This window comes from Falco peregrinus, chromosome 5 (genome assembly GCF_023634155.1).
Source record: "Falco peregrinus isolate bFalPer1 chromosome 5, bFalPer1.pri, whole genome shotgun sequence".
Lineage (NCBI taxonomy): Eukaryota > Metazoa > Chordata > Aves > Falconiformes > Falconidae > Falco > Falco peregrinus.
Window position 1 is genome coordinate 112,101,477 of NC_073725.1, and position 288,358 is coordinate 112,389,834.

At 37.9% G+C, this 288,358-nt stretch overlaps 2 protein-coding genes across 2 annotated transcripts; one reads left to right on the forward strand and one right to left on the reverse strand.

Annotated features, from left to right (window-relative positions):
• Positions 1–29,550: 29,550 nt before the first annotated feature.
• On the reverse strand, positions 29,551–223,125 carry SYN2 (synapsin II). The gene is made up of 13 exons (XM_055805683.1): positions 220,050–223,125; positions 146,914–146,971; positions 143,835–143,926; positions 139,785–139,941; positions 123,196–123,285; positions 77,457–77,519; positions 74,886–75,028; positions 69,515–69,589; positions 65,150–65,252; positions 54,368–54,517; positions 37,297–37,357; positions 33,219–33,522; positions 29,551–30,642 (listed from the first exon to the last, which is right to left on the reverse strand). The coding sequence occupies exons 1-13, from the start codon at positions 220,418–220,420 to the stop codon at positions 30,507–30,509; spliced, it is 1,803 nt and encodes a 600-aa protein (XP_055661658.1). The 5' UTR covers positions 220,421–223,125; the 3' UTR covers positions 29,551–30,506.
• On the forward strand, positions 91,340–120,574 carry TIMP4 (TIMP metallopeptidase inhibitor 4). The gene is made up of 5 exons (XM_005239318.3): positions 91,340–91,704; positions 109,959–110,056; positions 115,815–115,929; positions 116,509–116,633; positions 116,806–120,574. The coding sequence occupies exons 1-5, from the start codon at positions 91,575–91,577 to the stop codon at positions 117,001–117,003; spliced, it is 666 nt and encodes a 221-aa protein (XP_005239375.1). The 5' UTR covers positions 91,340–91,574; the 3' UTR covers positions 117,004–120,574.
• Positions 223,126–288,358: the final 65,233 nt, after the last annotated feature.

The window sequence follows — 288,358 nt, forward strand, 5'->3', positions numbered from 1 at the left end:
CGTGAAATAATCTAACAATTACCGAGACTTAAATACCCAAATTATTAATGTTTCTGATCATTTTACAGCAATATCTCAGGCAAAGTTTCAATGGAAAGTTAAAAGAAGGATCTTAGCTGGACAACTCCACAGAGCTCAGATTTAGCTCTGCTGTGAACAGAAACAAGGCTGCTCTCTGTGCAAACTGCTGGAGAATATACCCATTTAGCTTAAGTCTCTGAATAACAGAGGATCCCTCCCAAAAATCTGGGCTTTAACATGCAAATTTTTTAAAACCCTGTGAAACTGGGAGCATTCCAAAAACTGGCAGGTATTAGTGAACATCTGATTGTGACTATAGACTCATACTTTGAGGCTAGACTTCTAGTAAGCTCATAAGTAAAGCAGAAATACAAAGCATAGTTTAGATTTTAATTAAATTGCATGGGCGAAACAGGCATACCTAACTCAGTCCAGAGAAACCAGCCAAACAGAGCTTCCAGGGAAGTATTACAAAATACCATGTCATTTTATTTCTGCTATAAGCATTGTATTCTTTTAGCAAGTTCATCCTTTGAACAGAACTCATAAAATATAAAGCAGAAACAGTAATGTTGATCTATGTACAAATTAGGTTTTGTAAATATACATTTTAACAGATTGAGACAGGAAAGGAAAAGAATTAGTCTGATTTCCTGCTTAACATAGATGTTTAGGTAGCATTTGTATTTCATTAAATGTTTGTTTTAGAAAGACAGCTAATCTTGATTTGAAGAATCAAGAGATGAAGAACCCATAAATTCTCTTTGGTACTTAAAAATATGCCTTATAATTTCAATTAATCAGTTTTTCTTTATCAACAAAGAGTGGGGTTTTTTACACGCGTAACATAGAAAGCCAATAATTTTCATATTGGTAAAGAAATAAAATAGGGTACAAGTTTATTATTTATTCTAGAATTAATTCTAGTTTCTTTATACAGTAATGAAATGGCCATAACAAAGAAATTATCAATTTCTCACACAGCTTTTGTTTGCATTATTTGACTGCACAGTTTTTGATTATGTGGACTTTGTCCCCTACTTATCTGAGAGAATTCCTAAGTTTGGCTGGAACCTTTAAACGTTATGAAATACGAATGAAATGTCAGGCTCGGGCCTTCCTGCATCATGGGAGATTTTTCCTAAGTTCAAAGAGAAGCTGAAAAGGGCCTCTCAGCATCAGTTCTAGCTTTAAAATTAGATGATAAGTTATCTAAAAGAAAGATCAATTATACTTTGCTTTTCTTGTTGCATATAAAAACATTAGTTTGTTGTTTTCATGTAAAGGAATTGCATTTTATATTATTTTCAATCATGGAATTTTTCATGGTAAGTCTTTCTGAAGTTTGTTGCATCTGAAAAAAACCATATTTCTGCATACACTTATTACTATTAATTCAATTATTAAGAAAATGTGAAGCAGATTAAATTGAATCAATTGGCAAAAACAGTCTCATTGAAATGAAAAAGAGTACTACATGGAATCTCAAGACGGATAAGGATAATAGCCTCTCTTAAACATTTTTATTTCTCTTTTTCATCTTAATGAATGAATTTTGGTGCAACAGGTTCTCAGGTAAGCCAGGTAGGGTTTTACGGTTTGGTCTGAAGTTAGAATAATGAATACATTAGAGACTCTGTCTATGATACTGTGATTTGTACAATTGGCTTGAAAAGGGTAGAAATCTTGTAAGGATATAGAGGTGAAAGATTTATACCTCTTCCTCTCTCTGCAAACACACTAGTTCCAACTTTTACTTAATTATTGTGATGTTTCCATTGTGTCTATGCTTCAAGTCTCTAGGTGCATTACAGAAGTTTAAAATCACAAATCATGCAGTGTGTCCCATCTCAGTGTTCTGGATAAAATGAAAAATTATCTAGCCAAACTTTTTAACATCTAGAGGGCAATCTCATACACTAGCAGTGTGACTATAAATCTAGCAGTCAGAAGAATAAGTACAGATTGTGGGGATTGCGTTGGTTTAAAGTATTGGAGTTTAAGCTAAAAAACTATTGTATTGCTGCCTTTTTAAAAGTTACCCTGTGTACTTGTGTTATATAATGTTTAAATTTATTTATCTCATGATCTGTATTGATAACAAGAACTTTGTCTTGGCATATCCCATTCTGTCTTTATTGGCAGCTTTTTGTCTGGGAAGACAGGCTTGTAAAAAGTATTTCATAATATTGCACCACGCTCCTGTCTTCAGTTTTCACGTTCTATATATACGTAATTTTACTTGAAGGAAATCAGAAGTTTCAACTGTTCTCAGTGATGTTTTATACGGGTATATGGCAAAACCTGTGGTATAAACTGCATTTCTTTAAGTGATGGCAGAGGACTATCCCTTGGTATCATTCCAAGCTCTTTGGAGATTGTACTCTAGTATTGTTATACTGCATTTAGCATGCTGTGCCTCGGATCCAGCAAAAGTGATAGGACTAAGCATAATGCAGATTTTTCATAGATAACTGTAGAGCGGGTCAAAACAAGAACCCTTTAAACTAAAAATGATCCTCCTTTTCCTGAACTTTGAGGCTTAGATAAAGAGAGAACAAAATCCAAATCACGCCTTCTTTAAATCAGTAAAGCCAAGATCACACCAGGCTGCCTACTTCTAATTATAATGTTTTTTTCAGGATCCTTGGTCTCTCCCCAACTCTTGACTTCTTTGATTTCATTCTCTCTTGAAGAGAATAACTTCCTTTCTAGGACTGTCTGGTTCTTCTGTAATCGGGTATTACCTGCATGTTCTAGTCCCATTCAGATCGAATGGGTCCAAATTGCATATCACACAGAGATAGCAGGAAAAGTAATATATACAAATAAAGAGCTCAAGCATATACAGCTATCTGTCAGATTTTTTAATCCATCAGAAATTTATATCTGAAGGAATCATTTCAAAGCAACCAAAAGTTTAGGTTCATTTTGAATCTAAATTAAAAATAGTTTATCCTAATTTCTCGGGTGATTAAGTTTAGACAGATCTATGAATGTAACTTATTCAACTTCAGAAATTCAGATTTCTACAATTAGCCATGCTTAGACATCTTAAATTAGTAGCTGATGCAACCAAGACTCAGAGTTGTGCTAATATAAGATGGGAAGGAGGTGGCTACTTCTGTGGTTAAAGCATGGGACTAGCTGCTGAGAGGTCTGGGTTCTATTCCTGGTTGTGTCACTTGCTTCCTGTGGGTCACCAAGTTACTTAGCTGTGTATTATTTCACTCCTATATAAAATGGAAATAATACTTACATTGCTAAAGCACTGTAGAGTCTGAAGTCGTTAATGTTTATTCAATTATTTTATGCTTATAAAAGGACTTTGTGTATAACTGTATCAGCAGGTCAAAACCTATATCCCTAATGTAATTGTTTTCATGTAATTTGCTTCGTCTTTGCCACACAACAACTCACTGATTCCAGCAAAGAAGACTAAAAACTCAAAAGTGCAGATTTTAACTTAAAGCATCTAGAGAACTTTGCTTCCAGGTTCCGGTTAAAATCTGTTCATGAAGAGAATCGAGTTTTCTTTTTAAGGGTGTGAGAAAGGTAGTTTTGTGGTATTTACTCCCTCATAACTGTTAAGAAAGAATAAATACCAAACCCCCACCCCCCCTCCCATTGTTTCTTTTGGAGGATTGTGTGAAGATCTCTTGGTACTTCCATTTCCTATAACCTTTGTCCTGTTTTATAGTTTTTATACATTGTTGTGATGGAATTAATTTGAAATACTATTTTTAAAATCCCTGCATTTTACATATTTCACCCTAATCTCCAGGGTGCTCCACATAGATGTAGGAAATACTGTCAGTCAATTAAATGACAATTCTGTAGAAAAACATTCTACACTGCAGCTACTAAATCCTGGCAAAAGTCATGGAATCAAGAGCATCTTCTGGTATGCTGCCTAGCCTTAAGGATTAGTTTCTCAGCGTTTCAGACACAGTGGCATGGATTTCACGTTTGTGTTACCACAACTTCTATTTCTATAGCAGAAAGAAACTCTGGAGGGTTTTAAACCAAGGAGATTGTTGTGTCTTTCAAATGTCTGGCAAATTAGGTTAGTATGCTTAGATACTTACAAACATTTTGAACATTTTGTATTCTGTAAGGCAGATACAGACAGTAAAAAGTAAAGAAGAATTAGCTGGCATTCAGACAATCCTGTAGATTTAATCGTGTTAACTGAAATACCTGTGTTAGTCTTTGCAGCAAATGGGTTGCACGGCTTTCAATAACAAGACCAAAGACTAAATAAAGCAGGTTTTTGTTTGTCTTTGTAATTAATATATATTATTATAATGCTAAACTTTCTAAAATTGTGTCATTTTAGCAACGTTATTTCTGAAAGAATCAGGAGGAGTGGCATAACAGTAAAATGGAAGAATCCTTTTCTTACATCTCACCAATTGTATTGCAGTGGCTTCTTTTTCCACAGAAGTTGTGACCACTGAGGTATACTCCAAGCAAATACACACAAAACTCTGACTTCTGGCTTCTACACATGGATTCACAGGCAGTAGTGTGAGACTACTGATAGCAGCGTAGTGAAAAAGTACGTAAATATTTGTAGTGTCAGGGCATAATATTTTTCAAATGTTGCTTTGTGTAAGTGTACACAGATGCTAAACTCAAAGGCCTCAGATGATGGTTTCTACTGCATAAACAATATCTGCTTACTCTGTGATTAAATCTTCATCATAAAAATGTGCTGCCAACATGCATGGAATTTTGCTGGGCAGAGAGGCAGTAACTAATCCTTACTGATAGTTGAATTTTGTTTTGCGGAAATGCAAGAATAAAATATATGGTCAGGAAATACAGCTTGAAATAGCTGTTGTAGCTGTTGTATTAAAGTCGTCATGTTTCATTCATGTAGTTCCATTGGTTTGTCAGCTGCTCTTCTGAACTGACTCTTGTTAGCCTTTTAAATAAACCATTATTTTCATTTAAGATATTAAGACTCTTAAAAACTAAAGTTAATAACGGGTTTTTAGTCTGTGCTGACCGTTAGAGGATGCCAGGTAACTTTAGCAGTGAATCAGTGGCTATTTTGGGAGAAAAATATTACAATAATTTGCAGGAAATAACCTTTTTGTTCCAAAACAGCTGTCATTGAACACTATTATATCTACAACAATTAAAATTATCTTTGGTAACTTTTAGTATTTGGCATTGCTCCATTATTGTTCAGTTAAATATTTTTCAAGTATGTTAGGACTTCTGCCCACTGTGTGCTTGAAACCCTTCATTATCAATACAGAAGCTCTCGCTCATTTTTGTCATATTGTAGTCTCTCATGGCAGGACATGTGATAGCTTCTGTGAAGATTCTTTGCCATTCTATAGAATGGCAACAGGATTTCTGCTGAGCACTGATGATTCAACATTTACAGTATAGAATATGCTTTCTAATATGAAGTGTTGAATGCCAAAAAAAAAAAAAAAAAAAAAAAAAAAAAAAAAAAGAATGTGCTAGCTAGCATATAAAGTGAATTAGGAAACATGTGCAAACATCCTGGTGAATTTAAATAGCTGGTTGGATCAGAAATGGAGGAAAAATAACATTGGGTCAGGAACAAAACACAAAGAAGCCAGAAACCTTGTATTTCTAATTTAGGATATAAATACTCACTGCTAAAAAATTCTTTGTTACAAAATGTAATTGATTAAAAAAAGGCAGTTTTAGGGGGTGTTGTTGGTTGATGGCTTTAATATGCTTCAAATACTAATTAAGAATATTTCCACAGTGCTGAGACTTTATTCTCTCAGATTGTAACTAGTTGATATGCAACTAACACCTTTTGTGAATGGTTTTTCAGAATGAAATCTTTATTATTTGTATTGTAATAGCACTTGTGATTCCTGGTTATGGCTTTGAGTCCTCACTATTAGCAGAGCAGAACTGAAAGAGAGTATGCTTTTTAAAGTCTATCATACATATATAACATATGGTAATGTTTTATTAATAGCACATTCACTTATTGTGGTATATGCTTACTTGTATTTGCATCGGTATAAGTTAATATAGAAGTGTCCCTTCCATGTGACATGTATCAGATGCTATCAATCTCATTTTTCTACAAAAGAATTTACTCTGTGAACTCAATTATTAGTATTATCTTACCCTATGTATTCTTGTGTTAGCAAAGGCAATCCTGGGAATATATAGAGGACATTGTGTTGATTTCTGGTATTTGAGTTTTATATATACTACTAAATAATAAAATGTAGCAGTTTAGTACACTGTGGACTGGAACCTGGCAACGCACTGTTGTTTCAGTGAACTAAACTAAATTTAATCTTAACTCTTCTACATTCATTTGAAAATTTCTGACATTTGGGCTGGATCACCCCTTTACCCCTTTATGCGTTTAGTGGTCTCTGTGGACCTTTCATCGTACTGTGTACAGTTCTTTGGTCCAGCAGTTCGACCTGAAGTAGCAAGCCGAAGCAGTTGAACCAAAGTATAAAAAATAAGAGTAGAATTGTAAGACAGAAAATCGCATTAAATGGGGAAATTATAATTGAAATTTATTTTGTATTTCATTTATTCCCGCTCAAATATGCTTAGTTACAAAGTATCCACATATAAAAAGTTATTTTTATTGTGTGGAGTTAAGCCTTTTGCTGGTTTTTTTGTCCTAAATAGGTGATATAGGTAATTCAATTTTACATTATAAATCAGTGGAAAACTAATTTTTTTAAGGATACCATATAATAACATACAGATAATAAAGTGTATCAGAAAACAGGATTTTCTTATCATAGCCGCTCTTAGAGTATAACAGTACAAACGGAATCACAACTGAAGTTACATTTTCAGTAACAGCTGATTTTCCATGATTTGTTTTTTCAATAATCATTTACACCTGCTTCAAATGAATACAGAGTGAGAAAAACCTCATTTTAAATGTGAGTGAAAAAAAAATCTTGCTACTTCTTCCAGATAGACCATAAAAGTTTCAGCTCAGTGGGAACTAGCTCCGATAATTTCACTAATGATAGATGGACTGCTGCTAAGAAAGTATGGAAGTTGCAACAAAAAAGCTTTTTGGGAAAAAATGTCTTGTTTCTAGACTGTGACTTGGACAGCTTTGCTCTTCAAGGACATTTTTGTAAGCAGGATAGAACAACTTCTCATCTAAACTACAGTGGTATATAATGGAGTGAAAACATAACAACAGATGCCCAAGATGTGAAAAGCAAAATTTCAAATTTATTATTCCGTATTGTAATGAGAGATGCAGAGGAGGAGGACTGTAAGATTTTAACTTTCATTGTGATTATTGGGAGGAAGATAGCAGAATGACTTTTGTGTCTAGATATATGTCCAGAACATTACTAAAAGTGGGAAAAAATGTTATTAGTTTTAAGGATTTAGCCTATTCCTCAGAATTAAGTTATTGAAACTGCTAATCTTAGCTCAGAACAAAGAAGTGATTTAGGGTAACTCCTCTCACACATGTCAGCAAACTCCTTCCATTCTATCTTTTCTGTCTCCAGTTTCCTGTTTACTCATCATGCAGCTCCAGTCTCTTTTTGTCTGGAGTTCTTTATTAAGGGGTGTACCATTTTTTAATTTATTTGATTTTTTTTGGTTAGAAACTTCATCTCCATTTGTACAGGTTTTTACCTCAGCTTTTTTGTCATATGTAACATTCCCATTTTTTAAATTGTATGATGTGATCTCTTATGGTCTGATCTACTTACCAGATCAGGTTTTTAAATTCTCTCAAACCTTCTTTTAAATTAATGCTTATATTTTTGAGAAACAGTCCTTGTAAAAATATATGCATATCTATTACTGGCAGTATGTTTGAAACAGGCAGCAGTATACTTATTTCCCAGCTATGTTAATTTGCTTTTCCAACACTCTGAGCCAACTCAAGTTGGGAAAATAAATAATGATTTCTAGTAGCCAGGTGAAACTAGGAATGTGGAAAAGAAAATAAGCCAATCTGCTATGAGATCTGAGGGTATGACAGCAAAGCCAAATGTTAAATTCACCTCTTTCTGATTGTGTTATCTTTCTGTCTTTTAAGAATGGTAGAATATTTTATATTCATGTTTCTAGAAGATCTCGTAACGTTATTTATAAGACCATATTTGTGTATTCCTTCACACATCTAAAAACAATTTTATAAATATTTCTTAACATTGAGTAGTGTTGACTTCCAGCTACACTTTTACTTTACACTTTTACACTGTACTGTTTTTCCATATGCCAATCATCTGTTACCCTTAAGCTTAAATAGTAACAATGGAGCTGGTGCTGAAGCTTTTCTGTATGACCATTTGATTAAATTATAAAACTTCCCCATAACTAATCTCAAATTGAAATATATCCTTCAACTCATATTAAAGGTAGAGAGTTGCCCTGGACACAAGCGAGTCTTTTAAAATCTCTTTTAAGTGAGAAAGGACTGAAATTGTTTTAGTGTTTTTGGTTTGGCTTAACTGTCTTCTTTTAACTGTTGGCTTTCTGTTGGAGAAACATTATCAGTCTGCCTACACCCCAGGCATTTAAAAACCATTTCTTTACACTTTTGTTTCTATTCAAAAGGCAGCCACACCACTCCTGCTGATGCATTAAAACAGAGCACAAGTGGGCATATCCTGCTGTCAGAAATGTGCACACATGTGACTTACAACAGGAATTGTGTGGGTGTCTGAGATCAGAATTTGGTCCAATGCATGCTCTGCCTGAATTAGCATCCCGTTTTGCTGCGCAGTAGCAAAGAGCTTCACCCAATGTCCAAAAAAGGAGCGAGTGGATCGCGGATCGGGATCGGCACAGGCGCAGCTGGGCTCCCAGAGGTCTGGCTGGAGCCCTTGGCGAGGTGGCTTCCTGATGGGAGAGTGATAAAAGGGAAAAGAGGGGGACTTTCTAATGTACTTGATAGATTGTGTGTATGCAGGGGTGGGGTCACAGACAAAAGGAAAAGAAGGCTTTCTGAGGTTTCTTATAACAAGGAGCAGATTTTCTGTGTGCTTCTGACCTCGTTACTTTGTTAACTGAAACACTGTCTTGATTTTCTTTTTGTGCTTGGGGAAGCAAGGAACTAGGAGGGCTTTTTGATCTCTCCTGGGTACTTTACAGCAATGATTCCAGGTGTATGCTTCAAAACACAGCTTTTAGAGAAAAGGGCATTAATAAGAACCAGTTGTCTCTTCCGCCTGCTGATTCTCTCTATTGTTTCAATTAGACACCTTATCTCTTCTAAACCATTGCTAAATGCGCTAGAAACAATTACAGACTAACACAATCTCATTAAAAGAAATGCTTTCTTAATCTAGAAATTTATGTAGGGCACAACAGTAACAACAAAAACCCCAAGCATCAAACCAGAAGTAAAATAACTGTCAGAATCAGGATTAAAAAGGCCTTCCAGAGCCTTTTGATTGATGCATGTAATAAAAAAAACATTAAGAAAAACCAAAATTAAATTTAAGAAGGGTTGACTTCCTAGGCCTGCATTCTCCTTGTATTTAAACACAGATGTCCTCTTAAGTTTCAAATCATCCCTTAGAAAAAACTGGTTTCTGAGCCCTAGAGACACAACAGAAAGACACCTATGGACATGCTGCAGGCTGCAGGTTGCCTGAGCTGAGGGAAATTCATCTTCCTGAGTCCTGCAACTTTCTTCCCTGCCTGAATGGTGCATCCTGTGACATATGTTCCCCAACAGCCCATTTGTCCTAGTAAGAAACTGGCCAATCTAACAGTGGGAAATTAAATTTGGGAGAATAATTCCCCTAAAAATTAGGACAGCAGTTGGTGGAAGAAGGATAGCTACAGTTTGATTGATCATCTTCTATCCAGTAATGCTTCAGCGAGGACCTTTCCAAGATGTGTATGTTTCTAGGTTCATTTCCTAATAATGTGCACCTAAGACCACTTACATCAGACCTTTCAGAGAATAGGTTTTCTATCTATAGAGCCTCTAGTTTGTTTCTAAAAGATTTTTGTTTGCAATTTTGTTTTTATTTTCTCTTTTGGCACTGAAGTTTTTGAAGTCTGCTTTGAGCTTTCTAAAAAGGACTGCATTTCTTTCCTATGTGATGTTACCTATCCGGTGAATAGAAAAACTGGCGTTAGTGAGACCTGTTGAAGAGAAACACAGACCTGAATTACCTATCGTGTTCCCTTAGGTAAATGTCTTTCACTGGTAGTTTATGGGCAGAAACGTTAAACATTAAAAATCTGCTCAGTTGTGTACAAGATTCTTTGAGTAGATAAATGACCCTGTAATAACTTAAACTCTTAAAGTAGATGTTAATTGGGCTGTGAGTAATTTTTAAAGCATTGCCATAGCAATAAGTTGCCAGAATGTTCTCTGGTCAAAGCAGAATTTGGGAAATTCCTTTCACAAAGTGTCTTTAGTTATTCCTGAATATAGGTGAATAAAAATATTTCCATAAATTATTACTTTTTAATGTTATTTTAACTGCTTAAACCAGTGATTTGACCTGTTTACAGACTTCCATAAAGGACAGAGCTGTATTGTGAATGATATGAAAGTTGAGAAACTTTTCTGTGTCACCAAAGATCTTGTGTGTTCTCTGTCGATTTTAAAAGTAGCATTGTAGTACTAGCACTTAGACCACAATCCCACATACGTTTACACAGGTCTACTGGCACTACCGTGGGAACAACTGATATTAATGCAGTTATTTGTGTGTCTGTGTCAATGACTGCAGGAATCAAGACTTCAACTTATGTCTGATGGTAAGAAGAGCAGAATATGATCTCTTGCTCCTTTTCTCATAACTGTGGGTAGTCTCTGAGGGGGTGCTTTGCCCCAACTCTTTGTTTTGGTTAGTGGTCTGCGGTCCGTTATGGAAAACAGACATTTGTGAACTGAAGAAAAAAAGCAGTTATTGTCTGCAACGTCGTTTCCCAACTCTGAAAAGCTATTTCAGACTCCTATGCAACTACAGATGCATGGTTGGAAGCTAGTAAGCAGACAGAATTATGCATTCCTACTAGAAAACAAAATATACCTCTTGTATGGAAAAAGCCACCTTATAAAATGGAAACTGTGAGTGACAGCTTTTGCTTGGACTTCTAAGCACATGCTTCCTACCTGTGAGGGAGAGGAAGATGCTAAGAAGTGGCAAACCCATGAAGTGAAAGAAGTAGCTTCTATAAAGATACTAAGTTCTAAAGGATGTTCTGTACACACTTGCTTTGCTCAGGTGTTAGTTTTTGCCTGAAAATAACCCTGAACTTGTCCGTCTTATGGACAACTTTTCTCTGAATCTTCTCCTTTTCTATGGACACTGAGGTGCTCTTTTATCTTTTCTCCCTGCATAACTGTGTGCCAGGTATTTCTGCCTAGTGTCTTTGTTGGTGGCTCACGGTAGAGTATCCAGACTGAGGAAAGGTCCTGACATCTTTTTGCACAGAAACTGCATTATCAGAAAGTTTTTGACTGATGTAGGATTCCATTTTGGCTGTATGTGCCAGAATGGATTTACAGACATGGCAAGGAGCATCTTTGTGTTTGATTTCAACAACATCAAAGAATCCAGTTACCAATCAGATAAGAAGTGAAGGAATATTATTAAGAATAGGTAGTGTTTTCTGAATTACTTAACAATTTAAATGGGCTTTTACATTGCAAAGACCACTGGAGAACTATTGATACAAATTGAGTGTAACAGTGTGTGGGAAACTCTACTAGGAGAAAGTAAGAGAGCTGCACTACACTTTACAGCGTTGTTACAACTTGTAGACATCAGTGACTTGGACCAACCTATAGAAGGTAAAGGTCAATTGATTCAGTAACTATGCAAGGAGGGTTCTTCTAGCAGTGGAAACTGGAGGAAAATATAAAAGATATAATAAGATTTTAACTGCACAGGTTCATATTAAGAATATAATTAAAACAAGTCATCTAGAAAGTGATGTATTACTACCCAGAGTCTGCAAACCAAGGTTTAATATATCTGTAGAAGACATGGTTGATTATCAGGCATTAGTTAAAGGTTTGCTAGAGCAATTTCTGGGAAAGTTTCTATGTCTTTGTATTATGTGGGAGATCAAATCAGATAATAACCTTTTCCATCTTTAACATCCGCAATATCTTACTTTATGCACCTGAATTTTGAAGATTGGTAGTACCAAACAATTACTTGCGTTTGTCTGGAGTTGCTTTGATGCATTCTTTCCACTATGGTAAATAATTTAATGAATAGTAAAATCCATGTAATCTTTCTCTTAACATCAGATTTATCATCTGGTGGGTTTTCTCCCCCTGTAGATTTCCTTTATTCCTTCCATAATCTAAATGACAGAACATCAGTGCTTCCATGGCTGTTCACAGTATTTTATTCCCTGTGTAATACTACTTCTGCTTTATAGTTTAATTCTGTGAAATTCTGTATTTAATCTTAGCTTCCTAAATGTTTAGATTTACCACTTTCTGGTTCTTCTCTAGTTTTGTATAAATGTGAACCATTTGGCACGCCTGACACCACATATTCTGCCAAACAGCAAAGAAGCTAATTGAAATACTCTGAGTATTTCAATTTCAATCTGTGGGCCAAATCCTCAGTTGTCATCAACTCAGTTGTCGTAGTCATGGAGCTCCAACAGTACGTGGAAATATGCCGATACAAATAGAGGCTATAGCCTACTATCTGTAATTGAGATCCGTTGTTTAGTTGCCTGATGGAAAGGAAATTTTTCTTACATCCTGATGCTGTTTTCTCCAGCAACATGGTTTCTCAGTAATTGCCACCTTTGTCCCCCTCATTACAGAATGTGCTATATCTAGCAGCTAAGATGAACTGTTGTACCATCCAGGATTGAATGGGGCAGCGGTCACATCCACTCTTGGCAAATAGTTTCAGCCTTGGATCCTGTTTCTTGTATCCTGATGCTGAGAGTTCTGTTTACTACAGTTTTGACAATAGCCTTTGAGAACGAGTACTCTGAGAATACAATAGTGTACCTCCAAAAAAGTTGCCAAGAGGAAAAAAAAATAGACTTCCTTCTTTGGCAGTGGTAGAATATAGGTAAGGCTAAGCAGCATTCTTAGCCAGCAAGAAGGGCATAACAATATATTTTGACTCCAATAGATCAAATGAAATCTCCTGTGAGAAAATACTTTTTTCTTAGACAAGGGGAGTCTAGAATGACTTTTCTTATTAAAGAAGATTTTATATAGAGGATAGACAAAAGGAGGATTGAATTCAAACATTTAAGGGGAAAGGAAACTATGGTCATCTCAGAATTCTCAGCCTGCTATGGACTGTAGTTAGCAAGCAATGCAATTTAAAAGAGAGGATGCCATGAGTGCCTATGAAAAATATTGGGACGTCTTGTTTATAGGCAGTGTATCACAGCTGCTTATTTAGTATCATTAAGAGAAATTTTAATACGAAAAATAGACTGTGATATCATGACTACCCATGAGGTATCTCTGGAAGTATCAGAACAGTCAGAGAATGAACCAGAATGTCCAGGACTCCTCCTCTGTGTGAAGTAGGCTGCTGCTTGATCTAGTTCCCAATAATTTTTTTCTTGTATGGGAGAAGGACCGAGGAGTTGAGGTAGGAGGAAGAAGGATATCTGTGCTGCTTTTTTCTTATCTTCCCTGGAGAGTGGAGAATGAATGGTAGAGCTGCCACTGAGGCTGGGCCTGGAGACCAATCGTAACTCCTTTTGGAAGCAGCATGGCAGAGGGAATGGTGCTGAAGGGCTGTGAATGCTCTTTGGTTTATACTGTAAGGGAGAATGTATCACTGAAGGGCTGGAAGGATAAAGTCTAAATGTGGATACTGTATTGGGCAAGAGAAACAGAAAAGACAGACATATAATGAAGGAAGAAATAGGAAGAGAAAACAGATAAGAAACTTGAGCTTCTGGGTTCCCAGTCATTAAGTTTTCCGTATAGACTGGTACAGATTTTAGCGGTAAGGGTGCTGGTTTTGAGTTGGCTAACAAAAATGAGAGCTGTTGTCTCATAACTCAGGCACTAGCCTGATTGTGGCTGTTGTGTATGCATGAAGCTTTTTTTTTTTTTTTTGATAGTGTTAATTTTGTTCATCTTCAGCAGCATTTACAACAGAATTAGTCAAACTTCCACTCCACTCAAAAGACATGTTTTTTAAATTAAGCTTCAACCAAAGAACAAATGGATTTAAATAACAGGAACAAATGTTTCATGAAACAGAAAAGTTCAGTAAATCCCCAGTCTGATAAATTCTAGAGGTCTGATGAACCCCCCCATACTATAGCCTCATTTGTTCCTCCTCTCAGCTACCCTGTGGACTTCAGTGCCACTACTTTAATTCCCAATGCCTTTGAAATAAAATAAGGCTTGTGCCTTAAACACCTTCAAATCTTCCCATAATTTCACCTTCTTTATTCAGAACTTCTACTGTCTGTGTTTCAGTAACTACACCGGGGGTGCTGGAAATTGCCACAACATCAGGAGAGCAGAGGTGAGAGATACCCAGGTCATCCATCGGGCAGGTGTGCCCTGGTAAGGCACGCTGGAAACTCTTTCACGTTATACTGGCCAGATGCAGTGATTGCTCTGGGGAAGGGGAGGATGAGAGAATGAGCGTGGGCGGTACACGGGAATTCACTCTGGTTGGCTGAAGGCTCGGCTCGAAGTAGAAATATGCTGACTTTTGTATGTATGTGATAAATGTGTTTTAAGAATAGCAGTGATTTCTTAATCCAGTTTTGCAAGTACAAACAATTACAATGCCTTGTAAAAGAGTTGCTTAGATTCCATAGTCCCAATGTAACAAAGATCAAACTGCTTTTCAGCTTGTGATGATCACTTTTACTCCTGTTTGAAGGAGGAGGGGAAGGAATTCCAGAGTTTGAAATCAAATATTTATATCTTAATTTCTTTATATGAAATTTTTGGGAAAAATACCAGAAACTGATCCTACTATTTTACTCTTTATTCATGGATGGCAGTAAGCATTGGTGGCTTTGAACACAGTTGCTGTTTTGTGCTGTATATTCAAGATGGGGTTTCTGATGACCCAGTGTATACCGAAGTACAGAAGAAAAGCATTTTAGTGTTTCAGAACAGAGCAATAGTTTTTTCTTAACACTTTCTGCATTAGTGATGGGATTTGCTTGATTATGCTGTTCTTTTTAAGACTTGTGGGAGATGAAAACATTTTATTGCTATATGTATGCAGCTATATTTCAATTTTGAAAAGGAGAGGAAAGCATACCATGACATTTAAGCTCTACATGCCTGAAAGAACACAAAGCTGGATCTTCAGTTAAAATAAGAAACGTGTATTACTGAGGTACTGTGTTTTTAAGCCCAGTCCCTAATGAACAATGCTGCAGTGGCATTTGAAAATGCACAGAAAATAAATCAGCACAACGTGACACTGTTGGCAGGAATATTTTTTTGCGTGTAGAAGATAATCCCAGGACTGATCTGGCATACGCTGTCTGAATTGTCTTGCATCCCAAGGGTGAGTTATTCTTCTAATACAAGGCTCAACATTGAAGGTGTTACCCTTTTAAAGTAGGGATTACAGAATTTGTGTATAAAACTACAGGGTAAAAAATTACGAAAATGTCTTTCGTTTTTTCAACTGCGATGCTATAATGTTATGAATTTAATTGCAACTGTATCTTTCCTATAGGTAGCGTAGCCAAGGTCTGTTTCAGAGCCCATGGGTGGAAAAAAAACCCAAGCCCTGTTTCTCTTCTTTCTCTGTTCCCTCATTTCCCTCCCATCTCCCTATTGTCAACTGGGGGAAATTGGCAATGAGGTTGTGTGTGCGTGCACTTGGGTTGGGGCCAGAGGAACAACCCCAAAAGCCTCCTTCCTGCAGCTGCAATAAACAAAAAAGTGAAATTTAGCGTGTGCCTATACTCAGCCAAAGAACTTCACATGAAAATTTTAATTGTAGGGGTATCTTTTTTTTTTTCTTTGTTGGGGGTATTTTAGAGCACTACCTAAAGTTTTTGCTTTACGGCAGGCTTTTCAAATTATGCATTCATTTTCAAAAGGATTTTGCTAGCATAGGTAAAATATAGGACATAATTTGTCTATATTTGTGTAGGTCATTCAGTTATTTGTAGCCCACTGTCTCTCTGTTACTCATATTATTTCCTCTTTTTGCAAACCCTTTTCATATGATTTCTTATTGTCTGGAGGCGGAAGTTTCCAAGCTAATGTGGCCTAAGCTGAGTTTAACAAAAGAGTCAAAAAAGAGGAAACGATTAAATGTGTTTGAATTTTATCATGCTTTCAGTTTTAACAGCTTTGGGACTCTTAGCTGCCATAGAAGTAGTTTGGAACAAAAACTAATACAAGGTTGTTGCTGCACCTCACATTTCCTTATGGCCGTGGGCTGTAGGATTTGTCCGATGGGGAAGCGTTGGCTGCCGCTGCCCCCTGCGGAGGGACCCCTGGGTGCTGCCCGCGCGGGGCTCGTGCCAGGGGTGCAGCCATGACATCTGCCACTGCCCCCTGCTGGAAGGCACGGGAAACACCGATGGCTGGGTAAGCACGGGGACTGCCGGCTCTCCTTCGTCATTCAGGGGTTAGTGCCACGGGGGGCATGTCCCTCCTTCCAAAGTGGGGAACGGATTCGGTTTTCAAGATTTAAACTGAGCTTAATCAAAAAAATGAATAGCAGTGTCTCAAAACGGGTGGTGGTGTTAAGATAGAGGAAGCTTCATTTTAAAGCCAAAAGAGAACCGAAAGCTGCCCTGTTGAGATTTGTTTTGTGTGATCTAAAAAGCATTTATTTGGACTTTAATATTTTACATTTTGGCATAATAATAAGCAGTGACTCTACCAAAGTTCAAACTCAAAACATAGGTGTAAAGGTGTAGAACTCTTATGAAGAGTTCCAAATGAGCTGAGATTAATTAGTAGCCATCTCAGAAAATCAATACGATTGATCTCCTAAGTGTTTGCATCAGACAGAAATTGTGTGTCTGACGTTGGTGGAACTGGGTGTGGTAGCAGTCGTACTGGTGTAATGCCCTAGCTTTTAGTGATTAATGTAAAAGCAAGGAACTTTAACACGTGAACATTGTATTGAGAGCAGCTCAGCCAACAGTGTAATGACTGAAACAGTCATTGAATGACAGATGATTAATTCCATACAGAAGCAGTACTACTTTCAGGTTCTCTGCACATAGCAGAAGGGATAAGATAGCAGACAACATAATGTAACCTACCAATTACCCTCTTTTTGCTTTTGTTTATGATAATATCGTGATTCAGTATCTTTACAGAAATTTTCACTGTGAGATTTTTTTTCTTTCAAAACATTTCGTAATTCATATCAGGAAGCCAACAGTCAAAGAATAGCTACAGAGTATCTCTGGTGGGAAGATGGCAATACACTTGGAAAATCCATTCTAACCAGATCTGCTGAAGAGAAGAGAGAGGATAGGCCTTTTATGCTGAAGTGAGTTTTTGGCATGCATTTTCTGTACACTGTTACAAAAGCTTATGTGCTTGGAGTAAGAAATAATACAGGTCACTGAGTGCAACCACGTATGAATTACATCTATTGTGTGCGTTGTGAAGCAAGAGGCTGATGTGAACGATCTTTTCTCTTGGTAATTGAAAAGAAAGTCTTTGCAGTAAGATGCACAGAACTAGTAAATATATGTACATAAGTACATAAGGTTGAAAAATATTTAGTGGTTCAGAGAGCATCTCAAACTGATGTATATGTTTCTTCAATTTACTTTGCTTTTGGGAAAATCCTCTTCCTCCCCCAGAAGCATGAGGCTTACTTGCTACAGCTTGGGGCCCTGTGCTGTTCTCTCATGAGGAAGATGGTGGGCAGGGGTGCAGTGCCAGTGCACCCCAACCCCCACCTGGGCTCCTGCTGCCACAGGTGGCACCTCGGAACCTGCAATGCCAGCTCACCTATTGCTCTTCAGTGTTTTTCTTGGAAGCATCCTAGAGCCTCTTCTCTGTTTACCAGCATTTGATCCCTGTGGTTTATCTTTCACAATGGACAAGTGGATTGGTATTCACTGTTACTTTTCCTGTAAGGCAGCACAATTGGTCATAGTTGGCAGTTACCTGCTTTTCAGGATTTTTTGGTAAAATAACTCTTTGAGAAGATAGCTGATGCCTTGGCCAGAAAGAGGCTTCTGATTTTTTTCTACAACTCTTTAGGCCTGAACTTTTTATTAGTAACTTGAAAATTATGGAACACGGTATTTGTACTTGAAAAACAAGTATTTCCTCCATTAAGACTATACCTTGTGAAATACTGATATGCATATAACCAACACTTCCATTTGTTTAAAATGTAAATGATCATCGTGCTGGGTAGCAATCAATTTTGCAACATCATGGCGGTTTTTTGGATTGAATTGTCCTGATAGTACACACCTGATTTTTAGCCTTCATTGATATTAAAGTAGGTGTAATTGGCTTGTTAATACATTTGACTTCTTTTGGTGTGGGTTTCATGAATAGAGTTAAGTTTACTGTAGCAGCAGACTGGGCGCCAATATTTCACACAGGAAACAAGTCTCCTCAAAGCCCAAGCTGCTCCAAGAAAGTGACCGACTCCTACAAAAATGACGTATATTAGTTTAATTATTGTAAAACAACTTCCAAAGCTGCTGCAGCAAGATCAGCTAAATAAGCAGAAAATCACTTAGCCATTTTGTGTGTGTCAGAAGCTAAGTAACTGGGGGGTTTGATCAGTTGTGCTGTTAAATTACTTTCGATGCTGATTCAGAAGGGCATGTTGCTGAAAACCACAGCTGGCATTAAGATACTTTTCTAGATTAGATGATGGATTGTATTTTAGAACTGTATTGTGCAAATTGGGCACAAAAGTTAGTCTTGACTCCATCATCATTTCATCGCCTATTTCAGACTTATTGAACTTGATGCAAAGGAAATGACAGACTTCAAAAATTGTTTTTAAAGTTCCATTCAAACTTCACAAGTATAACCTAGAGTATGCAAGTTCTTATTTCAGCAGAATGAACAGACTTTCTGGAACATGGTACGATACTTGACAATGATTGATTTGAATGAGTTGTTTTTTCTTGTCTGTGTCAGTTTTATCCCCATATGTTTGTAATTGTTAGGGAACTTTTCAGAGCTCTTTCCTAAGAAGGAGGCTAACTGGAAATGTAGCTTTTAGATTTTTCCAGTTCTTGAAGACCACTTTTAAATGTAGCATAGCCCAAAGGAAATGTTTAGTCTGACATTGTCTGATGATGAAATTTAGTCAGTTAAGGTCTTGTGATATCTTGTTAAAGTATGCACAGATTGAAATTGCTTCCTGTCAGTGGTCAAGGAAGTGAATTAAACATTAGAAAGCAGGGACAGAATGGAAAGAAGGTGTGGTGGTCTGAGTTTTAATCAGAGGGTGCTGCAGTTTTGAGAGCAGAGGTGCCAACCTCAGCTGTTGCTGAGCAGTGAGGCAGAAGGGCAGATAAAAGGCCAGATACAAGTATAAACTGCCTGCAGCTGAATGTTAACTCTGGTCCTCAACGACAGGCCAAACAAACACCAGAAGTCTCCAGGAACAGGTATACATTTTCCTGATTCTACTATTTCTAATGCAAACGGACTGATTCGCTGTAGAATAAAATCAAATATCCAGGTAGATTTACTCAGTTTTCACAAATCTTTCGTGTGAGGAAAGGAACATAAGCATCCATCTTTCACAATCAGAAGAAATTTTGGCAATCCTGCCAAATCAACTTTAACTTGGGCTGGCTTAATGTAATGGGTGCAAACTCATTACTTAGAGGGAAGAAGAGAAAGACCACAAGAACTGTGCTGCTGGGTCAAACCAGTGGTCAATATAATTCAGTATTCCACCTCTGAATAATGGCAATAGGAGAGGATAATAAGAAAAAGATATTCTACATAGTTTATTTTTATAATCACGGTACTTTGGCGTGGTACCCAAAATACAGACTACTGATTAATGAGAGTTTCCTGCGATGTTCTATTTTTTCATTTTGAATGTCTACAGAATGGACAAATTTCTGGTTTGAGAGGGCCAAAATCATAGGAAAAAAGGACTAATTAACCACCAGAATTACCAGGAATGTTTGCTCTTCACAATTAAATTTCAATTCAAAATTAGAATTTCCTGTGCTATGTGTTGTACTAACTTGCAGAAACGAGCCGGTAGCTCACTAGGGAACAGCTGCTGAGCTGTTGAAACAAATTTCCTGCTACTAGTGCAAAGAAAGCATGTGCTACGGCGGTATCGGTGAACTTTGTATGGCTCTTCTACTCTGAATAAAGGCTGTCAAGCTATTTCTGAGAAACCCAACACCCCTGTTTTGCCTGCTTCATGGTATTTTAAGAGAAAGTATTAGAGAAGGTTCACCATCTTCCAACCGGAAAGAAAATGGAAACACATTCTTCTGAATTGCTGAGTCACTCTGACACTCTGAGCCAAAAGCTGATGCAATTCTTCTTTTATCACCGGAAGATCTCTTTGGTAATCACAGACACACCTCTTATTTCAATAGCTTCAGTAAAGGACTGTTGATTCCTCAGACCTAACCCAGCGTGTACAAATCACATTTTTGTTTTCTAGTTCCAATCTCTAAGAATAAAGGTTTAAAACTTGAGAGGCTGCAAGGGGCAAGTGTCTAAGGAAATTCTAAAATTTCTACTTCTAAAATACGGAACACTATTGTAGTGCTTTGATGTGTATTTAATTCTTAATGCTAGTTAAAAGCCTTACTTTTGTGCTGTTTGCCACAATAATCTGTTTTTTATTGTGGCAGAAATTATTTGAGCTTTAACCGAGCATAAATACAAGCACTATAGAACAACAAATTCTCCATTTTCAGTCACTTCTCTAATGTCATACATGATATCAGATTGTAACATTATAACTAGGCAATTTCTGTATGTGACTAAGTTAATAATGTTTTGTTACCAGTGGAACGAGGACCACCAATGCTGTTTCATTTACTTTCTCTGATCAGCTTGATTAAGGAGAGATGATGCTGTCCTAAGACCGTTAAGCTTGTGCTGGTAAGAATTTTAATAAAAATTTTACTAACTTCTGATCAAAGGAATAAGCCCAACGTTAGCAAAATGTTAAGCTGGCATTTAAGTCGGCTATAACATTGATATAAATGAAAAATTACAGGCATTTTTAAGAGAGTTGAGAGAAATGAGAGATCAATGTATTGCTTCTTTTACTGTTAGAAGCTCTCCAGTTTAAAAAATAATTGATATTACTTCTTCCACACCCTTCTGCCATAATTATGTAAAGAATCTGGATTATGCTTCCGACTTGATTTAACTGTTTTATAATAAGTCACAAGCATACCTTGCCTACTTGATGATATTCCTTTAAGGTTGTGCCAGTCTTTCCATTATTAAATCATGTTTAGTGTTATATACTGGTTGCTTAAAAAAAATTTGTTTCAAGCTTGAACTTGCTATGCATTCTCAGCTAGCCATATGTGTGAGGGAGCACAAAAAAACATCGGTACTATCTAGCAACTTAACACACTATTTTTCAATTTAATGGAAATTTTGGCTTTTCCTTAAAAAATGTGAGGGAAAAAATATCTGGAGGGCTTCAATGTGGTAGCGGGGAGAATAAGCTTAAAAATAACGAAGATCTGCATTTTGTATACATGGTCTGTGTGCTGCCCCTATATATTCCTTCCTGCCCACCCCCCCTCATAAAACTGACCCGTTTGTAGAAAAGCTGACATTTGGTTTGAACAGGGAGCAAGCAACTAAAATGGAAGACCTGTGTGCAGAGAGTAGGAAGGACTGTAAGATTTAATCACAACCATTCAGATACATACAGAAGTGCAGGAGTCCTCGTTACCCACTCTGCTATTATTCTGACTTAGTTTTTCCTGATGTTCGATGTTAGATGGGAAGTGAGAACAATGATGGGTCTTTTTGTAACCTTTTTAGTTACGGATTTTTCCAACACATCACCCACCCCCCATATCCTAGAGAAACATGGAGACCTTGCAACTCGGTATGACTGACCAGTCTCCAGAAGTTTTTAAGTATGCAATGCTATATGTTTTGTAGAACAAGGTAGAGATTTTTAATAGCTGAAATAATGTTTTGGGAATGTTCAGAATGAAAGACTAGGTCCCTTATGGGTCACTAAGTAGAGTTCATAGCTGGTCAGTGTACTTGCTCCCCTCTTCCTAAGTTTTATGCGTGACCTACTGAAGATCAAAAAGAAATGTTGATTTGGAATAACTACACCTCAAGAAGATGTCCTAAAATGTATTTGAAAGAGTTGCTGTAAGGACAGTAAAATTCTTCTTTCTGACTTTGTCCTGAAGAACAAGTGTCCAGGTAACCTTATGAGCAGCTCCATTTCCCGGTGTGCTTCTGCTGAATCTAGTGTAACATATATTTTTATGCCTTCAGTCTAAAAAGTAACCTGGTCTGTAGTCTTTATTGGACATAATTATGTTTTATTCCCCATCTTTCAGAACAGATGATTGAATTTAGTTTTCACCCATTCAGTTTTTAGTATCTGCTATTTCTAAAGAGAACTCAGGACACTTAAGCCTCCAGTTCATTTTTTTGGGGCTGTTTTTCGTTTTTTGGGGGGTGGGAGGCTGTCAGGGGGGTGGCTTTTGTTTGTTTGGGGGGTTTTTCCAACCTATTTTAGGCTTTTGCTGTAGTCAGAGAGAGGTAGGCTAATAAACTCATCTTAATACCTCGTTGGAAGGTACATTTACTATAACTGTAAGTCCGATGTTGTGAACACCCCTCACATCCAAGCCCTTAAATATGAATGCATCCTGTGTTAATGTCTCGTGCTGTGTGGGACTGCCAAGTGGTCTCTTATCCAAATACTTACTGGGCTGGGGACTGCTTAATCTCTGAGATCAGGGAGACTTATTCTGATGTGGCTGTAGACTCTAGACAGTTAAATTTGCAGAAATCCACTGAAGGCAGTTTGCTTTTCAGAAGTTGCTGAGGGCGTAATTTGGCTTTTTGCAGTTTGAGGGTGGGCTGTTTAACCTGAACAAGTTCCAGCTTGTTCAGTTATAATTTAACAATATATTTTCCCCATACTTGCTGTGTTCCTCCCAAGAGATGCTTGCATCTCCTTGATGCATGAAAGGATACCTGTATTTAATGTACATATTAAATAAGTCTGTAAAGTAAATTCTCACATAATTTTACATTTAAAAGTACTATTTGAGGTGTGTGTGTGTGTATATAATTTTGTTAGATGCATGTGTAGAAATAAAACAGTCTTTGCTCTTCCCTTTTGTACCTCCTCAAGACATGTAATCTACAAAGCAGGAGAATTGCATGATAAAATGTGCCAGAGTGGAATGCATAATTATTCCAGAGGAGGGTAAGTCAGTTCAGAACTTGTACTAACATTCTTAAGGGTAGAAGGAGTCTTCTTGCCATGAAATTACATCAGCTTTCTATGGCGCAGAGTCAATGCACATGCTTTCCCTTTCTAGTAAAAAAAAGGTGTGAAAAATGCTAATGTCTTCAAAAATACACTGTAGAACAAAGCTGAGTAAACGAGTATATATTATAGCGTGGCATTCACCCGTAAGTGAACTTGACTTTAAGGGGAGAAGAGATTGAGACATTTTACTTTTAAAACAACCATTTCACTTCTTTAATAGATTAAGTCATGACTTGCAAACAGACAAAAAACATCTAAATAAGAAAAAGAATGCTTCCTTGATCCTAGTTCAGAGGCATTCCCATAACAGGTGGGGCAGAGGCCTTTAAATTACAGGTCTCCTCCATAGACCCGGATCTGTTACAATTCCATCAAGCAATGAGAAGAGGCGTTTTCACAGCAAATAGCAGTGGATGCAGCTAGCAACACCCAACTTCAAGATTGTTAAAAGATGAAAGTTTGGTTGGTTTGTGTAGTAACATTATCAGAGGTAGAATCTGTTCTATATGGAAACACTGCCTGGTTTCCTAGGAGTCTTAAGAAGAAGGATACAGCACTTACTGCTAACTAATAGACTTAAATTCCCACCAAGACGAACAGTTAACTAACAGAGCCCAGCACAGTTCTGCTCTACTATCATCTCTATGTAGTAATTAGGCCTGGTTCAGCTAGTGCATAGGGAGTGACTAATTTCCATTTCCCCAGGTGGAGAGGGGAGGAAAGGAGCATTTCCTTTTTTTTTTTTTTTTTTTTTTTTAAGCTAGAAAATCTGGCACTTGCAGCTGTTTGGTAGATCTATTGTGTGAGACAAATTGTACACAGACGGCGAGCTGATATGGCACCTTGGCAGCAGAATTTGTTTGTGCACTAAGTTCTAGTGGTAGTCTCTTTTAGCAGCACACCATGTTTCTTACTGCACAAGGCCAGTGGAGTGTCTGGTCTCGGGCTATGCATGGCAGCAGAAAAAAAGGCGTATGTGGGGAAAACGCGCCTAAAGGTACATCTATGGTCATGACACTGCTGTTAATGCAGGTTGCAGAGAAAGAAAAATGTGCAAAAAGTAGAGAGTACAGGAGTTTAGCTTGAACCCAGCCAAAACTATGAAGTATTCAGTGATGATAGGTATAGTCAGGTTAGTAATCTACTGTTTAAAGGGCCCATCTGGAAGATTTACATAATCATCAGTTGGAGAGATCTGTACAGTAGATCTCCAGTTAGAACACACTTGGCAAGTGAGGTGTTAGCGTATGGCAATCTGTGCTCAGCAAAAGGATGCTTTGCCCCCTCTTCTTTATATTAAACCCCCTAACCTGAGGGGAGGAGGCATATTCTGAGTGAATCTGTGAGATCCTTATGTTTTATTAAAGTGGGCACAAACGAAATAAATATATTCTTCCTTCACATCGACATCTTTTTCTGATTTTCTGAAAAATATTTGCTCAGTAGCTCTAGTTCCCACAAACAAGATTTCAGGAGACTTAAATGGCAGAATTGTATGTGAAATACCTGAGGGGTAAGGGAAAAGAAGCATCAGTTCCTCCTGCTTTTCCTTAACAGCGGAATTACTAAAAATCTAACATCTGTGGTCCATGTTAACTCTTTGGGTGATCATCTTCACTGTTCTGAGTTACAGTAAAATCAAACCCACACTTCAGATGGCATGCTAATGAAGCACAGCACTTTTTAATTTTAGTTTCATACATCTAAAGTACTGTCTAGTGTTTCTGCAGTAGTGCAGTAACTCTGTATTTGATGGAGCAGATCTAGCTGTATAGTTTTAAGTCCCTATACTAGATCACCTCTTAAAAGTTCTCGTCACTCAAACACTTGCAACAGACTTTTGAGAAGTAGCTCCCAAATTAAAATCAGGTAAGTACCAGCCCACATGCACTACTTCTTCCTTTTTGTTACTCATCTGGATAGATAAAAGTTCTTTTGTATTGCCTGTCTAAGTGCTTTTAAACTCTACGTAATCTCTTACCAAAAATTCATTCTTACTTAGGGAAAGCAAGAGAAGAACACGAACAGTCAGCTTTCATTTCTTACGACTTACTCCAGTTATCTTCATGGTATTAGGAAGCATAGATCAGTGCAAGGCAATAATAATTCAAAATCTTGCCTTTAAACAAAAATATCAGCTATTCCTCAGAGCTTATAAATCCTTAATATGTAATTTGACTAATTGGGATCGTCAGAAAACCAGGCACATTGGAGTAAAATAGAAATGGTTAGGAGGAGAGAAAAATGCTAACAAAACCCATATGTAAAGAGTTAAGCTCCCAATTAAGCCATTCTCAGTCTTGTTGGGTTAGCTTACATTTTACCTGGTGGCTGTTACCCTGTTACCATCCATCACTTTTGTAGAACAAAGATTTAGCCATAAATTCAGGTACCTTCTCCTCTATAACTTGTAGCTTGTACTGGGAAACTGAAATGTCAAATAATGTGGATTGGTTTTTAAACACCACATCTACCCTTGGAAGTTCTGGGCAATGTCACTGCTGGCAGAAGGCAAAACTCCAGTTCTAGTAAAAAATACAAAGTCTGCCTTTTTCTTTTTTTTTTTTTTTTTTTTTTTTTTTTAATCCTGTTTCTAATTCTTTGTAACATAATCTGGGGAAAGAGAAACTCACTCATCTCTTTTACTCCTGGCCTATTTAAAGAGAAACAAAGAATAGTCTTTCTGTTGTTTTTCTTGGCTTATTTTAACTTTCAAGAACGTGCTTGATACTCTAGACATTATCTGAATTCTTTCTCTTTCTAAAAAAGTTAAATTTTATTTGCATTCTTTCTTGAATTAATTTTTGAGCTGCAAGAATCTACAGATGACCAAATCAATGTTTCATGAAACAATGTAAACCATCATCTTGATGTGCAATATTCTTCTTTAGAAAATGAGGAAGAATTAGAGGGAATGAGGAAAACAGGATTTTGCAAATTTGGCTGCTTATTTGCATGATTGAATATGCACTTGGTAAACTATTTACTGATTTTAGGTACCTATTTTGAAACTTCTAATATGAGATGTTAAAAACATCTTAAAAAAAATAGAAAAAAACCTGCTTGTTTAGAAATGTATGTCTAATAAAAATAATTTCCATTTTGGAGACACGTATTGTCATTCAGAGCTTAAATTCATTTGTGCTAGCATATGTGACAGTTTAGGTGATCTTTCTTAAATCAATAATCACTGCTAGGTTCCTTTGGTATGGAGAAATAAACTCTATTAGTGATCAAAATTTGCAAATGCTTCTTTGTTAGCAGCACCGTCTTGCGGAACAGCTTTATTTTGCCAGGGGAAGAAGGCAGAGCTCACTTAAGGTGCCTCTTACTCCATGCCAGAATGGTTACAGAGGATAAGATAGCCGAGTGTCCAGACAGAAAAGGAAACTCAGTCCCAAACACTGGCAACCATTTTAGGTCACCTTTGTACATCCTGCCTAGCCTCCAGCTGACATTTCGGTACAGCCCGGGTCTCCCACAGATCCTGTATCGTACCTGCCAACCCCTGTGCGGCTGTCTTGGTCATCGAGATAGGCATTGCGATAGGAGATCTACAAGCAGCGCTAACTGTGTTGGACTTATTCAGCCACCTGCATCCTCCTCCACCTCACTGGAAGCTGCTGTTGATGGACAGCTGGCTAGGAAATCTGTTTGTAGTGTTCAACCAAATACTGGCAAGAGCCATGTCAACGCACAGACAATAAGCCCTAACTTTTTTAAATTTTGTAAATAGGAGCTTTATTGTGTGTGAGCTGTTCATTGAGACAACATTGGCTCAGAAAAGTGGCTTGGTTCTTGTGGAGTAGGAAGTATGCAAAGTACACACAATATTTACAAAGTACCTTAGCACTATTTTGACTAATTTTTACTGGAGACTTAGTGGTTGTTTCAAAGCTACATTAGTCACCTTGTCCATAATTACAATCTCTCGAAATCTGCTTCAGTGTTTTGAATTGGCTTTGGGCCTAATGGCCAGAAAATCGCTCCATCTCAATCTGAAGACTAAACTTGATTAGTAGCTCCTGTAGATTGGATATTATCCTGGTTTATAAATGAAAGACAAAAAAAAAAAAAGAGATGAAGTGTCATGCATAGAAACGCATCGTAAGCTGCGTCTGCATGGAAAAGGTGGAAATGAAGTACAGACCTTATGTTCCTAGGCAAATGTTCATAAAGATGAACAATCACAGACACTAATTAGGTCTGTGTTACCATTCAAGCAACGGTAGATAGCATTGTATTGGGTAACTGGGTATTTAGAGCTTGCATGGGAATTCCAAGCACAAGCCATTTAATGAAGGAAGACAAAAGGACAATCAATGTTTGAATAGACTTTTTAAAAAAACTCATTTTTTCTGATTAGTAGTTTGGAGATGGGTTATAGATTGCTCAAAAATGTCTTAACCATGAAACACTGCATGAGGATCATAAGCATGCATCAGCTTGTGCGCGACGCGCTTTAGCACGCTCGGAGGTATAAAGAAGTTTTGGCATTGTGGAGAGGCAATGTGTTATGTACATTGTGTGGGAGGATACACCATGCAGATTTGATTGCATCATCTTGCTCTCTTTTTTCTTTTCTTTTTTTTTTTTTTTTTTTTTTTTTTTTTTTTTTTTTTTGTACCAGATGGTAAAACAAAGACTGTAGTGAAACCCGTTTTCTCCCAGGAAGAGGTGGGAGGGAATTTTATACGAGCGAGAAACTTTGCCTCAAGTCGAAATCTGGGGCCTGGACTAATGAACTACCTGTAATTCATATTGTGCTAAATATTGCTGAAACTAGGCATGTACTAATCATGAACCATGCCAAACTATGCATAATTACTATGCTTTCTCTGTAGCAGTAATTAATTTGCGTTAGCAACTTTGATTAATCTTTCTAATCTAAAAGTAAAGTGCTTCTCAGACATGAAAGGCTTGGTAAGCGCTCAAGGTTGTTATTGCAGGCCGGTGAAGAAGGGTGTTCCACCCCAGTGGGGGGCAGGAGGGGGACAGAACGTAAAAAAATCAAAGTATAGCTGATATTTATGAACTAATGAAAACGACTGAGAGTCAAAGCATTCTGTTTTGCCACAGAATTCGTTGTCTGAACCACAGGCCTCTGTACACAGAATACTCCTGAAAAAGAATTGTCATTCCTTCAGTAAGGGACTTCTCTGTGGGCTGAGGGCTACAGGCCCGACACAGGGGCTGAGTTCCCACCTTATAGAAGGCAGGACTATGTATTTAAGATTTGTAACGTTGCAGTGCAAACTTACCCATCAATTTATTTCAGTCTTCATAGATTCATAGGCTGGTTTGGGTTGCAAGGGACCTTAAAGATCACCTAATTCCACCCCCCCACCACGGGCAGGGCCACCTTCCACCAGCCCAGGCTGCTCCAACCAGGTCTCGACCTGGAGAGAAGCCTTGTTCGAGGCACGATTGTTCAACCCTGCTGCTGAGTCAGTCCTTATTGTCCATCCAGAAAGGCTGTCAGTCGTGTTGCTGTGAGTGATTTGGGCATGCCTGCTTTTCAGGAAATATGTGTGCTAAGATCATCAGCTTCGACTGTGTTGACAAACAGAGAGCTATCCGATGCTAATGTACGCACTACATTCTGACATCACTGGAGATTAAAGTTTCCATATTTTATTGCCAAGCTCCTGGCCCAAGCCAGGCTCTTCACCCAAAGGAATCCAAAACTGCTGAAAGGACTGATGTCATCAAACGGTGATTGTGATTTACCCAGACTTCATAAACCAGCAGATCTACAAGAGGTAAAATTTCTAAGGCAAATGGATATGTCTCTACAAACCCATTACAAATCCCATCGGGTTTCTAAGTTAACTTTGTGTTGCTCATTTTCTGCCTCAGACATGCTAATATTACAGTTATTTTTTCTTGATTCCCCTGTTAGCACTGTTTCCTGGCAAGGAATACTGCTGCATGTAATTCATTATAGGCAGAATGACATGATAATCATTTGGAAGTGGATAGTCTAGATTACTAATGAACTAATGAACTTCAGTTTGGTTTATATAATTAAAAAAAAAAATATGCTGCTATTACCCTAAAGTCTGGGATCAAGTGTTTCTCAAATTAGAGAAATATTTTTAAAACACGTAATTTCTTAGAAAATGTACATGTGATTCCTAAAATTTATAAATTGTTTATGATTCAAAAAGGGAATGATTTGTGATAGTTTATTTACTTCCATTTGTGTTTTGTGTCCAAATATTTTATAATCATAAAGGTACCCTTTTGATTTCAGTCAAAATAGACAATATATATTGATGTCAAAACAAGCTTTGTAGAAGACTTTTTTAAATCAGGCATGGGACTTTACATTTATTAGAAGGTGTTCACAAAAATAAGGGTAACATCATGCATATTCTTTGCAACTAAACCCCATTATGGTTACAAGTTGGAAATAAATTTAAATAGACATATGGAGATACAGTAGTACATATACACTCTATTTATGACATTAAGTTAGTGTACTGATAGCTCTCAGAAATACATCAGAAGTCTACAACCAGCTGATGAGAAGATTGTATAAGGAGGAAGAAACTGCTTCAATTTCTCACATTATTTCTGTGGCTTGACAAGAATGTCAGTGTGAATTGCCTCCTAAGTTTGGGAGGCAAGAACAAGTCAAGACTATACTTTTGCAGTACAAAACATTTACACACAAAATACACATGCATTGCAATGCATTGGAAATGGGTAAAGCAAGGAGAAACCCATTACTCAATGCTTTATTAACACAATTCTACAAAGGAGTCTCAAATAGGAGTATATAGTTCAGTCACAGTAAGGCCACAATATTACAATGGATAAGGACCTTAGAATTCTGCATTCTGTGTCAGTAATAGAACCCTTCCTTCTTTATAGATTTTTATACATATTCCTGAATGGCACCTCATCAAAGTCCTTCTTCTCTCTCTCTTTTTTTTTTTTTTTTTTTTCTTTTAAGTTTAACATATTGCTTGATACAACAGTTAGCACAGTAGAGAAGGGTACTGTCACAGGGAAAACAAAACCTATGTAACATTCACGTAGTTTTTAGACTATATGCTAGGTGCGTTTAGATGAAGCTGGCTAATCAGAAAAAAGACTAGCAAAGGATTTCCTCAAGTTTCGAATGGTTTCGGCTTTTGCTTCATCTTCATTCACAGACGATCGGAAGAAGGACGATTCTGTGAAACTGAAGGCATTTGTCAAAGACTGCGACTTGCTGCAAGACAAAAAAAAATGCAACATGTTTCGTATGGTCGTATTTTCTACCGGCTTCCATCTACATATAAGTTGTATAAATGACAAGAAAAGGATAAATTCCCACGAGATGTAGGCAGTTTGCATGTGAACAAAATGGACATTCAGCACAAGCAATATAGTTAGCTGCAGCATACAGAGCCGCTGCAATGAAGCACATTCCTTCTATCCTTTCCTCTGAGAAGATAATCTTTTCTTTAGAGAATACCCTGCTTTTTTTACAGATCTGAAACATTGTATTCCAGTAAATTGGATGATGTAAATTAGAACTTGAGGAAAAAGTGGGCCTCCCTGCTAAATCCAAATAACTACCCAACACAGGATGATTAACAATTGTGTTCATTAAGGCTGCAAACAGTTACGCACAAAGGAAAATTAGGTATATTGGCTAGAGTTTGAAGAATTAATCCTGAAGTTGTAATGTGCATGCTCTCTCTCAGATATTTGGTCCTTAATGGAGGCTTAATGACACTTTATAACTTTAAAAAAATACCCAAATCAGATATAATTTTTCTTTCTATAAGCAGGTAAGTCTAGGAATGCTGCTTCGTTTTTAGTACTATCGTGTAACTATGGTCTAAACTTCTGTAAGCATGAATAAAACAACACACATGAAGAAAAATATCTGAAGTTTAAAACTTTAACTCATGACTTGTCAGATAAAATAATATTTGGAAAGTAGGCTTGAATTTAAGTGGAAAGCATGAATGATTTATAACCTTTTTACAAAGATATCCATGCATTAGTAAAACTAGTTAACTGATCTCAGTACAATAGGATTTCAATTTTGGCTATAGTAAAACTGCAAAACTTTTCTTATTCAGATTGTCTTGTACTCGTCATGGTTTGCAGCTTCGCCACCTCTAAACTAATAATGTACAGCAAACAGTGCTACAGGCATTTTAGGTTTTTCATAAATTATAGTTGTGCTAATGAGAATAGACTGATAAATGTTTGTTTGTACTCACTGAAAGAGGGAGGGTGGGAAGCAGCACTTGACTTGATTAGTAACACAATAAGTAGCCTAATTAAATATTTATTCACAGATTAATAACATGTACATACAGGTTAGGCAACAGCATGTGGGTGAATACAAAGCATACACATGCAAATAGATAGAGTTAATCCTACAGGCAGGAGATCTGAGTCTTGGTGCGGACCTAAAACTGCTGCTTGAAAGTTAGAAAAACTACTCCTATTGTGGCTTGCATCTTAAAACCTTTAATTTTTCCTTTTTTATTTTATTTTATTTTAAATAGAGACTATTCTCTTCCATTTGAAGAACAGAAAAAAGAATCTAGAATTGAACAAGGAACTAAAGGAGAGGGAGAAAGCTGGCAAACAGCATGTGGTGGTTCTTAAATGTCAGACGTTCACAAGTTACATTTCAAAGGATAAACTAGCTTCCATCTTGCTTAAGAAAATCGACCTCCCTGCTCTCTTATATTAAAGTGTAATACATATAATAAGTATAAGCTTATATTATACTTAAATAATGGATGAATTAATTTAAGTTTTATTATTCTAAAACAGAAAACAGAAATACACTCTCCTAGGAAGGAAACGAAAATACTGTCACCTTCGCATACCGTCCCCTAACACATCTTCTCCACTGAACTGTGCTCAGGTGACGACTCGGAACCAGTGCACACCAGTATTACCATGCGAGTGGCTGGGAAAAGGGGATCTGTGTCACGTGGGTAAAACAAAGACTAACGCCAGTCTTTGTACTTGCCAAAGTAAGAAGAAATGTGTCTGTGACTCTAGCGGCAGTAGTGTGTGTCAGGATCGCTGGGCTGAAAACCAGCAAATCCTGGCTACTCCCTTCCCCATGAGTTCTGTTCGCAGGGTCTGGGCTGTGAGAGGGGATATAGCCACAGATCCTTGCCACAGGCTTTCCTGCAGCGCACAGCTGGCTCGCTACAGCAACATCACGCTGTGCACCATGGAATCTTCCAGTAGCGAGGTAACTACAGTGTTCTGTGCACATCCTGCAGGCTTCCCTGGAAAGGGCCCGCGTGAATTGCGGGTGCTGTGCAGTCCGCAGCAGCACACAACCATGAGCGAACGCGACCACAGACACAGCCTGGCAGCCCCTCGCCAGCGTGCCCATCCGGACCGCTCCTGAGATGGGCCTTTTGCAAGGGGCAGCTGTTGCCTGAGTGACTGCAAGGTCAAAAGTTTCAATAGATAAGACTTCCTCTTTTCTGTGCAGGCTCACAGCGCACCCGGACCGTGAGTCAGGAACATGAAAAGGAGAAAACAAACAGGAGAAAGATGATGAGTTTTCAGACCTTGTTGGGGCAGAAACTGCACTACTATTAAAGAGAGTTTTGTGTAGTGCTTAGGATATAACTAATGACGCTGTCTTATTAATCATCAACAGCGAGTAGGCTTTTTGAAATGTTTTAACCTCATTTTAGACTTGGGCATATATGTACATTTTTTTTCTGAATATTAGGCCAACTCCCAGATTACAGTTACAACACCAAAACCTGTCTTAGGAGGGGAGAATAAAATGGATAAAGCAAATCTTACTTGAGCTGTGGATGAGACTGAGGCTTCTGTTGTGGAGCAGGCTGCGGCACGGGCTGCGGCGCGGGCGGTGGAGCGGGCTGGCGAGCAGGCGGTGGAGCAGGCTGGGGCTGCGGCTCCGCTTCCTTTGATAATCTGGTGCTGGAAGGACCTTGAGCCTGGGGCCGTGGCTGCTGGGTTGTAGGTCCAGGTGGACGCTGTGGCTGGGAAGTTGAGGGCTTTGCTGACTGCCCAGGGGGGTACATGCGCTGTGGCTGCAATGGCTCCTGGCTTTGTGATTGCATTCCTTGGGGTTGCACTGGGCCCCCTAGGTTCAGTACAAGAAAAACTTCATAATGTTATAGTATCAAAGAATTCTTACTAGATTTCATATCCAACACTTTAAAATAATCCTTGAATGTGATTAATTCTACTTTCCAGGCAAAATTCTATTAATATGGACTGCAGTTTCAGGTAGTCACTACTGTTAATCACAGCTGGTACCTTAGTAACTTGCTTGGAGCCCCTGCTATTCACCCTTAAAACTGCTAAGTACCACCAAATTTATCCCAGCAGTAGCAGTACCGACTTCAAATCAACTCAATGGAATTACAGCCAGTATAACTCTGGCCCAGTCAAGGACAGGCTGCGAGATAACTGAATATACTAGTAACATCTATTTCAGCAGTACAGCTACTAGTTTCTGTGTAGTTAGTGCAGCTTTGTTCCTCCAAAGTCTTAAAATTATTTCTGTAATATTCCTCTTAGATTCACTCTTATAGCAGTAAAACAACTTTATACTGAAATTCCCTGGCTAATTTAAAGTTTTTTGATAATTTATTTAACCCCTTAGTGAAATATATCAAGAACATTACAAGGAACACAAGAAAAGTCACTACTAATTCTTTACCAAAGAGAACTTTCCACTGAGAAGGACATACACTGGCAAAATACTGCACAAAGTGTGAAACTACAGTGTGTAGTAGAGACTTAAGTTGTGAAATCCATGGCTGAAAGATGCTAAATCATCATACAGGGTTGGTTTTTTTCTGCTTTCTGACTGAAATAGTGCTGTGTCAGGTATCAGTAGGCATGCGACTTTTATCTCGTATCAGATGTCTGCATGTGGTTTTCTGGGCTGATAGTTGTTACAACTGAATGTTTATTCTTGCATGTGACAGGGCCCACGGGATATATGCGTTAGGGGGAAGAAAGGACAGGATGAAATTCTGAGCGATTTGTTTGTAGAATATTTCAGTCAGAGTAAGAGCTTTGCTGAACAGTAAATATTATAGAAGACAACTGATCTAGATGTTCTGAACATTTGGGAATTTTTAGTCTTACATAGATAATGAGTGCAAGTAAGAGACTTAATCTCTTCAGGTCTCTAAAAGAAAACCTTCATATCTGAAGTACTGCTGTAATACATGATTACTTTTTTTTAAAACAGCTATTATAATCAGCCTTCCACTCACTATATGAGATTCCAGGGTATGTGTCTGAGAACAGCATGTGCTAATGCTTCAGTAAGTTTTAATACAGTTGTAGCAGCGTGTTGTGGTGTGGAAAGATAAATAGCACGTACTGTATGTTAAGGAATGTGCCTTCATTGTTTATTAATTTGAACCGCTTTTGTAGGAAATATTTGAAGGTGATAACATGGTCTTGCAACATCTTAATAAGGATCCTTTTCTTATTAGTCTCCTTTCACTCAATATTGAAAAACAGAAAGGTTTCTTTCCCCCACTTGTACATACAGGCTTGCATGCCAGAAACTTTACACTGAAGACAGATATAACTTTCTTTTATTGCACATTAAGCTGTACAAGATATTTCACATAAAAGATATACTGCTGTCACACTTCCAGCATTTGCTCACTTTCTTGCAGCTGGGTTGTACAAAAGGCAACAATCATGAAAGAAACTTTTACCAAAAATAACTCAACAAAACTGAACATTAAGCCTACACTGTAAAACATCTGTTCCCTGTTACCCACAATATTGCACCTAAGCATGCTTACATGCAGAGAGACATTTTGGCTTGCTTCTTGTCTGTGGTATGTAGTAATAGTGCGTGCCCTTGTAAATCCTTTACAGTCAACAAGCTGAAATCCTATCTGAAACACCCATCTCTTCTTTGCACACACAGCTCACAAATGTCATGTGAGAAGCACTTGTGAATACTTGTACTACTACATGCAAAAAAATACCAACTGCTTTAAATAAAATCAATCATCAGATTCATTTCTTCTCTCCAGGGCAGTATGGTTTATCCGCGTGTATGGTGTCTGGAGGTAAGGATTTGTGAACCTGATTCTAGAGTGGGATTTTCTTAATATAGAACAAAATAGCCAATGCCATCGTCGGAATGATCACTGACCCAGACAAATGCTGATCACTAAAGCAAAATATTCATGTAATTTACTGATAGGTAGTAAACAGTAGCACTTACCACAAACATTTAAATAGCTAATAATGCATACCTTAATTCTCATCTTACCAGCCAGCTTGTACAAATAAAAGAAACACGAAGAATGATGAGTCTCACTGATAATTTTTTCCAGTGTTTGTGGGGAAAACAGAAGTAGAACATAAGACTGTTTTCCCTTTAAACAAAATTGTTTGCACTAAACTAATGGCCACTACTCATCTTTGTACATATTCAAGATTAAATTATAGTTTTGTGGCTCACTTGCAACTAAGCTTTATGGTATGCTAGCAGTGTGTAGCTTGTGATTCTAGGCTAGATTTCTCTCAACAGATTAACTGCCTGCCTGTGTTTTTCTTGTAATAGTGCATTGCAAACTGGTTATGCAAAAATCACAAATAATTTACCTACAGAAAATCTAGCAGTTGTCGGGCATCTCGAGTCTTTTTGCATGTTTGATGTCAAGCAATTATTATAAACCCTATTTATGTGGATAACGCTGGGACTGAATTTTCTTTAGAGCTATCTGGCTGTCTCTAGGTTTAAAACAGTAGACCTGAGTTGGCAGAGAAAACCACCGACATTTTTGTCTTGCACTCTAACCGAAGGGCAAGATCCCTAGCTGGTTAAATGTGCCTTGGTCTACCATCTCCTAGCATCTCTGTATTTTAAAAAAATGAGCTCTTACAGGAAGTTTAACAGTCCGTGAGGTACTTCTCACCAAATAACCTGGGATTTAACTCTTAGGTAAGTATAAGATTTTTGAAAGTATTTGCATTAGTTTTCATTAAAAATCTCCATAGTTTACTAATTCAGAATGACAACAAAAGTTACTACTTAATTGAAATAGGAAACATGAAATACTCACACTTTCACTGAGATATTGCACATAGGTGGCCCATTTACATAGCTTTGTAGCTAATAATTTAATGCTGAATTACTAAAAATATGAATACCAGTATGTAAAATAGAAGATACTTTAAATATTCCTTGGGAAGAACTGTTATCTTATGGAGTCACTGAAATATCAGACTTCCACTTGCATATAAGTAAAACTAAAATGTTAACAAACTTTATAAAATTATAAATAAAAAGCCTCACTAGCAAATTCTAATCTAGACTTTTAAAAATATATCTGGATCACCTACCTATTAGTCATGCACACGCACAAAAAAATAAAGGCTATGAGTACAGTGTGCACACACTCACAGAGTAAGCAAAAGTATTTAGATTTGAACCTCGGTGGTAGTTTACTTAACGATATATAATACTCCAAAAATACTGTCTAACCATCCATAATGTACAGTTGCACTGGGCTCTAAAGAGGCACATTCTTTGTACACTGTTGACAACGGCCCTGAAATCACAGGTTTTACAGAGAAAGGTAGGTAAGCATTACACGCACAGACATGAACAAGTAAACAACCAGACGGTATAGTTGACACTGCATAGAAAAAACACAGTCCAGGTCAGCACTGAAACAATGCGAAAATTGAACAAAACTGGTATGTTTGCTTTTAAGATTGTTTGTTTCTTTTCTTTCCTTTTTTTTTTTTTTTTTTTTTTTTTCATTTTTGCTTTAACCCTTGCTTTTAGTCTCAATTATCTAAGTAGCCTGGACTTGTTTTGGTCCTACTGCAACGCCATTACAGTCGAGAATGTACTGTAAACAACCTTGAGGTGGTGGTCGCTGAGGTGGGATTTTGTTTGGCTCTGGCTCCTTTAGTGATCCACTCTGGAAAATACATTTGAAAACAGAAGAGAAAAAAAAATTAGAGTAGCTTAGTTCCAATTTTCCACTAATTTGTCTTTATTTTCATTAGAAATCTCTTGATTGGTTCGGGCTGAACATATACTTTTAATTTATTCCAGATAACATTTTCTAATTTAGTTTCTGTCTGAGATGATATATGAATCCTGGACTAATTCAAAGGCGAGTTCTTAAAAAAAAGTTGTTTTCTCTTTGCAGCGTGTGATCATAATATAAGGAGTGCCCTCTCAAACCTTACCTCCATTTGTGTCTGATCCTTCTCCTTCAGTTCCTAGCACCCTGGCCGACCTTCCTGTATCTCATCGCTTCTGCCCTCCTTTTATAGGATAGACCAAACAGAAAATGGACTTCAACAGATACTTTCATGTAATTTAAGAAATAATTTATTTTTAATTGCACTCGCTTGTATCTGGAAGCACTAGTGCAGCAGGATTTTTTGCTAGTGATAGTTTCACTTTGATTCACTGACTGTAAATGGGAAGGGAGATGGACTACTCTAGGTTAGATGTTTTGCTAAGCAAAATGAAAGAAGGAAGCAAAAACCACAGACAAATAATAAAAATAATTGAAATTACTTCATGCTACTCCATCTGACATGTTATTAGAAACACATGTAATACTTGACTTTTCAAAACAGGAGATTTATTTGGCAGCATCCTTTTCAAATGTATACTTATTGAGAGGAAAAGATGGGCCTGAACCAAAAGCTTGGAGCAGAACACCCTCTGGGAACATTAGTACTTGAATCCAAACTTTGTCTTAGGCCCATCTCTAATATTTTGAGAAGTGAAATATATTGAATCATTGGACATAATATCTTGGGGGTTTGTTTTTTTTAAGGATCCAGCAGTTAAATTGCCATCTGTCAAGAGGGGAAAATCCCAGAACGTATTAAATAGTAAATGTAAAATTTATTAAACATGTTTCTTGCAAAGCTTACTGGTTGTTGTTTTTTTCCTGATAGATTTGTATTTGATCTCAGAACTACAGAAACAAATCTTACTCGTAGTGATGTGAATTCCTGCACAGCAATCCAGAAGTTACACTTTTAAAATGTTACAAGACAACACCTTGTTGTATCGTATGCAGCTGTTGCAGATCGCTTTGTCTGCTTTAGCTATATAAATAAAGAGGACACAGGACAGGTCCAAAGCTCTAATTACTCTGTTACCAACCTTCAGAATACCAAACGAGGAGTAAAAATGACATGGACAAAATGAACGAGGCAAAATCTGATCCTTGTATCAACTGACCCAGTTACCCAGTTCTCGGTAAGCATCACGGTAAGGGTGAGATATGGAGGAAAGAAGAGACATTCATTAGGAAAGACACAGCCACCAGAAAATATTAAAGTGCTTTAGTGTGGGTTAAAACCTTCTCTGTTTTGCTTCTCTCCTTCCTCTAATTTTCTGAACCACATATAAAAGCTGACATTCTATCCTATGCACGTTTCAGTAACGTTAAGTATTTGCGGTAGCCACGATGTGTAACTCCTTGGAGCTCACTGAAACAATATGCATTTACATCACCAACTCCTTGGATGCTGGGGAAATTAGCCCAGAGTGGAAACCTTGAAAAGTTGCCCTAGAGGAGTTAACTCCTTTCATATTTTAGTGCCATTGTTCTCCTGCACCTGGCACCTTCCCCTGCAGCCCTCAGGGCGTTGGGTGCTCTGCCTGCAGAGCCTGCCTCTCCTTTGCTGGTGGAGTGTCACAGCCCTTAAAGGGAAAGTACAACTACGGACAGCCAGGAGTTCCTTTCTGGAGGACCAAACAGATCACGTGACTTTTCTTAGAAAGTATGCATAATATTTTATAAGGCACATTACCGCCACTGCCGTGCGATAGACTTTGGAGCCTTACAAAGGCCATCACCCACCTGTGTGGTCCTCTGCAGCGGCTGCAGATGACTAGGGACAACGGGAGCCTTGATATTCTACTAAAACAAAAGATTACCTAGGTAAAACTCATCTTTCATTTAGGAAGGGAAAACACTGGCTGGCAGTTTAAATACCCATCTACTTTAAAGTTGAAACAACATCTGCGGGGCCTCCATCTCCCCCACGCCTCGAGGCTGCAGCAAATTGCCATTTGCTTTTGGCTGGAAGGGCCTTGGGTTTTATCACCACACACCACCTAACTGGCTTGACGTGACAACATCAGTGCTTATGCAAGCTGCGTATCTCTCCATCTCACAAAGAAAGTAGTTTAACCCAAATTAAGTTTTCAATAAACCTTAGAGAAGCTTGCTGATCCTTACCTGAACCATTCTGGAAGTTTAGAGCCTTTGTACGCTCTCTGGTGAAGATGTATTTCCCCTCTCTAGTCACTGACTGCAGCTGTCCTGATTTTACCACCCACACATCCTTTTTTTCACCAGATATCACCTGGTGCTTCCAGGAACCTCACCCACACTCCAGGCCAATCACATGGGTATATTACTTTTGCTAATTAGCCAACCCACCCAGGCTGACCCAAAAAGACTAATTAGCATTACATTCCTAATTGAGAAGCCTTACTCATGGTTTTTCAATGGTCTGTAGTAATCCAGTCCTTTTCAAGAGTCTTTCTTTCAGACAGTCAGAAACCTTGATACTTGATATTAAAGACAGGCTTTGAACCAGCCTTGTTTGCTGTCCTGAGCCAAGGCCTTTAATAAAATCCAGGCTGCTTCTAAAACACCAGTTGTTGGCAAATTAACTCCAGACTGTTACTTCTCACCTCTCCAAGGTGGTGTGCCAATGTAATTGTAAGAGCTGCTAACTCCTTATACGCAACACAGTCTCTCTGAACAGAGATGCTGGACTAGACCTGTCCTGCAGATGTATTCACCCCTCTTGGTGTTTTTTTTTTCTTTTTTCCTTTGTTGCCCAGCCTAGATGCTCACCCTCCTACCACTTTCTTTTAGTACAAACATGTTTTCCTGAACTGCAGTTCTGATCTACAAACTTGCCTGTTGCTTAGTTCAAACGCTGCAGGAATTGAGGATGAGAATGCAGCACCTCTCATGGAAAATGACCCTGGTTCTTATTCAGATGCTCAGGGCTAAAGAGCAAAATCAGTAATGCAGAAGCTAGAAACTGCACCGTTGAGTATGGCTTAGGGTTACCTGCGGTTGTAAGGAGCCCTCTTGGTTTTCATTTTACGGAACAAAACTTTCATATCACACCCAAATTCCCCAAAGAGAAGGGACTGCTGATGTTGATAGTAACATTATACAGAACTGCTCATAGAAGCTCTTGTTCAAAGGGGTTTACTGTTTATATAACTATTCTAAAAAAATATAACTTGTGGAAACCTCTAAGCCACATGAACGCTGCAAGTATGCTATAGTGATTTCACAACTCTGGGTATAAAAATCGATGCTTTGGTTGCATAATGGTCTTTAAGAATATTGGCTAAGTTAATTATAGTCTGAGCAGAATAGCCACTACTTGTCTAGAAGAGGGATGTCTTTAGGTGTCTCTGGAGCACTTCCTTCCTTTCCACACTTACCTGAAAGGGTCTCCTTAGAATTTGAGGGGTAGAACTGGAGGAAAGAACTGTTCATTCTTCAAAGCATGTTGAATTAGAATTTGATCAGTGGTATTACTTCTTCTTCTACCTTGTATATTTATATAAATGCAGATTGGATTCATATATACTTGAATTTTGAATAGTCAAAGAATGTCGAAATGGGTGGGAGCAAAAGCAGCAACTTGGCAGGGAAATAGCCCTTGGGCAAAGAGATGCTAAACTGAGTCCCAGCAAAAATTGATTTTGATTTGGCTGAGTTTGAAGATTTTGTGAACTATAGTTGGAGCACGTATAGTTGTTTTTGGGTTTCATTTGGTTTTCTTTGTAATGCAATTATAGAAGCTTTTCATAGGTATTTCAATATTTGAAGGGAAAGCCATGTTTTTCAGGTCAAGAAGTAGAGGGATCAAATGACAATTGCCAAAATACAAGCTGAGTTAGATCTCATAAAGGAACAAGAATAAACAGTAGAACAATTAAGTAACAGGAGAACTAAGAAAAAATGTAATTGCTAAGGAGAGAGGTAATTTAGATAATTTGAGTGTCAATATTACATGAATATTTGAAGTGACAAAGATTATGATAAATACAGGAGCAAGTGCAAGATGGCAGGTGGGATAAAAGCTAAAAATGAGATGGAGGAAAAAAATCAAAGATTGTCCTGGGCTCGTATCAGTCAGACCAAATATTCTTCATCTTGGAAATCAAAACCGCTGACTCACGACAGACAGAAGAATTCCACACCACACATCTCTAACGACTAGAAATGTACGAGTTACACTGGAGAAGGTTAAGCACTAATAGTACAGGAATTACATTGTGGGTAAGGAAGTGGCTACTGAGGTGATAGGCAGTTATTGAAGAAAAACTAATGGGAAGGATATAACTGGGATGTGGAGCTCAAGTAGAATTTTCGTTAAGTTGACAGAAAAAAGTAGGTATGTGCTGCTAAAACCTATAGATGATACAGAGCTGGAAGACTAGAGGACCAAAATATCCTAAGGAAAGAATGAAATCGATGAATGGAGTTAACCCCCCACCCCCCGCCCCAAACTTAAATGCAATATTCAAAGTAATTTATTTATGGACTAATAACATGCATCTGTCAGAAATCCAGAGCTCACTAACTGAAATCTAATGGGAAAGATTTGTGCAGTGGAAAAATCCCCAAATCTTATCACACATTCAGTGAAGTATTTCCAACAGGTGCTGGGCATGATGCTGTGTATCGTTTACATCACTCCTGCTCAAGAAAGTTGAATGTAAGCTGATCTGGCACAGAAAAGTGCTGTTAAACTGACCAGGCAGATGGAACAGTCTATACCTATATACCTATATAGGAAGTATATACCTATACACACAAGGGAAGAATGGGTGTTGCCTAGTTCAGCAAAACGAAGGCTTGAATGCAGTACAGTTGCTTCTTATACATGTATTGCACCGGTAAAGAACTTGGTAAAGAAAAAAGCTAGACTAAAGGATGGTGCGAACCAAGAAGAAATGGGTATAAACTGAATTAAACTGGGCTGGAAATAAGCACTTATTGTATAATTTAGCAAAGCAGTGAGATCTTGAAGTGGCTTTCTGATATGGAGCATCCAAAAATAAGGAACTCCTTAGCCCCTCGTTGCTTACTGCTTTATCCACTCAATGTGCAGTGAGTATGGCACGGATACTCACTGGTTGCTGGTTCAGACCTTGCCCTGTTTCGGGTGAATCTGGCAGAGGCGATGTATCTGCTTCACTGTGTTGCCAGTGGCACTGAATGGGACTACAAAGGTTTTGGTATTTATTGTATTATATATTCCCTGTGGCCTGAGAAATGCAGTAAAACAGGCCCAGTTACAGTTATCAGGGAGAGACGTGGTGAGGCACACCTTAAAAAGAAGCCACCTTCACTTTGCTAGTGCAAAGGGGCAGCTGGAGGAGAGCTGGCTTTTGCTTTTGACAGTTTTTTGGAGTACTAGTGTTCAGTCTTGCCCTTCTTCACTGAGGAAATCTGTATGGAAAAGAGCCTCGGCAAAAGTGATGCCAGCCTAGAATGTCTTCACATTGAAGTTGTGATAAAGAATTCAAAAAATTAGAGCAGCTTTTGTTACTGCTCAACCAGCTTTCCAAACTACCTGTGCAAAGCCTTTTAAGGTCCTCCTCTGAACAGGAAGGGAAGTGACTGCTAAGAGAAGAAAAAAAGCTATACAGCGTAATTTTTACTTGGAATAGTACGTAGAAAATGTACTGAAAAAGGCTTTTTTTTTTTTTTTTTTTGTAAGCATCAAAAAGTATTCTAACTTGCGATTTTGTAGACTGTGTTTTCCATTGCTAGATAACTAATTACCTCATAGAGAATAGTTTCCTTCTTGAGTATTTTTACACACAGTCTTAAAAGTGAGTACCCTAGTATGGACTCAACTGCTGTTAAAAGGCACACTCCACTATTTTCCCTGAGATACTGAAACAGGTGATCTCCCATTGTCCAGTCCAGCCCTATTGTTCCAGTATTCTGCTGGACAAAAATAATCCCATGCCCCTGAGAGATCAGGTTTCTAGAGAAAAAGTAGGATGTCAACTTATTAGGGAAAAAGAGTTTTTAAAGTAGCATCACTTGTTGAAATAAGCTGGTCCCCTTCCACAGCCAGTCAACCCCAACGGTCAAGGATGCGGTCTTCTTTTACCGCAGCTCTTGATTAAAGAAGCCAGATTTCAACTCCTCTTTGTGAAAAGGGAACATTAAAAGCAAGCAGTTGCACAGCAGCTTTCAGGCAGTTCTTTCCAGAGAAAAAATTGCTCCCGAAAGACAAGGAAGGAATGCGGGCTATGTGATAGGAGAGGGCTCCCCCTGTGTGCTGAAGCAGCTGGGACTGAAATGCGAAGGCATGCGTTTGGACCGGGGGAGCCGAAAGGCAGGCAGGCAGGCAAGGGAAAGGGGGATGATATGTCTAGAAGACTGTCCAGCTACTGGGAAGTTAAACTCCCTTACACCATTCACAGTGTACATACATCCACCTATATACGCGGGGGGTACTGATACCCCCGGGGCTTGGCAGTGGCACAATCCTGCGCTGTTTGAAGTCGTAAGGAAGGTTTAGACCCTCAAACCCAGGGACTTTGACCCTGGCTGATGCTGTGCTGTATCTGGTCCTCCAGTCTTAAAAAAAAAACCTAAAATAAACCCCATTTTTTTTAATATGGGATGGCAAGTAATCTTTGCATGAACAGGGAGAGATTAAGATCTACAGAACTTCAGCTTGAGCCACAAAGATCCATCCTTACTGGATCCATTCAGAATTGAAGCTTATGCTTTGAAAAAAGAGAGCCTGGAAAAAAGATGGTGGAGCTAATTCAAGTCCAGTCCTATAACCCACACTTTATCTTAATAGTACAGTATCAGCGTTACGGAACAGTGGAGTAGGAGGAGACATGGAGCAGAGGTAATGCACTGAGTGAAACACTTGAGCTCTCCCCCAAACACCAGCAGAGTTCAGAACTCTGCTATATGAGCTGGGCATAAGACCTCTCTGTCAGTGGTTGCCTGGGCTCCTCTTCTTGCTTCTCCTGGTGCAGTACAAGTACGCAGCCACACAGAGGAGGTACTGGTGGCTGGTCTGAACAAGGATGAGCTTCCCGAGTCTCTCCTGAGGAGCCGAGAGATACTGGAAAATGATATATAAACAGCTAAAGACAAGCTTGCTCCACCAGCCTCTAGACAGGTGGAGCACTGATCCACCACCAGATCAGTGTCTGCGGTGGTGGGGGGCAAGAGGTTCTTTTGTTCTACAGACAAATCAAGAATATTTGAAAATGAGCTCCTCTGTTTTGGATTTTTCCATAATTTCTCTTGGTGCTTATCCTCGTTTAAAAATTGTAACGCAGATGTAGCACATGGTCCTTATTCAAAATAAACCGTGGCAATGACTGCTGGGGAGAGGGACAGAATCCTCGCAAGTTAAACATGGAGTAAAGCCAAACGGCTTTGCTTAACAGGTTATGATTTAAAGGTCAGAGAAATCAAATAAGAAAGTCAAGTGGAGACAGAGAAGGCTAACAAAAAAAGTAGAGAGGAAACACCCACCAGAGTGGGGAAAGGAAAGGAGACCAAGGAAAAGCCTCCAAAAAAAAGATATTTCTATTAGGTTCAGCTTAAATAAACAAAATCAGAGAGTAAAAATAGATGAAAAATAAGATAAAATAAAAAAATCAAAGGGATGTTATATGATAGTAATTATAGCACTAAGACAAAACAGTGAGATCGAACTTTGACCCTACTTTTCTATTCGTGTGGCAGCTATTGCCTGTTCTAGAATGATGGGATTACTGTTTTCCTTGCTTTAATTTCAAAAAGGCTGGGTTTTGCTCTATAGTGGAATGAGGACATTTTTCAAAGTTTCCCCCAAATGCCTGTGGGACAAAAAAGCTATTTCTCACAGAAGCCTACTAAGAACATACAGGTTACTCTACAGTGGTGGGCTCATGGTTACTTAAAAATGAAATTTTTCTTTGCTCTCGAGGGTAGGCACCACAGAGTTCCAGAGTTCCCAGACACAGTGTCTGCTTCTGCCAACACAACCGGCAGATTGTGAGATGATCAGAAGATCATCTGGCAGAAGATAAAAAAGTTAACAAAAGCACGATTTTGTTGTGTGAATGAAGACAAAAAGAGAACAGCATTGTTATTGCATTTCAAATAAACGGGGGAAAGTATCTATTAACTACCAATACTTCTTATGTTTTTCAGTTTTAGCTAGCATTTGGTTGCCTTTTGCATTATAAAATTATTAGTACTAAGGCTAAAATGCTATATCCTACAGACAACTGAAGTCATCCTAATCATCCTGTCCTGAGGCTTGACTCTGTCAGGTCGCCTGTGGGGCGTTTTCCTTGGGGCTTCTCTTCCAAGGAGCACCTTCACGAGCAACTCCTCGCCTTACCGAGCTTCCCTTGGCTTGTCTGCAGGGATCATCTGTTTTACCAGGTACACGGCCCGTGATAAGCATTCAATATAGTGTATTAATAATAAAAGAGTATCAAGCCACATCCTGAATGCTTTTATTTCATTTGGACAAATTTCTGTTGATGTCGGTAGAAATGTGGACCACATAATCTTAAACCTTTAATATACGCGCCTTAGTATATTCTCTCTTACAGTCTAAACATCATCAGAGCCCTTCAAAAGGGGCATTGCAAAGGCACACTCGCTTAGCTCTTGGCACATTATTTCAAAACAAGCTAAGAAAGATAAGCACTTATTAGTATTTTGAATTAATCATCCTCATTTAATGATACATTAACAACTGACAACCAAAAGCATTTATGTAGGCATTCAACATTAGCAAACAACCAGTAAGCTATTTACCTGTTATTTCTGTTCACGAATGAGACTAAAAAAGCAACAGAATTGAGCAATACATCCCTCCCTCCCTTAGTAATTACTCCACCTACTGGTACAGGACCTCAATAAGTATTTAAATATAGGTTATGTTAACTTTTCATGATCAATTTGTTAGTAAAATCTCTGCTCAACATTTTTATGTTGTCTCCCACTGTTTTTTAATTACTGGCAATATTAAAAATTTTAGGATTTATTTTCCTGCCTAACTTTGTAATTAATATATCACAATACCCAAATATCAAATGCAAATGCTTAAAATAAATCAAGATTTGTGTAATGAAATAGTGACTATCTTAAACATATGGACATCAAAGTCCGAGTCTCTGCCTCTGCTGCGATCTCTGCCAGTTACACGGTATCTGCCCTGAACAGGTAACTTATTCAAAGATGGACAAAGCATCCTTGGTGTAGGAAAAAAAAATGCTACCGTTTTATACTTGTGTTCAATAAACTCGACTGCTGTGAGCTTTGCTGGAGTGAAGTATGCCTTAAATGTGGCCTTTTACCAGGATGTGGTGAGTTCAGGGTCCATACATACTTACTTTCTTCTGCTTTTCTTAATTCCATACATTTATATTAGGATCTAAAAGGGTAACAGCTGTTTTTCTTATATTTTCACAAATGTAAAAAAACTAAAAGGTTAAAAAAAGCCTGGGTTAAAATAAGCATCTCCTCTTTCATATACACACAACTAAACATGTATGTGTACACATTAAAGCAGCACATTAAAATGCATTTAATCTTAAAATAATGTAAATAAATAAATACAACAGCATTATGATTTTTTTTTTATAGGGAGCATTTAGTATTTGTAAAATGTATACCCGTTTTCTTGTTTCATGTGATGCAACTTCTGTAAGACGATGTAATACGTTGTAATACTAAAAAAAGTTCTCCCAGCAAAGAAGATGCCAGAAGATGTCGCTAGGATTCAAAGAACCAAAACTCACCGCAGTGAAAGAGGTCCAGACCTTCCCCATGTCAAAAATCGTTTTAACGTGACAGATTGAAGAATGACTTTTGATTTCTATACCCTTTGACAGATACTGTGTTTCGTGTTGTGTGATGTGTATATATGGCCCGGGAACATTGTTCCTGATTAGTTTTGATGGTTTAGATTCTCTGATGGTATTTTTAGGAAGGTATCTTGCTGCTGCCTGACTAACTTGCCTTTGAGTCGCAATAATAACTCAGTAAGAATTTTAATGGGAAAAGTAATTTGCTTACTAGGGACTACGATTTAACAGAACTTTTAGGCAGATGGTAAAGAATAACTACTTAGATTTTGTTTGCAGTCACTGATGGCTGTTGAAGCACATACAAACTTTCTGAGGTAAACAATGAACAGAAAAACCCTTATTGATTGCTAATGAGGACTACAGAAGATGCTCAATTAGTATCGACAGTCTGCTTGTTTATTGACAAGCCATATTGCTCTGTTTATATAGGTAACCTGATGTCAGAGTTTGGAAAGGTAAAAGATTAAAGAGGCAGATACTAAAATGCTGCCCAGACTTTTTCCAGGTCTCTGTGCTCCCTTGTCTGGAGCAAGGAGACAGTCAGGCTAATCTCCTGAGCACATGTAGGACCTGGGCTTCCATCAGATGTGATTCCACAAATCTGGGTGCATCCACTTTATGGTCGTATGATGCCACAGCTACCATTTATCCCCTATTTAAATGTCTTCCTAAGAGAAAGAAATACAGCAGGTATGGTTTTAGAGGTCATTAGATCATTTGCCAACCTTCTTAAGGCAAGCTGTTCTTAAATTACTCCCGCTGTTAGTATAGATCTAATTACACCAGTGTGATCACCAGAGTGATTTGCTTGACAGCAGTTCAGCAGGATTCTCAGATACTCCCACTGAAACTCTGTATTTATCTTCATTCGTGCAGAGTGGTCTAGTGTGGTCTTTTAATTTCTTATTTGTTAGGCAGTCTTCCTTTCCAGACATAAGGAAGACGAGTATGTTCCTGCAAGTAAGTGCCAACAGACTGTGACAGAAAGAAAACTCTCAGCGGTGATGTTAATTGGTGGGATGAACACGGCCTGGCTAACGCAAGGAGATTCAGCGTTAGGAGTCTGAGGGATGACACAAAGCTGTAGCAAACCTGCAAGTCACAGCCCTGTTCCTTTTCCCCGATCGATGGTTATACTTCAGGTGAACTTCTGAGACACTGGGCAAAGCAGAAAGTCATTTAGAGATAAGGTTCCCACCTCAGATTTAGTGCAGAGGGATTTACTTCCCCTAATAAGCAGGCTAATACTGAATTCTAGATTTCCGTATAACTCCATGATGGGATCCTTCCCAGTTAAATGCCTTCTTCAGTTAAGATCAAGTAACTGTACCGTCTGGCCACCATAAAAGCTTCAGTGATTTGAAACAATTTGCTGCTCATCATAAGTACTTTGCTTTAAAAGAAAAGTCTTACAGACGGAAGGTAATAGAACTGTGACTGCTCTTATGGAAGCCCAAGAACAGGTAATTTGATAAGACTTTGCTTTTTTCTCTGGAGGTAATAATTTTTATTTACACTGTGTTCACATTTGGTTCAATTTTTATCTCTGAACATATTAAAATTAAACTGGAGAAAACTGCTTGGCTGTAGTTAAATCATATAAGGGATCAGGGAATGGAGAATGAGTAAGATAAAGAGAAAACCAGGAAAAAGGGAAACAAATCAAACCAGATCTCTAAGTAGCTGAAGACAGCTGAGTAAGGGCTCCTTGACCCCAGTTGCTACCGAACTCAGTGTAATTGTACCGAACTTCCCTGTGGGTGAAGAGCAAAGAAGGTATTAAAACATTTTAGCAGAGTGTTAAAAAATGAAACTCTTTGGGTTCTGCTATTCTAGTCTCAAAATAATTAAAAGACCATCTTCTTCACTTCTGCATTGTTTGTTCGTTTATTACCAGCGTGCTGCTCTTTTCTTTTAAATCAAACAGGACCAGGATGTAGCTGGGAACGCTGTGCTTTTGTGATGTTATGTCATTATGGATATTGTGTCTGTGGTGCACAGACTTCTTCCTTCCATTAAGGATAATAATTCTTGTTCTTTTGTGGATAATGCAACATGGTCTCAACAGAGCTGGACTGAAATAATATTTCCCTAATACGATTTGCCTTAGCTTCAACTGCTAACATGACAGTAAACATTTTTAAGAGCATTTCATGCTAATACACATGCACAATGCAATATTCTACACATAATTTAGTTTATCACAACTCATACCATGAGCTGATAGGCAGCTTTGAATAGGTATTTCACTATGATTGCTTTATATGCAAATGCTGCTACGGAAACAGGCATGGAATAGCCTGCACTGAGCAACCACCTGCGGAGCTTTGCCGATCCAGACAGCGGAGGTTTTGGCAGTGATCCTTGGTATCAACAGATGGAGGCAGAGATAAGTGATTCCGCTGGCTAGAACACTTCACTGGGTAGTTTTACCTACTGGGTTGTTTTTAAGGAAAGATTTGAAAACGGCTTCCTAAAAGATCTGTCAAAAGTATTCAAAGAGATTACAAAGGTAGAAATTTAGATTTCCATCATTTTATTGCCTGCAAGCTGAGTAGGTTTGTCTCATGGAAAACTATTAAAATCATATTCCTAGATAAAATTGTATTCTGTATTTTCATCATAGCTGTGAGTAAAACAAGCTGTCGTGTTTTTAAATTAAATAGAAACAACATCATTTTTGGAAAGAGGTTTTTGACCACACGCAGTTACATCAGATGGAACTTCTCTGAGTTCAGGGACTCTTGTTTTTCTTTGTAGTGGGAAGACTTGTAAAGTGGCTGGTAAGAGCCAAGCTGGCAAGCCTTGAATCCTGTAAGCGAGGACGCTCTCGATCCCGATACAGTTCAATCATGCTGTCAAAGGTATGGAGAAAACTGCATCCTGGGACCAGACAAAAGCCTGAGACCCAGTCTGGTGGCTGCAGCGAGCCCGGTGGCCTGAGGTGCAACAGGCAGAGCTGCCAGCTGCAGCTTTTCTCCTTCACCGATTCTCTGCCATTCTGTGCACTGGCAGGACTCGCTAGGGAGCCCAGGCAAGTATTTATAGAGAAATAAATAAACATGTAATATGCAAAATGCGTATTTAAAAAAATCTCAATATATCTGATGTCTTGGAGTATAGATTTAATGGCTTTAAGAATCACAGGATCTGCACCCCTGAGGCTGCAACATGAGCAAAGGTCCTGCCCTTGGCGCGCGCTCCTGCTGGCACGCTGGCAGCGAACCACGCTGGCCCTCCAACATACTGCAAGGCCAGTCGTCTCCATCAAGATTTGGCTGCAGAGCTCTAAATAAAGACTTATTTTCCTAATCATTGACTTGTTTTCTGATGGATAGTCAATTGGAATAGTACCGACCATTGTAGGCATTTATAAATTGAAGCTTTTTTTTATGTATGATGCATCCACTGCCACAGTAGTGGCTGGATTGTAAATAATTTTTACCCCCCCACATAGATAATAAGGGAATTCCAAACATGGCACATCTATAGCTGTACTATTGACTGTAAACTGTTAATTTAAAAGCAGAAGTAGCAAACCACACAAATTACTCTTTGATATTTATATTACTTTGGTTTCTAAGACCACACATTCACATGATCATAGTTGATTTGGGAGAAATTACTGGCTTTGCATTTTATGTGACCTGTAGAAACAGGCAGTACCCCACTGCCCCACAAATGAATGGGCTGTATTTCTCAAGAATAGGAAATAATTTCTTAGATTAGGAAAGGAGAAGACTGTTCAAAGATGAAAGGGACAGCTTGGTTTAACAGCCTGATTTTATTCTTAGGAAAATAACACAGCTAAAAATTAACTACACGTGAAGAGATATCTGCACTATAAATACTACAGATCTGTTTCACCGTTTTCCCTTAAAGCTGGGAAGACTAATGGGCATTTGGAAATAGCATCTTCTGTAGAAATTCAGATCCCCTTTGTCTGTCCTAAACTGGTGGATAATATAACAAGGCAAATTTTCTGCAAAAAGGAAGCAGAGTCTGATTAACTGGGAGGAAAATCAACAAATATTGCAAATATTCTGAAGGGGTATCTCTGGTTTTGGTCAACTCAACTGCAATTCGTAATTTAAGAATAGGATAAGGAAAAGGGAATTCATGTTGCATAACATCCTGTTGCCATTGGCAAAGGCAGAATTCCTCAGTAACCCAAACTAAGTAGAAATCTAACAGAAGTCCAGCAGCTAGCCAGAAAATACTATCTTCAAATTCATCCAAAACTTTTTTTGTTTAAGAGGAAAAAAACCCTTTTCATGGACACGATGAGTGACAGCAATGACTGAGGAATTTAGAAACTTTCTTAAAAATTCCTTGGTGTCCCATTTTCATTCTGGACTTACATAGGCAGTTTTTCTTTGGAAATGAGTAAAAACTTTATTTACATACAACAGATAACCATTCTTTGGACGACACCAGTAAACATAAAGATTCTTCCTCCCTTGTCTGCTTTAAAATCCAGGGAAGCATGCCTGCCCAAGACCTTACTTTTTTTACCCAAAATGTGAAGAATCAAGTATTTTAAATGACTGTGAATCCATTCATGCTACAATATTGTCTATTACTGTTTTAAATTTTGATTTACATTGACTTGCATACTCTGGGCAACTCTAAATTTGACTCTTGGCTTTATTTTAATATATGGCTAATTTACAAGTCCTAAAACAAGCTGTATTTTGGCATTAGGTGATTTATTTCTTTCCCCTCCTTGTCATTCTTTTTCAGTGCCCTTTACAATGGTCTTGAGTCATGTTGAATGGAAACTTCTCCATTGTATGTGGTTCTGCGGTTGAAACAATTTTGTGCTTAGTTTCAAGTGGCTGTAATATAAATAGAAGCCACGCCACTTTTTTATGTGGGATGGTGTATTTTTATAACTTAAAGCATGATGATATATTTGAAGAACAAATTAGTCATTCTGCCTCAAGAACTAGTCTGTCTGAGGTATGCCACAAAATTGGTTTCAAGTTGTTTACCTGGTGTGCAGCCTACTGGGAGTAAAAACAGATTCTTGATTTAGGCTTTGTAATTCCCGTATTACAGTTTGGCTTATTCTGTTCTGTTGCTTAACTGATTACCATGGAGCTGCACTGTACCGAGCAGCGCTACAGTCCTTAATAGCTTATTGTCAGAATGTATTGTCATGGTTTATTCCTTCAGTATGTTAAAAGAAGGACATGAAAGTTACAGCTGATAATGCTGCTCTTGATCAGACTGGCTGCCTAGCTATGAAGATATAAACGATGATATTTAGCATTTATATAGCATTTTGCAAAGAATCATAGACTTATACAATGGTTTGGGTTAGAACAGACCTTTAGGTCTAGATGATCTAGTCTGACCCCTCCTACCATGGGCAGGGCCACCTTCCACTGCCCAGGCTGCTCCCAGCCCCGTCCAGCCTGGCCTTGGGCACTGCCAGGGATGGGGCACCCACAGCTGCTCTGGGCAGCCTGGGCCAGCCCCTCGCCACCCTCATTGTAAAGAATTTCTTCCTTGTATTCAACCTAAATCTACCCTCTTTCAGTTTAAAACCATTGCCCCTTGTCCTGTCACTACATACAGGTCCTGATAAAAAGTCTTTCTCTATCTTTATTACAAACTCCTTTTAAGCACTGAAATGCCACAGTGTCTCCCCGGAGCCTTCTCTTCTCCAGGCTGAACAACCCCAGCTCTCTCAGCCCGTCTTCGCAGCAGAGGTGTTCTAGCCCTTTGATCATTCTCATGGCCCTCCTCTGGACCCACTCTAACAGGTCCACATCTTCCTTGTACTGGGGACCCCCGAGCTGAATGGAGCACTCCGGGTAAGGTCTCATGAGAGTGGAGTAGAAGGGGAGAATTGCCTCTCTTGACCTGCTGGCCACGCTTCTTGTGATGCAGCCCAGGACACGGTTGGCTTGCTGGGCTGCAAGCGCACATTGTGGAAAAATTCCAGTTTTTCATCCACTAGTATCCCCAAGTCCCATCTGCAGGACTGCTCTCAATCAATTTGTCACCCAGTCTGTACAGATATTGGGGGTCTGCCAGGACCCAAGTGCAGGACCCTGCCATCCAGGTCCTTCTGGATGGCATCCCTTCCTTCTAGCGTATTGACGGCACCACTCAGCTTGGTGTCACCTGCACACTCGCTGAGGGTGCACTCCATGCCACTAAGTCATTAATAAACAGTACTGGTCCCAGTACAGACCCTTGAGGGACACCACTTGTCACTGGTTTCCATTTGAACATTGAGCCGTTGACTGTAACACTAGATGCAGTGATCCAGCCAGTTCCTTATCCATCCAATTGTCCACCCATCAAATCCATATCTCTCCGATTTAGAGGCAAAATATTTACATTCTTAGAGCCTTTCACCAAAATACCACACTCTCAGAATTTATTTAAATGATCAATAAAATAAACTTCACCTTTTGAAAGCATGGAAATGGAAACACAAAGATGATTTCTGAAGTCTGAAAGCCAGCTGGCAGCAAGGCCAGGTGCAGAATTCTGCATCCCCACACTATCATTATCAGGCCATTTAAGATTAAATAAGTGAAATGCGTCTATTTGCAACCTTTGACACAAGTTTTCTAGTATGCTATTTCAGGAGTTTCCTAGATTTTTAAGGTATTTTCATGAACTGCAGCACATAAAAAAAGATTATCATGTAACTCATTTCTCACCAGAACAACAAAACCTATTGTCTTACTATTCTTTCCGACATCCTTGGGGCAAAGATTGTTTATGACAGTGCTTCTTATTATTTCCGTGATATTTTATACAGGTGTAACTGAAAGGAAACAATACACAGCCTGGTAATTCACTGAATCCACAGTTACCAGTTCACTGGTAGAAACACACCAACACTTGCACATGATTGTATCTGGAGATAGTCTCACTTAAATATGACAAAATTGTAACACGTGTTGATAAGCTCTGAATCCACGTAGTTCAGGGTATGTCTGCACAGTTTTCCAGCCAAATTCTCTGAGGAAACTTTTGAGCTTAAAATTATAGAATAAGATGCTCTCTTTTAAAAACAACAGTTTCCTACCTGAGGCTGCTGAGTGGCAGTGGGTCTCTGAGGAGATGGTATAGGAGTTTTGGACAACATTTGGTTCATTTTGCTTACAACTAGATCAGTTATGTGTTGCCTGTCTTCAGCCTGGTGCTCACCAATCAGAGGCATTGCACAGTCCATGACCTGTAGAATAAAACCATACGTCAGCTGCTGATACAGCACCGAGTAAACTTGTTCCACATCTGTGTAGTATGTCAGGTCATCTGTTTACTTAATTGTTTTTAAGAAAAGTCAAACAAGATCTTTAGAAATGGTATATGTTAGATCAGAAAAAAAACCCAAAACCAAACAACAGCCCCCGTGCAGGATATGGGTCAGAGCAAGAGAAGAGGAACTTTACAACGTCATCCCTTTCCAGTCTTCAAGCAACGTACAGGTTCAGTACTTGAGCGTGCATGCTCTGGGGAACACGACTCCTGCGGGAAGCACAGAGCTGATAAAGAAAATGAAATTTCTGTGGTCTGCTAAAAATCTGAAGTAACTGTCTGTGTTTCTGTCTAAGCTACATTTCCGAAGATTTTCCCTCTTAGGCGTTTTTGTGGCTCATACCGTGTTCATTAGCAGAATTAGAACATGGAAATGTGAATTAAAACTTCAGCTTCCTAGTTATTTGTCAGATTTCTGCTAGGGAAGGCTGGGTCCTTATTGATTAATGAAAAATTTAAGATAAGACCTTGTTATTGATATGGTTTTTTTGAAAAGTAGTGTGGCTGCACGGCAGCTGATGCAAAAAAGAAGTAAGAATTTCTACAAAGAAAGCAGGATATCAGAGGCAAATAAAAATGTGCACATTCCCATTCTAAATGGGGCAGGTTAGTAGTGTTCAGCAATTATTTAATTTAGTTGTTCAGATGAATAAAACTAATACTGAATTCAGTCACTTTAGTGGGTTATAAGCATTTGTTATTTCTACGGAATTATTTCTATAGTTATCTACTTTTGGCACATCTGTGCTTGTTTCAGGGGAAATAAAAGCATAACATAATAACCCCAACTATACTCACAATGGCACTGGACACTCTTATTTCAACAATAAAAGGATATAGTTCCCTTTCAAGGAACTGCAATCCTTTTTCGACATATATCAAGGCTGCTCAGAAACAGGTGAAGGCATGTCACCTGCGGTCCTGCATTCTGCTGTTTCTCATAGGTATGGATCACAAGTGACTGAGGTCCACAATACAAACAAGAGTATTAATAATTAATAAGAGGCTGTCAGGGATAAAGCAGTTAAACTACATTAGCAGTAATATACCATATGGATGTCATTATATCCGATCCAGTTAGTCTTTGTACAAACTTGAGTTGTGTCCATCTACCACTCAGTCTATGAAAAGCTGTCCAGCCGCCAAATCTCACACAATAAATATTTCTCACTAGCGTAGGCAAATCCTGCAGTAGACACAATAATAAGCTGTGCTGGGAAGTGAGAGGGTGGTGGTGGGTGAAGAAGGAAAGACTCATTAGTAAGGGATCCTCATGGGTTTAGTACAAACCAATCAGTGAATTTTGTAAGGGTGTTTTAGTACTTCCAAAAGCGCACCCTCCTGTGTCTCTTCAGATTCTGCAGTTCCTTCTCTATTGCAGGTAAATGAAACAAGGTTGAGAAGGTTCAACAGAGTCAGAAGAGCGTTGGAGGACTTTTGCTGCCACAGGCAATTGTAAGTGCTAATGGCCAAAAAACCACAAACGTCTCCCCCTCCTATCCAATCTCTAGCCAAAGGACCAGGCAGACAGCTCTGCTATGGGGAGGCAGGACTGGTTTGGCTGGAGAGGTTAATTCCCATCTCCTGGGGTGGGCGTTCTGCTATAGATTGTTGCCTTCAGCTATTTTTGTTAGTTAACCAGCTCGTGTAGTTTAAGGGAAGATACTGAAATTTTGTGGTAAGACCTGATACAAGGTGGAAGAATTTTGTTATCTGTAGGGGTATCACTGAAGAGCATGAAGCTAGTGCATCTGCATTGTATGGACCCCTCCTGAGGTGGAAGAGATACAGTGGGAACAACGAAACTCTTCCCAATTCATCAGCCTACACCAAACACTTTATCTCCTTTATAAACCAAGAGCAGTTTCATCTTCCTTCTTTTAGATATTCAAGTGCTTCTAGGAATTAGACACACAAATTGAGTATTACATAAAATCGTTTAGGTTGGAAAAGACCTTTGAGATCATCAAGCCCAACCGTTAACCCAGGACTGCCAAGCCCAGCACTGAACCGTGTCCCTAAACACCACATCTACATGGCTATTAAACACCTCTGGGGACGGTGGCTCCACCACCTCCCTGGGCAGCCTGTTCCCAAGCTCGGCCACCCTTTCCGTGAAGACATTTTTCCTGACATCCCATCTAAACCTCCCCTGGCGCAACCTGAGGCCATTTCCTCTTGTCCTGTCACTTGTCACCTGGGAGAAGAGACCGAGCCCCCCTGCCCACAGCCCCTGTCAGGTCGTTGCAGGGAGCGATAAGGTCCCCCCTGAGCCCCCTCCTCTCCCGGCTGAACACCCCCCGTTCCCTCAGCTGCTCCTCACAGGACTTGTGCCCCAGCCCCTTCCCCAGCTCCGCTGCCCGTCTCTGGACACGCTCCAGCCCCTCAGTGTCTGTCTTGCAGTGAGGGGCCCAAAACCGAACACAGGATTCGAGGGGCGGCCGCACCAGTGCCCAGCGCAGGGGGACGGTCACTGCCCTGGTCCTGCTGGCCACACTGTTTCAGATACCCGCCAGGATGCTGTTGGCCTCCCTGGCCACCCGGCACACTGCTGGCTCATGTTCAGGTGGCTGTTGACCAACCCCCCAGGCCCTTTCCCCCCAGGCAGTTCCCAGCCCCCTGCCCCCAGCCCGCAGCGCTGCTGGGGCTGGTGTGACCCCCGGGCAGGGCCCGGCACTCAGCCCCCTCGAACCCCATGCGGTGGCCTCGGCCCATCGGCCCGGCCTGGCCAGGCCCCTCTGCAGAGCCCCCTGCCCTCCAGCACATCAACACTCCCCCCCAACCTGGTGTGCAAACTGACTGAGCGTGCACTGGATCCCCTCATCCAGGTCACTGATAACGATACTAACCAGGACTGGCCCCAGCCCTGAGCCCTGGGGAACACCGCTTGTGACCAGCCACCAACTGGCTTTAATGCCATTTACTACTGCCCACGGGCTCGGCCGTCTTGCCAGCCTTTAACCCAGCAAAGTATACACCTGTCCAAGCCATGAGCAGCCAGTTTCTCCAGGAGAATGCTTAAAAGAGGCATTTGGATTTAAACGAACATGCACATTCATCACAACGCTGGAATGTAATCTTCCATCTTGCATAGTAGTTGGGAATGAGCTGCACTGGAAATAGTATTGCCAAAGCTTGAGGATTTTCAAAATATGTAAGTGCCACAGAAATTCTTACCGAGACGGAGAAAGACTGCTTCATTCTAATAACAAGATTAGTTTTAAGTCCAAAAGCATTTACATTATTCTGTTCGTTCATTTACAAGAGACACTGGCATGGAGTATTGGCAACCAAAATGCTGGCAATACTTGTTCTGGAATTTTCAGATCTGGGGTGTCTCTTCTAAGCTTCCTCACAGCTAAAAGGCTTTAAAATAATAGCAAAGTAAACAATGAAATAATAATTGAAATCCAGAGCAAATGTTTCTTAAGAAATGAATGAATGGTTTTCCACTCTTGGGGCACATAAATAGTATTGAAGAAATGCTTAATAATTACATGGGAAGTTTATAGAATGCACTATATCTTTTAATACAGATATTTTTAAGTGGAACATACCTGTTTTTAATTAATTGAGAGGAAAGTATTGAACCGATACAAGCTGATATTTCTGAATAGGTAAAATGTGGTCTTGCTGGTTGTGTGGCTCTTGAAGCACAAAATCTTTGAGGATTTACTTCAGTATTAATTTCTGCTCAGATATTGCTATTTCTTAAAATTGTTGTAATGTTTAAAGATCCACTTCATTTTATCATGAGCTTTTTCTTGTAAGAGTAATACGTATAATACCTGGAGGGAGGAGGCAACCGTATGTACCAGATACTTTTGCAAGGACTTTAAAGTGTTAAACATGACTGAACGTTAGAATGTCCCGGTGTCAGTGTGAAGGGCATTGGATGCTTGGTTGTCTCCTGCAAAACATCTGATTTTCAGAAAGGGAGTTACATCTGTGGTCTGAAAACCTGCCCCTTTTGAAGGCAGGCATGAATGACATCTATTTTTCAAAATATTGCTCCTCCCACTATCAGGTGTATATTAACCCCCCTCTTACCCAACAAAAGCAGCAACAGTTGTATGTTTCTCAAGTGTGCAAAGAAATCCTCACTTTTCTTACCATCCAATTACATTAAAAAAATTATTTGGATTGACTGTGAAACTAATTGTCTAAAATAAGGTCAAGCCAAAGGATTAGACAGGTTTAAGATCTGCAGGACTGGCTTCTGACAGAATTTCTGTTTTTAAATACTTCTCTAACTGCAGGTTTACATATAAACATTCTTTAGGAGGTACTGCTATGTTGTTTACCAGAACATGTGGGAAAAGTGTAGTTCTATGGCTAAGGATAAAAAAAGAAGCCTTGAGGTGTTGCTCAAAACTTCACGTTGACTTCAGTGGAGAAGATCTTACGTTTCTTGAGGACAGCACTTGCAGGCATAGCTGCCCTGTTCCCATGTTGAGTCAGATTCAGATTCATATGGTGTTACACGTCATAGCCGTCTGCCCTTGACAAGCTTGGGCCACTTGGAGAGGTTTTGGCATTGTTAAAGATCCTTCTGTGCATCGCTATAGTTGAACCAATACTGTTGGCCAAAGATATGCTGAACCTGACACTGACGACGTACTGAGCCAGATGCCGAGTCCTGAACGGTGACAAGCTGTAAGTGTTCTGGTGCCCTACCGAAGCACAGAGATAGTAGCCAAGTGGTAAAAAGAGAAAGTAAGGCATCAGACTGTAAAGAAAACTACCGATCCCAAACTAAAATGTCACTAACTAGCTGAGCGAGTAAAAGATTACTGAGGCTTAAAAGCGGTTTAATTGCAGGACACCGTCCAGTTTAATAACCAATTGGACTCGAGAGGCAATGCGGGGGGGTGAGGGGGTGGCTGAGGGGGCTCTTAGTGCTTGCATTGCTGAGTGGGGATGGCTGGAGTGTCTGAGCACTGCAATTACACCCAGCGTGGCATGTGGCTGCTCAGAAGAGACTGAGCTTCCCTCTGTTACTGCCACTGCCACCCCCAGGGACAGAGGTGGCCCTTGTGCAGAGAGTGCTTTGGTTGTTCCCAGAGGAGCCAAGATCGAGGTGAACACTTCACAGGGTGGGTTTTGTTGTCTTTTTTTCTTTACAAGAATGCCATCTATTTTCCTTCCTAGTAAAATAACTAACGACAGTTATCAGAAATCAGTCATGCTTTATATAAAAGTATCTTACAATTTTTTAAAAAAAATATTTTGGGTAACACTACCAGTTTGTAAAACCTGCGAGTGACTAACAGGAATGTCATGCTAGCATTTCCCCCACTTCAGAGGAGTTGACAAAGTTTAAACATACACAAAGCATCCTGTTTAGAAATAGTCTATTTACAGCTTGTACTAGTTTTAAAATATCATTCAAAAACAGCCAGGTGGTTTTTTTTCAGTGCCTAGTTTAGCTATTTAAAATCGTGGAGTTTCCCACTAAGAAGATTTCATAGAAAAAAAAGACATCTGTAATTTATAAAATCAAATATGTTACTTTTACAGATGACAGTAAAAACATGCATCACTATGAATTGTGGTCACTTAGTTCATATCAATTCTATATTCCATTTATATGCATTCCAGTACCCAGTTCTATGGGATTAATTTCTTTTATGACCCAGAAACCATATTCTAAAATGCACTTAATGCGTCTTTATATTAAACTATAAGAGACTGACTGCATATATTAGCAGTAGTAACAGAAACTACAGCAGCATGTTTAAGTCAACACAATACTGTGATAAAATAAAACACTTTTATTTTATTTACACTTTTATTATGACCTTCTGGTGATACAACCTTCCAGTGAATTAGTCTAGGCCCTCCGCTGCTGGTGTGGATAAGGCAAATAATTGAAATTTGGGCTGCAAGATTGGGACTGGCAAGAAAGAGAAATGCCGTTTAACTCTGACGAGTATGAAAGAAAATGGGATGGGATTAATAAAGGAGCCATTGCAATTATAAAAGATCAGTAATTGCAAAGGGATCATCATATCTGAAGGAGAAACTACTCTGACTGCCACTTCCCCCAGTTCTCCATTACTTGTTATGTTTACCACCACAGGATTAAGAAAGTTCTCTTGCTTAGAGCCTGATGAAGTGCCAGCCCAGACAGTGCTGGGAAGGCAGAGTTGTGAGGATAAAGGGCGGGCAAAGGTAAAGAACTTTGCTGATACAGTGGGAGAAAAAGGGGTTTGTCATGATGCTGAAATACAAGAGGGATAGGAAGGAACAGAGAGAGGGCTTGCAAGCCAGAAGTGCCCAAGGAGCCTGGCAGAATAATAATATATGGATCTCATATGGAAAAGGACCCATAATTACAGGAGAAGATATGATAATTGGTAAGTGCAGAGGGAGGAGGAATTAATTTTGTTGCGAATCAGGGTAGCTTTCAAGGTCCATGCTTGAGAGCGTGAGGACTGAGAAAAAACATTTACTTTGGTCTGCGGGTAAAAGGAGCTGGATTGCATTGTTGCTGCGTTATGCATGTGTTACTCTTCTGCGTTGTTTTTGTGGGACCTGGATGTCTCTAATTGTGGTGAAAACTTTGACTGTAAAGGCAGAGACCGATAGAGATTTTCATTTAAGACTTCCAAGTATGGTGAAAGTAACTGACACTAAGAAAAACTAATAGTTCGAGGAGGTCATTTATGACTGAATGGGACGTAAGAAGAGATGGTGTGATTTCTGAGAAGTCAGGGAGTGACTGGATATGAAGTAATCACGGGGCTTTCCCTGAGGTCTCTATGGCAGATGCAGGAATAATTTGTAATTGGAAATGTAACCACACCTGAGAAACCAGCGGGGGATAGTACAGCAGAAAATCAGTGGTGGCTGCTAGGAAATTTTTACAGTCCCTCCTGCAGTGGGTGAGTAACAACATCTGCAGAGAAAGTAAGAACTGCTGGGAAAGTGAATCCAGCATTCCTAGACGAAGGATCTGGTGCCTACAGATGAATTTATATGGCCTTGTTTTCATCTGGAACGAAAACAGATCAAGCAAATGATTACTACATCCAAACACATTTGCTCGATGAAGCTGAATTTGTATGTTGCAAACTCACATAAGTGATATAGTTTTAAAAAAAGTGTGAAAATCTATAGAAAATGCAGTCAATATATCTGAGAAAAATTCAAGCACTTTGAAGAGAATATGTGAAAGAGATTGGCTTAATCTATAAAATAACAATTAGTTGAACATCACATCAAAAAAAAAACCCAACCCATCAAAAAGTCATTTACGTGTTATGGTTTCTAACATTAGTTTAGAATGGATGTTTTCGTAAGCATGTGAGTTATTACACATAACACTGCAACACTGTGGGTATTTAGAAACTATTGCCTTGGATTATGCACTAAAGCTCTCGTCGAAGAACATGTACTAGGTACTAAGTAGTTATTCCTGTAAAATGTTGCTCTCCCAACCTTATTACAGAGAATCCCTTTGGTTATATTCTGTCTAGAATGTTGACTACACAAAGCATACTTCAGTAGAATTCTACCCTAACTCACACCCACTCTGAAGCTGGATGACATACGTACGCTTTCCTGTTGGTAGTTACACAGGCTGAACGTTCAAACGGAAGACTCCGGAAGAAAATATCTGCCTACATTATTTCATACATTATGTAGTTTGTACGTTTCTTGTCAGATCATATCTGCAGAATTAAAGTGTCAGTAATACCGGAACATTTTGTAGTAGGTATACCAGTCATCACGAAAACATGAGAGCATAGGTTTCAGTATGGTATAGGACTGCAACTGGAGTTTAAACCAAGTATTTATAGACCGATAGTCCTGCTCAGCTACTGGTTCTTGATTGCAGCATGTACGTGCTAGTTTTAATAACACATTTATTTTCCCATGTTGAAAGCACACAAAAGGTGAAATTTTTTCCTATACTGGTGCAGACGGTCTGCTACTCTTCATTGTATCATAGAATTAGAGTGCAATACATGTTGAAATTATAGTGTCATAACTGTTGATGTAAGATGGCTTTTCAGCAGCAAATGAGCATAAGTTTTACAGATGTTCTGTTGGATGTGAACTTTGCAAACAATTCCACATTTCAATGCCTTATACAGATTCTAAATATTCTTGCTGATGAGCATTACCATCTTCCAAACAATTCAGCTGATTCTGTAGAACAGCAATCTGTTATCACGCTTCTATCCACACTTCCTTTTAATTGCAACAATCTATTATGTACATACTTAAAATGCTCTATAAACCCCGTTCCTGATGTGTCCTACAGTTCTTAGAATCCTATCTTTTTAAAAGCACGACTCTATCTGGCACGGAAAATTAGTGTATTTGTTCAGAAGCAGGAAATGAGGTACTATGTTGGTACATTATATAATTTGCACTGGCCATTTCATTTTCAAAAAACTGCTCCCCCTTCTCCTCCTACCCAACAGACATCCCAGGCATGATGCAGGAATTAGTTTTGGTACCCAGCTTCAGTGGAAGCTGATGATGCTTGCTGGCTTTACTCAAAAATATGAAATATTGTGCAACATCAAAAATGTGGAAACAGTCGAGTTCACTGAATGAAAGTGAAGTGTATTTAGTCTGACAGGCATTTGCTAACCTGAGGAATGCCACAGAAGTGTCAGCTGTTAAAACAAAGGAGACATCCTTCATGTGCATTGGAAGCAGAAAAGGTCCAACTGTGTTTGTACAGAAAGAGCAGGGTGAAAAGAAAGTAGGTAATAAAAGAATGGTAGGAGGGACTAAGTAGCGTAGGTTGATACGAACACACTAGCTTTAGCTACAGTATATAAGAAGCAATTTTGGTTTATGTCTGAAACTTCCAGTTCTTACAAGAATACACTTGTTAAATGCAATCCTACTCTAGTTTTGCATCTTTGTGCATGCAATCTTTCAGTTTGTAACTACTATCGTATGAGGTAAGACAACTAAGATCTTGTATCTTAAAATAATCTACATGATTTTAAAGGTTTTGGATTAAATTTATTGGATTAAAGCGAGCCAAATACTCACAAACTTTCTCACAATGAATTTAGGTAAATGGGTGTGTGTGGAAAATGCTGAGACTCGTCCTCCGAGATGTTTAGGGGCTCTGGGAACAGCGGAGTTCCCTACGGAGGGTATGGGGGAGCCTGCCCAAGCCCAGCTGCTGGAGAGCAGCTTATAAGCAGACATCAACACCTTCCCAGTACGTGGAAATGACCGAGATCCACCTGTGGCTACAGCCAAGCTAGGAAGTAGCACCGGTGACAGATCTTATTTCCAGGAATTTCCTCTATATTGTATCAGCGGAAGTCAGAGTGGTCTGTTTTCAGAAAGAGGAAAATGCTTTTCTTTCACTCTGTCAAAACTCAGTCAGATTTCATTGGGTCAGGCATTACAGATTTACCAGGAACTTCAGGGTGCGGTGGAGGGGAAAGACTGCACTCTATGAAGGAGCAACAGAGGTTTAGTATGGAATCCTTAATTTTATGCTACAGTGAGTTTTGATACAAAAGACCCATTAAGTTATAATTTGGCCAGGCAGACTGTGGAAACAGGATTTCTTGACATCACCCTCAGCACCTCGGGAGGCATTTATTAATTCTGTTTGTTTTGCTGAAGGTTTAATGCTGCAAGCTGCTCTGTCCTTTGAAGTGCCATGGAGTGATTTGGGGATTATTAACAATTGCAATAGTGATAAACAAATTTGTGAAACTGCAATAGAATACATAGAGCTGTTTAACACTCAGACAAACAAAGATTTTTACTTCTACAAAGCTTTTCTGTTATAAACAGACACAAATAACTAGAAAGGGTTAATCCAAAATCTCCAGGTTAGTCTCATGGTTTAGAAAAAACACTCTGACTTCTGCTTTAGCAAATATCCACCTCTTTTGGAGTGGGGAGATGCTGAATATACTTGCCTACCTCATGAATAAAATTCTAAGAACATGGAAGATGCTGAAGAAATACTGATTTGCGTGACAGGCAAGTGATGATGGCTTGTTTTATGGCCAGACAAAGGTCTATTTATCCATAATAAACTTAAGGTAAATGAAAATCTTAACCTTTTCAAAATCACCTGCAGCAGAAACCAGTGATTCATGAGGAATCAGATCTTAAAGATAATATTTAGGCTCAAAAAAAGTAAAGTTGTTTCCACTTCATTTTTAATTTCCCTTTCCATATAAAGGTATAATTTTGTTGGGGTTCCCTTAGGATAGTGCTATCTATAAGCCTTCCAGGAAAAACTGGTAAGCCTGCTCAGGAAAGAAATCATAAGGGTTGGGAAAATGTGACATCCACATTTGGTTTTGTTTTGTAGTTTGTGTACATTTCCTCAAACACAAAAAGACATTACCATATATATGGTTACATTTTCCAGCAAGTGTTGCCACTAACTTGGGCATGTGGCTTGGTATTATGATTTAAACACTGCTCAAAAATACACAGCCTTTCCTGAAACACAAATAAGCCAGTGCCTAACTATCAAAAATGTTCTTTACTTGGGTGTTTGCAATATATAAAAGCATACAGTGAAAAGAGTGGGATTGCTTACCTCAAAAATATAATCTTTTCCATCCTTTCCATGTACAGCTTTAACAGCACAGATGTCCAAACCACCAAATATTTCGGAGCAGGTGTCAACCCAAAGCTTGTACCTGTTTCATAAAAATATTTTTTTTCTGTGAGTATCTCATCAGGCTCTTGTTTTTCTATAGGCTTACCTAACAACGTGTTTTATATAACATTTGCTGTACATTCAGAGTTTTCACTACATTGTCAGTTTTACTGAATTTGTATTTCCCAAAACAGTAGCTTAGAGATAGCGGCTCAGTTACTCTGCTTTCCCCAGTAGGATCCAGAAAAGCTGTGGTCTGTATCCTGACCTAGTGTTATGCTGGATGCTGGATTCTGTCCCAGTTTATATTGGTCCCAACATGTCACTGCTCTAAACTGTGAGTAACCCAAACATAAGATACGCTGAAACACGAAGAGCTTTTTAGCTATAGCCCACCCTGCATTCCCAGTGTCCTCACACTAGTACAGCTTGCTAGTTGTGGCTGTACTTTGTGGGAGAACTCCACAGAAGAAGGATTTATCATCTGACCAGTTTCCGTGGCTTCAGTGATGCCAAGGGCTTTTAGGAAGTAGGGAACAGGGCTCCTGTTTTCCTGTGAAATTCAGAGTTGTGCATCTGTGCACAGCTTCAAGTGTGACGGTCCTCTTGCTTACTGTGCTTGGTAGTGTACTTAATCACGGATGGGCTTTATTCTTTTATCAGGAAAACTAGAATGAGAGTCGCTCTCTTAAATTATGGACCCAGCTGTGTTCCAAAGTAGCAATGATAGCTTTACAGGCACATCACTGAACAGGGCAAAAGAAAAATCAAGACAAAACAACCCTTAAGATGACACAAGAGAAACAGATGTATGACACTCCGTAAAAGTTACGTAGCATGCAGGCAAGGACAATATTCTTCATGGAGGGTTATAGACAACTACAGCAAAATTCAACTGAAATTTGAAGAATTCTGAGGAATTCTACAACCCCTAAAAAGGCTGGTGTTTAACAGGACTGAACATAAGAACTGCTCTGTTTATATTCTAACTTCATGTTAAGAAACACGGACTGAGGAATGGACAGTTTACCCATTCTACGTGCAATAATACAAATTCTTTTTCTTTCTCTATGGATAGAGAGATCATCTGGCTAACAAGGGAACAAAGTGGGACTTACTAGAAGAGGAGGGAGGCAATTCCTGTGATCGAGCAGAACTGCTAGTGACATAACAGGGAGCGCAGCGCTTTGCTGAGAGCGTTCTGAGGCAACATGAGCTCTGTATGTTGCTCAATGGCAAGAGTTGGCTCATAGGGCACAAAACCACACTGAGAACTTGCATTAACTGATAGCATAGCTGCGCACGGGCAGCAGTAAGCGCTGATATGATCCTGAAAGGTTATACAGGCAGCTCTACCAACTGAAGGGCACATTTTGCTTCAAAAAACCCCCAGTTTTAAAGCAACCATTTATCATGAACTTTTTTCTCTTTCACTGGCTAGCATTTGAGTGTAAATTAGAGCTATTTCCTTTTAGAGACCCTCTCCTGCTCTCTCCTGTTCCAGCCTTTGAGCCATGATGATAGATTTACCACATCATAGTATTTTCCATTGCAAAAATTTTGATGTAATAAACATAGCATTTGACTTCACTACAGGATCAAAGGAAAATGGTTCCTGGACTGAAAGTCTTACTCATACATAAATACTTTCAGTAATAGCATCCTTTCCAAGCAAACTTGTTAGGTCATATTCTTTATATTTTCTTACATAAAGTCTGTTCCAGTGGAAAACTTTTTCTTTTGAGCAGAATACAAAGAAATTGATACAACTGTTTGAAAAGATCCTGATGGTAATATTTTAGCAATGAAAATAATTTTTTTTCCTGTGAGAAACAAGTTTTTTGTCCAAAATGAGAGGGCTTTTTGGATGCTTGACAATTTCAACATCTGTAGATGCACTGACTGACTCGACTGCTTGCATGCACTTGCTTATAAATAACTTTTTTTTTTCTGTAAAAAAACAACATGTATCTTGGAAAGACATGTGGACAGCAAAACTCATCATTAACAGTAAGTATTTGGAGTTTGTATGAAAAAAAAGATGACATTTTCTTTAAAGTACCAAAACATCAATCAGATCTATGAAAGTATTTTTAATAGTCTATCTTCTGCCAACAAACACAGGGCTGGAAAAATATAGTTTCATTTGGAAGGAGAAGTCTTGGATGGACTAGCCTGCAGTGTTTTAAACCCCAGGCTTGCACAGTAGGTTTGACAAGAGGTCGTGGCTCTTATTTTCCCAGAGCCAATACAGCATGCAGCAGCTGCTTTAGAACTGTCAGGTCATAAAGTATTGTTCCTCAGGTGTGCGACATGAAATATCTGGTGTGCCAGATGAGGTGTGCATAATTGGTATAGGTCTTTCTTCTTCTGGTTCTATCTGGGAAGCAGTGCCTCTCTGAAACGCAGGCATCAATAAGAACGTGTAACATTGGATTGGGCTTGTTCTCTGCCTCGTCCTTGTCCCTTCCTCTGCCACATTCTTCTTGCTTTTCTACATTTCTAGACTCAGATTTGTATTCAATCAACCATGTCAACTCAGGCAGTGCTTTCAGAACACTTCTTCCTAATTCGTGACACTTATTATAAATGAAATGCACATGCATCAGATTTGATTGCTTTTGGTATGCCGTTAGACTACTTCAACTCTTCAGAAAACTTCAGTTTTCCCTTCCCTTCCTTGCTCTGCTTTGCTCGCCTCAGTGGGTAATTGAACAAAAAGAGGGGCTATGTGATACGTACCCCTTTCTGTTATAAGAAAACATCCACATAATACAAAATAACACAAATTTTCTACGCGTTTGTCTTCATCAGCGTAAAAGAAGTTTAGTTTTGTCAGCTAGTGTTTTTTAATGGGAAAATACCTATGAGGCTCTCATTATCTTACATCCAAAGCCAGCAGCAGAAGCAGAGCACACAGAGCGTTTGCAGCGAGGCCGCTAGGCCCGGCTGGCCCTCCGCACTCCTTACCCACACTAGATAGTGTTTAGTTTTCCTTACAGCAAATCTCGAGTGCCTGTGTTTTTACAGAGGAACAGCTCACGGACTGTAATTACACACACTACAGCACACTTTCCCTCTCAGTGAAGACATAACCTCACTTTCTAAAGGAAGGTGGGAGGGGAACGAGAAAGAGAAAATAATGTGGCTCCACTCCATCCCCAGAGGGGAGATCAGTGAGGACACAGTCTAGACAGGGGTTGGACAGCAGGGAGCTGTAATTCCTGTCTTATTTGTTTTCACCTTTCCAGGGCAAGCAATGGTTCAGTTCCCGTGTCTCCCTCAGCTCACAGGAAGGACCAAGTTGTAGGTTCCAGACTTTTTTTTAAAAAAAACAAAAGACTATTAAGTTTGGGGTTTTTTTTTTTTCCCCCCAAAACCACCAGAAAAAGACTACTGTTGAACTTTAAAACACCTTTCAAATCACACTTTTATTATACAGACTTTTTTCAGCTTCCACTGGTAGCAACCTTTGGAGAAACTGAACAAGAGAAAATTCATAGCCATCAAAAAACCTCACAGATTTATTTTGCAGGGAAAAAGAGGTCTGTATGTTGTGGAGGAGCTTGGAGCAAATAGACAGTATTGAGAGAAGAATCATGTCAAAAGAAGACCTGAGCTTCAAAATAATACTACAAGGAGAATGTTTTTGACTGGATTGCAAAAAGTATCCAGCATAAGGATGGGAGAGAAAAAGAAAAGCACAGAAAACCAAAGTACAGAGCTGGAATGATGACATGAGGGAAATAAGCTTCATTATATTCCAGCAAATCACAGTGCAGTTTCGTGGAAATTTCAAAAATGAAAAATAAATAATTTAGCAGGAATGAAAGCCAGAAAAGAGAAATGTGATTTAAATAGGCAAAATTAAGACCAGACTGCTTGGTTACAATAGATGATGTAGAACGAGAAAGGTTAAAAGCATGGTGGCATGGGGTAAGACTGTTTGGTAAAAGAGGGCAAATGAACGAGAGGAAATGACTAACAGGTTGAATCTGAAAAATCAAATTTTCTGAAGGGAATTCCAGTAGTTTTCTCAGTGCAGACACGGACGTAGGAACCCAAGGGTGCACGTAAGCACCTAAGGCTAGTACTTAGTTTCGGTAGTTAACTCTGAGTCAAGTCACATGGAAATTTTGGCTCATGTTCTCTCATTTCATTCAAGGACTTTTTTTTCCAAAAGAAATGGGAGACATGCATTTACTGTGAATTGCAAATTGACAATGCGATTTTTTAAAAAATAATTTAAAATAAAATTCCATTAATTTTTTTTAATTACCTTTTACAAGAGACTCGACTTACTTATCTGACATAGCAATTTGTTCCAACATTGCAGAGCCCGTGTTTGTCTTCCAGTTTCCGGATATAGAAGTTCTCCTGAAAGGGGGAAAATATTACAAAGGCAGCCAGTGGTATTATATTTACTATTTCTTAAATTACTCTGATTTTCACATGAAACTACAGCAGTATTTACATGTTTTTCATATCTGGCAGCTTGTAACAGAACATTTTAAATGCAAAGGATTCTAACAGGCATTGCAATTGTCAGTAATACTTTAAAAAAACCCAGCCAACTACCATGATTAAGTGAAAGTGTTTGCAATAAGCTGTTATCAGTTATGCATGTACTGAATAGCCTGTAACATACCGTTACTGTAAATGTCAAGAAGATGAAGGTTCAGCTTCTCATTTCAAATCCATACCACTACAGGGTTAGGTCACAATACTTCAAAATCAAGATATCTATGTTTTTAACATTTCTGAAGTGGTATCAGATCTCTTTTAGACTGGATTTTGGTTTCCCTTCCAGTTTTCAGTCTTTGTTAGTTTACTAACATAATCTAAACTTTTTATGTCAGGGCTAGAGTATACCATTTTCTATTTAATCTCTAAAAAAAAAAAAAAAAAGATTCGTATAAAGTTTTTTTTTTTTTCTCCTTAGACTTTAGGACTGCTACTAGGGCTGAGAAGATTACTGTTTTCTGAAACCTAAATGCTGTACTGGGAATAGGCTAAGGATACAAATTATGAAGTGTTTCCAGTTAGTAAAATAATGGGAACATCTGTAATGCATTAAAAATATATCAGGCAGCAGCTATAGTTTTCTCTCCATTTTTCTATTAACCTAATTATGAGGGTCAGTAGCAATTGTGGGGGAATGTTGATTTTTCTATGGGAATCTCATAAAGTTAGCTGAATTTTAAAGCACCAAGTTGTTCTAAGATGCCACGTTCTTTGTTGATGTGGGAGGAAGCACTGAAAGGGGAACATGCATATTGAGTGCTGTGTGTAAGGTAACTTTGCCCAATAATAAGGCTATTTTGTGATTTCTGCTTCAGTTTTTCAAGTGTTATTTACACATAAAGTTGTCTACTTACAAATTTAAATTTTTAAGTTCATTACTACTCAACCCATATTCTGCATCAGAGAGATAATACTTCTCACAAATCTCAATTCAACTCTGTTGCAGACTTAAAGGTATTCATCAGCATCTACTATTTAAGGTGTCTTTTAGGAAGCAAGATGTGACCACATCACACCAAAAAAAAATAATCACCCTGAAGACTTTCAGCCAGTATTTGGTTCAGGTTCCTCACCTGCACAGATGTCACACCAGCACTACTGACTAGAGAAGAAAAGATGGTTTGCTTTAAGCCATGCTTTCACTCCACAGCGTGAAAGATCCCCTGCAGGACCTGAAGAAGCCTCGTGACTGGATGCTTGGCTGGCTGCAAGGATACCGTAGGGACCAGATGAGGACTCAAAGGGCTGCTATGGACACAGACCTGACTGGTGTCATCTCAACAGCTTGTAGCCTGGAGCTGTTGATGCCAGGGCCATGACACAGAAGAACTCCAAAACAACAGGGGTTCCATTAGACAGAAGTACCCAACCAGACTGTCATCTTAAACCTCAGATGTGGTTTCTGTAATTCATACATGTTTTCTTCTACTGAAATATGTAGTTTTCCCACCCTTTTTCACTTCTGTCCTGATAATTGCTAAGGGTCTTTCATATTGTTACTCCCTCCTCTTTTACTAAATAAAATACTGGATAATACAGGAAACAACTCCTAACACTTCTGTGTACTTTATAATTAGGCTTCACATGTTTCCACTTGATTTGATTTTTGCAAAGAAGGAACAACTGTTTTAAAATTGGGGGAAAAGGAATTATGATTAGCATAAACAATTCATAGTAACTTGAGCTTCCCCTTTTCCAACACCCTTCTGCTTTATTTAATACCATTTAAAGTAAGCAATCCAAATTGTTGGGACGGGGACTTGTCATCAGAAAAATATGCAGAAATGTCTAACTACAATTCTTGTGTAGGTAGCCTGCTTAGAGCTTTGATTCGATAGCACTGTCCTTCGGTTGATGTGCTCTACTTCAGTTTTATTGCTCTTCTGATCAAAGTGCATGAAGTTACGGATTCAGAGTATTGCTTTTGGAGAGGAGATTTAGATGCAGTGGGTTTGTATTTCTGTTTTTCTTCATTGTATGTGACCCTTTTAAGTCTATTTCCTTGAAGTCAGATGAATTCCGTAATGGTACCAAAGTGTAGTTAAGTATGCGTCACAAAGCGTTTTGGGGAGCTGTGGTATTTAGAGGGATCCAGTGCTGCATTTTGGCTATAATCTCCACTGACAGATGATAAGCACCAATGTTTTGTGAGTCATGGATCCACTTATACCACAATTTCCCACAGAATTTTAAAACTGAAGCTCTTAATAACTCTCTTTAAACTACAAAAACAAATATTCAGCTGGTACTTTTTGTGGTGGCTCTCTAAGTACTCTGTTCCTGTGTCACAGAACAAAATGGGAACCAGCTGTAAAACATTATTCTACTAACATAATGTATATGTACACACATGAAGATTTTTTTCAGACATTTGGTAAATATTCTCCTTTTCATGATGCTTTGTAACAATGGATTGGTATTTCATTTTTTGGTGTGATTTAACTGTGTGAAAGAATCTAGAGAAAAAATGATTGCTAGGCTTTTAGCATTTGGATGAACCTGTAATTTCTGAGTAGAAACTTAAAAATAAATAAAAGGTAGGAGGAACAGGCTGTCATTTTAACTTATTTTTTGCTGTTCCTTAGGCCAACTGCTTCTTCTGTAAAGAAGAAACGTTTATATTTGAAAATGGTAAATTTACCATGGCTGACTCTTCCAAAATTATTCTAGACACTGAACAGCACTTAAATTTCAAGGCAAGGAAAAAAATGTAGGGTGCTCTCCTATGAAATGTCCAATTTTTACCATAGGGAGTGAACCATCAAGTTACTAACTTGTATCTGGCAGTGTGTCATAACCATGAGGTGTTGGGCCTTGTTCCTATGACTCTGCCAGCTGGGAGCTGCAAGAGAGAGACCATTCCACTACGTTCATTATAAACAACAGGGGAGGGGAGAGGTGGGCAGCACAACACAAGGAATCTGCCTGTCAAAAAAACCAAGGAAGAAAAGTACTATTGCAGCCTTGAAGAGGCAGAAGTTGTATGAAAAGGTCTGAGACAGAGAAAGAAGGGTGACTGGTAACTGGGAGTAGAGGGAGAACAAGGCCGTAGAACAACCCTGAGCAGAATAAAAGGGGAAAGGGAGAACCTGGGGCAATAGAAAAAGTTAGACATGAGGGGTAAGAGACAGAAAGTGGTGGTCGGGGAAAGCGGTGGGACTGGACCAAATTGTGATTTGGACAGATAGGAAAGAGGAGACCTTGGGATGCAGGAGTATGGCGGTATTGCATGTCTCCAGACACAGGGCTAAATCCAGTGCAAGCCAACAGTCTGGAACACCAGTGTAAGACAAACAAGCAGAACTAGAATTAACTTCCCCGGAGAAGCCAGAGGGTAAAAGCTGTATCATTCAGAAGCATTTGTTTATGTTTCTTATTGCATATAGGGAGAGATGGGGTAGGCCCAACACACCTGAAATCCTGTAGGAACCTCGAGTTACAGAGTTGCTGTGCTGCATCGCTAAGAACGCTGAAAGTCACCAGCGAAGGATTGCAGAAACCTCTCAACCCTCACAATTATTTCTGTGTCCTGCCTTTGTCGCTGTGTACAACTCAAATTTCCAACACACTGTTTCCGCAAAACTTAAGATAGTTCAAAATAAAGCAGAAGACTGAGTGTCCATGCTGCTGGATGGATCTGACCTATGTGAACAGTATTTCCACCCAGTTCTGTGTTTTCTTGAGGCTCCTCGGATGTACAGTCAGCGGCAGCTGGACTACTTGAGTTGTTCTTGAAAGGCCTCATCTTTGATGCTCTTTCTCAAATACCCCTTCAAGTCACATGTCAGGAGAGACCAGCAGCTGCTCACACAGTTTGACCTTGTGACAGCAAAGTCTCAGGGGTGGAGGCATGAGTATGTGGCATTCCAATATCAACCGAAGGAGATATATTTTGCCCCTTCCTCTCACCGCATGCAAAAGGTTCTACTTTCTCTTAAGCTTCTTGGATTTTTTTTTCTAACAGTTTTTTTATTAGAAAAAATAATTTCTAATATATTTTTTTAGACAGAAAAGATTTTTTTCTAAGAAAATAAATGTAAAATTTCTAATTTTACAGATTAGAAATTGTAGAATTCTAAATTCTAGGTTCCTAAATTACCTGACACTTGATGCTAGCCCTGTCTTTAATATTATAAAACTTTTAAAGCATTTTAACACAGCTCCAACTTTTGCTTCTCTTTGTATTCATGGTTTGCTTGGAATTCCATTGTTTTCACTGATAAAGAACTTGACTGCACCTGTTCCTGACAACCATCAACATATAAGAAACCTCCGATCCCTCCAATGTTATAGGAGTTCCTAAGGAAGTATCTCCGCCTGTGTAGGGGTGTGTGCATATGTAAATGCACATGTGTATTTTTATCCATGTTTTGTTTCATTTTTCCTGCCCCAGAATTGCCAGCATGAGGGAACAAAGACATGAGATGATCTAATTTATCTTAAAAAGGTGAATAAAATGAGTGTATGTCGGATTACATTGCTTGGCAATTGAAACAGAGTAAAAATATGAATAAACATAGTTACCACAGCTCAACTACTACATGATAACCTGTTTCGCTGCTCTAGCTTAATGTCGTCTATGAAACCGAAATACCCCTTTAGCCTCTTGTATAGTCATGATCTTTAAACAAACACCTGGAATCTAAAATCAGAAGAGATTTTCATCTATACATGCAAAGGCCACTGAAAAATCAGAATTTTTCTTACATGCATTATGTTAAAGGGAGATTACTTTGTTACACTGAAGCGTTATGATTCACGTTTGTGTGAATGAATGTCATCTAACTGTCCTTAAAGGGAGAAGAAAATTTTACCCTAAATTGGTGAAAAGATACAAAGGAATTTGATTTAACAAGTCTGCTAGAAAAACAAATCCCTTTCCAACTGCTCCTTTCTTGAAATTAAAAATATAAACAAAGGTTAGCAGGAAACCCATTCTGGCAGGCTCACCTGTTGTCTTATCCTCCTCCTCCCAGTCACAATCAACTTAAAAACCTTTGATAAATCTAGAAAGTCCAAAATACTGTCTTTCCAGAGAGTATGACAATGGAGGCATAGTCACCACATCAGCTCAGCCAACATTCTTAAACGTACTGGTGCTTATTGATTTTGAAACAAAAGGATGAAATAATATAAGTTTTTGGCTCACATGTATGCTTTGTAGTTACTGCCTATCTTTTGGATCCTGATGTCATATTTGGAGTCTATGAACGGTTCAGTAGTGGCGTAGGTCTGAGTAAGTGCTACCACGCTGGCTATGTCCTGAAAATCGTAGTGGTTGTCTACCTTGATCTGTAGTCATCATACCACAAATAAACAGCATATACAAAAGAAAAAAAGAGTGATTAGGAATAAAATGTAGAATTCATTTGCAAATGGCATTCATGAGAAGTATGTTTCTGATAGCACCAGTTTATAAAAAAAAGTAGAGGATATATCATCTGATTTCTAGATTCTGTAACATTCCTGTATCAAGAGTATCTATTTTTCTAGGCAAAATATTACCTGTTTATCTGTAGAAAGCAATTTGCAGACAGTGGAATTTTATTTTGCTTTTCATTTGTTTCTTTTAAGTAGTGATTGCTAATTTTAGATCTGCAGGCTTTGGAATTTTTCAAGGTGTGATAATATGCAATGCTAATTTATACAGAATTCTTGCTGATTCTGTAAATTGCTCATTGTAACAGTGCATATGGAGCCCATCATGGACTGTCACGTCATGTACCTCCCAGCAGGGAGGGGATGAAGGCTCCTTCATCCTGATGGATGCACATTCACATGGAGCAAAGAGGGTTGGCTCAAGACAGCAGAACCAGTTTTTTCTTATTTTTCCCACTTCTCTGCAAGGAGCCAGCCTTCTAGAAGTAGGATTTCCTAGTTGTGGAACATGGTGCCAAGATGGTGAATGGTACTAAACCCATCATGGTACTAAACCCATCAACTTTAACATCCTGAAATAAGAGGGAGGTGGAAAAGTGGGGAATGCTCATTTCGGGGGAGAGGGAGAAGGAGACTTTAGAGGACAGATGGAGGACAGAGGTGTTACTTTTGGACAGGGAGGGCACATCGCTACGGTTGACTTATAGGAAGCTGGCTGGCTTTGGGAGAAAAGGTGACTCAGAAGAGAAGTCTTAGGGCTAATGGGAGAGGGAAACTAGAACTCCAACACACTGACCCAAACTGCATTTCAGAACGGTGAGGAAAGGAGGCAGGGATTAGTATTTCTCATGCTCTCCAGTATTAGGAGAGTTTGCAACTCTTTCCAAGCCTGGTGCTTTGTTTGCTAGCACTGTCACCTGGTACTTCAGACGGAACCTGCAGGCCAGACTGCCACAGCTGTGAGATGGGACTTGTGTATTAAATGGAGTCTGGGGAAGCTAAAAGAAGTCATAAGGACTAAGTACGTGCTCTCAACTCTCAGACAGAGAATACAGAGTAATTTGCCATTTGAGAGTCACATAACCAGACACAATGCCTGGTTTCAACTTAGTTTCTGAAAACTTATAGCATATGCAAGTTTAGTTATGACCAGTGGAAACACTAGTCCTAGCAATGCCTTTAGGGAGGACTGGGATGTGAGGAAAACCTTTATTTGGACTCTGACAGTAAGCATGTTGCTACAAAAGACTGGTATTTATTATTTAAGGATTTAAAATATTTTATACCTAAAATATCTGATTTCTAGACATTTGACATGCTGAATATTTCTGTACATTATTTCCCTTTCCTGTGAGAGGTGAATATTGAAAGTACAGTATAAATATTCTAACACTTCACATATTGCAATCCACAAAACCTGCAGTTTAAGTAATTAGTGGTTAATTCTGCTCTCAATTAAAGTGGCTGCTGGATTTCCACTTGCTTACTAAGTACGAAATAAAGCAAAACAGTCATAGGCAAAAAAACATAACATGCAGTACAACTTGCACAATTACTGAATAAAATACAATTAAACCAGTTCTCTATTTCTATTGCTAGCGGCAAATACATTCATGGACCTTTTGGCGATTCAAGATGATAAATGTAACTATTCTCTGATGATTTATTTTAAAATCTAAAACACTTAAAGCACTGAAGTGTTTTCATTGAAAGAAAGTGGTTAATCTGCAATGACTAGAAATATTCACTGATATCAATGAAAGCGGGATTTAAATCATATCCCATTGAAGCACCATTGTGAGATAAGTGATATCAAAACAACTGTACTCACCACTGAAATGCAATTACTTTGGAGAAAGAAAGCAGCAGTTATATAGTGGTATGAAACAATCAGAGAGAATACATTAAGATAGGAAATGAATAAAAGTTCAGTATCAAGCTGAAACTAATAAAGAACTAAGGCAAAACCTTCCTATATTCCCAGGTCCAAAAAATTGGATTGTGCAAACAGACCTTGACTCTTAAATAGTTTCACTGCAGTCAACTAAATTAATAGATAAGGTTCTGCTTCGAGAAAGCATCTCGGGATGTTTCAAAGAACATCCTATATAGGACAATGCATAAACTGGAAAGGCACCAATGTGAAAATATATGACACATTTTAATATTTTCCTAAAAAGAGATGCTTTCTTGAATAATATACAAGCAGAGATTTGCAAGGGTAGGGATTCAAGACAGAATTTAGACAGTGAAAATTTAAAATATCCAGGAAATGAAAGAACATGCAAATTATTTTAGACAAACACCCAGCCTCCTAACATGCAGTAAGTAGCATCTGCACCTTTCCCATGCCTGAGTGAGCATGTCCGATCTTCACAACAACAGGAAAAGTTGGCATTGTTAGCTAAGGGGGGAAACAAAAAAGACATGTTAGAGATAGCAGCCACGAGTTAAACGAATAAACTACATCATTTATGAAAACTATTTAAGCATGACCTTAATGCAGCCAAAGCTGTTCTTGCCATGCTGTTATTTGAACTGTTACTACAGACTGTGTGTTCTGATGAATTACGTGTGTGTTTTCTGAGTGCTGTGTTATTCTCAGTACAAGCAATTGATGTACTTCTACCTTAACTTTTTTGTATGTCATTCTTTTGACTTCACTTTTTAAACTGAATTTCTGCTATTTCCTATTTATGTTTTGCTGTGGCGTCTTCTGGCCCATAAATTCACACTCTCCAAGGTTATAATCGTTGTTGTCAAATCAATCATCTTTTCCCCTTGATTTCAATCATTTAGCAAGGTTGTAAATTCTTTTTGTGACCACTTATGAAAGCAATGATGTCTAATTCACCAAAACCCCCTTTCTTTAAAGGCAGATCCTTTCTCTAGGAAAGGTTCCAGCTTCTGCATAGAATGCAAGTAATAATTCAGCCATTGATTAGGAAATGGAATATACAGAGGCACATTAATACGCTTTATTCAATAAATGATAACGATTCTGTCTCTCAGAAAGTTCTGTGAATACCCAGGTTTATTTAGATCATTCATGTGAAGAAGTTTTAGATCTCCCTGACATGGGTACAGCTGGCCCTTCTTTGTCTTTTTCTTCCACTTAAAATGAACATATATTGAACCTCTATCAACCAAGCATAAATACAAGGACTTAGTAGAACTGGATTATAACTAGAAAAAAAAAAACCACACCACCCTCAACTTGTAATTAAACTGGGGAGCAGCAGAACAGTAAGTGTTAAGGGGTCTGAAGCCTTCATTTAATACCAAATTTTAACACAGTAAATACAACCAAAGGCAAACCTGATGCTTTAGAAAATAAGCTGACAATTCTTAAGAGATTTTATGAGAAATTTATTTTCCGAATACTTAGAAAGGATTGTCAAGAGGTTAAATGGAGTTCACACTTATCTCACTGTGCTTTGCACAACAGTGCACAGAAAGGCACAAACACAAACAGCTATACATGGAAAATGTCACGGGATTGTAAATATTGACATTAAGATCAAGAGATAAAGAACAGGAAGGTCACTTGGCTTTTGCTAACATCCTAAACTATTTGTAGGGTCATAAAGCTAATTAAAATTCACACACACGTTTCCTATATTTTAAACATTTATTTTCAATATGATTTAAGGATGCCTGCTTTAAAAATACTTTAGCTGAAAGGCTAATCTGCATGAGAACAAGTGGTCATCCACTGCAAGGTACATACTCTGCACTACTTACCGTCACATTCCCAGCAAAATACATCAAGCTCTTTCTTTTATTTTTTTCTTAACGGACTTACTCTGACTTTCCTAAAATGCATACTGATGCAATATTGTTTTCTTCGGACTTTTTTTTTTTAAACATATAAAGGACATCTAAGCAAACAAAATCAAGTTGCTTCGTTTTTGACAGAATCTCTGTTTCTGTTCTGCCTGATGAGAAGAAAAAGGAGGAATCTTTGGATCTGCTCTTTTAACACAGCAGAGTTTTCAAAGCCTGATGAAACTGCAGGGTCCTACAGCAGTCAGTGACGCAGCACAGGCCATGGAGGTTTTCCATTGATTTCTGCATCAAACTGAAAGCTGGGGCTAGTGGGTCTTTTCAGAACACCAGATTCAATTTAAAGACTTGCAGTTACAAAAAATCTACTGCAATCCTAGTTAGTTTAATCCATTAGTTAAGCAAAGTGTCATATATGTTTATCTTCTGCCAGGGCATCCTCGAGATCTGAAATCAAGGATTACTGCCACAGGCAAGCAGACCATTCTGAAACACATCTGTTGGTGCTTTGTGTCACACAACTGTAGCTGCCACTTTCCAGTGCCTGTGTAAAAGTAACTTGCATTTTTTTTTGGCAGAAATTCTGGGTACTTAGACTAACACTGTAGGAATTAGTAACTATGAAAACTTGGAAAGTCTTTTATTTAGACTCTTGTGTAGGAACCACTTCAAGTGTTGGTCTTTAAATCCAAAAATAAATTTAATTGCTTTTTCCAGATCTGTTTCAATTTGATCAATTTAAGTTAAGGCATGTAAGCATGAAAAATATTGATTACACTCAAAATATCCAAAAGCACTTGCAAAAGCATTATACAGTAAAGGTCACCTATACAGCAAATTTAAAATTTTTGCTAAACTGTAGGGATGCAAAGTCCTATATAGTCAACATCTAGTCTTTTGTTGCTTTCATATTTTAATATTTCATATTTTAACCACTTTTTTCCCCAAAAAAATTCTTTTTGGGGAGGGGGCGAACAAATCATTGCCTGACTCAAAATTCATAAGGGCAGCACCACATTTTTATGACTGAGCTATAAACCACTGAACCGGGTTTTGTAATGGAAATGCTGGCAGACCTGTAACTATAGCGATACAAAAGGCGCTCCTGTAATTAACAGTACCACGTATCTTCCCATGATTCCAAAGCTGTGGAATCCTCTGCAGGCCGCAGGAACAAACACTAACTTAAAAAAGAATAAAAAAGAAACTGCTTTCTCCCTCAAAAAAATGCACTAACATCATCCGAGGCAATAGAGTTCATTTTGCTGTGGAGTCTGATACCAAGATTTCCTGTGGGATACCACATCCCAGCACAGACACAGAAAAGAGCTGGCAGCAGGCGGAAAAGGCACTGCATGTTGCATTTCAAACATCAGACGGAAGAAAAAGCAGGTAGCATCGAAGGAAGACAAATCTTAAGCCATCCCAGTGCTTCTCTTGTTTCTGTCTACGCCTGTGACCGGCCCATGAATCCAGGGCTGAGCTGAGGGAGTTGTAGTTGTTTTGGGTTTTGAACAGCGCTGTCTTCATTCCTGCTCTTACTTTAATTACGACAGTTCTCCCTTTGCACATGGGGACTAGACACATGCCATCACGCAGTCGCTTCCCTACCACTAACTGGTTTCCAGTTGTGCATGGCATCGTTCTGTCAAGCAATAACAAAGCCTGAAATTTCTTACCGGAAATATAGAAAACCCGATCTGAGTCCTGCCCTCCCCCCTTCCCAGTCTGCTCTTTTATGTTAAATTCAGTCTTAACATGACAGGCAGTCTCAAGGCTTCTTAGACATTTGGGTAAACATGAGGTACAATACAACTGTGATAGTGAGTGAAAACTTACCAGCTCCATGGGTTTCCTTTTAATTTACATTATAGTTACTTGGTAGAGGGATACCTTGGAAGAAGAGCTAGCATGTATCAACGGATCCGCTTTAAACACAGCTGATACTAATAGGATTTACTGCATGTTCTCCTTGAAATGTATTGTTTAAGAGGAAGGGCCATTGTACAACATATGACTTATTTTTCCAAGGTTTTTCTTAAATTCAGAAAAGTATTAATTCTACTGTGATAATTAAAAGTTGAGAGGAAAACAATCAGAAAAGACCAACAACAGAAATTATATTAAGAAATGTGGCAAGTTCATATGTATGAGAAATGGAAATGGACTACACTGCATGAACTCTTGCACACACATGTAACATACATCAAATACATTTGAATATTTTTTAAAAAATTAGGATAAAGAGGACTTCTGTTATAACTTAAATAACAATGCAATAAACTATTGTTACTAGAGAGAAAACAGAATATATGTCAAGCATGCAATACAATTTTTCATAGTTTATCTGAATATGATTGGATTGATAATAAAGATTAGCAGCAACTGGAAAAAACGGGTCTTTGTAGGAACCCCTATATAAACCAACGGAGATACATTACTGATACTTGCTAATACGATATCATTAATCAAAATAATGTCACTGAGTATTAAAAAAAGTTATCAGCTCCTAAATACTAAAAAGACAGATTCAGTCTACATGCTTTCGTGTCTGCGTTTTTAACTTCTTACATCGGTATTTGAAATAAATTGAAGTCTCATTTCAAGAGAACCTTAGCATGAAATAAGTTGCACAGATCACTTCCACATATGGGAAGTGTCCCATGTCCCATGTCCCACTAGGTGCAGCTGCTGGTAGGAACTACTTTGATCTGTGAACTTGAAGACATGTTCCACGGGAGAGCAAAAAGATTACGTTTCACAGATAAAAAGCAGTAGTAAAGAATCTTTGAAGCAGAATCCTTTTAAAACTTGGATAACAGAAGTAAATTCCTAAGTTTCAAACTGAGAAATATTTAGCATGGAAGTTGCTTTGCTGAAATGACATGGTTTAATGGCTTCTGTCGTATACTAATAGCGTGAATTAAATCTACTTACTTAATGACCAGACAAATCAAATGGTTGTTAGCACAGGGCACCTTCAGCCTGGGAGCTCACTCATGTTTGACGTGAGTCTTAGTGAGCGTAGCAGTAATACTTTAAAACCTCTTGGCAGACTGGGCTAACGCCTGTCTAAGTGTTAGAAGTCTAACCTGGCTTGGTTAACGGCACTGTGGAAGGGTTCAAGGACAAAGGAGAATGAGGGATTAAATGCTATAAGCAATTAAATCTCTGATGGGAATACAACAGTACATACAGTGTTTTTAATAACATGCCTGTTTTTCCCTATCCAAATAACTATTAGGATTTTTCATTCAGGAGCTTACTTGCACGCTGTTTAACTCTTTACTATCACTTTATTTTACCCAACTATCATTTATTTTATTTTTTTCAAGGCAGTCCAGTTGAAAAGAATTCTTTTAGTGTTGTTGTATGGATGTCACTGAAATGGATTCTGTATTGGACTTAATATCGTTTTTCATATAAACACATTTCAAGTTAATTGGGGTAATCCTCACAGGAGCGATTTTTCTGGAATGAGTGGATTTGATTTTTCAGCCATGTACTTGCAATGGGACGAGAGCAGCTGACAAACTGGCTCAGACTTGAGCTTCACTGGTAGGGTTTCTAAATGCCCTGAGGTCTGGACACACAACCCCCATAGGTAAACTGGAGACCAATGTACAAGACTCATACTTTCAAACCACTTGCAGCAGCAACTGTAATATTATTTAATTCTTTAAAATTACTGATAATAAAACAGACAGTAACCCCTCAACACCTCTTGCTGTTGCAGATTTGCCATTCCTTTTTCACTGGATCTACTCATATTAGTTCAGTAAGAACAAAGACAGTACAGTAGGAACTCATGACACACAGTATTTCCAATTTTCCATTTGCTTTTTGTTTCCCATACTACTGACAGGCGACTAGCAAAGTAACTATAGTTGCCAAACTGGCTGCGTTCAACAAAACTAAGCATACCCTGACAGCCCAAAATTAAGAAAAATACAGTTAAAGATAAGGCTGTATCTGACCTCTCAAAAGTTGGTCAAGAATTTTTTTCTTGTTGAGAAAAGGAAGGAATCCATATTCTTCTGGAAGATTTCATTTGTTATCCAAACGCAGAGTGTTTGTAAAAGTCATTAGCATTAGCAGCATCCAAACCACCTGGGTATCTCCACTGGCCTACAATACATGGCAGGCCAACAACTACCAAGCCTGGGGTGCTTGAGTTGAGGTCACCGCTTCGGAACTGCCGGGCAGTATGTGCAGAAGAACCAAGAAGATACAGTTGGGCATTAAATGAAAAAAACCCACAACACCAACAAACAACCCCAAGCAATGAACAATACAAAACCTGCTCTGTGGGAAGGAAGCTATTGAAATAGACGCTACAACTTTGACCTCTGAGCAGTTAATTAACGAAATTATAAAGCTCAGGGATACTGATCCGATCAATGTGGTACTCATGAAGTGCTCTATTTTTACACTATACTGCTACCTGTATTTTCAATGCACTTTAATAAAAAAAAAAAAGTAAAATCGTTAGTCTGCTGTAGTATTTCTTATTAAGAAGTACTTCATACTTCTCTCCTCCTGAATTAATTGCTGAAATTTCCTTTAAACTGAAATTTGTGTACTGTGCATGCAGCTCCAGTGTAGCAGCAGGGGAAAAAAAATCCTGTTACTTGAACATAGCAGCAAGAGTCATGTCCTTCCAGTGAACCTGACAAAATAAACTTAGCTTGTGTTTTACAAAGAAACAAAACACACATTGTAACTAGAGGCAGCTGGCAGCACCATTAGTCTGGTGAACGTAGGTCCACTCTTAAGGATTTGTGTAGCGATCAGAGATTTGACATCCCTGTCTTACAAACATATTTCTGCCTTGTCAGTTTATTCTTTTATAACTCGAGCCAAACCTAAAGCTCTTGGTCAGAAATCCTACATAATTGTTTTTCTTTTTTTTCCTGAATGGAGTCGAATAAGTTAGTTGCAGTATGTGACATAGTTTTACCACAATAATTTTTGAAGGCATTGCCTGATTAAAGATAAACTTTGAAATCACAGAACTGTACACACCTGGTCATGTTAGGTTCAATGACTAAAATGCACCCCATCCCCATTCCTGTCTGCCCAGGAGCCCTCTTGGTTATTGGCACTCTAGGACATCTTCCTAGGTGGTAACGGTGCCCAGAGACCTCTATATAAAGCCACCATGACTAGTCACTAAAACTACTTCCTTTTATTATTTTATCTACTACGAAGCCCGTATACTCTTCACTAGGTTCAAATTTGAAAATGAAATGCCATTTGCTATATTCTGATGATTATAGATAACTTCAGTTTAGTTTCTGACCAACATACTCAAGAGAATATAAATTTCATGCATGCAAGTTATCTGATAATAGTAAAGCTGACTTACAGTTAGAAGCAGTTCTCCTAATTAGATGAGCATGAAAATCTAAAAAGCCAGTTAATTTAATGTTTCTCTTATTGACGTCACACTAGCAAGGATAATTATTATTCATTGCTTCTTAACATTTCATCTGCATCAATGTTTTAAAATTGAAGATCCTTTGTACAAAGAGCTTACAAAGATAAGTATAATTTCATTGTATTAATCTTTAATATCTGGCCACCTAAAGATTTCATAGATCTGCTTATCATGCTTTTTGCTGTAGGAAGAAGTATTCTAGGTTGATAGACTTACACAGTACCTACAGGCACCATTATCATCTTCTATAATCTCAAGTGAAGTTTTATTTAGGTAGCCAGTAATCAGCTATATAGTTAACCTTCACAGTCTTAATCTGTATTATTGTTTATATTTTTCTATAGGTAATGGAAATAATACCAAACCTTTCCTACCTCAGAAAATGTCTGGAATTTTTAAGTCTGGCTTTCTAGAGTGTCATGCTGCCATTTCTTCACTGTAAGTCTATTAATTTAAAATAAACCATTAAAATTTATAGCTTCATACACTAAAATGCTCAAAAGTTTCTAAGGTCTTCTGCAATGTAAGTATTTTTGAGCAATGCTTAGGGTTACAGAATATAAGCTGGTTTATTTCCAAGAGATATAATTTGAATTCTTGTAAATTTACTTTGAATTCTTCTAAGATATAATGTAAAATATAATCAAAGCTGTATATAAAAATAAAACCAGGCAAAATCATCTGCTAAAAAAAAAAAAAAGAAAAAAAAAAAGCCCTCTGCTGGCCACAATACTGAAAACAGTTTTTTGAAGGTAGTGTTCACCCTGGCTTTAATGTCCTCATGGTTGAGTTGACTAGAAAAGCCACCATAGGAAAAAAAGAGGGGAGGGGGAGGCAGGAAGTAGTGACAAAAACCCCAGATGTTGCATAAACATGACTTACCTCAAGTTGAGTGTTTAAATATTTATCTTTCCAATAATGCCCAAGCAAAGTTCATTTAACCACTCTAGTTCCATGTAATTTATTTGTGGAATATGCATCAGCCTAAATCTAATTTTGCTCTGCTTACTTTGGAGAAAGGAAATTAAAAGTGAAAAAATGAAGGTGGCCTTGTATTCATTTTTTCTTTCCCAGAAACAGGCAGGAAGAGTCCTGAATCAATAAACAAGTGGAAGATGTACTTGCTCTGGTCCATGCAGTTTTCAGAAAACACAATCTCAAGATAAAGCGTGGGCCTAGCCATGCAGAAGCTGTCCATTACCAGCAGGGGTAGCCCAATATATTCCACTCTTCACTAAGAAAAGCAGAAACATCAAGCTCAAATCGCTGTTATTCTCAGCAAACACAAAGAATGATTCGGAGACGTCGAGCCAGATTTTCCACTACCTTGTCCCTTGACAGAAAGAAATAGGTGTAAAATTTAAAGTAAAGTTTTATACTTAAACAAGTGGCAAGCCCAAGGAGAATCTGATAGGGTTTGCATTACCTTTTTAGAAATAGAGACATTAAAGAAATCTAAAAGCTCAAGTGGATAAAAAGTTGAGCTTTAATTTGACTAGTGTGCCAGGTAACCACAGTCAGGCAAATGCACCTTAAATGTGATTTCTTTGTTTAAAACAGAGGGTTAAAATGGCTTATAAACAGTATATGTGCAATATAGATCAGCCTCAGGGAAATGCTGGGCCACCTCAATCCCCACTGAAATTAATGGGATTAGATGCAAAATTGGGAATTCTGAGCAGCCCTTTTACACAGCGCCTTCAATTGCCATTAACACCACCGCATAAGACTTCAGAAATCAATCCGCTTGGTAATCATAAAAATCAATCCAAGTTTTGACATGATCTTTGTGTACAAAGTGAGACTATCAAGTAGGTTTGAACCAGGAAATCAATCTAAAATACCTTTGTCCCCACAACTGTTTTTCAATTAAAAAAGAATAGCTATCTAAATCAACACAGAAGTGCTCTGGTGGTAGAAAAATCTTCTGTTACCAATACCTGTATAGCATGAAACCAGAAATTGTCATTAATAAGGAAAACATTAAGTATAATGGCAGTGAATCAAAAAGAGTGGTTCCCATAGATCTCTAGTAGAAATTCTGGTGAAGACAAAATCTTTGCAGACACAAATTATATTTTGATTCCTGGCATGTCAGTGTTTCGTTCAGTTCCTACCATTCTACCGAGTATTCAGCAAAATGCTGCCTCTAAAATCAAGTAACTTACCCTATAAAGAAAAGGACTCAAGTTGCTGTGACTACAAACCGTATGGGGTTGTTTTACTGTAGTGTTTAGGAAGTGACAGCTATAAATACCCTCCCTGTCGAAGCAGGCTGTAGTGGAGGCACTGGAATTTTAAATCCAAGAAAGCTCATCTATTTTGTGAAATACTATTGTAATTTTGACTTTTCTACATGATTGTACAGTTTTTGCACAGGATGGACACTGTGACTATATCAGGTAAACTAAAAGTAGTTTGGAGGAAAAATAAATGGAATGCCAAATGAGAACTAAGGAGAAAAGAACTCCAGCAAAGCATCAAGGAGGCAACAGATATACTATTACCGTGGAGAATTCTGCCTGCTATCGTTCTAAAATAAGATTCGCTCGTCACAACGGAGAGAAAATAAGATTGATATAGATAAAAAAAAATATGCTCTGTAGACTGCCAGAAGCTAAGGTACAGAGCAGGCAGTGCAACCAAAAGACACTGTGTGGATGCAAACTGCTCGGCAGCTGGAAGGGACAGCAAGGTGTCTGTTGCATATCCCATTAGAATTAAAAAGCCTTTGAAAAAGCTGTACAGACAATCCCCGTGCAACACAGTCTGGCGCTCCTCGACAAGCATCAGGCTCCAGCCTGCCAGAGAAATACTGACTGTCAGTACCCAGGAACCTACAAACAGAATGCACCGGGCTGCCCCTCGTGAAACATGGAAAAGCAGAGGGGAGACAGCAGCGCTAGGAGATAACACACCAGCACAGGGCAGACAAAGGCAGTGCTCCTGGGGGGTTATCCTGCAGGCCTGCGGTGCTGGAAAAGGCTGACGGTGAGAGAAGAGGGCAGGCACAGTGGGGAAGGGCTGAAAAGAAGTGTGGGGCAGAGGTGACCTGGCAGCGCTGCCTCTGCCCATGTCATCTGTAAGGGTGCCACACCTGACCGGTCACCTTCGCCCCTGCTAAGTCCCAGGGAAGAGATGAAAATATAAAGTCAGTGGGAGCTGGCTCTGGAGTGCGGAGGAAGCTGCAGTTCACTCCATGGGACTCTGTGCGTACGGCAGCCAACAGGAGAGCTAGTGTTTTTAATACGGGTCTCTGGGGGCCGTTAGAAAAGAAAGAAACAATGATGGTAATTAATGACCAGAAGGCTGTTGATAGATGCTAATGCTTCATAGTAAAAATTAACAAGGATTGTGACAATCCACAGCACATAAAGCCCCTCCAGAATTAGAAATCCTGTTGAAATTAGAGTTCCCACTGAGAAGAGATGAAGCTGATGATAGATTTGACTGCAGTCAGGTCTCCTGCCTTGTCTTAATGTTGTACACATCAACAAATACAGCAGATTACCCCCAATCCTCTTTATTTTCTTGCATTTTACTAGAAAACAGAAATTAGTTGTTCAGTACTAGACCTAGATAGCTAGACAGAGATGAGAAAGTGCCCAGGGTTTTTTTTCTAAGGTGTCAATAATTAATTGAAGGAATCGATGACTAATCCTAAATAAATGAACTTTTCTGGTTTTTACCAGCAAGCGCTACCTGTATAACGATATAACCAGGGAGTGGGCACTGTTTCATCCTGCTGCCTTTCATCCTGCACCAGCACTACAACATAATTTGCTATGACATCATGGCTTACTGATCAAACTAAAGGAAAAGTGACATCACCACATACAGCAAAGTGAAAGAAGCCCTGTACCGCAGACCATTTATGCAAACAGTAAAAAGACTGTTTCTGTATTCAGTCTGCTTAAATTTACAACACTTTGGCTATAATTTCTCTGCTATTACTTAAGATACAAGATTATTTTGTTTAAGTTAGTCAAGGAATATTTCTATGTCTTTTGGGAATAATCTTTGTATTTCACAAGATCAAAATCTAACTCCGATACAGAACTTAGGGTTTCTTTTAAACTCTTTTAAGGGAATTTTCCTAATACAATGAAAAATACTAACAATATAAAATAAAAAAATGTCGAAGAAGGTTCAGACTGAGACCTAATGCTTGCTGATACTGTTCAGTGGTAACAGGTACTCAAACACTGTACTGATATCACTAGAAGTTACAGGTAATATTTGTCTCCTCTAAGAAACAGACTAAAATTGCTGAACATTTCTGAGAGCATGTTCCTGAGTATAGGGATTTCCAGACTTAATAAAATCCTTTTCAAATGCTATGATGTAAATATGTCTTTGTCTAAACTCTGACAGTAATTTGACAAAACTTACTGTTTCAGAACGAAGGTTTACCAGAAAATAGGGGTCCTGCCGAGGCTTCAAAATTTGTTGGGCTTTTACACTTTAATGATGAGATTGTACCAATGTCGTAATGAAGAAATGAGAGAGACGCCTACCAAAACACTGCTCATGAGTTGGACTTGCGTGGGAAGCAGAACAGCCAGTTTCAAGTGCCGGCTTTGGAGGAGTCACCCCCACACCCCAGGACGACGGTGTACCTGCCCGCCTTCCCTGCTGTGCGTGCTGGGGTTGAGAAACCTTTTGGCCACAAACGTCACTAAAATCCACATTACTGATGAAAGGTCTTGCTGTGTACAACGCATCCCAAGCCTACCCCTTCCAATGCTGAGCAGGTGTGGAGGCACCTACAGGGAACATATTTAATGTTTTATAAATGGCTCTTACGGCCGTTTGCTTCTCTAAGTGTAATCATGCTTTAAATATTCCACCTATGTACAGATGGCTTTGAAAGACTCTAAAAACCAACTGGATTACTTCAGGGGTAGCTGAAGGCAATACTATATAAGATCATAATTAAAATGAGGTCTCATGGCATTTGTGCAATTACTGTATGAGATTTAGTTTTAGCATTGTTATGTATCTATACATTCAAATGAACGCATTTAATTCTCAGCTCTGCCTACAAGATAATTGTGAATTGATTTTTAACTTGTCACAAATTATTTTTAAATTTTGTTATGAGCATAATATTTTTAGTTTTGTTGTACAGTTAGTTTGCTTGTACTAGATAAAAGTCTTTAGGAGCTGCAGTTTGATGTGCTGTTCTGGACAATCTTAGCCAAGATGTGTCTTCATTAACCATCGAGCAGGTAGGCCTGACGCTCGATGTTAGAGAAGACAGTTCGCCCAGCATATTTCTTTATTATTTGAATTTTACTGGAACAGTAATCAAATTGGTCTATTTAGATCACCTATAGCAATAGCCATGTGATGTCATCTGGAAACCAATCAATGGCTCTCAATTAATTCCTTCATCACTTTCTAGTCCTTCTGCCTTACATGAGACTTGAAAATCAATAGTCCTAGAACTACTGACCACAGGGGCCATTAAAATATCTGCTACATTTTGGTTTTCTGTTGGGTTTGATGTTGGGGTTGGTTGTTTTTTTTTTTTTTTTGGTGTCCTTGTAGCTTGAACTTCCTGTATAAGGTTTCAGCCTCACATCTTTTTTACCCTTTCACTCACATGAAAAGCTTCCTGAAAGAAGTAAGTTTCCCTAGGTAAGAACGGAGAAGTTAACAGGTCTAAATTATTTTCAGGTGTTAGTCCTGGACTTTGATCCAACCTTATGATCTGAAGCCAAAACTTCAGACTGGAAAAAAAACCCCATCAATGTACAGCTGCTTGAACTAAATCAGGACGTTGTGTACAACATTCCTGGTTCAGTTTTGAGTGTGGATCTAAAATCTAAAAATGAGATCAATTTCTAATAATTCTGAATATTTGTGACTGAATGTGTGTCTGGGGGGGGTGGTGTGTGAGAGGAAAAACAAAAAGAAGAATCAGACCACTAAGAGTTGTAAAACTGGCCTCTTACTGTTCAAAAATAAAATAAATCTGCTGCTGGGAAAAATATACACACCTTTATAAAGATGACAAGCTACTTTGTGTACACCTAAATCTCAGCCTCAGCAAAATAAATTTTCATGAGTCTGGATTGAAATGGTTCAAATCAGGTTAATGATTTTTCAGTTCATAACCTAAGCTTGATTTGTGAAGTGACAAAATATGCAGTCCTTTAAGCAGTCCTGTCCTGTATATCAATCTATTGATGTATTTTACTCCTCTCTAATCAAACCTTACATTGCTCTCTCATGAAACGACTTCTTCATAATAGGGGGGATACAAGTTGCACATATCCAGATTGCTACAGCAACAAAAGGTCTGATGCTGAAAAAGATTTCCAGACTCTTGCATTTATGTCTGTGTTCCACGTATAACATGAGCCAGAAAACACAGATGCAGACCTGTGTCGATTAGGACTCGTACATTAATAAGGAATGCAGAGAAAGAGCCGTGCCTTCTATATACACCATTGGTATATTTTTTCCTTGTTATTTTAAATCAAATCTGTGATGAAATAATAAAAAAAAATGCCTTTTAGTGCAGCTTTTATTTTTAATTCATTATTCCTTGTAACAACCAATTGTTCAAGGCTCACAAACAGAGCATTGAAATGTTTCCTTTTCATGAATGAAGTTCTGTCCAGTCTGCAAACAGGGACGTCATTTCAAGAAAATGCACAGAAGTGCAGGGGAAGATCAGGGACGGCAAATGAAAACAGAGCTTAAAAAAGGACAGCTTTGTTTACTTGACCAAAATCGAGAAGGTAGCAAAACTCAGTTTGATATTCAAACTGGAAGGAAATTTACTAGAAAAAGAGAAAATCTCTCCTCTGCCAAGATCATAACATCAGCTTCAGATACTCGTAAAAGCTGTTTTTGTAAAGGCTTTTGATTTTGGATAGTTCTGCTAACTTGTAAGAGCAACACTGTACGGCTTGCTAAGGTATAACCTCACTCCTGGGACAGTAATTTCACCAATGATGTGCTTTTTCCTTACAGGAAGGCGGGGTTAGGCGTTGGTGTCGGGGCCATAAATAAGAGGGTCCTATGTCAGGGAAATTAGAAGTCAGTTAACATAAGCATATACTCGGAGCGAGCATTAGAGGGCTTTCCTAAACCACCCAAGCCTGCCGAAATTGAACTGCAGGCGGAAGAACTCAGAGAGCCGTTAGGAAGTTTAGAGAGAAAACCAACAGTAAGAAAGCATTTTCTCCTGGCTGACCGACCAGCTGTGCTTAAGGCAACATGAACGCTGTAGCCAGCACCTTGTTGTTTCCAGTGCTTCTGCTGCTGACCCACAGGATGGAGGAGCTGGTGGAGGCGTGCAGCTGTGCCCCGGCTCATCCGCAGCAGCTCATCTGCGACTCGGCTTTAGGTGAGTCCCACCGGCTACGCGCCGGCAGCTCGGAATGGAGCAACTCTGGCTGCTGCGAGGGTGGCTTGTGCAGCTGCAGAGGAATATGTTTAACCAGGTGGGCTCAGTCTTTTGAAAGATTTTAAAACAAAATGACTGCAGAGGTCCTTTTTGAAGAGAGCGCTGTGGAACAAAGGATTAAAAAAAAAAAAAAAAAGCCACCAAAAAGCCAAAACTACAGTAGCTGTTCTGCTTTTCTTGTTTTTCCAGAACATTTTGTGGTTACAAATTGTTGAAATACCTGTATTTTTACTTTTTTTTTTTTTTTTTTTTTTAAATAGGAACGGCTTCTATATTAGGTCCTAACTGAGAGTTAGCAGGGAAGAATACCTGAACTTTCAAATGGCTACTGCTAAAAGTATCTGTAATAGAATATTCCATCTCAGTAGATCTGCTATGTGTAAACTATGGATATAGATATTTTTATAGCATTTTGGGGGGCGTGGGGGGGGGGTGGGAAGAAAATAAGAGTCCCCAGTGATAACATGTTGAAACACTTGATCTTTGTTCTGCTATACTACAATTTATACAATTTCTTTAATTGGTTATTGGGGGGGGGGGGTGTGTGTTTGTCATTTTCAAAAAAATACTTGAGCAGGAAACCGATAGGCCCTTTATTTTCTGCAGATAAACTGGCTACAGCAGTTCTGTATAAATAAAACTTTCCAGTCTTTAGGAGAACTGTGTTTCATGATATTCAGGCAGCAGCATAGCTGTCAAACAATTTATAGAAAGCAACTAAAGATCTCAAAATCAGACTGCATGGGCATGAAAATATGTGACATTTTGCAGTCTTTTGATTTCATTAGCTCAAGCTAAGGCTGGTTAGCTTCCATCTAGTGTGAACAGTAAATGTAGAACATGAGTTTCTAAAGTGTCACAAAATTAGCATCTCTATGGGGCAGGCAATACCTTCTGCATACTGATTAATTGCTTTTATACCCTGACAGAAAATCTTTGTAGCCATGACAAACTCTCAGCTCTGTTTGTGGCCATCGGTTAAATTGTTTTTTAATCTGCTCATGTTAAGCAATCTTTTTCATTAAGTTACCTACACCAGGCATCACAAACTTGTGGTTGTTTAACCTGCAAAAAAACCCTGAAGTTGTGCTACCAGGAGCTTAACTATATATGTATACATTTAACTGTATTAGTCTGCTACATTCCTGTACACAAGCAAGTGACAGTTTTTCAACAGAATTGATACAAAGATTTTCCTCAATAAACAATTTCACAGTATAGAAGAAACCCAAAATACTCATTATGAGCCATCTTCCTTAGGGAAGACATTCTGGCCAGTCTTATGATATATATTAAGATGAATTCCATTCTTAGATACATCTTACAAATGGTAGCGATTTGCTACTTTTTATTTATATTTAAATACTGAAGATTGTAAAATAAAACTGCTTTATATTTGGACTTGACGTTCAAGCTCTCACTTCTACAAAAATTCCTGTTTAAGTCAACTGTACCTTTTGGCTAAGGAATGTTGTGTATCAAGGATCCCTTTGTTGAGTATTTATCGTTTTACAATAGCATGTCTATATATTATAAAATGATAGAGATGTAGATATTCTTTCATATAAATATGTGCATAGGTATTTGTACATGCATTGCATATTACGTACACATAAAACCTGCTCTAAGCATTTATGGATTAATTATTTGGCCGCAATATCTTGCGTAAGCAGAGCACAATGACTAAAGGAGCTGGAGAAGACCAGTGGAGTGGTCTGCCCTGCGTAGGAGACACCTCCACTAACCAGCCTGGCAAAGACAGCTCCTCCCTCCCTGATGCCAGAAGTCTTGTTTTTCACGGGTGTCCAGCAAAAAGGCTGTGGGCTGGCACTGCCCTTGGGATGGGGGCAGCACGAGGCTGGAGCCCTGGGCAGCACCATCCCCTGGGAATTAGGGCTGTGCCTCCACAGCTCTGCTGTGTTTTAGGGAAAGCAGGTCTGAAGCCAGACCTGTGCCCTTAGGGCCACCTGGGTCTTAAGGCAGATTGTGAAACCCAGGCCACACTAGTAAGTATCTCATGCAGTAGCACACTTCAATCTTCTCCTCTTAAAATCACCATACTTAATTTATTATTTTTTTAAAAGATTTAAGAAGATTAAAGATTAAATTGAAGTTCTGTACTTCAATGTCAACATTTTCATACTTCCAAAATATTGATAAACAAAGAAAGGGACAGCTCTTCAGCTGCTCAAATCTATGGCAGTTGAATTCTAATCCAGCTATCTGCTAAGACTATTGAATTTTTTTCACTTAAGTTCATCCATCTATGTGGCCACAAACATATTCCAGTATTTTCTTGTAGAATAAACCCCTAGCACATCTTGTTAAAAAAAAGAAACCATGCCATGCCTCTAAATTCCACAGTAAAGTAGAAACTGAGACAAAGCCTCAGTCTGGCTCATAGAGCTACTGACCATTATATGCACGTCAGTTACTGCATTATTTCTCAGTTTCACTGTATACCTGTGACATTTTTAATTTCCTTTAGGATCACTTGTGATTTGGGTGGAGTAAAAGTGGAGGTGGAGGGGGCTGAATCAATAGACATTAGTATAGCTGCTAACTGAATGTGTGAAGCCACTCGGAAACCTTAGCATTTATATGAGATACCCAAGGGAGGGGAATAAAAACCAACAGAGAAATTAATTAAGTCTGGGACAAGGTCTTTTCACTTTTACGATTGTTCATGTGATTAGTGCTGTGACAGTTTTGTCTTTTACTGCCAGGAGGCTTTTGTGGCTTTACTCTCTTTCTAAACACCCACAGCTACCACACAACCTGAGTAACTTGACAGAAATCACAGACTTTCTTACAGACTTAGAGTAAAAGAGAGCTGCCGGCCCTGCGAGGTGCTGGCTAAAGCTGAAGTAAGGGCTGAAGGAAGAGCCCTACAGCACAGGAAGAACAGCAGTGATGGTTAGTAAATCATGAGTGCCATGCTTGTCCTGCCATGCATTTGACCCTAGGTTTGGTAGTTTCCCACATAGCCTTAGGAGAGTGTGATTTTGTGCAGATCTGAGCAGTTTGCATGAACTTCTCAGTAGTTTTAAATTTCAATTCTAAGAGGGGTAAATCCTCATTTGTAGGGAGTGCCTAGCACCATGAAGATACACACCTTTATAAAAAAAGGGAGAGACATTCCTCTTGTGTTCTTCTAAATGGTGCTGAGGCCCTCTTAAATGTGCTGAATGCCCTCAAACCCCCATGGACACCCACACTTTTCGAGAAGACTTTCACTGGAAATGGAGACGGGAGGTTCATGAAATGGCAACGCCATGCACCACACTGCTCATTATCAGTGCTGAGCCCCCAGCCCCAGAAGAATTGAGGAGAAATGAAACGTGATGAGAACGTGCCATTTAACATTTCCAATTCAGTAGTGAGGCAACATAGTTTCAAGCCAATACAAGACAATTCCTCTGATAATGGTTTTTTGTTTTGGAGACAACCATGGATGCAATTGAGTTTATCAGACAGCATCAAGCTAACAGATTTCCTTTTTGCCACTGACTTCTGTCTTCCATCTTCCTGGACTTAGTTCTAAACCTATGTCAGATTAAAAAAATCTGTAGAGAGAGATGGTATACATGGAGAAGACCAACTCCTTTCTAAAGTCTGTCACTTTTAATTCAGGCTGGTTTTTCCCCCTCAGGAACAGGCAAGGTTGTTTTTTGGATAACAGGGCAAATACATAAATAACTTTGTATTTCTTTGCTATGTACCACCAGTACCCTTCCTTTGAAGTTAATGTGTTCTTTCTGATGTGAACTTCTCATTGGTTTTTCTTAAACATATATAGAAAATGATATTTTTACTGCATATTGCACACCACACTCCAAGAAAATGACTAACAGTTCTTGAGTATAAATAGATAAATAATATAGCTTCAGAGAATAGTTCTATAGCTTTGGAGAAGAGTAGCATATTTTGAAATATGATGGAAGCTTTACAGCTGGAGCTTGGCAGCATTTTCAGCCTGTTAAAATCTCATAAGATCACTGAGATCAGGCATTGTAAAGATATGCCAGATGATATATTAAACTTTAATCATATTTTAAAAAAACAGTGATTTTTTATTTAAATGCTGCAGAATTAATTTTAAAAGTCAGGTCCTCTGGGATAAAATTACAATATGCTATTTCTTTATTACTGAATTTCATATTAAAACTTCCATGGCTCAGTGTCCCACAATTTTGCCTCCCTGCAATATAATATCTAGTTTTGTACTAGAACAGATTACTTTTTACATTATTGGAGTGGGAAGTAACATTGTCTGATGGGAAAAACCAGCATGGGAAAATGTATTTTGTTCTTACTATATTCACCGTAGTCTTAATCTCACGGAGTCTACTTGCTGTGAGCATTGTGATTATGCAGATACCGATTACCTGCATGTTTAGGTTGATGAGTGTCATGGTTTAATGACGAAACCTGGCTGAAACCAGGACAATGAGCACCTTCAGTGAGGGTTTTGACACAAAATTAAGCTGCTATGTAATTAATCTTCGTACAGTGTTCACAGAAACAGTAATAACCGTACCATGTAACAAAAGACCGTTAAAGACAGGGATGCACCAGACCTTAGTCTTCTGTGAGGGTTCCAACAGAGTCCAGGATCCTGGGTCAAAGGCCGCCCTTTCCGACATCCCACCGACAGACATGGGCTCAGGCAGCTGACCACTTGAGTTGCCTACAGTCTTTTAGACTTCTCCACAGCATGGGAAGACTACAGTACTTGGCATCTGATCTGCATTTATATTGTTGACCTGCCAAATGGAGGCAGGTCTTAATGCTTCATCGCAACGTCCTTCCTCTAGAGTGGAAATCGGTGACAATAACACGTAGGTGTATTTCTAGAGTAACTCGTCACTGACTGGAAAGGGTTATGCAGCCACCATTTCTCAGGGGTCCCACACAGAAATAAGAACCAAGTTTCTATTCCAAAAATTGTGAATTCAGTTACAGAAATAACGTACTGGACTTTCACTGTTGTTCTCTCTTGATCAACCAGAAAAGCACAGCACCCGAGCACGTTTCTTGTGAGAATTATTGTGAAAAAGAGGTTGTGAGATTTTACCAGTGCCATTGAAAGAGCATGTTGCCAGAACAATACTGCCAGAACTCTAATTATATTAACCAACAAACCATCTTAAAATCAGCTAGAAATTATACTACTCTCAAAAGTAACATTATTCACATGTGGTGGGTTTAATGCAGAGGTGCTGAGTATGAGGCAATTCTCTTACCCTCATGCCCTCAGCAAGTGGCTGAGAAAAGCTGAATTCCAGTCCTACATTCAAGAGTCTGAGTGTGCAGAAAATGATGTTGGTATGTAAGAATCATTAACAGCCATACCCTTACTTATGTCTACTTTTTGTTATATGACTAATACTCAAGTTCATTAACAAAAACTCTTAAGAATGACATATTGTACCCTTAACTCACATTTCAACAGACTCATAAATGATATCAATACCAAACCCACCTTTCACCTATTTTGACTGTACAATGTCCTACCAAAGTCAGTTACACAATAGCAGATAGGTTTCTTTACTTCTGTAAGTACAAAAGAAACATAGTATTTTTTTCTTGTCTTTTATGCATACTTTTGTACACATTAATAGTACTTTCAAATAAAATTTTATGGCCCCTAGGTAACCTGAATCCTAGGAAGTTATTTAAAGTACTTAACAAGTGCATCGCTTAAGAAGTGAAGCTCTTAAAAATATACCTGCAGCCCTGCAAAGGCCCATCTCTGGTACGAATGCCTGCATATTCCAATGAAGTTATAATTGCAGTACATATAAATGTCTTGGCGTGATAGCCTCAAACTTCTAAATGCTTTCAAAAAACGACCACACCAGCGGCAGAGATGCTGTGCTGTTAGTCACCACTTACAATACCACGTTTGTGCCTGTCTTTGCTGAATGTTCGATAAAGCACCTCGACATTTATGTTCAATGACTTGTTGGAGTGCTGCTGTGGGAACAGCAGCCCGAGTCCTTCCATTCACACCTAACATTTAACAAAATGTAAGTGAAACAGCTTCCTAGGATAAAGACTGAGCTTCCTGTTTGGGAGTAGGAAGTATTACTTGAATGAAGTCAACAATTTGACTTGATCTCCAAGGTCTTTTCCAACCTAAATGGTTCTATGATTCCATAAAACTAATGCTACACCTACCTGAAGTTTCAAGACAGAAGCAAACATTTTGAGAACTTACTTCAATATTCCCTGTCTAGTTAGCTTCCTAACTTACTTTCCAGTTCTGAATACAAGACTTGAATTGCATTGCCAATGTGATGGAAGAAAAAGAAATAATTTCCAATCTCCTGTAAATTACTGTTCTTCAGAACCCTGCCAATTAAGCACGAAAATGGGGCTCTGTCTGGAAAAATTGCAGTCACTCTCCTTTTCTTCGCTTGTTGAACTTTTTCATGGCAGCGTTCCCAAAAGCTTAAAAGTTATAGCTGTAAAATGAGGTGGCATCATGAAACTGAACAACAGGACAGAACTTTAAGGGGCCAGATCCACTGATCACAACATCCCTGTCAATTAGAATGTAGCTGACAACTGTAAAATAATTTAGCTTTACAGAAAAAAACAGAGCTGAGTATTGTATAGTAAAATGAAATCTCAGAAGAATTATGCTAGTTGCCTGATTTAGAAATAACTCAGTAACACTGATTCATTGCTGAGTATGTTATAAATGTAGGACAAAAAAATTCAGGAACCGTGTTACTTCTATTTAAAAGCACGTATTATAGTGCTAAGAAACCAAACCCCACGATTTCAAAAACAACTTTCTACACACACTGTGTGGATAACAAAATTCAGGCTTAGAAACAAAGATTAAATAATATAAAACACAGGACATGAAAGATTGCCAAACTCTTAATCCTATTAATCTACCAACTTTAATCCCTAACTTTCTCATTAAAAAGTATCTCAATAACATGGGGTTTCTTCCGCACAGAGGAAGGGGCACAGAGCTATGAATGGAAATCTACAATAACATTATGTATGTTGTTCTACAGACTTTAAGAGTATAAAGAGAGTGTTATTCCTCAGCTGAAATTAGGCAGATGTTGATTACTAGTCAAATGATGTGGTATTTGAGGCTTGTGAAGTAGAGAGAAATATTTCTGGTAACATGAGCAGCAGCTGTAAAAACAGTGCAGAAAAATAAAACTGACCTTGAACAACATTAGGAAATCATGATATTTTTTAGGTAATACTTACGTTAAAAGAATACCACACATCTGTTAAAAATACACTCACCTCTTCTATTTGAAAGTTTATAAAAACTAGATTTAAAAGCCTTACTCTCATAAACTGAACGTATTCTCCTAATTAAAAAAAAAAAGTAAAACCACATAATCTAATTTAACAAGGAAGCCAAACCTGATCAACTCTTGCCTTCAACAGAAGGAATTTTTGCATCCCAAGCCAAAAACACACAGAGATTCACAAAATCCTGACCTACCTGAGAGTCCTAATGAGCTTAAATATAGGCCTCCTACACTTTGAAAGCCTCAAATGGAAATGCATTTTGGGTGCAGACTAGCACAGATTTGTGTTAATAAAACTCAAAAGACTAACCAAATTCTGCAAAGCATTTATATCGAAAAATAATACAGTGCAAATTACTATCCATATGAAATGGTGATAAATAATCTTTGGTATCTGCTTTATCAACTTCAGAAGCATTGATGTGTTTTTCAAGGTTGAGCTTTTGAAACGCCGTGATTTTTTCTGAATAAAAATGCCACAAATAATGATGAACAATGAAATATCCTAATTTATCATCTAGAAACGAAAGGTGTTTCACTGCTGTCTTGTGTAACTGGGTAGAGGGATCCATACTGATTGAAGTATTAAACCTTTATTGGTGATCTTTCCCCTCAACATCCAACACATAGGTCTAACTCCTCCTTTTCACCTTGTTTTCTGTTTTGCATTGGGTTACAAGCATTTAGGTCTGGCCTAACACTTACTTTAAATTAGTCTTCCCCTTCAAAATTTTCTGTGCAGTTCTTTTAGCCCAAGTGATAAAACTTTACTATAAGGATTTGACTTTTCAGTTACAGATACGATTGTCATCTCACAACGCCTACCTTCTCATGCAACTGGAAGCACTACCAAGACTAGGCATTGCTCTTGCATAAATTGCTTTTCACAGAATAAAGGAAAAAAGTCTGCTATTGTTACAGTTACATTCTTCAACAAGCTCTGCGGTTACAGATCCAAAACACTGGGGTCCAAATAGTCCAGTAGGTTCCACGATTTTTCTTTCTTGTGGTTTCAGGAACTGTGGCTCGTTAATTAATGTGTTGCTGATTTGGTAATTTGACAGATGGCTATAAGCATTTATTGATGGAACGTCAGAAAACTAAAATACATAGCAGGAAAAATACGACTGCCTTTACCTCCTAACTTAGCATAAACATGTTTTCAACTAAAGATTCCTTGACTTTGGGTCTAGGAGTTGTGGAGGAGGAGTGAATATTAACAATGTAGACTTACAGATAAGAAATCCATCCTGCAAACACAAAGATTTTTTCCGATTCACCCAGTATTGGGGCCAGCTTTGCTGCTGCTGCATTCTGTTCAGATCTAGAATTGAACTAGTACAACAGTTTCAAACATCTGAATTGGGTTACGGTTTGGAAATGAAACTACCATTTGCTGATCTGTCCTGTTGAAAGATAAATACATAGATGAGCTGTTTGCTAACCACATTTGCTCTTGTTTCAGCTGTTTAAAAGATCTTTCAATAGCATCTCGTTTGGTTCTCAAGAGAAAAGAAAGTATAGGGGTTTAATGTTAGGTTTCCATTCCCAAAATAAGGATGATCTAGCATCTGAGCAGATATCCTGAAGTAATCATCTCTCTCTCCACTGAAGTCTGAAACAATTAAAAGCTTGCATAATAATTCAGGAATCAATACTGCAAAAATATGGTTGCAGTCATCTTTATGTTGTAAGCATCAAAAGCAAAAACCATGGAATATTTGCACTGTATGGCTATGACAACATCAGACATTGGAAAGATGTGCCAGATTTGTTCTCAAAGCAGTGTATTATTATATCTGTCTCATCACCAAACTGGTGTTATCCTCAGTAATTCGGCAGAACTCCTGTGGGAATCTACGACTCACTTTTGATCTCCCACAAACACTGCATGAACCATTTCAACAAAATGCATCAGTTTTCATGCAGTACCTAGATTTAACTTCCAAGCTGCCCCTGTCCCCGCAAGATCTAGAGTCTTCTGAGTAAGAAGAAAAAGATACGCAAATACTATGAAAGTATTTTTCAGAGGTGGTTATGGTGACCAGTAAATTTTGGCTGAAAAAACCCAACCCAACTGGTGGTAAAGCATTTGGACACCCGTGGCAGAAGTGGTCTCTAGATGACTGAAAGCACTTGACATAGAAAGGATTGTGGCCATTGTAAACCATAAAAATGTATCTATATAAAATAGAAGAACAGAATGAAACGCACATATTTTGCATTAAAAGGATGGAACCTAAACCACACGGGTGCCAAATTCTTCTTTAAAGAAGTTAAAAATCAGTACAATAATGAACAGAAGATCAAGCTCCTCCAGTATTCCAGTAAACTCGTAACAACCAGATTCTGAAAGATCACAAATAAATTTGAGTCAATTTGCAAAATTGCAAGTTGCCTATGAGTTTACCTCAGGTTACTTCTTGTAAATAATGATAAGGATTTACATGCCTCCAAGTTGAAAACCAAGTAACTGAAGCAATAAAAAGCAGTAGAGCAGTTTTTGAAAACATAGAGTACAGAGCTTTTTGCATGCAGAACAGATCATCTCAACTCGAAATACCTGAAATGGAGTTACAGCACTAGCAGAACCTTTTTTTGGACTCAGAGCAGAGAAAAATGAAGAAAATTAGAAATGGGAACAGGATAAAAAGTAATGGCATCTTTATGAGATTATAGTTGGCAAATCTTTTAGCATGAACAGAGAAACTAGAATATTTGCTGTTAAGGGACTTGCTTTGAAAAGACCTTAAACGTTCCAGGTTAAGGGCAACTTATTAAGCCATAACATTATTCTCATGCTACTGGCACTTGATAGTATTACTCATTACTTTGTTGCATTAAAATGCAGCAGATATGACTGCTGCTCCAAGCGACATCTGTAACACATGCAAAGATTTCCACAACTGCTTACCATACCAATGGGTACACATCTTCTCTTACTAAGTGAATGGTACGTGAACACTCAAGTACCTACATACAGCACAGACACATCTACTGTATTTCACACCTCTCTTTTTCAGAGATTTCAAATAACTGAGATTAAATTACTGCTAATTCTTTTGGAAGCTAACATAGGCAAATCGAATACCAAAACGCAAATGTAAGAAAATAAAAATCTTCATTCTCCTAAAGATTGTTTCTAAATTTCTAAAATAATCTAAAATAATCTGCTTTAAAAAAATCAGAGTGTATGTAAAGCTACATATTAGGTAATTAATGACTGACTTTAAAACATTACTTTAATGTCAACCAATTTATAACTTTTGCCTTCTTTTGGACAAATTGCCTTCTTTTGGCAGCATGAGCAGTATCTGAAAGTGTAAACCAGTTACAGTGCTCCTTTTGTATTGCTAATACTTATTTCTTCCTTTCATATGTAATAGGAGAAATTATAATCTTTTCCATATACAGATACATGAATACATATTACATGAATATTGAAGCAAGTTAATCTGCTTTCTTCACTGGTGAAACTCAAAGCTTTACCATAAGCAAATGTGGCAAGTACGTCTGTTCTACAACTGGACAATTCAGCATATTTAGATAAAATACCCCAGAGCTGCCCAGGGAAAGCGGCAATGCTGCACAGATGGGACAGTTGCTCTAAAGGATGGAGTAGGACTTTTACAATCTTTCAAACCTTTTAAATATTTTGTAAGCAATGTAAGTCAGCGCCTAGTGCACACTATTGTATTTAGAATTCTATCCAAACTATCTATTCTATGTTATGTAATTTGTGCAGTATTGCTTCAAAGCTTTTTGAAGCTTTTTGATTTTTTATTTTTGGCTTATTGATTTTTGCCTGTTGTGACAAATTCCATGCAGATTCCTCTTATTTTTTGAGGTTAGGATTATTCTCCTTGCCTGATGACTTTTTTTTTTTTCTTCCTCTCTGCAAGAAAAGTTAAGCATATCAAATGTCTAGTTTCCAATCTAAAGCCTTTTTTTTCCTTCTTTTTCTGTCGTATGTCTGTACTCATGGAACTCTAGTATTCAAAACTGTGTTCTTGGGTTCCTCTGGCAAGCTTTAATAGCATTACTTGCCAACGTTACTCTTCAAGAAAACAAGAGTTTGTAAGATTGGACCATAATATACCTTACAGATACAGTAGAGTATCTATGGCATCTAGACACAAAGAACGTAAACAAAATAGTGTATCTATACTCTGCCTTGGGAGTTTATCTTGGACTTCTAGCATTATTTACCATAACTTGAGTTTAGGTGAATATGGTAGATGAGGCCAGTTCTGCTCAAAAACTGTTGGTTGGCTTTTCTGGTTGTTCACGTTTAATTTCTTGGCCAGTTACAGAGAGAGGTCTGACTTGAACTAGAGGAAATCTGACCTGTAATTGCGTATGCTGGCCAGACTACTCTGAACACAGAAATTCCACCTGGAGCAGCTCTTTGGTTGTAAGGAGGAATGAATTAAAGTCCCTTCTGTGATTTCAAGTTTCCTCTCCTCTCTTTACTTCTTTTGGATATATAAAATAGCATTGGATCTCACAAAAATGTTTGCAATGAGGCAAAATCCAGAAGAGCAAATCTCTTTCATCAATGTCTTTTGAGAAAAAAGACTTTATATATAGGCTTTTGATAAAAATATCTACACACCCCCAATCAACAGTGTCAAGATTTTTGGACAAGAATTTTTTAATTGAAACATCAACGTCCGAATAAACTCACGGTCTCTGTGGCTGGGGCTCCTGCAGCTGTCACCGTGGTATTTCCCCTACACCCGTATTTCGGGTGTGATCCTCCAGGAATTGGAGACCTTTAGGTAGCAAGTTTAAGCTACTGCACCCCAAAGAAGAAAGAAGTTTTGATAGATAGATAAAAAATTTAAGTAATCTTACAGTGGAAGGGTGAGCACAAAGAGCTGCATATTGTGTATATGAATCTTTTAACTTAGGTGAAAGGACATACTTTTATATATGAGTTCATTTGAATATAGGGGCCTTCAAAATTATGCACATACATATTATGTGTCCATAGTTCTGCTTTATTTCACACTGCGTACTCCAACTGATCTGTAACTTCAGAAAAACACTGGTTTTCTATTTTTGCAATTTTGGATGCTTTCTTCTATCGGTTCCCATAAATATTGGGGATGCCATCCTCACCCCCTCCACATAACAACACACTTTTATTTGGAACCCTCTCCTTCTGCCACTTATGCCTTGTCCCTACAATACTAATCGCATCTGGCAACAGCTTGATTGGAGTGTCAGACACTAAAGAGACAGGTAGAAATAAGTACTAAAAAATCACTCCTCATATTTCAGGTGATTAAATTAAAGGGCTAAACAGAGACAATAAAATACAAGGTGTGAGGGGGAAGCCACATGCATCATTAGCACAACTTTGTTCATAACTTTTTAGTAACTTACATCTTTCTTTTCCTGTCAAGATAGTTTTGTAAGTCTCATTTCAAGGTTTTTATAGCAAAGCTGATTCTGATTATAAACTTCTGTCATACGAAGTAAACTTTAATCATTTCTTGTGAGGAGGACTGCTTAAAAATGATTAAATTTCTATTCAGATAGCTATGCCATAGTCTGTAAATTTTGTCTAAAGTAAAGTGGAGGCTACAACTGAAACAGACTTTTCCTCAATAAGCCTATTTGAAGGATGTCGCTACTCCTAGTTCTGATCTCAAATCTAAAAAGTGATCTAATTACCTGGACATATCAGGATTCTCTGCTCTATTTTCTTAAGGAGGGGTAACCTATGCCAAGCAGCAAGAATATTCAGCAGAAAGGATGCAGAAAAGAAATAGGAGACTTTCATTTGCAGTTTAGGTAGCTGCCTATTTTTGACTCACTGTCAATGATGGAGGTGCTGTTTCTAAAATTTGCCAGTGGCTTGGAGGTGCAAAAAAAAAGAGACAACCCCCAGGGCAAGCCAGGAACAGAAATGGCTGGCACAGCCCAGAACTACGGCTTCCTCTGCATGTGTTCATGGACCTCAGGATCAATTGCAAGGCTAATGGACAGGATCTAGCTCTTATTTTCACGAAATATTTCACGAAAAGCAGCTAAGGCATCCTAGTCTAGACAACCTTGCCTTTGTATTCCCTTAACCTACCTATCGCTGAAGGGCTGAGGCTCATTAACTCTGGAGTTGGGGTGGGGTTTTTTGTTGTTGAAGTTTGCTTTAAGCTGCAACTCCTTAACCAAAAATATATTAATTTATGAATCTTAGGTATTACATAGTTTATCACCATTTACAATGAAAACTCCAGTGTAGCTAATATTTCAAACTGGATGCATCCATGGCGATAATAATCTCTTTTCATTCTAGAAGACAGTGAAATATTTTTCTTCTGACAAAAATCACATCCCAGAAAGAAAAATACTAAACTAAATCCAACTTAAGTAAAAAAAAGAGTTTAACAGTAATCTTTATTTCTCATAGTACTGTAATCTTAACACACTTGACAACTTAGTTCAGGATGTAGCTTGAGTGTTTTTAGAGTGCAAACAGATGACAAAAGAGATTTTCAAAGCTCCAAGTGTCTGCCTCCCTATCTGTCCATCTTTAAAATTTATACTCCTCTTAGCAAGTTTTTTATATTTTTATTTATGTTTTAATCATTTTTAGGTTTATATATTGAAAATAAGAATGCACAAAAGCAATTACAATTTCTTATTCTTATGTCCAGCAATATCTTCAATATTTTCCTATGTAAGTATTTTTTATTGTATAATTGCCAATATTTAACAGATGCTGGGAAAAAAAAATCTCATTTATTAATCAGTTTTTACCTTCTCCCTTATCTCCTACTAGGATAATATAGTTAATTTGGAGAGTAAACTCCAATTTAGTTTCCTTTTTGAAGGAGTAATATACTTTTGTTGAGTAAAGTTGCCTTTCTTCAAACAGTAGTCCTGTGACCAACAGGTTAAGGATAAAGGCTAAATAGCAACATCTTGAAACTTGTCCAAGTACAATAATACTATATAAAATAGTAACATAAAGAACATATTCTTTAATAACGCTAACTTGTAACAATGAGAATAATTCTTCACTAAACAGTTTTCCTTTTGTTAATACCTTAGAAATAACTCACTCTAAAAAATGCTTTTAAGGAACATCGAAATTTCAGTGGACAGCGCAAGGATTTACTCTATTCCGATTCCATCCATTATCTATGACTCGGTAGGAGGCCTGCAGTATACTGCGCAGTTCATTGCGTTGCCTGTCATATTTCATTGTGTATGTCGCTGTAGTGATGTAAAATTAATCTAACAGCAGAGGATTTATTTTTTTTTTTAAGCCACTAGTATAAGTAGTACCTCATGATCATAAAAATCTCTAAAACATGAGGTGATGGCACAGTTTATTTAAAGGTAAATAATCAGTGTAGCTAATTTCACAGAGAAATCACCCAGGTTTGGAAAAGATGCAGTTAATGCCTAACTTTCTACCTGTATTGTATATATAACACTTTGGTATTGTATAAACCCCAACACTTTTCTCCGGACTGTATAAACACAGATATATCCGATATGATATTTAGTTCTGTCCTTTACCCCATTCAAAATTACTTTTTGTTGACGCAAAAACGGTTTGGAGATGTTTATTACTATTCGGGAAAGAAGGAATAAAAATATTCTTAGCGAATTTCTAACAGAGAATGTCTAATAGACAGGACTCTTTCCTAAACAGACCATCGTCCTCCTAGAGCTGTGATGAGCTATGGCGCCGGCAATCCCAGCAGGGAGGGGGCAGCTCGGCACTGGGGACTCTGCAATGGTGGGAGCCAGCAATGGCCAGTAGCATTCCTGGTCTGAGGGTCTGCCTGGCCCCTGCACGGCTTTCATCACACTAACATCCTCCCAGTTCAGTTACCTGAGACAGCCTCCAGCTACAAAGTGAGGATAAAAGTTTAGATTTTACAAAAGTACCGTGAATTACAAAATATGAGTTCCACAGAAGTGCTGCATCCTACTACTGAAATATCAGAGTGAACGTCTTTTGAAAAACAGTATATGTTTTTAATGCAGAACGAATTTGAGACAGACAATTACTGGCATTAGAATATGAGGGTTATGCATATGTATTTCATATATGCAAATTCCTCATACGGAACCAATAACCGTCTGACAGATAAAATGACATTATTACACTAAACAACCAGAGGTTCTCAGTCAAACCGAGGAGAAGCCAAGCCAGCCATGGTATACTTGAAACCATTCCTTGAAAAGAAGTGCAGACTAGGAGGAATCCTAAGTTATAACCACCCTCTGAACCACGAGTGAAGAGAGGGAGATGGTTAGGACCAGGAATGCTAAATCAGGAAGTGCTTGTGGTTAAAAACAGAAGCAACCACATGAATCAGAGGTTTTAGGAGACAGCTAGACGACGCTGATCGAAAAAAAAGAAATATTAAAGCACAGAAAAAAACCCAGCAGGATTGAAAGGCCCAAAAAGATCCGTGTGCATTTGAATCTGGTTTCAGAATAGAAAAGCAAAAGCCAAATAATGAAAGATTTAGACATCCTGTAACAATAAAACTTTTTTGTCATTAAAAAAAATAATTAAAAAATCAATCTCAATTTGGTCTTCCTTCGCCATCTGGAAGCTTTCTCTTAAACAAACAAATAAATGAAACACACACAACATAAAAATGGTTTTCATTTTCTTCTACATACCCAGAAAAAGATCTCTTAATGACAAACCCCAAAATATACTTTCAGTCCTGCATAACTCCATGGAAACTCTTTGAGCTATCGTCAATCATCTGTAATATTCCTCTCAGAGGCTAACAAGCAGAATTTAATAAAAATATGAACATGAGTAATGTTTGAACATTAAACACAAGAGGAAAAGTAGTTTTAATTAACCTACAAATGTTTGCATTGAGTAGGCAGGAAAAGATTGCCTGTATATAAACTATCTTACGGTATTAAGAAAACAACGGAGCTAGCTCCTAACGGTTGTCTCACCCCTTACCTTCCATATTGAATGGACACTTTAATGAGAAAACCTTTTTTTTAGGAAGTAATGATGCAAAGGAAAGCATCGCAAAACAAAGCAACATGATTATAATTTGACCTTTCCAGCAGTATAGTATGCAGAATCCACAACACTTTTTATCTGGAATTAGATCAAAGCACTTAAGAAGTACTGTTAATTTGTGGGAACATAACACATCTGCAGATGATTAAAGAGATGATGCCACTAACCATTTGAAATGAGGAATTTGCTGTTCATACTTTAAAAAAAATATTTTCTTCCAATCCAACCCATAAGACTAAAATGCTCCTTTAAAAGAGTTTAAATGGCTTGGGAGGAGGGAGTGTTGTGCCAGAAGATAGATGCCTGAAGCTTTGAAGCTGTAGGCACCAGCATCATGTTGATTATTACATCTAGTTTACTCTGCTAATAAGTGAGGAAATGAGAATTGCCCATCATTAGATGGGACTGACCTCTATTATGCTGTAATACAGTCTGGGTTTCTAATTTCTTTTCTTTTGATATGATGTTAGGAGGTCAATCTATCAAAGAAGTCTTTGTTGGGGAAAACCACAATTTTGATGCCAAAAGGTTTTCCTCTGCATCAGCTTTATGGTTTTTTCAGTGAACTGGAAGTATGAGGCCTTCACTGTAAGAGTGGTCAAACCCTGGGACAGGGGCTGAGGGAGGCTGCAGAACTCCCATCCTTGGAGATACTCAAAACTCAGCTGGTCACACACAGCCCTGAGCGTCCTGATTCAAGTTGAGTGAGAGGTTGGACTAGGTCTCCAGAGACTCCTTCTAACCTAACTTACTCTCTGAAACCTCATGCCTGTTTCACAGTTATTTTGGTAGAATGGTTCCTTTCAGCATGGAAAAAACAAAACAAAACAAAACAAAAAAAACCAAGATAAAGGAGAAGGTGCCTGAGAGTTGCCCTCCTGCTGAAGAATATTTTCTGGTCTCTTTCATACCTGCAGATGCCAATGTCCTCGCACAGATCCGTATCTGCCCAGTGAGAACTGGACTTGAAGTGGGGTTCAACTGCTGATTGCTCCAGCCTTCACCAGTATCTCTCCATGCAGATACAGATCGTTTGCTCTAACAAGTACTACATCTGCAGAGGAGCTGTAATAGCAGCCTCCCAGAACAAAAACAGGACTCTGAGTACCTTTGGGGGATAGAAGTCCCCCCAAAATATTTTGGCCATATACTATATTCTTAGAATCCTGTTATCCTCTGTGCCTAATAATTCTGTATATTTTAAACAGCATATACAAGAGGGATACTCAAACAAACAGATAGTAAAATAAGCCATTTCTTCTTTCATGAAATCTCCTACCTTCCTTGTTTGAAGAACAGGAATTTTTTTTTAAAAAAGTGTCAAAAGAGGGAGTAATTAATTTATACAGGTTAACACAATTAATGACATCTTATGAAAAATTCTAAAATCTATAATTTCAGAAAAGTGAATTAAAGACTATTCTCTTCTTGTCTTCTGATTTCATACATAAAATTGATGCTTTAATCTGGCACAATCTTTCAGAGTGTTAACTTCGAGTCTATTTAATTGATCAACAATTCTTCTGTCATCAGCCAAAGTGTCCCTTTCTTTTGCTCACTGATTATAATGATGACTGTTTTAAACAACTGTATGAGATTAAAGTCTTTCAAAGATTTTGATAGATAGTTTTTGCCAAAACCGAGTGGTAACTTAATTCAGGTTTCCAGATTCATGGAAAATCAGATTTATATCATAGGCAGCCCACTTAGTTTTATTTTCAGAAATCAATTCCATCTAGTGTTATAGTAACAAGCCTTAAAATCTAATTCTAGCTGAAGTGTAAAGACAATGCTAAATATTTATCAATATAATTTCTGCTACTGATTGTAAAATTAGGCATAGGCTTATCTGCATTTAAATCTTTTTTCTATTACAGTGATTCGAGCAAAAATATCCAGTGAAAAGGTGGTTCCTGCCAGTGATGATCCTCTTGATACCCACAAAATGATCCGGTATGAAATCAAACAAATAAAGGTATATGGCATCACTTAGCTATTTTGAAGTTCAATGCTGATAACCTATGTATATGACTACAATTTAGCCCTAAATGCTTTAAAAGCTGGAAAAGGCTCTAGCTGCCTCCACAGTTAGACCCAGGTGAACTACACAGAATAGATCAGAGTAGGAATAAAATATATAGGGGGGGTGGGAGGGGGATGGGAAGGGGAGGAAGAAAAGAAAGCTGTTCTGACATTCATGAGTTGTTAAATAACTATTTTGATGAAAATTTTTGTTATTCATGATTGATTTATGAAGACTTTCTGAAAACTTACTTCAATCTATGAATGGTCTTCAATACATTTGCTATTTCTAGTGGATACTTGATCACCTATGTTGTATTATGATATATCCACTCTCTGACTGGATGTTGCAAACGTTATAAACAGAGGAAAGCATTTCCAGCTGAAATAGCAAGGACCTTTGTTCATCAGTGAATAGGGTTATTTGCAAAAACAGGAGTCCTTCCTTGATATTCATATAAACAAAAATCCATTTGTATGAACATTGCTAGGAAAGCAAACACAAAATGGGAGCACCCAAAAGGACACTCATTCAGAATCTCACAGGACTTTTCCATCATTTGTTCAGCTCCAATAAGGAGATATATTCATTAATATACTTTAAGACGACATATCTTGATCTCATTAAAGTCACTGTCAAACTCAGTGATGTAAAAAAGCCCACGATCTACCTGGTTTTGGAATACACAAAAAATCGGTAGTCTGCTTCAATTAAGATATGTTTGTGTGCATCAGTGGGGTTTTTTGGTTGGTTGGTTGGCTGAAGTTTTCTAGGTGGTTTTATCTTATTTTTCATAGCATACTGTTTTGAATTACTTGTACTGATTTTTATTATTACATTTACTGGGAACACTTAAGGAGAACACTATTAACAGCTACATGCTTCCAAAAAAAATTCAGTCCTTCAAATTGTATTATCAGTAGATCACCTCACAGGAGTTTTACTAAGAAAAATCTACAGTAAACTAGAATATCCTAAAATATTCACAAGGATGGTTATCACACATGACTTCTGTTAAGGTTTTATAGCAATTTCAACAAGCCGTTCTTTTCACCTTGCTAAAACAAACCCACAAACTCTTTAACATCTGCTACTTTCTGTCTTCTGAAATGATTTATGGCATTTTCAAATGTTTCTTTACAGAAATAATTATATAAATACCAGAGCAATTCTCTTTCCTCCCATTAGCATTTTAATTTTCCGTTGCTGCTCTCAACACTTCAGTAACTTTATAGAAATGCAAATCATCTTATACTTCATCACAAAAATGAAGAATGAGAAGTCTAGTCTGTTTTATTGCTTTCAGTCTATAATCCTGTTCTTCAGTAACAGCACACTGAAATCTTTGAAATATTGGAACTCCTTTGGAGTTTCTCCTAAATTTTCGTAAGTGGAGGCCTATTCAAACCTCAGGCATCAGTAAGAGATCTTCATTTAATTCCACTAAGCTTCAGAAGGCAAGTCAGTTAGGACTAGACAAACCAGAGAGATTTATTTTCTAATAAAAGATGCTCTACATCATACATACAAGCTTAGATTAAAGACAAAGGGATCATAGCAGTCCCACCCTCCAAATTCATACTCCTGGCCAGAAGCGAGTTAAGAAGAGAGAGGAGCTGAGGCCTCCACCCTGGCACGCAGGCTGCTCGGCTGCCCTGGGACCCAGCTCCCTGCTCAAACCCGGCAGAAGGATTTTCGTTTAAAATCTCCGCAACGGAGAGCAGGTGAGCGAACAGGAGCTTCTGTAAACTGCAAATCTTTTCTGGGGCGGCTAGCGAACTCTGGGGCACTGAAACAAACCCATACAGGCCACTGTGCCCGCGCCTGGGAAACCATACAGGAACTGACGCAGTGACGTAACCTGACATATTAAAGCATACAGCTCAGAGGAGGCATACCGGTGAAAAATAAGCAGGACTGTGTATACTGAAAAGTTACTGAGAAACATTCACCTTTAAATTAACAGATGTTCTATAGGAATGTGTTATGGATAAAGTCTGCATCGTTACAAAAGTAAAAAGAAGAACTGTAAATAGTTCATGCCTGTAAACATTTGTAGGTGTAAAATAATCAATTAAAATAATATAAAATTGTATGCAGTTGGCCAGACTTGGCCACCCCCATGGAGCAGGATGATTTACAGACTAATATCACAGAAATAGCTTGCCAGAGATCTTCAAATTGAGCCTCACGGATTGGTGGCCTCATCTGTGTATCTCAGTTCCCTCAATAACTGAGCACTCGGTTTACCAGAGCAACAACGTGATAACACTATTTCTTACCTTCCCCCTCAGATGGATAGCATCTAAAAGAAGTTAAATCATCAGTGTATGTCAAACGGTAGAATATTCCCTTTTCACTATTGCAGTTTTTCTTGAGTGCTTGCGGACTGATTTCCCATGCCGTAAATGTGATGCCCTGCAGTCACGACAAACTGAACAGTCCTGTCACTGTCAGATGGCACCGATCACGAGTTTCTGGCTAACCCTCTGCACAAGCATCTACAGCACTGGAGGGATATGCTAAGAATTAGCTTCATGTAACACAGTAAGAATAGATTCTCTAATCATCTCTTTTGAGCTGTAGTATCTATCAATATACATATTGATGGATACTAAACTAAAACATTATTATCAACTTGGTATTAGTTTTGATGAATATTTTTAAAGCCACACTCACAGTCATTTAAAATTCATTAAATTAAAATTCATTTAAATTCATTACATTGACTTCCCTCAGCAATTCTTCTCCCCTTTTGGGAAAGAAACACAGAACCTATAGAGGTTACATTTTACTGCAACTGTAAATCCAACAAAATGCTGCTGTTTCTCTTTTATATTACTCTCTGGGCTGTTTGACATGTAACATTAGTGTGGCTGTTTATGCTACTTCTGTTACAAAAATTGTATTTCTGTTATTTTAAATCCAGTGCATTAGGCTTAGCATTAAAACATTTCTGTCCAAAAATACCGATATTAAATATGATTTTGCTATTAATTTTCAGAAATAAAAAAAAGAATAATAATGGGGTTTATTAATTTAATATATATGGGTTGGCATGTTAAGAAGCTATACAATTACTGTTCATTTCTCTTTTTTTGTAACGTTTACAGCATTATACTAAAGAGAGAAAAAAATACATTATTTACATACAATTGAAAATTTGTCTTCATAATATTCTTACTGACTTGGTCATCATACTTCCTCTGAGGAGCCAGCTAAATATCAAAACAGCGTCATTAGCTTTTGTGATGCTTTGTCCTGTATTGTCAGAGTACCGAAGTAAGGCCCAAGATATTACTGTCATACCTGAAGTCAACACATTTTACCAAACTGAACTAGCATAAGCAAAATTGCTAAGTATTTTCCACACGAGCTGCATGGATGGAAACCCACTGAAAGAATCAGAATCCTTTTACAAGAGGGTGGGTCCCCTCACAGTGGGAATACGAGGCGGTATTTAAGCTAAACACAACAGTATTTATGCTTTATAATAATGCATGCAGTTTTAAAGCTAGATATTAATTACTATATAAAGCTAATAAAATAAGCCTTGATATAGTTGAAAATGCTTGGATAATAGAGAAGGATGTAATTAGTATAACAGCAGCAAGCCTGAGATACTGCAAATCATATAGATAGTTTTAAAAGAAAAGTATGCTAACATCGTCAAGCAATAGCCGTGTACGGGTCTCAGTTACATACCTCAGAAGGACAGGGACAATTCAGACTTTAGTACACACCTCTCGGTTCTCCCAGTCCCTCATCCTACTCTCCTACCTCAGCAGAACCTCAAATGTAAATGGACCACACCAGAATGCAGCACTGAATCAAGCCAGCTCATCCCTTTACAGAGAAAGCTTATCCTTTTACACTTCCAGGAGATGGGAGAATACGACTGAGAAGATCAAATGTGATTTACTGAATTAAACAGAAGGTTATAAACTTAAGAAATGCTTTAACAAATAACTAGGTCAAAACCTGAGATAGGTCAGACTGCAGTTTAAACAAAACCCCAACCAAGCAACCAAAAAAACCCCAACAAAAGAAACATTAAACTCATTTATTAACTAGATCTCCATTGTAAGTTGGCATGGATGTTTATCTTTTTTTTTTAATACCTAAATCAATTTGTGTTGTCTGCATAATGCCTCTTAATTTAGATCAAGTGATGAGGTATTAGAAGAGAAGTTGCACCCTACTGTCCATCCCAGCCCAGGATTCTGAACAGAGAGAACACGGATCAGAGGATACCTGTGCAGCTCACAGTCAGTATGTACTAGGCACCCATGCCCGGTACTCATACCCTGAATAGGGCAGATTTAGGCATAGCAGAAGCAGGGGATTCAAGTTTCAAAGACAGCAGGAATCCCGAGGAAGGCCTGGGGCTCCTGCTGAGGTGGGGGGCTGGCGGTCAGGGAAGTCCCTGCCCCAGGCCGCTGCTTCCCTGCTCCGCCGTCTCCCCAAGAACTTCTATTTTGGGCCGACACACCACGCTGATTTAATAAAATTAGATGCATTTCATCATCATTATATAAATTTTCCTATTATTTTCACTGCTGCTTTGTACAGGATACCAGTTTGGTTTTTTATTTGGTTTGTTGTGTTTGGTTTTTTTCTACTAAGCATTTCAAATTCACACCTAATATTTTTGGATCAGAAGCCCAATTACAACAGCTTTGGCTTCTTCCATTCCATAAACAAAACCTCAGAAAAATCAACATATTACCGTGTATTTTCCGGTGCCCTGTACTATTTAAATCTCCTGAGAGAACTTGAGCAAGAGGAACACATTTTCCAGTGACGCCAGCTGCGACTGGGAGAGCCTGCCCCTGGGAGCTGGGAGCCTTGCGACCGCCCGTGGCTGCCAGCACACGGGATGAGGTCACCAAGCAGGGCCCCCAAGGCGCTGGGAATTCGTTATGTCACATTAGGCGATGACAGGCGTTCCGAGGCTGATTAGCATCTTACGGTTCCTTCTCACATTTGGACACAACTGAATTCAGTTTGATCTTTAAACAGCTTATTTAAGAATTATTTTCCTAGTTGGAAAAGCTAGTTAAGGAGTGGGCAATCTGAACGCTGCGCAGGCTTTGATCCTGAACCTATCCGTTTTGGTTTTATCCGATCCCATTTTCCAACCGTTATTTGAGAAGGATGCATCGGGCAAAACTCTGGATGTGGAAAAGGAGCTTGCTTTAATGACTGAATATAAGAACAATGCTCCGTTTCTTAGCATGTTTCATGTCCTTGAAGACATGCATCATTACAATGGTCAAGATAAAATCTTCCATATTAATATATCAAGAATTTTTTTCATCTTACAGTGCTGTAGCACCTTGTTTAAGATGAATGTGGTCTCTGCATTACTCCTTAAGTGGAAGATGCCAGTAGAATATAAATTGGAAAAGCTTTAAAGAGCCATTAAAAACACTGAAAAAGCACATTTAGAAACTTAAAAAAAAATATTAAAAATAATATAAAAAAACCACAAAACAAAAAAACAAAGATCTAATTTCCTTCTGAAAATAATAAGACACATTTCATTTAGTGCAGAGAAGGTGTCTAATTTTTGGTATTTTCTCTTATAAGTTCAGACTCTATAGATTTCATTAAAGAGCTGCACCATATACTTCTTTCAGCTGTTACTTGCAACAGTTTATTCATGTTTGTTTTTCACTGCTGACTTTCTGTTTCTGAACATTTTCAGATGTTTAAAGGCTTTGAAAAGCTCAAGGATGTTCAATATGTCTATACTCCTTTTGATTCGTCACTCTGTGGAGTGAAGCTAGAAGCTAACAACAAAAAGCAGTATCTTTTGACAGGTAAAATGTAGCAAAACTAATATACCTATGAAACCAAAAATAACAGCTTAGGTTGTCTTCACAAAAATATGCAAGCCTTTGTTAAAAAAGAATATATTTTTGTACTAAATAATACAAACACTACACAATGTAAATATTTTGTAAAGCTGTAATTATACTGTGATCTTATGTGTTTTCCATACTTCATCCAACAATCTTAAAGTTTTAAAGGAAGTCAAGGTCAGTAACTATGTAATTAGTAAATAGGAAGTATGCGATTATTTGTTTAAAAGCAACAGTACCGATTTTCCCAGGAATGTAAACATGCTTAATGAGACACCACATGCCTACATGTATGCAGATTTGGGGTTCTAATTACAGATTATCATCATCTTTTGAAAAATATCCTTCTTACATCTTTTACGTTTTTTTCAGCATGCAATCAGCAGAATAGTTCTCTCAGTTGTAATTACATTCATTGAAAAAAGGGTGAAATGTGACTAATTTGGTGCAGTTACTTAAAAACTTTAGGTATTCTTGCAATTCATCCCAGTATTTAGAAAACAGTTTTATTTGCATGCCCTATTTTTCATGCTGTAGGTCAAATTTCAAGTGATGGTAAAGTCCTCATCCATTTGTGCAACTACATTGAACCATGGGATGATTTATCCTTGTCTCAAAAGAAGAGTCTTAATCAGAGATATCAGATGGGCTGTGGCTGCAAAGTAAGTACAGAACGAAACTCTGTCTGATGGTGGAGCCCACCTTACAGGCACTAGCAGTTTTTACTGGTGGGAACTGTTCTCTTATACACCATATACTTCATAATATTTGAGAATAAATACCATTTTAAAGAAACCTGCAATGTACTGAATTAATATGCTATTTTACGTTTAGATTACTACCTGCTACATGGTGCCCTGTTCAATCACCATGCCAAATGAGTGCCTCTGGACAGACTGGCTGATCGAAAGAAAGCTATATGGGCACCAAGCCAAGCACTACGCCTGTATCAAGAGAAGCGATGGCACTTGCAGCTGGTACCGAGGTGGTCCTCCCCCAGAGAAAGAGTTTATTGATATCAGCGAACCTTAAAAAGATCACTTCCTAAAAAGCTTTGGAGTCTAATTCCATCAAACATTGCACGCTCACAGCTTTGAATTGCCATCGTCTAATGTATCTGTTGCTTAGAAACAAAAACAAATTGTCCTGTACAGCTGAAGTACGAGTCTGTGGAATTGGCACTCACGCCAGATGAGGAACAAATCTCCTGGAGGTAGCTGCTCTGTACAGTTATGCTTTGTACAGAGAGGCTCAAGCTGAGAGTGCTCCTCTGTGTCCTCTAAGGCATAACAAGTTTCCCTTTTACCCATATGAATGTATGAGAACAAAATAATTGCCAGAGTTTTGCCCCCTATTTCTGTTAACCTACAGATTAAGAGAGCCCCAGGTTTTATTCAAAAACCTTTCTGATGAACTACGGAATGTTTTATATAACTATTTTTTTCTGTATGAAAGTCTTCTGATACAAAAGAATTATTGTACAGTGTATATGTAAAGTATTATAACAATGTGCTATTAAAAGAAAAAAGATTAAAAATTCCCTGTATTTCCTTATCTGTTGAAACAAGTTGAACGCTTCTGTGATTAAAACAGTACGTGCTCCATATTTTGAGTGTTACATCACAGCTTTCTTTATCTACAGAGTTGTAACTTGCTTTGATAACCAAGTTAAAAAACAGCCTTGATAATCAAAATCCTCTTACCCAAGTCGATACTGCTATGGACTAGCTATACCTTGCTGAAAGAGAAGCCAGATGTTCTAATGCTTCAGCATTTTATGGAACCAACACAAATAATGACAGGCTAAAACTGCTTTTATTTACAGAAACCATGTCCATCATCACAGCAGCTGTAGTACTTGATAGTGCCTCTCTAAATATGTGATTAGGTCATTGTATTTCAGCACCGTTAAGAGCCTTGGCTTTAGAAACTCCTGTAAAATATATATGCAATATATATCGAATAACTTACACTGCAAGTGATTTCTAAAAAGCTCTCAAATATTTCACCATATTTTAGTTTAAATTTACATTAATGATTTTTCATTCATGAATACCAATCATAATCTGTCTTATTGAATTTTGTAACTCATAAACTTATACTAGAAAAGTTTTACCACATATTTTGCCTTTTAGTTTTTTAGTGTTCTGACTTTTATGAATCGATTACTGTAGTTAGTAACTAATCTCATACGTATTTAAGTTTACAAAAGTAACTCAATTCATAGTGGTAAAACTTAAGAAATTATTTCAGTAAATGCCAAAGTTTAGACAGTGGTCCAGCTGCTTGGGTTCTAGAAACTGAATGAGAACCATCGTGCAGGATATGAATCTGTAATAGCTGCCATTTCTGATATATTTTACTCTCCTATTTTCTTCATTGGGTTTCTTTCACTTCATTCTAATTTTGTCTAGAAATTACTCTCACATATTCCACATATGAGAATTTTTAACAAGAGGCAGAGATTTAGACAGTTCTGTTCTCGTCTGGTTAGATCAAGTCTATCTCAAGGTTTAACACAAACGCTTTACTCATTCCTGCTAACCATAGTGTGATGTTTCCAGCCTATGGGCTCATTAAGAATCAAAGCTGTTACTGCCTGTTGGTTCAAGGGTCCAGTGTCCCAAATAGCTCCTTCAGTCTGTTTCCAACAGAGTCCTTACAAAATCATTGGGACTCCAACTTACATAGAAGATACGTACATCTTTAAGTGTATGGGCATCTTCCATTTGATTCAATGAAGTTGTCATTTGGACACAAACCTCAGCGTGCCCCATGTACCTTGTCACCCCCTAAAGGATGTTGTATTGGATATATAATGCATACTTGAAAAAAACACCTGTATATGTGACTTTTGTGACATATTCTGCTCCTGTTTGTAATGTTTGTTTTGACAATTGCATGAATCCGTATTTAAAGGATAGTTTTGAAAACACTGTTATGAGAATAAGTATTCTTTTTTACTTTTTTTTTTTTTTTGTGGCTAAATGTATGCAATTCCAATGAAGTGCAAAGGGTGCAAGGCCAACAGGAACGCATGCCGTCATTCCTTTGAGGAGCATATGTTCCTCAATAGCCAATGTTTCGTTATTTACTTTAAAGCAGTGTTTCTCTTTTAAGTTACAATCCTAAATCAAAGCACCATATATTTGTGCTGCCAAATGTAAATCCTAGCTTGTTTTCTGTTTTGCTAAAGACAAACCAAAAACTACCTAACACTAATCTGGACCATGGACTTATTATGGCTACTTATATAAATGAAATAAAAAGGCTACATTTCTTCTAAAAAGGAGCTGATGTAGCAGCGACAATATTGACATTGCTATTTATTGTCAGTGTTGTGCATTTATATTACAAACTTACAGAAAGACTTAAAAAACAAACCTTATTTCCTCACGTCAAACCAAAACAATTCCTAGACAAGCCTGTAAGAGCTTAATAACCATACAAAGTCTGAATCCGGGACATGGCTAATTAATATTCAGTACATGTACAGTGTAGCATTTGTTTCCAAATCCATTTTGATGTCATGGTATCTTCTGAATAGCACTCCACAGCAAACAGATATTTTCTGATTTTTAACTCAACATAGTTCTGTTTCTACTTCAGTTTTACAGTAACTAGACCTTAAACTCAACTAACCCAACTCAGATTGCCTTCTTTATGTACCTTGTAAAAATAAATGTTCTCTTCGATATTTATGAACAAACTGTAATATGAATTGTACACCATAATTACTTGTAAAAACATTTTATATTTGACCTGCCATAAAATATAACACAATATAACATAAAATATAACACAAGGTGTTTCAAAACTAATGGCCATCCACTTTGATTTCTGTCTGAGCACTTAACTGGCCAAACTTTCTGCAAGGTATGAAGTTTTTTGTACAAATGTACAAAAGTACAAAGTACAAAGTGGGATTTTTTTCCCCTGCATATCAATAAATATGGCAAGAAAAGCTTTACAAAAAAAGCCTCGCAGAATGAGTTTTTATTTTCCCTGGGATTCAGAACTGATACAGATTATGAAAAGGATTAACTTCAACGCAGCATTCTGAATATGTTACTTTCCTATCAAGATTTTCGCTCTAGTGGCATTGATATATTATCAACAGCAGAATATTTTTACATTTTATTTTTACTTCTTGAAACTGTGTATGTGTTACATGAAAGGTTAGAGGAGAAGTATAGCCTGGTACAACATTTGATTTTAATCTGAAAATGACTCACATGACTTATGATAAGAGTAGGGAAAAGAATGAAGAAGGGAGACTGTACAGGTGAATGGTAGAAGAAACACCACCTTGAATATTACTGGCTTTTTCTCATGTTCCAGTTAAGTTTTAATTAAATTGTCCAACAATTATGTCAGAAAAGCCAGAGTTCTTTTCATGACAGAGAACGTAAGAGGTGGGAATGTAGTGAAACAAAGGGAACTAATTACTGAGGGAAAGGCTGTAGATATGACTCAACTAGCAATGAGGTTAAAAAGCCTTACAGTGTTTTGTATAATCAGTCTGAGATGAATGTTTCTTGTTTCAAAAAGTGTTTCATTAAAGCAGCTCCATTTTTACACAAAAGAATGGCATCTTTGTTTATTTACCTTGTATTGCTGTCTAAAGACTCAGTACAAATGATCACCCTAGTATGAAAGAAGTAAAAGAAACAGAAGCACAACTGCACCTCTGGCACGCTCAGCTGAAAACTCAGTTCACAGAGATTTGGAGTTTTCCCCTGCTCCCCCCCTCGCCCCAACTGGTTTGCACTGAGGGGAGGGAGAGCGCTCTAGGTTACAATTTGGAGAACAAGAAGGGAAGGAGTGAACGCAAGCGGAACTACAAAAAATTGTTTTAAACTGTAAACACCAAATTCTGTAAAAGTTAATGCAAATAAAGCCAGTTATTAATAATCAGTGTTTAAAAATCAACAAAATTTAAATAGCATGCTATGATTTCAATCTATCGACTAGAAGACTCCGATATCCAGATCATCTTACAGCCCATTCTAGAAATTTAAATAAAATGTTATATTGTGCCATGTTCCCCAACTATTTTTCAAGCCACAAATCTCCAAATATTTTCTTCAGATGAAAAAGACAAACAAATGAGGTTTATCACAATCAGTTATTACAGCACCTCTAAACCACATATGGCAATGCAGTACCAAAATGCATTCATTTTCTCTAGATTAACATCCATTACGTAGAAATATGTAAGAAAATCACTCAGCTGTGGAGAATAATATTCAAAAGTTTGAACAAAAGACAAAACATCAGTTCAGACATTAATGAGCAATGTAGAGGAACAAAGAGGGGAAGAAACCACTCAAATAGTTGTTACACACTTAAGCAAAATATGCCTTATAAACACATACACCCATTTTCATGTTTGTATTCTATTACTGAATTTGAGTTCAATCAGTTGCTCAAGACAGCAGGTTGCAATCAAACTGGTAGACCTTCTACAGGGTGTAACTGAAACTAAAAGCTAACACATTAATTCTTGTCCCAAAATTAGAGGATATTTTCTTTGTTTCTCTGTACTGCAATTTAGCAACGCACTAAAAGGCCTGCTTTTTCAATAAAATCACAGAATCCCTCAAGCTGGAAGGAGCCCATAAGGATCATTGATTCCAACTCCCTGCTCCTCGCAGGACACCTAAAACTAAACCATATGACTAAGAACATCGTCCAGATGCTCCTTGAACTCTGACAGGCTTGGTGCCATGATCACTTCCCTGGGGAGCCTGAATAATAGCTGATAAAATACTGAAGAAAGAACAACAAATTGCGTGCAGGAAATTATAAACCAGCTTTAATCTTGGACGTTCTCAGGAAAATAGAGAGATATAAAACTTATTACCATTTAAAAAAGCATCTTGCATAATGTGAGATGTGGATCTGCTTCTCCACCTGTTACGAATGAATCCCTGAGGCATAAAACACTCCCTTTACATAAAACAAAAAATAATAAGAAAAAAATTTTAAAGTTGTGTATTTTCCTGACAAACCCATCAACAGAAACCCCTCCCATTCTGAAAAGATTTGACTGTCTGGCACAACACTTAAATCTGCGGCTCCAGATCAGTACCATTCTCCTTTGGCTCTACAAAACTCCTGTGTAGCAAATTTACTAAAGAGATAATAGTGCTGAAAGCTCTTTTCAGAAGTGTCCTATGTGACAAGAGAAGTGGAAACATCTGTGAGTTAGTAGTCCAAAGAAACCAGGGAGAACTGGGAAAGCAGCACGAAGCGCCATCCTGGCACACTTGCAATATGTACAAAAATAGGGCAGAACTGCACCATGCTATGCTGTGTTTATTACTTAAAGATGAGATGGACGTGGGAGAAAGAAGACTTCAGAAGAAATCTTAGTCACTGAGGCTTATCTCAGATGTCACCTATGATAATGAAGTGCTAGCCAGAGTCTCAAGACAGACACACAGCAATTACAACTTGGGGGGGACCTTACATAAACAGCTAACTAACATTTGCATCACGACCTTGCAATGGTACTTGAATCACAGCTGTGTGACACATGCTGAATGGATTATACTCTAAAAATAATTGATGCTTCTCTGCTGTCTAGTCAATCAGCAAATAGCCACCCTCCAGTTTCAGTACTCAAAGTGTTTTCTCTAGAAAAATGCACTCAGGGAAGAATTTCTGCTTGGAAACCAGAAGAAAAGAAAGAAAAAGATGTCTGCAGCATAAGAGAGGTCGTAAGTAATGGTTGTAAGTGTTCTCGTTATGAAATGCATTTATGTCTGTAAAGGACTGGGAATCAATGGCAGCTCAGGTACATGAAGATCACAAGTCATAACCACTCTGATTTTAAAAGAGTTCAAAGTTCCACACTGACGACACAGAGCCTTCTGGATCATCAACAAAGATAACAAACACTTTGAACACATCATAAAGGACTAGGCTGAAATCAAACCATAAAAGTACTTCTAGTGCTTTAATAGTTGTTCAGTGTCTTTATATGTATTTAATCTCCTTAAGATCTGAAGTTGGTTAGCTGAAAAATTACTACCTTCATATCTGAAAACCTTGCAGTTAACCAGCACAATGCTTTTAAGTGGTGACCCTGTCTCATCCCTCTGAAAGCTTCCAAAATGGCTTTTAAAATCTACAGTAAATGGGGGAAATGAATTGTGTGTTTACAGTTCCTGTTGTACAGAGACAGCAAGAAAATTTAGTACTGGTGTTTGCACGTACCATTTCCTTGTGATTTGGATAGAACGTTTGCTCAATTAAAGGGAACTTCTCTGGACCCAGAGTTTTGTAGACAGACACCAGCTGGGCAAACTGCAAAATAAAGCCAAACAAAACAAAAGCTTAGGAAAGAAACCACATTCTACCAAAACAATCTCACACTGTCATTTTGCTTCTCCTTTTCTGAGTTTCATAAAGAGCAAATACACATACACATTATACACTTTCTCTCTCCTCCCCTCTCCCATGCGCACCTTTTTTAATCCACCCAAGGCTCAATTTCACATACAGATCAATAAGGAACAACACCTCTAAGAGTTAAGCCTGTAGGGAAAATGAAGCATGTTGGAGTACTGGTTTTCAGGTATCTCATTGTCTATATAGTTTAAGCTGATTTTGTGATAATAAAATCATTATAATTTTGCATTTGCTACCGTCTTTAAAGATTAGATATATTTCACACTAATTTAGCCTCTGGCACCTCACTGACACTGAAACACAATTTTGCAAAACTGGCAAACAGAGAAGAGCCATAACTATGTCATATGTAACAAGCCAGGCAAAGACCAAATAGGAGAATTTTGATTCCCTGGGCTCTAGCCATGTACCATAGCTACACGGCCATTCTTCCATGATCAAAACAAGGATATTGCCCATTTAAATGGCTATGTGTTATTGCCATTTCTATTAATTTTTTCTTTCTGTGGCCTTTCTCCAAAATATCCAGGCTACCTATATGCTGGGCTGCAGTAACTTAACACAGAAAGGAAAACAACATTTTAACACAAAAAGGCTAAGAATTCTTTATTAAATAGAAAACTTATTTTGGGTCTGCTCTTTCTCTTTAGCAAACAGATCAACTCTTATGTTGCAATAGTTCAAAAAACTAAATCACTCTTGAAATCACGGCTTAGCAAGTGAGGTTTCTAGGGAGCAAGACGACTTTGGCAGTCAGAAGACCACTATTGTTTCAGGACTCCAAAGCTCTGGCTTGTACATGCCTGTGATGTGTTTAATTGTCATTATGCCAACATGAGACATAAACAAATTAGCACAACAGTTTGAATAGTGGGATTTGCTGGTTACAAACAGGAAAAAAGCAAAGAACAATAGAACTCTGTCTGTCATGCAGTTTGACAAAATACCTTCTCTTAACGCAATTTAGGGTGCAGGGATAGTAAAAACTGTTTAAAGGGAAAAAAATTATGATACCCTTGCATCACATTTCCAGCTGGCATACAGTATTTGTTTAATTTCGTGGTGTTTACTTAGGTTTGGTAAAACACATACTTAAATTTTGAAGTCCAGTGGAAAACACCTTAATGATGAGTAGTTTTCACCAAAAGCTTAAGAAGTTCTAGTTGGATAGTGTACTGTACAAAACAGACCTCAAGGAAAGGAAATATTATCACAGCTACCAAAATAAGGTGGTTTGCAGATAGGATTCCTGACAACTTACTACATATTTCTGTTCTTATCCAAGATCCAAAATCAAAATTTCATAAATAAATACTGCCTATCAAATACATGATTTTTGCCAAACACTTATTACATTAAAATAAATCTATCTTTAAGTAAAAACCTTACCAAAAAAAAAAAATCATGATTGTATTTCCTGTGATTGTTTTCCTTATTTTCTTTTCCATTTTCACTGAAAGCAGGGTAAAGACAGTGAGAAAGTGACATTATTTGTAGGGGTTGTAGCATTCACTCAAGAGTTAAGAAAGCTATAATTCAGATTAATACTAGCAAATGTTTGTTTACTTAAAATAAAATAGTATCAGCCACAGATAATTTACATATATCACTCAAAAAGACCCTCTAATCAAGTACTTAAGGTATGAAACAGCGCGTAGGAAAAGTGGGCCTAAATTTCCTGAAGCAGAGGAAAGAAATTACTCAAGATTCCCCTGCTTCACCTGTGTGTCTACAATTTTAGGAACCTCTTGCCCAACTTTTCTCCCCCCAGAAAGAAACTTGATAAATTCAACCCAAATTCACATAAAATTTTGGCATTCTAATTGTACATCCTTAAACTGCCACAAATATTTCTTTTTTTCCTAGATTCCTACCAGGTGGTTTATGAAAAATAATTTCATTTATGTTTTAATTAATTTCTATCAGTTTTTAAGTGTTATCTGGACTATACCTTTTCATATTTTCCTTTCGAGAAGCTGAACGAAAACACACGTGTTACACAGATCAAAGATGACCACTTCTAAAATCCTGTTGTTACCTGGGCAGTGGAAGCTATACAGAGCTTACCAACAGGGTGAACATGGAATGCCATGTTAAAAGCCAGGTTTTAAAGGTCTGCTGGAAACGACACTAACAAGCTTGAATTGACATTTTTTAGACTTTAATTAAAAAAAAAAACACAAACCTACAACAACAAAGACCATATTAATGCTTTGCCTTGATTAGAGCTTTTAAATTGTTTTGTTTTACTGGGCTAGCTAATATGACCTTAAATTACACCTTTAAATCACAGTAAAGCTTATTAAATTCTTCCCTAGGCAAGAGCATCATCTTTTTAAATGATAAACTATTGAATTATTATCGAACTCTATGCTGAACGCTTTCACATATGGGATGTTCATGAAATGGAGAATACTGGTAGAGCCACCCTAAATATAAAGTATTTTACACGTATGCCGAAAACCATGGGAGATTTTAACAATTATCTAAAAAGAGAAACACACAGAGCTTACTATTTCAGCAGGAGTCGTTTCAACATCTTCAGAAAAAACAAGAGAGTGGAAAAAAAGTTCTTTTAGCTCCTATTAGCTAGCTGAATTTACTTCTCATTTCAAATTTTGCATCTTATTTTCAGCTCAAAGAGAGATACTCTCAAGTACATATACGTCGGGTTTTCAGGTTGGGTTATTTTGAAGGAAAATAGTGGGATTTTCTACCACACTTTGTAATGTCAGCTCTTCTCTTTTCTGCTAGGGACTAAATGCTTTCACATCTAGGCCTATAGATTGCTCCTCCATAAAGAAACAGGAGAGCACCAGCTTTGTCCTCTCCAACAAAGTATGATACAGATAAGAAGAAATATTAGAAAAACACTTGCTCCCTTTGACTTCATATAAAAGCTTTATAGGGTTTCAGTACAGTAAAAATGGACCCCTATAAATTTGACTGCATAGACTGTACTGTAATCAAGCAGTGCAGTTACAAAAAAAAATAATAATCGCTTTACTAACTTCATAAAGATTATAATAACGACTTTGCTTATCGCTTTAGATGACTTAAATTGTGCTTAATTAAACACGTCATCCCTGAAACGCTCAGATTTTTTTCTGAACTGCACAAACTTTCAGATAATTAGAGATTATATTTAAAATTAATTACTCGAGATGCTGCTTTGTGTTACCTTTAATTCCAGCAAGCTTCTGATCACTCTTGCCAGGCGGAAGGATATATACCATTGTCCATTCCAGTGGGGAATTTCCTGGTATGTTAAGATTTTCATGCAACAAACTACTTCACGTTTCCTTGGACAGTTGTTCCCTATTAGGGAAGCACCACTGAGCTGTGTGCTATAAAACCTTTACTGTCACAGATTTTCCTTTACTGTGAGTATTCATTAACTGTTCTCTTTACAAGCTAAGGCTTGCTTCTTCTGACAGTGAAAGAATTCCAACCAGTCATCTAACACTTCACAGTAACAACTAAAATGACCACAAAATTCCCTGGATAGTGTGCTTCACCAAAGCAGATGAGTGGGCAGCCTCTAGGACTGGAGAAACAGGAAAACTTTGATGGGTGAACACTTTTTGAATCCCTCTGTCATAAAAAATTTGCACTTTTAGCTGAGATTTATCTTATCTTTGATTGCTCTAAGGCGTGGATACATCTAAAGAGTGAAGAAATTCCATGCAATACCAGTTTACGTCTGGATTTCCAGATATAAATTTGCCTTTTCCCAAATATATGAAATGTGTATCAGTGTCCGTGGCTGATATTACCAAAATAAAATCTCCAGGTTTCTAATATGATCTCAGTATCGCTGCCAGCTTGCTTTGAACATGTATTACTTAGAAGCAGATGATGTAAAATAGTTTAAAGATTGGGTTGTTATGCTGATCAAATGTTTAGATAGAGTAGAAGTTTCATCCTACTGTATACTTAAATCATTCCTTTGTAAGACTAAGAATTGATGAAAAACAGCTTTCCATGGAAATGCTGTAGAGGTTCTTAGTATTTCTCTGTAAACTGCACACTAGAATAAATTATGCCTGAATATATTATATCATTACACGCGAGCACAGATGGGGGCCTCAGCAATTGGATTTTCCTTTTCAATATACAAAGAGAAGCTCCTTTTTCCCTACAACCATCCCACAGAGGTCTCTTCAGGGGTCTGTAGGTTATGAAGCTGAGAGATGATCTGGTTTAGATTACAGGCTGGTTTATGTCACATCTCTATTATAGGAAACTAGTAAAGATAATGACTCATTGACATCTTTACCCCCTTCAGACAGCACCATGAAAAATGTACTAAAGTCCACTTTCAGGCTGAAATGTACATTTTTAGGCTGAGGCTCAGAGATATGGCTGGTCATTCCAGAAAAACATGATTGCCTTGTAATAGATGTTCAAATGCACAGACTAAGTGCCATTAGAACAAACATATCAGGGGCCTTTGGTGGCCAGCAGATCGAGAGGCAAACACTGCAGACCCTTCAGAGGGAGAAGAAATGAAGCAGTTTTGTGGAAGGGGCTAGGAGGGTACATGTGACACAGGTACTCTTTGGGAGTCAATTTGCTTTAACGAAGGATTTTCACTATGCCTGTATTTTAAACACAGCTTCGGTGGTTTTTTGGATTTAAATATATATATAATATATATATATATATTTCTTTTTTTATTATTTAAGAATTAATTTAAGGAAAAGAATAAGTATATAGTCTTCTCCCTCTGAAGGGTCTGCAATGTTTGCCTCTCGATCTGCTGGACACCAAGGACCTGGGTTTTTTTTCTTAAAATACCGTTACCTGAGAAGTTTCTCTGTTACTCTTTTTATGCTCTTCATGCGCTGTTTTGTTGCGATTGGCCTACATTTGTTCTATTATGCTTTAGTAAACATTAAATACTTTTCCAGAAGGCTGAGTACATACTCATTTGAATTACTATTTAATACCTAATACGAGAATCAAGGGGAACAGACCGCTGACTGTAGCTTACGTACTTCTTTCTGTCAGCAGGAGCTGACAGACAACTTAATGAAAGTATTCAAACTTTCAAAGTCAATTCAAAGCTTGACATGGCAACTGAACAATGACACATCACCTACCAATCAGTCTGGGCACATTAACAGAATATAGAAAAGATGGGAACTGACAAAAGAACTTGATGTTCCTCCAGTAGTTTTCCATGATTACGATGCAAAGCCAAATACAACACAGTTGGATTACAATGGAGAGATAACTTATATGGACCCTGCATCATAATTCAAATGGCAGTTTCAGAACAAAGATGAGTTGTTTCCTAACCCTTCTGTGGCCCAGCCTCACACTAGCACATGGTGATGAGCTCTGCCTCGCCAAGCTGAGCTGCTCTCCCCCAGTGCATTTTTCATTTGCATCCTGCTGCTTGACCCATCACTCTGGGACCAGCAGCATCTCTCCCTTCCACCTCTGACTGCAGCTGATATTTCCTCACCTTCTTTATCTCCAGCTCCCTCCTCACCCTCTGAGGTGCTTGTCTGCATCTACTGAGATGAAGCTACTGAAAGCCTGTGTGGATTGTGCTGTGCTTCCAAGAACTATTTGAGTTGTCTGCTCCATGTTATCCAGAACATCCAACGGCGTTTATTTGGCTACTGCACCTCTCCTGCAGCATGAGTACTGCAGCCTGCACCGCCTCTAAGAGGCACTTCGCTCCAGTTGCTAATCACCGCTGTAATTAACTGCTGGAACATTTTCACATCGGAATTACATCTGATAAGACATACAAATTATTAAGAACTTCTACACAATGAAAAAAAAAAAAAGTCTTAAATAAAAACCTCATGCCCTTGGAAGAACCACATGCAGAGTTCTCACAGATACCAGAGTGCATCCATGAGAGGAAAAAACAAGACGTTTTCTACAACAGTTATAAAAGCAGGATTTAAAAAACCCCACAAACCAACAAACAACTAGAAGAGGATCAAAGACAGAGATATTTTTGTTCTGTCTCGGCTAGCAGAGTTGGGTAGAGAGGCATCTGGCAATGAGAAACACCTTGGCTACTGAAAGAGACAGTGACAAAATGTGTAAACAGTGAGGAAAGTGAGATTTAAGGAACACATGCAGATTAAAATGAAGGAAAAGTAGCCCATGAGCATAAAAGGTAGAAAACAGATCAAGACATGTCAGAATTAGCAAAAATTAGTACCATGAGGCTGAGAGCAACAGGCCTTCTGGAAGTTTTTATTTCAGAATGAAAATTTACAGAGGGAAAAGAGAAGGTTATGGAACTGAGTCATTCAAATAAAAGCTTTGAGGACTCTTCTTGGGTGCACTTGGCATAAATGAGAATGTAGTTTATTCCACTATTATGGGAACACAGAGTTCAGTGTCCTGTTAAAGGAAACATTTGTGCACCTGTTTATTTTAATGGGACTTGGGCATTTGCTTAAGCACTTCTCAAAAGGGGTTGGGGCTCACTACAATAAAAAGAGATTTTACTGTTCTGTGGGGCTTTTTTTAGAGATACTAAGATCCTGAGACTTTCCAGATAAAATAGTAAGTTTTTATAAAAATACTGAATTCAAGAGAACATCACGGTAGAGGAAGAAATCTTTTAATCTTTTAATGCAAACTGTGGTTTTGCAGATATAGCCCTCCCATATTCATTGGTAAAAACTCTTGTAGTTAATGAAATTTTGTGCAGGTGTTCAGATGTGTCTGTATGAAGTTATCTCCAGGCAAAAAAGCATTACTGATATACTTAACCACTGAAGTATTAAATCCCATTTTAAAGCTAAAGATATACTTTTTTTTTTTTTAATTTCTCTTAATTTGTACGTAGATGCAATCATGTGCTGCTACAACTTTGTGCACAGAATTCAAACTCAGTCAAACTGGGCTTCTTACCTATATGGACTTTTCTGTCCCGAGATCCTTCCCGCATTTCAACCAGACAAGGAAATTTTGAAAACTTTTTCTCAAATTGGCTGCTGGCAAAGACCAAAGGTAGGATGCCACTCCTCATACAAGACCTGCCAACATGCTCTCCTTTAAGCCCAGCACAGAAAGTCAGAGGACTTCTCCAAGGTGGCCAGCATCCAAAGAGTGCGATATTTTACAGCATTTTAAATGGAACTATAAACAAAAGAAGATACTTCACAGAACAGGTGTGCTAGTTACTACGCCTCATAGAAGAAACAAAGAAGAAACACCTGGCATCCATTTCAGATGTGAACTGGAGCTAAGGATAGAACCTAAACATGAAGGAATGATGGCAAGGAAATCAGACAGCAACAGCAGCACTGGTGGGAGGTTTGAAAATCATGTGGGAGAACAATACTTGTGTAGAGGGAGAGCGGGGATTGCGGTGGGAGAGCCAGCACAGTGGGAGGGATTTTCCTGGATAGGTGACAAATTGCTTCAGGAGGGTGAGTCTAGCCCCCTGATTCTCCTCATCACTGAGTCACTGTGGCTGTATATAAAAGAAGCAGAAATAATCTCTACCTAGATTTTGGCTAGAAAAAAATTATCTTCTAAGGAACTTTAATGGGGAATATAACATACAAGTTTCCTTTTTAATTAAATACTGATATTGCTCAAGAAATCAAACTTAATTTTCATAATCTGGCCTTCAGTTATGGATATTTGCCTTAAGCAAGCACAGAAGAGAGTTTTTGAATTTCAATACTGTAGCAGGAACAGCAGATAACGCAAAGGATATAAACCGCAGCTTTACAGTCCTGGTTTTCAGATTAATCTTACAGCCTTTATTTAAATATAGTTTCTGTCAGTAGAAGTTCAGAAATGGTTTAAAGTATGTTTCAGTTTTCTGCCACTAGAAAAGTTCAATGCAATGAAAGTCTGTCATGGATGTCAAGAGTTCCCACCACTGCTCTTTAGTGCAGAGAAGAACAGGGCAAAGCAGCAACAACCTACCACAAAATTCAAGAATGCAGTAAAACAAATGTGATTCTACTTTTGCATTGAATTAGCCTCATGGCAGCAAACGCTAGTCAGTGCAAAATAGGTATATATACTCATTTTATATATAACGTACTTCATAGTTCAAGCAAAGACTGATGAACATGGAGCCCTAAGAATTGCTGTATGGTACAGAAAACAAATCATCATGATGCTAAGGTATATTCATTTAAGGGTCTCTGCTTTTTTGAAGGAGTTTCCAGTGAGCTTATACACTTTAGGAAAGCAAAATCATTAATCATCACTGTAATATTCCCTTTCTATTTCAAAAAATATTAAGCTCAAAATAGCACTGTGCAGAGGTGCAAACAGGAAAACACAGTGCTAGGCTTATTGTATTTAGATTTCTTTGTTATGCATTTAAATGAATAATTTTTCATGAACTTTTCTCCAATGTAACGTTCAAGCTTGCTGGTAAATTGCATTTGACCAAAAAGCTTAAAATGCTTTCACCTTCCTTCCGACACAGTTTTGTGAATTTACTTTCAGCTTTTGCACTACAAATCCATCAACATGTTTTGCTTTAACTGGCAGGCTGAGTGAAGAGGCCAAAACCTTCACTGGCTGACAGAGAATTAAACTACAGGTTTTTAATGCTTAACGTTCTCCTCTGACCAGTGCTGGAAAAGCAGCACATGTGGACAATTTGTTCTCTGGCTGCCCTATAGACACACAGACCTCTGCGTTCACTATGATCCTTCATATGAATGAAAGCCACAAAACTGGTTTTAGAAACACCTCTACCATTCATGTAGATATCTGCAAATAGAGTCATGGAATTAATTACGGAGCTCGCCAGGCATTATCACATGGAGCTGTTCCACCTTTACCACCAATGCCATTGTACCCAGTGCCTATGAGAGCAGCTCTGCACTGCCTGAGAAAGAGACAGGCAGCACCTGGTTTCCCGTGCTGAAGTCAAAGAAGGAACTGCTCTTGCTACAGTAGCTTTCTGAAGTGCAAGGGTAGGAAAAAGCCACTGAACCACCTCTTTGGGTGGGCTCTGGCTGCCCAGTGTCCCTGTCTTTTTCTATCAAGTAGATCAATCTTGTCTCAGAATGGTTGAAACAACAAGAAAGTTCAATGCTGGCTCCAGGTTTCACCTAACAAAATATCTGAAAACATAGCCACTGACTAAAATACAGGTCTTACCATTTCTAACATTTGTAATGTTAACAGACATTAAATTTGAAGGTCCCTAAACACCTTCGTTATCTGAGTTGAAGCCACATTGCAGGTATTGAAGGTCAAGGCTAAGGAATGCATAAGATCCCCTCTGGCATACAGGCAAGTGCAATAACCAGCCAAATTCTAGGCCATTGTTCAGCATTACTGTACAAATCTTATTTTCAGTATTGAGCACAGAATTTTCTCATAGCGCAATAAACATTCGGTAAGAAGTTTATAATTTTCTTCTCTAAACCTGACATGGAATAGCATGGGAAGAGCACGGAGTGTCATCGCTTTCCAGTAAATAGATTTTTGAAAATACTTTGCTTGCACACGTTCATTTTATTTGTTATTCATTCTCCAGAAGATACTTTGACATGATGTTGAAAGTCATCTGTGTGGTTGTGTCTGCCCCTTAGCACAGCTTCAATAATTTGAGTCAACAGGAAGCTGGAATGAACAGAGCTCGTGTTTTATATGCTCCTCCCTGCAGAGTGCCTACAAGTTTCCTGCCAGTGCATCAGTCTATTGCTCAAGACTATTAAAGTGTAGCTTGAAGGGGGGGAAAAGCACAAAAGTGCAACTTCAGACAGCAGCACATGAAGGAGGAGAAAACAAGGTGGGAAAGAGTACCAGAACACCACCAGAAAGCAACAAAGGGCAGTTGAAACAGACCTTCCAAAGAAAGCAAGGTAAGAATAGAGAAATGAAGTGTTGAATCAGAGTAGAAAGATGAAGACAGATAAGTAGAAAATCAACTGCAAAAGACATGCAAAGCCAAACACAACACACGAAGGCATAGAATTATGTAAGCTTGGCAAAAGGAGCAAAAAAGGAAAATGCCAGGAAACTTGCAAAAAAGTATTTGGCTGTCTGCTTACAAACTGTAGGAAAAGAAACAAACAAGAACGGCAAAATTTACAATACTACCAAATTTGACAAAAGGAAAAGCCACAGCCAGCCTTCCCTCAGAACGATTGCAGATGAGCAAGGAAATAAATTTTAGCATAAAAAAGTGTTCTATGGCACTTCGCTTACATTTATAATTCTTAACAATAAATTTCTACAACGAAGGAGACAAAGCCCCAGAGGTCTTTTAAAGATGTTTCAGTACAAGATGGGTTTACACCTGGAGCGCCTTGTAAAAAATGCCAGGATCTTTCAGCTTTCTTTAAAATAACACAGATATCTCTCTGTCTTCTGGGTCTTAATTCCACTCTGCCAGCTCTTGACCAGAAAACAGTTCCTATTTTTTCCCCCCTTTACCCCCCGCATCACTGAACCGATGCAGCAGGTTGTCACTATGCCAGCAGCGTCTCCGTCACTGGAGGCCAAGCGGCTCAGCACCCAGCTCACCCGCGCCGTGACAGACGGCTCTTTGCAAGCCGTTACAGCTATGGGGTACCTTCACACACTACAGTGGGCTTCCACATCCCCTCCATGATTACATCAAGTCAGCATTTCCCTCTAAATACAGACTCTTCCACCAGCATGGCAACAGCTAATTAAGGTCACAGCACTCACAAATGTTTTTTTGTAGGCCCATTATCACGTTGTAGGTTGTGCTGTCTCCTTCACCAGGGTAAATGTGTAATTAACATATCAGCAGATCCTTGAAGCCTTTTATACCAATCACTGCCACCTAGCCTCTCAAGGAACTCTAACAAGAGAACAGATCTGCAGCCAGCTACAGGTGCTGCTGTGTTTTCCCTCTGCAGCAAAGGAACCAGAACTGCCACCATGGAACTGGACTGATCTCAGGAGAATTTTCTTTCTCTTCAGTCATATATACTTGGTCTATACAACTGCAGCAATTCTGTAATCTCTGCAGTGCTGAAATGCTTATCACTATGTGAATCTAGAAGTAACAATCCAGATACTATAATGCATGTAATTAGTATGTCACAGTCAGGTTTAACTGAAATTAGGTGTTCTATCTACGGCAGTCATGGACATTGTACCTTGCGGTCCCTGACAAGTCAGTCTGCATGTTTAGTATAGTCCAATTAACTCTACCTTACTGCAGAAATCCACTTATTAGCAATCTGCTATACACAGTTGGGGTGAAAAGCTAATAATCTGTGGTATTCCAAGACTGCACCCCTAGCACCACTGACTGCAAAAGGAAACTAAAATTAAGAGCAGGGTTCAACTGATGTAAACACTTAAGCATGTAAATTTCACAAAAATCTTAATAGGCAGTATGCAAAAGGTTGCATGCAGACAAGATTTTTTTTTTTAAATTCAATCCAATACACTGCTAAATCATGTTTTTTAAAAAATATTATTTTCCCAGTCTGAATCGTGAGCATGATTTTTACCTATTACTGCAAGCACTGCCATTGTCATCACATTTTCCAGTTACTTCCAGCCTCCACAATCACTTACATCAGGTAATTACATCACAATTACGTACATCAGGTACTATTGGAAAGATCACATACAATCTCCTAAGCCTCAGTTAAGGAATGCCTCATTTCTTGAATGACATTTTCTAAAGGAAAACAAAGATAATAAAATATCTAGATCGTGATTTTAAATAATATCAAATGATAGCCTTGAGTAATTAATTAAGCTCTTTTTACTGTTATAAAACTTTCATAAATGCTTTACAGATTTACACAGGTCCTGTACACCATTACCTGAGTAAAACCGTAAGATGGAACATGAATCCAGTGTGGGAAGTATATCTTTTTACCTCACCTTAACTCGATGTAACTGAATTAAACCTGGTAACAGGGTAAGTCACACACAAAAGCGTGAACCTTAAAACAGTTCCTCCACAGCTCTGCGTGCACTCAGCAATAAAGAACTTAGTCTTTATTTATAAAACCCATACTTTCCCCCTAGGTAAGTAGCTTTCTGATATTCTTACTAGCATTTAAATGAAATCCATCTCACCAGCCAGGATCATTAGTTTTTCATGAGGTAGGTGGTAAGTGTTATCACAGAACTGAAATAACAGCAGTACTGTAATAAACCCAAATCATTAACATATTTCAGTATGCAAACATCTCACCACACACATTCATTTCAATATTTTCTTTGCCATGCTTGCTAGCATCCTAACTTTTCAAAGGGTTATATGGTGCTTTGAACTTTTGACATACATTTGAAGTAACTATGTATGTCCTGACACTGGAAAACACAAGCTTTAAGACTTGTTTTCAGAATTTTTTTTTTAATATGTTCCTGACAATCTTCCTACCGCACCCCCATCTTTCATTAACATACCTCAGATCAAATACAAATTTGCTGACTGTCTATTGGCAAAGGCACAGAAGCCCGGGGGTGTCTACAGACACAGTAAAAATAGTTAAAAAAAAAAAAAGTAAAATAAAAAGTAAAAAAAAAAAAAAAAAAAAAGAGTTCTGCTGCAAAACTAAGGGCAGGTGCTTCATTTCCTAATGTGGGGTGTGAATCTGCCCTCAGGGCTGTAAAGAGATGATGTGGGTCTGGAGCTGAATCTTAAAAAAAACCAAACAAACAAACCCCCAAAAACAAACAAAAAACCCCACCAAAGAACAAACAAAGGAAAGACCTGATACTCTGAAGAACAGTCATTTATAAAACAAAGATCTTGTGTGTTGGATTCTAACTTTCGTTTTATTCAGTAGCCCTTTTACAGCTAGTCTAACTCTCCCAACTTCTTCCCCTCCTAGCAGTTCTATACTACTCCTGATGTAAATGAAATCAATTCCCATGACTAATTTTTCATCCCTTAAAAGCCCATTCCATCGGACACCCTATTTTTTTTCTGCTGTTATAGAAATTGCAATTCACTTCTGCCACTCAAATTTTACCTGCAGGAAAGTCAATCTGTTTCTCCTTAATTAATAAAGATTGTTACTTATGGCATTATCTAGAGTTCTGCTTTCTAATTTTTCAGAAGGCTTTTGAACTTGCTATTTTTATAGAAATAGCTTTCATACAAATATCAGGTCACCCCCGTTAGCAAAGAAATTGTCCAGAAAGGCAACCTTTACATGCTATAAAAAAGGGGGCTAATCGACAGTAAGTCTAAGCACACGCTTGCTTACTTGCACTACTGCAAAACCAGCATGGGCACTCATGACTGCTTGAATACACTTTCTGAAATTCTGGCAGTAAGACACACTTTATGAAAAGATACAATTTGTATGAAGTCAAACCTATTTTTCTTATTATGTGAATGTTAAGACGACAAATAACATGAAACGGAATTAAAGTGTATTCTAGTACTTAAGCCACAATGAAAAAGACAAATATAAACAAGAAAAGTCTTAACTGCAAACACACAATTTCAGTTTCAGCAAACTATGCAGTTCTGTATGTGAGAGATGAGACTGGCAGGTGGTTCAATATCTTTATTCAGTGCTGTAAATGTTGAGCTGGTTTCTGATCAACCAACTTGCAGAATAATTTTGTTGGGTTTTTTTCTGTAACAATTTAACTAAGTTTCTGTCTGAGCTGGTATGTTCAGGTATATGCTTAAATACATGTCATTTCAACAGTGGGGAACATTGCTTGATTCACTGGCCTGAAGTACATCCAGGAGCCCGGCACGGGCATCGATGGTGTCTCTGCTTCACGCTGGCATGCAGCAACAGGTCGGGGAGGGCCCCCCAAGGGCGTCCAAATCCAGACTGCAGTTTGCAGCAGGGATTTCACTCAGGCAGGGTAGCATGCATGAGTCAGGTGTCACCAAACAAACTAGAAGATAATAGCAAAACCAACACTCCCTGGATTCTGTTGAATAATTTGAATATTCATGATATTGGCTGAAGCAAAGGGTCAATGGATTTTTACCCTCAGAGTAAGTAAGGTTGGGTTGAAACAGGTTTGCATGACTTCTCGCAGAGCTTAGCTTTCCTAAATCTGATAAAGATTTTGTGATGCTCTGGGATGAACATGGTTGTGTCTACATTTCCCACTGTCACAAAGACCAGAAGTCAAGATATCCCAAGTTCAACGCCCAAGCAAGCCCCTTCATGTTTGTACAGAAAATATTTGTGTGCTCAAATTGAAAGTCCACACTGCTAAGTAGGACCCAACTAAAGTGCAGGTGCCACCACGTATTCAGAACTCTCACATTTACAGGCTTAGCTTGTGGTCACAGGTAGTTAAAATGCAGAATTGAGGCCACTGCCAGAGCAAAGCATGACCGCGCATGGACAACACCCAGACATCGCCTACTCAACCTCGATGTCCATGGAATTGCAGTGGGGGCATAATGCAACTCAATTAACAATTTCAGGGAACTACAGAAGATAATTAAAACATGAAAGAAGCTAGTTTGAAGCACATGACTTGTCTGACACCAAAATTTCTCTCAAACAGTTGTTTCTGAGAGGAAATACCCAAGAGATGTGAAATGGACTCTTGCTGAAGCTGTGCAAAATTTAAGCATTTCAAAGGAAACATATTTTGGGTGTCAGATGAGAAGCTGCAAGGTAGAAAAATCTCAAGGGGAAAAAATATCATTCTTTATGTTCAAATAAAATAAGATCAGCTGAAAAATATTTTCATTTCATTCATATCTAAACTGAGACAAACTACAGAAATTTCAGCCAAAATGAGAATTTCTGCAAAACCCAAAGACTCAGATATGACAATTCAGAAGACAGCCATTTCATCGTGAACTGCTATGTCACACCTTATAAAAACTCTACCATAATTTGAGATTAAATTATTCTAACTCTAAATTCAAATAAGGCCTTATAAGCATAGTAATTCATTATTTGTTTCTAAGGTGTACTGTATAGAACAACAACAACAAAAAATATGGAGCATGACTTAATTCTTTTACACACATAACCATACATTAGCTTTTGCTGGGTTTTCCAGTTGTTATAGTAAATATTGCTGCAGCTCCCAGTTATTCCCAGTTATAAAGAGTGAAAAATCAGCACAGAAATTTTATGTGCAACAAGACCAGTTGTAAGAAAGGGATATCTTTATTGGTCTGGTGGAAGAACAGCCATGACATTAATGCCACCAGAAGAATATTATGAGGAGGAATTATTAATTTACTTTTTATTGCATCATTATTGCATATAAATGCTACTGCTATTGCTTAACCGCCTAGCTTTATTGCATACAATGAATTAAAGCATTAAGACATGCCACACAGCATAGAAAATGTGATGTATTAAAATAATGGATTCAGCAATATACAATATATATTCTGAGAAGTTATAAATGCTCTAACAATTATTTATTTCCCACTGTAGTTTACTGCAATATAAAAGTATAATAAAATTAGCTGCAAGTGGTATATGTTCAAATCCGCTGACAATTTTTTGGAGAGATTTCATAGTAAGTATGAAAAAATAATCCTCAAGACAGTAAAAAGTATTACTGTTAAAATTTCCTGCAGTGTGAAAAATACTGACAACTGTTCTTTTCCTACCCAGATATCAGACAAAAAAATTATGAAGCTTTGGCTATTTATAACAAGCGGTATTCTTCAAGGTTTCATTAGACCTTGGACAACTGGAAATCTATTTTTTTTTTAATAATTAAATTAAAATTAAAATTAAATTAAAATTATTTTTTTAAAAATCTATTATAAGAACAATGACTGCACCATTGATAATCAACTTTTAAAGCACCATGTTTTAACTTGTTGCTACTAATGTTTAGTTCTCTATGAACCAAAAAGATCACCAAACTCTGTATTCCTACAAAGCATGGAATGAAAAACTGAATTGGCTTCTACATTAAAACTGGCAAAGAGCAGAGATTCCCCAGTGTACCTCATTACTCTAGGTGTAGCTGAAAAGACTACTCCCACATCCATATGCACAAGGATTATGAAAAGAGCTTTCAAATGAGGAAAGGAATAGCTGCAGATTTCCTTGCTAAAGCATAGCCCCAAAAATGTCACAGGCATGGTTTAAAACCACAAATATGAAAAATATTCTCAGCTTGCTTTTCCCAGACAAATTGTGAATAAACACACTTTCCTCACTTGAGGAAGTATGTTAGCATTCCGTTGGTTTCCTCACTTATTTCATTATTTGTATTACAAATATTTTTTCTCTCTGTCTACACGCCACCTACACTGGCTCTTTGAAAACATGATTGAAATACGTTTGTTTACTTTTTATTCCTTTCACTATTGCTTCACCGGTCTGCTAAGTAACTTTGCAGTTTGATACTCAATATTCACGAAGGGGAACCAACCAAGCAAACAAAAAACAAACAACAACAACAACAACAACAACAAAGGCACTAACTGCTTTTGCACCAGAAGAACTTTTTGGTACATCACTTACCACCCACGGCTTGTCACAGAAGTTATAGATTGATTCCAGCGAGTTGACACTCGGGATGCCCGCATACTGCATTCCAATGATCAAGTTACGGAAATCTTCATTTTCTGCCATACTGAATGAATGTTGTCGAACCAGGACAAAGTCAGGCCTGAATGACCTACCAAGAAAAAGATAGGTTGCTAATAGTCAACGATTAAATTCTTTTTCCTTCAACAGCAAAATCTTAAAAGGGAAAAGTGTCTAGCTCGTGGATAGAGAAATACCAAATGAACACTCAAAACAAAGGTAAATGTTAGAAGACAGAAAGTTATGGCTTTATGAAAATCTGTACTGTATCAGTTCTTAATTGCTGTCCAGGAAACATCAGCATCCAGTCAATAACGTGCCCCCATGAAGAGGAAAGACAAAATATCATGGCTTTTCAGGTTGTTTGCCCCTGAAAGATAAATCATGTATATAAACTCTGAGTATGTTCTTTAGTTTGTGTACACTGGTTCCTGAGCCGTGACAATCAAAACCAAAGCAGACTGATGTCTCTGCCAGAAACCGAAGCTTCTTGGGAACAATGTTTTTTCGCTGCTGTTGGCAGACCATTTTAAAGACAGTAAGAAATGAAGCAACCCCATTGCTCGTAGAATGAATCATACTGTAACTGGAGATGATCACAATTCAACTTCTGATCAAGACATTTGTCAAAATCAATTTCTAAACTTGAACTACACATTTTTCCCCTCTCTTTCTCTCTTCTATCTAATCAAGTTTTCCTCTGTTGCAACTTCCATGGCTTCTTCTCCTACCACTAGGCACCTTTGAGAACAGTCTGACACCATCTTCAACTTACTCAGACCCTGACATTTAGTAACTGAAGGAGGTTATGGAAAACAGAAGACACAATGCAACAGGATGGAGCCACCAGTACAGGGGCAAGTCACTCCTAAACATGACTGTCAATGGACTCTTTTCTGCATTCAGATTTTATAGGTGGAAAAAAAAACCTGACTAGCTTGAAGCTGTCAACCTCCTGAAAGAAGTGTAACTGCAGGGTAAATTAAATTAGTGTAGTAAATCAGTGTAATTGTTTACTTGCCTTGAATTAATATAAGCTGTACGCTGGAGTGAAAAATTTCAAAGATTACAAAATGATTCAGAAATCTCAATCTAGCAAAACAAAACAAACCCAAAACATGTTAAAATTTCTTCAGCAGTTTAAGATTCCGGTCTGAATGCAGTAGTCAAAGTATATTAGCTAGATTTTTAAGTTGGCTTTCAAATGTAATGCATGACTTGGTAAAACCAGCACTTTTGATTTGCTGTCAAAAATCATTAAAATGGCACTCTAGACCAATGGCCAAAACTCTAAAGAAATGCTTGTTTTTAAACAAGTTTCCAAAAAAATACTTGTAGCATAGTTCCGACAATTTGTGATCTAGGTTGCAGGATGGTGTGCCACGTGTTTGAAACACAGAAATTCAATTTGTTGGCACAGCATGAATATAATACTTAGAGGACTAATGATGCCTTAATCAAAACTGCAGACCACTCAGTGAAAGAAAGAGACCACCTCTATAATCTAAAATAGTGCTAAGGGAATTACACATCATCTCAAATACAGCATTGTGTTTTTAAATAAAAGTAAAGAACACAAAGTGTCCTTTAAAATACCCATTTAATGAAACAGTTGGAGAATTGAGGCAAGATACTTTAAAAAATAAAGATAAACCCCCATTTTTAGCTTTACAAAAACGCCTCAAAGGAACATGATACGTTTACATAATTGTTCTAGTGCTGTAATGACTGCTGGACAGAATGACTGTGTGTACAGAAGGTCATGAGAAAAAATTTAATCCTGGCTCACGCATTTGTAAGATCCAAAATCTCAGTGTTATGTAACATAAGATACCATTTTTCATGGTTTGATTTTCATTCACAAAATGAAATGAGCAAATGCCTGTTTATGGTTTTTTCCTCCTAAATCAAGACATCAAAAATCTGTCATTCAAATTTCTATGATTTTGCTAATGAATATTTTGCTCAAATCTATGATACGAGTTCACTTGGGACCTCAAATTAATAACACGTTCAAATTTTCATCTGAGTATTCAGGTGTTTATGCCTTTTTGGTAATGTGTTCATAGTCTGTATCCAATATGAACTTTGATGCCAGTGGGACCCGCAGCTTCTCCCATCTTTCTTAATAGTTGAGACGGACTGAAACAAAGGAACGTGTCACACATCCTGTTGTCTGACCCAAATTCAATGCTGGATTTCAAATAAAGTTTCTTGTCAACTGAACATGTAAAGAATGCAGGGATGCTGACGGATATTACCTTAGTGACACATTCCAAGCTTCAGGCAATAAACTTCACAAACCAATTAGGCTTAAAGCAACATAAAGACTAGCACTTACCTGGAGATACAGAATATTTATGTTTCAAAAATATTTTCAAATATATTCTGTATCTCCAGATAAGTTATCACAGAAACAGAGAACTGCTCTCGTATCATGTCTAAATATCCCTGTCACACCGGAAAGCATGCACATACGTGCAGGTGTATCACACAGATTTGAGTGAAACTTATCAACCTAAGGTAGCTCTATTTGGTTAATTAAACTACCCATAAGACTGATAATATTATAAAATCCTCTGTCATCTAAATCTTAGAGTTATCTGATGACACAACAAGATTTATCTGTTTCTTAACATAAGCAGCAGCATTACCAAGTTTTCTCAGAAACAGCAAATATACATCTTTGTAGATGCTATTTTCTGGAGGTTCCCAAATCACATTAAGTATTGACACATACCAAAGCTAACTTGGCCTCTATATTTTGGGTGTTTTTGGAAAACTCTCTACAGAAAAGCCACTAAGGAGCAGTGATCAAGATTTCCTGGCTCCAAAAATTTATCGCTGGAGAAAAAACACCACCATCACCACCACTACTAAAAATATCAAATCTCTTACTCTTCTAAGGAAATAATCTTGTGGATTTGGCAGAAGTGGTTGTTGTATTAAGCTGCAGTATTTTTAGAACACACAAGAGATTAAACTGTTGTGAGTTTTAAGGCATAAAGTACACAAAGTATTTTTTCGTGATTTTTTTTACATGAATGAGCAGACATTTTCAAATCTTTTATTTGGACAGATGTTGTGCAAAAACATGACGATACAAGACATGCTGTATGCTAGCTCCCTGAACTCTTGCCTGAAGAGAAGCATAAGCAGTAAACAAAGATAAACATAAGCAGTTATCTACCACTGTTTGTTAGTGGCTTGATCCACGTTTCTGAATGCACTTGTTCAGTCAAACAACTGCTATGCTATACTTAACTCATACTTAACTGCACTGGCCAATATAGCTATAATTCTCATAAACCAGATAAAATATAGGACTTCCTGAAATAACTCGGTTAATATTTAAGCTTTCAATTTGCCCAGACATACCCCTGTTTTCTTCCCTTACATTTACAAGGCTGTTGACATCCTCGCTGAAAAAAATGGTAAAATTACCCTGCCTTCAATTGGAATAATCTTTTTTGGACAAAACAGTCTATTAGGAAATCTCAGGTTTTTAAACTGAAATTCTCAAACAGAAGTGATATTCCAGTAACTATCCTGAGAGAAGTGCTAGGACTTGGCTGTTTCAATAGAAAATACTCAATTTTTGGACTAAATACAGCTCATCTGGAAAACTCTGGCATGTACAAAGGTCACAAAGACCACCTTTATTTCTGAAGCAAAGATAAAACCCAAACCAATAACCCTAACTCCCAATTATGTGTTTTTTTTATAGCAGACTTCATTCCTATCTTACTCAAATCCACCTTTCATATGATCAAAACATTGAGAGATTCCCTTCCCGCCACAAACAGGAAGTACTGCACTGATCACATACTTTTTTTTCCCTGCTTTTCATGCCAGTGACCAAAGTGCGTTGCAGTCAAAAACCCTATTGCACATATACAAAAAAAAAAATCATTCACTACCTTTTCCATGCATGCACTATGCCATTCATTGCTTTTTGCTGTTATTATATATATTTTTTCTTACCTGACCACTTTAGTGCCATTTCGAAATACTTGGATATCTACTGCATAATTGCCATCAGCATGGGCTATCAAGTTGATTTCTGAAAATTCTGCCTATGAAAAGAAGACTCACATTAGTCAGTCTCGTTTATTTTACCTTTATTTTCCTAAATCCCTTCTTTTAAGTGTTAGTATCCAAACTTCTGATAATATACATTTGGAATATAATGAGCACCAAAAGGATATAAATCCAACAGCATTTGCCACCTATGACACATCACATTTGAATAAATTCTGTACAAAGAAAGCAAAATGTAAACAACTTTTTCCAAAAAAGGACTATGGGGCAGTAGCAAGTGTATTTATTTATTCACGTCTGCACAGAAGTGTAGAGATTATATTTGTATGGTGTTTTCAGAGATTAATACAGACTCAACAAACATTCACATAAATTTTTGAAGAAAACAGTACAGAAGCAGCATTAAAATAACTGTGATAAACAGAATATTTTCTTATAGGATTTAGTGTCTCTTCATATACTTTACCCCTATTTCATTTATGAGCATTTATTCTTTAAAAGATCTGGTGCTAATGAACAATTGACTTGCAAAATTCACAAATAAAGAACTTTTTCAAAGTATCTTCTCACCCTGGAGATGTGGTATTTAAAAGGAATCACTTCCATACTCTGAATCTACAGTTATTTGAAAGGAAAGGACAGGATGTTTTTCATTTATCCACAGTCTTTCATCAGCTTAGACTCTCAAGGCACTTTACAATAACATTACACAGCAGAACAATTGAAATGCAGCCAACTGTCTTCTAGTGCATAAATAAAAGCGTCTTTGCTGTCCCGGACACTAATACAGAATAGAGCGTGTCAGAATTCTCATTAGTCTCCTCTTGAAAAATAGTATCACTGAGTCTTCCAAAGTAAAATCTGTGTAAGGCTTTCAGAATTCAGTGTTCAGTTAAGGCAAGTGTTGCCTACTCTAACCACCCTCCCAACTCAATAGCTTAAGTATGTGCTTGATTTCAAGCATGGAGGTCTCTTCATTAAATCCCATACGCATATATACTGTCTCAGACCAGTATTATAGTGTTCTAAACACAAGGGGTAGCTTTAAGATTATTATAAAAGCAGTACAAATGGTGAGAGATTGAAATATTTGTATCGTGCTGACAATATTAAAGTATCATTTAAAATATATTTAATCTGAGATTGACAACTGATCTCCCCAATTAATAAAACATATTAAACAATTACAAGGATTCACAATGTAGGTTTTGTAGTTCAAAAGCTTAGCACACAGTGGAAAACATTGTACATTAAGATAGGCTGCTGTAAGTAGTGTAAAAATAAAATAACGGTCTCTGGTATTAGCAAAAGTAGACTAAAGTAGTTGTTAATAACTATTTGTATATGACTGCCACAGTGCTAACGTTTTACAAAGTGATTAATAGGGTTTAGAAACTTTCAATTTCTTACTGATTAAAGGTGGTTCTGGTCCTAGAAGAGACCATATGAAGGAAATTCTAGGCTTACACAGAGCTTTTGTTAGTATTAAATAGACAGTGCGCGTGATGTCAATGGCATGGTCTGATCTAGGTGTGAATGGTATTTGGGGACAAAACAGCATGTCTTCTTTTTCCTGTCTCTCCCTCAATGCCCTTGAAGATCCCTGGCAAGGCTTTCCATGTTTCAAAGCCAAGAACATCAGCAGATATTCAATGGTGTAAAGAATGGAGCAAAGCTAGATGCTGTACTATCACAGTGAATTTAGATAAGCTGAATCCACACAGCTAGTGATAATTTTCCCTCACTCTTTGAAATTCCAGTGACAAAACAATTCAGTTTAAAGTACCGAAGCCTCTTACAGTAGCATCTACTTGTAGAATTCAAGATTGAAAAGCGGTAAAAAGACATTTAATTCCCTAGTCTCAGATATCTATCTCAAATAAAATAGCCAAAATTCTAATGGACCCTGAATTATATCTCCATATTTATTCAGTGCTTTTTTAAAAAAACCCACACGCTAGCACTGCAACCAAAGCTTATGTATATTCTTAAGTGAAGGACTTAGTGATAAAAAAAATAATGCATCATGTAATTCATGGAGTGTCTGGGAAATTCAGTCTCTAAGCAACAACTTGGGAATATGACATCTTTTTAATGTGCAAATTATGGTTGGAATCTTGACAAAGAGCTGACTGGGCACCAAAAAGGACTGCCATGGTGTAACCCCAGCTGGCAGCTCAGCCCCGCACAGCCGCTCGCTCACTGCCCTGCCGTGGGATGGGGGAGAGGATCAGAAGGCTAAAAGTGAGAAAACTCACGGGTGGAGATCAAGGCAGTCTAATCAGTAAAGCAAAAGCCACACATAAGCAAAGCAAATCAAGGAATGCATTCAACACTCCCACGGGCAGGCAGGTGTGCAGCCACCTCCAGGAAAACAGGGCTCCGCCACACGTAACGGTGACTTGGGAAGACAAATGCCATCACCCCAAGCCTCCCCCCTTCCTCCCCCAGCTTTATATGCTGAGCATGATGTCCTATGGTATGGAATGTCCCTTGGGTCAGTTGGGGTCAGCTGTCCTGCCTGTGCCCCCCCCCCCCCCCCCCAGCTTCATGTGCCCCCCAGCCTGCTCGCTGGTGGCGTGGCGTGAGGAGCAGCAAAGACCTTGGCTGTGTGTAAGCACTGCTCAGCAGTAACTAAATCATCCCTGAATTAACACTGTTTTCAGCACAAATCTGAAACACAGCCCCATACCATCTACTAAGAAGAAATTAACTCTATCCCAGCCAAAACTAGCACATCTACTTAACTTGTGAGGTTTTATTGAAGTGCAAGGGCTTATGTATCTACCTACACATATCTGCATACAGGATCATAGGACACTTTAGGTTGGAAAAGACCCTTAAGATCATCACATCCAACCATTAACCTAACACTACCAAGTTCACCGCTAAACCATGTCCCTACGCACCACATCTACACATTTTTTAAATACCTTCAGGGAGGTATGTGTTTATACATATACATGTGTTTGTATAAATAAACAAATATAAAAATAACACTCAGATTAAGTAATTTAGTTACCTGTTCAACCTTTATGTCATATTCTCCATGGACCTTTTTTCCACGAAAAGCCTTGGCCCTGCAGGAAAAAAGGGAGAGAGAAAATCAAGGATATAGGTATCTGTAATCAGTAGCTATATAAAAGCTTCCTGTAGGGCCTTCCTATCTTGAGAATACACTGATCTACTAGTTCAATCTACCTACTACACAGATACAATTCTCTATCCTTTGACATCCTTGGGCCCTTAACATCCCATCACACGGTATTGGGGGATTAAAAAGCATAATGTGATTTTCAACATTAAAGTACATACTCAAGTATACTGCAACACATATTGCACAATTACTTATTAATATAAAATGAGTACCATTAAAAAGATGCAATCTTGCTCTCATTAAAGTCAACACCACCAGTGGAAATTCATTCCGATGAATTTCAACTCAGTGAATGAATTTCAGTAACAGCCACTCATGGCAATCTTTATCCAATTAATTTATTTAGAAAAACTGGTTTATTGAAACACTATGCTTAGAAACTTCATATTTTTTTTAAAGAAATTTATCAGAGGTACTGGAGACTGCTGTCACCAAAGATGAAAGTGCATGATTTACTAATCAGGTTTGCTTTTTCTAAACTATAACTTGAGACAATGCAATTAATCTGAAGGAGTGTTTATGAGTAATCATTGTACACCAGGATTGCTATGATAAAACAGAACTGAATTCAGCGATCCAGTCTCCCAAGCCTGACAAGCAGACATTCTTCTAGGAATGTTAGTTAGTTCTATGCCTTAGGCAGCACGTATCTGCTTTGGAGTAAATGGGAATTTTAAAAAAAAATAATAAATCTGTTCACAAAATGGAACTACTCTAACACTCTGAAGGTGGAAAGGGGATGTGGTATCAGTTTCTCTGCACCTTTTTTGCTCAAGACTAAGCTTAGAGTACCTTTCTGGCTTTTATTATATGTGGGCCACAATTTGTTGCACAATCCAAAAACAGAACACCACAGGACATCTTCTCAAGTGTTAACAAAAAGTACCACCTTTACCCATTTTCAGCATCTGACAAAATGCTATTCAATTAAATCTACTTCATCAGTGAAAGTAATGTATATTACATGTTAAATCCATTCATCATTGCTTTTGGAAAATCCTTTTCCCACTGACATCCAGAAGAGTTTCACCACTGGTTTCAATAGTGAAAGAACCAAACTTCTAAATAATCAACTGAAAACAGTGCCTTTGGCAACAAAGTTCTTAGAGGTATGTTAGGTATCATGGATAACATATGGTAGAAAGCAAAGAAAGTGTTTACACTGAAATGGCATTCTAAAATATTGCCCAACAATTAATACTGTACAAATACACAACTAGTAAGAAGATAACAATAAAGAAAGCATTTGCATTACTATATGTTTTCTTATAATAAATACACATGAAATATGAAGTTTGAAATCCATCATTTTATTATAGGAGGCGCATACTCAGCATAATGTTATGTTTTTGGCAATAACAAAAGCAGAATTTAAATATACAGTGTCAAAAGTCTAACTTAAATATCATTAACCACTTACTTTTCTGTCCAAATTTGTTTTGAAATTCCATATAGCGAATATGAAAATTACCTCTTGAAAACTTTGAAGATGTCTGGACATGGCTTAAGTTTTATAATGCTCTTTATGCTGAAGCTTCAGCTGGGCCACGTTAATCCAACAGGAGCAGGAAAACCAAGGACATCTGTATTACTTCTATGAGAAGTCCACAAAAGCCAGACCAGAGAGGAAGTTATCATGTTCAAAGATAACACCACACCTACCTCAGAAGAAAAGCAACCAATTCATAACAACAGACAACTTCAATGCCTCTTTGAAAAACTAAAATTTACCACTTCAAAAAATATTTCAAACTGCAGTTGTGATTCCCATCAATTTAACAGTAATGTTATTGCTGAATTTTACTGGGAACAGGATGAGCACCTAGATTTGTTCTGATGTGGCAATAGGTGAGGTAAATGCATTACTGGACATCACATAACACAAATTTAATTTGAATAGAATTACGTTGGCTACATAACATGATAATGTTACAGTGAAGCTGTCTCTTGAACATGGGAAAATAAGCTTAGAGCAAGACTCAGTTTCTTCAAAGCTGAATGCTAACTTGACCATATAGAGAGATTAAGCCTCCCCCAGTGCTTACCCTAAGAGGTATCAGCAACCAATCCCTTCTTTAAGAGAGGAAAGAGAACTAAGAAGCCAGCGAGGGCCCAAGAGAGGGTCTTCTATTCTTTAGCACCAGGTCCACTGCACATATTGGAATGGGCTCAAAACATCAGTTAATTATTAATTAGTGAGATGCTATTCTTTTAAATTCTGTCTTTCTATTTAAACATCATTTAGATGAGGCAACCTTTCAACAACTAAACTCTGGCATGACTCACATTTCAACAAATGACTTCAGCTATGAAAATAAACAGTAGTAGTAAGTGCTGAAGTTAAGCAATCTGGAGCTTGAAAACAAACATGACTTTTAATCACTTAAAGAGACTTAATTTCAAAGTAGCTTTAACCAACAGCTTTTATAAAAATGTATAACATTCAGTAATATTGTCCAAGTGTTGAGCCAGAATCTGCAAGAATTTCCTATGATATCCTAAAAAATAACTTACAGCTAAAAGTCATGACTCAGCAACTTCAGAAAAAACTCTAAGATTAGCATGTTTCCTGTGAAATAGAACCTAGTTTTCATTTTATTTACTGTACTTAGGAAATACAGTCATACCCTGCTTGAATTATTTCCCATTTGCAATATGAGAAATGTGCAATCTTATCATAAAGACATTTATGACATGTTTTAATTAATTTATATTTTCTTACTGAGGGGAGATGGAGAAAAAAATTCTCTGTTGTTATTGATTTATAGAATTCCACTGAATTGTAGTTTGGATTCCCTGTTATGCCTTATTACTCTGAGTACTGAGCATGGAATACCTGCGTATTAACCCTTGGCGCACCTCCACAGGAAGGAATTCACGCTTTCCGGCCAGGGACCCCAGGCAAGGTGTTTGAGAAGAGTGAGGTTAGCTGTCAGCGTGAGTAAAGTTAAAAAACCAAATGTGCCCCAATTCAAGTGTCATATGACTGCCTATAGTTGATGATTTCTTGCATTGGGGGGGGGGGGGGGGGGGGGGGGCGGGGAAGAGAAGGAAAGAAAGCAGTTTATTCATCTGAAACTCTGAGTAACCGCTTGCTTGCCAAAGCCTAAAGGCAGAGAAAACAGACAGCTACTAATATGAATGCTGCCTATTGGAGTTACAAGCATGACCTCTTATAGTCAGCATCTTTTCCAAATATGTGAAATATTTATGTATTTCTTGCTTTGTTTTGTGGTTAAAGATCTTTACACAACAATAGGATATACAGTTGCCATAGATGCAGCCTAATACAAACTCATACTGCTTAATGAACTTTGGCAGGGACAATGAATGAAGTAGCAATCACTAGAAGTGTTTCAAATACGTAAGAAAGACCTGAAATATTTCCCCCTTAAAATACACAGCATCTATGTACATTTCCACAGTATCTTACTATGCCATGAAACCACAGTTTAAACCACATTTAAACGAACAAAGCATTAAAACTGGTGCTACATTTGATCGGCAGCAAAATCAACAGGAAAAATCACTTGCTAACATGCAACGGGTTTTACTGCTTCAGCTTGTATTCTTTAACTCGGCAGCGATGAGCTGGTCAGCAACAGTCTTTCCTAAAGTCAAAGCACACCTCCAGCAAACAGGTGGGGTCCAGTCCTGCAAACTACTGCTTTTGTGCATCACTCACCTGTTCTCACAGCTTCCAACACCGCGACTAGTGCCCGTCAGTTTAGCGCAGCACTTGTAGGCTGCCTTCTGTATGACCAACAGAATGTGCACAGGGTTTGGTTCCGTTTGAACACCAGTTTCTGGGCACGTCTGTACAGCGATCTGGAAATGAACGACCAATCCTATCAAGAAGATTGTATGCTCAAAAATAATTACGGCACCGGTTTACGACAACAGGGCAGTCTGTTCATCATTCGGAACAGTGACAACTGCAGATCGTCAACACTTACACACCGCTAGCATCGTTTACGTTGGGCAGGGCAACACGCAGGTATACACGCAGCTGTCTCAGGGAACTGGTTCACTGGGATTGCCACGCGCATGCGAGGATGCTGGCGGAGTACTGACACTGAACCAGCCCGACCTCAACAGGCATGAAAAGCAGGGCACGCTAGCCTTGTAACAGAACAGCGAATGTGAAGAGAAAGCAAGCCCGGTCTTCAAGTTCAAATCGAGTTAGAAATAACTGATTATTTAATTGAAGGGGAGAGAGAGGCGAGAGAGTAGATTTTGTCTCAAAGTTTTTGTACCAGAAAAACTATGGTTTGTATATGCTGCTCTAATTTCATGCTGAATCAGAAACAGTCAATCTACCCCCAGCTGCTAGTATTTTCTATTAATTTAAAAGCAATATGACTGTGTCTAAAATTTCGCCAGCATCCCATTTGTACTGCTAGGTGATCTGGTAACACAGGTGCTAAAAAGACACAGAACACTGGCGTAATCATAGAATCCCTCAGGTTAGAAGGGAGCCATAAGGATCCTTGCGTCCAACGCCCTGCTCCTTGCAGGACACCTAACACTAAACCATATGACTAAGAGCATTGTCCAGACGCTCCTTGAGCTCTGACAGGCTTGGTGCCATGGCCACTTCCCTGGGGAGCCTGTTCCAGCAACTGACCGCCCTTCCAGTGAAGAATCTTTTCGTAATGTCCAGTCTGCACTTCCCCTGGCATGGCTTCATTCCACTCCCTGGTGTCCTGTCACTGGTCATCAGAGAGAGGAGGTCAGCACCTCCCCCCTGCTGTCACCCCTCAGCTGATCACCTTGTCCCAGGTGGAGAATCCAGCAGTTGCTCTTGTTAAATTTCATACGTTCAGTAGACTTGTCTACTGTTCCATGAGAAAGTATTGAACAATCTAATAAAATCATGTATCTTTTAATTAACATTTCATTGATATAATCTAGACACATTCTAAGTACATGGTTTTTAGAACAGCAGTTAGTTCTAAATATATTTGTTTTCAGTTTGAAATCAAAAGAATCTGTCAAGGAAATAAAGGCTTAAAAACATGATCACGTACATATCACGAATCCACAATAAGGATCACTTTAAGGAGCAGGATTATTACTTCTTCCATATGCTGAGGACTTTTTAGACTGTTATTCGGACTTCTGTAAACATATGAAAACCATAAGAAACTGTGATCAAAATACGCATATGGTAAGATTTGCATAATGTTTTCATTTTATGTGACCTAATCTGCAATCTACTGAAACCAGTGGGAATCTCTCTACCAACATCAATGGGCTCTGCAACAGTCTGATAGTATCAACAGTTGCTACACAAACTTCCACCCAATCAGCTTAGCTATAAAGCTCACCGTTTGGAACTGCTATGATGATGCTATCATGACTAAATACAACAAATTATTAAGAAATGCGGTTTACAGACTTTCTTTTATTTACTTGTCCCACATTTCTCCAAGACGCTGGTAAGAGACATACAAAAAATTAAAGTATCCTATTTAAAACCTGATTCTTAAAGACCTTAACACTCTTAAATAAATTACTCAGATTCTGTAAAGACCTATTTGGATTTAAAACATCATCTTTTTTTCTTCTGTACTGTAAAGTTATACTTTTGGCACTTGACCCAGCCAGTATTTCACTCTCACATAAAACAGTTATGCTTTGTCAAGCTATTACTCCATTCAGAAATTGTCTTAAAGGAAGCAGACTGTCACCACAAGAGTTATAGAAGTGATAGAACAAATCAAGTGCATGACTTTTAGTTCTACTAGTGCTCCCTGTTGAGTTGGATTTCATTAGATTAATGACGATCTCCATTACCAGGAGCCTGTAAATTTGAACAGCAGCACATTTCATTGGGTCTGAAATAGCACGGCTTATTTTAACAGGTTCCATAGCTCACATTTGTATTGGGCCAGTTAAGTTTTGCTGTTAATCACTCAGCTTGATGAAATGTTGTATTCAATGGAGGCACTGTAATTGGCAAGGACACACAGATTGTTCTTTCTAGTAATTCACTGTGTGATCTGACAATTCACAGAAACCCTAACCAAAAATTGATTAATTTCATAAAAACCTTTTTTTCCCCCTCAGTATGACAGTCAAGACACAATTTATGCAGTTCTCATTCTAAGTCATTGCCTAACTTTTCAAAAGGGAAAATAAAACCTTCATAAAAAAAGAAAGGAAAAAAAAAAAGAAAAAAGTGCTAGCTTCTGCCAATAAGTAACATATGAACAACTGCATTTCAGCCCATTATTTGCTCAATGGAGGTCACAATAGAAATGAGCTCTGAACATTTTCTTCTGTGCCCAATGGCACAACATGGCCAACATTTTTTTTTAATATATCACATTGTTTCCACCAGTACAATATGTCTCAGTCTTTCACCGTATATCTTTACTTGAAATTACTGTCTTGACTACTCTTATACCAATTTCATCAATGGGGGTACATGGAAAGAGAATTACTGGGAACAAAAGGGAGCACTTGCAGTCCTAGGGCACATAAGGGAGTTATCCCAAATAGCCTAATATGAGACCTGCTCTACCAAGCTACAGGGTTTCTTCATCGCTGGTCTGCCCAGTTTCATTGAGGACCATGAAAGCACAGCTACCCCAGCAGTTCAAACATAACAGAGCAGCAGAAGACATCTCTAGAAGCAGCCATCCTCTGGAACAAGGCTTTCCCTCCCCTGACTTCTGTAACTTGCAGCAAAGCCTTTGTTAAATATGTGCTCAAAGAACAGAGCTCCTGCGGGGAGCCTTTCCTCTGCAAAGGCACTGAACCATCGTACCCTTCCCCAGCCCCTCTACCAGGGATGGCTAAACTCACGAAAAAGCAGAGTACACACTTCCCAGTGGAGGATTTTCCCGATCAGACAGTGCAGAATGTGTGAAGAGATTCAGCTCTAAAAGCATATCAAAAAAGAAAGCATAGTGATCTAGAAATAAAGAATGCAAGCTTATTAAGTAACAATTACTCGGTTTCCCTTTTTGTGCTGCATATCCACCTTGCTAGAAAGGTTGTTGGTTTTTTTTAGAATAGCTTTATATGTGGCACCTTCAGAGGCTTTCACAATCTCTGACTCAATCCCTTTGTTTTTCCCACCTAATTTGTTACTAGACTTTTCTTTTTTAACAAATTATTTCATCCCCTTGGCGTATATTTGAATGTTATCTCTGTTACTCTGATTATTTAAACAAAACAGTGTCTTGTTCTTTTTTGTTCTTAATTTTGTTCTTTTACAGAACAGATCTTCCAGCCCAAGAACGACCTTTGTTGTTTTAATATGGAGCCTACCTATTTGTCACTCTGTTCTGTGCCTGAATGCAGTGTTTTCACCAGAAATCTAACAAAAACGAAAGTGCCTCCTACTCTTGAATCTTTCATTTGAGCTCAATTTTTCTGGGTCTTTTGAAGCACACACTTTACTGAAAATGCCTAATTTTCTGCCCACTCAAGGTGAAACAAGTACTCTTTCATGACCAAATGCTAGTGGTAATGTCTCAAAATCCCACACCTCCGATTATGTAATATTTACCATTAGCCCATTCCTTCTGTGCAAGATTTATAGTCACGATGTAATTTCTGTGGGCTTTTTTTGTAAACTAGATGACAAATGAAAGTATTTTTAAATGTTCATTCCCTCATCACTAGAAGACCTCATACGTGATGCAACACATTATAACCTTTTCCAAATCTGTTAGACTCATTAGAACAACAATTTCCCATGGTTTAGGGTCATAAAAATATTTTGTACTCATGAGATGAACAGAAAGTCCCAAATCTTATGCAGGAAAACATCACTAGCCAGATTAGGCTAACAAAATATTACTGTTTAAATACTGGTGAAGGTTTTAGTGGTTCTTAGTGCTATAGGACTTAAACTGCATCTTCTGCACCAGCTGCTGTAAGTTCCTTAATCTTATCTACTATAGCCAATGTAATAATATTGCAGGCTAAATAACAAAGTTAAATTTGTCATTTCCAAGTCTCCCCACCAATTAAGTCGACCTTTCTTTCCAACTTCTCATTCTATTGCGAACAAAGATTAAGTTAATGTTAATGGGCAGCTCCACTGTTTAGAAAGTAAAGCACTCTATCTTGAATAAGTGGCAGAAATGTTGCACAATGCAGTCACTGGTGATTAGTTTATGACAGAAAAAACCTAAACCATCTAGAAATATTTTAGTTTACTTTTTTTTCCTATCAAGATAAATAAAATAAAGTAAGCCTAAAAGACTTCACACTAACAGAAGGTGATTTCTGACAACATCTGAAACACCATAAAGACCAGCATGGAGTAAAAGAGTCTTTGAGGCTGAATCCACATTATTGATAAACTGTTCAGCAAGAATTTATCTGCCTTTTAATTTTGCTATTTGTACTGAATTCTCTAAGGTATTTTAATGCCTCAAAGCAAGATGCATGACTCTGTGAGGTGAGAAAGTCGGAATCATTTATGTCTGGAGACATTACAAGGCGATACTTTGTACATAACATGTCGGGCTATGTAAACATACCAAAAAAAAAATCTTTTTTGCATTTTCACCTTTGAGGATCCTGCATTTAATATAGAAACTGTATCTTCAAAACCTCTCCAGCTGGTTCCCCTCTGTGCTTGTCCTATAGACAAGTCATGCATGTCTGTGGGAGAAAGCAGGAGAGCCAGGGCGCACCTCTGAGCTCCAGTTTGCCAGTTAAATCGGACCGAGCACATCAAACCGTCAGTCCTGATGTCAAACCTTAAATCTCCAGCCCCACACAGGAGCAAGACCCAGTGGAAACACAGCGTAACAGGAGAAGAAAGGACTGCCACAAGTGCCAGAATATCTTAAAGATATACATACATATACATACATACACAAAACCATACTCAATCAAAAGTGGCCTTTAGAAAGAATAGCAGTGACAGTACAGGCAAGTCCAAGTATTTTATTTTTTTTTTTCCAACTGGACCCCCACAAGCATTCCACACCCCTGCAGAATAATTCTGTGAAGCTACAGATACTGAATGAGATTGAAATGAATTAAGGACTAAAAGATTTTTCGCAGATCAGCTATTGGTTTGCTCTGTGGTTTAGAGATCCTTTCACCTCCATCACACAGAACTGGGGTCTCTTCCGATTCTATCACTGGCTTTGTGCTGCAGGAATACTAGGGGGCTGCATTTGAATCAAGATCCCAAAGAACTGGTGTAAAACAGCCTTTGACATTTTTTTTTTTTGTTGTTTTTTCCATGCAACTGAAACTTATGGTTTTATACTTCTTATACTAGGTTTTTATAGTGTCTCAAGTACAACAGTCGTGTTGCCCTGTTTCTCTGAGCAGATCAATTAGAAAACCTAGTCTTTGCAGCTCTACAATTAACTAGGTTTCTCATCTTCACAGATGCAGTAGAGTATATGGTTTTTGCTGCCCTCTTCTGTAAAAGACATGTATATCAGATGGGCTATAAAATTATTCCCGACCACAGATAAATGTAGATCCTGGGTCATCTTTCTGGCTTTGAGCAGCTGTGCTGGTATCAGCCCCACTCAGAACGAGCAGCGGGGCCAGGCAGCAGTCACACGCAGGGAAATACTTCACTGTCATGGAGTTAGGTGTATGCTTGTGCTGAACGATGGATGAACCTAACCTGCAAGTCGTTTTAGATCTACTAGAAAAAGCAGATTAACAGCAGCAGTAAGAACTCTCTACGTATTTAACACAGTGTTAGCAAAAACCCACAGGAAAATTCATCACTGAAATCAACATGGATTAAATTACTAGTAATTGCTAATGCTTTCTATGCTCCTCTCCTATTTTATGTTGCATTAATGAATAATATTCAGGTGGGGATTTTTCTCTCGCACATACACACTCAGATTCTGCTGGCTTCATACCAGTCTCCTCTGACTCTAAATAAGATTTCCAGTGTATCAGGAAGCTGGGGTGTACCCCCAGCGAAATTCCCCTCCCCGCCCCCCCCCTCCCCCCCCCCCCCCCCCCGGGAAGGAGGGATTTCATGCACTGTGCTCAGCAGAAAAAAAAAATATTAATTTATCAGTTATTGTGGAAGACTGAGCCTCAGACACATGCATTTTATCTACCCACTGGCTTTGGAGGAAGGTTCAGAGTGGTGCCATGAAAAAAACAATTGTTTCAAGATACTCAAGTTACAATAGCTATCAGAAACACATTATACTGGTAATTCTCAGTAGAAGGTGATACCAAGAAAATAGGAAATACTTTTCCCAGTATTATTTTTTCACTTTTTTTTTTAACCACTTTTTATATTTTTTTGTGTTCTGCAGGGAAAAGCATACAATAGTGTAGCAGGTTACCATTTTGCCCTATCTAGGGTATCTCCATATATATTCCTTCTCCGGTCATACTTTTAGACATACTGGTACTTTTATACTGACAAATCATCACTAGAAAAATTTTTCAAACAGGTTACTATGTTTGCAGAGACCTGAAAATATAGTACTTGTTTTTTAGCTTGTTATTAACTCCTGCAAAACATGCATGAATGGGTTCTTCTGAAAAATATGGCACGGAATATATTTTAGCAATGCTCTAACCCTTTCACTAAAAAGAATTGTCTCTCCTGCTCAGAATTAAGCTTCCAAATACATTACAAAACTAAACTAACCACTGTGTATTTTAATATTACACTTTAAAAGTATAATCACATATAATTTTATTTGTACTTAAAATATCCATGTTTGGCTTGTTGATTTTAATATTCTCTAAAAAGCCAAATAACTAAAAGCCTGTGTTCCCGAGGATTTTCAGCTTCCCACTACAGATTAGAGAACAATGGAATTTTCTGGTGCTGCTGAAGTTAGTGAATTATATTTTCCTCTGCATTAAACTGGCAACGCAACTAATACGCTAGACTGGAAGCATGACCCACCCTTTCCCCAAGTGAAGCTGACCTTGGCGATATGGGCTTTAAAAATCCTTACACTGGAACAGTCTATAAAAATAAAAGCCAGGTTAAGACTATTGGGATCTGCAACACAAAACACACCACAAGTCGCAGGTATGTTGTGACAGAAGGGAAGCCATTAAAGATGAGAAACATGACCTGGATACACAACAATAACTTTCCTTAGGGTAGTATCTGACAGGTTTGGATTTTTCTAGGCAGCTGTGTAAACACTGTATTTGCTTATAGTGCATCTATAATTATATATGATACATATTATATTCTATATAAATACATTCTATATAAAATATAATAATAATAGGAGCTGATTTAAAAAAAAAAAATCTCCATGAGTGATACATTTGTTTTATTCTAACTATGCATTACAGTGATACAAAACCCCACACTTGCTCACACCCTCCTCATTATTTGTAAAACAAAAGTGATCTGAGCTCTTAGTGCTTAACGCGCACTGGAATTAAGCAGGTCCCCCACTGTTCCCAGTGGCTGCTGTACAGCAGCATAGGCTCCTCCACGCAAGGGCTGTGCTACATTCAGGTCACGTTCAGCTGTGGAAGTGGCGCAATATGTAATAGTATCCTGTACCTCAAATTTGGAATTTTGAAATTCAGCAGTGTGCCAACCTTTGGAGAAGAGATCTCCTGATGAGGCCGTGTCACAAGCCCCCCAGCAGCCCAGAGCCCGGGCTGACCAGCAGTACCTGACAGCGGTGAGGAGCAGAAGCCACTGCTGAACACAGAACTGTATTCTAACATCTCTTCCCCTTCCGAGATGGGCACTGCCCTTCCCCCCCTACCCCAACTAAATGCTGTCAAATAGGAGATTTACTGCCAAAAACATGGTAGTGTAACATGAAACAACTAAGATGCAAACATGCATTCTCTTTTGACATATATGATATATACTAACATACAGCAAGAGTTGTAATGATTCTGTAACTGAACAATTCACATTTACGGGATTAATTCCCCAAGTGCCTACAGGGGTGAGAACAGGACCTGTTCTCTTTTGCAAACAACAGCAAAGGCTGTTGCAAAATCTCAGAGATTTGAGCAGATCTCTCTAGGAGCTGTGCTGTGAAAAGACGGCTGTAATTTTAGTTGGTGACATGTATCACGTTAGTCAAGGATGCCCAAGAGATGAACTGAATCCAGCCCTACGTCATTTTGTGGGCTACACCCACCCACTTTTGTCCCTAATGGGAAGTGGCTAGCTTATGCTGTTAGTCACCCCTCCACTAATGCATCCTTGGGCAACCACAAGTCTGCAGTCCGTGGCACTGATTCATTTGGCCACGAGTCGTCAGAGAAGACGACAGGAGTACTTTTCCCATGAAGACACTGCCATTTGGCAAAGACTGAAATGGCAGGCATGTGCAAGCCTTTGTTACGTAAGATCCAAATCTGCAGCTAGTTACTGGTAAATATTTTTGCTAGTGGATTTATGACTCTGGGCAAGGATGATCATCCCGGTTAGTAAACAGAACATGAACAAATAACAGCATTCACAGTAAGAATATTTTCTTGATTATTCCACAGTAAGGCCTGTTGGGACGAAAATTCAGGATGTGTTGAAAACCTTTCAAAATTGGAGACCTAGGATATCCATACTGCAAGTTTAATTTCCTTAAGAAAAAAAGGCTGCTACACTCATTCTGCTTTGCTACTGCATCAACACAAATTAGTCTGTAGTTATATCAGCGACTGCTTTGATACAACTCTCGTATCAAAATCCCACATAGTGGCAGACTGCCAGTTTCTTCTAAAATCCTTCTTTTTTTCCAGTGGTGAACTAGGATAAAAACCAGAGCAAAACAAAATGAGCAAGTAATCTCTAAATTCCTAACAGCAAAATCAAAAGAAATGTCACCAGGATTTGCAGACATGGCTATTAATTTCTTTACAGCAAATCAGCAAAATATTTCTGACTACTTTTGAAGTCAGCGTTTTCTATCTTTCAGCCTGTATATGCCAGTTCAGAGGCATTTTTATCCCCAGTAGGTTTTATAACTTCATTTTCTGTAACCACATCTCTCTCCTATAGCAATCATCAACAAGCCTGGTGAGCATTATGTTTATTAACTTCATTTTAAACTCCTGTAGTCTGAGCTTCTCCATTCTCATGAACTGCATGCCACATTCCATTGTCCAGCAGGTAATTCAAAAGAAATTCACATTTTTGAGTTACAGGCTGAATCTTATGTACTAGTTTTTATTTGTGGGTTTCGTTTTGTTTTTTTTAAAAGGATTTCTTATTAGTGGAACTCTTTTTTGATAATGTAGTCATAACATGCACTAATATGTGTTGTTATTATTACGTAGCATTTACATACATATGAACATATGTATATATACATATATATCTTAGTATATACATAAACAAGTAGTATTACTATTGCATAGTACGTTACTATGTAGTAAATAAGAACAGATTATTTTGTCAGGGTTTAAAGGCAACAAAAACCAGTCTTAGTAATTTTTAATGAAGACTGCCACAACTACGGGTATTTCTTCTAAAAGTATTTCAAAATTCACTTCAACCAGGATCACTCCAGGCAAAAATTCTACATCTCTTCACGTTACTTTGCATCCTCAGCAATTGCCTTAAACTTCATCAGGATGCCCACTTGTACCACTTGGCTGGAAAAGGGAAGCGAAGCGAGGCAAGGTGAGTCCCCACAGCGGCTGCGTGGGTGCGTTGAGTGGTGCCCGACTGCCCCGCCATCCTGGGGGCACGATCATCTGGTTTGGAGGACATAAACAATTTGTAGGTCAAAAAGTATGAATTGCAAAATAACAATGTTTTAATTTTAAACTGAAACACCAGCCACTGCAACTAAAAGTAATTTGGATAGTGATTTCCATCTGTTTACTGCTGCTACCTGTTGTGAACTCTGTTTCTGCTCCTACAAATTTTCTGAAGGATGAGGTATAGCTGACGCATTTTCTCAGTGTAAATAGGTAACAGAATCATGGAATAGAACAGAATAAGTAAAGCAAGCGAACTTACCACAACCCAAGCTATTGCAAGTTTTTCACAAGGCACACGGGTACAGCGCTGTTAACAGCCAGAAGCTCCCCCCCCCCCCCCCCCGCTTTGCTTTCACATTTTACCTCTGTTTGAGGCTGAAAACTAAAAAAAAAAAATAAAAAATATAAAGACGGAATTATTTACTAAAAATAATAACAGCTAGATGAGATTCCCTAAAGACTTCTTTCTCCTAGCACAGAATCTCTCACACAAAGTTGTCTTGTGTGGGAGAGGGGAAATCGGTGGGCTACACACCCAGCTCAAGGCCCTGCCAGCCGGAGGTCCCCCACTGCGAACACAGCACCCTGTGCCCCTTCAGGCTGGCACACAGCTGTCAGATCCAGCTGACCGCCTGACGGGGAGGGGCAGGGAGAAAGAAAGGGGGCATCTCCTGCTCATAGATGAACACAAGAGGGGTCTAGACATCAAAAATTGTGAGACAGAGAAAACTGGAACATTCTCAGTACCAGTTTATGAATTAACTGTTTTGCATCATTCAGCCAGAAGCAAGAACAGGACCCATGTCCACTTATGGTCCAGTTTATCATTAGGCCTCTTTATAAACAACAGAGAAATAAGCAAAACTACCCAATTTTTGTAATTTGTAAGAGACTAAATCCTTCTTTCCCAAAGTGAAGCCTAGCCTTGTGACTGCACACCCATACCCTGACAACCCTCGGTGACAGAAAGTACAGGCAGAGGAAGGTGACACCGCTGATGGCTGAACCCTTATTCCTCTCCATCCTCCCTTACCAGCTTCTGCACAAACTATCGCTTCACCCTTCGTACACATTCCTTGTTGCAGGCCAGTGTATCGAAAAGTGATTCAGAACACCATATTTTCAACATGTGTGCTCAGAAAGGGACAAATTCAGGTCTCTGCAGCTCTTTACAATGCAGTGTTATTTCCTCAGCGAGCTCAACAGAAAAAGAGATGATCATTATTGTACATTCAAACATACACAATTCCCAGTTAGGAAAAATATCTTGAAAACACTTCCACAGTCCTTTCACAAATTGCACTGGTGTTTGCACTCTGCTGCTGAGGAAGAAACTAATTGGACATCAAAGATGTTCCACAGTCTCTAACGACACCTACAGCATGCTCCAGCACACCCAGGAGCACAGAGCCTGCTGCTACGGAATGAATACCTCATGCCGGGCCACGGTGTGCTCACCCCCGTCCTACCACAGAACACATTTCACATGCCTCCTCACTAACAAACATGACCTCTGTTTACTAAAACAAAAGCCAAAGAGCTGCTATTTCAATAACCACAGTAGGCAAAAGAACAGAAACATTGAACAGCAGAGCCTTGCTATGTATCTAATTCCAAGGAATCTTAAAATCCTGAAAGAACGTGAATTAATCGTTCATTCTTGTCAGCACAAATAAGCAACAGCCCCACACCATTCAAGACATCACAGTGAGACTGAGAAGACCACCCCCTGTCCTCTGCATCTGAACTTCCACGTTGGAAATGAAAGACAAGCACAGAGTGCTTCACAGCAAACAAAAAGGATTTATGAAGCAACAGAAACAGCAAATAGGAAACATTCTAAATTACTGCTTTTTAAAAAACACAATCTCTAAAGGTAGCGGTCAAGCCCTAAAACACTTCATCATTTCGATACTTGTGTGAATCACCCTATTTTGAACATCACTTCTGGATCTGACAGTCTGAAGAAAGCACTTCTTTTAAGGGCTTAATTCAGTCCCACAGTATTACGATACTTTGATTAACTCTCAGTTCTAGTATGAGAAAACATCAAATGCATCACGATTTAGATAATACTGAGTCTTTTTTTTTATTTTTTGTACTATCCCTCTATAAAAGGTATTACGACTCTTTGTCTCATCCCTGGATTCATACTTTTTTACTCCTTTCCCCTTCTTCCCACCTACCCAACCACCCACCTGCCCACACATGTTTAAGACTTGAGAGCTTGAACACTTCTCAATCACAATGTTTATACAAAGTTTATATTTCATTATCACACATATCTTTTTTCTCTTTCTGTAGGCAGGCTATAGTTCTCATTTTTCTGCAAGAGGATCTCAAATTTTTCGTCCTGTTTGCCTAGGATGGAGTAGTCCTGGCAACCAAGTTTAAGTAGACTCTGAGGACTAGTGGTTTCTTGAGAAGAATTTTTTTAACTCAAATCCCTCAATATGCTCCTTTCTGAGTATCGACAGAAAACCCATTACCCTGAACAGATGGGAGGTAGTCTGTGGGAAGACAAAATCTGTTAGAGCTAAAACTTATAATACAAGAATATAATAAAAAAGTCTGAGTCACAGGTCTGATAAAAATCACAAGATTGGCTTAAGAGATCCCTTCGTTTTAACAGAAACATATATTTTAAGGAAAATAGTATACATGACTCATTGTTGTATGCTTTTGATTCCCTTCTAAGGAAGTGTAAGCTTAGTTATTTGAAAGGAGAGCTGAGATTTTACTTGCTTATTAAAGCTGTAAACTTAATTAAAAAAAAAAAAAAGATGCTCACAAGAAAATTCTCAGTGCTCACAATGTTAGGACAGTTAGTAAGCTGTGTTAGTTTTTCTGAAGGTATGGAAAAGCAATTGTCAGATAAACTTCGCTATGACTTGAACAGCTGCCTTGCAGTGACTACTGTTCAGCTCTAATTAAATCTCAGTGCGACCTCATTTGAAAACAGTAAGGACACAAATCAGGCCCAAAGAACATACCATTACATTCATTAACTTTTTAGCTTCCTCTGCGATACAGGGGTGTTTGTTTTAATCTTCAAACTTGCTGAAACATGTACTTTTGGTTGACAAAAGCTTATCTGATTAATTTGAAATTGTCATGGCTTGAAAAATAAGAGACATGAAATTTAAAAATCCAGCAAAAAAGATAAAAATCTATCATTGCTCTTCTTTTAACTGTTATCTCCTTCTTCCCAGGGCAGTGCTGTAAAATCTTTTAGCGTAATTTGCTGACACTGGCACAAAAAAGTCGAGTCTCCTAATGACAAAATCAGCTACTTTATGCAAAATTTGTACCCTTGTTCTTATACCTTCACCCACTAGCTAGCTAGGAAAGCATTTTTTTTATGACATGAAATACAGACAGATGATGCTAACGTTTCCTCTATCCTTTCCGCTGTCTTCCTGGTCACTTAAAATTATGCTTCCCCTCGCCCCCCACCCTTCTCCACATCTCACTTTTTAACAGTGTCAGTATAGTCACCATCAGCTACTTTTCCAGTTTTCTTTCCTTTCCCCTCTCAGGTTCTATTTACTTTCTGGTGCTTTGATTTTTTCCAAGCTCTTTCAGGGTTTTATTGCTGTTTCATGTTAAATTAGCTATTTCGACAACAGACATCTAACCTAGAAGTGGCGGATCTGTGCCTGTGTATGCCTATATTACACACATATGTGTGTATATATACACACAAATACATTTGGGTCTTTAGAGGTCTGCAAAGAGATGGCATCTCATTTCCTTTAGTGACTCTATAAAACCTTGGCTTTCTTTTAAAGAATACAAGTATTGTATCAGAGTCAAGAATCACTAATTATGTGGTATTTTGCAAACCATCACCAAGACGACAGAAGGTAAATTAACACAGTGAAACCTCCGTTAACAACCATTCCATCATCTGTTGCTTAACCTCCTAATTAAAGGCATAGCAAAAATACACTCAATAACTAGGCTTTTTTTTTTTTTTTTTTTAAGCCCACTATGCCAATAATTTATAGTTTTGTGCACAAAGCTTAACTGTATTTTTCCTGGGCTTCACATTTAATGAAATTCATCCCAGAATGTACAGGCATGTGCTATCATGCAGTCAGTGAAAATTTGTTGAACCAACCACACGAATATGACACGGACACCCATAATGTTGATAGTGACGGGTATGAAGATAAGGATTCAGGAGAAGGTAACCTACAGTAAACCGAGGAGTGAGTTTGGAAGGAAAGTACCAGTACAGCAACAGGGACTATGCCTCGAATCAACCCCACCGATGACTTTATACCCTTCCTCAATGAAAGGGATGAAGAAGGGAGGCAGCGCCGAGAAAGTGGACTTGGAAGAAGAGGAGAAAGAAGCCATAGAGGACAAGTCCAGAGAGACAGAACAGTTTCACAGTCCCTTAAAGATGACTCAAGCCCAGTGCCTTGACCCTCCTTGTGGCCACAGCTGCACTTGGCCACCCAGGCCGGCATTCATGCAGCTGCCTGGTAATCCAGACGAGGACAATGACTCCAGTGATTTTTGCTGTTGCCCCAAGAACATAATGTGTTGTAAGTAAAACAGCAGGAAGGTGGGGACACAGGCACAAGTGAGGATGGCCTCTTAACTTTAAATGACAGCAATGGTAGGTGACTGTAAAGCAGCACAGAAACAGATCCACAAAAATCCAACTTCGTGCAATTTGCAATTCCCAGTAAATAGCACAGTTCTATAGGGCTACACCTTGTTAGTAATTAATTTTAATTTCTTATATATATAAATTATATCTTTATATAATTTTCTATATTTCGTATGTATATCTAAAATATTTTACATATACCTTTAAATCCCTTATATATATACAATTTTTACTCCAATAAATTATTTTAGTTATATATATCTATGATATACCACATATTATATACTTACTTTTTTTAAGAAACCAAGGGAAGATTATTTCATTAGCTTGCAGTATGGAAAATCACTAGAGCAAATGGGAGTACTGGCTTTTAGCAAGAGCCTTCTTTTGACAAGAGTAAAATTTACACTAGGCCAGTAGAGTCCGACGATCCCCATGGAGTCTGACTCACCAGCTCTCTTAAGATCTTTATCACCTGAATCAATACAGGTTCTCAATGCCTTGCCAGTTATTCCAATGTTGTGATATGAGACTAAAATGAAACTACGGAAACAAAAAACTTCATTGGATTTAATTGGAATAAGGGCAGAATAACAACACTGATTTTTTTCATGCCATAGGGTAAGAAGGCTAAAGACTAATTCTGAATTATCAGTAGCATTATCACCATCTAAAGTTTGTCATTATGAAATCCCAAATACCCTTATAAAGAGCCCTTAAAACAAATCTCAGCCATCAGCTAAACACAGACAAGGACAACAGCTGTACTCTTCTTCATTTGCAGTGAGGTGAAGATCTGCCAACACACATGATACAATTTTCTAATAAGCTAAAAAGAAAATTTAAAAAGGAGGAGAAATAGCTTTACAAAGCTCATGCAAACAACTAAGCTCACTCTTTCTCTTTTCAAGGAATTTTCAAATAAAACAGTCTTTAGGCCAGATAAAAGAACACAGTTACATAACCTATCTCAACACGATATACATCTTCCTCACTCTGAAAAATATCAGACTACAGAAGACATATGCTAACGTTTTCTTATTTAATTTTAAGCATTTTGTGATATTATAAATGTAAGGATTAAAACTAGAAAGGGCAGGAGAATCATTGCAAAAACACAGGTCAATTAACAGAACAAAGAAAAAAGCACAAATTGCAGTTTTATAGGGAACAAGATGATGCCTGTAAGAAAACTGAAAGAGTAACTCCCTAACATACAGCCCTAGGTAAAGCAATTTATTTCCTTCTGCAAAAATTTCTCTCTCAATTAAAAAAGGCATTACTTCAAAAAGGATTTCTCAGGTTAAAAAAAAATATTAAAAAAATCAATGAAAGGTTTTGATTATGTAAAATACTAAACCAAAATTAATCTATTCCCGTTTCAGCCCATGACTCACTGTAAGTTAGTACCATGTGCCTGAGTCACTTGCACACTATTTGTGCCTCAAAGAAGGATGCGTAACTCAATGATAACCGACTCATAATTTAACACAGTAATAGTAGATCACTATTACCCTGTTCCAACAAGCTTTCAAATTCATACATACAGAATAATTTACGGCAGCTCATGGGTGTGTCTTTTCTGACAAATGTTCGTGTCCCGTTAATTTGAAGGGCACACATTTATGTATTATTTTGAATAATGAGACAGACAAACAGACAGTTCCCATTACACCATAAGAGTTCACATCACAAAACCATTACAAAGGGAAAGCAATTGCATCTTTTGGACCAAGAGGACCATTAGTTTCAATATTGGTGACCTTCATTAGAGGAATATTTTGTATTTCAGCTAAAGGCGAAAACTTTCAGGGTGGGAGATGTGAATATACACATCTACAAGAAAAACATGTTAGCACTGTAAGCATTACTCATTTTTCCCCACCGTATCTATTATCTGTGCAATTTGCTTAGCTTGTTGGAGAAATGTATGAACACCTGCATGTCACGGGCCAGCTTGCACCTGGCAGATTTAATACACGAGAGAATTTCAACAACCAAAGAAAAATGTCTGTCCAGCAAAGAGATTGTTCTTTACCTCAAAACATATTCTGTGCAACTTCCAAATAACTGGAAAATCACTAACATAACTGATATGTATTCCATAAGAAAGATATGCCTGATTGCTCAAGATGATTTGGACAGCATAATAAATGAAAATCTGGTACCAAACTGATTATAGGTGGTTTATATATGGACTCACTAGTGATCTCAACAGGCTTCCCAGTTACTGACATGGGCTTTGAAATATTAAATCTCAATAGCATATTTATTATTAACATTATAATTAAATAAGAAACTAATCTACAACAGATGGGAATGGGAAAAAGTATTATACTTGATGACATCTGGGAAAAAATAATTTTTCAAGTAGAAAAAAGCAAATGAAAAAATATTTGCCTTCACATGCCTTCATTCTCATAACTCGTGTATTTCAAAGCCTCATATGTTCCAATGAAGTAGTCGTTTTTCAGGGATTTTATTACTTCTGAATGCTGAGGATTGGCAATACTGCTGGTTTGCTAGCATTCTGCCATATGTAAACGGATCTAGACAAAAAGGAATACCTATATTTTTCATTACTTTCATTACTCTTGGGAGGCTGTTCTGATCTTCACAAGAATAGAAAAGAAGGAATCACCACAGCAAACAGACCATTTCTTACAACGTGTTTTCCCCTGCCGGCATTTATATTATGGCTTCAAAGACAGACTAGTTTTAGAGATTCCACAGCTGAAGGCGAATCAGCAGATGTCTATCCCTCCCCCCACATAGTTACTAAAAATGTTCTGACTTCCTTATCTGCCTACATACGGCTTCCAGCCCTTTTCAGTGATAAACCCTGTCCCAAAGAGCACACATCCATTTGCACATTACCCTGAAAGAGTAGTGGATGGGGAGCTATTTATTCCTCCTCCATCCCATATAACCACAGATGCTATTCTTAACTGTCACTCTCATTTTATATAGTTCATATTGTGTAGGACAAGACTATTTCTTTTCTTGAAGCTGTGCTCACTACAAAACAAAATGCTACCATAATTTATTCCTTGCAAATTGCAAGCATACGTCAGATACCAACTGGCTTTAAAACCAGAAAAATAAATGAGTATTTAGATATCATTTATCATTCTTTTGTAATGCCAGCAGTGCAACACATCATCATCTCAATTTCATCATCCTTTGCCTTAATTTTAAATCTAAAAGTATGATATTTCATTCTCTTTCATAAATATGCAAATGTCTTTAGTGTGCTTGAAAACATGAAGAAAACCTGCAAATATGCTTGACTTGAAAAATATCAGCAGCAAAAATCTCTACTGGTCTAAAAAATTTGCATAATAAGACATTCATTACAATGTAAGAGCTTGCAAAATCCACTCAGTTATGACGGTCTCCTTGTTTTAGAAGTGCACGCGATTTAATGCTTATGGCCATAGCTAAATTTGATAATTTTAATTAGAAAAAATTCAGTACAGGTGGCACTGTAAGAAAGCCTACAGAGGAAAAATCTCAAAGGAATTGAAAATGCAGAGAAAAGTGTGGGTTGAATGACAAAGCACATTGTACTGAAAGGGGAGTTAAAAGGGACGCTAATGAAAGGAGTTCAAGACAGTGCCAATTCATTTGGAATATAACCATAAAAAATTGCCAGTGATTCTGCAAAACGTGATGACTCATACCTTCTCTCTCTCTCCCCCATCCACCGTGCTGCTTCTCAAACCTTATTCGCTTTTGTTATTGTCTCTACATTTTTCATTCCTTTTACAATGAATATGGTACAAGTTGATTAACAGACCTGATAAAAGCAAGGACATCCTGAAAGGTCTACTGCAGTGAAACACACCAGATACTTTAACAAGCTGTTCACTACAGCATTAAAACTAAGAGGACTTTTTCACAGTACATTGCTGCTGCATTTGAAATCACCGTATTTAGCCCATCTTAACAAAGAATAACTGTTTTTCTTCCCTCCGTGAAACTGAACAGATCCAAGTACAATTTCCTTTCCTTTACAGCCACACCATCTTAATAAAGCTGCAATTTCACATATGGAATTACAAGAAAGAAAACCCTACCCTTTAGAAAACTGTATTTATTTAGGCATCCTTAAAACATCTTAAACTGTTCTTTCCAGCGGAAGAATGAACTTTCTACTCTGAAAATTTATTTCACATATCACAAAAAAATGTTTTAAATGGCTACATACAAACAAAAAGTTTGTTAAATAATGGCCTTCCTCGTTTCCAAACAGGATCTGTACTTGTACTTTTAACAGCTGTCATTTTTTAATTTATTCATTAGCAAGACAGTAGATCTGTCAAAAAGAACGGCTAATGTGTAAGTAGCATGCATGCAAACACATCACCTGGCACACAGTATGTGGTCATATATTCCAAGGTAACGATATTGCAGACCTCTTCTGTGGGTGCTTTTGTGACTTTTTAGAGGTGGTACTTAAAAAGCAGAGTAGAGAATTTGTAAAAAGGTAATCCGAAGTTCATATCCTGAGACATCTGAAATTATTAATGACACTAAAAATCTGCTATACACATACTTTTTTTGAAACTTAATAATATACTTTAACCACTCTCCCTGAGCCTTTTTACCCACCAGTGTCTATAGTAGGGAGTAGCTGAAGGCATGATTTTTTTTACATTTAGGTATTCAGTGACATGGGGCTTTCCTCAAAAACAGTAATATAAAGCCACACACAGATCCAGAATCCATTACTACCAGCAAATGTAACAAAAGGATGTGTATTAGATATGATAAGAATTAAATTGCTAACTGATGTAATAAACTGACATCTGCTGGTAGATGAGCTCACAATAATGTTTTTATCTTGAATTTAGTGATACCTGAAGTGGTGATACAAATTATGGATTATTCCATAGTTAGATAACTGAACTACAAATGGGATTTTTTTTCCTGCATTCTAGGTCCTTCATCTTCCCTTCCTCTCACTGTAGTGCTCCAATGGGATTTTTCCTTGAGAATTTTAAAGAGATAATATTTAATTTCCAGGGGCAAAGTTTTCCAAAATACTGCTTTGTTGTTTTTTGCATTCCTGACTTAAATACTTCATAATAACACCAAGTCATTATTTGCATGAGTGGTAGTCAGTTTTGTGAATCTGTAATTACACAGAATGCTTACAAACATTACAACTGGAGATATGCTGCAATTTAGAAATCTCCCATTTAAAGAAAATGTTGCAATTTCTTCAAAAGCATTGTTCCGTCAATGTAAAATAATTACCATTTTATAAAAAAGCAGCATGAAAAGAGATAGGGAAAAATCTGCTGTATACCACTCAAAATAAAAAGCCATGTTTTTTTAATATCTCCAAATCTAGAACTTTCCAGCACACATGCATGTTTAAAAAAATATATACAATCCGTACACATCCTTCCACACTGACTTCACAGAAATGACTGGCTATTTCCTATTACCTGCTACTTAGAATATACTAACATCATTCGTCTAATGAGTACATCACGTTGCTTTTTTTGTACTTTAAAAGATGTTGAAGAGGCTACTTATTTTGCTAGTCAGTCTAAATACACATAGAGATTCTAGAAACAGATGGTCTTTTGCAAGCAGAAATGAATTCACCCTGCACATCCTGAGTTCAGGTGGAAGCCATCTAGCCACAGTTCCACAAGTTGACAAAACCAGCTGAACTCCTTATTTTATATACATACTTACACAGCCTGCTTCTATACGCACACACACTACATATAGAGATGCAAAAGTGCAAAGCATTTTATTGCCCTTAGCCTTCTTCAAAAGCTCCTATAGGGTAAAGACATGGAGATCTACTGTCGGTTAGTTGTGCAAAGATTGACTCATGAGTAAATAGGAAATTAAATCCTCCCTGAAAGAACAGTCATAGCGGTGCCTGAAAAATAAGGGCCACAAGTGAAAAAAAAATAAAAAATGGCAATGCATTCAGCCACAGATCATGTATTTATATTAAAAATTTTCCCCTGTAATTGCCATCTGAATTGTCTGAATTTTGCATGAATTATATATAATTGTCTGAGCTGAATTCAATATAAAAGGTGTGTTGACTTTACTACCTTACTCACGCAGACTTGTTTTCCAACAGATGGGAAGCAACTAACTGTGACCATGGGAACTCCCTCTAGAAGCAGCTTATAGAAGAACAGACTTTCCTGGTGTGCAGCTGACGTAGATGCTGTCACCTGATGAAGAGCCATTTTGCCCAAATGCCACATAGAAAATTAAGATGTTACGATTTTTTTTCTGCAAACAATTTATGTCTGAAACATTGAATCGCAAGAATCTATCACCTACATTCAAGTGTATGTCTGAAAATTAAGAACCAACCAAGGCAGCAGCATTTCTATACTTCTCACAACTGTCACCATTTAACTACACATAAATATCGATGCCAAGGCATGCAGCCATTCATCCAAGCGAAACAAGGCATAAGGCCCATGCTGACTACATAGTAAGCAGAACAGTAACACGAAAGAGCAAAGAGCAATTGTGCATCACCCTGTTACAGCAGGAGTAGAACTGCTGAGAATGCAAATGCCTCCACTGCTTCACAGCATCATTTTAACTTGGTGCACCACTTAAAACGTTATCACAGATACTAACTTTTTATCATGCATATCTGGAAAAATGTTTACATAAGTTATTTAGCATATAGCTTCAAACAAAACCATTGAGCACCTGGCTGGTACAAAAAAACAAAGCGATACAGCCTATTGAAAGACTAATCAGCAGCCCGTGCCAAGCATCCTGCTGTATAGAAACCTCAGCTTGGAGAGAGACACACACCTTGACTTCACGATTCCACTTCTCTCATGAAGGATGAGGACATATGGTCAGCGACATAAGCAGTTTTAGTCGATTCATTGAACAGGGATATGAAATATGAATACAAATGTACTACATTAAATACAGTATAAGCTATCAATCGCATGCACTTTCTTCTGTGCAACATACATTTGGTAAAAAGCTGCAGTGTTTTTGCTCTTTTCCCCTGAAGCTCTGATTCAGTCTTATAGCATGATCTCCACTGTAAGAGTGCCTAAATTTCCATGATTTAGGCACTTCAGCACAGAGTGCCTAAAAATAAAGCAAGTACTTCCACTAGCAGCAGCACTTAGCAGCTGAGAAAAATCAAGCTTCACATTTAAATTATGCTTAGTAGAGCAGAATCAAATCCTTCTGCCTGTTGAGTACCAACTTTACTTACCACACTTCTGTCTTCCTTACATCAGCAAGGATAGAGCATTGACTGGGCACAAATGTGTACTGGTGAATTTAATTATTGTAAACTTAACACAACAAATGAGAAATCATAAAAGGGAAATCCTATACCAAAAGAATAAAATCTACATCAGGAACTAATTAAAATTCCACTTGGGAGAAGCCAAGCCTGTAGATCATAACTGGTAGAATTCTGCCTCTACATTTCTACTGGAAACACTGTGGCCACTGTGTTGGATGGCATTAAACCTGAAGCCTTTGGACATGTTGCATGGCACTTCACACAACAGGCTTCCAATCCAAAAGTCAGCCCCACCTGATGGGCTCTGCTGAGTACACCGGCTTGGAATCATGCTGCTCACTATTCCCAGCACCTGTTCATAAAACACCATTTGCCTGTGAGCAGCTACCACTGTTAAATCTAAGGAAAGCTATCAAGAGTCACATAAGCAGCACTCCCAAATGATATCCACCATAAATAATCAAAAATATCTTATGCATATGCTCACACTGACCAAAATACGAAGATCTTAGAGAGATTAATTTTGATAAATTAAGGCTAAAGCCTTACTCAGAGTTCATCTGGTCCATAGAATTAGGATCCTGGCCTCACAAAATATGAAGCAGTTAACATAAGATATTATACATTTTATATCATGTCCTGTTCTAGATCTTCAGACTAATACAAATTCCAGTATTTAATGTGATAATTTCCTAGTACCATTAATTGTATCTGGCACCTAACATATGGTAACAGCTACACTGTACTTCATATCCTGACAAATACCTGAAAAAAAGATAAACACTTGTCGTATGCTTTCTCACTGATATAACAAAAAAAAAAAAAATCAGAAAGTGAGACAGAACATGTACTTAAACTCATGAATCTCATGCACATACATACACAATTTTTACTGAAAAATTTAGCAGGACTTGTGTGGTCATCCTGCACCCCTATTAATTTCTGAACCTCCTGGGCAATTCCAATCAAAGCTGATGGATAGACAGAATCATGCAAACCATTTAGCCTTGTGAAAATAAAAAGAGCAGCACAAAAATACCTAAAACAGTGTCTCTTCAAAGAGAAATAGCTAGATACATATTGACAATTTCATACAATTTTGTTAAGTACCTTCTATACAATTTTGGATACTTCTCCAAATCCTTCACTTCTATGTCTACCTTGAAACTTTTCCCTACAAAAGTACTAAGAGATCTCTTCATAAAGAAGCATATTGTGATGGGCTACGGAAATACCCAGCTGGCTTTTTACTTCTTATTGAGCAATGGCCAACAGCATCAGAAAAGTTTAGCCAAACAAATAGATCTTTGGTGTGGTGCAAATCTAAATTTGCTGTGCTATTTCCTTGCAAGCATCTCTGGATGCATATGGTACATCCCAAAATCCTGCTGCCAGTTCCATGCTGAGCCGTTCCCATCTTCCATCCAAGTGTGCAGCTGAGCGCACCTGCTGCCCTGCACTCCCATTGCCACTGGCACTGTTACATACCACTATATCACATGCTACGTTGTTGAGAGGAGAAAAGAAACATTTAACAGTTTACCAACTGGTTTAGGCAGAACGCTGCTGTGCAGCAATAGCCAGAGCAATAGGCAACAACGGCTGGTTGTCAGGAAAGGCTGTGTGCACCGTGTATCTCTCTGGAAGGCTGTTCTCTACCTGCAGAGAATTATTTCTGAATCCTCCACCCATTTAGGAATTTCACACATATGGATGGCAATATAACTTAACTGAATTTGGTTCTTCAGTCACCTTCCACAGACTCCTTTAAATAATCGATGGGCTATGAAGCCAGAGACACCACATCTTAAAGTGCTTCTCTGCTATAAACCTTAGAACTTTTTCTCTTTTCTTTGTGACATGCAAATTACATTGCTCTCAAACTACATTTTAGCTGGTACCTCATGTAACCTCCTTGACAGTACTTGCGTAAAATATGCCCCATGTGTGGCAACCAGGCCACCAAACTAGTCCTTTCTCAGCTGTTTGACCGTATTAGAGACAGGACTCCTTAGTCTCCCTCACCCATCTGCACCCATACAGAAAAAAATTAAAACTACCGCAGGCCTTACAGAAATTTTAGTGCCATCTGCTTCTACCCAAAAGCCTTCTCCCCTAAAGATTTCACGCCTTTGTTCTCCAGCCATGACAAATTCCTTAGCCTTCTTCCACTGACTGATAAATTCAAGCTGCTGATTCCTTGGAGTCCGAAGAAAGGAAAGTGTACTACTGCAGCAGCGATCACTTCTCCATGATCCCCATGGGTCCCTTCCAGCTTGAGATACTCTAGGATTCTCTTTTGGTCAACTTCAGATGGCTAAAATGAAATCACAGTACAGATCAGAAAAAAAACCCTATACTAGACCAAGCGTCACACACCGGAATGTGAACACATGCATTTCATGAACAGAATACAGTTTCAGAAATGCTGAGTTTTACAGAAGGCCAATATTGGTTGCATGTGCATATAGTAAATAAATTTCAGAATACTGAGTACTGTAAGTCAGTATTAGTAGGAATGGTTAACGTAGATTTGTCAGAAACAGCAACAAAGTTAGCATAAAAAGGTATAAAACAGACAGGTATGTTTTATTTTAAAACATTCTAAGCAATAATTTTCTCTCCCATTTTCTATCAAATTTTCTCATTAAAAAATATCAAAAAATATTTCAAGCAAGACTTCTGATTATTAATGAAACAGAAGCTCTTTGGTTGATGAAAGAAAAGCTATTGCTTTACCTCAGTTTATGTCTTCCCTCCTGGAAAAGGATCAGGGAACAGAAAAGAGTGTATGAATGTTTGTGTTCTGACAGAAAAAATTCCAATCAGCAAAATATCACACAGAACACATAAAAAGGTTAGAGAAACAAAAACCTACAGTGCAATTGGTAGTTTCACAGTTTACAGCATAATTTCAAATAAAATGCCCCAAAATGTCACAGAACATATTCCCATATAAATTAGGCTAGAAGCAATATTACTAGGGATTGAACTTTCTTCTTCTGCCACGCTGGAAGCCCTACAGCCAACTGACAACACAGCAGCATCACACCTAGATGGCACACACCGAAGATGATGTTCCAGACTTACTTGTCCATAGCAAAAGGCAAACCACCTCCTGATAAAAATAATCACTATTGCAAAGGGTTTGGTACATGAAGGCAGAGTATTCTATGTATATTTAACAATAAAAAAGATGTTAATGAGCGTTATAGAAAAGTCTCATATCCGTACCTGCTACAGTGGCTGGAAATACTTAAGAGAGGTAAGAGTGTAGCACTGTTTACTTCAGAAATGTGGCTAATAGAAGGTAAGTTGAAATAAGTGTATAAAATAATGATGATTAATTTAAATTACAGATAGATCAAGAATCTTTCTTCTCCCAAGCTTTCTTATATAACAAGAGAACAAGAGTGTTTTTTAACCCCAAATTAACCCAGATTAATTCATCCAAACACCTTTTAAAGGAAATCTGAATCAGTGAAATCTTGTTAAAAAGCAGCTATCATTGCCACAGAAAGTACCAAGACTTTAACAAAATTAAAAAGACATTAAACATTCATATTAAAAACATTCAAAGCTTCTTGTAATTTACAGTAAGCTATACTGGAAGAAATACTAAATAAATTCAGTACTTTAGTGAACCTTACAAGGATAATATATTATAGCTTATATAGAAAAGCATTAGACATTTCACTTCTTTTATCTTTTGCATTTGAGTTTCTGAAGGTTTTTTTTCCTACAGTATGTGGTGTCACTTTTATTGAAATTATTGGACTAAATAATCGCTATGCTCTATTATGGAAAGTTAAAAGGTAAGCTTTCTTAGTGTTAATGGCAGCATTATGCCCATCAACACAGAAATACAAGCAGATGCCAAACAATTATAGACACGGTGTTCACTTGATTGATTTATATTATGGCTTGTAAAAATACATATATATCCAAGTTGTTCAATCTCAAAACTGGATGTAGTTCCACATCCCAGGGAAAGCAATTGTTCATGCAATCAACCGATAATGAAACACAGAACAGACACTAAAAAAAACACCTCACCTACCAGCCATGAGTTTTCCTGAGGAACTGACTGCTTCATTTAACATATTTCACAGCTCCCTATCCAGATTTTTGTTCCTAGGCAAAAATAAGTCAGTACAGAAAATAACTTCTCCTCCCCTCCACTGTTAAATTATCTGTAAATTAGAAATGTTCTCTCACTTGCCTACTTTCTCAGCAACGATATTAACTCTTATTTTGGCTTCCGTTTCCCAGATCAGGGGCATATGACCTTCTCAAAAGGTCACCAGAAGTTTGTGACAACCCAAGGGTAAAAGAGGAAGATGGAAAAGCACAAGAAAGGAGTAACTCCAGCTGCATGTTAGGAAAGCATGAATTAGGTCACAAATGCAGAGATGAGATTCTAATATTCTTCACTTTGGTAAGCTTTGAACCAGTTCTGACTGTGGTATCACAGAGGCATTACTAGATTTTGACACCACAAGTCAGAAAATTAAACAAAAAAAGTAGAAATCTTCCTTTTCCTTTGGAAACGACCTGGCTATAACGAAGACACAGCTGAAGACATAAAGGAAAATGCCTGTTTTGGATAATATTATCTGTGACTTTAACATTTGCAATTAATTTAGCAGGAAATGTCTTCATTTGGATCAAAATACAGGACAGAACTTCAAACTGAGCAAGCTGTATCTAACTTAAAAAAAATAGTGCATAAAAAGTGTTTCTCTGACATTCCTGTTTTATGCCTCTGACCATAAAAAAAAAAAAAAAGAAAAAGACATGACAATAACTAAATAAGGCCTTTAATAGTATCATTTTGTTATGATTATTAGATTACCACCTATTGTATTTAATAAATCCTGACTGTGCAAGAAAAATTAAGAGTGGATATGTGGTACAGAAAAAAAAGAAGGAAATTCTCAGAAAATTTTGCTAAAAAGAGACCATACTAATGTTAGAAAATCTATTGTTACAGCTACATTTCTTCAAGAAAAAAAAGTTACGGGATTATGCTACAGGTTCTGATATATACAAACAGATTACCCCTGAAAACCACTTAGGCATAGAAAAGCACATTGTTTTAAAGGTGTGTAAATTGCTCAATCTGACCTGCTTGCACACAGCAGTTCGCACCCATATTGGTATACTTATTATTCTTAAGGTAGACAAATGTAATATAATTTTTAATCTGAAATTCATACTTTATATCAATATTTTGGTTTATATATATCAATATATATATATAAAAAATAGTTTGAAATTATTTTTTTCTTGTTCTGATCTCCCAATGATGAAACAATATTTTAGGGAAGATTAATCTTCTGATGTAAAGAAATAGAACACCCCCTCTCTCATCCTTCTCTTCCCACACCCCCGCTTTTGAATAGTATAGATTGCATAAGAGGCCTTGAATAGTTTTTTCTTTTTTTGTTGCTATTTTGTCTTTTTGAAGTTTAATAGTTAATGCTGAACCCAGAGACAAATTATTAAATGACTAAGCCATTTTTTTTTAAATAAATCTTGACATGATTTCTTAGAAGTAATAATAATTGAAATGGGTAGGTTAAGAAATTATTTTCATTTCTGAAACAACCATTCACCCCAACACAGACCTTACTTTATGCAGTGTTATCATCCAACACTTGTAATGTCTGTTTGAAGGATGGCATCCTGCTATTCATTGACAAGGACGTTTTGAAATACAACTGCAAGTCCACAGCATCATGTTTCTCAAGTACTTTTTAAAAATCAAATCCCAATTAGGACACTACTCCAGTTGTTAGATTCTAATGATGCTGTGCAATAATCATCATAGGCACAAATACCCTAATTTAAAAGCAATTAGCAAGCCACATCATTTTTAACAGAACATTCTGAATATATCTGAAAACTGGCTGTGTCTTGTAGCCTGCTTTTTAACATTTCAACTCCATTTTTAGCACTAACAAAAAGGAATTATTAGCCTAACCTGTAAAAATCTGCTGGTTTATTATTTCCAAAATCAAACATCCCTTTTCTATCACTGAAATCATGTTTGCTATTGGAAAAACACTTTTGAAAAAAACTGTAGTAGTATTCTGTACATAAGTTATTTAGGAAAAATGTATTTCCCAGCAAAAGTCCTAAATTTGACTGATTTTAACAGATAAATTTAAAAGCTGCCATGTACAAACAATATTTTCTTTAAAAGAAGGATGTGACTCTCACAAAAAAAATATTAAAGAAAATGAAACTTTATAGGTGATCCTCCACAGTACATAGAACTCCAATAATCCAAATTACAACCAAAACCAACTGATCATTTCTAGCTCCAAAACTGTCACAACAAAACCTCTTGCACTCAGCTCTTGAGAATTCAGTTTCTGTTCTACAGCCCATATCTCATAGCACACCTTGCCTTTTAAAAACAATTTTACTTCTTACTTATTTTTAACTTTCACTAGGTAACCTAGCTATATTTGTCAAATCAAAACTTACAGTATCTAATATACCACAAGACTGATCCAGGTCCCTGTAAAATCACTGGAATATGATGTTTAGACTATTGAAGGGAAAGCAAGTCAAATACTACTAAATGACCCTAATGAACACTGTCTCTTAAAAAAGTCTGAAAATAGTATGTATTATTTTATACAAAATTATGCTGATCTTCTGTTTTAGAGAATATGTTACTTTCAGAGGAGATGATGAACAGACAAGCATTAGCATCATCAGTACTCTGGAACTCTTTTCACTGCCTTTAATGATTAAAAATTTTAGAATCCCAAAATAACTGCAATAGCCACTATTAGCTAGCAAAGACTTCATTATGACATAAAGAATACAGAATTTCTTAAGATATTAAGCTATGACTTTGAGAAATGGGTAGTTTTTCAGTGTACAGACATGACAGATGGGATTTGCCCTACTCAAGTTAATGTATCACCTGACAGGATATCCTGCTGGAAAAATTCCAAAGGGTATGCAACTTTTCCTGTTCCTCTTAATATTTGCAAGTTTCTATTAATAAACAATGACAACAAACTTTCAGCAGGTACCTCTGACATTACCAGACCTAAATAAATTAGCACAACTGCCAATTTGTTGTGCTACATTAAATCACGTCCCAGATTTAAGCTACTCTGCATCACATCTTCAGGCAGTCTCACTTTACATGACACCAGGAAGACGTCACACACTAAACCATCTCCTGCTAGATGGCAGCAAGCTCCGTAAGGAGCCACAGCAAAACACCAATAGGGAAAAAAAAAAACAACTACCACAAGCAGAGTACGGACACACACATTCCACAGAAAAAGGTCCTGTAAAACCAGGAGATGGGTTAAGAGTAAAAAGGAAAGGTGTGGAAGTATTCAAATATTTCCAGTTTGAACTCCTCCCTAGAAAACACGATTTGTGATAACAGACAACTGTCACATCAAGTTAAGTTATTACACTTTGGATTGACCTCCACATATCTCAAAAGTGATCAAATATCAGCAGAATTTTTCAGCCTTTCACCTCCGGAGTTGTGCAAACAAGAAAAAGTAAAGTTCCATGTACCAGATTATTTATTTCATAACTTATCTCTTCGTCTGTATGGACAAATTAAAGTCACTAATAAGAGTTTAAAAGAAAAAAAAAATAATCGAAACATCAGAAATCTGCAGAAACAACTGAAAAAAGTCCTGGAACTGGTATGTGCCTTTATCAAGGAAGAACAGATAAACTACACCAAATTTGAACCAGCTCTGCTGCAAAGGTTTTACACATTCTTAAAGTACAGCACATCTACGAAACCTCTGAACTAAAACATTCGCTTCCAACTTTAATTAAGAAATTAACTAAAAGATAATCCTGAAGGAACAAGAAGTGCAAACAATATGAGCATCAGCTACAAGAAGCCCTTTTTAAGTCCATTTTCCTGTGAATACTATTATGATTATCCTTAGATGTTGACATGTCATTTGATAATAAATGTTCAATATTAATTAGGTGTGAATTGCTGCTTGATGAGCAAAATGAGTCCAAAAGATTTTACTACCCATAGTGCATGTAACTTTGCTTTACTATGTTATCTGCACAACTCAGTTCCTAATAGAATACTCTGTTCCCTCAAGAACTAGCAGAATTATTGTATTATTTTAGATAAATTTAGATAAATTAATTTAGATATTATGGTTGATATCCGTTTTCATAGGGACCTCAAAAACTGCCTGAATAAATTCCATCTTTGACTCAAAAAAAAAAAAAAGGCAAAGCAACTTTATGTACAGAGTAATTTAAAGAAAAAAAAAAAGAAAAAAGCAAACTGTGACAAAAATCATGCAAGGAGTAAAGCACCTGAACACACAACTCCATGAGCAGTATCATGGAAAATGAGAGATTTAAACATCAGCAAAAGGCTACAGAGACAAGAAGAAAAAAGACACACAATGTGTATGTATATTTCCTATACCATGTGCACAGAGTAACATACCTGTTGCTGATACCAAATAATTTATTGGCAGACACAATTTTAAAACATTCTAATCAAGATAAAAATACAGCTAAGACTAGAAAAAGAATTCAGGGTAAATTGATTTCAATTGTATATAAACTGAAAAAAAGGAAAAAGGTTAATACACAGCATATTAATATTAAATCATTTTGTTAAGGACAGGAAACAAGGAACAACTCAAATCTGTTGGTCTTTCTTTCATATTATATACATAGGAAAAGGCACTATGTTAACCATAACCTCTTAGCTATGAAATTAATCCTATGTGACAAGTTATTTTAGAATGCAATGAGAAATGACCTACATTTCACCTTCCAACATAAGATTCATCCAGGATCTGTGGGACTGCAGTTGTTAGTGCATCTTACAGAAACATACTCCAAGAACTGACACTCTGAAGTGATGGCCTCAGCCTGGTAACCTCTATAGGTTTTAACTCACTCATTTTTTTAGGTCTTTTTTGTAGACATCTAGAAAAGATGAGGCAGTTGGAATCAGAGGGGTGGGGTGGTTTATTCTTTGGGTTTTAGTTTTAAAATACTTTGTCTTCTTTACCCAATTGTTTTATAAGTTAATGTCCAGGCATACAGAAGTCCTTATATCAATGTGATGGAAATAGGAAAGGAAATTTTATAAAAACCTTTTGACATACAATAAGAGTATATTTCTCTAATACAGTTACCCACAGTTCTCTTGGATCAAGAAAGAAACATCATAAGTCAGAAAGTGCATGATGTAGCTGTACCCAGTAAAGGTTCACCCTCTGCTGTGGCATCACAGGAAGAATTCTGTCAATATTTTTTTTCCTTGCAAATTTGATACATATATCATTGAGACATTTGTTTGTCTTCTTGGTCTTCCATACAATACATGGTTGAAACACATACTGCTATAACATAGTAATAACACACCCTTTCTTCCACCTAAGTACTTTTATTTGTTCATATAGTCATTTCTCCTATTCCAGACCAAATACGCTATTCTTATCTTCACTGTGATCTGCTCTGCTGCTTTAGTTCTACAGGTCATCTCCTTCCCTGCTCTAATCCATCCCATCATACTCTGTTTCGCTCTGATGCACCTATGAACTGACCCGGACACGTGCTTGAGTGTCTCTTTATATACCCCCGGAACAGCCTTCTGCCTAACGTAAGGCATTGGTTGAGTAAAATAAACCAGGAACTGACTGTTAGCTTGGCAAGAAAACTAACAGTTGAAGAATTATTCCTATATTAGTATTCAAAATAAAATAGCACGCTGCATTGAGTACTGCTTTCTTTATATAACAGACATAACTCCTACATGAATTACATGTATTTCATATACTTATAACCATTTACACATCTATACACTGTAGGTTTATGTAGTTTTATAAATTTTTTTCATATGAGCATAGCATTTGCAATGGTTGACATTTTAAAAATCACTAAGTTACCAACATAAATTGAGTTCATTGCCATGGAATAGCTTCCTTTCTCTGTTACTTGCACACCACTTTATTTCATTGCTGAAAACTTCCTTCACAGGACTGTTACTTGTTTAGTTAATCAGCTTTCTGCAAACTGGATAAGAGTTTATGTCACTGGGTAAGTCTTAAGAAGATTCTAATAATGCCTCACCACAGGAAGCTGAAAATCTGCATTACTCTAAAGACACGTATACTTTAACGTTGCCATGATTTGCTCATAGTTAACTTATTCTGACCATCTATATTTTCAAAAATATCCTGAGCTTCAGCATTGCTGTCTCCTGATAAAAAGCACATTCCAGAAAGCTGGTGAGTTGACTCATACGCTCTACTTAACTCTAAACTGAATATTCCTCCTTTGAAGTTTGCAGCTGAATGTTGACTCATAATTTTTAAAATCCATAGACTATCATGCAAATTAATAAAAGATTTGATTGACATGACTGCAAAAAATTGTTTTTATATACTACTCCATTTCTAGAAATTCAACAGAAGCATTAAAAATTATTTTACGTTAAGGCAGCTATTCAAATTTTAAGTATTTAAGCATTATGGAAACAAATAAAGGATAGCACATCAGAAGCTCAAGTTTGCAAATAAAGGTATAGCATTGTTAAATATACAAAAATAAATACTGTTAGGTTTAAAGCAAATATCCCATCACTGCACCTCCATAATATAGCTTCACTTTAGCTACAAGACATGCAGTGCATTTTCCTTGTATTTTATTTCTGCTTTTTAAAAAATATTTGGGTAGTACCTGGAGGGAAAATGTTGAAATGAAAATAACTCAACTCTCCATAACTGAAATAGGCAGGATTTTGAATAATGAATGTTGAGGCATGGAAAAAATGAAAACTTTCATAAAACTGATCAGCACAGCAATCTATATTTGAGCTATGCTTAGAAATAAGTAACATAAGCTCCTACCACTTGGCTGCTGTAATCTGAATTGCCTTATGCTGTGTGTGGAAAATATATGCAAATATATTACATGCAGCATAAGTAGATCCTGCCATAAACTTGTCTGGGTATGTTTTATTCTCATTTTTCCTTTTACAGAAACACCAGTAAAGTTAGTGGTTAATATTCACCCTATTGCAGACATACCTTTCAGTGCCACCAGATTTAGTTGGTATCAGTAGGTCCTTTTATTTATATTTCTGAGGTGATTTTCTACGCTTGAGTAACACGGCAAAGACACAAATAACTGGAAACTTGAACACTTCATACCCCTTCCTCACCAAACGGTGCTGCTGCACAGGAGCCTGATGCAAAAATCTCCACCCTGTGGTTTAAAAGCTTTGGTAACATAGAACCTGAGCTTCCACACAGTGGGTGGAAAATGTCTTACAAGTTCCCTCGAGCACAACACATGGAAATTACGGCTGACCTATTTACACATTCTCAGCTGAAATAAACAAACTGAGTTTTATTCAGTTAGTCAGTATTATGAAAATTCTGCTCCAGGCAAAACCATAAGGCATAGAAAATCAAATAGCAAATTGTCATACTGGAAGGTATCTGTACACTTAATTGCTCATTACTGAAACTAGCTTTCCAGTCCATGGAATAAATTGTGCTACAGTCCAGGAAAACATTTACTAAAAGACATTTAGAAGTTGTGTAGAACATAAACAATTACCTTCCTACATCACATCTAGATAATAGCAGTGAATTTTGGTAAATTTATCCGTAATAAAATAAAATAATAAAAAAACCCCAACAAACAAAAAAAACCCACCAAAACAAACAAACAAAACCAACCCCAAACCACCCAAGCCCCAAAACAGAAAACCCCTGACTTCTAACCTGACCCTCTGACTTGTGTTACAATGTAATCACCCTTCATAAGTGCAAGCAGTGTAGTAAAAGAAAGAATTTATTCACTGTAATCAGATCATCAACATGTATTAGGTTTAGAATGTTACAATAAACCACACGTTTCTAAGCAGACCCTCCCCTCTCAACTAGGACTTAGCCAGCCTGGTGCCTGCAATCCAGACTTGTTTTTTTAAAGCTTTCACTTACTTTTATTAAAGAGCATCCTGATTTAGAGATGGATGTAACCTTGCATTGCAGAACTTTTCCTGGGCTTCACTAACATTCAAATTTTGTCAAAAGAAGTCCTATGATCACCAAGACAATTAGGACACTAACTTAAAACCCTTCATGATAATTTTCACCCTACTTCAAGCCTCATGCTCCTTGCTCACAACTATATGGAATATGTTGACTGTAAACAGAACTTACTAACAACTGCAAAGAAACAGCCCACCTTTTGGACAGCAGATAACTGTATCCCCTCTAAGATTTTGTCAGTTCATAAGCATTTGCAAACACCTTCTATGCAAACCAAAAAACTGAAGTAAACAGTATCTGATTTGTCTGTAACAAAATATAAGGGAAGTTCTAATCTTTGTAGTATTTTTCTGGGATTTTTCTGCCTCTAACTCTTCCCCAGAACCACTAGCTCAGCTAACTTATTGTCAGATGTGAACTGCCATGGTGAAAAGCCAACAATATGAACTATACATTGGCCCCACCGGCAGACCCCTCACCAACAGGATAGCTCAGCTTTCCATAGTTTTACTCAAGCTCCCTTGCTCATCTCTATGCAAATAAACTTTCCAGACTTTCACCTTCTTACCATAAGTAATTACGAGATGCTCAAGATTACTATTTTACTTTGATGTTTTAAGTACAATTCTAAGTAAAATGTAAGAATTTCTACAGGTTATTCATAATAATCTCTACCATTCAAGCATTCTTCAGACTTGGACATGAAAACAGCTGCTAATTAAACTTGAATATCTAAATAAAAACAAGGAAGTTCAGGAATTTTATAATGGACATAAGAATTTATACAAAGCATAAAAGAAAATATGTATGTAATAAAACGGTTGGTTTTTTTGAGGGCAGTTATGAACTGACAATTCACAGTTATTTTAACTTTCAAACAATATGGAAATAAATGGTCATTACTCAGAAAGAAGGTACTCCAGGTATACAATAGATTTAACAAAGTACTTTCAAAAGTATTTCTCAAAGGTTCAATCTCAATGATAGGCATTTGCAAATTTGAGAAGATCATAACTTTTTTAAAAGAAAAAAAGTATCTGCAGAAGCCAGTATTTTCTGTCATACAGTGTTAGGAAAACAACATTTATTAAATTATTGACACATACCTGGTGGGTTCTGTCCCTTTCACCTGCAGAAGTACTGTTTAACCTGTCACTACAGCTGACAAATTCAAAAGCTAAACTTTTCCACTGGGTGGAAAGAGAGAATACCCATTTCCAAATTGTTTCATATTTTAAAAGCATATGATTACAGTAATTTTCTTTACATGGCTTGTATGAAGCCTTCAGGTAGAACATTTACAGAACTGTTCTCCTTCATTTCCCTTATCTTTCCATTTCTTTTCCAAAATAGTAATCCTCACCTCTTTTATTTCTTACATTAAAAAAAACAACTCAGTATGAGCAATTCTTTTGCAACTTGTCATGCAGTTATTAATTTTAAACTGTATGTTATATTGAAGAAAACTGTGGCTTCTAAATTTATGGTCTATAGATTCAAAACAATTGCCTGGATGATAACTGATAAAACTTCAAGTCTTTTCCTGGAATTGTCTCTCATTCTCAGTAGCAAATTAAATCAACAAGCAGATTACATGCTCAGGAACAGTAAAAGTTAGTTCCATAAAATCAAAAAATATAAGTTTCTGGCCAAAATCTGGGATGCTGTCCCATAGCTTTAAAAGGTTAAAGGTTGGGACTTGTTTTTTAATTCCCAGTTTGGTGGATTCTCATACAATAATTTCAGTCCTGTAAGCAAAAAAAGTCATTTAAGCTCCATATATTATAAAAATACATTAAGTGTTATGATTAAGATCTCATGACTGTGCCAGAAAGTTTGCTTTTAAAATCCAGTTGAACCTTAATGACCGCCAATCTCAAACATAAAACAAAATTAGTTTTTAGTAGACCACATCATCAGAAAAATCAAGGAATCCTCAAAAAGCACAACTATTTTAGGACATACTAATAAAAGGCTTCACTATATTTTTTTACAGCTGTCAACCTTTGTTGTTGCTTTTACAGAATCCAGGAATAATTTACTCTGAAGCAGTGAAAGGGAGAAAAGAAGGCTGTGGACTTACTGGAGCAAGTCCAGCAAAGGTCATGAAGATGACTAAGGGAACAAGGCCATCTGTCACAGGAAGAGACCCCAAAAGAGCTGGGTCTGTTCAGCCTGGAGAAGAGAAGGCTCAGGGAGGATCTTGTCAATGTGTGTGTGAACACCTGACGGGAGGGAGTAAAGATGGAGCCAGACTCTTCTCAGTACTGCCCAGTAAAAGCACAGACAAACACAAAAAATTGCATTTAAGTGTGTGTGATGTTGTTTTGCACAAGTTGAAATGACTATTTGGCTAGTAATTAATTAAAAATATTTTAATCATCTCTGACTACAGATGTGACAATGCACTTTGAAACCAAAGTTCACTGTAAAAGGGAAGGGACTGTGTTTATTCTGTGCTTTTACAGCACCTAGCACATGCCATGTATTGCTGGACCAAAAATCAAGCTCCTACAGGTCCCAGTCACAACAGAAAAGACATACTGAGGGCAAAATATTATTATGATCTCTACCAAAAGGCCTCAGAGCAGTACAGAGTCTGACAGAGTGAATAAAGACCCCCTTCTATACCATCAAACACAGCTGAAAATTTCCCGTCAGTATCAGGCCATTCCGACACGTGCTTGGTATTATTTTAATCATTTCTCATTAATTAGACCATGTAACTTATGCAGATACAGCATAGCTGAAAACAGAAAATATATTTCAGTAGAATAACTATATGCTGGAGCCAATTCTCATTAACGGTTTAGGTAGATGACTGTATAAACTAGAGGCTTTTCCTACTTTTAAAGAAAGAGTATTTTCAATACCATTTCTTTAAATTTTTTTAACATACAGTCATGTCAAGAAATAAACTGCTGAGACCATAGCTCACATTCCTTTTGCCATGAACCCATTTTTCAGCTAGGAGAAGGGGAAATATACCAAGCATTTACTCACCACAACTCTAAATATCTGATATATATAAATATATACAGTCTCCTGTATATTAGAGAAAGCTCTGCCCCCATTCGACTCAAGCAGCTGCAACTGAGTAAGCAATTTGTATATGAAGGAGATAAAACAATACTACTCATTTAAGCAGGTGGGCAGTTACAGATATGGAGGATTTTTTTCCCCCTCCTGAGCTCAGTTCTTATCAACAGAGTTGTAAATGGCACAGACTGTATTTCATTTTTTCCACAGACACTGTGGGAGCTATAACCTGCCCTTTCATAAGAATAAGGAATTCTTATATAAATATATATAATTGTTATATTCAAATATAACAATTGCCACTTCTCGCATATATTCTTGTTCTGTATTTTAACAACAAGATTTTGTCAATGCTATGGCTCATTTTTGCACTAGCTGGACTGATATTTTTTTTAGAATTTCCAATGGCAGATGTGACCATCAGTGTTTTAGGTACCTTGAGATGGTCATTCAAACACTAATTTCCTACTTTTCTGTCTGTGTGTGCATACAGCTCCTGTCATGTAAACAGAACTTATGCTGAAATCATCCAAGTTTATTAGCAGGTCTGCTGTTTACTCATTTGATTTCCTTCCTGAAGTGGAGAATGGCACATACTAAAAAGGCAATTTAGTTTTACTTGTCTGCTGCAACTTTAATAGATTTTGAGAAATTTATAAATGTACAGGATAGATGGAAAAAATAATATAACAAACTGAATTTGGATCAAGACTTTTTGCCTAATAGGCAAAATCAAATTAAAAAAAAAACAAACCAACAACAAAAAACCCAACATAAAACCATTCCTCAGCTTCACGGCCATTGTAGCTTCTGCCTGTGTCTGCAGCTGTGTTTTCTCTCAGTCCTACAGGCCCTTTCTTCCCTTTCTGCCCCCACCCATAACACCAACATGTACAAATCCTTTTCCCCCTCCTGCTTCCATCTTGCTGTTTGCTACTATGGCCAAGAACTAATAGTTCTAACGCAGAGGACTGCCTCAGACAGCACCAGTCCCTAATACACAGCAATACAGGATGAAAAACACAGAGGCAGAGAACCAAAATTCTTATATATTTTCCTTTCATAACACATTCTACAATGCTTTAGACATTGGTATCTAAATACTGATTTCTGAAAGCACTTATATCTACAAACATGGCATAGTTTAGCAGAACAGTTACAGTTGTGTCTCGACTTCTAATTTTGCAAATTCTCAACCAGAGAAGTACAAGCCTGTTATTGGCAAAATCCTACGACATAGCCTGCTGATGTGGAATGCTCAATGCCAAAGTTTCACCCTTTTTGCTTCCCTGAGTCTAAGGAGTTAAGTAAATAATGCCCCAAATCAACATCAGTTCATTCTGAGCAAGACTTTTATAGCTTGAGTTTCATGTAGCTTAAATGACTTTCAGGACTAAAGAATCTAAGCACACAATCTAATACTCATCAAGTACACATGATACATACACAGCTATCCACACAGAACTGAACATTTAGGCAGCTTTAGCAATTTTCAGATTAGATGTGCTTCACAGATTATCAGTGAAGTCATTAACATACAAATGCATTTAAGGCTTGTAAAAAATCAGCATATTTTAGAAGTGGCAAATTTTGTCCTCTTTGCAAAAGCATTTAATATATGAGGACCTGATATTTCACGGAAGAAAATCACTTTAAAACCAATAAATATCCTCTGAAAGAATAACTTGAAATACTAGTTCTGGAACATCCTTAGCTCTGGATAAGCACAGTGGCAATCTAGATCAGCTAAAACAGCTCAAAAATCATAGTTTGTACTCTATTTTCAGATGAACATGCAACAGCAGATATACTTCTCTATTATAAACTCTAGAAAAAACATGCAATAATTATCACATGTGACCTTCATGCTCCCAGCCTGCAAGAGACTTTTATTTGTCCAGCATCATCACGAGTCAGGTGATTTCTCTCAAAAATACAAAGCCTTGATTGCGTTTCAAAGAAAGGCACATGTTTGAGCAATCCCCTGAACGACATTTCAAAAAGCCCGTGCAAATCTCCTACTGAGGTCTGTATTTCCTGATTTCAGAATGGTGACTAGTAAAAGAATCTATGGGCATTTAATAACCATTTAAGACATAACAATCTTACTTAGTGTATTTACTAAAATAAATTTGAAATTGCTGATTTTTCAAATCTAAACTTTTTTGCAGCTCACTGACAAGAGACATAGAAAATAGTGTAGCAGGAGGGATTATCAAAGTCATATTGTGTCAGTACCACAATACTTTAAATACACCAAGAAAAAACCACCCTGTTACAGACTAATGGACAGCCTACCTTATACAACTCATTCTTTAGAGGTGAATAATTTCTACTGCCTTACAATAATGCATAGAGTTGAAAGTATCTGCATAGTTTAAAATTGCCTAAATTCTGTCTTTTGCATCGTTCAGAATTAATCTTATTTGTCAGTACTGAAGTCTGCTGTCCACGTCCTGTTTTGTCACTTTAATAGAAAAGTAAACATAGTAAACATACCATAGAAGGCATAGAATAGATTTATTCATACCAGAGTAAATCCAACATAAAGCGAAATCTGCAGTGGTTTGGTTATATTGTAGCAAAGCAAAGCATAGTATTTGTAGAAAAGAACTAGGACTTAGCAACACTGACATAATTATCATAGCTGGAGATACATTTTTGTTTTGTCCAAGCCTGTTATCAAGTGCAATCACTGACAAAAGTACCTAACTTCCACCTACTACACACATTATTAAAATGACTCCGTGAATCCCACAGCCATTAATTAAATAAGTAGCAGGGGGAAAAAAAGAGTTGATCAGAGGCCAGGTTATTCTTCTGAAGTACCTTCCTCCCTTTTGTAGAGATATGTAAAATCTTGCAAGTTTCTAAATTACTAGCTTATAATGAGTCAGTTAATGTATTAAACATCCTCTGACTTTGGACATATGAACAATACGGCAGTGACAACAAAGTACACATAGGATCACATGTACCACTACGAGAAGAGCAAAGACAAGAATTGCGTGTGGCCTTATATGCATTAATGCACTGACACACATTCTCCAAAACATGCTCAGTCAATTCATTATTTTAGCAGCAGTATAGCTGGGATAAACCATTTAACAGTGTTATTCAAGAAATTCTCAACAGACATCCCTAAGTACCCCCAGTCTCTATGGATTTTATTGGTAGAGGAACCAACTTCAACTTCTCCAGATAGATAAGCACCTTTTAGCACACCATGTAAAGTCATTTCAGGTCACAGTAATGCTACTTGATCTTAAACCTAAAGAAAACCTAGGACTGTTTTGCTGGGCACTGTAAGGAACAAGATTCTGCAGGCACAGTTAGCAAAAAAGCAGCAGGTCATTTCCTTAGAGAACCTGAGAACTCAAAGAAACAAAACTGACGCGGGTTGCAGGATTTGAGATCCACTTCCAGTCACCCTAGAATATGAAGGTTCCTGGTTAGAGCACACCTAGCTCTAAGAACTGGAATCTGATCAAAGATGACCTATCATGCCAAGTTAGATGTGATAAATCACAACACCTGAAGAAACTGGCAGCATTTTATGTTGTTGCTGGAAAGGCACTTATGGTAGTCAGGTTCTCATGAAATGTTTTTGCAGCACCAACATTGTTTTTTTGTTACTTCACACAGAAAGCTTTCAGAACTTATGTTATCTTGTCACTTCCTTAAAAGTACACACACAAACCTCATGCCACAGAAGTGTGTTGAAACAATGTCTTGGGGAGGAAAAAACTCCAAATAAACACACATAATCAAGCAATCTTAAGCAGAATAAAGAAAAGGAAGAAATTCAACCTAAAACATTATTAAAATTACTAATGCACCATTTTTATTTCCCTCTTTCATTGGGAGTAAAGACAAGGATCTGGATGCAAAATGCTAGAAGTCACATCGAATTAAATGCAGTATTTCTTTGTTTATAAAAAGAGCACTGTTGATTCAACGTCTCTAAATGCAAAAAAGCCTTTTCCTGTCATTTAGCCATTTAAACATTAATAAGCTTTCTGTCAACCACTAAAATATTACAACATTACTAAAAGATAAAAATGTGAGGACATTAAAAAATGCACTGAAATATTCACTAAAGATTAAACAATAAAAAAGTTAAGATCTGCAAAGAAGAATGAATATTGAAAAGAACACACACGCTGGGTCATGCCAAAGGCCCACCTGGCCTTGATTCAGTCTCACATGGTAACAAAAGTGAATCTTAACATATATTTAAGCTATCCTATACCTTTTTGAAGAATGACAACCATGTCCTAAACCCTTGACCATATTGCTGAAAGCAAAGTATTCTGGCTTTGTATTCCTACATGCTTGTCTTGTTCTAATGCCCCAGGTTATCAATGAACTCTACAGAACAAAACAACGCAGTAAGAATACAACAAGATGTCACCATCTGAAATCTACATCCATGTAAAGTGATTCCATATATGTTCAGTCATTGCACATAGCTATCAAAAATTTTTATTTGAAAGAATTTACTAAGATAATATCTTCTGCTCTGAAAAATAGGTACCAGTTTTACCATCACCAACTTATTGCACAAGGCTTAATTTTTAAGCGGTGATACTCTTTCAGGTCCTATTCTTCTTGATAGTTTGGGAAACCAAGTAACAATCTTTTTAATGAGCATATAGTGTTTATATGCTAGAAAACAAAGTTTGAAAGTTTCACTTTCCACTGTTGGAATATTCTGTTCTATTAACAGACCTCTCCACTTTTTCCCCTCTCCCTGCAAAAAAAACCCTTAATTGCCCTCATGTAATCCTACTGGAGAAAAAAGTACACTCATGAAGATAAAAATTTTAAAAGTTTTTTAAAAGTGAATAAAATACCTCATATGAGTTTACAAGCAAGAGAAATTCTATTTCTGTTAATTCTGATTGGCTTAGATACTGGTATAATTATTAAAAACAAAATGTGCTAAAGACACGATGAAATAATGCTGAGATACCGAACCAAACTGCGGATTAAAAGTTGCAAGCAGCTTCTCTTTCATAAACTTTGCTTTCACAATTCTGTCATTTTGAGGCAGCCAGCAAGATATTATCTTTTCAAACAATATTTACAGTAGAAACATGGATTTTCTTTTTGGAATGCTGAAGAAGAAAGATTTTTGCCTTGTCTTCTCCTTTGGTGCTCAACCTGTGGCTTGTGTTTGAACTACAGTGTCCCACAGCATTGGTGACCTCTCACTTTTTTCTCTCAAGGCATTTGGGTGCTGCCCAGCTGACCAAGACAAAAGCATTTCTCAAGCTTTTTGAAAATCGTATTCTGTATCAGTAGATGGTCCTCCAAGTTAACAGCATCTCTCCTCTTTTCAGGAAGAAGAGAGAGTGAGACTTCTTAGTATTCACTTTACTGTCCTGGAAAAATTGAATTTGTGAGCAATCAAAGCAGTCAGCACCTCTATATCCCACGTAAACAACATAAGCAAGCAAATGCAGCCTGTTCTTCCATGCATAGACGAACTTAGATTTTGCAACCCATTTTTAATTCTTCCACAATCTCAATTTCAAAGGCAACAATTTAAATTCAAGACTATAAAGACTCTTTCATGTACATTTAAAATGCTCTTAAATCCCTTGTAGCAAATGCCAGCTGTTTCTTCCAACTTTGTGTAGAACTGCAACCTACCAAAACATATTTACTGGTAATAAGACATATTTTCTCAAGCAGAACATCACTGACAGTTCGTAATGTGAATAATCTTTCCTCAGTTCATGGGTTTTGAGACCAAAATTGGTGGAGATGAAAAAAAAAGGTAAACTTCTGCAATAAACTATTCGTACACATTAGAGTTTACTACTTTGCTAAAATAATATATTGAAAAACTTTATTCTCTCTCAAGTACAGAATGATTGTACTCAATATTTTTGTATCTCATTTTCTATTTGTTGCCTGAAATATTCTTTTCCCACTGTCTTTAGAGATACACATTATTTGAGGAATATTTTTTGCAAGTACAGAATCAGCAGTAAAAAAATACATTTGAGTAATGAAATAGTCAGCTGATCTTTGTAATTTGGTCTTCAAAAATCAGTTACCATTTGCTTGAGAAGCATTCCAGATTAACTGGTCTGTTCTAATGGCTTCATTAGCAACTACTCAGCTGACCCGTCTCTGTTTCAATCCTGATTCCACACATATGGGAACATCTATGGAGGCCCATTATCTACTTGTATAAATAAATATATTTAAAAACAAAAAAATCAAACCACAAATAAAATACATAGTATTTGTGTTATTAATTTACACATAACACTATACATAACATTAGTACAAGTTCCATCTGTATTAATTTTCATTGGGCTTTATTTCTTGAATCATTGCCAAAACATAAGATTTAACTTTTGTATATATATACAAAAAAGTATATATACTTTTCCTCTAATATATTGGCGCACACATAGTAAACAGAGGCAGAAACCGGTATTACATACAATTATATGTGGTGTGAGCAGTAACAGACAAGCAGATTTGGAAACAATCACACCCATCTCATCAAAACCTGCCTTTGATTATCCTGAACATTATTAAGTACATTATTAATCAAATGCTGATGTTAATTAGGAGAACAAGCAGTAAAGAAAGGCAAGAACAACCTTCTGGCACTGCAAGCAAATTTTGCTGTCAAAAACTGTCTTCTGAAAAAATAATTAATATATTGTATCTTGGCTAGTGCAAAAAACAAGCTAATCTAGTAAAGCTTGAAAACTGAAAGTAATTAAGAGAATCAAAAATTTCTACTTTTACTGTCTTGAATGCACTCATTTCATAAAATAACAGAACGTTATGATTTCAGGGCTATTGTGAGTGTTTAGGGGTATGTTACATTTCACAGGTTTGTCGCCAGAAGAACTACTAATCAATCATCTCATGAAGTTGTGATACCATCCCTTTAAGTCACACACACACGCACAGTAAGACATCAATGCACAATTAAGCCTTCAGGATGACTTCTGTACCTGTACAGACTACCTCTTTAAGTGGAATGGTTCATTTAATTAATAAAGCAATCAAATTTAAGATGATGTTTTTAAAACCAATATCAGATCAGTCTTTTTTTTTTCCAAGCCACTAGTTTTTTTTATGCATTCAGAGCCTTTGTGACAGTCTACAGTAGCATTTGAAGTATATACATATATAGCTTACATAAGGAAAAATACTGGATTAAAGGAAATATTCCAACATATGTCACTACACAGGAAACTATATAATAAATTATTTCAAAAGTGGATGTAATTTTGCTGCCTTGCTTTCTTTGCAAACCTACTCTGCAGTAACCTTACTATGATCAGAAGAAACCATTGTCTGATTTTTAGACATAAAAAACACAGGCATTTATTGGTAGTTGTTCTTAAAACACCGTCCTTTACATAATAATCTCCTCTACACATCTGCATGTATTCTAACAGTGTAGGAAGCAATTTAAAGATGTCAGACAACCTAAATTTAAAGCAGACAACCTAAGATTTGATCCAAACTTCTAAACAAACAGACTGGAAGGTTGCTGAGAGTCGTGCATGTGTTATATAGGTCAATGCACGAAACTTGCTTGGTTTAGATAAACTTTGCATTGCCTTTTACGGAGCCCAAAGGGAATATGAGCTACTGAGATAAACCAAGACATAATCACAATGGGAGAGCTACAGAGTGAAGGTACTGTCTTTAGAGTCTGAAGCAACACTTCTCTACACTGCCCAGCTTACAAATAGTGGAGGGGGAAAAAGTTTTATTAAGTCAACAGTATTTCAGTGCCTCTCAACAATGCTTAGTATTTTACTAACCTAACTTTGCTCAACTATTCTATTGTGAATATAGTTTGTAAATGGTCTAAGAAAAAAAAAATTAACATTTTATGTACTGTAAATCCACCTGAACACAAACATTGGAAGCTTTTATTTTGACATGCATTTTGCAAGACATTTTGTTAAAGTAAATAATTGTTACTAGCAGGAAGAAGTATGGAAAGAAGTTATGAGATTAAAATTCAATTTTAAACCTGTAGTTGTGTAGTAGTAGTTTGCTACATCACCTCTCTAGCCTTACAGTACTGAAAAAAAGAACCTATCTTCCTCTTGCACCAACAGCTTCTCAAGACAGAGCTTCTTGCAAATGAACTATGACCTCCCTCAGAAAAATAATTTCAGTCTCTTCATGACAAGACCTCCACTGATTAGCTGTGATTTCCTATGTACACAGAAGCAAACAGTCTCCCTTTGGTCTATCTACTAACTCTTAAAGAATAAAGAAAAAAACCCATAATTATAACGTACCTTCAGAAAAAAAATCACATCTATAGCTACTTGATCACTGCTATTCTTTAAAAGAGGTGCAACAGACCTATCTCAAAAGTGCCAACTACTACCAGGAAAATGAAAAATTATTCAGGGGGAACACGCCATTTCAACAGAAGGCAGCTTACTTGCTGAACACAGAGCTATGGATCATTTTTACTGAGCAGTGCTTTGACAAAACAACGAGGTTCTTTGTCATAGTATGAGCTAATAAAAAAGATTTTCCCATTTCCCCCACATGTGAGCTGTCTGAATGGACAAAGCTAGGACTTCTAAATCTAAATTGTGTTTTCTGGTTTCCTATAGATTCTTGAGATATCCTATTCACAGAAGTTCCCTGTATGTATATAACAACTAGTATCTTCTGTTTAAGATTGCAAATTGTGAAATTAAATAATTCATTTTTTTTAGATGAGACTCTGAAGTCACTCAGGTTCAATGATAGACCTTACAGAAATAAGCAACAGTACATTTAATTATGTATAAATTGCCTATTGATTTAGTCTTATAATTGCCGATATATCTACACATAAGCATATTACAGTTCCAGGGTCTATGATATCACCGTCTCCTTCCTAAAAAGAGACAAATATGCTTTTTGAAATAAAAATTTTAGTAATAAAATTTCACATTTGCTACAGCTTTGAAGAGACTGGTAGACATTTACAATACATTTCTTCCAAAAAAGAAAAAATGTTACTATCTTCATTATGCTTTTTAATCCATGCAAAAATAAGCACTCTCATATTTTTCCTCTTTTTCACCTATATAATTGTAGCCTGCATGGGATTCTAGCTTTAGTGTTTTCCAGAGAATCACCTTTAGAACAACAGAAGCCCCAAAAAGAGCACAGCTCCTGTGAGAAAAGACAAAATGCCTGTAAAAAAAAAGTGCAAAAATACAACATCTACTACTAAATAAGCATCAACAGCAAAAGATAAAAGTTGTCATGCATGCTGTAGGAAACTGACCTGAGCCAACAGTGTTATCTGATTAAAGTGCTCTCTACCAAAAAAGAAAATGGAATCAAAACACAAAACAGATCCAAGAGATATTTATCAAGAGTTGAGAGAGAAGCAAAATGCAAATTACTGAGCCCTGACTGCTAAACTGGACGCTGAATCTCAATACACTCAGGTTGAGATTACAAAAGGGAATTATTGAAGAATTTGCATGAACTCTACAACCAGGACATCACATGCATTTTCTGTTTAAAGCCATGTCTTTTTCAAAAATCCCTCTAAACATTGCACTTTTTGATACTTCACAGAGGAAACACTAAGCTATCACCCTTAACTGTAGATGGTCACAGTCTGAAATACCTAGCTCACCTTACTGACTGTTGCAGCCAGTAGCACTTACAAGCTATAACATCCACTCAGTCATTGCTAGCAGATAATAGTTGTCATAGACGAGTTAAACACTGCAGAAAGCACAGCTAAAAATGCTTTAATTTTATCTGTTCTACTTCTGTACTTCTACTCTCTGTTAAATAATTTTTAAAATCATGTTACGTACTACCCAGTAGTACGTTGGCCAAGCATAACCTAATGATGTTGGCTTTGGCAGTCCTTCCTGGCTCACTACTTCTTTTGCAGATGTAGATTGAAACCATTTAGCAGCACGCTGCCAGCACAGCCACAGTGATACCACTGAAGGGCAATAGATGTGGAAGCTATAGAACGTGTGTGACCAGGCAACGCTCAAATGTATCACCATTTAACGGGCACATATGTTACAGATGTTAGGGACAAAGGGAGCAGGATACAAAGCTGTCAAAATGTACAGACTATTACATTATATCATTCATATATATAAAAATATTTTTAACAGAATAAAAATAATAAAAACATCACTTCCTGACAGGTATCACATTGTATTACTTGTAATAATAAAGTGTCACACCTTAGATAGTTCTATATGGCGAGTCATCAAATATTGGTTGAAGTCTTAGTGCTGAGGTGTTTTACTGTTCTCTTAATGTTAATGGTATAAACTTGATTTTTTCCTCTAACAAACCTAATCTGCAGTGCTGAAATAAATGGTTCAGTTGAAGTAGAAAGCTTCTTTATAGGAACACAAATTAATCAGAAAAGAACATTCAACAAATTGCCTTTATTACTCACAGGATTTAAAGCCACTAGATAAGATTTTGTCTAATTTATAGATGAGTTCCTCTTCCTAGAGATTTTGAGAGTGCTCCTGAGGTCACTATCTGGCACTATTAGATATAGTATAGAATTACCCCAAAGGGAGTAATTCCCAAAATGTTGTTTTATTACAATAAAAAAAATAATCTGAAAAGACTACATTTGCACATTTTACCTGCAGAAATTTCCGAAGAATATGCTAGATGTACGAGCAAACAGAATCTTAAGTAAAACTTAAATCCTTGATATTTTTGTTATTAAGTTTTTCATCCTTTCAATTCAACAATTTAAATATGAAAGTCACCTTATAGAAATCATTTTGACTCAGATAAAATAGCCTGTTACTCAATACTGTGGTAGAGATTCTTTTTTTTGCAAATAGTAAATGTATTTTAAATAAGAACATTTTTTTTCAAAAGACATCCCATCAATGGAAATACCCATAATATAGCTTGATTATATAATAAACTTTGACATACTGATACCAGATGCAGTGCAGTGGGTGATACATCACGGAAGAGTTCTCTCATTGCAGCGTTTCAAAAGCATTAAACCAAACCTTGAAATTTTAAATACACATTTAAAATGTAAAGTCCTATAAAAAAATTAGCAGAAAACTTGGTTTACTCAGCAAGATAATCTTAACAAAATAAAAACCTGGATGCCACTTAGAAAAGTGAAAAAAACATAAAATGACCAAATATGAAAAAAATACAAAGAAAATACAAGGGCAAAACTAGAAGATACACTGCAAGAATTGAAAGAAGACTAGAAGTTCACATCTTCATGATTTTCAATCAGCAAACAACAGGGAATTTCTTAATGCCTGCCTTTCTAAACAAAAATTAAATAAATCTGTTATCATTCAATCCAAAATTACTCTCTGCAACCCATACCTCAATATTTTTGCTGCTACTGACAAGAACTAAATCTAAAATACTACTTTTTCTGGTTGCAATAAAACATTCACTAAAACTATCTGCCTGCTGCCACCTGTGTATCTAAAAGGGACCCAGAAATCAAAAGCATCGTCTTACCAGTCAGCAGAACCTGTCAGAATAATTTCCCAGAGAAAATTTATCTGGAATCAAGGTTATTTACAAATATGCTGGCCAATTCTTTCATACTTCAACATCTTACTGTACCAAAAACATTTCCTAAGAGCTATCAAACGGGGAAAACTATTTTACAATCAGCTCCAATCCAACTGATTAATTACTGAAATTAGAAAAGGGTATGAAGCATGGGGAGTTTTCTCTTTGTTTTGCCAAGAAAGCTCATAAAAAAAAGAGCGAGAATAATTTGTTAGATAACATTTAAAAACTGGTACAGAAAAACTAAAGCTATAATTCTCTAAGTCTTTCAGGATCTCATTCTAAACTTCCCAAAACATATTCCCAAGTCTTTAAAAAAATTAAATGTAAAGCCTATCAGATTAACATCACATTGAAAATTAAGATCTTTGCCTACATGCCTAATTTCTACAAAACACTGTATAAAATGTCAACACCACCAAGGTATTTTCAATCCATTACAAGTACCCTCATAATTCACAAGAATTCAATGAAGAAACAAAGTTTTAATAGTTAAAAAAATGCTGTCTAGTGAGTGTAGTGAGAAGGGGATTTTTTATAAAAGCAATAACTGATCAAGTAATAGAAAATTTGTAAACCAAAAAATGTAGCCTCAGTTTAATCTTCTAAGCGTGCATACAACTTCAAACAGGACCATTAAGAAAAGCTGATCAACAGTTATCTGACATACTGCATATATATATGTTTCCTATAAAGCAGAAAATTCAGACTTTGGCTGAACATCACCTTTCCAGAGTTTGTATTGAACTTGCCTAAAAGATTTCATCAGTGATATTTGACTTAGGCATTTAACTTTCACATGGGTAATTCTTCCTGACAAAATGCTAATACTCATTAGAAAAAAACACAAGATTTGCAAGGTTAGACTTTTATGGCAAAGTTGTGGTACATGCACCATGGCAATATATCCCCCAGAAGACTCTGAAAGGATGAGAACAAGTGCACAAACACAAATCCTCAGTGATTTACAAACAGCGGGACACCAAGTCAGTAAGTAATTTCAATTTTTGCCATTCTATCTATATATGAACTGTCATATAATTAGTTCTAAACTTTAAAAACCCCAAATACTAAAACAGAAAACCAAGAATCAATTCAACAAGAAGTAATAGCTGCCGTACTGAAGTAATACATACCTTTCTTTAAAAAACCTCAAACATTAGAACATAAAACCAAGAATCAATTCAATAGGAAATAATAGCTTCCATACTAGGTAATACAAGAAATACACATTTTTTTCTCTTCATTTAGAATGACACAGCAATTCAGAGCCTGGACAGTGTGTAACATTCACTATGTCTTCCCAAAAAAACAAAAGCAATCCTAATCTTTCTCAGTTCTCTGCTTCTCACCTTCTGAAAATTCAGAATTATCCATCACTTTTGGCTTTTTAAAGAAAAATATTTTCAGTAAAACATCTGAAAGCTCTTAAGGTATTGTAATGTACTTAGCATGAAAAAATAAGTTTAAATTTTGTTCTACTGATTTCTTCTGAATAAAAAGAAAAATCTCCACTGAAAAAATACAGTTACACTTGACCCTAGAAATCTGATAAATTCCTATTGTTTATAGAGGATAGAGAGATGTCCCACTGCTTGCATTAGAGATTCAACTATTTTATTTCTACATTTTTCCACCTTTCTGACTAATTCTGCTTTACTCTACAAATGTGCTTTAAAACAATAAACATACATTTCTTGTACACAGAGAGAAAAGGATGTCCTATATACATCTTCGCAGTGTCAAAAAAACCTATTAATCTTCTGTATGGAACCAGAGAACACGCATGGGTGTAAGAAAAATGTCTGTAGGCACTAACAGAAGGGAAGGCTACAGAGATTGCTGCAGCGTAACCACCCACATACATTTTATCAGAAAAGAGCAGTAGCTGAGTCATGGTGCTGACTTCCACCCAGAAGAGGGATTTTCTCTAAGCTGAGATACATTTCTGTGACGATTAATTTTTCATTTTCAGAGGACTGAATTTCCAGCATTCTGACGTCTGCTTTCGAAATGTATAAAAACACATCCTTACTCCTATTTGAATGGTTAATGCTATGCCCCCCTTCACCCCCACCCCCAATATCTCTACGACGACTTTTGCTGAAATCCAAGGATGAAATAAAATACTTTTTCATAAAACATCAGTGGAAACTTCCATTAATTTCACACAAACAATTGCATTTATTTAAAATGCAAAGTATTTCCCTTGTACTCTTTTTTTTATATAGTACAAATATACACAATGTTCTAGCAATCACAAAATCTTTACCAGCCCTTATTCAGAAGACAAATCCAAACTCCAAATTTTTCATGATATATTTGCTTGCAACAGAAGCCTCTACTTTAGAAATGTAGCAAATCTGTTCCAATTGTTTACTACAATGGAAAAAATTTATCTTTGCTGTCCATCAACTATCAAAAGGTCAATACCACCTTTCCTGCAATGCTTTCCAAATTAGAGGGAAAGTAAAAGGCAAGGTTCAGACCTGCAGGAATTATATCATCACCTTAAAAAAAAAAAACACCAAAAAAAACCCAAACAAAAAAAGGCAAAATTATTTTTTCCAAGTCAAATGAACAAAATATGCTCTTTGCTACCCAAAGACCTTTAATATTGCAAGATGGTTAACATATGGGATGCAAGACTGAAGTCTCATTATATTTACTTAGCTGAGAATTCTGTGTTAGCATTTATGTATTTAATTCTAAGTTTGCTAGACTCCTGTGGGGATAAGTATGTTTTGCTACTTGTTCTAGAAGTGTTTGGAAAGCAGGGAAGAAATAATGGTAAATAATAATTCAATGTAGAAACTGTTATTTTTGTTTATTTTAAAATTCCACTGCTTTGTACAATGCCACTATAATGCACAAATATATAATCTACATAATCATAATATACAAATACATAAGCTACTAAAAATATGCAACCTTAGTGGATATACAGGAAGTTAAATAAGCATTTAAAAAATACTAGTTATTTTGCTTCCACAATCTTCTTAATGGAACATGAAATATGCATACCTAGATCTTGGAATAAACAGAGTACAATTCAGAATTTTTATTACTTTTATTACAAATTCTTACTTTTCCTACATTTCCCAGTATTACCCTGTTTTACAACAGGTTAATTTTTGTTATTTTATTACTATAACTGAAAGTTACCCAACCTCCTTCCTTCAAACAAAGCTAATTTATGTATGCTCCATGGTACACCAGTATAAAAAGATAGTGCCACAGAACGTGCCAGCAGAAAACCACAGCACAGGGAAGCGTACACACACTGGCTTTTAGCTTCCTGGGCAGGGAACGACTAAGCAGGATCCAGCACAGGTTGGCAACACCTTAATTGTGCCCTGCACTGCAGCTGCTGATTTCCAGTCCTGCTAATTCTCTGGTTTCTACTCAAGTTAGCTAAATTAGCTTAAGTGTGCTTATCTGAACTGTATTATTCCTTCTGTAGGCACATTTTAGGGAAACTTGGCTCAATTATGCAAGTATCTCTGACTTAAATCCTAGTCACTGGATTTAAGCCCACATGCTTCATTTGATGGCATTTCTCATTTACAGAACAATTATTGCTGGATTTTTTAAAATTCTGAAATTTCAGGGAGTTCCCTACATCCCATCAGCGAGAGCATCCTTGACTTGTAAGAAAACTAGAAACCAAAAAGGAGAATATGGGTTTACCTGCAATTCCTGTATTTATTACAAATATGAAGTTGCAATGTTTCTAAGAAATTTCCTGGGTCAATACCTCAACAGCTGCCATAATTGTACCTGTATCAAACTCTACTCATCCTTGCAGAACTGAAGCCTTAACTCAAAGCTGTCCAACACACATTATTTTTTTTGTAATTTCTAACACTGTATCCTACGAACCAAGTAACACACAACTGCTTCAGAAAAGCCCTGCCAGTTTTTAAAAGGTGAATAAGCTGTTCACTACATTCTGCAGTCTGCCATCGGGGTTTGCTTCTTTAATAATTCTTGGTATTAATTGCAAAATATAATAAGCTGCTTATAAGCGTTATGACTTCTTGCATATGATTGTCCTCAATCACAATCAGGAGTCAGATGAAAAATTTGAGACTATTAATGTACATTACTTCTCCACGAGCATCCTGCAGCATACTTTAAAAATTTGTTCTTGGCTCAATCTGTCTACTCAAAAGCTGAACTGCTGAAAAGCTAAAAATGTGCAAAACAAAAGGGCATGAAAAATTGGAAGAAGTTGGTGCAAATTTCAAACACTCCTATGACAATATGATTTCCATATTCTTCCAATTGTACTTGTAAGTCATTCAATAACCATTTAGAATGTCAGATATTAACAGTGATTTATTTCTGTAGAGTGTTATTCAATCACAGGGAACAAATTACTTAAAACTACCAAAGTCTGTTTTACTACTCAAACTCTGAGATGCTTGTTAGTACATGTGAACTAATGTCTGAATTTAAGTACTATACACATATTTCCTTAATTTTATTATTTTTAGACATTAAGATGATCATAGGAAATCTAGCAAGTAATTTTGGCTTTAAGGAGGTAGTAGATACTGGGAGCGAAGGGAACATTAATGTGAGTTAATAATAGAGTCTTATGAATAAATTTTCTAACAAAATAGAAGCACTGGTACTTATGACTTTTTTGATAAATTATGTTAAAAAGGAAAAGCTAATTTCATACAGACAGCAAGAGCATGAGGAGAGAACTTTGAATCATAACAACCTAAATGCAAGTGATACTGTAGTTTAAATATATGGCAAAAAGATAACCTATTCAGGTAATGAATGTATTTCAGTATATCAATGCTGCATTCAGTATATCAATACCCAGCCATGATAATTTTTAAATCCATTATTTCAGTTTGACAAAGGACAATTTATCGTAGTTCACGAAGCAAATTAGCTACATGCCCTTTACAACAAGCCAAGTACTTCTAATCACTAAGAGCTGGATGACCAAAGAAAAAAAAACAAACCCTCTGTGTAAGACTGGAAGAGGGAAAGGGATGAGCAGGGGAAAACAAGAACAAACCCTCAAGAACAAACCCTCAAGAAACATGTATTAGGGAAAACATTGCTCTGCTATAAATGTACATAACAAATTGAGGAAGTAGAGTGTGCAGAGGAAACAGCTTACAGCCATTCAGACAGACAGCTCCATTTCCACTGTCTTGTGTTTGGTGGTCTAACCGTCATTGTATTTACAGTGCTATTCATAATAGGCTATTAGCAAACTACAGAAATAAGAAAATATAATCCCCATTATTCCAATAGAAAGAAATTCCAGTAAAGTGATCTATCGATGGTAAGTAAGTAAATTGCAGTTCTCGTTTGATGTATGTATTTGTTTCCAAACAAGTGCTGTTGCTACAAAGATGTACAACTTCTCAAAGTAAAAAAAGTGCAAATCAAACATATTTATCCCATGAAAATACTGGAGAGGGGAGCTGAATTTTTTTTTTAATACCCGCACTAGCTACATGTATACTTTACTTAGAAGTCATAAAGTTACTTTTGAGAAAATGTGTTTGAATAATGCCAAGTATTTTATGTGCTGGCAATCATTTTACATGTACACTAACAATTATGTCATTCTTCATTCTGTGATGAACTATTGATGCAAAAGTCTACACTTAATTTGCCATTAACTTCCAACTTTTCCATACGAGGAGTCTTGAAAAAAAAAAAAGGGAGGTGAGTAGGAAAATAATTTCTTAACTGAAACTTTGCAATGGACTCTGACTTTCACACCTTTATGTGCATTGTTTTAAAAGGTCACAGACACCACAATTGATTGCTAATGGCTTGCAGGAATTATCAGAATGATCACCTGAATGCCACTCTCTCCAGCCACAGAGCTATGCTGAAATTGCAACAACACTCCACTAACTTCTGTAAATTTTGTATAGTAAATATTTTTATTTGCTTGAAAAAGCTTTACAATCTTTTTTTTTTTTGGGGGGGAGGCATTTACCTTACTTTATAGCTTAAGCTTGAAATCTATAAACAGCATGTCATAGATTTTTCCTATTTGAAATAAAAGATGACAAATTAAAGTCAGGAATAAAATTTTCAGAAAAAAATCTATTAATTCCTACAAAGTGGTTTGAAATAGTTCTTTTAAAAAGTACGAACTAGTAAAAACTTCATGACTAGTAACACTACCCTCTTGCTCCAAAACATCACTGCTAGCACATGCAGACACTTAACTGCTCATGTGGAAAAATAACAGGAGTAAACAAATAGAGTATTTGTGACAGTACATACCCAATTACTGTTTTACCTCTTTCATTGCCACTTGCAAACCTCCACAGTAATTTCTTGCTAAATGTTCAGTTTGGGTTTCAACATAAGGATCAGATAAGAAGTGGTTAATAAAAAAAGACAAATGACATGAAAAACAGCTAGTTTGATTTTTCCTTTTCATCATTTCCAAACAATTTCAGTAATGCTTGATTCAGAGAAAAGCAAGTTCTGATGTATTCTTATGAAATAAAAATTTCAACTTTTATAAAGTGAAGTTTGTTGGGTTTTTTTAACATAGTTAACTGACTGCACATTAACCTCAAAATGCATTTAGCAATGTTAGTGGAGATAGCTGACAAAGAGACTTGTAAAAGATAGTAATTGAGCATCACTATCTCAGTTTAATTTGAGTTTGAACAGTAAAAAAGCTATTCCCTTTGAATAAAATAAAAGGACCTACACAGGCAGGTCCTGCATAGTGGCACCTAAAAAAAATATTTTTTTAATGAATGTGTATTAAAGATGATTGCATATTTATAATTTTAACTATCTGATCAAAATTGTTTCTAATCAAATTATTTTCCATTTACATACTTAAAGAGCTGCTATTAGCCTTACAGTCACAGATTTTTACCCTGAGTTTTCAGGCAATGTTTCAGAAACATCAGAAACAGAAGAATTTGTGCGCATTATGCAGAACAGTTTTATGCTTTGGACAGCTCTTTCAGGAAAATACCCTTGGTTTACTGCAGAAAGAGATGTGCATATGTACTTCACACACATGCACATTAATCCCTCTCCCATTAATAAATGAAATTCATTCTGTATGCTAACTAGATTATCAGTTAGAATACACTACTCAAACACAGATACAGCAGAGATGTTGACTTTGATCAACCATGCATTATAACATGGTATTTTTGTCGATTAACATAATTTACTTTGATTTATATATTGCACCGAATCCTATTTTCCACCTAAATGAAAATATTCTCTTCTCATGTTGAGGACTAGGGTGTCTAGGTTTAAAGAAATTCTAAATCATCCATTAAAAAAACTCTAAAATTAAGACTAATTTAAGAAATACGGAAGTATACTTTCTATTTTTGAAATACTTTGCCAACACAGAAAGTTTTGAAGAATATTATAAGTAAATCAAAAATTCCAGAGTGTACACATTTCATCATATGGTAAGCACAGTAACTTTTTTAAAATTATCTTTTGCTTCCTCAGATTTCCCTTTTGGCTTCTATTAATTTGTTTTAAATAACTTTATCATATATGCTAAAACTACTAGTTATGGTAATAGGATTATAACAATATCTAGCTCACTATCTGTCCAAGCTACAGATTTTAAAAGATTACTATCTTTTCAATGACCCAGCATGAAAAGCTGATGTTTATTTGTTCTGATAGTAAGAAAAAAACATATACGGAAACTTTACTATTCTTTATTTTTCTCTTTTTTCTGCAGTTCAGTACTTGCCAAAGTGCTATGAGAAACCTGCAAGCAAAATAATCCAGTGCAGAGATCTTCCATACGACTGTGGTTGAATTAGTGATCCTCTATTCATCATCTAGAGACCGCCAAAGAAGGTGTCAGTGTCCCTTCCTGAGATGCAGCTCTACACTTAGCACAATCAGCAATAAGATCACTCATCTATCATGGTATAACTTCATATGCATGGACATAAATACACAGAGTATTATCTAAACAATAATCTTGTGGTTACAATTGGATCTTGCCGATGATGTAAGATACAATGTTAGAAGTGTATCTCTGCTATTCTGAGTGAGAATCCTAGCACTGACAATTACACTGAGGTTGAAATTCTTTGAATTCTTCATCAACTAATTGAAAAAAGGCCAGTAAAAGCAGTTTTTAAAAAATATTTAACATTTATAAAGAACACTGCATTAGCTAAGAGCTCTAGGTACAAACAACCCTTCTAAGATATTTGAAAAGTTATGCACAATCTTGTAGAATTATTTGACTCCCCAAAAATAAATGTTTTCTCAATATTATGTAGGTTTGCTTCCTTTCAAACACTCATTTGAAAATTCACAAACTGGAAATGAGCATTTAAATGAAGTAGCATGTGCTTTCAATCTTACATTAGTGTTTGTTAGGCAATTATACAAAGTCTTCATAACATCTTGACAGACAGATATCAGTTCATCATACTTTTTTTACAAAAGCTGAAACCAGTACTATAATTCTTTTCCATAGAAAGCACCATAAATGCATTGTTCTAAATCACCCAAATACGAAATGACTAACAAATGCTCAGAAAAAGCCTACCTAAGCCAAATAACAAGCTACCTCAAGCATAGCAAACCAGAAAATACAGATTTAATTATGTTGTTACAATGTAAAAATCACACACAGCCTGAATTTCAGAGTAACAGCAGCTGGTGTGTTTATTCCACATCAAAACCTTTCCAGAGTACTGTTCTTGAAATACACTGATACTATCACCAAAGGACTTGGACAACTCGCCTGCAAAAGCAATCACACCTTAACACTGCATTGTACTCTGAAGTAGCAATTTACTCTGAAGGCTACCCTAGGGTCTGGTATGTCAATACACCACCTAACAGCCAAGGATCCGGGGATCTCAAATGTATAGTGACAACGGGTCAACACCATTCAGGAAACAAACAAACAAACAAAAAACCCAAAAAACCCCCACAAAAACAAACCACCTCAAAACTTCATCACCTGCCTAACTTTTTGGAAAGGACTTCTAGAAAACAAAAGCCTAGACAACCACTGCAAAACTTAAATTGAAAAGGACTAAGATCCTCACCAACCTGAACAGACCTGCAGTCCTCTTCTACCCACACATTTCAAGAACAAAGACCGATCCGGTGGAAGTTATTTTAATAGAAGTAATGTAAACCCTAACACAAAGTAATTATATCAGTGTCTGTCTTGACTCCCCTAAAGTATTACTACTGCCAAGAAAATTAAACTTAACCTCTTGTATGTTGAATTGCTGCTAGGTCGTACCAGACATCTCTGCCTTAGTAAGAAAATGAATCAGCACAAAAATTTTAGAATATGGGTCTAACTAAAAGAATTTAGGTATAGTATAACCTCACACAAAATACTGAATCTCTAAATCCCATGCTTTCTGTCCTGACAACCCATACAAGAGATTCTCCATGTAATGCATCTTCAGAATAGCTGAGTGGCTACCCAGTGGCACAAAGAAAAAGCTGCCTTTTATTTCAGTGCAACCCAATAGCACCAGAGTAAGAAATCTACAACCACAGAAGTATTATTTATCCGCATAATGTCCACCAGTGAAAATTCCTCCAAATTTTTATTAAAATAATATATATGTACAGATATATATGTATGCACACATACACACAAATACACCCTTCATAATCCTAGCACACTACTACTAAAGCAACTCTTTGTTGTTAATTGTAATGCGTGCTTATTTAAGTCTCATCACAAATACTTTAAATAAAAATTTTAGAAAAATAATAAAGTGCTACTATAAACACTATTGTAATTTATTAATATATATTGTATGCAACAGTTATATAAGACTCAGGAGAATTAATTTTGTTTATTGCTTCAAAGACAAAGGATTCAAAAGAAGTATTATTTTCCTAATTAAAAATATTCCTGTGATTCTTATTTACCTCGAACAGTAGATGGCCAAGACAACTACTAAGTGAAACAAATTCTGTAGACACAGCACATTATGTAATCATATCACCACCCAGTGGAATCAGAGTGTTTTATGACAAAACGTTTTTATTACCCTTCCAGAATCCCCAAACTGAGATTCTGGCTTCTCTAATATTAATCATTTTTTTGGTCCTACAGAGGAATAAAACCTTGGAATTTTTTTTAAAGTTTTCCTAATGATGAACCATTGGAAGTGCCCTTCAAAGCCAAATAAATCATTGAAGCAAGTGAAGAGGTAGTGAAATAATGCCAAATCCTCCTCTTTGGAATATTCTACTTTCTTTAAACAAAACGTGAGACTTAAGAGACTGTGACTGATCTCACATTGGCATTTAATCTACTAAATCTGTATTGTTTCAGTAGAATTATAATCAGGTTTTATTTGTAAGAAGTCAAGTAGTAATAAACAATAAACACAGTTAAACAGAACAAAACTGAAGTTAGGCAGAGAGATATGTATACAAATACAACAAGAAGGTCATGTCGTTACCTTGGTTTTTAAGCTAGGAATCAGAATCAATTTTTTCTCTTTTGGAACTAATTTTAAATCATAAAACTACAGAGACATTTTAAGTTCTATGGTGTTTTTTGTCCAGGCTTGTTTTTATCCCCCACATACTTTCTTCATACACTTACCCCTGATTTCTCCTTCAAGAAGTCAGTAATATTACAATAGAGGATCTTGGCATATGGCACAATGATCAATGGAAACTGATCAGCGTAGCTTAGCAGATTTCAGCCCCTACAAACCAGGCAATTCAGCAAAAAAACCAATGTTTAATAAACAGTATTAGATTTGCAAGATCAAAATGAAGAGATAAAGGCACTTCTTGCACAAAAGAACCACTTTATTTTCAGATATATGTGGAAAGAATATATAAACTTGCACTTAGTTCTGAAATACCTACTCAAAATACCTCATTCTACTGGAATGTAGATCTTTTTGACTCCTGAAGACAGGGACACATCCACACACAAATATAACTTGGGTTTCATTACTAGCACACTCACCTTCTCAACAAACACCAAAGTAATTACCTGCAGGAGCATTCCAATACGCAGCACAAGTTGCTGATACTTTGTTTTATGACTGGTCATATTCAGTTTGAAATTACATCAAAGCATGCTCCCCTATTCCAATGCCTACTTAACAAAGAAACACAAACTGCATACCAGATGAGGCAAATTAGTTTAAATCAGAAATACAGATGCTGAAAGTTTACTATTGCAATAAAAAAAAAAAAGTACCGGTAGCCTGCCAGAGTGCCCAACTCTGAAACCGAAGCACAAATTGACTCCAGAGGACATAATACTGCCAAGGCTAATGAAATAAAACCTAGACTCCTGTCAGCCTTCACTGCATCCTTTGCTGATGCTGGTTACAAGGTGTAAATTCACCTTTTAAAAATGCATTGCACATTATTTTGTTACTACATTTCTTACTGAGTTTATGATTTTTCTTCATTTTGAGCAGTGGAAACAACTTCCTATAACAGTTTTAAGTATTCATGAGGAAATCTGTTATATCTTTAGAGAAAAAAAATCTAGATTTTTATCTATTCATTGTGAGATCCCTTAATGCTTATTCACTCAGTTAATTTCTGTAAAGGCAAGATGTTAAATAAATGGTTCTTCGGACAGGAAATTATAGAAATTTTGTGTCTTAACAGTCATATAATTTTTGTTTAGTCTATTACTCTGTAAAATTTTTATTAAAATGTTTTAAATTTGGTATAATCTATAAATAAATCTATAAAGCTATAAATCCTTTAAATAGGAACAATTCATTACATTGAAAAAATATTAGTTTATATCAAATAATTTTGTGCAGGTGCTTTAGAACAGAATTAAGACATTTAAATTATTTTATCTGAGGCTCTGATAATATTTTTACATTATATAAATCACCTGAAAAAAGTCAAAGAAATGCATGTATTTTAAAATATTTTTTTAATAATTCCTCCCATGATTCAGTGTATATGTTGCATTATAAACACCAATATCCAATTGGGATATAACACTACAGAGATCAAACGGTAAATCAAGGAAGGCCAAACATGGAACACTCATGGCAAAAAGCGAAAAGACGATGCATTTCATAGTTGGACAAAATCTGCCTTTTGCAACAACTCCTAGCCCCTGAGTGGCTGATGCTGGCATGTGATGGCTTTGCTCTCCCCATCTGCTAGATTTGGGGGTGGCAGCAAAAAAGAGGTGATCACACTTTATTAGACACCAAGCCTCCCACAGTCGGTTTTGAGGGGTTTTTTTTGGTTTTTGGTTGGTGGGTTGGTTGGGTTGGAGGTTTTTTTTTAATGAAAATAGGGAAAGTACGTATATGCCTCTATCTGCACAAGCTGGGACAGAGTCCCTGTTTCCACAGAGGGAGGACAGAACCTGTATTCCCCTGCCCCCACCTCTCATATGAAGAGGTCACAGTAAGTCACAAAAAATAGGCTGTAACCAAGCAAACCCAGGTGTTCAGAGGTGAAAGTTAAGAGAACACTGTTCACACTCCTTCCCAGCTGCACTTAAACAACATGGTGACATCCCATGTGTCTTTACCTACTTCGGTCACAGATACACAGGAAGATACTGCAGCTTGTAGAAAAAATGTAACGGTTCTTCAGCAGTATCTACCTAACCAATCCACTAGCTAAATGAATCCCACCAACACTTGCAATGCAAAAGGGAGCAGAGTAAGCAGGTATACTCCGGCAGCCCTCATCAGCTATGCTGCCCCACTGGCTTGCTTGCTGACAGGCAGCCACAATCACAGCTCGAGCCCCAGACATCCCACACTTATCGCCTGACACAGCTTAAGCAAAAACCACCCAGCCTTAGCTACAGCCGAGAGCCAACCCTGTTCTGCTTTACACACCACAAGTCTGTAGGAAACCCAGAAACTGCCTCTTTAGATTTAAGGTTCAGTGCCTTCAGAATTAAACATTTCCACCACTTTTGCCTGTAAATATGTAAACAAGGATTTGACCTTAGTCACTGACTTTTTATTAGGAATCAGTGAATTTGTTAACGTGAGTGCATTAATATTTCTGTTTCAGCCAACTAAGGGACACACTTGGGGTGAAAGCGGGCATTGTAAAATGGACAGTCTTTACACTTTTCACAAAAGCTTAAGCTAGTCTATGCTTCATGTTACCATGAATACTCATCATTACTCTCCTCCAGCTGGCTGGCTAAAAGCACACTAGCTTTCCTCTGAGAAGTCAAGTTTGACTCAGTGCAGATAAAGCTGTTTAATTAGCAAAAGCAGCAGTGCAATCAAGCAAACATTTTGCATTCTAAACAAAGGTATGGTGCTGTCCTCCCACCCATGGCATCTGTAAGTCTTATCATCTCATTACACTTTTTTTTTTTTTTCCTCCACTCCACAAGGCAAGCAGCCTCATCTTTGGAGGCACTAGCATTATTCCAGGTAACACTTACTTTGTCATTTATTGCTTCACTTTGTGTCACCTACAACATAGCTTTCCTTTGCCAATTTACTCTTTTCCATTCTTTGCAACTTTTCCACCTACTTGTAATTACCCTTTCCTGGTGGTTCATCCAACCAGGTCTAGAATCCTTCCACAGAGGTTCTATATCCAAATCTGACTTCTTGTGTTTATTATTCTCCAGACACAAGTTTATACTCTTAACACATATTTTCACTAAAGTATTGCCATGTTTTTCATGCAGACTTCAGTTCGTCTTATCTACAAATGTATAAAAATCCAAATCATCAGTCTGTGTTTCAGTTATACTGAAAACAGACTTCTGTAGTTCAGAGCATTCACGATGGGTAGGCTGGCTGAAGAGCTAAAGGTGATAAAATCATCTGATATTGCATACGAATACTTCTGTGGATGACTATCACATGGTACTATGAAGAACTGGGTACTGAAAACGCATACAGTGAAGTCACTACTTTAAGTATATATTGATACTATGAGAACATTTAGCACCAATCTTTTGAAAAAACATGGTTTCAGAAAAAATGTGTACAGTCTTGCAGCGTCCTATAATGTTTACAGAATGGCAAATCCCTTTTAAACAGACAGCTCAAAATACAGTAAGTCCTCTGGACACTTTGTCAAGACAATCAGAAGTCTAATAATACAGTCTTTAATAACCTTTTATTTCATACTGTTCCTATTTCAACATTTTGCTACTGGCAAATCATTATCAAATTCTGAATAGATTGTAAGTAGAATTTCTTATATTACTTGAGTCTAAGGTCTACAAAGCAATTTATTATTCCTTTTCTCTCTCACTTCAGTCTTGTTACTTTGAAATATACCTACTTAAAATCCTTTATTTCCTTGCCAGTTTTCCCCTTTCCTTTCTATTAATGCAAACTAGAAGAAAACATTGGCAAACATATTTTAATATCACCTACTCAACTGAACATGTTACTAACGGTTTCATTAAACTTCAGAGAAGTTTCTGTGGTGTCTTCAGAGATAAAGGAAAAAAAGTAAATCACACTAATTCTGAGCGTAGGGGAGAGGGATGGGACAGGGGATGACACCCGATACACTGTCCAAATTTGTAGTCAGCATCTCATATACATAAAGTTGCCTAAAATAACACTAGCACATGTAACAGCTCGTTTAGATAGAGCAATACACAGAGTATGGAGGACAAGGAGTTTTCCACTATAAGCTTTTTTCTTTTTTTTTTTTTCTTAACCTAGACAAAAAAAGTAATCTCTATCATGTACTGTGTTTTGCTATCTATACTAATGCAGCCAAGTATTACACAGAACAGAACTGGAAAAAAAAATCTGCATTTTTTTCTTAGTTCACCTTCGAATACCAGCACTCACATTGTCTGGTGCCAAACTGTATCAGCTGGCCATTTCAGAGAACAGACACAACATACAACTTGCATGAGATTGCTGTATGCTACAAATTTGGATTTGTTAACACATTACACCACATCCCTCAGTTAGCTCAACTGCACATCCATGTGCTCAAGTCCTTGCCCAGCGTGGACTTAATATGTAAAAAAATGGACAAACAAGTAACATGGCTCAATAAGCTATACTTCCAGCCCTTCAGAAATACACATCCAGTTGCTCACGAGACGGGTTCAAAATAAACTTCACCTTGCTTTGCAGAAACTCACTTTGTTTCATCTGTGTGCCCAAGCGTATCCTCCCAGTGACTAGAGAGTTGTGTCCCTTGTGCTCATGGCAGCCCCTGCTTATGCCTGAATCTCTCCTTCAATTATGTTGCTATTTTGATTGCAAAAAACGAAAACCCTTAATGCAGAGTTGAAAACTGTAGCACCTTCTGGGAAGTAGCACTGATCCAATTACCTGGTTGTAAGAAGCTGTCTAAGCACATACTGTCTTCATGTAAAACCTGGTTGCCAGCTTTTTGGGGTACTAGGAACTCAGTCTAAAGGCCATAACTAGAATTAGAGTGCAACATAGCCAATTTTTTTAAGATTCAAGTGCAACTTCTCATAAATATAACTTTTAAATGCAATGTTTACATATGAAGCAAAAATTGGAGAGAAACCAAAGTTAAATCTTTATCACTCTTGCTCAGTTTCATGGGTTTCACTGAACCTCTTGCCTCCTTGAAAGATTAGCGTGTTATACCAAACACAAATTTACTTGCCTTTTAATGTTACGAGTTTCTTGTTGCAAAAGGCACAGCAGTTCTTAATAAGCATTTAAAATTAATAAAACTTACATGTCTTTTCTTCCTATACAAATACATACATTGAGAAGATTACCTTTTTCTTACACTCACTGCACGAAGGCATGTATCTACATTTGGCCATTTGGTCGGGTATTCAGAGCTTAGACCTTTCTGAAAATCAGTCTCCTACCTCTGCAACACTGCTGTCCCCTGCCTTGACTTGCCTTCAAAAACCTCTCACTTCCAGCCCCTAAATGAGTGCTGAGGATCCTTTCAATCCCCCTCCCTCTGTGCAATCACTACTAGTTCCACGTTTGCTCAGGCCCTGGCTTTATAGCTAATACTAGTAGCAGCACGCTTTGCAATGCCAGGAGGCTGGCAAGAACACTGTCCTGCAAGAACTCTGGCAAAGCAGTTGCCCTCATTTATGCATTCCTAAATTACACTTTCTAAAATCAGAAAATTTGCCAAAGGCTTATACTGAATGCAATAAAAACTGCAGTTACTAAACCAACTAAATCAAGTAAGATAAATCAGAATTTCTAGTTCAACTGCAGTTAGGAAATACTAATTAGTTACTCACAATTGAACCATCCCTACCAAACAGAAAAACTGGAACAAATTTTCATTGCAGTATGCAAGCTGTTTGGTAGTTACCCCTACATAAAACATCTACACACTATTTTGAATTTAAACTCTCTTCCACCTTCTAGTAAACACAAAAAAAACCCCAAGAAACCCATTCAGCTCACTTCAGTAATTTTTTGTTTTATAAACCAACATTTTTCTGCACTATGACAATAGTGATCATATTAAAAACATTTATGATGAGCAATGTTTGCCCATAAATGACTCAGTAATTGTAAAACAGAAAGTTTGCTCTTCATATAGCATTTGCCTCAGCCATTTGGAAATTAGCTTTTGGGCCTATCACAAGATGACTAACTGCAGTAAACATTACAAGAAACACATAATTCTCGGGGGGGGGTGGGGGGGTGGGGGTGGGAAGGTACTGATACTTATAGCAAGACGCATGCATAAAAATACAAGAACAAAATTTTCCAACTTGATTCTTTTTATAGTTTCATCACTACTGCCAACGAGACTTATGTTCAAGCTTTAAAGCACAAGACAGACTAAGCAATAATTAGTTTTCAATATCAAAACAGCTTTCTAAATATTGCACTTAAGCTTTTAATGGAGATAATAATCTATATGCACAGTGTTTTGGCACCTTGCCACTGATGTATGGACTCTAATCAATTGCTTGTTCAGCATTGAATGTTCAGTACATTTTTGTATACAGAACAAAATGGTTACTTCCTAAGGAAATTAAATAAACTTATCTAGCTGAAAAACATGGACAATTAGTGCAGACCAGTAGCTAGGAAAAAATTAAAAGAAAAGGTTAAGCAAGCTGCCTAGGTTTTAATTTAGCTCTGCCACTTGTCTCTTGGAAGACCTTGAACAAATTATTTTACTTCTTAGTTTCCTCCATTTGTAAAGATATCAACAAAGATACCTAAAGCTGTTAAAATAAAAATCACTGAAGTCCATTATATAAAATCATTATTAAACATAACAAGTTGTTCTTGAAGCTCTCCCCTCCCCAACAGATCCATGAAGCATCTGTGAATCAGACACTTTTCCACTACATCTTCAAACACTTTGTAAGGTTCTCAACAAGATGTGTTAACTCAGAAAAGGCTGCAGACATCAGTGAAGGTACTAAAAATGTCCGTTCAGTATGCAGCTGCAGATGAAAAGAACATGACAATAAAATGCACAAAAGATAGGCCAAAAAATAAAATTAGCTTTTCCAATGCTTTTATATAAATTAATAGTACTGTTTCATTTGAAGGAGTGTTTTAATTACAAGTCACCCCTTTTTTGTGGCAATATTCTAGAATAAGGGAAGGTTTCAAAGATAATTGGTGAAAATGATCACCAGCTATTTGCTTTCATCTTTGGACTGAAGGATCAGTTATCATGTAAAGTGACCAAAAGAGAACCAGAGATTCCATGAGATTCCAAGAGATTCAATGAGAACCAGAACCATCGAAGACTACTTGTTATGGATTTGTCTCCGACAGCTGACTACAAGCTTTATCCTGTTTTCATTTTTTTCTCTTCACTTGCCACTGAGGCTCCTATAAAGCTACTAGCCGACAGAAAGTCTGATAGCAGCTTATTTTGCAGTCCTGTCTTTATTAGAAGCCCTCAGAAGTCTCTCTCATGTACGTAGCTACAAGTGTCCAAAGAACCTGTAGGAAAAGAATAGTCTTTCACAGCTGTAAGACATCTTTGATAGAGAGTGCTACTGGAGAAAGGAGGATGGTTTGACACAATGACTGCATGTGCTCTCTTTCCTTAAGGAGTCAAATAATATAACATGGAAAAAATACATTAATTAGTACATATAAGTTAATTCTCCCATTTTCACCCTATCCTGTGACACAGAACAGGAGAATTTCAAAACTTGTACCAGGACAAACTTCTCAAGACAAGAAAATGATAAAAGAGGTCATTGAGATCAACATTTAAAAATGCAAGCCACGACTGAGCATTTATTTGTACGTAGAATATCCCATATAATTTCATTAGTGACAACAATAATGTCAGGTTACTAAACCTCAGACTTCAAGTATAAGTCAACCTCTACTTGAAATGAAATATATTGGAAACAAAATGTCCTTCTGATGCTAGAGGTAAGAGGCAATATCCCTTGCTGACAGAAGAAGGTACTTAATGCTTCCTCCAGCCCTTGCTGAAAAGAGGATACTAAATTAGTAGGATTTCAGCATGATTCAGACTGGAATTCCTTTACTTCTATTGAAACTGCAATCCAAAAGCAATACATCCATTTTCAATTTAAGACAAACACAATACAGCTCAAAACATTATGAAAACAACACCCAGCACATGATCGTCCTCTCAGGATTAACATAAATCAACTGAAATTGTTTCCTAGGAGGCCCTAAGAGCTTTACTTAGTACTGTTTTTCTTGTCATTGACAGGGTTTGTTTTAGTGTATCACATGACAGCAGCTCGACATACCTCATCTTGCAAAACTGTACGTCAATGCATCATACCAGGCAGGGTAGCTAGCGTGGTGGCCATCAGACCATTAAAATTCATCTATTAAAGTTCCAATCCTTCAGTATTTTTTTTCAAATTATCATACATATCCCATTTTAGCTCAAATAGTCAAATATTATAGCAGTTCATGCAGGTCGATATGGACATCCATAATTCCAAAGGTATAGAACAAACTTTTCTACACGTATTAGCAGAATAACCATATATATATAATTTTTCAAAGTTTATTTTAAAATCTTCAGTTACAGAATTATAAGCTTTTTGGAGGGGAAAGAGCCAGTACCACAACAAACTTCCTTCTAGAGCTACTACATATCCACGTCACATATTATGAGAAAGAAAGGAGAGGAGGGGAAAAAAAAAAAAAGCCAAAAAAAAAAGAAAAAGCAAGCACGCATGAGTAACCTTGTGTGTATCTGTGACTGCATCAAGTCTCCTACCTGGAATGCTGTTGGTGGCATTCACCACGCAGAGCTCTAACAGCTTTGATATTGCCGACAGATTATTTTAATTTTGGGTGCATTTATCAAGTACGAAAACATACCATGTTTACAATACACAGAATGGCTTCAGTCAGTATAGAAAAAAATCTACCAGAAACAAACTCTATGAACATATACACTTATTTAATTTACCGGGCAAAAATTTGTGCACCATAGAATACTAAATAAATAGATGTATCTGCAAGGCAGTGAGCAGTGTCCATGGATGCATCTCCATGACGTAGGTACAGAGGCTGTCTTAGTCCAGCAGATACAACAACCTTTTTTGTAAAAAAAAACAAACACAACCTAACCAAACAAACAAAAAACCCCACCATAAAACAAGACACAGAAGAAAAAAACTGAAAAACATACAGATGTTATCTTAACATTAATAACACACTTGCTACAGATAAAGGCTTACATTTTGTTTCAAGTATTTTATTAAAGTACCATTTTGAAGCAAATTGTATCAAATCATAGAACTGTACAAATCCATCTAGACAGTAAGGCTATAAATTTGAGAAGCTGACAATAAAATCCAAACCCACAATCCATTACTGAATGATGTCAGTATTATAAAAACATATTTATTTTACTCTGTATTATTTTAAGGCACTGGTAAGACCTTATACACTGTAATTAGCAACAGTGAATGAGAAGGATTCACAGCTTGACATGTAAACGCACATTATAGGAAAACAAGTTAGTGAACGTTGTATAAATAAGTATACATCCTTCCTCTAAAATACAGCATCCACCAGAGTCATATGTGATAAACAGGTCTGAATAAGCTATAACCTTTCCTACTGGTAGCAGCCAAGCACAGGGAGAAGTGAGTTGCCGTTCAAGTTTTACATTTTGTAAATCCTACATTTATTATGCTTGTGGAAGGGAAACACCCACCCCAAACAAAACCCGTGAAAGCAATTAACCCAACCGCCCATATTCACAGGGCTAAGCTAAAACGGAGGTCTGGTCCTCAATAACCTGAAGGACCTTCACCCAAACACGCATTTTAGACGCTGCAACAGAAGCAGCGGGATCTGCGTGGAAACAAGCCCGGTCATAAACATGAATTAACACACGTAACGCTACAACCACACGCAGTTCAAAACAGAAATCCGTGCCTAAAACACCTAAATCCTACCTGCAGCTATACGTGAGTTCTTTATTTCGCTAGAGAACTCGGGGTATGCTTTTTCAGGGCGATGAATATGTTTTATTTAGTGCTTTGATGGAAAACGGCACCAGGGTCAGGCGGCTCCAGGGTCTGCTGGTTTCGCTCCATCTTCCAGTCCGCCAGGCTTCGCCTCAGCGCAGCGGGTGCCGCCGGAGCGCGGCCGGGCGGCGGGAGGCACTGCCCGGCGGTCCCCGCCGCCTCCCTGGCCCCCCGCACCGGGCAGCCTCACCCCGGGGCCCGAGGCGCGCCCGGCCGCCCGCAGGTGAGCCCGCGTCTGCCGGGGAGGGAGAGCCGCCGCCAGCGGGGCCGGGGCCGCGGGGAGCGGGACCGCAGTGGGCGGGAGGGGAAGGGCGGCGGGGAAGGAGGGCGCAGAGGGGCATGCAGAGGCGCGGGGGCACCTACCAGTCCGTGTGCGGCTCGTCGACGACCAAGAGCAGCTTGAACTTTCTGCCGGCGGCCGAGGAGACGGCTGAGGAGGGATCCACCAGCCCGGCCGAGGCCGCCGTCTGCTTCACGGCGTTGGAGAGGGAGCTGAAGAAGCTGCTGCCCGTCGACTGCTGCTGCGGCGGCGGCTGCTGCTGCTGGGGGGGCGCCGACTGCGGCGGCTGCCGGCGCTCCGCAGCCGGGGAGGCAGAGGTAGGGGCCGAGGAGGCTGAGGGAGGCGGCGGCGGCGGCTGCTGCGGCTCCGGCCGCTGCAGGTCGGTCATGTAGCCATTGGGCAGGTTGGCGATGAAGCTGCTGTCCGAGAGCCTGCGCCGCAGAAAGTTCATCATCTGGCCGGGCGGGAGAAAGGCGAGGCTCTCGGCGAGGAGCGGGAGGAGGGCGCTGAACCGGGGCGGGCGGGCGGCGGGCGCCGCGGCGGGCTCTGCGATCCGCAGGCGGGCTCGGTCGCAGCCTCACTGCCGGCCGGGGCGGGCGGCGCTGCCTTCACCTCAGCAGCGCGGCCAGCGGCGGCTCGCGCGCGCCTGCCGCTCCCGCCCGTCCCTAGGTGGCAGGCGCGCGCGCGCGGCGGGGCTGGGGCGAGCGGCGGGGGAGCCGCGCGCGCGGGGCCTCGCTCCTGGCCCGCGCCAGAGCGAGCGCGAGTCCCCGCGGCGGCGCCGGCTGCACCCGGGGGGGACGCTGCGGGCTGCACCCGGGCCCGCGCTGGCTGCACCGTGGGCGGGAATCCCGCAGCCGCGCGCCGCCCGCGCCAGGGCAGAGCCGCCGGTGCAGCGGCGGGAGGCGGGGGGCGGCGGTGGACGGCGCCTCTCACCGGTGAGGGGGACCCGCGGGGCCAAGGGCGCCAGTTACAAGCAGGAGCTAGGCTGTAGTAGCCTAGATACTGTCATGCCGTCATTTCTCACAGAGGTAACGCGGGGCAGGGAGCAGCAGCCCGGCGGGCTGCGGGTGGCGGCTGGGTGCCCGGCAGCGCAGCCGCGGGTGGCGTGCCATGGCGGGGACAGGGATGAAGCAGCAGCAGCAGCAGGAGCAGGAGCCCGGCGCAGCGCTGCAGGGGCCGGGCTCAAGCTGCGGGGCACAGCAGCGGCTGCAGCCGTGGCTTGTACCGCGTCCCGCCGCCGGCTGAGGGGGCGCGGGCACCCGCCGCCGCCGCGCTGGTAGCGAGGCCTCCCACTGATAACCCCCCCCGCAACGCCACCGCTGCTGGTTTGAAAAAAAACCCACAAGAGTTTAATGAAAGTGGAGTGCTGCCTATCATCGGGCAATTTTACATCGCCACGGAAACCGAGGGGTGCTTTGTCATCTCTCTAAATTGCTCCTACAGAAAGCCCACGGCTTTTACTTCATTCCCCTGAGTTTTGGGGCACGCTCGTTGGTTTGTAACGTAACTCAGCCGTTATCGTGTTACATGCAGCTTTATCCAGGATGTACCCAGTGGCAAATCATTTTGCAACTGATCTTTACAGGCCATCCTGCCTGTAACAGGTGCTCTGAGATTGTACACAGCAAATTCGTGAAGCCATTTCTTTTAAAGATTTGATAAAGCTTCCCTGAGTGCTGACACTTCCACAGTCTACAGCTTACATGCTCAAAGGTAGTACAGCGTAGGATTTTTAATGAATTTGGAAACATTCATGTATTATATAATGACAAAAATCTAAATAAAATATGACCATTGGAAGATGCTTACCGTAGACACACTGGTGGGGGAAATGTTCAAGCCATAATCCAGGCCACTTACAGATACAGCTTTTTGCATTAAGAGCACAGAAAATTTGAACAAGTGGAACCATCCTGGGCTACAGCTGCTGTCGCTTCATCAGTCTGTGGCCTGCACTGCCAGAGAACTTGTGGAACTACACTTACTTCTACATCAATTTAGGTCTACTGGGATCTAGAGAGAATAATTTTCTCTCGGTAATGTTAAGGTATCTTGGGGCTACTTGTATTTCTGAAAAGCTTGCAAGTAAGCACAATAAGGCGAGTTAAGTCATCTACAACACAGAAGCAAGTCACTTGCAGACAGAGGTAGAATATTGCAGTTCACCATGGCAAGTGCACGCATATAATTTCTGCTGATATTGTACATGCAAAAATGATAAAAATTACAAGATTAAAGAACTGTGTCATTCCTCCTTGCTTGTCCCCCCTCTCCCTTCTCATCTAAAAAGCAGGCAGCCAAAGTCAAGAAAAAGGACTGCCTATGCTTTTCAAAATATGATTTTTTTTATATGGTACAAACTCTTTCATCTTCCCTGTGATTACTGAGAAACCCTCATAACCAGTCTGATACTGAAAAAGGATAGAGATATTTTTCAAATTACTGTTCTAGACTGAAGGGTGATTGTATAAAAAAGCTTCCCCTTTGGACAGGCTGCTTCCTATGCATACTCAGAACCTGCTTGTTTCACTGACAAAAATCAGTCAGTCTTGCAGAGCCAAGCAGAACAAACTGTATTACATTCTGCTGTGCACAGTAACAAAAGTATTAACCAGGTCTCTATTACAGGGCTGAAATCTATCTTCGGTGTCAGCTGTACTCTTTGTTATGAAGGCAAGATACATGTAGCAAATGGAAATGATAGGGAGTGATTTGAATGTCAGGATCCATTACTATAAAATGAAATAAAAAAATGATTAAACTGAGTGGCTAGGCTGCTCAAATCTCAGTGACGCAAGATCTATCCTTGTTAACATATTTGTGTGTAAAACTTTTGTTTTCTGATTGATGACATCCGATTCCTATCTGTACTTGTACTTTCTTGTATATTCTTGGTCCACCCAAACAATTACTTTAAGATTATATGAACTGATTCTAATTGCAATTATGGCCAACAGACCCTCTGGTATGGTCGCCCTTTATGGTTTCACAAACTCTGGGATGCTTGGGTAAGTAGCAGAAGCCTTATTCACCTACCCTGTGCACTCAGAAGATGTTATGACGATGTGGAATGCTAGAATGGAAGATATTTCCTAGTTCACTTTATTAACTTTGCACTGTCTCTTCTCTGTGAGCATCTTCTCAGAAATCTGTACTCGGGGCTTTTTGTGTGGTTGGTTTTTTTTTTGTTTGGTTGGGGGTTTTTTTTAACCCCTTTACCACTATGCTGACTAAAATTTTTAAAAAGATCAGTCATCCTCAAATGCTAGACTCCAGGTTTTTTTTAAAACATCCTGTAGATTATTGTAACAACCTTATAAATCCAAAACTGCTCTGAAGTCACGGGCAACTGAATTTGGTCAAAGTCTCGGAGAGCTTGGTCCCTAGTACAAACAAAAAGCAGAGCTCTTCATGTAGCATTGGTGTTACTGCAAATGGAAAACTTTGTTCAAAGAGTCTCAGCAGAATATTACAGGGAGCTTGCTAAATTTAACAGTACATAAAACTGTGCCTGAAAAAGAACGGCACGTTTTGTCCAATCTACTCTTCTTAATACTTCAACACGTCATGACACATTTGTGAGATAATTCAACATGATTATGTATATTAGGAAGTGAGAATACTGAATCACTGGTATGTTAAATGACAGAGTCAGTATCAAAGCAGAGAATTGTAGCAAGTATAAATTCATTTTGTTGAAATGTTGAAATCACAAAGAAAAAAAAAAAGATCAAATTTCCAGGGATTAGTTGTGTTGGCAAACTAAGAAAAGAAAAAGAAAGGATGAAGCTTGCTAACTAGTACACTTAGTTTCATTAGAAAACTTCACTGAGTTCTCCCAGAACTCCTGCTGTTACAATGTCCCTGAAGCAAAAACATGTCAGCTTTCTATTTATGATTTTCCTTTCATTTTGTTGTCCAAGGTGGCAGAAGTACAGTTAAACCATTTGAAGATGTGACAGAAATTAGGCACACTGGGGAGTAACTGCCTCGGTCATTACTTCAGAAAGGACACAAAGTCAGCTTGATCCTCCCTTCCCAAATCTAGGTTCTCCTGTTTTGATTTATGAACATTAACAGAGAACACAAATTGACCAGAATTGTTTTTGGTCAGATGGTCATTTAAACATCTAAGAATTTACTGCCTGATTGTTCCCTTGGTATTAATATAATTTTCTGCTTATATGCCTACCTACATATGTTTTGAATCACGTTGGGAAATTTGACTTTCGATTTTAAAAAAATTCACAAAAATGTAACAGGAACTGAAAATATTTGCAGGATGCTGTGCAAAATTTTTAGGTAAGTGTCTTGAGGCATAAGGGCTCTCTGTTTTATTTATGTCAGTTAATAAATTTTTATTGGGCCTTAAGTAATTTCACATTTTATAAGCATACAGATTCAAATGGTTCTGTATTGGCAAGAGATGCACTGTACCAATCTCCTAGCATTCACAGAGAGGACCTGATGGCTGTGACAGTACGTAAGGAGGTAGTAAAAAGCAGCAGCCTCTGCTCCTGCTCCTGGAGAGTGGCTAAGAACTGCTCAGCCTCTGTGCTCCCTAGACAGAAGCTTCTGTAAACTGCAGAGTGCTCAGTGACTGAACTAACTTGTGCCAGTATCAAAAGGTGCATTTTTCCTCCTTGTGAGTACAAAAGCCAAAGACTCTGTGGCATTATTTCCTCAAATTTGAATCTACATAGCATTCCTGACAATGAAAAAAAAGAAGAAAAAATAAGGTTTTTTTAAAAGTACTGTATTATACATACTCTGTGCTCAGCAGTCCAGTAATTCTTACATGGAAAACCCAAGAAAATTTATTTAATAAATCATAATTTTTTACAGACTAGGCTTTTACATTTGCAAGCTTTGAACATGGATGAATTCATACTGCAGAGAGGGGCTTTTTAGTTTCATAAATAATGTTTGCTGAGATGTAAGAGGGAGTTTAAAAAATTCTGTATGTGACATGCAAACAATCTGTAATAGAAACAGACAAGACTACAATCTATATCAGTGGTAACTATAGGTCAAATGGATGATTACAGAAGATAAAAGTCTGTTAAAATAGTTTGTCTGAATTCCAAAATCTGAAGTTATAATAGCAGTAACAGTTCTCTTTCAGTTTCCTACTAATAAATATATTTCTTCTCTGATTTTTTTGGTTCATTATATCCTGGGTTTTAAGGATTTTTATTTTACTTTTTAAATCCTTTGATACAAGTATAAAGGAACTTCAAGCACTTTTTACCATGCAATTAAGGCTCAAATATTTCTGGCATTATTTAGACTATACATCTGTAAAGGCTTAAGGCAACCTTGCAAGTATTTCAGAACTCAAGACACAGAAGTCTAAATAATTAAATTTAAAATATAATTAGGAGCAAAAAATTCAACCATTACACACATGGACAAATTGAAAATATAGAGAGGCATGTTTAATCCGTATCTTAACTTTACATGATTATACATGAAGTATATCTAAAATACTGTTTACTGGCATTGTATTTCTAGAGGAATGCAGTAATAAATATAGTATGCCTATATGACCTACTGTATTTCCTGAGGTTTCTATACTCCTTTGGGTTTGAGACCATAGCCTTTATTACATTACTAATCTCAAGAAACAGGCAGTTTATTTCTCTGCATCTCAGTCAGCGATGTTCTCTTACAACCCAGAAAGGTTGCTCTATATTACAGAAAATCAAAAAACTAACTGATACAGAAACCACAACTAGTAAGACACATTTAGTATTTTGCAGATGAGTAAATATAGATTTTTCTAAACAAACTGTTTACAAACTACACATACTATGTAGGGAGAAGCCTATCCACAAAACCTGGACGTTTGTCAGTGTGGAAGAAACCCATCATTATGAAAAGGAACAAATAGTAGATGCTATGAGTAACAACAGACAGACATAGTCACAGTGACTGTCACACTGGAATTTGACCAAGACCGAAGAACAAACATTTATAAAAAGCAAAAACATATAAAATTCCTCATAGGCTCTAGTTATATATTGCTGCCTACTGTATCATTTAGAACTTGACAGTTTCATATCTAAAGAATAAAACTAACAAGGAATACAATAAAAATGCTACAGAAAAAGTACAGAAGACAAAAAATGTTCATCTGCTAAGAACAATAGAGCTGAAGGCTTGAGTTACACTAGGTGCATATATGCGTACACTCAGATGTACTGTGCTTTCACTGGTATGGGCCTTTTTGTCCTTTAAAACCTGAATCAAAGAAAAACCAATGATACATAAATAAAATTTCCATTCTCCAAATAAGAGGCTAAACAGTATATGAACAGCCTCTGAAGATCAAAGTCTGCCAGCTAAATCATACATAGTCTATTTAATTGGCACAAAAGTGTTTTGGTTGTGTTTTTTTTAAGGGTTTTCTTCTGCAAATTTTTTATTTATGTTATGAAAGTTAGAGTGAAAGTGGCCTACTCATATTCTAATTGATTGAATAGATAATTGTGTCATCAACTGCAACACAGTTATATAGTGGAAAATAAACCCAGGACTGGCTTCTAATGAAAAAGAATAAAACACTGTAAACCATAATTCTAGATGAAATGCAGCAAACAAAATATGGCATTTACATCCAATATGGTCTTTGCAATAAAACTGTAATTTTCTTTTTAAATGAGTTATCAAATGATTAAGATGAATGCAAGTTTACCTAATTAATTGGCTGCTTTAGTTACCACAAATTAATTTTGAATACCACATATGTGAAAACCTGATAAGCCATTAATGTGCAACATGCAAGATGAGCAACGAGTTGAAAGGATGACAGCACATGAGCTAAACAATACAATTTTGTTTTGTTACTAATTTGTTTCTCAAATTAATTCAAAGCCAGTACTATGCAATGTGTAGGATTCAAAAATTACCATCATCAATGAATACCTATCTATTCCATAAAAAAGGCATTAAAAGTCAGCTGCACTATAAAGAATTAAAAGAAAAACACAGCTTTATAAGTGAAAGCTAAACTATACAATGTAAATCTTATACATTATTGCACATATGTTTATACATACAGACACAGATTATATGTATCTGTGCAGATACAGTTACATACATTCCCAATACTTCCCTCAAAATCATTAGCTAAGAACACGGAAGGGATACATAGGCTGGGAAAACCAATCTGCAATATATCTTTACATCCAAAATTACCATTTTTTTTAAAGAAACTTCAGCTAAAATATTCTTGGCCAACGATTCCACTTTCTCACCTTTAATCTCATCCGGGAGTTGTACAACTGTGATTTGCTTAGGGTATTATTGCATTCTTTATTCAGGTTTAGTAAGACTGTAGAATATCTTGGTTTTCTCAGAAACCAATTCCTTGGTACCAAAAGGTGAAAGAATGTCACTCCACAGAAGCGGTATGCTTTGAGAAGACTGCACATTTTTCAAGGCTTTTGGAAAAGCTAGGTATGCCTTTTGGTTTTACTTGCAGTTCTACTTCTCTGCTGTGTTGCTTACATGAGAAAGTTCATAAATACTCTGTTAGCCCTCTTGTGTACTTGCAGAAGTTGGCAAACATAGTTGGAAAACAAGCACATCTTCAAATATTTTAAAAGCAGATCTCACTGTTACAGAACTTTGAGTACACCATAGTTTTCTGTACTACAATGTCAAAAGCTCATACCTCAGTCCAGTAAGCAATAAAATTAGGCAAAATGGTGCAAAGTAATTACTCAGGTTATTGAGTTACGTAAACTATACCTTCAGACTGGCCTTCCTCAAACATTTCTTGAAGAATTGTGACTACAACAAAATTTGAAGTAGTCCTCTAATAAAGAACAAATGATAAAGCAAAAGTAATCACCTATGCCAATGTAAATGCATGCATACAGCATTCCTCAAATGGCCATATCCCAAAAGCTAAAAGACTGAAATATTCTCCAGATAAAAACGGGGGAGGGGGAAATCCAGAAAAATTTTTAAAAAATTACTTCAGGATTATTTGGTTCGCAAACCCTTTAGCTGTCAGCAATCAGCTGGCTATATTCTGCTGGCAAAATACCATCATTCCTCCTTCGGCACAGTGGAAGGTGGCTCAGAGTCTGGAGCATCCTATTTGACGGGCACTTGTCTATTTGAAAATTGACTTTTAAAACGTGAAGGCCACATTTCTACATAACACAAAAGAATACACGTTATATAGTTTATTGACAAATACATAGTAACAGTAGGACTTAAATTCAGCTGCAAGGTTAAGAATTGGAGATTCTCAGGAAAAGGGAAAATATGCATCTATGAATTCTGTTCTTATTAAAGAAAGAAACAGTTTGTATAAACAACTGTATTCAGAGGCTAATTCAAAACTTCTGGTAAGTCTAACAGAGGGAGTCTTTCTGTCAGTCTTTATATAGTTTAGGGCCTTAGTATGGAAGAAAATTTTAGTCATTTACTGCAAATTGCATTCTGACTAAGGACCTTTAATACACTGTGTACGACACAGCGCAGGCCTGAAAACTAACCCAGGTACTTAGTTTTAAATCCTTTTTCAAATTATTACCAGATGTCAACATATCAGTCACAATCTCCTAGAAGACACAAGTAACAAATACTGACTACATCATTGTTTACAAACAAAAATTAATTAAGTTTGGACTCCTAATTAAGGAAATAGACTATTCATTCCGTGATCAAGATGACAAAAATTCATATTAAACCTGTGGCTTGACTTCTGTCCCTCAAATGTATATAAACTACTTTTTAACTTGAAATCTTGTGTCTCAGATACCTTTGTACAACAACACTGAAGATGGAATGTTACTAAAGCTTTTTTTGACTTTTTTTTAAAGCAGTTAACACTTAATAATTCCTAAAAATTATTTTTAAAACACAGAACCTGAATGTGTGCCCATAAGTGTTACTGAGACACACATAACTGGTCATTCTTACTGCAATTAAAAGGAGCAAGCCCCACAGCTGAAGCTGTCAGGTCTCTTTTGTGTCACTTCTTGCAGTGCTGCCAAATAAACTATTATACTCTTCAACATTCTGCACAGGTTTTGTCACGTCTCTGTTCATGGGTTTCTTCAGAAAATTATTTCCGTTTTGCTGCTCATAGTGAGTTTAATATCGTCCATTTGTTATGCAATGAGAATTCTGGAAAAGAATTTTTAGCCCACCAAAAGAAAAATTAAAGAGGGCAAGTGATCTAAAAAATTTTATTATAGTATATTGTACTGCAAAACAGTTTGCCATGTTGCTTATTAAAATCATGTGAATTGGACAAACTATTGTTCAATGAATAGCCAAAAAAAATATTCTCTTATCTTTTTGCAAATATATAGAATTTACACGGATTCTTCTTTACAGAGATTTAAAAGCCTGAATGTCCTTATACATAACCGCAGAGTAAGGCCAAGTGAGAAAGAACACTTCTCTTGCATTGAAGTTGACTTAATGTTAATGGTGATAACTTTGTGCTAAATTCTTGATTAAATCTGTCCAATAGAGTGCACAATAAATGTTAGTTCAATGTATTTGCTATTATCGGGTAATTTTCATTTTGTGTTTAACCAAAATAACTTTAGTACTAGCTAAGGAAATTTAATATTTTAAAAATCATTCTGTAGTAAGTTCTGTATTGAGGGAAGCACTCTGTCATCATCTCTGTAATGATCATTTATGCCCTGAAATATTCTTATATCACAATAAATATGTGGCCATCTGAAGAAGTGCAGCTACTTTAGTTGCCCACTAATGAGAAAACAGTCTATTTCAGAGGTTCCTAATGTCACAAGATAGTTGAGAAAGACCTCTGTTCCAGTCCATACTTAATGGACTAATCATAAAGACCAAACATTATTGCAGCACAGTCTTAAGCATATGTTCTGCTCTAACTTTTGGATGTAGAGCCCACTAATAATCAGTTGGGCATAAAATACATTTGAGTGCTTTCTAAAAGCAAAACTTTACGATGTTCCTAGTTAAAAATACCTGAAAACAGCTATATAAAATATGGATACCAATCTATCCAATATATTTTTGTATTGTCAGGAATAGTGCATCACAGTGACATGTTTATGTGGTGATGCGAACTGAACTCATAGAGTAATAGTTGTTAATGTACTGTAACTACTCTTAAAACTGTCACATCAATTTTTAAATTTCATCTGTTTCATTAAGTGCTATGCTTCTTTCAGAGACCATGAATGAATGAAAACTGAAAGAAATCTCTTTTTTAACATGTTCTTTGAAATCAATAGGACTAAAAGATGAAGGTGCAAGACAGAACACCAAGTTTAGGTCTTTATCAAGATTTGAATGTCTTAGGAAATCAGGAAGACTTTCTAATACGGTATAGCTATTTCATCATGCAGTGGCATTACACTAATCATATGTTTTAAGTCACTCTAAGGGTAATTGCACTTTAAGCATTTGATTTCTTAGACTATTTAGGGTTTAGAGATTCATTCTATTTCTTCTACAGAACTGAGACAGAGCAAGAGATAATCTGATGTTTGACACTCAGGAATGCTACAAGACTTTTTAAAAGTTATGTAATAATCCCCTTTTCCATCCTTTACAAAAGGGCTAGGTGAAAACATTCTTACCCCTATTATTTTCAGTGTGAAATAAAATAAAACTAATATAAAGCATATAAACTAAGTTACATTGTTCCTGCTTACGCAGTATTTCTTTTCTTATAGGGATTAATATTAGAGCTTTTTTAAGGTAATATAATAGATTATGGAACTCCCTAAACCTTAGAGATCTAGAAGTTATACAGTCAGCCATTGACCTTTGCTTGGTTGTAGGTCCTTCTAAGCTGTTCGCTTAAATACCTTGTATTTAGATTCAAACATAAAGATTTAGCAATGGTCTGGGATGAAAAACCTAACCCCCTACCCCTTCAAAGAATAACTATTACAGCTTGTGAGTGAAAATCAAACCAGAGCACAGAAGACAGACATGTGATGTCATGAGTTAGGAAATTAAAGCTGAGATAAGAACACTTAAAGACAACATTTTGTTAAAACAAAATATTAGATCTTATTCAAAATGCATTTAGCTGATTTATTTCACTGATGTTAGCTCTGATCTAGAAGTGTGGGCATCAGTCCAAAGGCGTACCTCTGTCTCTGCCATCTGTTACAACAAGGAGAGACACCCAAGTTATACTCATTTCCCTCCCCCAGTAAACAAGTAAATAAATAATTTTGACAGCTGGCAGGACATTTTTGAGGAGAACATCACAGTATGAGAACTGCCTCCTCCCACAACAGCTGTTGCCTCTATAGCATACAAGGGAGCTCATTGTGCAAACACGGGTGGGTTCCTCTACAGTAGGAATCCTAAAATCATAAATATTTGTGAGACAGCATCATTCTTGCCAACTATGAAAACTATAGAGAAGATTTCTATTTCAATGCCTGAAATTTTATCTTTATAAAAATATTTAGTATTTCATATTTGTCCTTGGTGCACAATTTTCACTTTCTGCCAAGGACCCGTGGCACTTTCCATCAGCTGCTTCTTCACATACCAAAATCCATGTGTAAACATTAATGCTAGATATAAGGCAATGAGAGCGACAGGAAAAGTCAGATGCTCACGTTTTGCAAGAAATCTAGCTTTATTACAGAATTTGACAAAGCAGTTGAAATTAATTGCCTAGTTCTATGTGTCACAGATTAATTTTCTTTTGAGGCTTCATATTTTTACAGAAAGCCCTATATTTTGGTCCACATACAGGGAAAAGACTCAAATTCTGGCAGAACAGTCAGCAGTTTAGATTAGCTGAGTCACTGTATTGTAGCAACAGTCCTCTCTCAGTAGGAAGCAAATAGATTATAGCTAGCCTCATCCGAGAGGTGAGGACATCACCATCAAGGATTGAATAAAAACAGAATCAAAAAATGTTGCATCTTTAGTACCAAGGACATGCAGTTATACCTTTGCAAACATCGACAGCATCTGCATAATATAGAGCTGATTAACAGATGCAGGTCAGTAAAGGTAAAGTTGTAAAAATAGACTACTTTGCTGCACACCAGAAGAGTTTCAGTTAATGCTGTATTTATGCAGTAAATTAACCCTTACATTTGATGTCTCTGTCTCCAGGAATCCGTTACTGGGATATTCTTTACAGCCCTCAGTCCATTAACAAGGTAGCACAGCCTTGTCTTTTATCCAGTAGTGAATCTGAAGGCCCAGATAGCTCTGATTATAGCCCTTTAGAAAATAAAATTGAAGTAGAGTGATGAATTTGGTCCTCTGAGTTACCTGGTTTGAGTAATAGCGTCTTTCAGCATATAGTAAAGTTTATAATTTTTTATGTATTATTATTAAAGGAATAGTCATTCACTAGCAGTATTAATATTTGTGTTCTTCAGCAGCTGGTTCTTCACATTTTGAAGTGAACTGGATCTCTGACAATGTATTGTCTTTCTACATGCATTTCTGATTTAGATGGTTGCATTACTGTAGTACTGCATCATTTTTAAGACTAGAATGATCTCATGTGTCAGCTGCAATATGTAGGGAGTACTTCAAATGCAGTTAGACATGATACCTACAGTATTTCCCCGTCAAGTAGCTCTCTCTTATTAGGTGGATGACAAATTCACAAAAGGGCCTCTTAAACAGTGTTCACCGTTCTATAATTTTAAAGAATTCATCTGTGGTAGAAGTAAATAGCTGGAAGATACAGATCTTTGTGTCCTGACTCATACCATAGTGAAATGTTTCTCCTTTACTCCCTCGAGCCACTAAAAGCTGCATTTCCCTAAATTCCCATTTCATTTCCAGTGCTACATATCAAACGCCAGTAAAGAAAATACAAATCCTAAACAAGTATCTCACAGGGTTAAGAGGGTTAAGCTGTGTAGGGCCTTTGGGAATAAAGGTACGAGGCAGAAGTGTACATGTGAAGTCCCTCTTTGTTCCTTTTAACTGCTGTCTGCTATACAGACAGACAGACACGATGTGCACGCACCAGTCTGGGTTAACACCACATTAGCATGCAACTGCACATGCAATTTGTAATTTTAATCGAATCAAAACTTTGCAAAGATTTATTGTATTTTGTTGGTGGGGAGACAATTACAAGAGGACAGAAAAGTAATTTTAATATTACTCTTACTCGTAAAGGAAATCTGGTGGAGTGATCAGAGCAGGACTCTGTTCCATTGCCCACTCTGTCACTGCTCCCCTGTGGTTTTGTACCCACATACATAAATGTGAACACTAGTGCTTGCTATTTTTTGCAGTACAATCCAATACCCTTGGGGAAAAAAGCAAGACTTAAAAAAATATCACTACCTTTACCATATAAAGCCATGTTTTGTCACTTGGCAAGTCTTTATCAAGTCAAAACCAAAATTATAGCAACATTTTTGAATTCCTTCTTGTGAGTCTATGTGAGCTCAGTGATATGATGCAACCCAACACTTGAAAAGGCACGTACACTACAGTGGCAGCTAGTACGAAAAGGCATAGTGCCACATAGGTACAGAAGATAGCAATAAAGTATGATATGCTAACAAACAACTTACAAGTCTGGGCATTCAGACAACAATTAATGTGTAACCTAAACTGCCAAATCTTTTCCTAATACACTACAGAGATGAAAGCACAAAAATCTCAAATTTATGTCACAGAAGTGATTTTCAGATTTGTGACAAAGTATAATATGACAGTATTAATTGTGTAACATAAAGATCCTGAGTACGGATTGGACAGTTTTATGTTATTTTAAGACATGAGTGAAAATCATTCCCTGGGAAAGAGAATACAGGTACACCTTAATTGTGTTCCAGAGCCCAGGCTCTTTCATTCAAAGTCCTGCTAGGTGTCAAGGCCATGAAGAACCCCGCAAGACATGAACACAATGAAGATGATGTCAATAACTGTGCTTGTGCTTTCAAAAAAAAAAAAAAAAACCACACCAAAATCAGAATCAACTACTTATACAGAGAAATATTTCATAATTTCACTAGATGTTACTCATATCAGCCATGATAGCTTCCCTGCTAACATTACTAAGGACTTATTTGTTTGGATCATCTCATGATATGATCCATATTGGGAAATAAGATCTATATGGACATGTCTTTATCAGGTTACTACAGTTAATTGGGTTAAGTTTTCCACAGCCAGTCAATGCTGCATTCAACAGCATTATTGCCTAGATTTTCAGTCATCTATTTTGTGTATTTCTCAAGACTGCAGTTCTGTTTTACTAAGAAACTAATCTATCATAGCCAAAACAGATGATATGTCCAGTATAACTACAAAAACATTAGTAGATTATAATTTGTAATATGATATTAATTATGCTAGCTATCAAACCAATTTAAAACATAGGTCAGAAATATCCACTGAAATGCTTAACAACCAGATGGCTCAGTCATAGTGCTGCAGCTTGTCAGAAAGGTAGTTTTGTTCACACCAGTGTTCTGGGAACGGCTGGGTTTTTTTCAGACATGGAAACAGGAGGATGACACTGACTTTTTGCATTTGATGTTCAAATACTTATAAACAGAAAACAAACATCAGTCTTTTCAATAAAATTCACAGAAGAGGAAAGGAACAAATTATCAGTCAATAGAGTGCCTAGCTCCAGTCGCAGGTTATCCCACATGTCTGCTTTCCAGTCTGCCTTCACCAGGAGCCACTCACTCACAACCATCCTTATTTGTCTCACCCATAGCTGTCACAGAACTCTCCAAACCAGCCGGCTGCAACAAGGTCTTTTACCATCTCATACCAGCACACTCTTCATACAGACCCTCCACTGCTTTCTCCTAGTCTCTCCTCATCCCAGGCACGCTCACACTCTCTCTGCTTCTTCCTCCCCTCTCTTCCTCGGCTGCTCTCTCTTCACTGACTCTCAACCCCTTAACAGAACCAGCCACAGCTGCACTTTGTCTACATCAGCCAGCCCACAGCTGTATATTATCAATGTTAATTAACCCAGCTTCATTCCTCTACACATAGCTATTGTATTTTTGGCACAGAGAGAAAGGGAATGAATGGCAGAAAAAGCCAAACCAATGCTCGAACAAACAGCTCTTGGGAGAGATTTGATAATAAACTGGAAGTGCAGTTAAAAGTTGTAATCAAACTGATAAACCTCTTTGCAGAATTTTTAGGAAATACATTAACAACAAATACATTAAGATAATTACAAATAATTCCTGCAATAGAGTTTACAATTTCGAAACATCTCAAAGTTGACCTCAGTAATTGGTTTCCCTAATAAACCTGTTCACACAAGGGGCTAAGCTGAAAACCAAAAACCATAAACAAAAACCTTTTCATTCAGAAGCTTACTGGTAGTTAAGGCAAAACTGATTTGCCTAAAACTACCCTTATTTTAAGTGAATTTTTAATACATTTTGTATCCAAAATGCACATTTAAAGGGAAAGAAATCCTCCGAATTAGAGAATTAATGACGGATAGGCTGGAAACCAGAAGAACCTATATTTTAATGCTGTATTCCAACGCTGCATTTCCAAGCTTGTGAAGTACATTAAAGTTCAAGTCAGGCCTGTAACATGGGCTCAACAGGGGAAGAGAAGCAGTGCGGTGTGTCTGTGAGATGGGGCTAGAAGGAAAAACAAGAAAGAAGAATGGACAAACGATGTAACTGCAGAAATCCAGGGTTACGAAGAGAGCAAAAAACCCATGGAGGTAACACTGGGCAGGGGGGCAGGGGGGGAGGGTGGGCTGCCAAAGAGCGATTGTGATAATGTGCAGAGACTGATGGTGCAGACTGAGGGGATGATTCATAAAGATTTGGGAGCTGATGCTTTAGTGCATGTGTGCATATGTGCATGTATACTCTCCTCCTCCGCTGGTTTCGGAGTAGACCTCTCAGTCATAAAGTGACCGTTAAAGTGTGACACTTTGAGGCAAGAGACGAGCTTCAGGCATCTTAGTTCTGTTCAAAAATTCAAAATCTTAACAAAAAAAACCAAACAAAACTGTGACCTTCTTTCTAGAAATACTCTAGTTCTTAGCTAGTAACAGATCACTTCTTAGTGACTGCCTGTAACCAAAGGAAATATCTGCCAGCCCCACCAGTCAGTTTGTGTCCAAAAAGTTGTGTCTAATTTCTAAACCGTAGCTCCATTCTTCAGTGCTGACAAAAGTTGACTTCCCGTTAACCAAGCTGATGCAAAATGACTGTCTTCCCACCACAGAAAAACTGAGGCAAGTTTCCAGTTTACTTCTACGGACAGACAAAGGTGTGAACAAAGGAACAGAGAAAATTAAAATTACAAGTGTATAAAGTTATAAAATAATTTTTAAATGACAGCAGCTAAATTAAGTAAAATAGAGAAAAAACTTCAGTTATTGAAGACAGAATGCCTACAGAGCTACTTTAATAAGAGATGTAGAAGAACACTGTTTATTAAGCTGCTTTAATAAAAAAGCATTTAAAAAACTAACACAATAAAATTTTAATTACTCAAGAATTTCTAAATTAAAAGGCTATTATAAAGGAGATCGAGACAGATGGAACAAAACTGTTCTCCAGCATTAGCTAAAGGCAGGGGATACACAAATCCTACTTACTCCATACTCTCTAGACTTGCCCTGTCCTTGCTTGGTGAACTAAAAATCTCCACCTCAGTTTCAGTACACTTTCACAGCTCTTTCATGCTTCAAACAGAAGAAACATTGATAGGATTTAATGGAAACTTCCATTTAAACAATCATTTTATCTTGCTTTAGGGTAATTCCTTAAAGTTAATGGATGTGGGAAGGCTATATGCAGAAAAAAACCTGCAGCTTTATAACGCATGCCTTTTTGCCCTTCATTCATATTTAAATCAGCCTCCTTGTCACCTGAACATCTTGTACATGAAGAGGCCATTTACAAAAAAGAGCAGAATATTTTGCTAGGAGTTTTGCCCGATTTTTTCTGACCATTTAATTGCTATTGATGTGTTAAACAGGCTATCTTACTGGATTTAAACTAAAGTATTCTCAGGTTTCTCCAGTCATGCAGCTTAACATACGGACGAAAAACATCAAAACCTGCTCTAATTTGCTTCATTAATACAAAAGCATGAGTAAGTCCTGTGCCAATGGTTCCATGTGTATTAAAGAGAATTTCAGAGATGGTGAAATAAAACATGCTTGGTAGAAACATGCAGACTGATAGAATATTACTAGGACAGTCACAGGGTTTTAGTGTAAGTTAATGAAAAAAAATAAAGCCTCAGTGTTGCAGCAGAATCTTACCGTAATTAAGCTGCACATTATGAAAGCCAATCCCTGCAAAACAGTAGTATATTCTGAGAGACGGATTTAACTTAACTGGACATTGATGAGTCAATGTTATTTGAAAGCAGAACATGAAATGAAACATGCTGGACATTGCCATTTGTGTGAACACATCATGAGATTTGCTACTGTGTTCTGCATCTTACTTGTTCCCATTTGCTGGTCTTGCATTCCCATTATGTGTTATAATTAAGAAAGCAAAATATCTGGGAGAATTATTAGTTCTGAAATCCCTTTAATTATAGCCTGCAGATACTAGCACAATAAAAGTCATACACACAGACTATTGGTATAACCAGTCAGAGTAACCTTGTCAAAAACAAGGATAAGCCACTTTTAAAAAATAATTATAAGAAAATTAGTTTCCATACTTGCAGTGACCAGAAGATTCCAGAAGCTTAGTTTTCAAGCAAAAATAGAAGCATAAGTTCAACTGAAATAAAATAATGAATTTTACGTAGAAAATCTAATCAAGAGTGAGAAAAAAAGGCACTTTCTGGTCTCCCTAGGAAACTCACCATTACACTTGGTCCAAATCTCCCAACTTCTGTTCTTAACCTACTAGTCCTGCTGAAAACCTTTTTCTACTTCTGGCAATATATTCCATTAGCAAATCTCAGTCTGAAGGTAGACTGGAAAATTCTACAAGGTTCCAGTGCTGTTTATGTTCTGATATTGTAGAAATGCACCTTCAGATAAGATTTGGGATTGCAAACACACACCTTGCCAGCTGTTATAAAAACTACAGAACAAAAACCCTGTATTATTAGAAATAACATTAATAAGAGAGCCAGGAGGATTTCATGGACATATTAAGCTGATTTCAGCTGAAGAGATTTGGTTCAAAGGAAAATTCTAATATTTCACAAATGAAGTATGAAGTACTCAGTGGAGTATTTTAACATGCCAACAACAATTACTTTGCCCTGAATAATAATCTGGTAGGTGATGTGAATGTGATGCCTCTGGTTGCACTGCAGAATGAGTCACTAGCTGAGATAAAGGAACAGAACAGAGCCCTGGCAATACTGCTGAAAGCTGTAACATGTTTAAAGTATGCCTGCTCCAGTGATGCAGGGAGAATGACACTTTCCTCCTCGGCTGAATTTTCAGTGTACCAAATCTTCAACTGTGTCATCAGCGTCTAGTCTGTTTTCTTTCTGAAAAGCCAAAGGAGCTACACAGTAAAAATCCACATTCCATGCCTTTGTTTATAATTTTCAGACACGTTTATGGAATTTCACATAAGCTCTTATATGGGAAAACCTTTAGAAGACAGTGGGTTTTATAGACATATGTAAATAACGCATAGGCATAATTATAAAACAATGAGATAGGCGAGAGGCTTAAATTGCATTGCACAGCAGGTAAAAATACACGCTATGGAAGGAAGTGCCATTGAAAATGTGACCGTCAGACTGCCTTAAAACCTCCTCCATTTAATGATAAACTGCGGATATTGCATATATCTCAGGCAATCAGAACCTCAAGATGGATGAGAAGGGGAAACCAGCTCCCCACCAATCTCCATGGCAGGTCAGAAGATGGGTAGGACCTTCCTTTGCCCCATCACTCCAAGTCTTGTGCGCGGGTGTGCGTATAACACAAAGTTTCACGTAGACAGGGGTTATGCTTCCCAACTGCTGTGCAGCACAAAAAATTATTGTTGGTTTCCCACACCTCGTGCATACAGCCAGGGAGGGCTGAGCGAAGCTGGAACAGAGCAGAGGATAAACAAATGCCCTCACTGAACTAGAGACAGCAAAAACAGCTCCACAATGCCAAATGGCCCACATTTACTCATTCAAAAACTGTATTTGAAGGCATGATAATATTTGTTCATCAAATTGTCCCATATTTAAAACAGACAGTTAAGGCATTGCGTACCAAGTTATGGCTAGTACCAGGTACCTAAGGATTTTTCAAGATGTAGGTGCCTGAATCCGTAAGACTCACAACTGCATCCTTAAAGTGAAAGCTTCTTTAAAGATTTCGCTCAGTCAGTCATTCCTCTCACTGTCTTCCACAATAGGTCCAAAAATAACTAAGTGGTCTTATCATTCCTGTTGGATGTATCTTATGCTAAAAGAAAAGTAACTTAAGTGAGGCATTGAGACCTCATTTAAGGGTAGATCTTGTGAATTAGCATTCACTTTTGGTATGTAATCTTTGTGAAGAAATTTCATAGAAATAGTTTTCAAATAAATTGAGGTTTTCAGCATCACAGAATACTTTGCAGTTCATTTTCATATTTTTGTTTGATCTTTCAGAAAGCATTGTTTTAATTATTTTAAGTTCCTGTATTCTTCCATGTCAAGTTAATTCTAGTCTTTCAGAGTTTTTAATTCTGACTTTTCTTTTCATATTCTTGTCCCAGTGCAAATAAGCACTGAATCATTAACAACCAACTTTGTAATCTGTCCTGTTTATTTGTATCCCATCTCCATTTTCAATATTTTATGATTGTAGAAGTGATCCTCCCAAATAAAAAAAAATGCTGACAATTTTACTTGCAAGTATAATAAAATCAATCCACGCTCAAGGCTTAAATGCAGCTATATCCTACAGGTATTTCGCTTGAGTCACTTATCTGAGAATGGTTTAAATAAATTTATTTTAAGCTTCAGTAGCATAAATTAAGTTTTGTAATCATGACTGAGTAAACTTGCACAGTCTCTACAGTCATGTCCATTTTCCCCTGCCGTCAAGACAAGTGAGACAAAATTACATATCTCTAAAAATTTTGTAATTTTTAGCCAACTCTTCTACTACAAGAAGAAACTGTAAAGAATGCAGAACTGAATCAAGTAAATCAGGCAGCAACCTCATTTTAGACACAAAAAAACATTCAGGCTGACATGGAGTTTTTATGTTCTACAGTCAGCTTTTTGGTTTTTGTATTTCAGCTTTGATTCAAAATCAGTTTCAGTACTGGGACTTACCTGGGAGCATCCTTCATTCCAGGATAGCCAGAAAGGGGTAAAAAAATAAATTGAAAAAAGTCACCACCCACAAAAGATCTCCAGTCCCTAACATAATACTTTTAACTTCTTGTGCAACCTGTCCCCTTTTAAATAAACCTGGGATACCCATCATCATGCTGTCCATCAAAGCATAAAACATTTGTGACCTCAGTAGTCAGTCTTCCCATCCCCCATCCATCTGCCCCCCAAAAGGGGTTAATTCTGTCTTTTCACAACTTCTTAAACTCCCCTTAGAGAAATTTTAGTCTGATTGCATTATTTTTCCTCTCTTTATATGACTCTCCTGTTAGAACTCTAGTGTGACTGCTTCATTAAACAAACTGATTTTAACATAGGTGGTTTAAAGCAGGTATAAAATATTTATCCAGGACTTAAGTGATGAAGGAAGGCTTTGCTCCGTTGAAAATCTGTAGAATTAAAGGCACACTTGAAACAGTTTGGAAAGTTTGGTCTATATTTCTTTATTCCATCATTTGATGTTACTGCCAGGGGAGAAAAACTTGGGGGAGTTACCAACACTCAGATTGTTCAATATTATGAATATGCAAAATAGGGACTAGTAAGATGGATGTATGTAGGGAAAAAAAAACACTTGAGCCCATTTAAATGTTTTAAAAAAAACACCACATAAATTTCCTTGAAGTTGAAAAAAACCAAACAACCCAAAACCAACAAAAACATGCACCCCAAACCACCCAATCCAAACTGCACACTTTCCCCCTTAGAGTCAGCAGATAAAATATATAGTATACCAGAAATACTGCCTAGGAAACATAGTGATGAGCACAGCGTATTCCTCCAACAGAACGGTCTGAAACGCATTCTACAGTCAGGCCAGAAGGTGAGGCAGCTAAAGCAGGTGCGTTATGACTGGAACGCCATACGCTGTTCCTCATCATCACGTTGTAAAAATAAATACTTACGACATGAAGGTTTGAACAATTGGAACACATACAGCTTATTTTCGGTAAAGTACCAAACATGAACTACCAAATGCCATCTTTAAGGCAAAAACCAGCCCAGATTCATTCCAGTGGGGGTTCCCCCCAATTTTAAATGACATATAAGTCAGGAAACCAGAAAGAGCACTTATTGCCATGTGTGTATTTAGACTAACTAAATGGCTTTTATATTCATTTGTTACTTATCTTTATCATCGAGGTTTCATGACTGTAAGTGTTATCATGTGAACTGTCTCATGATCTTATGCTGTCTGAATCTTTTTTAACACACTGTTAATTTTATTTAAAAAAAAACCAACAAACACCAAAAAACGTCCACCCCGGAACATTTTCAGCATTTCAATTGTGTAAACTAATCATGCATATTTTGCTCATTTGGTTGTAATAAGAGATTAATTTAACTATAGTTTTACAAAGGATGATTATTTTGACCTTATTAGGCTTTAATAGAGAATGACTTAGTATTAATCAGTATTTTGAAATACTGAATTACTGTCTTCACCAAAGAGGCTAAACAAAGAAACTGTTCTCAAGTCACATCCAAGCACGGACAGAGAAGTGGGCGATACAAACATACTTTATTCACATCCCACACTTTTTGTCTTGTATGTAGTCATTTAAATAAAATAGCACATCTCAGAAATAATTTCCACTTGAAGCAGATCTGTGAACTCAAGTAGTTGAAAGGGACTCAGGTAGGCTTTAAAATTTCGTTGTTTTTTTGGTTTGTGGAGTTTGGGGATGTTCTTTTTGGTTGTTTTGTTGTTGGATTTTTTCCATAAAGCTGATCATCACAGAGCAAAACAGACTAGTTCGCATTAGCCCAAAAGTAAATTTGCTTTTAAGTCATTTATTACAAATGGAACAGATTTAGTGGCTCTTAAGGATACTTATTAAATATTTATTTATTTTTTTTAAATTCAGCCTTCATTTCAATTTGTAGGTATTGATTTATACTTACAGATTTATATTGTTTCTTGCTGGTGCCATAATATAAGGTGATTCCTTACATCCTTACATAAAAAATAAAAAATAAAAATGGAATTTAAATGAAAGCATAGTGTATTCAAGGCTGATGTCCAGCAAAGCACTTAAACACACACACACACACACATATTCTCAATTAACTCAATGAAACTACCTCTGTGCCTTAAGCGCTTTGCTGGATCAAAGCCATCTAGAAGATGATTTCTGCTCCCAGGATTGTTCAGAAAAGTCTGTAGAGCTATCAAGTCTCTGCTCTGTAAATATTTAATTTCCATTAAATCCTATTCAGTATCTACCACTTTCACTCCCCATCTATTTTGTAACATTTTCCTCTCTACAAGTGTTTAACATGTGAAGTTTATTTATAAATAAAGTGAATGAAAGAAGAAATACTCCAAAAATACATGGTCAGCTGGTATAACTCAGCAAAGGTGTATGGTGCCATGAATCAGCCTCTTGCCAGACAGCTGCAAAACCCAACAACCGATGGAGAGCCAGAGCAAACGGTGCACACCGGAAAGTTAGACATTGCAAGATGGCCTGGGGCAGGCAGAGGACAGCTTGAGAATATGAAAACATTGACAGACCAGCACAGTCCTATCCCTTATTTCTTTAGGGACAGTGAGAGCACAAAAGCATAAGTTCCAAGGAATTTGGAATGTTAACTGTTTCTCCTTTATTTCCCAGAGCAGCAGATACTCCCATCACAGGTAGCTGGGTGATGTGCAGCTCGGAGCAATTCACGGAGAAGCCATTCATAGCCAGGATGGGGGGCACAAAATGCCAAGTCAGAGAGGGAAGGACATGCGAACATCTGGTTATTTGATATGTAGCAGAAAAGCTGGGCAACACCCCCATGTTTTCTGAACCTGGATGACTTAGCTGTTATTCCTTTGGTCCTTGAACAAAGCAAGGGGGCTGGAGGCCGGCAGGGAAGCAGGGGCCAGCCCATGGCGCTGCAGGGTGCCCTCCCCAGCCAGCTCGGGCACCCAGACAGATGCGACACAGGGTGGTTTGTTTGGAAGGGCTGTTCTGTCACTGGTGGCCAGGTCGCTGCCATAAAAACAACGGGAAGCGTGGAGAGGTGTGGGTTCCCAGGCAAGAATACCTAAGAGTTATTTTACATACTAACCTGTGGCATACGCCTTTCTCAAATAACCTCAGGGGAGCCCAACATCAACCCGTATCTAGGAGGGCTGTTTGCGTGATGGTAGAATGCGAGGCCGGGCTGATAAATCCCACAAGCGGTTTTAGCAGTTAGCTGAGATTATTTTGAGAATAGTTAAAAAGTATTTGAGACCTTTAAAAGACAAGTTAAAAAATCAATAGAGGACATTAAAAACTGAGGTCTCCACTGAGCTTGTAAAACATACAATCACAAAAGTTTCAGAATAACTATACCAAATGCTACATTTTAAAGTAATGAAGTTTACTCTTCAACAACAAACTGTCTGAATGATCTCTCTGCGACTGAAAGCCCTCAAAAATACTTTATTTCAGAGGGGAAAAGGGAAAATACTTGAGCACCATGATAAAGGTCCTCATCTATTCTTCCCTCACACCTCTATAAAATGAATTTATGAGATTTAAAAGAAATATGGAGGGTTTGCCATAGGGCAAATATCAGTGCCTTTCCTTTCTAAAATTCTTTTAAATTTGAGAACTATTAATTGATGTCAAGCTACTAGAAATAATGTTTTTCAGTTAGTCTCAGTAACTTGAGTAGTCTTTCAGTTGCACAACACAGAAAAACAGAGCTTAACTGGGGAAATCAGCATAGAGCAGTCACAGTATGGTGAAAGGACGGTAAAAGAAAAATTTAGAAAAAAAAACATCTTTAACGTTGCCCTTGGAACTTTATTGAATTCATACTTTTGTAATTGCATAACAAGTCTACCCAAATCACCTAGTGCTTCAAGTATTGAGCAATACAGCATCCCTGGGAGGAGAAACCGATAGCCTTTTCACTGCGGCACCAGAGGTTAAAGCATGATTATGCTCTGGGTTTTCATTTTGTTGTCTTCCTGGTAGTCTGGGAAATTGTACTTTAATAACATCTAATGGCTTTGCATGGACTCATTCAAAACTGATAGAGACGTTAATTTTAAAACACAGTGTACTACAAATTCAGTAGATTATTGATGTAGTAACACAGCTAAACTTAACTATTTGATATCATCCTAATGGGTCAAATTCAGTTTCTTATTATCTCTCCCAAGATTTTGAATTGCCTTAACACAGTGAGATTCTGCAGTTCTTATCAAATACAAGGATACAGTGAAAGTACTTTGATTCAGAACAGACCAGCGTGCCACGTGACATATAAAAAGCAAATTGAAACAAAACATCCGTAGAAGGAAGCTATAAATCATAAAACTATTAGGTTCAATGAGAGAGAGTGGACTAAGAGAGTTAATCTCTCTCCTATATCCAGCTGACCTTCCATCATCCATCACCCTTCTCCCATCCTCTGCTCTCGGACACTGCTAACAGCGTGCCAGGCACCGGTTTCTTTGCTGGGCTGAGCACTTCACCCTTGCTCCCTCCTGCCATTGACATTAGTCAGTGCAGCACAACACAGCAAATAACACAGTTTGCTTAGGATCTCCTCCTCTGTACAGCTTTTCCTGCAAATCCTATTTCTTTATTCCAACTTCAAGGTTATTTTAATCCAATCATGCATGCATACTAAACACAAAACGCTTTTCCCTCCGGTTGCTGTACACGGCTCATCATTCACTTGTTACCGCAGTAGACCTTCTCCTGTTCCCAGCATTTAGGATCTTCCTCATTTGTCATTTATTCTTCAACTTCTCTGTCCCAGTCCCCCAGATACTGTGGAATGTGAACAACTCTGGTTCCTCTGGTTCCATGCTATTGTTACCTCTGCCTCCAGTTGCTCTATGCAGTTTTTTATTTCAGATCCCTTCTCTTTATTCAGCTATTTGCCAGGCTAGACTTTGTTAAGCACATCCTCTCCTTTTGGTTAGGGCTTTTTATCATGCTTTCTTCCATTCTTAACATTTAGTTTCTTCAGTGCTAGTTTCCAGAACAACTAGTGTCTACTTAGTGACGACCTTCCCTCCGTGCCAAAATACTCAGCTTCTTTACCCACTCCTTTCAATATTAGTGTACAACTCTATTGCAACATCACATTTCTCAGTCTATGACACTGGTAAAGAACCCACACCTGGAAGCGTGCATTCTGAAGCAAAGGAACCAACACATCGCCAAACGTTGCATCCATACTCCTAATCCCCAGAGAAAACAAAGGCTACGTCAGCATTCATCGTGGGCTTGCCGACTTTCCATTCAGCCTGCCGTTGCCTTTTGTGACCATGCTAGTCCTCGTTCCTATGCAGACCGGGCGTCTGTATCCCCCACCACGTTGCCTCAGAAAGCGCTCTGCTCATCTACCTTCTCCAAGGAGGTGGCACTTGACAAAGCTTTCTCCCACCTCTACAGTGTTAACCCTAATTGCCACCATATTACACAACATACGTTGTACAAAAAATACTACGAGCTAGAAGCTCTACTACATATATGGCTTTTGAGTCAGTACACCATGTACTGTCTCCCACTTTCACTAACAATGCCACAAGCAAGTGGTATTAAAAACAGGGAGTTTTAGGGCTTTGACCCTAAATCTATCTTGCAGTCAAACTAAATAGGTCCAAACCTGAAAAGTAGCACTTTCTTCATCTTTTGATTTTCAACCATCCCCTTAAGCTTATTCCCACAACACCTGTAAAACAAAATTCTGTAACTTTTTCCTACAAAGTACATGATCAGAAATCAAAAGAACATAAAACTTCACTTGAAAAGTCTGCATTGAAATAAGTCCAAAAAATTTTCATCCTCCATAGCTGATAAATTCCTTTTGACCATTCTTGGTCCCTAAAAAGCCTGTGGTTCAAAATTTGACCACAAAACTCTCACTTTTTTTCCCAGTGGTATCTTTAAACTGAATTCCTTTACCATATACATTATGCTTTGCTATGTAAAAAAGTATAATGATGTTTTGTGTAAGAAAGCATAATTATGTTTGTGTCTCCCAATATGCTATTTCCAGCTAAGCCTTGCTATGCCATAACTGTGTTCTGTGTGTGGATAATCACATCAAGCCTTACAGGAGCTCTTGGCTCATTCCAAGCCCCTGCCTGGAGATGACCCCAGCTCCAGCCTGGAGAGGAGGTTGGTGCTAGGCCCACCTCGGCTCCCAGAAGTGGAGCAGGAAGGGAGGAACGAGGCACCGCTGACCTACAGCAGTGCCGTGCGACGCCTAGGGCTATGGAGGCTTTGCAGTGGCCTGGCGTGGGATGGGGCTGCGTCCCTCATCTTCTGTGTTCCTTACATGAGACATACCATCATTAGTGACATGAAAAAGTTTTTCCAGGTAGCTCCTGAAGCCTGAACGCAATATCCCAACCGGCAGAGCACCGCTGTCACCACTCTGCAGACTTGGAGCCTGCCTGGTCACAGAGATACCCAGGTAAAGCCAACACTTAAACCCCCCTCACACTCATATCCAGGGACTGAAATGGGATGTACAAAGGCTCTGGGTCACCAGAAGCTGGATTCCCCTCTGCAGTGAATGCAGCGGGCAGGAAGGTCGGAGCACAGCCCCCAGCCCCCGCGTACAGCACTGTGCGCCTGGGGAGGCACAGCGGTGATCACTGGCTTAAGCAGTTTACAGTCCAGTTGAGGCATCAGCAAACCCTCTGTTAAAAGTTCATGTTAAGCTTTTAAATTCTAGTATATGTTATCACTAAAATCTGAATTAGTGGGACAAAAGATCAACTCAAACAAAAAGTACCTTGATCCTGTATCCCGATCAACACATGTAGAGGCAGGATCCTGGTAAAGACAACAGCATTTTGTTGGAAGTCGTGTGGGTCAGGGTACACAGCTGGACCATAGCTTCTCTCTACAAAAGAAAAAAGGATTTTAAAACATTTTGGTCATTACTGAAATAACATAATGAGAATGAGAAGGCTAAAATGTTCGGATTCACATTGAAACCTTCACCCTTTAATTCTTGAAAGTACTTTTGTTAGTATCCTAACTATCGGAAAGCAATTTTGTTCAGGGCAAGAATGATTTTTGTTGCTTAGTTACCCGACTTTCTATTTTACAAGAGAAAACTCATTGCATTGTTACATAAGTGGCAGTGTTACATCCATCCCGAGAAAAACCTGCCTTACTGATAGGAGGGGCTCACTGAATAAATTTACATAGAGAACTTAGAGTTTGTTTCAGTTTTTACTTTTGCACACAGCTTTCCTCCAGATGGTCTGAAAATGCTCTAGATGTAAATGCTACAGCAAAATATGCTAGCAATAAAAAGACTATGGAACCTCAGAAAATGCTTTGGTCTCTTCTGCAAACACAAGAGATTAAAATGCAGCTAGGTGCACCTCATCCCAAATGCTCCCTGCACATCAGGAGCAACTTTCTTTCAGTCCCATCATTGCCTATTAAGAAAAATAATGGAACAAAACAACAACAAAAAGACCAGCACTGAGACAGTGTCATTAGCAAAACAAGTTTTTCTCGCTTCGTCTTTTCTAGTAAGACAAACCACTCACCGCAAATTGAATGGCTGCTTAATTACCAATTTAGAAGTTCTGTACACAAAACAACATAAAAAAACTTGGTTTATCTCTGTATCATTAAATACAGGGAATTAAATGTGTGTGAGCTTTGAGGGAAGCAAAGAACAAGGACCAATGAACAGATCTGGAGGCTTGATATTCTTTCTGCCAGGTATCAGTATAGCTCTAGATCAACATAAAAGCTGTGATGTAAAGCTATTGTAGTGTAATCTCATTCACTGCTTAGCTTACTTTCATGTTCAGCATCATCTCTGTAAAATTCCTGACTTTAAAGACAAAACCAAGAGTTAAATGATACCAGGAAAGGTTGTTCTGGTATGTCCAACATGGTCCTGAAGGAGTACCAGACACACATCAAGGAAACTATTTTCATTCAAGTAGAATCTTTGGATTTTAATGACAAGAAGGGAAGGGAATTCTGCTTTACCATGTGACCACTAGTCATTACAGTCCTGACTTTGGAGATATTGCATATTCAAAGCTGAATCTGTGTCCAGCCTGAACAATGGCACAAAATTCAAGAGGGTGTCAGCTTTCAGTAGATACAGTTTTCTTCCAAGAAGTCCAATACTCCTGTATAAGACACATTTTATTCAGCTACAAGTAAAGTAAAATAAAGTAACATAAAAATGAAGTAAAGTGCTGACTAATTTTAGGAGGGATAACAAGTGAAACCTGTAAAACACAAACACCATGGTTTTCTATTCTATTATATTCTTCTCTAAAATTGACTTCTTCAGATCATTAGTGAAATCTTAACAAATTAGCATGTTATCAACAAAATGCCACAGCAGTATCGAGTGAAAGACTAGCACATCTAGTAGAGTAGTTATCTTACATTGAAGTTCTGTTCCAATTTTTAAAATATGCTGATTAAAAATCAGTTTGCTGTAGATTAAACAAAAGCATCCTTTCTAAACTAGAGTGGGTTTGCAGGGTTTTTTTATCTTGAAAGATTATGTGACAGCAAATAAAGTGAAAGTTCAGACACAGGAAAGCTCAGAGCAGCAGAAATCATTGAAGAATTGCTAAGGAAAGACTGTCAGTAAATCTTTATTACAAAATATTTTTTGTTACCTATGTAGGACTATTCTAAAACAGAATGTGTCAGACATGATGAAATATATGATATATATTTTATTTTTTTTTGCCAAATATTCTACAGAAAAGAACTTCTAACTCAGGTGATGCTGGATTATCCCAAGTGAAACTTGATTTTGCTAGAAATCACCTCTGCTTAGGCGGTGAGTTTGCTAATCTGTGGCACATTATTTGCCACATTTCCTTTGTACTGCTTCACAACCTGCTCTGTATTTATTGAGGGAAATTAAATTGCATATTTTACTTCAGCACATTGAATATAGCATTATTAACAGATACGGGATTTGGGTTGGTAAAAGAGCAAAGTAAGTAATTGGCATCTTGGTGCTGGCAGTGAAAGGATAGCAAATCCGAAAGCAGTTTAGGTTTTTTGGGTTTAACATATGAGCTCTCTACCAGCAACTTCTAATTTTAACCTATTCTGAAAGGGTTAGATGAACCTCAAAGGCACACATATTTGCCTAACTATAAAAACAATAGCTGCAAGTACTAGAAATTAATGCTGCATAGTATCAGTATTATCAAAGGCTAACCACACAAGAATCACACTTCTGGTCAATCTATGTTTTAAAGAGTGATTACTATTTAGTTTGTATGAAAAAAAACCACAGTTGTTCTATCTGGCTAATTCTGCAAGCCTTTCACATATGGCTTCCCAGGATGAAAACCGAGCACAGCATAATAAAGAAGGCAAGACAGTCAAGATATCTGAATATTTACTCTTAGTTCTTAATGTGTGTGTCAGATGGGAAGCAAATACTCTCAAAAGGAACAGCACGCATACTGTTCTAGCATTCTCCTGAAAGCTAATAATGGTACTTTCATTTTCTCTAAGCCAAAGGCAATTCGACTTTGGTACACACTGCATAAAGCAAAGAGCTCACTGCTGCTCTTCTGTTTCTTCTGCTAGGCATGCTGTGGCCACTGCCCATTTCCATTCCGTACCTGTCAGTTTAGCATTACATTTGAAGAATCACAGCTTCCGTTTATTATTTGGAACATTTCTCACATTCATTAGTAAAAGATGATCTAGCAGAATATTGTTCTGTACGGAATTAGAAAGACTGAGTCACGGCAAGTTTCATAAAGAAGAGGAGGCCCAGATCTGGCAGGTAAGGGCCGTTTCACAGTGGTAGGGAGCACGTACAGGTGCACTTCTGCTCACAATGGGAAAAAGCAACAAAATATCTGGAGTTTAGCCTGTGAAATAAATCTAGTAACATCTAGATTTAACACAGAAATAAATCTGTGAAATCATAACTAGTAACAATGCTGGCACCTTGGTAGGTGGCACCGTGCACTCTGAAGGTGAAACAACAAAGTAAGTTATGTCCAGAAGTTATTCATATATTTGATTGCAATAGCCATGTATGAAACTACTTTCTGATGAGTGCTACTACATTCATTTTTTTTCCACAGTGCTTATAACCCCATCATCCTGCATCTCAGGGCTGGGAGAAGAAAAGCACCCTATCACTGCAGGAAACGCTAAACAATGGTAGGACTAGAGTTCAAGATACAGAATAATCTTTAAGCATTGCTGTCAGTGCTACAAAACTAGACGATAGATTCCATTTTATGTATTACCAGTAATCAAGATTTATTCAGCCAAACATTTCTGTCAAAGCAAGTATATCCCTCATTGTTCTGCTCTGTTATCAATAGTTCAGTCAGGAAGGCAGTAAAATATATTTAACCACCCTCCATTATCTGTATTAAACAGCATGAGTAACCTCTGTCATGCACAGTTTATTTGCTCTCTCATCCTCATCCACAACCACGTCACACAAGTACAGCATGCCTCCAACTGTGTCTGGTAATACTGATACGTGTTTACACTACTCAGGAAAACATGGAAGAGTTGCACTTCATACTCAGAGTAGAAGGTAATGATGTTTGTAACAACCCTTTTACTGGAATTCTTTCTGCTCTCAAAGTGGGAGATTTAAATAATTGTAAAAAATAAGATAGTGATGTGTAACGGGATTTTTTGTAAAAAGGAATTATGCCTGGTATGTTTTACTTGCTCTATATCAATCCTATTGGTCATCCAAACACCTAAAATAAAAGGAAATTCATTATGAAAACCACAAGCTAAGCATTTCAGACTGATTAGCCTCAGTAATCCAGCTTTTCTGTTTCTACAAGTTCCTCGTATATGCTGACAACCTTACAGAGAAAAATACTTATTTGACTAAGTACATTAAAGCTGTTCCTTTCATCCTCCCATGTAAATTCAGAGTATCTCTCTAAAACCTAAATGTTTCCTCATAACTCAGTAAAAAACACACCAAAGGCCTGATAAGGAAGAGATACATAGGTTGATAAAAATACTTCACATGATAAAAATTAGTGAAATACAAGTGATTCTGTAATGCCAAGATTTAAAACCACATAACATGGGCAATCTCAGAACATCTACTGTGCAGAACAGGGCTAAGCTAGGCTTCTAGAAAAGCCTGAAAGCAATGGAAAAAACCCACAAAAAAAAAAAACAGAAGAGAAAAAAAAGAAGTGTATTACTGGCAGAAACACTTTTGGTTTTACTTTATTTTAATAAAAACTCTTAAAACCGAACTCGCATAAAACATACAACCAAATGAGCAGATTTAAATTATCTATCAACAGATGTCTCCAAGACAAACAGCCGCAAAAACTCCTCCAGAATGTTTCTGGACACCTGTAACTTGTGGTTGAACAATAATGAAGCCCAAATTAATGCAATATGCTGTTGGCTATCCCCATCGCTGCAAGCCTGACAGCATTTACAGCTTCAGTGCATTGTTCAAACACAGCAAATGAAAGAGTCTCCAGGTCAATATCGATACGTCTGTTCCTAGTGAGAACTGCAAAAAGGCTGGCTGCTGCCTCCCCTCGCAGAGACTGCCAGTTGAATAAACAAGTCTTTTGAAATTGATTGCTTGTACTGGATGTAGTGGCTTCAGCTGGTACTGAATATTCTGTACTGGGCACGGTCCAAAATGGAAATTTAGGTCCTGACTTGCAATCAGATGATTAAGAGGTGGAGAATGGAGTCAGTATTTCCCTTTACAAATGGAAAGCCAAAGTATAAGCAGCAAATGAATTTTCCAAGGGCACGGTCATTATTCAATGGACATGCGGAATTCCAGGCAGTCCTCAATAACAAGATTTCCTTGCCTCTCTAAGAAATTATCAATTAAGTGCCTTTCAATTTTTAACTGATCTGGAAAATTCTGTTAACCTGATCCGTGACCACAAATGCCTTAACTGCAGAAAGCATCTCCTACTGATTCACAGTAAATTAGTAGATTATTAAAATCAAATGCTACAGAAGTAGCATTCAAAACCGTCTCTAAACTTATAGACCATTTTGCAAACAATGCTTTTAGCTGAAAAATTGTCTCTCTGCTGTAAAGATAGACTTGTATTTGCTTTGTCCTTGAAACCCAAGTATACAACCATCACCGGGGCAAGAAGGTTGCACGCTTGCCACAGTCCCCACCAAAGAGGAGACTGCACCTGCCACTGGGCTGAGGTCTGCTTGTGCTTGGATGGGGTTCTCCATGCACTGTGGGATGCAGCCATAATACAAATATTGTATAAATACGTTGCAAGAAACTGTCTAAAAGAAAGAGGACCTAAGTGTTGATAGATTTCAGTTTTATCCTCTCTGCATTACAGATTCCATAAGCACCATGTTCAGTAATATCGTCACAATTACCCACAAAAATGCAATATATCAATGCTTAGATAAATTACTTCAAGAAATTAAGTGTTCCTAAAAACTAATGCTAATACAGAACAATGCTAATTTCTACATGAGTCACTGTGGCCTCCCAAGTAAGAGGCAGAACTGAAAAAAACAACTGGTGAGGGCATCATGTAGTTGTTAATCAGCATTCTTCTGTGAGGCTTGCTCTGCTGACAAACATCTCATCCTTTTCAAGTGCTGAATCACTTTTATCTTCACTTTCTGTTTTCTTACACTTTTGTCATAATGCAAGCATAGCTCTGTGTGGAACTATACTTAAACACCCCTGTAGAAAAAAAATCAAGACATACTGTGGTATGTGGTAAGGAAAAATAAAGCAGTTTCTTAGTAAATATTAGGACCGAGTGCATATTGGCACTGTAATACACTTGAAACTACCTTATACCATCAAACTGTGATATGTTATTTTTCTGCTTATTTTCACATAGTGGAAAATTAGAAGCGATAAACCCAGAATTCTACATTGTATGCCCAGGTAGCCAAGCCCCCCTGTTACAAACTCTTTTCGGGAACTGCCATCAAGGCCCGAGGCAACTGTTCATGAATTCTGGTCATGGAATTAATAGTCTATGTTTATGTCTAAGCAACACTCAAGACAAACAAGGAATCACAGCACAGTGCAGAACATCAACTAAAACTTGACAAACTGTCATGTGCGATCAACAAAAAAGATAAATTCAGAGGCTACAGACATCCCACAGGAGACAGGGAGACTTTAAAACAGCAGATAATAGAAGAATAAAAAAAAGCTGAAGAAAAAAACATATTTGGCAAAATATTTTGCATGTTTTCTAAAAAACTAAGGGAAATGTTTTGACTTTTCCTTTTAAAAGCATTATTCCTTACTGTTCGGAATTGTCTGGCAGTTTATTACATTCAGCAGGTTAAGTCCTTAGATCATGATTTGTAGCTCTTGCTGCCAGTGAAAATTGGGGAAAGATGACTGGAATGACACATTTAGTAATGAACCATTCAGAAGGATTTTATTCATACTTTATATTTGAAGAAGTGGGACATAAACCATTACTTAACAGAAACCATTTTACAGTTTTACTTTTATTGCTGTTACTGATTGCTAACTAAACCACATACTTTGTGAAGGACTGTGTAAAACAGCAAAAATGTGTCCCTGATGGCAATAAGGGAGATTAATCTACAAATCTTTCTATAAATTGTAACGGATGAAGATAGGCAGGATAAGTAAAACAAAAACATGTTAGCATACAGGTGTGGAAGCCTTTACTTTTTGAGCTACCTCCATCAACCTTTATCAGCTGGTATAATAAATAATTTCACCTCTTCGCATAACCCTCAGCTCTTTTTATATTTAAAAAAAAATACCAGAAAAGTGACAGGTAGCTTTCTAGTCCTGCTTATGTAGAAATAAAAGATAATTTTTTATTGGCATTATTATGAATTTTATACCTAAAAATTTTCCCAACAGACTGATTTGAGGGGGGGGGGAGGGTTCTTAAAATGAGGGTCACTTCCCATTTTTGTTTAATATGTCCATGTTATCTGAAAAGATCCATCTGAGGTCTGAACCACTTACTTGGAATTTTCAGGACTTCTTCAGCTGAACTTCTCAAAAAAAAAAAAAAAAAAAGCCCAAACCAGCCACAATAACCCCCATAAAATACCACTCAAAAAGCACCTGCTAATTTTGTACAACCTTTGGAAGAGCTGCTTAACTTAAGTACACCTTTTATATATGGCAGACTGTTATTAGAGACAAAGATACAGATGTATGGGTGCTGGATGTTCAGAAGCATCCCTTCCCTCTGCAGACACCGTGTTGCCCACATGAATCTAAATCCTGAATGGATTTCAAGCCGCTCACCCTACTCTTCAGACTGTATGCACACACAATTATTTCAGGCATTCTTTCGTCTTCGTCTTTTGAGTTTAACACCCAGTACCACTGCAGTACCTCCACCTTGCAGGCTGCTGATGGAACTCTCACCGACTCAGCAAAGAGAAAATTCCCACTGACCCTAATCACTGCAGCAGCAGTTGTGGTTTTAGACTGGCCTTCTGTACCCAAGAAACGATAGGATAGAAGCAAATCAGTAATTTTTTCTACCTCTGACCCCAACTCAAAGCCTTTTCCTGTGGGAAAGTACCTGAACGTGCACTCCTGAATTAGAAATTAATGGGCTTTTAAGATGGTGACAAAACCCACGGATGCTATATCATACTATACCAGGAGCTAGAAGTTATTAATAAGGAGGCATTTACAAAAGCGTGCAAGAATTCTGTCGAGTCAACATTAAATGCAAATATTTTCAATCCGGCTTCCCAGAAGTGAAGCTTGTGCCATCATACGGTGTATGTATTCGTACGCCTCCTTTTCCCCTTTCAGCTTTGGGACTGTTGGCCAATCTCAGCCCAACTTGACAGGGCTTCTGAAGGTCACACAAACACGCGTGGCGGGCTGCAGCACGGACACACAGCGCAGACCACATGCTCTGCAGCCACAAACACTTACAAACCAGAGCCACCCCATCCCTTCAGAGAACAAAGGCAATTCTATTCTGTGGGACACCAGACTTAAACCAAAATGAAAGCAAGACAGGGAAACCCTGTCAGTTGTTCATATGCCCCACACGCGCTAGGACTTCTCACACCTAATTACTGATCTGTAAACCAGGCAGTAAATGAGACTGTACACACAATGCCTCTGTCTCCACAGTCTTCTGGTATATCATTAGCTAGAGGACACTTTTTTTTTGGTTTAGTTAACCATCCCATAGTTGCAGGACTGTCATCAAGGTGCCAGACTGCATGCCAGCCAAATTAACACAGCACCTGGTCTAAGAGAGCTGGTAAAACAATGGTGATACCAGGAGTTTGTGTACAACACCTTCCCCAGCAAAATTCTAACAGAAATACGTAGTTTGTTCTGGAAAATGCTTCTGCACTTTGCCAGAGCTATGCATCTCTCTACCACCTACCCTGACACAAAGTCACTAATGACCAGCAGTGCTCAGAAAGGGATTTATAAAAATAGTAAGCATTATCATTTCCTTTCATCATGCCAAAAGATGACTTAATGGATGTCAACAAGTTTGAAGGAGAAAGCAAACTTGATTGTTACTTATATCCTGCTGAGTTTCTGCAGAAGTCAGCATCAGAAATGTAGCAGAAACAAACTATCCAAAGGGGGAGAGAGGACACATTCTCTGGTTTGCCTGAGGATTCAAAACTCAGATAAAATTTAAGTGAGCGCAGGCGGCTTAGCAAGTATTTGTCAACACAGCCATAGGCAAGTCAACAGGTAGCAAGTAAATCCACGAGAAGAAAGATACTTGGTTTTCTCACTCATTCATGAAAGCCTACTAAGGATACAGCAATTTGTATCCAAAACCCTTAAATAACTAGCGTTAGTTAAGACACATCATACCAGGAATATTCACTGATCTCTTGATAAAAATGGGATGGTACAATTCTGTTTCTCAGGCTTCTTATTCCTTCAGTTTCATTCTATTCATATTAATGAGATCAGTGTCCTACACAACCGATCCAAAATTTCCTATTAGATAGAAAAAGTATGTGTTTTCTTTTTAAAATAATTATCTAAATTGTGTAACACAGATCATCCTATCAGGACAAGCTATGATTTTTTTTTTTTAGTTACAAAACTTACTACACGTAGCTGGTTACAAAACCCCATGACGTAAATAAAAACAAACAGGAAAAAACCTGAATAGCTAATACAGTTTTAAACAAAACCAGTTTTGAACAGTAAAGTCCATTTTTCAAGAAAAAGCTGGATCTTACTAAAAATAAAGTTTGCTGATATTTTTATTTAAAGGAGAAATAAATTATTTTTTATCAACAACTTCCTGATACCCTTATCATTTCACAAAAGCCAGGCATGCGGTAAGATGCAACGAAACTCAAGAGACAGACCCAGCTCTTATTGAAGCGAGCAGCATGGAGCCACCACTACTCATTTTGCATCGAAGCGGTTTTGCATGGGAATCTCAAAGCGCAATCTTGGAATTCGGTCTGGATCTGTGATTACAAGAGAGAAACAGTTTTTAACTGCCCTGGTTGAGCACAGCTCTAACGACAAGCTGTGCAGAATAGATGGTCAGACAGAGGAAAGCAGCAAACTGTGCTTGGCTTGAAACCCTCATTATTCAATACCTTAGACAAAAAAAAAAAAAATCACAGCAAGATCAGAAAGATAGTATTTATAAGAATAAAGATCTATAATGAGATCCAATTCACCTGGCAAGGGCTGTCACAGATCTTTGTGATTTCCCGAGAAGAAACACACGGGTATATGCAGACCCAACACACTGCAGCAACAAGAAACCTGGTATGTCTGAGAAAAAAAAAATTACACTGCAGCACATGCTGTGCAGATGCCGTGCACACAGAACCAAGGCAGCGATTCCTGGGAAGGTTAAGCTGGTTGTTCTGCCTGCCTGAGGGAAGGTTCTCCCCACCCAACAGCCCGGAGCTGGGCACCGGCTACGTGAACAGCGCTGGTGAGCAGCTGCGGAGCTCAGGGGCTGCTGGTGGTGGGATGCAGCCACCTGCACTACAGGTTTCCCAGCAAAACAAGGATTCGTACTGGAAATTCAGGCTTTAGGCAAGCACAGTCACAGTGCTGCCACGGGAACAGGAACCAGTAGAGAGGAATCGCAGGACAGGAGTGCGTGGTGGGAGAAGATGGACAGGCAGGTCCTTTACATAAATACACTTCACATTTATCTTCCTTCTATTTTAGAGAAACTCCTCAGTCTAACAAACAGGGGGGTTGGGTTGAGAAAAATTGGCATCCAACCCAAATCCATATACTTTTGTATCAGTTTCGGGTTTTTCCAGTCATGAGTTCTGACTCTTACCTAGCTGTATCTATATCTATGTCTCTATTCATTTAGTTTAAAAAATTGAACAAAATTCAGTCAACCATTAACTCCTCTTAGAGTTTCCTAATGGAAATTACATACCAACCTTTGAACAGATTTATAGAATATGTCTAAAAATTTTTATTATTAACACAAATTCAAGAATGTATAAATGTTTTACTGAAGATAAATGTGCACTACGGAAAAATCAATTCTGTTTACCTTTTTCAATAGAAGAAATCCAACACAACCACCAGTTATGTGTTAAAAAAAAAAAAAACCACCACAAAAAACCCGAAGCAATACAAGCAAAACATAGAAACTGTAGGAACTGCTGATTCTGTTTTACACTAAAAAGCAGAAGAATCCTACTCCTCCCCAAAGTAAAGCCAAAGCCTCAGAAACAGCTAAACCCAAACCTCATCTCCCAGTGATGCTGTATCCTGTTAGAAAGCCTGTTGCAACCAACGAAGTAACAGAACATTGCCAGGGCAAGCTAACCCCACCACCCCAGAGCTCGCTGGTCTCCAGGAGATGGGGGCAGCAGATGCTTGTCAATAAAGACGCGTCGAGCTGCGTCAGCAGTGTCACTGGAGGCAGGACACGCTGCTCCCAGCTCGGGGTTGCTTCTTCACATTTACCTAGCCTATACTTTCTTCTCCTGGATGAATTAAAAATTGGATGTTTTTCAGCTTAACAGAATTGTTCTCTGTAGTTCAGCTCTATGTTCACTTTGGAACTTTTTTTAAATTTGGGTTTTTTTTTTTAAAGCAATTACCACGTACAGAAGGTAGCAGAAAGTACATCTGTGACAAAAACAGACTTAATTTTTTTATTTCACGCTGCTGTTTTCTCTCAAAGCAGTCACCAATAATTTTCTTGTTCAAGTTATCTGTTGAAAAGAACAGGCTGCACCTACACACCAGTACTGCGTAGCTGCTATGGGAGAGAGCCAAGCTCGTAGCTAGCTGAACCTTCAGATGAGGCCACCTCTTTCAACCTCTGATAAAACATGGGCAAGTTCCACATCTTTGTAAAGTGGAATCAAACTCTATAATGAGATTGCTGGTATTCAAAGAAAGTAACAGAGCCTGAATTTTAAAACAATTAAGAGATGAATGATTACACAACAGCAGCAATGTAAAGAACCTGGGGCACTTGAACAGCTGGGGTATAACTTTGCTGGGGGACGATTGGCAGGTAGGAGCAAAGGAGGCTTACTTGAACCTGTGGGAAAAGCAGGTTAGCTGGAAGGTTTGGTGCATCTTATACTTAAAAGCCTCTCCATGTTCCATGTAATGCACCAGCTCACTGCTTTGTCCTTCCTGCCTATTTTCCAAAGGCATCCTGTTGCCATGAAAATAGCCTTAGTTATCAGCGTTTCCATCTGTAAGCTTCTCTTATAGATCTGTGTACTAGGTTTGGTTTTGTTCGTTTTGGTTTGGGGGTTGTTTTTTTTGTTTTTTTTGCAATAGCTTAAAGACTAGAGCACAGCTCTACTGAAAAAGCTGAGAAACCTCACTGAAGAAATCCTCAATCGATAGGGCTCCAGTGACAATGCTTTTGGGATATTTTGCCACCAGTCGTATTCTGAGTCACGTTACGTCACCACCTTCCGTCCCACAATGCATGCCACTTGGAGACAGTGATCTGTAAGAACAAAACCTAGTAAAAATAATATATTTAGGAACCTTTCCGTTACAGAGATGATGCACTGTAAGAGCCACCTATTTATAAACCAAGTTTCTGCTGTCTACATCTGGCAAATCCACCAGGGATTGCTAATTTACAGGGTATTGATCCAAACCTGCCTTCTAGTTAAAAAAAAAAAAAAGAAAAAAGATTCACTTGAAATTAAAAATGGTTAGATCCTGTAATTGCAATTGTGCATAACGACTACACTCAGTGAATGGGGTTTTTATTGACTGGAACGCGCAGTCCTACTTTCACAGCTGCTGGAGGGAAGCACCCGCTGCACAGAAGCTCTCGCTCTCTTCCATGTATAGGTTGCCAATGCCCGAGTTCTTTCTTTCACATCCACAAGTTATCAACTTTCCTCACAACTCCCTTGTTGTAACAGATATATTAGATACCATACAGTAGAAGTATTTGGAGAAAAATAAAATCAGGGATCATGCATGAAACTGAAGGCCATGATAGGATTTTTCCATATTGGTCAGCAGTGCTTTGACAATCCTAATTGATCAGAAATAGGAGTCAGTGCTTTGCAAAAAAATGCCCTACCTCCAAGGCTCTGACAACCTAAAATGATGAGGCAAATGCTGGGTTTGCCGTAGGAATGATGGTCTTGATCTCTCAGGTTTTGGAAGAAAAATATAGAGGTTAAAATTGGAAATAACCACTTCTTTTTGTAGCTCCTGGTACCCTTTTTAGGTGGGTATTTGTGTCACCACTAAAGTCAGGGGTTTGGGTCTTTTCTCCAGAGAGTAAGTAAACAGCCGGATTTTCATTTTCACGGTTCCAGCAGCAGGCATCCTGCGTCACAAATGTCCCTCCAACAAATGGCAGGACCATACCTTTGAGGAGGGGGGGGGGGCTCGGAAGATTTAATTCACTTGAAGAAAGATCAGAAAATTCTCCACAGTGACAAGCCCTTTCATTGCTCTTTGTGTGAAAAATCCCATCCTTCTGTAGTGACAAACTAAATTAGGCAACAATATCTGTCTTCCAATAGTAAAAGCTTATCTAAGCAGTAGCCAGCAGCTACAACAAAAAAAAAAACAAAACAAAAGAGAACAGATGCATCTATGAGAAATCACCACCTCATCTGTAAGATTATGTATTTAGAGTGTATAGATACATCCAGAGAATTTAATGCTTCTATTTAATCAGATCTCAAACAGACTTTGCTGCTTTCAGTTTCAGTCAGTTTCTGTAATATTTTCTGAGCTTGTTTTGGGAGCTTAACTTATTAATTGGGTTTTCTTAAAAAAGAAGAGCTGTCACTGTAGTTTAACCATTTAGCTCATCCTCTGCAGTCCCTATATTCTTAGGCTAATCTAAGGCATGTTATTAGGTACACTGGATCCAAAGCAAGTGGAAAAAAATCCCTGGAAAAAGCAGATGAGGAGACATCTTCAGGAAAGCAGAAGAGCCCCCAGAAAATGTTAGTAAGTTAAAGCAAAAAGCTCCTGAGTAATACAGTTCTTTGAGATGCAAAGATGTGGTTGCAATACTTCTACAAGTATTAATGCAGTTGTTTAAATTTAAACATGCTCACACTCCTTTTATTTACTCAGGGAAGATACAGCCATTAGAGAAAAGCTAAGTGAAATCTTCTAGAGTTCTTTAAAGAAATCGGTCATTGTGTTTGTTAAAATTATTTAAGTGTACTATAATGGGATTTTTTCAAACCTCTGACATCTCACCAAAGGCTCTTAATGAAAATAGTTCTCCTAGAACAAAAAGAAAAGGTTTGCGTGGACCAATACATTTAATAAATAAAAAAATGTCAGGAATAAGACAGTTTTCACAAAGGAAGAGCATTAATGCTGAGGTCACCAAGCACATCTGGGTGACTGGTGCTGCTTGGCACTCAAAGTGGCTGTAAGAAAGGGTGAAAACCACTGAGTTTTCCAGTGCACTAAAATCCAAAGCAGGCTTCAAGGATCTCACCGAGTGACAAGGATGAAAAGAAAGACACAATGTCACGAAGTCCAAAGCAATGCATAGTCAAGAAAAATTACTTTGCTTACCCAATTACACCTTTAAAATTAGCTGTTGCCTCTCAGGTAATATATACAAGATACTCTTCTTGTTCTTCTGTGCTCAGAGAACTATCAAGGGCACTCAAAATGTAGGAAAGCATCAGGAAAAGAATTGCAAAGAAACTAGTTTAGATGTTCTGCTACTTGGTAACACTCACGATGAATACTCCGGGGAATGGTGACTTCCCACCATCCCACCCCCCAAAACACAGAGGGATTGGAAATGATCAACAGAAGGAAAAAAATAATAAAGAGCACAGAAAAGTTTTCATGTGAGGAGGACTGAGAGGCTGGGGGCTCTTCAACCAGGAATAGCAATGATAAAAGATGGGACATCTGAGAGAGTTCTGCAATGTGGCTGAGAAGCGGTGGTATTAAAAACTGAAAGGAAGTGGTTTGCTATGGAAGACAAGTGAAAATACATTTTTTTTTTTTTAATTAGATGACTTAATAGAAGATAGGTCAGTTGGTAGTTGTGAAGTACTATGGTCCACCTGGCAAACAGAAGGCTGTGGTGGCATCTGATACAAACCTACAACTGTCTGCAGGGCAATTTCAGACACCATTGGCCAAGATCTGTGGGGCAGCAGAGCAAGGGGCAGTGGGGCAGCAGCCACAGCTTCAGGGTTGGGGCCTTCATATTGGATGTTAAAAGAAAGCTCTTCCCGAGGTGGTGCTGCACTGGAACAGGTGCCCAGAGACGGCCGGTGCTCCGTCCCTGGGCCAGGTGCACCAAGCCATGGCTGACCCCACCCAGGACCAGCAGCAACCTGGCTCTGCACAGGAGCTTGGACTCAGCGATGCCCAGAGAACCTTTCCGGCCAGTGCTCCTGTCACAGCTCACGCTACAAAAAATCCTTTTTCCCCCTGGTCTTTGGCTATATGACCATCACAGGTTGTTATCTGAAATTCAGAGTATTGTTTTTATATGACTTACGTGAATGTTCCCATGTTCTCTTTCAGTTGGGAAAAACATTTCACGTGAGGTTGGGTTTGGAACCCTTTGTGCCAGCCCCTCTCCCCTGCTTTCACCACGCAGGACTCCATGCGGCTTGCTAGAGCTGCTTATGCTGCTGTTGGTCCTGCCACTGCCTCTTTTAGCACTAGTTTGGCTTCTTCCGTGTGTTCTGCTGTACCTGCATAAGCATAAAGTTCATACAAACAGAAGCAGCACCCAGAAGAGAGACTGGGGGCACTCAGTCTCATGAATACAATTACCAAAAAGCATTGGAACAGGCACACCCGGGATGCCTCCCACTGCGATTGAATGATAAACTGAAGTGACACATGAAGGATTTCTTTTAGGAATACGAAAATATTTTTTTCCATATAAAATTCTGAAACAAACTGGGAAAATTAATTTCAATTAGAGTGACTATCCCCATGTCAAACTAGCCCATGAGACAAAGAGGCTGATTTTTTTTTGCTCATCCAAAATACCACTGTTACTAGAGAACATAATAAATCTTTCATTGTTTACCCTGACTCAGGATAGCCAGTAAACTGTGATATTTTTATGTCAAGCTTCTCTCATTAAAAGATTCCTACCTCTACCAGATAGTTATGAAATAGATTCTGTTCTCTAAGGTCTTGTGCAGGGGAAGTGGGAGAAGGTTCCAACTCACAAACTATCATAAATTTCATCATCCCTCCTTCTGGAAAACAGTCAGATAAGTGGGTTGTTTCTCCTTTAATTAGAATGTAAAGGGCAGAATTGAGAAACTGTGGCACATTTATCGTTCCATATGCCAGTGTAAAAGAATGCCAAAGAGGCTCAAGCATTCTAAAAAATAAATGTGTCATATAAGTGTTTAGACTAAGCTAAACAAATATTTTCATGCTATATTAAATCAAAACACCTGTGACCATAAAAAGGTGGGATTCAGCCCTTTGCTTTTCACAATTGCTTACTTCAGCCACTACCTTTTGAAGTAATTTTAGCCCAATTTTTCTTCTGCCCATAATAAGGCAATTGTGTCTTAACGATATCCCCTTGGGGCTTTTTTAATTAATGGCCTGTATGACTCACCATTTTTATAATGTTTTTATCAGTCTGTCCAAGCAGGTTTGGTTTTTTTTTGGGGTTTTTTTTTTTTGTTTGTTTGGTTTTTTTTAAGCTCTCAGTGTTTTCCAGCAACATACAGCATATTAAGCTATAATAGAGCAGGCTTAAGATCCTCTCGAAAACCACTTCTACAATTTCAAAATGATGTCTGTTTAGGCATAGGTGATATAACTTTTTTTAGCATAGGAAGGAGAAATTTAATAGTCTCTGTTTACTGAACAGCTCTGACTCATCTTGTCCAAGCTGTCTGTGCTCTCGGTGAGGTGGAGGCATTCTGGAGGAGGGGAGGAGAAAAAAGAAAATAAGAGTGTGCAAGAGAGCAAGAGCAAGCAAATGTGATCATGTCATCGGAGACTGTATTCCAAATTATACACAACAGGGACCTGAATTAAGATCTTGAATCCCCAGTGTTAAGTGTTATATTTTCTATGTTCAAAGAGCAAAACCATGTGCTGACATCCTAATTGGTACTTCATAAAGGAAACATGCAAAGGGAAACCAGCAGCACTTAGATTGGAAGCAAAATACTCCTTCTGCATCTTCTCACAGGCCTGTCTCCAAGCAGCATATTTATGTTGCAAAATGCGGCATGCAAAAACCATAGCTACTTATAGCGCACTGTTTTGTTTTGCTTGAAATTTTGATAGACTAACTTGATTATATCACGCAGGTAAAAATTTTAATGTATGCTTGATTCCATTGCTCTAAACACCCTTAAACCCAAATCCATGATTCCCTGTATAACTACACCCTTCACAACAGTCAGTACATCTACGCAGGAACTTGGCTGTAAGTGATTTGTAATAATTCCTTTCAGAAGTGTGGCTGGTCCCCTTAAACCTTAGAATATTAGAATACCTTTCTTTTTTAATTTTTTTTTTTTAACTGTTATAAGCGATTCTGTAAAGCTCCTGCATGCTTCTTGGCCCCACATACAGCGTTGGCTCAGGCTTCAGAGCCAAGTTTTCACTGTCAATCACACGGCTTGTCAGATGAAAGCAAGAATATTGTTTCTATCCCATCTCACCCAGCTGGTTGCAAAAGGCTGCCGGTCAGCTTTCCTTTCTGTACTGTAGGTGACTGACGGACAGAAGATTATTCAGATCACAAAACAGACGAGTGCTGAATATACACTATGAAGAAAGTCTTCCACACTTCATTTCGGGCAAATCGTTAACTTGGTGAAGCCAGGTTAGTAGCCCAGGTTCCAAGTAACAATCTTCCTAACTTCAGAAACACTAAGTCATTAAGCAGGATTTCAATTTACAAATCCTATTTTATTTTTTTACTGGAGTATACTAACTTTGAGCCACAAACAAATTATGGCTAATGAATTAATATCAGCACTTCAATTAAATAACCTTCTAACTGCTGTGATAAGGCTTTCTGGAAAAGGACACACAGCCTTGTCATTTACTGCATTTATCCAGCACTTTTCAAAAACACCCTATGGGAATACTTCAGATTTTTTCCCTCTTAGATATTTAGAGAAATGCTGTAATTTAGCACAACACTGTTATTCCTATGTTACTGACAGGAATGGTGGAAGAGCAGAACCTGTATTTCTGACTCCAGTTTAATCTCTTCTATAGATACCTTAGTAAATGGTGATCTCTGCTTGCACTCAAGGTGGTGGAAGCTGTGAACTTGCAGTCTGCGCAGTGCCAAGCACAAGATAAATTCTCCAAAAGCAGGTGAGCAATGGCCTTGCCTTCTGCCAGTCCAGAGGGAGCAGCACAGCCACTGGGGGAATGTCTCTCGGGCTTTGTGTGATAAATATGCACCAGTGTGGGTCAGCCCAAACAAAAAAAATATTTTTTTTTAAAGCCTCTACTTACATTTGGGCCAGGCAGCAGTGTCCTTTAGTCACTGAAAGAGACATCCCCTCCATCCAGGGGATCAGCCTTTTTTGAAGCGTCCCTCTTGAAATGCATGTTTGCTTTCCTCATTCTAGGTGGGAAAAAAAATTCAATTTGTGGTTTAAGTCCAGGCAAAACTGCTGCACTAGTTCATTATAAAGTGGATCTACTTGTTTACCATCTAAGGTGCCCGTACACTTGCTAAAAGCTGTGACTCAGCGTGGTAGCTGGCACCTTCCCGAGTCCTGCCCAAGGTGCCAGCAGGGTACAAGGATGTCCTTAAATAGCAGTTCCAGAAGGACAAAAAGGCCAGTAGTAACTAGGCAAAAGGAAGAATCCAGCCCAACAGAACCAGCTGCAAGCTTGTTTGGAACCATTTTTTAACAGTTTTCTCAGCTTTCATGATGCTCTTCACTATCCCACTCCCTGAGGTAACAGGCCAGTTAACCCCAGGCAGGACGCCTAAGTAATGCAAGCTTACAGGAACGTCCAGTGAAGCGACTCGGGGAACGCTGGCTTAGCACTGCACCGCGCCTCCCTGGAAGAGCCATCCCCGATAGTAACGGCTGCCTTCAGAGCCGTAACGAAATATCCATCTCGCATGACTACATGTGCTCTCTAAGAATCTGCAATATAGTCCCAAAAAACATTTTATCTTATGTACCTTTTATTGTTTCGCTCATTTAAGCGATCAATGAATCTAGGAAGATCATTTTAATCTGCAGGAAGTTTCCTCTTGAATCATTTTAGTGAAAAGAAACACTTTCAGAAGTAACATAATGAAATTGTCAGAACTGATTTATTATAAATCCTGCTATCTTACCTGCACTGACTTCTGCATTCTTTCCCCTTATGCACATAGTTTCTTCTCTTCAAAATACTCATTTTCTTTTCCTACAACTAAATGTACTATAGGACTGCTGGGAAAACCCCTGATCTTCAGCTATCAAAATAACCAACAAAAGTTTTCCAAATATTTTTAGAACTGCATTATAAGTTATTTCCACATCTAATGTCAGAATGAAACAGCAGGTTTTTGAAGTGCCCTGCAAAGGAGACTGATTTTGAAATTAAAAATCCAGTAGCTTGTTAGATCCATTTAGTTTTTCACAGAGCACCAGAAGGACCTAGAGTTCTGTATTTTCCTCCTCTCGATGAGTCACTGCTGCTGACACTGAGACATTGTGCAGACTTAGTGTCTTTATGAAGATTAAGGAGTCTTATGAAATGCAATTAGGATGAATTTATACTTGTCAATTTGCAATTACATCCAGAACAAACTTTACGTTAACAGCAAAATTAGAATCTAGTGATAGAGAAATACGCTTTGCCAGGTTGTATCTGTCCAGTTCGTTTCCCTGTAGCAGTGGGCAGAGATTCAGAAGACGGCATTCCTTTCTGATTTCAGCAGTAATCAGTTTATGCCCCGAAGCAGAAAACAGGAGCTTGCAGCCAGGCACTGGGGCTGTCTCCAAAAATACAGGGATATCTGGCTCATACCGCTACTGAATCAGATGCCTCGCACCGGCTCCATTGAAGAGTGTTTCTGGATAATCCTGTAAGCAAGCCAAAGAAGTTTGAGCAGGAGGAGTTCTGGGAAAGGCAGAACAAACTCCGCTTTACTGTTCATTAGATGAGAAAAGGAACATGTTAATAGAAGGGTTGAGGTCTGGGTACTAACCTTCAGAATGCTCTGCTGAGGCAAGGACAGACACGCGGTCCACCCATAGATTTCTTCTAAATTGATCTTCAATAACTAGACTAAGATTTATTTTTGCTATTTGACAGTACTTTTTGTACCTCAGTCAACTACCTCTTAACATTCATCTGACTTTATTTTCTTTGGAAGGCATAGCTAAAAAGCATATCTATTTAGCATCAGTATGAGGTACTGCTGCTTTTACTGCCGCTTCCTCTACATTTTGACTTGATTATATTTACCACTCAGGCAAAAAAGCCGCACGGATTTCTTTAGACTTTCCTTTCAGGAAAGGTTCTCCCCAGAAAGCTCTAGCTTGGCTGTTCTGCTGTGTTTCTGCAGGACATACTGCTACAGGATTGCCAATGCCTACAGCCATGCCTCTGCCACAGAAGAGCTGTGCAGGCAAAAGACAATACTACTTCAGTTCTCCAAAGTAAGTGATGCAATACTAAAAGAAGCATTCAAAACACTCCGTTTTGTCCGATACTTTTAACCATACAGAAATAATGAATGCCAACTACTACGCCCAGCACACTGTTTTAAGGTAAACTCTTTAATTACAACTTTTCATCAGGAGCTCTGCACTACACCTTAATTAAGCAGTGAAAAGCACATGTGTGCAGTAAAATACAAGGCATTTTGCACATCCAGATTTCTGCTATTTCACTTATGGGGAAAATACTCAATGTTTCCACATGGGTATATGTTCACCATTACTGCAAATTAGATGTAAAAAACGCACGTGAAATGAGCCACCCAGGCTGGGGACAGGCAGAAGGGAAGCGCTGGCTGCAGGCAGAGAGCTCGCTCGGGAGCGGGAGCTCTGAGCAGCCCCTTGGAGAAGACTCTCACTGCAGGTCGGTGACCCAGCAGATGACCTGAACCAAGAGCAGGGCAGTCAGTCAGCTGGAAACGCGTATGAGGAAGCCTCTTAAACTGTTTAATTGATATCAAAAATGACATTCAAAGAAAAGCAGTAGAAAAGCATTTCAGGACTGTTCAGAGAAAGTTTTAATTAGACATGGTCTGGAATTTGCCAAAACAAACTCATTAGTCTGTTGGCCGTGACAATTGGCTACAGTGTGAAACCCACCGCTTTGAGTCCCTGTTCTGCCACTGTCCCATCTCCAAGGCAAAGGCCTGGCCCACGGCCTGCTCTGTGGCCAGCTCTGTCCTAATGCCTGTGTCCCATCTTGTGCAAATAGTCGTGATTCAGAAATTAGAATCTTGGCAATACAAAGACTTACCCATAGTTACACCGCTCCAGAAGGCACAGCTTATGGAAGCCTCCCCCAGAACTAGACAAGCTCTCGGCTGTAAAGGCTGTCATTCAGTATAATGGGAGAACCACTGTTTCTGGAGACAACACAGCTCTTAATATTTCAGGGCATTTGCTGCATTCAGTAAATACATCCTGTATTTTCTTACTCTTCCCAAAAATGTTTTGAGAAGTCTTACTGTCATCCCAATGAACAATAGGGATTTCTTTCTTTTCTCTTCCTAAAGTTTTGCAGAATGAAAGAGTGTTTCTGTGACCAGCTCTTCATATACCCTGTTAGTGGTTATACACATGCAGGAGCCTCTTGTTGGCTCACACTCATGTGCATAAGGAGGCTATTACAACTGCTTAAAGGCTACAGACAGTATTAAATAAGAATGAAAGATACTTCTGAACTTATCTAAACAAGCCCGATCATATTACATGAACTAATTAGTTTCAATTGTAATGCCTCCAACATCTTTGTATCAAACCCAAGTTCTTTCCCACACAGACATTTCAACCATGTTTGATGTATCTAGAAAGAGTTGACAGCGATACCAGTCTCTCATTTCACTCCAAAAAAGCTAAGGCAAACAGATCTTTAGTTTCTTCATTATCTTGCAGTAGTTTATAGTCTATTCTGATCTTCCCCAAAGACACTATAATATTTAGATAGAGCTTGTACCAAGTATGCAAAACATGTTTCTGTTAAATTGTCTGTTTACTGAGAGAAACTTAGAGTGTGCTCATCTCCAAACACTCAGTTTTACATTCTTATCTATTACATTTTAAGCGTTTCTATACTCTGTTCCACCACTTCACAATTCAAATTTACCAGGTACAACCTTTACGGTCTTTTTCTGTGGATTTTATGGAGCGGCCAGAGTGCTGCTTGAATTTCTACAACACTGGGATTTGTTTCACACTGGTTATAAACAGTTGAATATCACCTGTGCACCAAAATATTTACTGTTGCCTACTGATCTGTGTAGCCTGAGATACATGTTTGCAAACCTGTATAGGAATGCACAAAAGTTTCCTACAGAAGCAGTGCAAGTTACTTGAAACATTTCAAGAGAATGTTCTTTTTTTTTCTATTTTGCCTTACAGTACTCTCTTGTCACAGTATACTTGGAAAAATAATCAAAGTGATGCACAATGGAAAATACATTTATTCTAGCATGCAAGACATTTTTAATGCTTTTACTGTCTGACACATCAAACAAGATAAATTAAATACATGTCAAGCATCAGCAGAAGAAAGCACAAGTGATGAACACAGAAGAGGAGGATAGAAAAAGCACTGGGGTTTCAAGGATGTGGTTGTGGGTTTTCAGACACAATGCTATGAATTTAGTAAGCCAAGAACTCTATGCATACTCAGAAATGCTTCAGTAATAATCCCTTTGCTGAATCCTGTACAAGGTAACTCGTCTTTGGCCAAACCTTTCAATGCCATACCATGCAGAATAAAGCGTCATTTAGAGGTCAGCTCTGTTTACATCAAGAGTTTGAGAAAGCCTTCTCTAATGAGAGCGCATTTTCTCGCCACACCTTGTTTGGAGGAACGCCATGGGTAAGCAGAGCTATTTAGTTCCGCTGCCCTTCGTATCTGGGGCAAACAAAAGCCAAGTGTTACAGATGTTTCCCAACCCTGTTTGGAAACGGAAAAGTAACTTCTTTTTCAAGGTCATATATTAAGGATAGTTTTACAAACAGAGTTCTAATAGTTACTCAGAACCAGGCACATCGTCCTGCTGTATACATCAGAATTCCTGGGAAGTAACGGATGTGGGAAAACAGCCCTCTCCAAAAAAAAACACAAACCCAAACCCATGCTCCTGTCATATTTAAAACCTATTTGCCCGCTCTTAAAAGGAATCCTTCCGAATGATGCATGAGCACATTGACTGACAGCATAACCAGCACGCCTCTGGATGTTGGTACAGTATTTAGTACTGTCCGAGGCTTATACACAGGAGTCAAGGAGAAAGCAAACGTCTGATTTCTAGTGTACAGTAATATTTGTCCTATTTAGAAGAAGGTGTATGCATAAAAAAGTAATATTGTAGAGAAATTATTAATAGGAAAGTTGAAATTTCCCAACCCAAGTGATTTTCTAACCTAACCCTGGCATCTATCCTGTAACAGATATATGTTTCTAGTTGTTAAAAAAAATCTCGAGCTTTACAGTTTGGCTTCGTGTTTAGGCTTTTATTTCCTGGAAAGTTCTGCTGTGGACAGAGAAATCTTTATATCTGTGTAAGCTGGATATGATACCAGGATAAATTACTAGAAATCACAAACTATAATTTTTTTTAAAAAAAAATATATTTGGAGCCTTACCTGTTAGTAAGAATTACAATAAAATTAAAATGCAAATAAGAGCGAAAATTTCATAATACAAAACCTGCCTTCATTTTCTCATTAGAATGAGAAAGAGACAGAAGAAGAGAACTTCTGGATTGTGCAACAAGGGACAGGTTACTTCCCCCTAATTTAAACACACAATTTTAAATTGCATTTTTAAAATTTTAACATGCAATTTAAAATCATGTGTTTTAAGACAGGGAGCACTAATGTTATTCTCAAAGTACTGAATTAGCTTAAACAGAAAGTCCATTAAAATGCAGGTGGTTGTCTAGCCAGGGAAAGCAAGATATACAAGGTAACAGAAGGAAAAAGGAGACAGAAGGAGAAGTTGCACTATAATAGGATTTTATACTTCTATTATCCAAGGTAATCCACCCTCACCACTCAAATGGCAAGGACAGTCAAGATGAAGTCTGTTTTGACATTACCATATGTTATTCAGCTACTGCAGGCAGTCATAAATTATGGTCCTTATAAATGCTATACACAAGGAAAGATTTTAACTGTCAGGACCATATTAGAAGCAGTCACGAACACATCTCAAACTCTGAAGGATTCTTCCATAGGGCTTAAGACTATTAGAGAGCTATTGAAGATCTCAGGAAAAACTACCAGATTTCTGAGTTATACTAATTTATAAAATTTCCTTTACAAGTTCTAAGCAAGAAATTATCTATGCATTTGTTTCTAAGCATCCACGTCTTCGTAAGATCAAGATTGTTACAGACGTACATGAAACCCCAGACGGATCCGGAATTCTTTTCCTAGAGTAAACAGAAAACCTCCTTGCTGCCCTGAAAGAGGAAGGCTGGTTTTCTCTCCCATCCCTACTGCTTTCCTAGTCCCAAACACATTCAGCTACTGCTCGCCTGAGGGCTGCCTGGTGCTTGTCTGCTGATGGAAGCAGTGACGGGGAGATTCAGAGCATGCTGTTTGCCAGGTGACAGCTGACTCAGCCTACCTCGCCTTCAGGCAACCCCAAGAGGTGGGTGCAGAGGGGAAGAGAGGGGTGGGATCACAGGAAGGAACAAATGAGAACAAGCAAGTCGCAAGGCCTCCCTCCATCAATAAGCAGAGAACTGTTAATCCAGTGCACCTCCACCATCAAATTATAGCCTTGTTTAATACCGAACTTTGGCTTTCTCCTCTTACGTGTTGACGAAACTTGTATCCTATTATAACCTCTTTTATCATGTGTACATATCAAACTGGAGATTAATAAATGCAAATACCCTTGTCTTCTCTCAGTTTCTGAATGGTTAACCACGCTTTATCTTTCTCATCTAGGACATTGTACTGCTGAAGTTGTTACCATGGACTTTCAACACAAGCGGTAATTTTGGCAACTAGGAATTGTACTGCAGCATTTATATTAAACTTCAGCAATGGAATTAACACAAAACCATCATTCTTCATTTATCAGCAATACCTGTATTTCTGCTTATTTCTATCTGAAGTTCTGGCTTTGTGCTCTTTCCAAATAAGAGCCTTTCCAGCCCTTTCTCTTTTGGCTTCATCAGGTTAATTCTCCATTGATGTTGTTCTGCGAAGGGGCACATGAGACAGGAGTGAGACTTTCCTGGCTGTTTTTGTTGCAACTGCATTCACCAGGAAAGCCTACTACCCATAAGCACTCTGAGTTCATCTCTCAAGAAGGATTAGTTTCTTCTCTCAACTAAAAAAAAAAAACAACCATGAGTGTAAGAAGAAATGACCACCTTACTCCTGCTTTGAACTTCAAGGCTCAGTCTCCGACAAATATATGGAAAGTAGAAGTCTGACTTATTAAAAAAAAATAAAAAAAGCAGCAAAACCGAAACCACACACACAAACAAGCAAAGAGTCTTTTCCTATTTCTCTACAAAAACACTCTCTTGCCAACACTTCACTGTTTAAATATACGGTTCGTGCTGTAACCTCGCTGAGTCAGACACGCTGCCACTGCCACAACCTCAGCTGCTTGGCAAACTGTGCAGTGAGGTTAGACAAGCTTTGAGATTCCAGAAATTTTGCCAAGAAACAAGCAAGGGCACCTTAATAAGGGCATCCCCATGCCTGACAGGAGGTACATCCTCCTAGTGCTTTTATATGGGTTGTCTCAGAACCCATATTCTTCACATTCTTTTTTTTTTTTAAGTTTATCTCTCATCTTTAACTTATGTTTGTTTTTAAGGATTCAGTATAATCTGTACACCATGGAAGCTCTTCCAGACTGTGTATGTTGCTATAGAAACAGATCATTTCACTTTACACAGCTCTTGTAGTCAAATTGGGTAAATGCAGAAATCAACAACTGCAAAGCTGCACTGATTACTCTTTTCAAGTTCCTTTTGAGCATACCAAATTTTAAGATAAATTACTCAGCCAGACATTTGGCAACTGAAGGCAAAAATCAGATCTGAAGACAACTTTATTTACATTTAAGATGCCCATTAAACTACAGCACATATTCACTTGATACTGAAATCTGCTTCTCCTGAGGATATTACCAGTTCCGGAGAGATTTCTCTCTAGACAATCTCGCAGGACAAGGTTATGTTTTGCACTTATTAAAGAAAAATTCACAGTATTTCAGTAACAGTATACAATACATAAGCATGAGAACAAATAGCCCGTTTTCAGATCAGTAAAGAGAGAGCAAGTGAACGCACGTATACGTGAGTCACACGCGACGCCTTGCAGCGCGGCACAGCAGCACAAACCCTGTCGCTGGCTCCGAGCGAGCTCCCGGCCATAAAGCTACTTCCACATACACCTGGGTTACACTTACAATGAAGAACATATTCTTGGGCAGTAAAAAAAGTTTTAATTAAGTCATGCAATATCCCTATGAATAAAGGAAACAAATGAGATTCAGAATATTAGATTCTGTGTTTAAAGAGTTCAGGGTTTTTTTGTTGTTTGAGTTTTGAAAAACCCAAGGATAGGACTGCTTGTATAAAGCTAGAATGAGAGAATATACTTTTCTCGCAACTTCTTAATGCTCAATATATTTGATCACTCCAAATTAAAATTAGGTGAGGAAAAGGAACTTTAGGAGGAGAACCATTTCAATTATTAAATCACATGCTGTAATAAGAGCTACATGGACTGACCACAAGAAAAAAAAGGCAAAATTATATTCCTGTTGTTGTTAACAAAAAAATCATCACATGATGCTGTTCATATATAGTAAGTACAGTATTGACATTTAAACTGGGGGGAGGGGAGGGAGAATTGCTGTCATTATTCCATGGCCAGAACATTACAAAAACCTGAAATTCCACAGAACACTTCACAATCTACAAGCAAGTCACTTTGGGGAGTTTCACGATACTAAAGGCTATAGACATTGTCTCATCAATCAGATCTACAAAGTCAGGGTTAAAACCTGTAACTGAAACCCACCCACAAATACAAAGGCTATGTTTCTCTAACACAGCACACAGGCAATAACCACCCTCACATGCTTGAGGTTTTATGTTATTAAAGGTATATCTAGATAACACGGTGGTATATTTTGGCTAAACGAACTGAGTATTTTTCCATAGTACAAGCGTTATTCTCATGTTCATGAGCAGGCCACTGGGGATCTTCTGTAAAATGCCTCCCTATTGTCATTTACTTGCCCGATTCCTGACAACTGTCCTGAGCGAAGGCATGAGAAACCTCAGGAACATTCCACCTGCACTTCATTGCTCACCCTTCCGAAAGGGCCTGCAGCTACGAGAAAGGAGACTGTAATATTTACATCAGAATAATCAGAAGGTGGAGAAGAGCCAACAATTGCTTTCAGGCACAAAACAGCAGCTGCCCATTTCTTTTGCCTTCCCTTTTATATCAGTGACCTGATGAGCGGGGATGGGGCCGCAGATGGAGCGGGGATGGTCCGTGCTGGGGAATGCCAGGCTCAGCCCTAAGCGCCTCACACCCAGTCTCAGGGTTGCCTCACGCAGCGCAGAAAGCCCTGGGGGCAACTGCAGCAGGGCAAGGTGAACATCGCCAAAATCTACAGCACAAGATGTGGGAGCGGGAGGTCAGGCTGGATTTATCAGAGTTTGGAGAAAATGAAAGGGAAAAAAATAAATATTTAAGAGTGACATTCTGAAAGGATACTGAAGTTTGCAATAAACTAAGGAGAAAGAAAGGGAAAAAAATGAAGTAAAGGAAGGTGCTGAAATAAAACACTGGCAACCTGAGATAGTGAAAAGTACCCCAAGAAAAATACGTATAGGAACTCTCTCAGACATTTGATTGAATTAAAGATGGACATTCTTGCATGAGTAAATTTTTGACAGAAATAGTGTTTATGTCTGTTTGAATCCAAAATCAGGTTTTGCTACCTGCAGAAACCACAAGGCTTGAATTTTTGATGCTTGAATAAGAAGTGAATCTGTGACTGCATTTTAAATTTTAGTTATGCTGCAGATACTCAGGATCTTCCGCAGCACTGACTAATTCACTTTCACTTCAGTGTAACACATGTATTCTTTCTTGCACATTACTGTATTACTCTTCATCCTCGAGAGCTGCATTAAAGATATGACTCACTTAACGAGCTGTTTCTCACATTTTAGTAATTTTCTAGTAGTTCAGGTTTTAATTGTATGCTGATAACTCACAGGCAAAAAAAAAAAGTTTTGCACAACCAGATGCAGTGTAAACATTTGAACTCTCACCCTGCTCCTCAACAGGTCCTATCATTGCAGGCTGGGCAAGCTCTTGGCCGCGTGGAACTGACGGTATGCATCTGCTCAGACTGGCCCTCAAGAGAAGCTGTGCTATAGGCCAGCAGAAACTTCCACAGTACTTTAAGAATCTTCTGCCGAAGACAACCCTAACATACTTTCCTCTGTTTGTCCTGTGGGAAACATCTTTCGTTATTTTGCAGCTCTGTTTTTCCCCAATGCTTTCTGTAAATAAAAAAAACCCCATGTGATTCATGATTCATTTTTGTCTGAGAATCTCTGCACATGTCACCATGTTAAAAAAAAAAAAAGCAACACTCTGTGCCAAGCTGTGAAGTATCCTGCATTGCCAATGTGCTTTTGTTATTTGGTTACTTAAACTACATACTATTTTTCAAATCCAAAAATGAAATATTTGCAAGTCACAGAGGGCTTTAAAATCTAACCCTAAGACAGTGATAAGTGAAAGTCTATTGCTATTAGTGAAGGAAACAGTTGTTTGTTTGGGTTTTATGTAGTTCCCAGAAATCCAACAGGAACACTTGACACTGATTCTAGCTCTGGAATGGAGGAGTCTTGAAGAAGCAATATCTGAGCCAATTTAATTGGCTTGAATTCTTTACAAATCTGGCTTAAGGTGGGTGAACTACTCAGTCAATACAGTATTTTGGGAGGCTGCACATTTTATTCTCAAAACATGAGTTTTAAGCAATGACATTTCATTTCTCTTGGAAGACAGCAGAAAAACAAATCTGAGAATTAAGCCTCCTACATGGCCAGAGACCAGCAACAGAATGCACGAAGCAGTTGTATGAACTTCTTCTCTGCTTCTGCCAATGAATGCCATGTTCACCTTGAGAACTGCCTCCCAAGACTGCTTGTTATCAAACAATTTATTCAGACTGATAAGAAAAGTAAAAATGTACACATTTTATAGGAATACTCTCTTTGTGGATCTATATAAACAACAGGAACTAGTTATGAGCTGGAGAGATCTCACATAGTCAGGCTTGGTCACCTCCCATGTGAAATGAACTCCAGTCACCGCACAAACAGTAATAGCGTCGGTTCCCTTTAATGATCCCGTCAGTATACATATGTACAAGACTCTCCTTGTTCTACTTTCTAAATTCAGGGTGCCTGTGGAGATGAAAGATGTTTTTTCGTTAACTGCCACTGGAATCTCTCTCCTCGGTAACACGTAATTAAGCCTACCAAAAATAGCTATAGACTTACTAGCAGCATATTGAAATGCAAACCTTAAACAAAGCACTTACCCCTGAGCAACCCAAAATAAGGAAAGTATGGAGAAAGGAATCTCTGCCTGCCCAAATAGTTAACATCTGCTCTCCAAAATTCAAGAAGAATATCAGAATATAAAAATCAAATTTGGGCATACGTTGGCTATGTAATCACTTCAACTTAAAAAAGCTTAAAAGCGATTTCCCATAGGTTGAACTCAAAACAAAGTATCAAATGTTTGTGGCCCATGTATGCATAGAATAATTAGGTCACACAATGTTAACGAAGCCCCATACAGTTGAATTCTGTGGTAGTTAGCAGAGCTGTACGTGCTTTCCCAAAGGCTACAGAAACAGCCTTAGTTTCTTTAAAGATCAACACACATCCAAATCCTGACATCATTAGAGCACAGTGACCCTTTCAAGAACTGCTGTCACAAATCTTTTTAGCTTTACAGAAGCTGACCTACATCATTAGAAGAAAAGATTGTTTCTAACAGGGGAATCCAATACATGCTTTTTTTCTACTGAGAAACATTTGCTATTCTCATTCACTATGAAGATAAGATAAACAGTTAGTCCGGGAATCTTCTGAATTTTAACTGTGTTTTAAGACATCGCTAATTAGAACCTAAGAAACACACTAAAAATACCCAGACATGCAGCTGACATCTCCCTGATTCAACGTGGGAACCTTCTGTGCTAACTTAGCAGCAGTGACTAACACAACTGCTTTCAATGCGTGCTCTTCCATGAACACTGTCATGTACAAGAACTATTTTTTCCTAAATAAGATCAATAACTAAGAGGAGTCGACCCTCACTGCCTCCCCTCCCAAAACCAGATAATTGCTAGGTCTTTCAGAAATTCAGTGAGCAGAGCAAACATCCAAGACTTAATCTATCTGGAAAGCAGTAGATTCAAGTTGCTGGGAAAAGAATTCTTCTGAGGTCCATCAACCGTAAGTGATTCTTTTTAAGCAAAATCCTTCTTGCATTTCCAGGCTTCTGGTGAGAGTCTATGTTTTAGCTCTGGCTAACAGAAAACGAAAGAAGCAATATCCCAAGAAGTAAATTTAAAAAACCATAAAATTTCAGGAACACTACCAGGTCAGAAAGAATGGAACATTTTACTCTGTGCATCATAAAACACGTTAGTTTAACTGTTACTTCAGATTAAACTGAAGTATGATCTCAACACTTATGAGGTTTTTCTGGACACAGGATTCATATGCCTGTTCAATTAATCAATTGAATATTATTTAATTATATTCAGCTTTCTCTAGCTACAACTAGCTACACTCACAGAAAATAGCTAAAAATCTCCATCTAGAGAAAATTCTGGAGGAATCAAAACACAAGTAAACTATCCCCTTTCATTTCTGACAAGGTAAGACTTGTTAAAATGGTATGACACTATTTTTCTGATTTTTAACACGTGAAGGGAAACTGAAGAACACACCAACTTGTTCAACAATTTTCAGACACTCAAATACATAGTTAGAGCAAAAAGATAAATTAGAAAAAGAATTAATTACAATCTACTGGGCAAAACTATTTAAGGCAAAGCAAGGTACCACTCCAATAGGAAAAGGTGCCTAATAATCTCATGAAAATTTTGTTAGCTAAACAAATAATAGATTTAGAAACAAAAGTAGTCTTAGAAAAGAACTAAATAGGAATAGATGATATCAAGTATATGTGACAAAAGAGTAGTCTACGTATTTTAAAAGTTGTAATTCAATAACCTTGTATATAAGTAAACATGAATTATGGTATAGAAAATTCCAGAAAGAGCATTTTATGTGTATTTGAATAGACCAAGGTGATATGCAACCTGATCCTTCAGTTTTAAAAATTTCTGATTCTCTCACGACAAGGAGAACTATGGTTTCCTACTACACCTAAACATCAGAGCAGTAGAGCATCATGCAAGTGGTACTCAAAATCAAAACATACCAATTTGAAATCTTTGGCTTTAGAGCTGAGAAAAAACCCAAAAAACCCCACTTCAAGCTCCTTTATTAATCCTTTACTTAATTTTGAAATTAATTGTTTACCCACAGGTTGCTTCTTTTTACTGGATTTCATCATGCAGTTCTCAGCCTTTGGAACACAGAATTTTTACAAAATAAACAAGTGTTTAAGAACTAGAGGCAAGCTAAATTCACGGACAGCAGTGTTCATTGCTATGTGCCTCCATCTATACAGTAGCTCAGCTCACACATTACCCAGGGTCATGTCACTGCTGGAAAAGAATAACAATACCCCTTCAATTTAGAGAAACTCTGGCAATTAGGAATCACTTTTTTCAGTTTTAGTACCAGAAAAAATGATATATGGAATTCTTTCTCCACAGCAGCATACTGGCATTCGAACAGGTTAACCTTAAGACTGGACAGCGATTCACCCTCCCTAGTTCCACACAAGTGCTGTTACCAGGACAACCTCAGGTCTTGTTGCAGTAGGTGTATTTCTCTCCCAGCGAAACCTTGCTCCCTCCTCTTCATCATCTACTGCCTTCTTTAAGATAATTCTAAACATGCAAAGCAATACTCCTTTTACCATGTCCTCGAGGAAGACAGTAGGCCTGCAATAAATACATAATTTGTCCTGAAATGCATATTCAGCTCTTCCTTTTTTAATTTCAACTCATCATTGCTAAGCCCACCAATCACCTACTTGAATTAAATTCCTATCTGTCCACACCATTTGATACCATTTCCTTCATAAAACACTAACAAGATTTGATGAAATGCTCCGATTTTAGAACATTGTGCCAGGTAATTAACATCTGCTTTAAGACCTCCATTCTCTGAAAGTGTTCCCCTTCACTGAAGAGTTTCAGATAGGTTGTGTCCGAGACTGATAGGTTGTGTCAGTAACTGCTACTGATTCATAGAAAAGTCTAGGTTGGAAGGGACCCCTGGAGGTCATCTGGTATAATTTTTCATTGAAAACAAGGCCTTAAATTCTGTTTTGTGGGGCCCTGTCAAGTCTTAAATATTCCCAGCATGGGAGATTCTGAATGTATTCCAGTCTTTAATAGCTCTTATGGTGAAGGTGTTTGGGTTTTGTTCTTCTATCCAGACAAGTTTCCCCTGAAGCTGATTGCGTCCATTGCCTCTTGTTCTGTCACCTTGTGAACAGAGCACCTCCACCTTCTGTACAACTTCTGAGTATTGGAAGACTAATCAGATCCCCTCTCTTCTCTAGGCTGAGCAAACCCTGTTCCTCAGTTTCTTGCAGCCTTTCCCTACATGACATATTCTAGCTGTCTTGGCTGCCTTCTGCTAGACTCCCTCCAGCTTTTCAATGCATCTTATGAACTGAGGAAAACTGGACGCAATATTCCAGATGTGCTCTAAAAAGCACCAGGCAGAGCAGAATAATTACATCACCAATTTGCTGGCTAAACACCTGTTGGCACAGCCCAAGACACAGCCTGCCTTCATCGCTGCAGGGACACGCTGCTGTTCCTGTCTAGCTTGTGATCCACTGTGACACCCAGGTCCTTTGCAGCAGGGCTACACCTAGTCAGGCAGAATCCTGCCCACACTGCTGGCTTGGATTATTGTCCCAGGTGCAGGGCTTTATATTTATCTTTGTTGAACTCCATGCACTTGTCAGACCCATCTTCCAAGTCACGGAAATATCTCTCAGCGATGATTTTCGTTCTGACACATCTATCCCTTTTCCAGTCTGGAGTCAGCTGTAAAGCGCGTGGTGCTGCACGCAGCCCAGCCAGCTGGGTGGTTTATTGAATGAGACCGGACTCAGCTTTGCCCCCTGAAGAACCGTACGTGTGCCCAGCTGCCAGGTCAGCCCTGAGCCGCTACCACCTTTTGAGCTTGGCAGTTCAGGCAGTTTTCCACCTCTGCTCCAGCCATCTCTTACCAGTTTGTCAACCAGGATTTTGTGGCAGCCAAAGTGAATTTATCCATTCATGATATACATGAAATATACAAAACATTTATGGATTACTACTTAAGTCCATTCTATATCATACTTCTAATAAATCAACTAAGAGATTAACGTGATTTGTAATAATGAGGCAGCCAGCTTGCCCTTACCCATGCCCCCACATTGAAACTGTTTTCTTACATAGCTGTATTAACTATGCATCATAAAATACACAACCATAAGCAAACCAACAAGGCAGCTTGCAAGGCTGTGGCAAAATATGCTCATTGACTGGATTTTTGCAAGAGTTTTGAACCTTTAAGTAAAAGGAAACAGAAACACCTTTTTAACAGAAATTAAAATTCAACTTCCTCTTTTCTATTTATCCAGTTACGAGTGCACTGCAGTTTGAAAAAGTTTGCAGAACACAGCATCTTAAAGATTACGTTACTAAAAGAGACCAAAAGAAAAATACCACAAGAAAGATCTGGCTTATAACTGCTGCTCCGCAAAGCAGTTCAAATCCTCTGAGATTGGTCTAAATAAGGAAAACAAAGCCTTATGGAACTAAATGCAGAATAAGAAAGTAAATATAATCACTAGTCAGGTGAACTGCAGACATTTCAGACACATCTACTTAGGCACTTCAAGGAACAGCGTTTGTGATAAATTAAATGAAATATTAACCTTATAGGACTGACCAGCTACAAGAAAATGCCCTTTTAAATGATTTTAATTTCCATTACAGATATCAAAGTCCATGTGAAATGCAGAAAAGCACAGTCATTTCTACATCAGTATACAAAACAACTCACACATTCTCAGTTTTCACAAACATGATGCATTACTGCCCTGCCACGACATTATAAACTATAATCAATATTAAAAGCTTCAATTTTCACAGAAGATGAATTCCATTGATTGTATCTCCCACCATAACAATTTCAAATAAATCACCTTAAGTAATAGGAGAGAAGCTAGGATTCCACTGATAATATAATACAAGTGAATACTTTCATAAACAAGGAACTACAATGACAATTTGCCCTTTCATCTATGGAAAGAGCCTGCTTAACAGAGCCTCCACTTGGATTAGAACCCAGAACGGATAAAGAACATAAATCAGGACTGAGGGACAAAGCATTTCCTCCTGATTAAGATGAACCTTTTTATGAAAATGAAGTAAGTTGTATTAAAGTGATACTTTGAAGACATGGTCATTAATTAATTGCGTATCAGTCATTTTCTACATCAACTCCTTCATTCATCTTTATGCTATTTTTCAGTCCTGCCACCTTGCTCTCTTTCCTTTCCTGCTTCAGGACATAAAGGGCCTTACCCAGCATAGCCAGGTAAAGGAAAGTAGCAGTACAAACTACTTGTTTAGTAGCAAAATTGCAAACCAGGATTGTAGGAGATAAACTCTTTGTGCTTTCACACAGCCCACACAAGCATTAGCTTAAAATATCACTGTAATGTATTTTTCAGTGTCACTTGCTGTTTATTCTGCTTAATGATCCTTTTTTAGTGTGTGCTCAGAATTTCAATACTGTTTCAGTAATAGATGATTATGAGAATATGCAGTTTAGTGGCTACAATTATTAGTCTAATAAATATTGTACTGTATTGAAGCTATAACTGCCTTGCTTATGAACAGATTCAAAGCTATTAGCATATTAGTAATAATTTAGGCAGTTAAATACACTTGAACATTTGAAGCTGTTGGACAATAAACTCCCTCCGACACACGAATTGTACTAGCAAACTACAAGATCTCACTCAGTTTCACAGACTACTATGTAATGAGATGTTGCTAAGCTATAGTTAACAGCTGATCAACTAAAATACATAGAAATACCAAAGAAGCACTCCAGAATAATGGTGAGCACTCAGAACCGCAAACCATCAGACCCTTAACCTATCACACTTGACTTGACACAACTTATTAACATCTACCCATATCATAGGAAAAACTGATTCATTAACACTACAGCGAATCATGCAATTACAAAGAGAAATACTCACAAAATGGAATTAAAAGGAAGGATGATAAGGAAACAGCCTATTACAGTCACTGCCCCTGAAAACATTATTACCATTGAAATTACTTGTTTCTGAAGTCACCTTCAGCTGGTGTTTCATCACTTGCCTCACTGCTTCCAATGAACAGAACCATTGACAAGCAGCATCTGGTATTGCTCGGGGTTAATGCCGCTGGGAATACGGCTGGAGTTCTGTTACCTTTCCAGAGCCAGGACTGTTAATAATGCAGGAAGGCAGAGCTGAAATAGGAAGCACTGCACTGGGGATAACCTATGGCTCCTATTTGTTCCATCTAAGAATGGCACAAGGGAACACCCTTATCGCTGTTCGGTATCTGCACAGAGGGGGGGAACCCATAAAAACACGGCTTTATCTTATCACTCCTACCCAGATAGAGACACTAAGGTGCAACTTCCCTGAAAGCTTTAAGGTGTGATACTAGTTTAAAGCATTCAGTAAGAACGACGACAGCGCTACTGATCACTTCTGCAAAACAGTGGCTCCCAGCTCCCACAGGATTTCAGCTGGCAATGTGTGATACGTGGTCTCATATAGAGGTCAGTTCTCTGTAGCTCAGAAGTTGCTGGGGACAAAATAACTACTTGGCCTAGAGTGAAACAGCCTGCAGTACACCACCTGCAGGAACACATCACGATTTTTGTCTCACAGTGTTTCACTGCATCCCACAGAATGATTATAGTGTTGCTGTGTAAAAATATGTCCTCTCACACATTGCCAGTCTGTCACAGAAATCCCTTCCCGACTAGAACAAGCAAGCAGACAGAACCAAGGTGAGAAAAACAGCAAAAAATTTCAGTATTCAACCAACTTCTATACTCATTTTTATTTCCAGTATCTTTATTATCACTGTTGCCTAGTAAAAATCCATTTGTTGATTGATTGTAACTGTTACCTGGCAATCTCTCAGCAAGAGAAGGGTAAGCTTTTGTGTGGTGGTGACTGAGCTGGTTTCAGCAACAGGTCTGCAGGAGTCACCTAGAAATATCCAGCTATTTCTCTGTCCTTGTTGGAAAATAATACCTTGGATACTGATGAGTCACAGGGTCACAAATAAGCTTGCGGGGGTGGAAGCTTTACTAACAAAATGTAACAAATAGCACACGTTCCCTAAAAACGTTCAAGTGAAAAGGTTTCCAACCTCTTCAAAACTAAGCAAAAAGGTTTGTTATTACATGTGTGCCTCCCCCTGCGTTTTGTTTAACATCAATATTTTCAGTTAGAATCCAGAGGAGGCTCTCCAAGAGGAAATTCAGACCCAACACAGAAACAGAGGACAGCTGCTGGTGTTCAGTTGTTAGCGTGTACAAACAGCAAGCCAACTGTGTGTGTGCAGCTGCACCAGCAGCAGTTAACCTAACCCGTGCTTCAAATAAAAAAAGAATTTCAGCAATAGAGAACTTAATGTAATCGCAGAAACACGCAGACACTTCAAACAATATGAACTTCTGATTCCAGATACTGCCACTACTTTATAAAAATTAGAAGAGTTAGAATGGTTACACACAAGAAGTAACAAGTGTATGTATGTACGATCATGGGAGGCTGCCACCTGCAGCAGACACATGCTATGGAAAAGTAGGACAGTTTTTCAGTAGTGGGGAATCTAAAGGACATAAAGTTGTCAGTTATCTTGGAGAAATATCCACAGAGGCAAGAGCAGAAGGAGAACTGAATGAGCTTATTCTTGGGAAGCAGTACCACCACTAGCGAGGTACTTACCACCACCTAAACTACAACATTTCTGATGCTGTGAAGAAGAACCACTGGGAACCACTGGTCCATGGTGCACAGAAGTGCACAGGGGAGCTGAGCCCAGTTCCAAACTGCTAGATCAATGCATGGATTGACAGACCCTAAGCATCCAGATTTTTATATTCAGTTAGTGAAAACTGTTATCTTTAGCTGAAGATGCTGGTATTAAGATACCTCTGTGAAGATCCGACACAAAAACTTCCTATAATATGATGCTTAGCATATGCTTTGAGGTGCACACTTGCAACTCAGAGACTGAATAAAGTCAACCTCCGTGAGACTCCTTGACTCTAAGGAGCTAGAGACCACACTGGCAAGGTAGAAACAATAACGACCTTGTAGCTAAGTCTTGTAGTTGGCAAAAACTGAAATAAAGGCTCAAGGTCAGACTTCTACCAAGCACTGTCATGAGAAACACACTGCAGTATTTGAACTTGACTGAAAAAGAAGGAATAAAAGCAAAAGACAACTGTGCAACATACAGAATATTGTACCCTTCCTTACACAAATTTAATGCATGGAATCAATCACAGCCAAGATTCTAAATGTGAAAAATTTATATTAAAAAAAACCAAACCAAGCCCCCAAGTACTGGTCTCTTTTGAGCCAGCACTGTCAACAGAAGAAGAAATCTTGCTATCTCTCTTACTTGTACCAGCACAAACATGTGTGGTAAAGCACATTGGTGACCTGGTTAAAACTAGATTGGTTAAAAAAAAAACAACAAACCTCAACACAGTTGGTTTTAACCCACATCAATTCCCCAATCTGTTCTGATATGCAGCCACGCAAACACCTACACTGATACAAGCGGCTAGAAGAAAACTGCTCCCTTCAACAGCAGTGCTGGCTGAAAGTGTAAATGAAACTTAAGACCTTCTGGTGTTTGCAGATTTTCTTACCAAAGTTAGCAAAGGAAAAGTTAGACTGAAAAACAGACTAGAGGCCAAGTTCAAAATCGGTACGAGACATAACTTTACATAAACTTTCAGATAAACTCTTTATAGGCTCTCAAAATTTCGTCCCAGACCACAAGCTATTAGTGTAAAAACTGTGCTATTGGAAATAGAACCAATATAAGAGACAGTAAAAAGATAAACAGATATAAGAAGCTACCTGTAGATTAAGCCTAAAAGATACAAAAGCCTGTTAAGGAAATGCAGCAAAGAACAGCGTTATAGGAAAGCTGGAAAACAAAGCCTTTAAATTACTAGAACAGAATCTACCCTAGACACATCGAGGAGAAGCTTTGATCTGGTGAAATGAAAATTAAGATAGACAATTCTGCAATACTCTAGCAACCTTGTTCCCCAGATTTTCTTCTAATATGCAAATATTCAAGTAAAACCACACCAAATAATTCCCCTTCAAAAGTTTTCTTTGTTACCTTAATTCTAAATATTAGCCAACAGCATAACTTCCTTCTGAAAAGTTACCAGACTTTGTTTTCAAACAAGCTTCCTCTTTTTTCACTTGTTAGAGTAAGTACATTGTAGGTCAATATAATCCACAAAAATACATGTAATGCCCTTTTACTTTAATGTCAAGTAATTAGATCTACCATAAGAAGATAGAATAAAAGTTACCTATTTTTCCAGAGCTATGGTTTTGAGAAGTCCAAGCAACTAAACATCATAAACACAACATAGCAAATTCATAGAAACGTAGCATCCCTTCACTGAGCTCAGAGCTGCTACCAACTGGGTTAAGATCCTGAACACAATTTACATGCGAGGGGGGCTGGGGGGGTGGGGGTGTGTGTGTCTTTCTTATTAGCTAATTATTTTAATTCATAACACCTGATCTCAATTAAATATTTTTACACCTTCTCTTTACGTGCTCTTTTCCCCAGATACTTCTGATAGCAAGCTACTGTTGTCCTGTTCTCTTGTTATCATCCTTTCGATAAAATTAATGGTGGAGAAAGATAGGACTCTTCTTGAGTTTGCAGGTAGCTATAAAGAAGGGGAATAGGATTTAAAAAATAAATTTGACTGATAAGTGAGTATAGATACTTGAAAGCTTTCTCATTAAGTTTTCTAAGTGGTGACAAGAACTAGTTGAGCAATACCAGCTAATTTAAATTCTTCAATGATGATATCATATTACTTACTAACCAGACAGAAGTTACTGTTTATAGCAGCGTGCAACAGTCTCACTATTTAGAGGGGACTCTTTAAGTTTCAGCAAATATACTAAAAAATGGAACATTTAATAAATTTACTTACAGTGGTTCTTGAGAATGTGCCAGATCAGTACAACTAGTTAAAAAATACTATATAAAGCCAACACTTACACAGGTGAGCTATTATCTAATTTGCACCTAAACATTTTAGTCATAATGACAAACAACATAGTCCCCCCAAAATGTTTCTCTGGATACTTCCATAAATTGTGCTTCAGAGTTAAATCCTCACAACTCTTGCAAAATCTTTCGCTAACCTACAAAGTAGGAAAGAATTTTGAACGGGAGCTCAACAGATCTACTGCTTTGTATATTGTGTGCCATGAAGTACTTAATGTTAATTATAATGAATGCATTATAATGTATTATTTAACAGATTAATAAAAAAAGATTAATATACCAATATGGATATGTTATTAATACGATTAATTAACACACTTTTACGAAGGAAAGGACAAGCTCCATGATCTGACTTGCGACTAGTTAAAGCAGCGCAGAGACACTACTGGGCACTGAAGCACAGCCTGCGTGGGAAACAATCCCCAGACCCCAGCCGGTGGTGGGGACCTTTGGGACCTCGTTGCTCAGAGCAGTAAAATTTCCCTTCGCAGCACGGTGGTCGCTTCTAACCCACGAACACGCTCCGGTGAGTACACTGTGGCTTGTCCTCTGACAGGGAGCGTTCTGGAACAGAGATCCTTCTCCTGCCTCAGGTGCTCCATTCCGATATTCTGAATGGCCAGGCTCACACATGTGCTAATTTATCCTATGCTAATTTACCCTATGCTCGTTTATCACCACACCACCAGGTGTACGGATGATGACTTGCCCTATATTGAACCATGCTTTCTGTAACAGTGTTACAGATCTGCTAATAAGTTAGAATTAATTGACTTTATTTGATTTTATAAAATCATTTGGAAAAAGAAATATATTTTAATGAGACTTGTAGTTGCACAGCAAAAGCTGCTATGAAATCCTCTGCACAGCCCTGTAGCAAGGCCAAAAGAATAGGTCAGAATCACCTAGTAGGAACGATTAGAACTTAGATAATAGACTTAAGATTCAAGAAGATTGAAGATAATTGGATCCAGTATTTACAGGTAGACTGGGGAGAGGATTTCTTTGCATTTGACTAGTCTTCTGTATGTAGAAAGTGTATTGAAATGTCAGAATGGAGGATTAATGGGAACCGGGGAGAGTCGACTGGAACAGCTTGTAGTTACCTGCCAAGAAGCCGTGAACTTTAGTAAAAGGTAATTCCGGCAGGGGAAGATCGCGACCACTGACTCATATACCACCTACCCAAATCGTACCCCAGACCCATTTCTAGACTTTTCTAACCTTTACTGCACAGAATCGGATATGGGAGCAGAGTATGTTAATGATTTTGGGGAAATATTATGATTATGCATGAATACTTAATGAATATGCATGACTAAGTTCTATATATGGTGTATGATTTTGAAACCTGATGTGTGTTGATCGTGAGAGGACTCACTCACGCACCTGGCCGTTAATAAAGAAGTGTCTGCTTATCTGCAACACATTCGTGTTGATAAGTTCTTCATTCCAAGATTTCGGTAACAACAGGGTGGCACAGATCCCTTCGTGTGTTTGTTTTAAGGGGGCCTGACGGGCCCAGCGACATCTAGATGTCCAGGTGTGAAATCTAGTCGATGAAATTCAAAATTGAAGCAATTTAAGCAATTAAATTTGGCTTGGCCATGCCTCGGCCGGGAGGCGGCCTGCCAGCGCTCCCTCGGAACCCAGCACGGTGCGGGCGGCGGCCAGCGGGGAGGTGGATGGGGCCTTTGGGAAAGCCGCTGCCGGGAAGCGGAACACCGCGAGGGAACGACAGGCCTCAGCCCGCCGAGCCGTGCTGGGGGGGCGGCACGGCCGCAGCCAGGAGCCCGGCCCTGCTCCCCGCCCCCCCCGCGCCCCGCGGCGGGAGGGAAACGCGCGGGCGGCGCCCCGAGCATTGCTGGGGCCGCGCCGCGGCGGCAAGGGCCCGCGCCGAGCAGCAGGGGGCGCTGTGCGG

What these genes read in the sequence shown, in the direction of transcription:
- TIMP4 (XM_005239318.3), top strand. Translation starts at nt 91,575, where the DNA reads ATGAACGCTGTAGCCAGCACCTTGTTGTTTCCAGTGCTTCTGCTGCTG. An exon ending in CATCTGCGACTCGGCTTTAG is followed by an intron (nt 91,705 to 109,958) that starts GTGAGTCCCACC and finishes TTTCTATTACAG; the next exon opens with TGATTCGAGCAAAAATATCC. An exon ending in AGATGGGCTGTGGCTGCAAA is followed by an intron (nt 116,634 to 116,805) that starts GTAAGTACAGAA and finishes TTTTACGTTTAG; the next exon opens with ATTACTACCTGCTACATGGT.
- SYN2 (XM_055805683.1), bottom strand. Translation starts at nt 220,420, where the DNA reads ATGATGAACTTTCTGCGGCGCAGGCTCTCGGACAGCAGCTTCATCGCC. An exon ending in AATGGCACTAAAGTGGTCAG is followed by an intron (nt 139,942 to 143,834) that starts GTAAGAAAAAAT and finishes TTTTCTTGGTAG; the next exon opens with GTCATTCAGGCCTGACTTTG. An exon ending in CAAATTGCTATGTCAGATAA is followed by an intron (nt 65,253 to 69,514) that starts GTAAGTCGAGTC and finishes TTTATGAAACAG; the next exon opens with GTACAAGCTTTGGGTTGACA.